The sequence below is a fragment of the Bubalus bubalis genome, chromosome 12 (genome assembly GCF_019923935.1).
Source record: "Bubalus bubalis isolate 160015118507 breed Murrah chromosome 12, NDDB_SH_1, whole genome shotgun sequence".
Lineage (NCBI taxonomy): Eukaryota > Metazoa > Chordata > Mammalia > Artiodactyla > Bovidae > Bubalus > Bubalus bubalis.
The window spans coordinates 71,733,368-71,971,034 of record NC_059168.1 but is presented as its reverse complement, the minus strand read 5'-3'; the positions used below and the strand labels follow the sequence as shown (position 1 = coordinate 71,971,034).

The 237,667-nt window shown below is 47.0% G+C and overlaps 15 protein-coding genes across 32 annotated transcripts; 6 read left to right on the top strand and 9 right to left on the bottom strand.

Moving 5' to 3' along the window:
* Positions 1–8,441: 8,441 nt before the first annotated feature.
* Positions 8,442–19,252, bottom strand: SLC30A3 (solute carrier family 30 member 3). Of its 3 annotated transcripts, none has more exons than XM_006046185.4 (8): positions 18,976–19,252; positions 12,752–12,933; positions 12,013–12,159; positions 11,763–11,916; positions 10,877–11,075; positions 10,544–10,649; positions 10,165–10,299; positions 8,442–9,259 (listed from the first exon to the last, which is right to left on the bottom strand). In XM_006046185.4, the coding sequence occupies exons 2-8, from the start codon at positions 12,879–12,881 to the stop codon at positions 9,111–9,113; spliced, it is 1,020 nt and encodes a 339-aa protein (XP_006046247.1). In that variant the 5' UTR covers positions 12,882–12,933; positions 18,976–19,252; the 3' UTR covers positions 8,442–9,110. The 3 variants fall into 3 exon arrangements, with proteins under 3 accessions (XP_006046247.1, XP_006046246.1, XP_006046245.1); XM_006046184.4 differs by lacking the exon at positions 18,976–19,252 and adding an exon at positions 16,712–17,038 and having other exon boundaries at positions 8,442–9,291; XM_006046183.4 differs by lacking the exon at positions 18,976–19,252 and adding an exon at positions 16,712–17,030.
* An 8,675-nt stretch (positions 19,253–27,927) lies between these two features.
* Positions 27,928–31,212, top strand: DNAJC5G (DnaJ heat shock protein family (Hsp40) member C5 gamma). Its single transcript, XM_044926138.2, has 6 exons — positions 27,928–28,198; positions 29,011–29,126; positions 29,614–29,827; positions 30,024–30,168; positions 30,860–30,933; positions 31,135–31,212. The coding sequence occupies exons 2-5, from the start codon at positions 29,014–29,016 to the stop codon at positions 30,910–30,912; spliced, it is 525 nt and encodes a 174-aa protein (XP_044782073.1). The 5' UTR covers positions 27,928–28,198; positions 29,011–29,013; the 3' UTR covers positions 30,913–30,933; positions 31,135–31,212.
* Positions 31,213–33,024: 1,812 nt separating this feature from the next.
* Positions 33,025–54,980, top strand: TRIM54 (tripartite motif containing 54). Of its 2 annotated transcripts, none has more exons than XM_006046181.4 (9): positions 33,025–33,564; positions 49,772–49,944; positions 50,468–50,639; positions 52,450–52,545; positions 53,238–53,471; positions 54,037–54,056; positions 54,173–54,297; positions 54,432–54,524; positions 54,828–54,980. In XM_006046181.4, exons 1-9 carry the CDS (start codon positions 33,397–33,399, stop codon positions 54,842–54,844), a joined length of 1,098 nt encoding a protein of 365 aa, XP_006046243.1. In that variant the 5' UTR covers positions 33,025–33,396; the 3' UTR covers positions 54,845–54,980. The 2 variants fall into 2 exon arrangements, with proteins under 2 accessions (XP_006046243.1, XP_006046242.1); XM_006046180.4 differs by having other exon boundaries at positions 33,027–33,564; positions 54,034–54,056.
* Positions 54,981–55,381: 401 nt separating this feature from the next.
* Positions 55,382–57,622, bottom strand: UCN (urocortin). Its single transcript, XM_006046175.4, has 2 exons — positions 56,211–57,622; positions 55,382–55,945 (listed from the first exon to the last, which is right to left on the bottom strand). Exon 2 carries the CDS (start codon positions 55,930–55,932, stop codon positions 55,543–55,545), a length of 390 nt encoding a protein of 129 aa, XP_006046237.3. The 5' UTR covers positions 55,933–55,945; positions 56,211–57,622; the 3' UTR covers positions 55,382–55,542.
* Positions 57,623–57,762: 140 nt separating this feature from the next.
* On the bottom strand, positions 57,763–67,004 carry MPV17 (mitochondrial inner membrane protein MPV17). Its single transcript, XM_006046179.4, has 8 exons — positions 66,936–67,004; positions 66,468–66,540; positions 60,164–60,279; positions 59,854–59,946; positions 59,665–59,760; positions 59,382–59,414; positions 59,071–59,123; positions 57,763–58,063 (listed from the first exon to the last, which is right to left on the bottom strand). Exons 1-8 carry the CDS (start codon positions 66,936–66,938, stop codon positions 57,994–57,996), a joined length of 537 nt encoding a protein of 178 aa, XP_006046241.1. The 5' UTR covers positions 66,939–67,004; the 3' UTR covers positions 57,763–57,993.
* Positions 67,005–70,355: 3,351 nt separating this feature from the next.
* GTF3C2 (general transcription factor IIIC subunit 2) lies at positions 70,356–90,607 on the bottom strand. Of its 3 annotated transcripts, none has more exons than XM_044926137.2 (19): positions 90,428–90,607; positions 82,702–82,972; positions 82,219–82,540; positions 81,360–81,639; positions 79,520–79,614; positions 79,022–79,099; positions 78,773–78,871; positions 77,414–77,641; positions 77,130–77,241; positions 76,806–76,914; positions 75,531–75,556; positions 75,213–75,342; positions 73,257–73,401; positions 73,006–73,167; positions 72,742–72,829; positions 72,356–72,484; positions 71,918–72,070; positions 71,660–71,767; positions 70,356–71,227 (listed from the first exon to the last, which is right to left on the bottom strand). In XM_044926137.2, exons 2-19 carry the CDS (start codon positions 82,946–82,948, stop codon positions 71,087–71,089), a joined length of 2,652 nt encoding a protein of 883 aa, XP_044782072.1. In that variant the 5' UTR covers positions 82,949–82,972; positions 90,428–90,607; the 3' UTR covers positions 70,356–71,086. The 3 variants fall into 3 exon arrangements, with proteins under 3 accessions (XP_044782072.1, XP_006046236.1, XP_006046235.1); XM_006046174.4 differs by having other exon boundaries at positions 70,356–71,399; positions 90,428–90,606; XM_006046173.4 differs by lacking the exon at positions 90,428–90,607 and adding an exon at positions 89,951–90,402 and having other exon boundaries at positions 70,356–71,399.
* Positions 90,608–94,574: 3,967 nt separating this feature from the next.
* EIF2B4 (eukaryotic translation initiation factor 2B subunit delta) lies at positions 94,575–99,148 on the bottom strand. Of its 6 annotated transcripts, none has more exons than XM_006046171.4 (13): positions 99,037–99,148; positions 98,618–98,661; positions 98,153–98,288; positions 97,768–97,974; positions 97,419–97,501; positions 97,129–97,220; positions 96,779–96,893; positions 96,504–96,580; positions 96,210–96,312; positions 95,846–95,973; positions 95,530–95,707; positions 94,944–95,124; positions 94,575–94,818 (listed from the first exon to the last, which is right to left on the bottom strand). In XM_006046171.4, exons 1-13 carry the CDS (start codon positions 99,065–99,067, stop codon positions 94,619–94,621), a joined length of 1,575 nt encoding a protein of 524 aa, XP_006046233.1. In that variant the 5' UTR covers positions 99,068–99,148; the 3' UTR covers positions 94,575–94,618. The 6 variants fall into 6 exon arrangements, with proteins under 6 accessions (XP_006046233.1, XP_006046234.1, XP_044782070.1 ...); XM_006046172.4 differs by having other exon boundaries at positions 97,768–97,971; XM_044926135.2 differs by lacking the exon at positions 99,037–99,148 and adding an exon at positions 98,862–98,993.
* A 163-nt stretch (positions 99,149–99,311) lies between these two features.
* On the top strand, positions 99,312–105,119 carry SNX17 (sorting nexin 17). The gene is made up of 15 exons (XM_006046167.4): positions 99,312–99,506; positions 99,970–100,044; positions 101,031–101,148; positions 101,773–101,837; positions 102,122–102,232; positions 102,350–102,440; positions 102,583–102,670; positions 102,916–102,985; positions 103,279–103,371; positions 103,467–103,670; positions 103,813–103,938; positions 104,103–104,180; positions 104,308–104,382; positions 104,471–104,512; positions 104,606–105,119. The coding sequence occupies exons 1-15, from the start codon at positions 99,444–99,446 to the stop codon at positions 104,717–104,719; spliced, it is 1,413 nt and encodes a 470-aa protein (XP_006046229.2). The 5' UTR covers positions 99,312–99,443; the 3' UTR covers positions 104,720–105,119.
* Positions 105,120–105,225: 106 nt separating this feature from the next.
* On the bottom strand, positions 105,226–108,857 carry ZNF513 (zinc finger protein 513). 4 transcript variants are annotated; one of them, XM_025261359.3, is made up of 5 exons: positions 108,446–108,721; positions 108,043–108,204; positions 106,487–107,074; positions 105,720–106,396; positions 105,226–105,509 (listed from the first exon to the last, which is right to left on the bottom strand). In XM_025261359.3, exons 1-5 carry the CDS (start codon positions 108,498–108,500, stop codon positions 105,453–105,455), a joined length of 1,539 nt encoding a protein of 512 aa, XP_025117144.1. In that variant the 5' UTR covers positions 108,501–108,721; the 3' UTR covers positions 105,226–105,452. The 4 variants fall into 4 exon arrangements, with proteins under 4 accessions (XP_025117144.1, XP_025117146.1, XP_025117143.1 ...); XM_025261361.3 differs by lacking the exon at positions 108,446–108,721 and adding an exon at positions 108,730–108,857 and having other exon boundaries at positions 105,226–106,396; XM_025261358.3 differs by having other exon boundaries at positions 105,226–106,396; positions 108,446–108,720.
* A 394-nt stretch (positions 108,858–109,251) lies between these two features.
* PPM1G (protein phosphatase, Mg2+/Mn2+ dependent 1G) lies at positions 109,252–129,938 on the bottom strand. Its single transcript, XM_006046163.3, has 10 exons — positions 129,583–129,938; positions 114,710–114,779; positions 114,160–114,245; positions 113,657–113,789; positions 112,554–112,969; positions 111,831–111,968; positions 111,266–111,500; positions 110,783–110,912; positions 110,170–110,272; positions 109,252–109,858 (listed from the first exon to the last, which is right to left on the bottom strand). The coding sequence occupies exons 1-10, from the start codon at positions 129,700–129,702 to the stop codon at positions 109,655–109,657; spliced, it is 1,635 nt and encodes a 544-aa protein (XP_006046225.1). The 5' UTR covers positions 129,703–129,938; the 3' UTR covers positions 109,252–109,654.
* An 18,094-nt stretch (positions 129,939–148,032) lies between these two features.
* On the top strand, positions 148,033–160,904 carry NRBP1 (nuclear receptor binding protein 1). Of its 3 annotated transcripts, none has more exons than XM_025261351.2 (18): positions 148,033–148,185; positions 151,026–151,260; positions 151,803–151,925; positions 152,115–152,216; positions 153,132–153,221; positions 153,365–153,405; positions 153,783–153,877; positions 155,382–155,465; positions 155,761–155,819; positions 155,981–156,079; positions 158,726–158,858; positions 159,047–159,152; positions 159,292–159,342; positions 159,436–159,571; positions 159,749–159,802; positions 159,891–159,954; positions 160,215–160,270; positions 160,357–160,904. In XM_025261351.2, exons 2-18 carry the CDS (start codon positions 151,051–151,053, stop codon positions 160,459–160,461), a joined length of 1,608 nt encoding a protein of 535 aa, XP_025117136.1. In that variant the 5' UTR covers positions 148,033–148,185; positions 151,026–151,050; the 3' UTR covers positions 160,462–160,904. The 3 variants fall into 3 exon arrangements, with proteins under 3 accessions (XP_025117136.1, XP_044782069.1, XP_025117139.1); XM_025261354.2 differs by having other exon boundaries at positions 148,040–148,185; positions 151,031–151,260; XM_044926134.1 differs by lacking the exon at positions 159,891–159,954.
* Positions 160,905–160,925: 21 nt separating this feature from the next.
* Positions 160,926–162,653, top strand: KRTCAP3 (keratinocyte associated protein 3). 2 transcript variants are annotated; one of them, XM_025261356.2, is made up of 7 exons: positions 160,926–161,090; positions 161,224–161,408; positions 161,499–161,558; positions 161,752–161,958; positions 162,086–162,220; positions 162,325–162,438; positions 162,560–162,653. In XM_025261356.2, the coding sequence occupies exons 1-6, from the start codon at positions 161,063–161,065 to the stop codon at positions 162,430–162,432; spliced, it is 723 nt and encodes a 240-aa protein (XP_025117141.1). In that variant the 5' UTR covers positions 160,926–161,062; the 3' UTR covers positions 162,433–162,438; positions 162,560–162,653. The 2 variants fall into 2 exon arrangements, with proteins under 2 accessions (XP_025117141.1, XP_025117142.1); XM_025261357.2 differs by having other exon boundaries at positions 162,557–162,653.
* Positions 162,654–162,731: 78 nt separating this feature from the next.
* Positions 162,732–200,195, bottom strand: IFT172 (intraflagellar transport 172). Of its 2 annotated transcripts, none has more exons than XM_044926133.2 (48): positions 199,997–200,195; positions 197,282–197,425; positions 196,926–197,038; positions 196,453–196,492; positions 196,082–196,147; positions 195,790–195,869; positions 195,491–195,578; positions 194,274–194,488; positions 193,246–193,369; positions 192,733–192,828; positions 191,696–191,857; positions 191,288–191,341; positions 190,963–191,066; positions 190,702–190,787; positions 184,425–184,537; positions 183,416–183,583; positions 180,338–180,474; positions 180,021–180,128; positions 178,115–178,199; positions 177,726–177,818; positions 177,157–177,234; positions 176,669–176,917; positions 176,411–176,489; positions 176,127–176,247; positions 175,792–175,936; positions 174,516–174,605; positions 173,823–173,920; positions 173,523–173,658; positions 173,317–173,433; positions 172,837–172,979; positions 170,857–170,950; positions 170,631–170,695; positions 170,258–170,438; positions 169,881–170,026; positions 169,633–169,762; positions 166,932–167,030; positions 166,637–166,746; positions 166,447–166,510; positions 166,262–166,348; positions 165,867–165,983; positions 165,202–165,312; positions 164,892–165,011; positions 164,304–164,399; positions 164,026–164,085; positions 163,842–163,940; positions 163,386–163,539; positions 163,092–163,183; positions 162,732–162,872 (listed from the first exon to the last, which is right to left on the bottom strand). In XM_044926133.2, the coding sequence occupies exons 1-48, from the start codon at positions 200,033–200,035 to the stop codon at positions 162,783–162,785; spliced, it is 5,286 nt and encodes a 1,761-aa protein (XP_044782068.2). In that variant the 5' UTR covers positions 200,036–200,195; the 3' UTR covers positions 162,732–162,782. The 2 variants fall into 2 exon arrangements, with proteins under 2 accessions (XP_044782068.2, XP_006046221.3); XM_006046159.4 differs by having other exon boundaries at positions 169,917–170,026; positions 199,997–200,194.
* Positions 200,196–202,290: 2,095 nt separating this feature from the next.
* Positions 202,291–205,377, bottom strand: FNDC4 (fibronectin type III domain containing 4). Its single transcript, XM_006046160.4, has 7 exons — positions 205,059–205,377; positions 204,729–204,873; positions 204,527–204,642; positions 204,076–204,280; positions 203,508–203,597; positions 203,074–203,198; positions 202,291–202,903 (listed from the first exon to the last, which is right to left on the bottom strand). The coding sequence occupies exons 2-7, from the start codon at positions 204,847–204,849 to the stop codon at positions 202,868–202,870; spliced, it is 693 nt and encodes a 230-aa protein (XP_006046222.1). The 5' UTR covers positions 204,850–204,873; positions 205,059–205,377; the 3' UTR covers positions 202,291–202,867.
* A 4,326-nt stretch (positions 205,378–209,703) lies between these two features.
* Positions 209,704–236,557, top strand: GCKR (glucokinase regulator). The gene is given in 28 exon segments (XM_025261350.3): positions 209,704–209,851; positions 210,165–210,207; positions 210,210–210,304; positions 210,481–210,554; positions 211,389–211,452; positions 211,836–211,869; positions 211,872–211,899; positions 212,208–212,271; positions 212,459–212,510; positions 212,994–212,995; positions 213,990–214,040; positions 214,042–214,085; positions 216,339–216,443; positions 217,781–217,881; positions 218,552–218,673; positions 218,913–219,007; positions 219,335–219,413; positions 219,805–219,901; positions 220,100–220,152; positions 220,154–220,204; positions 220,297–220,380; positions 231,109–231,258; positions 235,229–235,250; positions 235,253–235,359; positions 235,952–235,990; positions 235,993–236,041; positions 236,044–236,093; positions 236,095–236,557. Coding segments are annotated over 28 exon segments (1,848 nt in total). The 5' UTR covers positions 209,704–209,791; the 3' UTR covers positions 236,128–236,557.
* The last annotated feature ends 1,110 nt before the right edge of the window (positions 236,558–237,667 follow it).

Sequence of the window (237,667 nt, the reverse complement as noted above, 5' to 3'; positions counted from 1 at the left end):
GGAGAGTATCCGTTTTAGAATGCTTCTACTCCTTTTGAGAACTTCCGTTAACCCTTGGTAGGCTATTCGAAGAAATCAGAGATTATTTTCCCAAGTCCTGGGGACTCTGTCACACACAGATTCCCACAGGACTCAGTGCAGCTCATCCTCAGTAGAAGCAGTGTTTGCTGCCAAGCGGCATACACATTCCACTCAGCGCTAAGTGGTGGAGATGTTCTGCCCCTCCCTTTGGCTCTCCTAATCATAACACAGCTCGAAGCTGAATACACTTCTTTCCCCCTCCAACCAGAAAGGAGCTCTTATGACACTGGGAAGTAAAAAGAGGCTATCAGTAAGAAACGAAAACAGACCTTTAAACAGAACACTCATGCCTGAGCCTGTTTCATGTCCATCAAGAAGCAACCTCGTGTGCTCCAGGTGATTGGCATTAACCATATAAAGCTTTAAAAAATGAAGTTTCCTAGTCTCCTTTCCTCCTGAGAGTCTTGATTTGATCTATTCCTTAAAAAAAGAGAAATTAACATGGCTCTAGTTATGTGCCAACCACTATTCTGCTGCTGCTGCTGCTGCTAAGTTGCTTCAGTCGTGCCCGACTCTGTGTGACCCCATAGATGGCAGCCCACATCCCTGGGATTCTCCAGGCAAGAACACTGGAATGGGTTGCCATTTCCTTCTCCAGTGCATGAAAGTGAAAAGTTAAAGTGAATTTGTTCAGTTGTGTCTGACTCTGAGCGACCCCATGGACTGCAGCCCACCAGGCTCCTCTGTCCATGGGATTCTCCAGGCAAGAGTACTGGAGTGGGGTGCCATTGCCTTCTCCAAACACTATTCTAGCACTTTACAAATATTAACATTCTTTTTTTACTTACACTTACTCTTGGATGAACTCTTTAAATACATGCCTCTGTGAAAAACAGGTCTAACCTAATGTATTCCCTTTTTTCCTTGCAAAATCATTTCCCCAAATTCTTCCCTATTGCAGTGAAGAAGGAAATCCTCTCATAACAGGTATTCAACTTAGACCATCTTCATCCCATTCCTGCCACGTTTCACTAATGACTTGCAACCCTGGGCAAGTCAGTCGGTGCCCCTAAGGCTCTAAGTTGAAAGGGTAGAGTTGGAAGTTCCCAGTGACATGCGGATTGCAAGTTGTTAGTGCAGCATCAGTGAAGTGAAGTGTCAGTCACTCAGCCGTGTCAGACTCTTTGTGATCCCATGGACTGTAGCCTGACAGGTTTCTCTGTCCATGGAATTCTCCAGGCCAGAATACAGAATGGGTTGCCATTCCATTCAGGGGATCTTCCTAACCCAGGGATCAAACCTAGGTCTCCCGCATTGCAAGCAGATTCTTTTCCATCTGAGTCACAGGGGAAGTCCACTGATACATGTCTGTAATTCTGTAACAACATCCTGTGGACTGTGGGGGACAGTGCTGGTGATGGTGCAGGGCTGAGAAGGAGTGCATTAGGAAGACGAGTCTGGAGGCAGCACCTGGAAGAGACGGGGGTAGAAGCCATTCCATCATCAGCGAATCCAGTTAGGATGTTGTTGCAGGATCTTGGGATTGGGAGAACAGGGATGGGTGTAGACAGGGAGCCAGCTTAGAGTGGGGACAGGTGAATTCTGCTTGGGCACAATACTCTTCAGCTGCTGTGGGACATCTGTATGGAGATGTCACGTCCATAACAAAGCTGGGGAATTGGATCAAGTGCGACAGAGGTCAATTGTGTTATTTATATGTGATAACATAACAGCAGGCTTCTCAGGTGGTGCAGTGGTAAAGAATTCACCTTCCAATGCAGGAGTAGCAAGAGCTGTAGGTTCAATCCCTGGGTCAGGAAGATTCCCTGGAGTAGGAAATGGCAATCCACTCTAGTATTCTTGCCTGGAAAACTCTAAGGACAGAAGAGCCTGGCAGGCTACCATCCATGGGGTCGCAGAGTGGACATGACTGAGTGCGCACACGTACGTGAGAACATGGATGTTACTAATATACCCCAAGCACCAAGCACCTAGTAAAGTATTGAGCACATAGTTGGTGCTTAAGTAACATTTGTTGATGACAGAATCATCAACATAAAGATAATGAAAACTCTTTAAATATGTGCCTCTGTATTAGTTCACCAAGAGAATGGGGAGCAAAAGCAATCAGCTAAAACCTGAATCTCAGAAAGGGTGGAGAAGAACTCAGGAGAAAGCTCTCAGAGAGGCCCAGGATTTCAGGCATGTTAGGCATGCAGAAAGGTGTGGACAGATTCTGCAGGAGACCACAGAGAATGAAATCTGAGGCATGGACTTAATCACAAGAGTTATTACTCTGATGCTCCGTGGGAAGAATGTGAGACACCAAGTTCTTGGGCTTAGTGAGGGACTGGCTTAGAAGCTGAGGTTGTTTGCCAAAGAATAAAAGATCTTGGAATTAGGACCTGAAAGTCTAGAAAAGGCTGGGAAAGTTGTGATGGATCCTCAGGAGATTAATTAATGGGTCATCGCCTTGGGCTCAGGGGGAAGCTAGACACGATAAGTTTGTGGTAGGGTTGGGGGGACACAGTGTCCAGGCCGGGCCATGGCACCCCACCCACCCTGGATGACCTTTTCTAGAAATATCAATTACTTCCTTCTTGAAGGCACCTGATTAGTTGCCACCACAGGAGAAGGGGGAGATAAGGATTGTTTACCCTTCTCTGCCACTCCCTTCTCTTCTCACAGAGGAGAAGGAGGTGGCAGAGGATGAGATGGTTGGTTGGCATCACCGACTCAATGGACATGAGTTTGAGCAAACTCCTGGAGATGGTGAAGGACCCAGAAGCCTGGCATGCTGCAGTCCATGGGGTCGCAAACAGTCAAACATGACTTAGCTATGGAACAACAACAAAATTGTGCTGCAAATTTATCCTGCGGAGTCAGCCTGTAAGGCGCGGGCTTGCTGAGACAGGGATGGGGGCCTGCCTGAGGACTAAGAGGGCACTTTACTGGCTTTGTATTGGCCCCACGGCCATTCCCTCCCCTCCTTCCATCTATCGGTTCGGGTGCCGGGCCGTGAGCTTGGTGCTGGGGAGATGAACACGAGGAGAGCAGTGCCTTCCCTCAGGGGCAGCCTCAGCCCCTTGCCACTCCTCTCAGAAATCCTGTGCAACCAGGTCCAGATCTCACCCTGCTCTGGTGCAGCAGGTGGGCGAGATGCAAGGAGCCAGGAGGTGATCTCTGGGCAGACTCCAGGGTCAGGGAAAGGCAAGTTTGCTGTTGTTAATGTCTGAAACCTGCTTATTTGGGGAAGCTCTAGCTGTCCTTTATTTCCTGGATTTGGTTCTCTTTCGTTTCTCCCTAGGCTTTTTGGCGACAGTCCTTTTAAAATTTTTAGCCTGGCTTGGTTGAACCAAAGGGAATCAGAATGGGAATGGATGCTCTGACTGTTTGGGTTAGAGAAAGTCAGGCAGTAAACCCTGGAACCAGGTGCCATGAGCACGGTACCAGAGGAGAGAAGAAAACTCAAAAGGGGTGCACCTGGAGATCACCTACACAGAGCTTTCGTGTTCTAGTCTGGGAAGATTTTTTTTTTTTTTTTCCCTTTAAGAAAGGAAACCCATCCACACCCCGAGCCTACAGTCTCCCTCAGGAGCATAGCTCTAGACTAGGACGGCAGAGGCTGTTGCACTTTTCTCCAATTGTGAGGAGAATTAACTTAGGAATCAACCATAAAATCTTCCAGGAGGATCTGGGTTGTCGTTTGCTTGTTTTTTTTTTTTTTAATTATTACCTTTGCTTCGGGGGCTTCCTGGGTAGCTCAAACTGTAAAGAATCTGTCTGCAATGCAGGATACCTGGGTTCAGTCCCTGGGTCCAGAAGATCCCCTGGAGAAGGGCACAGCAACCCACTCCAATATTCTTGCCTGGAGAATTCCATGGACAGAGAAGCCTGGTGGGCTACAGTCAATGGGCTCACAAAGAGTCCGACACCACTGAGCGACTAATACACATACATTACCTTTGCTACAAATTAAGAAGGTTACCTATAGCCTAAAATACACAGGATAGTCTCAAGGTTCTGATCTTTAAAGGTTTAACACTTTTTCATTCACACAGAGATAAAAAGTTGCAGAACAGAGAATAATATTTGTCTTGTTGGAGGTTTATAGGAACACTGTGACCAGAGCTACCAAAGCAGCTGCCAAGAACAAAAGATTCCAGCACCAAGAAGTCTGTAACAACCAACCACGTGTCCTCCCCTTTTAGGACAGAAGTCAGAGGGACTTCTCTGGCAGTCTAGTGGTCAACACAAGGGACAGGCGTGGGCCCTATCCCCAAGGAGCTAAGACCCCACACCCCATGTGGCACAGCCATAAACAGTAAACATGGCCTCAATTCTAACTCCAGTGTGATGGTTCTTTGGGACGCCAGTCCACCATCTTCTCAGTCTTCTGACTTTCCAAATAAAGTCACTGTTTCCTGACCCAACAATTCATTTCTCCATTTTGTTGGCCTGTTGCTCAGTGAGCAAGTAGGAGCTTGATAACAGAGGGACTGGGAGTTCTAGTGCATGAGGAGAGGCCAGGAATAGCCCACGGGTGAGGTGTGAGGGGGGCCCAGGGTGGCCACCATGGCCTCTAGGTTGGTGCCAGGTGCAGAAGTTCAGCCCAGACAAGAGGAGATTTGTCCTCTGAGTGAGCACCACCCACACAAGGGGCTGCACAAGCTATAGCCAGAGGGCAGCGGGAGGAGGGCTGGGGCAGAGGGAGGGTGGGGAGTGCAGCTGCAGGCCTGTGACTCAGGCTCTGGCAGCCCTTGGCCCCTCCTCCTCCCCATGCTCCCCACCCAACTCTCTCTCACCTGTCCCGCCAACAGGACCCACTTTGCGGGAGCCTTTGAGATCAGGGCTGCATGTGTAGACCCGGGCTCTGCTCCACGGGCACTTGGGAACTGCCCAGCACCCTTTGGAAGGTGTTGATCAGGTGCTCATGGGGATGGTCTGGGGGTTCAGAGCTGAGACAGGGAGGCCCAGGGAGCTCTCACAGTTGGGGAGGAAAAGTCTTTCAAGTATAAAAGACATTCTCTAGGGAATTCCCTGTTTGGCCTAGTGATTAGGACTTGGCATTTTCACTACTGAGACCAGATTCCATTCTTGGTTGGGGAACTCAGATCCAGCAAGCTGCATGGTGTGGCCCAAAAAAAAGAACAAACCCCCAAAATCCCCTAAAAAACCATAAAAGGAACTCCCTAAGCAGTTCCCCACAGAGGTGGGGGAATCTGCCAGGAAGAGGGGCAGGGGTCTTCCCAGCATGACTTGGGATCCTGCCAGTCCCTCCAGAATCTTCCGGCTGCCTGGGCTGCTACCACAGGCCACAGGGGGACGCTGCTCCCCCTTTTGTTACAGACAGCGTGGCTCAAGGCAGCCAGGATGGGCCCACATCTTAGGGAAGTGCTGGAAGGAGCAGCAGGGTCCCCGGAGGGAGGAGGACACTGCTTTATCACTCTGAGCGTGCTCTTGGCCACAGACAGGCTGCCCCCTGCTCCCTGAGTCCTCAGCCCTTGCCCCTCAGACAGGAAGGCCTGGTCCCGCCTGCGGCCAGCTGGTCCGGCTGCCCCCAGGTGAGCAGCTCTGTGAGGAGGACAGGGCCAGCCCAGCTGCCCTGATCCCACCGCCCCGCCCCCCCACCCACATCCCCCTCGTGTCTCTGAAGCATGAGGCCCTTCAACCCACCGCCTCCCACTCTGGTTTTTCCTTCTAGCTCCTTGGCCTCTCTTGAATTCTCCTACAACGGCACTCTGACCCTCCGGTCCACCTCCTATTCCTCTGGTTCTCCCTTGTTCCTGGTCCCTCTGGGCCTCCAGAGGGGCCCTCTCCCCTCTCCTCCCCTGGTATTATTAACCAGCCTTGTAAAGAGCTGCCAGGGCTGGGCTGACAGATGGCCCCTCCTCTGCTTTGCTCTTCCTCAAGCCTCCCCTTGGTCCCCGCCCCTCCCCAGCCCTTTCTCCTCACCTCTTTCTCCACCATTCATTTTTATCATCAAGGAAGGACACCGAGAGGAATGGGCCTGCTGGGTAAGTGAGTGGAGAGGTGGGTTGGGGAGATAATTGGGAGGACAGGCAGCTCCTGCAGATAAGGATTTCCTGGACTCCCTTGGGAGTGCCCTATGAATGGGCAAACGCTCCTGATTGTCTGTCCTTCCCTGTCCCCGACAGAGCAATGCCTGGAGGAGGTGGGTGGAAAGGCAGGGTGGTGTGGAAACGGGCTGGGGACTTAGTGCAGCCAGCACTGAATTTGACTCAACTCTGACAGTGACTAGCTGCATGGGCAGGGCCAGCCTCAGTTTCTCCATCTATAAAGCACAGATCACACTTTCTGCCTTGCACTGCCTGGTACCAAGGATAAGCTCAATAAATGCGGGCTCCTGTCTCCGCTGTCAGGGTGCCAGGTCACCCTTTGCCCTGAAATCCTCCCCCTGATTCTCAGATTCCACACAAAAGATAATCTTTTCCTCCATGCCCTCTCTATACCAGGCACACTCACACCCACAACGTCACATCACCCCTCTTTCAGTAATTAGGAAAGCTGGAATGCAGCGGGGTTACTAGTGACCAGAGTATGAGCAGAAGGCGGAGGCAGAACCAAGGGGTCTGAGCACAGAGTGCCAGGATGGGCGAACTAGCAGCAGCAGGTTGCTGGGAGGGAGTGGGCAAGAGTTTTGCTGAGAAACTCAACTGGGTGAGAGCTTCCAAGGGCCTGGATGGGAGCGAGTGAGAGCCCAGGCTCTGCACCTGCCCCAGTCACTTGCTGGGTGACCTTGCGTAAGTCCCATTCCCTCTCTGAGCCTCCGTTTTCTCTTCCTGTTTTGCAGGAGTGGATGGGTGGGGGGCTGAGATGGATTGCTTTCTGTGTGAGGTCTGTCCCCTCCCCTGCAAGGGGACACAGCCTGGTACATATAGGGCAGGGCTGCTGTTTAAGGCTGTTCCTAGTGTAAAAATCTAGTCCTCATTTTCTCCGCTCTTCATTTCCTCCCTCTTCCCCACCCCCATCCTGTCACTTGGGGCCTATAGTCAATGAGTCGTAAAATGAGAAAGTATCAGGAACTAGCAAAGCATAGACTGCAGCTGGGGCAGCCTTGGCGCCGAGTGTGATGGACTGCCAGCCCATCCTCCCATGCTCGACTCAGGCTAGCCGGCCAGCAGTGAACAATTCACCCAGCCTGGTCCAAGGCCCGCAGCTGGAGAGCAGAGTGAGGAGGCCTATCTTCAATGGGTCCAAAGGCCACACCTTAAAATGAGTGATGAAATCTCTGTGTACTGACTTGGAAAGATGCACCCAGATGGACAGCTGAATCACAGAAGCAGGTTACATGTTCTCACTGTAAAGTAATCCTTTTATGTTCTTGTAGAAGATGAGAAAATGTGAGCAGACTCCAAACTCCAGACTCCATTCTCCCTGGGAGTAAGATTTTACGGGAATCATTCACTGTATACATTTCCCTCCGACAGGTTTTGATTTTGGACGGTCACATGGATTGTGGGATCTTGGTTCCCCAGCCAGGGATGGAACCGGTGCACCTGCAGTGGACGTGCAGAGTCCTAACCACTGAACCGTCAGGGAAGTCCCTCTTTTGATAGGTTTTTAAAGCAAACGTGTATTGCTTTCCTGATTGTGAAAAATCAAGCTAACTTAATAATAAAGATATTTCCATTGCAGGGGAGAAGCCTTGGAGAAATATGCATGGGCTAATGAAATTGCTTCAGGTCTCAGCTGCAGGTTGGAATTTATATCAACCTAGGATGGGAAGGCTAGTGGACTCTTGCTCTAGATCAAAATCAAAGTACAAAATACAAAAAAAAAAAAAAAATCAAAGTACAGAGTTTGATTTTTTTTTTTAAGAGAAAATGAACAATCCCTTAATGAGACTGATTTTTAAGGTCAAATCTGTCAAAATAACGTGATTCTTAAGGCAAAGGGAGGGTAATGATGAATGAGGTCCTTGGGGTCCCCAGCTTAAACCTGGACTCGAGTTGGTTGCTGGGAGTCAGAGTTGGGGCAGCCAGGACTGGGGGCTGCTCCCCAGCACCTCCCACAGCTTGAGCACACAGCCAGGTCAGCACTGTGGTCCAATCACTCCCCCACATGGCCACAGCTTCCGGCCCACCAGCCACCCCTGTCAGAATGACTCTTTGGGATCTCCTGGCCCCTCACCATCTGGCTTTCTCCTACAACCAAGCCCAGAATGTGTGGGTGTCCCCCTGTGTCAAGGACCCAGATTCCATGCTGCCAAGTAAGGGAAGGTAGTAAAGAGACTGGCAGGTTTTGGCCTACACGGCATTGCAACAGATCTTTGAGGGTGGAGGGGCTGGGAAGGGGGCGGAGGGCTGTGCAAGGTCACTCTGGATGAGGGATTCCCTCAGTTCCCAGATGACAGATTCTATGTCCCCCTCCCAAGGAGTCGGCACAGGGCTGAGAGGTGCAGTTGACACAAGTTTATTGGCGGAGCTTCGGCGGAGTCTCCCTCTCTCTGGGACAGCTGAGGGCACAGCACCAACAGAAGGATGGACAGACAGAATCCCACACAGACACACGGATGGTGCAGACTCATAAAGATCACAGCACAGCCACGCAAGGCACAGAGACACACAGGCCACAGCACCAAGAAACACACACAGACACAGAACCACAGGGCTAGAACACACGGACAAAGTGCGGGCTTTGGGGCTGCTGCATAGACAGAGCAAGGGCCACATGGGGAGGGGGCCCCTGCTGACCTCCCCCAGGCATAGGCACATGGACAGCACGCAGACAGGCAGTTGCCCCCAGCCAGCCAGGCTGCCACGCAGACAAATGAACTGCACAGAAGGACACTGGGGATTCCCCAGACCATGGGGAGCGGGGACCACAGGACTTCTACCCACCCCCACCACCACTGCACTGATTTCCCTGCTCAGCCTGACTCTGGCCCACTCCCTGACACACACACTTTGGTTTTGCCCACTAGGGCTGGGGGGGCAGGTGGCAGGTGGAAGCGGGGGAGAGGGGAAGGGTGCGGGCCCAGCTCTGTCCCTTCTCCGTGAGCAGGGAAGCAGGAGAGTCCAGGGCAGAGCCTGGGCCTGGCAGTGGGGTGTGGCTGGGGCCGGGGCTCAGGCTTGGGGGGGCTCCTGGCAGCGCAGGCACTGGGCCATCTCAGGCTGGTATTGCTCGACCTGCAGGGTACAGCTGGAGAATCCAAACCGGGAGTGGAGCCGGGATGTAGCTTCAGCTAGGACAGCTTCGGGGTCGGCCGTGGAGTCTGCGGGGGAGTGATAAGAAGCAGCAAGCTCCCTGGGGAGTGGGGAGCCAGGCCAGGGTCCAGATAAGGATAGGTGAAGGGGAACCCAGGGGTTTTGCATGGCATGAAAGCCAGGATTGAATGGGAGCTTTATTTTCTCTCTCTGTTGTACGAACAGTGTACAACTGTTCAAAGAAAAGCTTGGGGAGACTCATCCCTAACTGACTAGCCTAACACGCTAAACTGTTCTTATTTTGCTATTCGCTTCTTCTCTTTGGTGTCAGTGTACAGCTGTGTATTTCAGCAGCCACACCACCCGATTTTCCACAACGATCCAGATGTCAAATATTCTGTTCCCATTGTCCCTCTAGAGTTACCATCAAATATCCTACAGAGTATAATATTTTTGGCATCCAAATTGCAAGTCTCTGATTGCTTCTTGCATCTGGAAGAAACTCAAAAATCCTTTGTCAGCTTGTGAGTCACCCTATATATTTTAAATAGTTGAATCATAATGTGGCTATAATTTTATATTCAGCTTTCTCTCTTAGCATTATACCATAAACATTTTTCCTAGTTGCCATACAGTCTTCATAATCATCATTTTTAAAAGTTACGTGGAGTGAGAAGCCACAATTTACCTCTCTGTGCCCCATCACTTAGACCTGTGGGTACCAGTGATCTTTTAAAGGATTACTGGTGCCCTGTACTACTTTAAAGAGGGTGAAACCTCCCCTGGAACACCTTGTCTAGGGCTCCAACATGCATGAGAGAGAGACAGATACAAAAACAGAGCCAGAGGTCGAGAAAGCCAGAGAGATGGGAACAGTCCCAGTAATTCAGACCAGCTTCCTGTGTTTGGAGGGTGGGAGGGGAAAGGAGAAATGTTTCTGGGAAGTAACTGGCTGGGGCTAGCATGGACTCACCAATGGCCAGGTGTGCGGAGGCAACGTAGTGCGTGAACGTCAGGGACCACAGGTGCAGCTCATGGATTGCCCGGACTCCCGGCACCGACAACAAGGTGTCCCGCACGGGTTCAAAGCTCACACTTCGGGGGGTTCCTGCAAGTAGCACCCACCACGTCTTATTGCCAAAGCTGCTCCTGCCCAGAGGTCAGGACCCCACCTCCCCCATCCTGTACCATTCACCCCGATCCCCACAGTTCACCCCATCCCTCAATCCTCCTTCCAGCAATAAGCCTTCTCCCCACACACTCTTCAGAGGAAAGAGGGGTGCCTAGTCCTGGAGTGGGGTCAGGGAGGGCCCGGTGCAGGGGATGTAAGAAAGCAGCATCATCGGGCTCACCTTCCATGAGGACACGGAGAACATCTCGCAGGGTGGGAGCTGTGGATCCAAGGGCACAGATGGAGAAGAGGAAGGTGCTGATGGGGTCAGCTGCTTTGTACTGAGGCTGCACAGAAAGAAAGCCCTAAGAGCTTGGGAACTGGGAACCTTTCAAGGGAAGATCTAGGGGCACCCTGGACAAACAGGACCCAAGAGGGGAAAGGGACCATAACCCTGGGCCAGGGGTCCTATGGAGCTGGGAGGTGGAGTAGGGTGGGGAAGGGGACCCAGGGAAGGCAGGGCTGGGATGTAGAGAGGCGAGGGCAAGACTGGGCAGGCTTGCACACATGGTACCTTGAAGTAGATGAGGATGGAGGCAATCAGCACCCCAAGGCTCTGCAGGAGGTCTCCCAGCACGTGCACAAAGGCTGCCCGGACGCTGGTGTTCCCCAGGGGCAAGGGCTCCCCGGACCCCTCCTCTAGTGGTGCATACTCTGCACCCCTAGACCCGTGGCTGTGGGGGGGCCCAGCCTGGTGCAGCACAAAAGCCATTCTGAGGGGGAAGCAGAGCAGCTCAGCCCAGGTGGCCTGCTCCCAGCATCCTCCACCCACTTCCATGCCCCCTCCTCTCACCTCCCAGGAGCCCTTTCTCTACCTGTTTTCTCCCTATTTTCCCAGTCCTCAGAAGAAAGCAATGCTGTCCAAGAGAGACAAACAGAGCCGCCTGGGGAGGAATACTTGGTACTAGAGATGTAGATTCAGATCTTGGCCCTGCTACTGAAATTGCTACATGTCCTGGGCAGGCAAGGCCCCTTGTCACCTCTCGTTATTTGTTTTGGCCACACTGCGCAGTTTGCAGAATCTCAGCACCCCGAACGGGTATCAAACCCCAGGCTCTCATCCATGAAAGCTGGAATCCTAACCACTCGAGCATCTTTCATTAACTGAATGTCAGGGGTGACACTACCTACCTCGTAGGGGTGGTTGTGTGCTTTAAATGGACAACATTGATGATGGTCCCCAGCAGAGGGGCCAGTACCCAGCAGGCCTTTAACCAAGGTCTGTTGACCCTGAATTTTAGGTCTCCACCCCAGCCCCCTCTCAGACATCCCCAGGGCAGCAAGGCAAGAACTGTGTGCATGTGCTGCGGGTCTGCTGGGTGAATAGTCTGCTCTCCCAGCCTGCAGGAGGACCCCTCACCCCCACTCCGACATGGTGCCTGCTCCATACTGGAACGTACAGCAGATTGGCACAGACCGCAATGCTGGCGGTCAGCAGCATGGCACCCCCCTCGATGTGGTAGTCGCTGTGCAGCAGGCGGATGAAGGCCAGGTACAGGAGGATGCCAGTGACCATCCAGAGGGAGACCACAGAGGCCAGAGCCCCCAGAGTCTCTGCAGGGGGAGACAAGCTGTCAGAGAGCGGCCCAGGACCCTGAGAGGTACCTTCTGGCCAGGTCGAAGGGTTCTCAGGCCATGCAGGCACCTTACCTGAGCGGTGCCAGCCAAAGGTCATGGTGCGGGTGGCTGGACGGGTAGAGAGCCAGAGGGAGAAGAGGCTGCCCATCATGCTGCCCACGTCCGCCAACAGGTGGGCCGCGTCAGTCATAATGGCCAGGCTGTGCGCCAAGTACCCACCTGCAAGGGTGAAGTGACGTATCATCTGGTTCCATTAAGCAAATATCATGCTGTGCGTGTGGAGGCATGGAAAAGAGATCGGGGGGGACATATACCAAAATGTGAATGGTAGTTTTTCTCTGGTGATGGGATCACACATCTTCTTTTCACTCATTCTCGTTTTCTAGTTTTTCTACAATAACAGTTTCTTTTAAAACATTCAGCTGCACCAGGTCTTAGTGGCAGCACGCAGGATCTTCCATCCTTGTTGCGGCGTGTGGGATCTTTAGCTGCAACATGTGGGCTCTGGTTCCCTGACGGGGATTGAACCCAGGCCCCCTGCACTGGGAGCATGGAGTCTTAGCCACTGGACCACCAGGGAAGTCCCAACAATAACGTTTTAATAAGAAATAGGGCTTTTAAAGGACCAGTTTGTACTGATAAGCCAGTCCTGAGTCCCCCTGGTACTGCCTGTCCCTCACCCTCTCCTACTTCCTGAGTCCTGAACACCTGGCTCCCCCGTCCCAGCCAACCCCGTCTTGTCTGCATCTCCACCCAGGAACTTAGGCAGGCATCCTGCGGATGGAGTTGGAGGAGTTGCTCTCTAACTTACCAACCACCTCCCCGGCCATGAAGACGCAGCACACAGCACAGGCGGTGCACAGCTGCCTCTGCGCCTGCATCCTCTCCGGGGTGAGACCCGGCTGAGGCAGGGGGTCCCGGTGGCAGTGGTGGAAGGACATCTCCACAGGTTTGGGCTCCTCGGGGAGGGGCTCAGGAGCCTCTGTGAAGAGACTGAGGCAGGCAACACAGTTCAATATGGGGCCTGGCTCAAGGGCTCGCCTGCTCCTTCCTCACTCCCAGGTCCTGGGTCCCCTAGATTAGCTTCAGCAGATGTCCCATCTCTCTCTCCTTTTCCGAGTCCTGGTCAAAACCAGGAGCCTTGTACACAGAGGGCCACAGGAGAGATGGGGGCTAAACGGATGACTCAGATCGCAGCCTCCCTTTTCCTTTCATATACAGAGCCGCAGAGTCTCACAACACAAAGGGAAAGCACCTTAGAGATGAGCTAGTCTACCGCTTACTAAGGAATTAGACGGACAAGGCTCAGAGAGGGAGGGGACTTATGGAGGCGACACAGCTAGTTAGTGGTCGAGCTGAGATTCGACTCCAACCAAATCGTCATTATGACAGGCATCACAAGGAATACAAATGAACTGGGTATCCTTTCTAATGTCTTGGAGCCTTTGGTGAACAAGACAAATGTCTACCTAAGTACTGTGAGATGTTTTAGAAGGTAGCTATTGCCTTAGAGCTGGAGAAGGCAATGGCACCCCATTCCAGTACTCTTGCCTGGAGAATCCCACGGACAGAGGAACCTGGTGGGCTGCAGTCCATGGGGTCGCTAAGAGTCGGACACAATTGAGCGACTTCACTTTCACTTTTCACTTTCATGCATTGGAGAAGGAAATGGCAACCCACTCCAGTGTTGTTGCCTGGAGAATCCCAGGGACGGGGGAGCCTGGTGGGCTGCCATCTATGGGGTCGCATAGAGTCGGACACGACTGAAGTGACTTAGCAGCAGCCGCAGCATTGCCTTAGAGCAGCGAAAACAAAGTGATATCAGGGCTCAGATAGAGGGATACACTGACTCTAATGAAGACACCAGGGAAGGCCCGAAGGACCCGAAGGCCCAAGGACACCGAAGGAGGCCCCTGAGAAGGGCCTGGGAAGATAGAGAGGCTTTTGATAAAGAGGAGGTGCATGTGCTGGTGAAGGCAGTACGATGGGGAAGCGGTGTGAAAGTGCCGGGTGGGGCTCAGACCTGGCCTCCTTCCTGGACCTACCTCTGGGTGCCTCCATTCCCGGTCCTTCCACTTCCCTCTCTAGACATGCAGCTGAATGTGGCCCTTTAAGAGAGGAGTAGAATGTGGGGACCCAAAAAGTCTGAAGTTCTTGGCATGGAGAATTACTGGCCAGATTCCAGAGCTGGGTTGTCATGGGGAGGAGACAGTGCAGACTGCTGTGGCTGGGGTGGCAGCAGCAAGAGCGCTGGGTTGGGAGTCTGTCATGCATCAGTGGGACCAGTGGGACCATAAGCATCCAGCAGAGGCCGCCTTAACTGCACAGGACTGTAAGCCTCCCTGGACCAGTGAATGGGTCTGGGGGGCCTCACCTCTAGCATCACCTGGGGATGCGAGAGGCTGAGCTCAGACTGACTGAATTTTCAGTCCACTCTGGCCTAATTCTCGACCCTGATACCACCCAACCTAAAGTCTGAGGGGTGGGAGTGGAGGGGGGGAGTGGAGAATAGAACCTTCCAAAGCATGAAGGACCTAAGTAGAAAAGTACAGTCCTGGGAATCCTATGGAGGTGTGACAAGAAAAACCTTGAGAGAAGATGAAGGCTCCAGATGATAGAAAGGCAATCCCAGTAGTAAAGTGGGGAGAGGTGCCTGGGGGTCTTCTGGTTGAGGAAAACTCTGCCAATGGGTGAATTTAGGTGGGAGGGAGGAGAGGGCACATTTGGTGCTTCTAGGGAAAACTGGCAGGTAGATTAACTTCTTGGAATCCCCTGCTAAGACTTAGAATCTAGATGGTATGATACAGGTGTGTTTCCAGAGGAGACAGGAGATGAGGGTGGCTTTGAAATCTGTCCTCATTCTTCAACAAGATATACCGGGCAGTGTAGCAGTGTACATGTACTGAAGCTCAGGCTGGTGGGAGACTTGTGTCACAAATGACTTACTATGCAAGGAGAAGCTGGGGCCGGAAGGGTTATGAACAAAGGACTTCATCACAGGGGAAGGAGTGACCAACTCTAATGGGAATAAGGAGAAGCTCACAGAGGTAAACAAAGGGGCTCCAGACATATGGAACGACAAAGACAAGATATGCAGCTTGGAGCGTAAGTGTGAGGAACCAAGGGAAGGACTGAGGAGGAAAGTGATGGGCTCAAAGGAACATAAAGGGAGATGCGCTGATTGATTTGATCGTTCCTGAGCCATGAGATGAATGACCTTGCTGATGCACTAGTCTGGGAGGAAGAGAGGAGAGGAGGAAGAGAGGAGAGGAGATGGAGTGGTCCAGAGCAGACCAGGCCAGAGGCTCCCTGCGCAGAATTTTAGAGGAGGGGCAGGCAGGTAGGGAAGAACCTCTTTCAGAAAATACTGCAGGATTTGGTGACTAATGGTCATATGAGAATGAGGCGAAACTGGGAGTCAGAGATCCGGGTCTGAAGAACAAACAGAGGGTAAGTGGCTTTGGGGCAGTGGGCAAGATGCCCTTCCTGGCCTGGGGAAGACACAGTGCAGCCAGGCATCAAGGTAGTCAGCCATCAACAGGCTGCTCCCTTTTGTTTGGCATTACTGGGCACTAAAGAAGCCTCATTGTTGGTGTGTGGGTGTAGTGGGGCTACCTGCTGTTTAGAGAGAAGGAAAGACAATTCTCTCTCCCTGGCCCTCTGAAACCCCGGACAAACAACAAATAATATTGAGTGCGGTAGAGGGAACAGGTAGAGAGGGGAGACTGTCTTGAAGCAGAGTCAAAAGGGATGTGAAGACATGCTAGGGCCACGGCTGGAGCCCCCACAACTGTGGTCCTCCGTGGGAGGGATTCAGAGGGGGGTCTTCCCTCCCTTCTGCTCATCCACTCGCCCACCCATCCAGGTTTAAGGCCTCCACCCAGAGAAGGAGCGAGAAATACACAGAGGCACCGCATCAGAGACAAAGGGACAGGGGTTGGGAGGGAAAAGGAGAGATGAGGAAAAAGCAAAAGCCGGAGACTCTGTCAAATTCCCGAGATAAACGGACGGTGGGGCAACAGACAAAAAGGCCGGCGGAGGTGACCAGGGAGGGCCCGGCGCGGCCGCTCGGAGGGACAAGGCGGACGAAGCCGGCGGGACGCGGAGGCGGTTCTCCGGCCGCCCCCGGCCCGCTGTCCCGACTGCTCGGCGCGCCTCATTTCACACCTCGCCGCCCCCGGCCCCGTCTGTGCGGAGCCGGGAATACCCCCGCCGCCCAGACCGCACCTGCTCCTTCCTTACCGCCCCCTCGCTTCCCCGCGGCCGCCCGCCCCTCCAGGAGCCGACAAGACCCGCTGCGGAGCCCGGGCCCATCTTCGGCCCGGGTGTCCACAGCTGGAGGCTGCTCCCCGAAGCCGGGCGCTCGGAGGGTAGGGCCGGGGGCCTGCAGATGGGACTCTGAGGGGCTCCCACGGCAGGGCCCCCGGAGCAATGGGTACATCGGGGTTCCTGGAGCGGACTCCGGCCCGACGGAGGGGCAGTCGCTCGCGGGGAAGGTCGAGGGGCTTGGGGGGACGGGCCAGGGATCAGTTTCTCGGGACCGGGAGGAGGGTGGCCGAGAGGAGCCAGAGCGGGGTGTCCGCCTGCAGGGGCCGGGGCTGGCTGTGCGAGCTGGGGGCGTCTGCGCGGCCAGAGAGGCAGAGCCTGGCCGCCACGAAGCCAAGGGGGTCGCGGTGCGCTGGGAAGGCCAGCCAGCCGAGACAACGAAATAGACGGAAAGCAGAAGGGTAGCGCCCCTCCTCGGCTGAGGGCCGACCCAGATCCGTCCTACCTCTTCAAACGCAGGCCGCCACCAGCGCCGCCGCGGTCTCGGGGGCCCACCAGACGAGTGGTCTCCGAGCCCCCCGTAGTGGGAGACGGCTCCATTTCTCCGCGGCCCCCGACCGTCTAGGCCCCACCGAGGGAGGGAGAGGCGTGGCGGGCCCCGCGCCAAGTCCGAACGGCGGGCCGACCCCCAGACTCCCCGCAGGGCCGCGGGGCCACCAGAGTGAAGGCAACTGCGGCGGCTGTGGCGCTGGGAGTCCGAACTGCGGCTCCCGCGGCTGCCGGAGCCCCGCCCCGCGTGGGGCGAGCTCCCCAAGCCCCGCCTCTAGGCTCCCCAGCCTCTCCCCCCCCACGCCTAAGCCCCGCCTCCGGGGCCCTGTCCCCATAGACATGGCTCTATTCCCGGCGCCAGAGCCAGGTGAGGAGGTGGGAGCTTTCTGAGCACCGACCCTGTTCTAGAGAATGCTAATCTCCATAGCCCCGCCCCTAGGCTGACTAGTCCCGCCCAAGGCCCCGCCCACCAGCCCTAAGCGGAGCTCCTCAAGCTTGGGGGGCTTCCCTGATGGCTCAGATACTAAAGAATCTGCCTGTAATGCGGGAGACCTGGGTTCGACCCCTTGGTTGGGAAGATTCCCCTGGAGGAGGGTACAGTTACTCCAGTATTCTTGCCTGGAGAATCCCATGGACACAGCAGTCAGGGAGGCTACAGTCCATGGAGTCAGACACGACTGAGCGACTTTCACTTTCAAGTTTGGGGACCTCCCAACCAATCTTCTCCCAAGGAACACCGACTTGTGCAGGTCCACCCCAGGGTATCTCAACCCCTCTCCACCACCTGTCACCTCGTGGCCCCAGCTCCCCACACACGGAGGCAGAAACAGGTGTGGAGGAGAGAACCAGAAAAAGGACGTGGGGTGAGCAGTATGACAAATCAGGGAGAACTCCAGGGACTCTGGCCAGAAACCCCTCTGTGAAGCATGTGAGGTCGGAATTCACGAGCAAAGTCGGCTGCCAAACACTGTACCGCTCATGATTATTTTTATACAGAGACATGGGGTGACAAAAAGTTTCCAACTCTCCTTCAATCAATTATTATCCCTATTTTTTCAGATGAGTAAACTGAGTCCCAGAGGAAGAGGTGTCCAAAGTCATGCGACCAATGAATAAAGGACCGGGACTGGAACCCCATCCTCCCTCCCTCTCGGGTCAAGGTGCTGCACTGGCGACTGGACAGAGACTGGCCGCAGTTCTGTCTCTCAGAGGCTGGGGTAGCCGGAGGGAAGAGCGCGCCCCTCTCAGTGGTCACAAGCCCCAAGTTCATGGAGGCAGCGCTCAGCTTGCCAGCAGGTGTATTCCTTACTTTCAAAGCTATAGCACCTTCCCAGGCATTACCTCATTTTGCCTCATTTAAACTAAAGCACAGGGTAAGGAGTGGCTTACAGCGAAGTCGGTGGCTGAGCTGGGAGTTAAAACTTCAAATGCACACTGTTCCCTGCCCCTCACATCTGCCGCCAGTGTGGAATGAAAAGGGGATGGTGATGGATTGTGCACTCCAAGCTGTGACATTCTCTGAAGAGGAGGGTTCGTCGGAGTGGGGTAAAGAGTGAGCATGGATGCGGAAGGTGGAGGGTGGGAGTGGTTAGTTAGCCCAGGCAAGAAACCCATCAGACGCACCCTTCGGAATACACCGGACTTGTGAACACCCGTCAGAATGAATTTAGGGTTCTGGTGATAGACATCTAATCCCAACATTGTTTTTCCAGACAATGAGACTGCGTGTGCGCTTCCTAAAACAACAAAAAAAACTGGAGTACATGCCAGACTGAGTGGTTGGAAGTGATGGGGTTAACCCGGGAGAGCTTCGCGGAGGAGGTGAGGCTTGAACGGATTAGGCAAACTGGGCGGCGGGCTGGCTGTTCTGGCGGGGGAGAGTGCAGCTCGTGCCAAGGTGTGCGGGCGGCGAGCGCTGAGGGATTGTACCACTCTGGGGAGTGGTGAGGAACGGAAGCACTAAAGGGTCTGCGCGTGCCCTGGGCGCCGCGCCTCCACCCACGCCCTGCGCGGGGCCCGCGCCAGCCTCTCCTCCACGCGCTCGCCTCTCCCCAGCTCTCCGCGCGAGACCCAGCCCACAGTCCACGCGCGGCAAGGGAGCGAGGGTGGGCTGGCTTTCTTCCCTCAATCTCTCCGAGAAGCATGGGGTCTCAGCCTCCTCTGTGGGTTATGGGGAGGCAAACTGAATCCGCGAGAGGGGAAGCCACCTGCCAAGGTCACCTTGTTCGTCTGTGTCATAATCAGGGTGCAGCTCATGTCCTAGCTCAGGTCCCCGGGCAAGTCTCGCCTGGCACCGTCGGGGTTTTTGTTGTTGTTGTTGTTGTTGTTTGTTTGTTTTTGAAGCTCCGCACCGGGCCTGGGACTTCGTCAACTCTGAGAGCCTTGGAGCGGAGACGCTGGGGGCCACCGCTCCCTCCAGGGCTCGGATGCGGTAGCCTCGCCCGGAGCGGCCGGCTCCAGCGAGCTGGAAAAGGGGCTGACACCGCGGGAGCCTGTGCGGGACAGGGGCCGCTAGGCACGCCTCAGCCAGTGACGACAACAGGGGAATGTGATAACAATAATGGCTTCCTCCGGGATTTCCTTTCCTGGGCAGCCCCTGCATGGCTCAGGGACAGCAGCCCCGGGTGCCCGGGAGGGGGCGCAGACGCTGGCATGTGCTTACCGGCCACCCGGCAGGGAGCGAGAAGGCTGGAAGGGAAAGGGGCGTCGGAGCAGATGGATCACTGGGCTGCCCTTCCTCTCAGCTCCCTGGCCTTAGAACATGCTGCCTGGGAAAGCTGAGCGCAACGGTTTGGGAGAATACCAACAGTTTCTTTTGCTTGGAAATTTATGCAAGATAAGCTTGGCTTTGAAAAAGACAGCTTGCACCTGTTTCTCAAGAAACCATCAAGTGGCCCTGTGAAAATCTTTGCAAAGTGTCCTCTTGAATGCCAGGTCTGAGGAAGACATTCTGCACCTGGACAGGAGATGGGAAGACTGTGCAGGAGTTAGGACAGCTTAGGGCTGGTGCCCTGTATGGAACACTTCATTCAACCTTCACTGAACAGTAATTTCCTGCCATGCACCTTGCTCTCCCACCTGGGGATTCCTGGTGAAAAAGATGGGCATGTTTTCTCCCCTCCTAGCTTTGACTTGATTTCTCTTCTGCAGTTTTGGGTTACTGATGTACCCACTCTTGATGCTCTTACTTCTTCCTCAGATACTAATTTTCCCTAAGGTGTGTCCTTAGACTATTCTTAGTCCCAAAGGAGATGAGGCAGGGAGCCCTGGAGGTTCTCAAAAGAACAGGTCAGTGCCAGCTTCCAGAGCACACGGTGACAGAGCAGCTCAAAAGGGGGCTTCAGGGGGCCAGACCAGTTCACATTGGGAGAAAAGGGGAGCAAGGCCCAGTGCTGAGGTCAGCATGTAGGCTGAGCCAGAGATCTTGGGCAAGATTTGGAGTCCAAGCCTGTGGGCAAGGGTTAATGTGTGAAAGGGCCATGTCAGGCTGAAGGGTACATACAGAAGTTTTACCCCCAGAAAGCCTTTCCTGATCCCACCATCCCCTGTCCCAGGTGGGTTACCTGCTCTTCCCTGGTGATCTCAAGGTCCCACAGTGCTTAGGTGCTGGGAGCACTCACTACACGATAACAAAATCATTTGTTTGTCTGTCTCTTCACTAGAGCAGGAGCTCCCTGAAGACAGGTGTTGTCTTTCTCACCACTGTATCCCCAGCTTGATACACAATCCTCCGTAAAGCCATCCCAGAAAGGAAGAGCTGATTGTCAGAGTGGAAGCAGAATGGAGGAAGCAGGATTTAGTTGGAGACATAGAGGAAGAAGGAAGGCTGCAGCTTAAACGTCACCTCCTCAAAGAAGCCTTCCCTGATTCCCCCAAACCAGGCTAGTGTGGGTTATACATTCTCATTGCACACTTCTTTTTCTTCCTTAGCACTTATCATACCATAATTAAATTGTTATTCAGGGATTATTTATTTCTTCACTTGGCTTCCAGGATGCCATAATCTAGTTTTCCTCTTATTTCATTGACTGCTTATTTTCAGTCTTCTTTGCTGGTTCCTCCTCATCTTCCCAACCTTTTAATGCTGGAATAGTCCAGGACTTGGTCACCCTCTTCTCTTATCTTTCTACACTCAGTCCCATGGAGATATAATCCAGTCTACAGGTTCTAAAGACTACCTGGAAACAGCAAGAAATGATTGTTGAAGCTGGGGGATGGGTACATGGAGGATCATTGGACTATTCTGTTTTTATATGTGTTTGAAACTTTCTATTAAGAAAAAACTTAAAAAAATAGGTGGCATCTTACATGATGATTCCCAGATCTCTCTCTCTCACTTTAACTCTGATTTCATATACCCAGGTCAATTTGACTTCTCCTCTTTAATGTTTAAAAGCATCTCAAGATTCATCTAAAACCAAGCTCCTGATCATCAACCCATCCCAAACATTCCCTTCTAGCAGTCCTCCCGGGGAAGAACATGGGAACTCCATCCTTCCACTTGCACAGACCAGAAACCTTAGAATCATCCTTGACTTCTCTATTTATACTCCACATCCAATCTGTCAGCAAATCCTGTTCCCATCCTTGTCCAAACCACCATTGTCTGCCTTCTTGATTATTGCAGTAGCCTTGTAGTTGTCTTCCTTTTTCTGCTTTTGTTGCCCTGTCATCTAGCCTCAATCTAGCCTAGGCAACTAGACCTATTTCCTCACTCTCCATCTCACTCAGTATCAGCCAAAGGGCTTCCACTGGCCCACAAAGCCCTATGCAGTCCAACTCCTCTGATCTCATTTCATCCTACTCCCATCTCAATCCCCAGCCACCCTGGCCTTTGTGCACATGGGTCCTACAGCACACCAGGTACACTCTGCCAGATGTCTTCACAACTCACCTGAGGACCTGCTTCAGGTCCTAACTTAAATATCACTTTTACAGGCCTTCTCTGTTTTTCTTTTTAAAAATTGTATTCTTCCCTCAAAAATTTTCCATCTCCATCCCCTGCTTTATGTTTCTCTATAGTGATGATTACCACCCAACATACTGAATATTTTACTTGTTTACTGTCTATCTCCTCTCACCAGAATTTAAGCTACATGATGTCAGAAATTTTTGTCTGTTTTGTATGCTGCTATATCCCCAGTACCTAGAAGAGTATCTGGCACCTGATAGCACCCAATAGACATTTGTTGAAGATATTAATGAATGTCTGTCTTCCATAATAAGCCATAATCTATGAGAACTGATTATCATTGTATCTAAGGTACTAGGCATAGAGCAATGCTAAATAGGTATTTGTTGAGTAAGTGAACTGACTAATTAAAAGGACAGTTCATGAGGGGAACTGGTGTGAGGGCAACGGTATAGAGGATAGAAAGAACAGGGAGGGAAAAAAGACTGATGGTTACAGAAGGTTTAGGGCAATAGTACGCAATGCATTTGGATGGGCAACTTGGTAGCAAGTCGTAGCATTCATTGCCATAATTTATAGACTTCTGTATTTATTTATTTGGCTGCACTAGGTCTTAGTTGCAGTACAAAGAATCTTTGATCTTCATTGGGGCATGCGGGATCTTTTAGTTGTGGCAGGTAGGATCTAGTTCCCTGACCAGGCCCCTGCATTGGGAGCTCAGGGTCCTAGTCACTGGACCACCAGGGAAGTTCCCATTGTCATATTTAAAGGGTTGTTTTGCACCCTGTAGGCTATGAGCAAAGGAGTAGTAATGATGGAGGCACTGCTTTACAAAGATCTGGTAGGAGTATACACCATGAGACTGGCAGTAGCAAGAGCAGTTAGGAGGCTAGAACAGCAGTTAGTGTGACTTGGAAACCCTCTAACTGAGGTACTTCAGCGTTGTGGAAGCTGAGAAGAAAAAAATTAGAGCAATTTTGAAAAAAGAAATGATTAAGAACTGGGATCCCCGGATGGCTCAATGATAAAGAATCCACCTGCCAATGCAGGAGACATGGGTTTGATCCATAGTTTGGGAAGATTCAACATGCTGTGGAGCAACTAAGCCTGTGGGCCACAGCTACTGAGCCTGTGCTCTAGAGCCTGGAAGCCACAACTACTAAGCCCCTATACCACAGCTACTGAAGCTCAAAGGCCCCAGAGCCGGGGCTCTACAACAAGAGCGGCCTCCACAACGAGAAGCCCTCACGCTGCAACTAGAGAGTAGCCTGCTTACTGTAACTAGAGAAAGGCCCACACAGCAATGAAGACCTAGCACAGCCAAAAATAAATAAATAAAAAATTTAAAACAAAGAAACAAACAAAAGAAACGAGTAAGAATTTTTGGCCCGAATTTGGGGGAAATAATGGTCCACAGCCCACTGATGTTTGGGTTTTGAGCAGCATTGTTGGAAAGAGTCGTAACATTACTGCAAATGGAGAAAGCAAGAGGAACAACCAGTCTGGGGACAAGGTCATGAGCTCAGATTGCAGAGTGTGGTTTTGAGGCAATGGAAGACTGGTGTGTGGATGGCTCTAAGGTGAGCTAAAACGGAGCAGTACCAGCTGAAGCCACACCCACAGACTGCATCTCTGAAGTAGAGAGGAAAGTGCAGAAGCAGGAGCTTAAGGACTGACCCATACAGAATACCCACAATCAGGAGATGAAGGAAAGGAGAGGAGCCAGCAAAGAGGACAGGAAACTTATTGGAGATGGAGGAGGAGACTCAGAACAACGCAGAGCCCCAGAGTTGAAAAGACATGAAATTGGTAGAGTTGAACAGAAAGAAGTGATTTAAGGCCCAAAGTCACCTCCCAAAACATAGCCTGATATTTTTCACTTCATTCAGTCACACTGCCTGAAACTCTGCCAGTTATTCCTTTTGTGTTAATAAGAATTAAGGGGATGAGGTTCTAATAGTTGCTCTCACTGTAAGCTGAATTACAGGGTTTTAATCAAATTGCTTCCCACCTAACCCTTAGGGATGAGATCATTTTAGGGAGGTGATCGTTTTTATTAGAAACATTTAAAGGAGAGAAAATGAGAGGGGTAATTTTGGAGTTTTGACTGCTTGGGGAACACTGTGGCACTGTGGGGGATATTTTGGATAGCCAGAGGGCAATGGGTAGAGGAATGAGAAAATAGAGTTCTGAGAGGCTGAGAAAGGATGTAGAAAGGGAATGAAGGATCCCAATGGCAATTTCCAAATCTTCTTAGAGGGAGGATCTTGATTTACCCCTTATTCCCAGAGACAGAATGAAAAGCAACTTCTCTCTTTACAAAATTGGGAGGAGACAGGAGAGAACGTACCGCAGTGAGGATGATAACAATGATGACATGGCACTTACCACGTGCCAAGCATTGTTCAAATTAAATGTTTGATCTTCCTAACAACCCAAAGAGGCAGACTATTATCTCCATTTTACAGGTAAGGCAGGTGTGCCCTATTAGTGTGAAAGTGAAAGTGTTAGTCTCTCAGTCATCCAACTCTTTGTGACCCCATGGACTGTAGCCCACAAGGCTCCTTTGTCCATGTGCCCTGTTAGCCAGCCCTTATGTCTGCAGAGCCTGAGGCTGCAGGGCAGAGAGGACAGGGGTATAAAACAGCTTCTCCGGTTGGAAGCCCTCCACCTCCCACCATGAGATGTTGGGAGGATGGGCGATGGCCCTGGGGAGGACCAGCCAAGAAACTGGGCCAAAGGTGTTTTCAGCCACATGTAGTACATGTGCCTTCAACTGGGGGAGAAAGCAGGACATCACCTGCTTTAACATCATCATGAAAGCAAGTGAATATCAACTACAACTTTGGTCCGTTTCTACACCTAGATTTTAAAGGGGGGAGGGAGCTGGTGTGTATAAGGAGCCAACATGGTATATGAACTGAACTTGGAGTCAGAAGACAGGTCTAGAACTCACAGATTGACCTTGTACAGGTTAATCCTCTCTGCGCCACACTTTTATTAAAAAATCTAGGCATTGGTTAAGAGTTAAGTCTCTGAGGTCCCTTCCAGCTCAAAATCTGTACAATTCTAGAACCTGGGAATTGGGTATGACAAATTACAATCTCTCTCTCCCACCACATATGTTCGAGAGCGTGATATTTTGGGTATAAATATGCCAATGTGTGCTGTCTGAATGTGTATATTCCAGCTATATGACTAAAACTTCAGTTGTTTGTGGGTAAATAAGGGATGCTTCTTGGTTTTCTCCAGGAAAGACCACATGGCTCTATGAGGTAGTAAACTTCTAAGATCATTGACTCAAGATATGGTGGGAGGGCAAATGATTTCAGAAAAAATTTGAGTCCATCATCCTTTAGCAGTTATTTAAATTGTTTCCATTACTTTTTACAACCAAATTTAACTTAGTCTTGATCTCAACCCTGTGAAACAGTCCAGGACTTCACAGAAGTGGGAAGAGACTCAGAGATTAAGTGACTTGTCCAAGATCACACAGCCTTTTAGAGCCAGAGCCAAAACGAAGACCTAGGGCTTCAGACTCCTGGCTTGAGTGTTCTTCCTAGTTCTGTGCTGGGTATTAGAAGAGACCCCGTGCATAGAAAAGAGAGTCGGAAGGGCTCTGTTTCTAGGGGAGGGCCCCAGGCCAGAGAGTGCCAGGCCAGTCTGACTGCTCTGTTCCCATCTCTGCAGCCTGCTGGCTGCCGTATCATCTCCTTGAGAGCAGAGGGCTTAAAGATAATGGCTATTTCAAGAGCCACAAACTATGATTAGAATTAATTAGAATGTCAGAGGGCAGTGATAAGAAGTAATAACATTCTGGAGCCTCTGACAAGATGTGAAAGATGTTTACTAACCCTTCTCCGAACATAATTTGTCCTCTTTCTCAGGCTCACTTCTATAAAGCAGGGATGTGATCACACCACCTCCCAGGGCTATGAGGATCAAATGAGACAATAAGGTAAAAGTGCTTTGAAAAGGTACACAAGTGTGTTTGTTCATTCAATTTAACCAACATTTACTGAGCATCTACAATATTCCAGAAACTATGTTAAGAACTGGAGGAAAACTAAGACAAATGAGAAACAAGGAGCCCAGAATTGCCATTACTCTCTCCTAACGCTTCAGTCTCTTTACCCCTCGTGTATCTGTCTTCTTGTCTCAGGCTGTATGAGGAAAGGCTGACTCTGAGTCCTGTCCAATTCTCCAGCTAACCGTTTCTGTCCCAGGGATTTCTTGCTATGGCCCAAATTCTGGACCTCCACTGGACCAGCAGAGGGCTCCCTCTGCTATTGCTCATTCAGCAAATCATTAATTCACTTATTATGAGCAGGCATGGTTCCAGGTGTTGGGGACACAATGGTGAACAAATGGACAAGGTCCTGCCCTCGTGGAGTTCACTGTCTACTGGTGAAGGCAGACCTTAAATCAACGTACAAATATATATTCACAAATGATGGTGAGGGTGTTTTGAGATGGGGAGAGAGAAGTGGAACTCTTATTTAGAAGGACTCTCAGCCTTCTAAACTCAGCCATGCATGTAGCCTGGGGAAGAGTCCTCCACGCAGAGGAGGGGGAAGGAACACAGTGTCTTCAAAGAACTGACAGAAAAGTGGTGCGGCGGAGACCTGGGCAAGCAAGACAGTGGTACTCATGGAGCTGGAGGGAGAGGCAGGGGCCAGACCACACTGGGCCTGTAGACTGACAAGAGTTCGAGTAAGTACAGTGAACTTCCAGTGCCTTCTGCTCTCTTCCCAGTGCTGGTGAAGAAACGACTTGGGCTGTTTCACTAGTTCTGTCATCCCATGATGGTGACAAAAAGCTGGAGGTTAGTTAGAGAACAAACCATCAAAAAATTGCTAACTTTATCAATGTCCTGTGCCAGCCTGGATGGGAGGGGGACTTGGGAGAGAATGGATACATGTACATGTATGGCTGAGTCCCTCTGCTGTTCTCCTGAAACTACCACAACATTGCTAGTCAGCTATACCCCAATACAAAATGTTTTTAGTGTTAAAAAATTTTAAATTAAAAAAAATTACAACAGTAATAAAATAGAACAATATATTGAAACAATATACTATAGTAAAAAAAAAATTGTCAATTTTAGCTCCTTTACTTTGGGTGACTAACCTCTAAACTCATCTAACCCAGAACCTATGAACTGGTGCGTGATACCAAAGGTTTTCATCCCCACCCCTACACTGATCACAGATCTACAGAAATAAATTAATCCAGTGTTCCTTGTGTATGTTGAATATGGACTCTTTAGTTTGCTCAGATGACTCACATCTTTGGCGTGCAACTGAATCCATGTGCAACCAGCACAATGACCACTGGATTAATATCTGTAGAAGAGGAGGTAAATGTGCATAAGTAACAGTAATAAAGGGAAGAGATAATAAAAGCCAAAAGACAGGTGACGGAGATAGTATTGAAACAATAAAGTTCTTTCAGTTACACATTACAGGTACCACTGGTGTTCCTTAGTTATGAAAACCAACATCATGAAGTAGTAGGCTTCATGCAAGCCTGGCGGAGATTACAGGAAGTGAGGCCAAGCACCCATAGGTGCCCTCATGCCCTGCAAGTGGCATGTAAATTAGTTGAGGTAAATTGGTACTTTTGGTAACTGTCTAGAAAGAAAGTTAGTGATACAGATCAAAAGCCTCAAAACAAATTCGCTTTGACCCAATAATTCCACTTCCAGAAATCTACACTAAAGAAAAAAAAAGATTTTCTTAAAGATTTAAGATAATTTTCATAAGGTCATTATACTATTAATATGATTAGAAACAATTATCTAATCTGGATTATGTAATTATATTATGGTACATCCTCCTTATATAATAGTATTTAAAGGGTTTCTGAAGAACAGGCAGGACTTTGGGAAATGTTCAAGACATCATTTTAAAGGAAGATGTAAGGTAAATTACAATACGATAGGATAAATGCTTTTATAGAGGAAGGTGGGAACAATTGAGGGAATGAAGGAAAGTTTCTTAGGAATACTGACATTTGATGTAGGTCTTAAAGCATGTGTAGGAGTTTTCCGTGGACAGGAAAAAAAAAAAGACCAAGTGGCGACCTCTAAATTCTGTGAAAGAAGACTAGGAAGGTAATACACATCTTGAGAAAGGTTCGAAGCAACCATACAACGCATACAGCCACGGTCTGCAAGCCCTGTTATCTTTTCTTAAGTGAGTCGATGAGTCAGGTCCCCGATCAGGATGAATGATTCCCCCTCCCACGGGAGAAGGGACGCCCCTGGAGGCTGCACCCGCGGGTGGGGCAGAAACTGACACCCCACAGCCTTTGGCCACGGGCACCAGGCAGATCCCTACGCTCAGGCTTCCTGCGAGCAAAATAAGTCCCACCCCAGCCCCAACCAAGACCTACCGGCAGCGCCAAAAAGTGACCCGTAGTGTTGACGCAGTGCGCAGGCTCGGTCGGCCACTGGACCGCTGCCGTATTAAGTTTCACACCTTCATGGAGATCGCGTGAGGCCTCCCGGCTGAATAGAGCGACTATGAGGTAGATGCCAGGCCGGATGAGGGGTCCACACAGAGCCAGAGGGGACCTGAGGAACCAGAGCATTCCCTTCTGAGCTGTCGCCTTGGTTCTCCCAGACCACGGCCTCCCAGGCTGTCTCCCACTCCCTGGGGTGCGGCTCCCTGCTCCCTCTCTGGTCAGCCCCAACAGCTCCCGGTTTTCACTTCTTCTGTCATCCTTGAGTCATCTCCCTGTTCTCCCTGAGAAACAGGGGTGAGATGGTTTGAGAGGGCAGGCTAGGAGGGAGAAAGTGTCTGGCCTAGGTGCAAGCCCTGCCTTCCGGCCTGGTTTCTAGACGCTTGGCTTCTCTTAGGCAGCTCATAGTTTGGTCTGACTTGTTCTTCCCTTGGAGATTGTGGACCGCCAGGATTCCCCACCCAGCCTGTTCCGAGACTGGGATCCTGCTGGGCTTTCAGACCCAACAAGGACTTGGACAGGCTCAGGACTCCTTCTGTACAATCCCTGTAGCTCTGGACAAAATGGATCTTTTTGCAGGGTTTAGACCTCCTCTTTGCCTCTGTAGAATGTGGGGTGTCTGAGCTCTGTGTATCTGATGGGCACTGGGGAAGCTGAGGAGAAGACGTTTCTTCTGTAAAATTTGAATTCAAATGTCTTGTCACCTGTGCTCTCCTGCTAGTCACAGGTGCCACTCGCCATTGTCTGATATTTGTCCCATGGTTGCCCCTTTCCTGCCTCGCCCCTGAAGGTGATGAGTTTCCTGTCACTGGAAGTTCACTTCTCTGTGGCCCCCACCCCTGGAAGTTCTCACAAACGCTTCCCTTCCTCCCACCCAGATCATGGCTCATGTGGACGAGGCCGCCCGCCAGTTGTCCAAGTCTGGGTCAACCCTCTATGCAGTGCTGGAGCTTAAGAAGGGTGCCTCACCTGAAGACGTCAAGAAGGCCTACAGGTTCAGACATCAGCCCCTTATTAAATCTCGCAATTCTTCCCTTTAAACCCTTCTCCTCCTACCTTGCTTTCTGACCTTTTTTTTTTTTTTTTTTAATATTTATTTGGCTGCATCAGGTCTCTGTTGTGGTGTGTAGGATCTTTCATTGTGGCATGCACGCTCTAGAAGGCACTGGCTTAGTTGCCTAAGTGGGATCTTAGTTCCCTGACCAGGGATCAAACCCACATCCTCTGCATTGGAAAGCAGATTCTTAACCACTGGATCACCAGGAAAGTCCCCTGACCCAATTTTTAAATACCCAGACCTCCACTTTGGGGCCAGATGGGGCCATCATCCTCTTCCGTGTGAAGGAATGCTTGCTTGCCTCCATCCTCTCATGCATTCTTTCTTCACCCTCTAGAGACTTATCCCTGTCATTCATCGTAACCCTCCCACCCCCACCACTCCCATCCTCTGCCCACCCTTCTTTTGGGTATTGCCTGGCTAGGAGACTGGCCTTGAAGTATCATCCAGACAAGAATCCAGGGGACGCTCAAGCAGCAGAAATCTTCAAGGAGATCAACACAGCCCATGCTGTACTGAGTGACCCTAAGAAGCGGAAAATTTATGACCGGCATGGCTCATTGGGGATATATATATATGATCACTTTGGCGAAGAAGGCGTCACATACTATTTTACAATGAATAGTTGTTGGTTCAAGGTACACAATTCTTTCTGGTCCCTTAAAAATAAGGAAGGAGGGGCAACCCTCCACTCTTAGGATGGCTGATTCTCCTCTCCTAGAACAAATGCTTCTATTGTCTCATACTGGGTGCTGGAAGAATTGAGGCTGGGTGGAGCTTGAATGGAAATACACAGTAACTGCTGGATTGAAGCCATTCTTTCCCACCTTGTAGACACTTGTCCTCCTGTGTGCTCTACTCACCTGTTGCTGTTGTTGCTGCTGCTGCTGCTTTTGCTGTGGAGCACTTAAGCCACCACCTGAGGAAACAACTAACAAAAAAAATGCATCAAATGTCCAGCATCAGCCTCCCAGGTCAGGTGAGAACCACAGGTAGGGACTGGGGTGAGAGCCGAATTAGGGTTGTGAGTGAAACCCTGAACTCTCAACTGTGAACCCCCAACTCTCAAGTCAGTATTGTGGCCAAGTGAACAAAGAGAAGAGGGTACGCTTGGCTTCTGAGGGGCTTATGCCCAAAACTGACAGTTTAAGTGTAATGTTTGCTTTCCATGACTGTTAAGCTTAATGGATGGAGTGAGCATTAAGGTAAGGAATGGGGTGGGAGACTGTGCCTAGAAAAGGCAGTAGTTGAAGACAAGTTAGAGAATGCAGTTCTTTGCATTTACTCAAGAAAGGTAGTGTCTGAGATTATCCACTGAGGTGTGGGTTGACTGAAATTCACACCAGTGCCATCTAGTGACAGGAATACATAACTGCAAGGTAACCCTTTTCTCACCAGTGGACTAAAAAATGGGCTTCCCAGGTGGCTCAGTGGTAAAGAATCTGCCTGCTAAGGCAGGAGACTCAGGTTGATCCCTGGGTCAGGAAGATCCCCTGGAGAAGGAAATGACAACCCACTACAGTATTCTTGCCTGGGAAATCTCAAGAGCAGAGGAACCTGGTGGGCTACAGTCCATGGGGTCGCAAAAGAGTCAGACATAACTTAGCAACTATACAACAGACTAAAATTGTTACCAGATGTCTACATATGTGTTTTTCAATCCATCATAGGACGCAGAGAACATTTTAGAAGAGGGGAAGATGGTTCTAGTGATGATAATTAGTAAAAGATGAAGAAGAGTGAGGTATGAAAACTGAAATGCAGCAATAACTAAAGGGTAAGGAAAAAATACACACTAAAAACAATTCAGCTGAGTCTTTAGTGGAAAGTTATGTCTTTATAGTGTGGACTACAGGTATTGTATCCTTCCCTGTAGGGGGTTTGCTTTAAATTCTGCATGATCATTCATTCTAGTTAATAAGATGCCATCTTCTTCTGCCCTTAGATGCTGAGCCAGTGAGGGTGCCTTCTGCTGCCCAGGCCACTGGACTCGGGGAAGAGAGGAGCAAGTAGCCCTGATTTGCCCCTTCTGCGTGTAAGACTCCCGTCTTCACAAGCACTGATGGCCTCCATCCCAGTGAGGACCCCATCTCTGTCCTTGATGCTGTCACTGGCCCTGGCCGTACAGGGTCACCCAGCTGTTCTTCTTTTTAGCTCTAGTCCCAGTTTTAACCTGTTAGAGAGCAGCCCTCCCACCCAACCCTTGTGAGGTCTTAGGCAGGGGTGACAGTCTTCCTGAACATTGTTTTTCCTGTGCCTTCCTTGGAACTTGAGCCAGTGTCAGCCGTAGTGTCAGCCACTTATGAGACATCCATCTGGATCCTGAACACCAAGCAGGATGGATCCTGTCCTGGAGCTGCTGTGTCAGGTGACCCGCCTTTGTTGCAACTCTGTGTGCCAAGAACTCTTCGTTCAGCCTCATTCCCAAGCGAGTTCATCTTTCTGGGAGCTGGTCTCATCTTCTTCTGGTGCCCACGCCCTTGGCATTGCCAGCGTCATCCCGTACCACCATGAGACAGCTCAGGAAGAGCATAAGTGCATTTGAGGCTTAGAGGCCGTTGTCCCGCCTTTCAGTTCTCCCTGCGCCGCAGCCGCTAGCACAGCATCCATGAGCATGGGGCCTGGGGGTTGACCGAAGTTCGCACAGCAGTGGCTGCCGGCTTCCATCCTTCTGGTCTCATGTTGTACAAGCTGATCACTATATGTTTTGCGCTTAAAATAAGGGCATGAAAATGTGATAGGGTAAAGACTGAATGTGTCCAGGCCCTTTCCCCGTGTGTGCTTCATTGCACTGTCTGTCTGGTATCCTCATCACACCATTCCCCATCTTCGCAGGGTCAGAACCTAGTAACTCCTCAAACTTCTCTCTCCTGAGTGGGAGAAGGGCTAAGGAATATCAGTCAATAAAAGAGCTTTTTAAAATCCAATCCCAGCGCATATGTTGGGCCCCCAAAAGACAAATCATGCCTGGGATAGAGAAGAAGAAGGAGAAAAAGGTAGAGGACACGTGGGCATATCTGAGACTAGCCTGCTTCAGCCAGAGATCAGGACATGTGTGGAGCTGGGGCAGAGGCTTCCCAGAGCCTTGTGATGATGACTTTGTCGGTGCTCTAAATTTCTCCTGGAGACCAATTTCCTCGGTGCCCAAAATAGGTCCCTGGCATCCAGGTCCTTTCTGCCCAACTCCGCTTCTCTAGATTTCCTAACAAATCAAGAGATGTCCTTGGCGTGGCTCCAGTGATGTGTTCAGGGACCAGAATCCTATGTTTTCTCAGGGATATGCTCATGAGGTCATTTCAGGCCCTGGCGCACCTGCCAGCTCCAGCCTCCTGGGCTTCTTTTCCTAGGGCAGGGGGATATAAGAAAGATCTGGGCAAGTACAAAAAAGAGCCTCTCTCTCATCTCTGGTGCCCTTGTTTTGAATCATAGGATTCAGAGGAAGATGGTCAGAATCACTGACTAAGCCTTGGAGGCAACCAATTTCATTGTCTCTATCTATAGGTCCAGCAGGATGTCTCCTTTCACCCAGGCCATGTATGGTGCCTGTCACACAGGCCAGTTGAGATTCTGTGTCGCTACCTGGAAGAGGCACCCAGGCCCAAGCATGGGGGTCGGGGGCTCACAGGAGCTTCTGAGTGAGAGCACCTCTGTTGCCCACCTCGGCTTCCACCACAGCAGTGAAGTTCACCGCACTCTTGCTCTGGGGAGTCGCCCGTTCCCGAATGAGTCAGGGTCACTCACTCGGTGACAGCTGTGGCTCGCCTTTCAGGAGCTAAATTGGGAGTTGGAATGTCACACACATGCCCCTTGCTCCCCACCCCCACGTTAAAACTAATCTCCTCTCTGGGGAGTGAGAGGCAAACAGCGCTGCCCACAGAGTGGACAAGAGGGGTTTGGGAAACAGAAGGAGAAGTTTCCAGGGACAGAGCCATTCAGGGAGAGAGGACGAGAAAAAGCTACGTGTGCCTGGCCAGGGTACAGAGCAGAAACTAAGGCGAGGCAGAGAAGTGTCTGAAAACAGCTATCTAAGGACAAGGCAAATTGTTTTGAGGAAGGGACAGGAGACATAGAGCTGTTTCAGGAGTGAGCAACAGAAGGGAACGCAAAGAGTCGGAAGACTGCCGAAAGTACACGAGGAAGGGTCCAGAGGCAGTGAGAGCAGGCTGAGACCAGGGCCGAGGCCAGGGTAGGCACAGTCGCTGAGGGGATGAACTTCACGGTGGGTTTCAAGCCGCTGCTAGGGGATGCACACAGCATGGACAACCTGGAGAAGCAGCTCATTTGCCCCATCTGCCTGGAGATGTTCTCCAAACCGGTGGTGATCCTACCCTGCCAGCACAACCTGTGCCGCAAGTGTGCCAACGATGTCTTCCAGGTGGGCCGGGGCCGGGCTGGGGCAGGGCGGGCTGGTGAGAGGCTTCTTTGTCAGGTCAGCGCCAAGCACCCAGAAGGTGATGGGAGGAAGGCGCCCCAAGGAGGCTGGTGGTGGCTGTCCTGGCTGAAGGGCAGAAGGAGAGCCAGGGGTCCTAGCAGATCCCAAAGTAAGCATGAGTCAGCAGCTGCTCTGCAGGCTGGTGAGCATACAGCCTATGCATGGACAGCCCTGGGATGCTGGTCTCTACAGAGAAAAGGAGACCCACATGGAAACTGGACAGGGAAGTGATCCTCTAACCAGGCTGTGTGACAGCCTGTGCTGTGACTCTGCATTCCAGCTTGGAGTTGAGATTTCAAGAACAATATGGAAAATCTGGAGAAAATAGCAATGAGATAATGAAACATTAAAAAGTGGACTGTGAGAAAGGTCCATGATGACAGTGAAATTATTTGTATTTAAAGCAAAAGACTGAGCGCATCCATCTTGGGAGGGGGCAGGCAAAGTTAGTGGACAGAACACTGGGAATTCACCCCCACTAGAGGTGACACGTGTGTCCCTCCCCAAATCGGTGAGTCGAGACCTGCTGGTTAAAAGGGATCGAGGTCACTTAAGCAGGGAGAAGGCAGAGAATACATTTTACTTTCTCCAAATGGAACCAATTTTCGCTTGTGTGTGGTCACAGAGCAAAGCATAGCTAATCAAATTCACAGATCTCATTTTAGCTCCTGGTTTCAGAACTAAAAGCAGCACGTATCCGAATGTTTTATATAAGTGGGCTTTCTTTCTTGCCCCATGCCTTGGTGTAGGTTCTAGTAATCTCTAAAACGGAACAAAGATCAGGGAGAGTGAGGGATAAAGGCGCGCGCGTGCGCGCACACACACACACACACACACACACACACACGTGTCCTTACCAATGAAGTAAAAGCTCAGAATAGACCAGAGCTGGCTGACTTAGTAGGCATGGCAGCGATAAGGAACATCATGAACACGCAGTCTTCATCTGTATCAGAAATTATGGGGAAACGTGTTGAACACAGTGATATTTAACTTAACCAAGAGAATGCTTCCCTTTTAAGTTCTTTGGGGGCAGCATGTTTGGGGGAAAATAGTGGGCTGGCTAATTCAGGTCATTCTACAGCTACGCCCACAACCCACCGTTGTTGTCTGCTGTCTTCGCTGAGCTCCATGGTCTCTCCTGCCATCTTCCCATCGAGGCCTTTTGCCATCTCCCATTCCTGTAAGTGTTCAAACCTGTCATTATTTGGCTCCAGAGAACCTCAGAGCCAGTGGTTTTCCCTCTCTGGGGTCTGATCATCCCAGGCATTCAGTCATGTGCAACCCACCATCTTGGGTTTTCCCTTGGTCTGATTAACTCTGAACATCCTTCAGGCTGAGATGCCCAGAGGGGAATGACAGAAAGGTTTTGCCATTCCTTCTCATGAATTTGTAGTTAAACATTCTTTCATTAGAGCCTGAAATATGTGAAAGCAAAGAAAACTTTTGAAAGTGAAGGTAACATATTCTGTAAAAAAAAAAAGAAAAAAGTGGTCAGAATATTAAAGTGCATGGCACACGGTATCACTGGGCAGAGGGATGCAGGGAGGGGTCCTATATGTGGAGGCTGGAATATGTTCTTCCCTGGGTCTGGAAGATCCCCTGGAGAAGGAAATGGCAACCCACTCCAGTATTCTTGCCTGGAAAATCCCGTGGACAGAGGAGCCTGGCGGGCTACAGTCCATAGGGTTGCAAGAGTCAGACACGACTTATCAACTAAACCACAACCAGAAGATGTTCAAGTCAGTCTTCTGTATCCAGACACACTGTTTTGGTTCCCTGAAGGTCTAGAATACTGATCTGAGCCCAGAGAGACTTGGGAATTGTTTGGGTTGAACCCTGTGCAGAATATTTGGGAGATAACATGGTTCCCGGGGCTTCAGGATGGTTCTGTGGATCTGGACTAATGTGTATCTTTTGAAGTACAGGGCACCCCTGGCCCTCCAAGGAGAGGAGTGAAGCAGCTCATTTCCTTGCTGCTTTATTTGGAATGGCCTGGTGGGAGGCTGACCCAGTTCTTTGGCTGCACTTATGTATATACATCTCAGCAGACCTCCCTCTGAAAGATGAGCATATTTAGTTTTTTCACACATTGCCTCCACATTTTGACAACTCTAGGCATAATCAGATTGTCTGTTTTCTAAGTATGGGGACGAGAATAGGACTTCTATATCTTGAAACTACTTAGGAAGAACACACTTAGAACATTGCCTAGAAAGTTAATAGGACTTAGAAAAGTGATACCGGTATACTACACACCCACACACATATTTTTTTCCAACACTATAAGAATTTATATTATGAAAAGTGAATCTTCACCTTGGGCCCTCTCTAATTCCCTTCTCCAGATGGAAGTAGCCATTACCAACTTTCTTGGGTACCCTTGGATAAATTTTCCGTGGTTAGGTACACGTTTGTGTGTGTGTGTGTGTGTGTGTGTGTATGCATGCATTTAAATTTATCCTACACCTGCCTTGGTTTACTCTCTTGGCTGTTGTTCCATAGCCACACATTCCAACACGCACCTTCCTTTTTAATGGCTATATAGTGGTCCCTTGTCATGACTGAGCCACAGTCTATTCCACCCATGCTCTGAAACATTTAGATGATGCTCAGTGTTTTGCTGTCCTAAAAAAACTACTGTGATGGACAACAAAAAGGAATTTGGAAGGAGAAACTTCCCTGGTGGTCCAGTGGCTAAGACTCTGCACTCGCAATGCAAGGGGCCTGCATTTGATTCCTGGTCAGGGAACAAGATCCCACATGCCACAACTAAGACCCATCACAACCAAATAATTTTTAAAATACTAAAAAAAATTTAGTATTTGGAGGGATTGTGATCTTAAAACATAAGGTTATAAGAACTGACTCATTTGAAGAGACCCTGCTGCTGGGAAAGATTGAAGGTGGGAGGAGAAGGGGATGACAGAGGATGAGATGGTTGGATGGCATCACTGACTCAATGGACATGAGTTTGAATAAACTCCGGGAGTTGGTGCTGGATAGGGAGGCCTGGCATGCTGCAGTCGATGGGGTCACAAAGAGTCGGATGCAACTGAGCAACTGAACTGAGCATCAGGTTAACAAAAGAGGAAACAAAATTTTAAAAATTAAAATATTTCTCTGAGGTAATTACTTGCCAGTCCAGTGGTTAGGACTCCACTCTTTCACTGTTGAGGGCCTGGGTTCAATCCCTGGTTGGGGAATTAAGATCCCATGGTGAGACCAAAAAAAAAATTTTTTTTCATTGAAAATGTTGACGAGTATTAAAGGTTTGGGAGGAAGTCATCCATAATCTCACCTTCTCCAATGCAGTTGTTTTCATGTTTGCATATTATGCTTGTCTCTATACATATTTTTACATAGTTGCCATCACAATTTAACTCATTTTCTTTAGAGCTGTGATACAGTTCTCTTTCTCTCTCCCTCTCTCTCTGAATTTAAACAGAATAAAACACCAAAACACCACATTAACCCCCTTTAATTTCTTTCTCTTTCCCCACACTTGCACCCACTCAGCAACCAAGCATTTTGGCTAGGGGAAAGCTGTCGGTGTGGGAATTTGACACAAACATCTTCCCATGTGTTTCTGAATTTGTAAACTCTATTCCTTCCTAAACTGCTTTAAAACAGCCTGTGGTTTATTTTTATACCTGCCCCCACTTCACTGTGGGCACTTGTTTATGAGCTGCAACCTGTTGTAATTTAACAGACAACTAGAAGGCCTTATGAGAAGGTTGTTCAGAAACAGCTTTTCTGGAGGGTGTCCATGTAGGGAGAGAGTTACAGAGATGGGAATAGCAAGAAAGGGGCCTCCTCCTGTCATAAAGGGCAAACTGGGAAAGAAATGACCTCTTTTATTTCATCCCAAATTCAAGTTCCTTTTTTCTTTCTTTCTTTCTTTTTTTTTTAGTATTTAGGTTGCTTTGGATCTTAGTTGAAGCATGTGAGATCTTTCATTGTGGTGCACAGACTCCCCATTAGTGGTGCGCAGGCTCAGTGGTTGTGGTTTGCAGGGCTTAATTGCTCCATGGCGTGTGGGATCTTAGTTCCCTGACCAGGGATCAAACCCTTGACCCCTGCATCGCAAGGCGGATTCTTAACCACTGGACCACCAGGGAAGTCCCCCAAATTCCAGTTCTTTACAGTCTAATTGTTAGGGCTGCTGTCATCAAGTACAGGCCAGCTGGTGAAAACCCTATACAGCCTTCCTCTTCAGCCACTTCCACCTGCCACTGAGGGCACTGAGATGTCCCTCCCCGGCCCAGACTTGGGCAGGTTTCTTTTATGGGAAATTGGTTGATTGAAATTTTATGAACTGTGTTAATCTTGTAGTCGGCTTAGGATCTTATTTGAGGACAGAAACTGGATTTACTGGGAAACACGATCATAGACGGAGACTCAGCACTCCTGGGCTCTAGTCCTACCAGTTTCTTCCTTAATTGGCCATGACTGTAAAGCAGGTTGTTTCACTTCTTCAAGCCTGTTTACACACACATGGATAAAGAGGGGCTTTAAATTGCTGTTTAACATCCTTGTAATTCTAACAATCTGATTTCACAAATTGAAGAATCATCATGTATTTCCATTCTTTCAGGACTTTGCATTCAGTTACTAGTGTCCTATCTTGGCTCACTCTTCTTTTTGTTTTGTTTCTTGTTTTTCCTGGCTGCACCACTGGCATGTGGGATCTAAGTTCCCCGACCAGGGATCAAACCCACGCCCCCTGTATTGGCAGCATGGCGTCCTAACTTCTGGACCGAGTAGGGAAGTCCCGTGGCTCACTCTCCTGCTTACCAGTCCTCTGAGCCAGCCTCTTTTCACAAATCCCTGTGTCATGCTCACTGCTAGGTTCTGTTGGGCAGAGCAAGCTCTCCCCTCAAAACCCCTCCCCCACCCACAACTCAGCTTTTGCTGCCTCCTGGATTCTTCTAAAGGTCTTCAACTTGCTTCAAATGTGTGGTCTTCTGCCCCTGTTTTCCCACAGTTTCTCTAGTATATTCTGAAGTTCTGTCTCAGAGGACCTGCACAGTCCACTATTCGTCATTGGCCAGGCCTACAGTTTAGGGGAGATAGCTGCCAACAACCCTCCTTACGTCCTGGGCAAGTATCCCAAATCAGCATCACTCTGGGTAGCCAGGAAAGAGGGAAAAGATTCTGAGAGAAGTGTAGATTCAATAGAGGAATTGCATTCACAGAGCATCTTTCTAGATGGAATGTTTCCATTGGAGGCTGCAGACCATTACCAAAGAAATATAGCTTAAAAGAGAGACAGCTCATGGCTTCCGCAATGTTTCCCCCACCCAATTCCACACCCCACTTCCTACCTTCGTAATAAAGGAAAGTGCTCAATTTCTAGACGTTAGTGAAAATAAAGATGTCCTTTTTCCCATCAAGGTTCACAGAACCCTTGAATTCTACTCATCTGGGGAGCAGTGTCCCCCAGGTTTAAGTTCTGCAGCGTCACAGGCACCAATGTCTTCCCAAGCACCAGCCTTGAAAGGTCTGAATTTTTTTTACTCCCTCCTCTCGCCGGCAGCCCACTCACATCCACGCAATTGGCCAGATTCCACCTCTGGCATCCCTGATCTTTGCAGTGTTTTCTGTTTCTGTCTGAGGGCAAGACAGTGACTTGCTTGTGACTTGCTTCTGATCTGTGTGTCTAGCCGGATGGAGGCGTGGGAGATCTTACTTCTCTGACCAAGGGCGCCCCCTGCAGTGGAAGCGCAGAGTCTTCACCACTGGACCACCAGGGAAGCCTGGGCCTTTCCATCAGAATAGCCAGTCTTCTCTCCCGTTTATCCAAATCACTTCTGATTAATATTCACTCTGATTTTTCTCTTGCAGTTTAGAAACTTCGCCTACAAAATTAAGTTCAGCTCTTTACCCTTGGATTCAAAACCCTCTAAGGTTTTACAATTTTTTTTTTTTTTAAAGCCCTTCATGGTAAAATCTACCTTTCAAGTTCTCTCTGTCCCATGACTCCTCTGTCTGTAATTTGAACTCCTCTAGTATCTTTGGTTTCCTAAAACTCTTTCTAATAACCATCTCCTGCTTCCTGTCTACCCTGTCTTCAAGTGGTATTTTCTTAAACACTTTCCTTAAACTAAGGGTTTTCCTTAAACTACGGTGGTCCAGTGGTGAAGACTCTGCGCTTCCACTGCAGGGGGCGCCCTTGGTCAGGGAAGTAAGATCTCCCACGCCTCCATCCGGCCAGATAGACACACAGTTCTTTTTTTTTTTTTTTTAAGATAAACCCTTTTATTTATTTATGCTTCTCCAGTTTGTTTAAAACAACAAGAACAACCCCCTTAATATAACTGACAACCCTTCTCCCCTCACCCTTCCTTGGGCTGAAGGGTCGTTAATGGGGAAATGGCCCCCAGGGATGAGGCTGACCATAAGAACCCCTTAGGGAGGTAATGGAGTGATGGAGCCTGAATTCCCCGCCCAGGAGATAGGGCAGGAAATGGCAACCCACTCCAGTGTTCTTGCCTGGAGAATCCCAGGGACGGGGGAGCCTGGTGGGCTGTCATCTATGGAGTCAGACTTAGCAGCAGCAGCAGTGTATGAACTAGGGAGTAAACTAACATAGGTCTGCCAAGTATCTTTTCTCCTGTTAATGCTTCTGGCACTTTAATGCCCCCTGTTCATTCACGGCAGGATTGAGCATTGTTTTTTTTAAAAGTAAACATTTATTTCCCCAAACACGAGGTCCTTGTACAAAATTTCAAAATTATATTTTTTTAAAAAAGAAGGAAGGAATCACCCACAATTCTATCACTCAGTGGAAATTATTGCAAAAATATTTAGTTTTTATTTTATGAATTTTATAAAGTAATTCATGGTTTATACAAAGAAATTTGGGAAACGTAGATGAATACAAATAAGAAATTTTAAAATCCTTTAACTCCCATCACCCATTTCAAAATTTGGATCCTACTGTCTATATAGACTTAGATCCTGCTTTTTTCATGAGTCTCTCCCCATGTTAAGAACATGTTAAAGATAGTTGCATTGTAATACCATTGTAACTCATTTAGTCTTTACTATTAAATAACCGGGCTTCCCTGGTGGCTCAGGTGGTAAAGAATCTGCGGGCAGTTCGGGAGACCTGGGTTCGATCCCTGGGTCAGAAAGATCCCCTGGAGGAGGGCATGACAACCCACTCCAGTATTCTTGCCTGGAGAATCCCCATGGACAGAGGAGCCTGGCAGGCTGCAGTCTGTGGAGTCAGACACAACTGAAGCAACTAAGCAGCAGCATTAAATAACCAGCATGTTAACTATCTGAAAAAACAATTTTACTGTTTATTCTGGTTAAAAAAATAATACAGGTGTGTTGTGAATTTTTTTTTTGGCTGCGCTGGGGCTTAGTTGCAGCATGTGGGATCTAGTTCCCTGACCAGGGATGGAACCCAGGTCCCCTGCATTAGATCTTGGAGTCTTAGCCACTGGACCACCAGGGAGCTCCTGTATTATATAAATTTTAAGCCTCATAAATAATATAAAATTATAGAATGTATAAATCCATCTAAACACACTAGGGCTATTTCAGAGAAGATGGGATTTCAACAACTTTTAATATCAAACAGGAAGAGGGCATTCCAGGGACAGCTAGAGGGAGGCACAAACGAGAGATAGTGGATTCAAAACAGGGACATGGTGACCTGCAAGATGTGAGAGGAGAAGGTTGCTATAAAAACTAACAACTCCCTTCCCCCACACTGGTCAGTGTTCTTACCATAAATATATCCATTAAGGCTCATTGCTCAGAGAACATCAGCCTTTGAATGGAGCTACTGCTAAGTACAAATCCTCTTTTTAGATCTGAGGAAACGTGAGCCATAAGAGAAATTGTTTTCCCAAGGTCATAAATGGCAAATCCCAAGCCACATCTTCAGATCACTGCTACTTTCCCTATATTATCTTGCATTAAATGCTCTCAATTAAAATACAGAGATGCTACCGAGAATGGGGAACAATTTTATCTGCATGTCTAGTACAGATGACTTTCTCAAGGTAGCCGCTTCACATTTGCAAACTGTTCAGGACAGAAGACATACAAGTTTTGATTAGGGGAGGGAGTTAGGAAAGGGTTAGAGCAAATGTCCCAAACTTCATTCTCTGTCATCTTCCTGATTTTTGCCAAAACTGTGTACGCCATTTGTACTATGCTTAAGTATTTCTACTTAAAAGAACTCACTTTGGGGACTTCTGTGGTGATTCAGACCCAGACCTCCCAATGCAGGGATTCCTTGGTCAGGGAACTATGTCTTGCAGGTACCAAGAACCTGCATGCCCCAAACAAGATCTGGTACAGTCAAATAAATAACTCTGTAAAAAAGAACTCACCTTCAAAGATGAAATATTTATCATTCTAAATGATAAAATCCACGAAAAATCACCAATTTTATAGGCTGGTTATTTTTTTCTAATATACATTAAGGTAAACACGTAAGAGGGCTTCCCTGGTGTCTCAGTGGTAAAGAATCTGCCTGCCATTGCAGGTTCAATCCCTGGGTTGGGAAGATCCCCTGGAGAAGGAAATGCCAACCCACTCCAGAATTCTTGCCTGGAAAATCCCATGGACAGAGGAGTCTGTCGGGCTACAGTCCATGGGGTCACAAAAGAGTCAGACACAACTTAGCGACTAAACAACAAACACCTAAGGAATTCATATGTCCATCCCCGTGCCTCCTGAAATCTTCATGCCCGTCCTCAGTATGTACACCACATTTTGGGAAACAATGCACACTTGGGTAGCACAGTGAGGGAGTCTGAGCTACATAAGCTAGCAACATGTCATGCCATGAGCCAGAAGCCTCCAAAAATCCAAAAGAAAACTTTACTGTTTATTAGTAGTCAAGTTTAGCCCTAGTACCCAAGGACACATATACACACGTATGTGTCTATATATATATACACACACATATATACGCTTCAGGGTCTACTCTAGCAAAGGAAGTTGGATGTGGAGTTGGGTAGGGGAAACATTGCTGAAGCCATTACAAAAAGGAAGAGGCGCCCTCAAGGTTAGGAGCAAAGTCAACCGGAGGTAGAATATGGCAGGAGGAATTGAGCTGTGGAAGAGGGGAGGACTCTGGGACCCGGGGATGAGTGGCAAATCTGGGCTCAGCTGTGGCATCTACTCCAGGGAGCAGCACCAGCCTGTGGCCAGAGAGGAGTAACCCTCCCCCTCACCTTCCCTGCGTGCTCTCCAGCTTCCAAGAAAGGTGCTCTTCAAACAAGAGACTGAGGTTGACTGCCTAAGCATTGATTGCTTCTCAGAGCCCCTGGTCCTGGGAGAATGGTTTAGCCAGGATTAGCCAGTGGGATGAGCCACCAAGGAAATTTCTCTGGCAGGTGTGGAAGCGGTAATGAGGCACCATGCCTTGCCAGCCCACCTCAGGTCAATCTCTGGGGTGAGTCCTCACTGTGGGGAATCTGAAGTAGGACCCTTGACCAAGATAACCCAACAAGTCTTGATTACTTTTTCTTCTCTTTTGTAGCACTGTGGTAAAGTACACATAAAATAAATATTTACTATCTTAACCATTCTTAAGTGTGCAGTTCAGTGGCATTAAGAATATTCACGTTGTTGTTCAACCATCACCACTATCCATCCCAGAACTCTCATCATCCCCCAAATGGAAACTCCGTACCTATTAAATAATAACTCCTCATTTCACTTCCCGCAACCCCTGACAACCACCCTTCTATCTCTGTGAGTTTGACCGTTCTAGTACCCCATATAAGAAGGGTCATACAGTATTTGTCCTTTTGTGACTGGTTCTTCTTTAATCAAGGACACTATGCTTTCTTCTTAAGTGAACAATGCAAAGAAATAGAGGGAAACAGTAGAATGGGAAAGACTAGAGATCTCGTCAAGAAAATTGGAGATACCAAGGAAACGTTTCATGCCAAGATGAGCACAATAAAAGACAGAAACAGCAAGGACCTAGAAGAAGCAGAAGAGATTAAGAAGAGACAGCAAGAATACACAGAAGAACTATACAAAAAAGGTCTTAATGCCCTGGATAACCACAATGGTTTGGTCATTCACCTAGAGCCAGAGTGTGAAATCAGGTGGGTCTTAGGAAGCATTACTATGAACAAAACTAGTAGAAGTGACAGAGTTCCAGCTGAGCAATTGAAAATCCTAAAAGATGATGCTGTGAAAGTGCTGCACTCAATATGCCAGCAAGTTTGGAAACTTAGCAGTGGCCGCAAGACTGAAAAAGGTCAGTTTTCATTCCAGTCCCAAAGAAAGGTGATGCCAAAGAACGTTCCAAGAACCGCACAGTTCTATTATTTCACCTACTAGCAAGGTAATGCTCAAAATCCTTCAAGCTAGGCTTCAACAGTACATGAACTGAGAACTTCCAGATGTACAAGCTGGATTTAGTAAAGGCAGAGGAACCAGAGATCAAATTGCCAACATCCATTGGGCACAGTAAAAGCAAGGGAATTACAAAAAAACATCTACTTCTGCTTCATTGTCTACACTAAAGCCCTTGACTGTGTGGATCACAACAAACTATGGAAAATTCTTAAAGAGATGGGAATATAAGACCACCTTACCTGCCTCCTGAGAAATCTGTATGCAGGTCAAGAGGCAACAGTTAGAACTGGACATGGAACAACGGACTGGTTCAAAATTGGGAAAGGAGTACATCAAGGCTGTATATTGTCACCCTGCTTATTTAACTTATATGCAGAGTATATCATGTGAAATGCTGGACTGGATGAAGCACAAGCTGGAATCAAGATTGCTGGGAAAAATAGCAACAATCTCACATATGCAGATGATGCCGCACTAATGGCAGAAAGTGAAGAGGAACTAAACAGCCTCTTGATGAGGGTAAAAGAGGAGAGTGAAAAACCTGGCTTAAAACTCAACATTCGAAAAACAAAGATCATGGCATCCGGTCTCATAACTTCACAGCAAATAGATGGGTGGGAAATGAAAACAGTGACAGATTTTATTTTCTTGGGCTCCAAAATCACTGCAGATGGTAACTGCAGCCATGAAATTAAAAGATGCTTGCTTCTTGGAAGAAAAGCTCTGACAAACCTAGACAGCATATTAAAAGCAGAGACATCACTTTGCTGACAAAGGTCTGTTTAGCCAAAGCTATGATTTTTCCACTAGTCATGTACGGATTTGAGAGTTGTTTTCTTTGTTTCTTTAATTGAAATTGAACTGTTTGTTGAAGCAGTTCTTCCAGAAGGTGTCTTTGTCCCTTGTTCATCATGCTTTCTTTTCCATTTCCTTTTTGGATTATCTTGGCTTTTATCTCCTGTTGCCTCTCTTCTGTTTATCAGTCTTCTTTAAATAGGGGTAGCTTTATCTGGTACTGAGGGTAAATTCGTCACTCAACCCTGTTGACCTTGGCTTCCTTCCAAAAGCAGACTGGCTCTCCGACTGTTGTCATTGGTTTGTAATCTCTGTTTACCTCTTTGGCTTCTTGGATGAATAGAGGGGTATGACCTGGATTAGTAGGCAGTTGAGTGTCTCAGTTTGGTTATGTTGCCTCAGAATATTTTTCACACAAGTCTGATGAATTATGATGAATTATCTACCATGGGGGCATGTGTAGCCATGGGAGGAGTTCTCCTGTGAGATTTGAACTATCTTTCCACAGACAAGAAGGTCACTCTGGTTGCCAGCTAGCACTCTGTGGCACACGGGGTTTTGGTATGATGAGTCATCTTCTGTTTATTTCTGTTGAAATAACTTCAATCCACAGTTGCACAGTTGACTTTTAGGCTGTCCTCTCTTTCCTATGTGAAAGGTTCCTATATGAAAGGATGATGCTTGGTCCCTCATGACTCTTTTACTAAAACACTTCACCTAAGGCTCAGAGAGAAAAATGTTAGCTTTGGGCATCATTCTTCAATGGACCTAAATTTTATTGTATCTGACAATGTAGTATAATGATTATTCTGAGTATAATGATTACTCTGACCCTGAGGTCAGAGTGCCTGAGTTCAGATATTGATTTTGCCACCACCTGGCTGATGACCATGTGGAAATTTATTAAACTTTTCTGGGCTACAATTTCCCGTCTTTGAAATGGAGCTAATGATATGAAATAAATTGAATACAAATAAAAGGATTTAGAGCAAAGCCTGGCATAAACTAAGTATTCAATAGGTGTTAGACTTGTATATTTCTTACTATATTTCTTGTAGTCCAGGTTAGAGGGTAAATGTTCATCTCCTCCACCATCTTTTTAAAAAATTATTTATTTATTTATTTGGCTGCTCTGAGTCTTAGCTGCAGCACACGAGATCATTCGATCGTTGCTGGGGCATGTGGGATCTAGTTCCCTGACCAGGGATGGAACCTGGACCCCTGCATTGGGAGCTCAGAGTCTTAGCCACTGGACCACCAGGGAAGTCCCTTTTCTACCATCTTTACAAGAAATTCTTGAGGGTTAAATTCAAGAATGTGTGGAAAACCCCTAGCACAGTGCTTGACACATAATAGGTCCTCAAAACATGTGCTGACTGTTAAATAATGAGTATGGAGGAAGGGTGCATTGTGAGGGGCAGAGGTTAGCAGAAGCTTTAGGAGTCTGTCTTTGCTCTGGGCCAAGACTTTAGAATATGCCCCCTGGACTTCCCTGGTAGTCCAGTGGTTAAGAATCCACCTGCCAATGCAAGGGACACGAGTTGGATTCCTGGTCTGGGAAGATTCCACATGCCACAGGGCAACTAGGCCCATGCTCCACAACTATTGAGCCTGTGCTCTAGAGTCTTCGAGCTGCAACTACTGAAGCCATGCACATACAGCCTGTGCTCTGCAAGAGAAGCCACTGAAATGAGAAGACCACACCACAACCAAGAGTGCTCTGCCCTCCGCAACTAGAGAAAACCCAAGTGCAGCAGTGAAGACCGAGCACAGCCAAAAGTAAAATAAAATAATTTAATTATATACAAAATAATACGCCCCCTTTCCTCCCACTCAGACACCAAGCATATTTAAATGCTTGCCACCAGCAAATCAAAGAGAAGTAAGATTCCAGGAGTTTGCAGGTTTAGAGTTTTCCTAACACCACCTTGCTCACTTGGATTCTAAATACTGAAAGATAATTGTATCAAGCAAACAAAAGCCCAGCGATCTCACACTTTAACACAGTCTTTAAGCTAAACTTAACAATATTCATACAATTCCAGTTACTAAGAAGGATTTATGTTTATTTACCCAAACACAGCCTTGGGATAATCTCAAGCTAATCTTTTTTAGGTTTATGATGGGCTAAAGTATTAACTTCTTATAATTTTCAAGAAATCCCGCCAAGGGTTTCCCTCAAGGTTCAGTGGTAAAGAATCTGCTGGCCAATGCAGGAGACTTGGGTTCAATCCCTGGTCCAGGAAGATCTCACATGCTTCTGAGCAACTAAGCCCATGCGTCACAGCTACTGAGCCTGTACTCTAGATCCCGGGAGCCACAACTACTGAAGCCCAAGCACTCTAGAGCCTGTGCTCTGCGACAAGAGAGGCTTCTGCAATGAGAAGCCTGTGCATTACAACTAGAGAGTAGCCCCTCTTGCCACAACTAGAGAAAAACCTGCACAGCAACAGAGACCCAGCAAACCCCAAAATAAATAAATAGATTAAAAAAAAAAAAAAGAAATCCTGCCAAAATGTGATAAGGATTTGGAGAAGTTTATAGAACCCAACTGTGGGAAATACATGTAAACACACAAAGTCACAGATGACTACCCTCTCCATCACTCTCTAGGAGTATTCTTCCAGCCAATTAGGATTAGGTTCAGCTGTAAAAGACAGAAAACCAAAAATAACAGTGACTTCAAGTAGGTAAAACTTTTTTTCTCTCCAGTGAAAGTAGGCAGTCCACGGAGAAGGCAATGGCACCCCACTCCAGTACTCTTGCCTGAAAAATCCCATGGACGGAGGAGCCTGGTAGGCTTCAGTCCATGGGGTCTCATAGAGTCTGACTCGACTGAGCGACTTCACTTTCACTTTTCACTTTCATGCATTGGAGAAGGAAATGGCAACCCACTCCAGTGTTCTTGCCTGGAGAATCCGAGGGATGTGGGAGCCTGGTGGGCTGCCGTCCATGGGGGTTGCACAGAGTTGGACATGACTGAGGTGACTTAGCAGCAGCAGCAGCAGCAGCATTTGCAGATTGTTCGTTGCTAGTTTCTACAAATAAGAGTGATATCTGTGAGTTGCTTTTCTATCCTATAATACTTGCTAAATTCATTAATCAGCATTTATACTGCTTTTGTGGATTTCTTAGATATTTCATTAAATGTAAGCATTTTGTTTCTGAAGACAGATAATTTTACTACTTCTTTTATAATCTGGCTGCCTTTAATATATTTTTCTAGCCTGATTACCTTGGCTAAAATATTCAATAGAATTGACAAAAGTGGGCATTCTTCTCTTTTTCCAGATGTCAGGGGTAAAGAATTCAGAAATCTTGCTTGAACGAGTTATAAATGATAAAAACTTGTTTGTTAACAAACATAAAAAAAGAAAGAAAGAAAGAAAGTGGGCAGTCCAGTTCTGCCTCATCAGAGACTCCTTTTATCTTGCCATTCTCAGCATGTGTCTACTGCATGGCTCTAGATGGCTGCTTCAGCATACGCCATTTCATCTTCATTCCAGTCAGCAGGAAGGAGAAAAGAGGAGAAGTAGGGCATGCCTTTCACATTGAAGATACTTCCTAGAAATTGCACAAAACATTTCTATCTATATCCCATTGGCCAGAACACAGTCACCTCATCACACCCAGCTGGAAGGGAGGCTTGGTTGCATGGTCTTTATTCCATGTGTCTTACTAAAAATCTAGGGTCTCTATTATTGAAGAAGAAGAAGAAGTGAATATTGAGGAACAACAAGCAATCTCCACCAGTCTTTCATCTCTACTTCTCCCCCTAGATCGATTCTTTCTCTTCCCTGCAGACCAGGCTTCTCTGTTCACAGTGTCTGACCCCTCACACTGCCCACTTGTACAGATTTCAGGATGGCCACAATGTCGGCTCTTAGCTCAACTCCACAGGTCTTTTTTCAGTTCAAAAGCTGCACCTGGTCTAGTCACCTCAGCCTCTGTGTCTCCATTCCAATTTCCTAGAGAGAAAAACTGATTGGTCCTATTGGGTCAGGTGATCGATCACGTCCTCAATTCTGAGCCAACCCTCTGTGGCCTCAGCCATGGCGGGGCTCTCCTTTTTAGGACGGGATGGAGCAGGTCCTCTCAGGGGTATAAATGGGAGGAACTGTTGATCCCATCTGGTGAGTCCTCCTTCCAAGCTTCCTCCTGTCGTAACACCCAGCCCACTGGTTGGAGTTGTGAATTTGCTCTTCCTGAGGGCAGGGATAGTCATCTTTCCCCCAGAGCCTAGCAATTACCTGGCACACTCAATATTTGTGGTAGAGTGAATAATCCAGTCTAGTCCTTAATTGTGCAGAGGTTGAATGCTTGCCCAGACATGCACAGTAGGGCACTACAGGAGCAGCATGAGAACCCAGGAGCCCTGCTTCCCTGTGCCTGGAGAGATTTCCCTGGATTATCTGGCTCTATGTGTCTGCTCTGTTGTTCAGCATTTGTCTCTGTACCCCTGCCCGGGGTTGCAAAGAATCTCCCCCACACGTGGCCCACGAGAGCCCTAGGCTAGAGGCTATTGGCTGCACCACTCAGAGACCATTTCCCTTCTCGGTCTTCCTGCTGAGGTCAATGTCTCCCCACAGCTCCAAGCTGGGCCCCTTTGAGGAGGTCTTGTCCTGACAAGGCCTGATCAAGCTAGGCTCTGGATGCAGCGACACTCAAAGGGGTGGGCTGAGTAACGAGACAAATATGGGAGAGATTTCCATGGCCACCCACCTGGGGCTGCTCTCAGAGGAGCGCACAGCTGTAGAAAAGAGTGGGTGGGAACTTCCTTGGTGGTCCAGTGGTTAAGACTATGTGCTCCCAGTGCATGGGACACAGGTTCAATCCCTGCTTGGGGAACTAAGATCCCACATGCCATGCAGCACACCATGGCCAAAAAAAAAGAGCTGCTGCCTCCCCTCCATCATTGTCCTACTCCCCAGCCCCGCTGACTTTCCCTCCTGCCCCCTCCAGTTCCCCCATAACTCACTGGGCCCTCCTCTCATGCTCTCTGCACCCACAGGCCTCGAACCCTCTGTGGCAGTCCCGGAGCTCCACCACTGTGTCTTCGGGGGGCCGTTTCCGCTGCCCATCTTGCAGGCACGAGGTGGTCCTGGATCGACATGGCGTCTACGGCCTGCAGCGGAACCTGCTCGTGGAGAACATTATCGACATTTACAAGCAGGAGTCCTCCCGGTGAGCTGTTAGGGTCTCATTTCTCTAAAGTGCAGGGCCTGGGACATAGCCAGGGAGCCCATCAGGGCCAGCAGGGAGAAGCTGAAACAGTCAACCTGCCCCTTCAGTTTAGTGATGAGAGGAGTGGACCTGAGAGGAGGAGGGACTTGCCCACAGCTCGGCAGGTCACCAGCTCAGGCGGCCTCTGATTCCTGGCCAGCGCTAACCCCTTCTTCACCTGGGGGTGCTGGCCATCCATCAGCAAGGTCCTTGTCAACCCTCCATGACCTGCCTCCCTGTGGGACATCGTGCTGCCTGGAATAGAAACTACTCTTGGATGTAGGCATCCTGTACCCTGTACGTAGCTCTGTTCCTCAAGTGAAGAGGAAGTCACCCGCCTGCCCAGCCACAGCAGCAGCTGTCGGGGCACAGAGGGTGGCAGGGGCTGGTGGAGGCTAAAGAAAAAGTGCTCAGGGGGCCTCACACGCTTGCCCCCCCTGCCTGGCCCCTGACTCCCGCTCCCACACTGCTTGCCTCCCCGCAGGCCACTGCATTCCAAGGCTGAGCAGCACCTCATGTGTGAGGAGCATGAAGACGAGAAGATCAATATCTACTGTCTGAGCTGTGAAGTGCCCACCTGCTCTCTCTGCAAGGTCTTTGGTGCCCACAAGGACTGTGAGGTGGCCCCACTGCCCACCATTTACAAACGTCAGAAGGTATCAAGCAGCAGAGGGAGCAAGCATGGGGGGGTGGGGGTGGGGACACAGGATGGGATCTCAAACTGCAGCCTCTTACTCCACTTGACTTCAAAGGCAGGCAGATCAGGGCTGAAGTCCCAGCTCAGTGTGTGACCTCGGGTAAGTCACTTGAGCTCTCTGACCCTGACATTCTTCCTCTCTTGTAAAATGGGGATGAAAATGCTTACACTTGAGAGTTGTAAGGATCATACGAGAAATGGATGTAGTATGGTGAACTCTCAAGGCCATCTCACTGTCATACAAGTAGATTCTACATAAAACATTAAAAATTAAGGGACTCCTCTGGAGGTCTGGTGGTTAAGCTTCCAACGCAGGGGGCACTGGTTCAATCCCTAGTTGGGGAACCAAGATTCCACATGCCATGCAGTATGGCCAAAAATAGAAATTGATCAGTTAACTTTTAAAAAATAATTGAAAAGATAAAATAAAAATTAAATTGATAGGTAGAAAGTAAAGGAAAGCTCCAAGTGTGGGTGAGGTAGGGAGAGAAGGAGGGGGAGTGAGATGTGAACAGAACCCTGAATGATAAGCATGGGAAAGGCAGGATTTCCCACAGGGCAAATTATTACTGTACTAGACAGATGAGACTATGCCTACAAACTCCTGAAACTTGGGGGACCTACAACAAAGACCCCCAAGGATCACAGGATACACTGGAATCCCAGGAATCCCTAAAGTGGTCAGTTGTGCCACCTGGCTTTTGACAAAAGCAAATGCAAATTCTGCCTGGTGGAAAAACCCTCAATTTAGGCCTTGGGTTTTTCTTAGATTAAGATCAACATAAGATGGGCTCACGATTGAAGATACACAAAGAAACGTACTCATGAGTGAAGTCAGCAGAAACAAAATTTTCAGATTTAGACCCTCAAAAACTTAAGATACTAGAATTATTAAAGAATGTAAAGTCAGCTTTGTATAAAATGCTTTAAAAATGGAATTTAAAAATAAGCAATAATAGACTATCAAAAGTGCAGATTTGACGAAGAACCGAACAGAGCTTTTAGAAATGAAAATATAATTGTAGAAAACAAAACATTCAAGGGATGAATTAAATGACAACTTTCTCTCAGTAAGAGAGGACTAGGGATTCCCTGGCTGTCCAGTGGTTAGCACTCTGTGCTTTTGCTCTCGAGGGCCTGAGTTGGGGAACTAAGATGCCACAAGCCACACAGCATGGCCAGAAAAAAAATTTTTTTTTTCACATAAAAAAAAAATTTTTTTTTCACATAAAAAAAATTTTTTTAAGGGAAAGAGAGGACTGAAAAAATAGCTTAGAATATAGCACTGGGAGATGAGGAGGTTGGGAATGAGAAGGTCTAACACATTAGATATATGATAGATATATCTGATACTCTAGATATATTAGATACTCTGATTAGATATCAGAGTCCCAGAATGAGAGAATAAAGAGAATGGAGAAGAGGCAATATTATCTTAACGGATAATCCTGAAGACCTTTTCAAAATTGATGGAAGATAAAGCATGCAGCCCAGTGCCTGGCATTTGGTGGATATTTGGTGAATGTCTCTTTCTCACTTGGTGGTGGAAGACTTCCTCTCTCCACTTCCTTCCAGAATTTATAGAATGTGCTTCCAAACTTCTTGAATGGTTCTAAACTCTCTAGATCTCTGTCAGAGTTGCCCTGAGGATGCCCTGATGGTGGTAGTGGAGGGGACAGTCCTCTCCTGGGTAGCCCTGGCCAGGGAGGGAGGAGCTTAGCTCCAGACCAGGTCCTCCAGCCCTGAGTGCTAGCCTCTGTGTGTGGCAGAGTGAGCTCAGCGATGGCATCGCGATGCTGGTGGCCGGCAATGACCGTGTGCAAGCAGTGATCACACAGATGGAGGAGGTGTGCCAGACCATCGAGGTGAGCCTGGAAAGGGAGGGAGGGAAAGTTGCTGGGCTACTGGAGGTAAATCACAAGTAGTAGAATGTGCTTACCCAGGCTGCTAGGTTTGAATCCCAGCTCTGTCCTCCTCTGTGACTTTGGTCCAGTGGCTTAAGTTCTCAGTGTTTGGGTCTGCTTGTTTTTAACTACGTAAAAGAGTGATGATGAGAATGATATGATGGCTACCTCCATGGATCTTTTTGAGAATTAAGTGAGATAATACAAATAAAAACCAGAGTCAGAGAATTCGGCAGCAGCACTCATGAAACTCATTTAAATATATAGTGTTATTTTCTGAGAGAGTAGATCTTAAAAGTTCCCATCACAGGGAAACATTTTTGTCCACTATGTATGGTGCTGGATGTTAACTAGACATATTGTGGTGTTAAGTTCACAATATACACAAATATTGGATCATTATTTTGTACATCTGAAGCTAATATGTTATATTTCAATTAAACCTCAACAAAGTATATATCAGTATTATTACTGAAAAGATCTGGGAACCAGCAGCCCTTGGGTGGAGTCTGGTCTCTGCCACTAATTTGTGGTTGTAATTGACAGGTCACATCTCTTCTTGGTTCCACCTGACGTCCATTAAGTGGGGAATGGGACAAGTAGCCTGGTACTCTCCCAGCTATGAGGTCTCATCCTTACTCCCGGTTTTTCAGGAAAACAGCCGGAGGCAGAAGCAGTTGCTGAACCAGAGGTTTGAGGGCCTGTGTGCAGTGCTGGAGGAGCGGAAGGGTGAGCTGCTGCAGGCGCTGGCCCGGGAGCAGGAGGAGAAGCTGCAGCGAGTCAGGGGCCTCATCCGCCAGTACGGAGACCACCTGGAGGCCTCCTCTAAGCTGGTGGAGTCTGCCATCCAGTCCATGGAGGAGCCGCAGATGGCGCTCTACCTGCAGGTGGGCCCTGGGGGGAGGGGGGCAGGCAGTGGCAGGCCACCTAGTGGCTGGAGTGGGGGCATTTGCCCTGGGATCAGATCAGATCAGTCGCTCAGTCGTGTCTGACTCTTTGCGACCCCATGAATCGAAGCATGCCAGGCCTCCCTGTCCATCACCCACTCCCAGAGTTCACTCAGACTCACGTCCATCGAGTCAGCGATGCCATCCAGCCATCTCATCCTCTGTCATCCCCTTCTCCTCTTGCCCCCAATCCCTCCCAGCATCAGAGTCTTTTCCAATGAGTCAACTCTTCGCATGAGGTGGCCAAAGTACTGGAGTTTCAGCTTTAGCATCATTCCTTCCAAAGAAATTCCAGGGCTGATGGGAAGCCGGGTTTAAGTCTTACCTCTGGCTCCTACTTGCCCCGTGGCTTTGGGCAAGTCACCCTCTCTATCCATTTTTTTCCTTAACAAATTGGGACATGCATATACCCTTAACCCGCAGGACAGTGGTGGGCATCAGAAATGGGATATTGCCGGAGGTTGGCACAGTGCTTACTCTCACCCTCCTTTCTTCCCTGCAGCAGGCCAAGGAGTTGATCAATAAGTGAGTAGGTGGAGTGGGAAGGGAGAGGAAGGGGTGGGCGGGGACTCCACTGGCAAGGGTGGGAAGGGGGGGTAGTGGTGCTGGGTGTCTTCAGCCAAGCCGCTGGGCTGCTGCAGGGTCGGGACGATGTCGAAGGTGGAGCTGGCCGGCCGGCCAGAGCCGGGCTATGAAAGAATGGATCAATTCACCGTGAGCGTGGAGCATGTGGCCGAAATGCTGAGGACCATCGACTTCCAGCCAGGTGAGGAAGCCAGGATGGGAGGGAGCGGCCGGCCACTAGGACTGGGCGTCCAGACCCTCTGGGTCGGGGAGGGATGGGGGTAAGACGGCCAGAGAATAAGGGACCCCAACTCACCCAGCCTTCTCCTGGCCTAGGCACTTCTGGGGAGGAAGAGGATGAGGAGGTCGCGGTAGAAGGGGAAGAGGGCAACGCAGGACCAGAGGAAGAGCGGACGGATGGGCGGGAAAGTAAGTGTGGACATCGGCGGGGCCTGGCGGGGACCCCCTTCCACCGTCGGGCCATCGTACTCTCAGGGGCATCAGGGATCGCTTGGAGCCCCTACTCCCAACCTCAACCAGGAGGGGCGCGCCCCCTAGCGCGCCGGCCGAAGTACAACTTTCTTTAACACTATCCGTCTCTCTGGGCTGGTGGGAGACCGGGTTAGGTGGGGAAGTGGATGAGAAACCCTCCTGCCTAGAGAAACAAGTGAGCTGGACTTCGGAATTGCCTTGTTTCTTGGGAGCGCCCGCCCACTGAGCTTGCTTTCCCAGGCACAGGCCAGCACTGACTCGCTCCTGTTGCGGATCCTGCGCACCTGGGCGCTCGGATGGTGAACGACCTGAGCAGAGACCACCGTACCACCCAGCCCGGCGCCCCGCCGCGGGGGAGGGGCTCAATAAAGCGCTAATGCGTCCCGACCCGCAGCTCCTTTCACTGTTCACTCTCTGAGTTTCTGCTTCAGAAACAGCATCACCATCCATCCCGCCCTTCTCCAAATTTGGGACCTCTTAGGGCGGGGACGGGTGGCGGGGCGGGGGGGGGGGGGGGTGAAGCGGAACGAACCCTTTTGGGGCACCTCCTTGATATTAGGCACGGATTCGCGAGCCCAGTGCCAAGAGAAGAGGGTCGGGGGGTGGTGCGGCGACACTGGGGCTTGACTTCCTGGAGACTTGGAGACGATGGGGACCCCAGGACCCTGGCAGAAAGCGGTTCTCACGGAGCCCTCCCACAGCATTTGGTTCCCTCTCACCGGCCTGGGAGACCCCACTTTCCCACGGGCTCACACCCTTCTGTGGCTCCCCGCGCCCCCATAACAGAGGCCAACTGCTCTTCAGCACTTTTATTAAAAACCGGTAACGCGGAGAGTGCTCAGGGTATCCCTAGGCCGCTCTAGCCCTGCAGGACTTGGTCAGTTCCTGTCGCTCACGTCTCAACCCTGAGGTGGAGCATTGGGGGTCGAGATTCTCGGGGCCCCAGACCCGCTGATCACTTGCCCACCGAGTCGAATATGATGCGGTTCTGCTCGGCGCGCTCCCTCTGGCTCTGCGTCCGCGCGAGTTCCAGCAGGGTCCGTAGCAGGTGGAAGGTGAGGTCAATGGACAGGGGAGGGTCGTCCCGTCGCGGCCGCTCGCCTGCCGTCCCGGATCCCCATCGGTCCTGCTCCGCCCGGCGGCGCGGGAAGGGCCCTGCCAGCAGCAAGAGGAGCGCGCGGGCCCCGCCGCCGTGGTTCCGTGTCCCAGGGCTCCAGCGCAGACTCGGATCTCGGACCCCGGCGGCCGCCGCCTCCTCCTCCGGGCTCCACTGGCTGCTCCCCGGGCGCAGCTGTGCCAGGAACAGCAGCGCGGCCAGCAACGCCGCGCGTCCCGCCGTCTTCATGGTCCCGCCGGCCCTGGACACACAGGCACAGCGCAGTGTGAGGTGCGCCTCGGGCAGTCTCAGGGGACGCCGCTCCCCTTCCTGAGCAAGTCCAGCGCCCCTGCCCGGCCCCTGCGACTGCCGTCCGGTGCCCACAGCCTTCCCACCAGCCTCAGCCGCTCCCAGTCCTGTGCCACCCTATTCTCCCTCCCTGCCTCCCTCTTGGGGTGTCGCGTTGGGTGAGCTGAGCGCTGTCCTGGTGCTGAGGCAGTCTGGGCAGACGCGCAGAAGCCACTCACAGTTCGCAGGAGAGCAGAGCCTCTGCACCCTGCAGGATAGAGCTCCAGTCTCTGTCCCTCGGGGAGGGCTGAGGGCGCCTCGGGGAACACGGGGTCTGTCCCGGGACCTTCGCCAGCCTTATATAGCGCCAGAACAGCTCCGGCTGACGTCAGCGAGTAACATGCACTGATTGTAGAGCAATGACGGCCGCAACTCTGAGTCCGACCCAATGGCTGCGAGACCCCAGGAGCGCGCCAGAGGACACCAGACTTTGTGTCTCTGGAAATGACACCGGACTCGAGAGAAAGAGAAGCCTTCTTGGGCGTAAAGATTGCTCTGGGAGCCACGAGAGTCCTTCACTCACTTAGAACAGCCAGCAGGGACTGGGGGCCGGCAAGTCCCCAGACTAGTCCAGATTTCCAGCCTTCTCTGGAACAGGAAAGGGAGGCAGGACTGTGGTGCTGTCCATGGTGCTGACCTTGTGCTCAGCCTCTGAAAGGGGCCAGAGACCTTGGGGAAAATGCTGTGCTGCTCAGATCCAGTCCCTTGCCCCAGCTATCTATTCTACAAATAGAGGCAATCAGGATGGCACTGCTGGCATTCAGCTACCACCATGGTACCCTACCCAAGAGGCAGTTTGAGCTGCCAGGATTCTTGATCTTCTTCCAGCCCCAGGATCTAAATCCTAGGGCTGTCTGACTGACGCGCCAAAAACAGAGGGCCTCTCGAGTCGGGGTGCTTTCAGATAACAAAGGCTGGTCCATCTGCTTCTTGGTTTGCCTCAAAGCTGAAGTTTAGCCAAGTTAAATTTTCTCCTGGGAATCAAAGCAGCAATATTATTTTATCGCTGACCTCCAGGTTAAGATCACTGAGTAGGAAGTAAGAAAACTTGGTTTCTTAGTCTGTTTGAGCTGCTATAACAAAAATACCATAAGCCGGGTGGCTTATAAACGATAAGCATTTATTTCCTCACAGTTCTTGAGGCTGGGAAGTCCAAGATCACGGTGCCAGTAGGTTTACTGTCTGCTGAGGACCTGCTTCTTGCTGCCTCCTCAGGTGGCCTCTTTTGTAAGCATACGGATCCCACCAGGTCCCTACCCTCATGACCCAATCACTTCCCAAAGGTCTCACCTCTGATACCATCACCTTGGGCATTAGGTTTTCACCATATGAACTTGGGGAGATACAAACATTCAAACGATGATAGCACATGTTCGTGTTTCTACTCTGCCACTAACTCACACTGTGGACAGGTCACTTCACTTCTATGGACCTCAGTGTCCTCATCTGTAAACAAGATTGGGGTTTGGGGGTCTCCAGACTTCTTTCCAAACCCTGGAAAATGAGACTCCCGAGTCATTTTCTGCTGGGTCTTACTCATTGCCTCTGCAGCTTCCAGATTACCTACTTAGAAATATACTTACAGAGGCACCATATAAAGAGTTTGAGGGGATCTCCCCAAAATTGGAGCTGCACTGGGGCTGGGAAGGGTTAGGAAAACAGCTGTCTATGAAGAGTGGGAAAAAGTGGCATCTGCCAGGATGTGTGTATAATCTAAAGTTGACAAAATGATATGTTTCAACAAATATTTATGATGAATTTTTATGGTGGGTTTTAGCCATTTCAATAGGAGTCAGGTTACATTTAAGAGTGAAATGGACCATTTCAGGGTGCTAACCCCATTAGGTTCTGACCAGCCACCAAACCCTGGGAAGATCAATGTGCCCACTTTGAGGAGGTGGCCCAACCCTTCCAGGGTCAAGGTGCATCACTACAAGGTGGAAGTGATGGGGTGAAGCCGACTTAGAGCCGATGTGCCTTCCAGGACAGGTAGGAGTTCCAGATAACAGCAACACACTGGACCACAGCCAACCTAAGGAACAAGGACGGTGCCATGAAGAAGAGGAAGTATAAGGAGGAAGCCAAGGGGAGAGGAGGGAAAGGGCAGCAGACAAAGAGCAAATATCTCCAAGAATGTCCAGATCTAGGTCTCCTTCCTTCAGCTGCATGGAGGGATGTGTGGCTCAGATGAGAGGACAACCAGCTCAGGCGCTTGTGCTGGCCCAGAGCTCTGTCTCTTGGACAAGAGCCTCAAAGTTAACTGCCCACAGCAGCCATTTTGCCGTGCATGGCTCTTTATCCATACTCCATCCAAGCTCCTTCTAAACACACATCTGTCTTGTACAGCTGAGATCTCATCTTCCAAAAATGTGCTGCCTGCCATATAAAGCAGTACCTCCTTCTCTTTATTTTAAATATACTTCAATCTAGTTTCAAAGAGCATTTCCATGACTCTAAAGTTTGGTTTGGTTCATAAGTCTGTATTCCTTTTAGTTATTCATGTCCATTCTGACCTTGTCTCCTCTGAAGAGTTTCATGATTTCACCTGTTCCCAAAGCCCCCTCACCTCCAATAATTTTAACCACTCATCTTGTTTCCACTATATTTATTTTTACTGAGTTTTCAGCCACTACCCTGATTATTTAGGGTAAAACAATATTTTTCAGTGGGCTAACCTGACCATGTTCCTACTTGACTCTGGTCTACCTTTCTGCCTAACCTAGGCTGTAGTACTGTCCCTACAGTCAGGCTATCAGCGGTAGAGAGCCCAGGTGGGATGGAGATGAGGGCTGTGGAGCAAGATCCTCCCTAGGAAGATGAGAGGTCAGCAGGCAGACGCTCTGGGACGTTCTATAACATATGAGATTCTGAACAAAGTGCTCAGGAGTCTGAGGAGCTCTGACCAGGGCAGGGTGTTCTGGGTTGGGGCGGGGAGGGGGGTGTTCTAAGGTAGTTCAAGGTTAAAAATGAGGATCACTTTGTCTCCAACTGTTCGTAATATGCATCTTCCTTGAAGGGTGGGGTGGGGATCTGCCATACCTGTAATGAAGAGGAACCAGGTAGAAGTTGGCCAACTGCACGGCAGGCCAGAGCTACAAGAGAGAGAGAAGGGAAAGGTTGGGGGGCTGCCTCCATCACCCAACGCCAGACTCACGGCCTTGCCTGGTCTGACTCCAGCTTCTTCAGACAGGAACACATGGCACTGGGTGAGTGCTTCCCTGATTACGGTGCCCACATGGGCATGAGGGAGTAATCCCGATGGAGGGATTTCTGTGTCAGGAGAACCCCTGATCCCTGGGCATTTCTGGACTCAAGAAAGCAGAAGAGGCAGCTGAGGTGCCAACTCTTACATAGTAGTTGGTGATGAGAGCATCAGGAAAGTCCTGAGGAGACAAGAGAAGGAACAAGTGAACACTGGCACTTCCGGGCACCTCGGACCTCCTGGTGCCAAATGCCAACTGGCATGAGTATCACACACAGATTTCTGCTCAGAGAAGACACCACTGCACCACAGCCTCCCAGCTCCTCTCCTCCAGAGCTGGGCTCTGCCTGCATCTCCACCCTGCCCTGCCTCATTCCCCCAGGTCTGCCAGTCCACCAGCCAGAAAACATCCCCACACCGGGCCAGCTCACCCGCTGGAGTTTGGCCCAGTTGTCCTGGGCTGACAGTCCATTGAGGGTCCCAACCAGTGGGAGGAAACAGCCCAGAAAACATGGGGCAAAGCCCCCCTAGGGAAGAGAAATTAGAGTGCTGTGAGCACCTAAATCCTTGCCCTCCTGCAACACAGCTCACCCTTCCAAATCCCTTTGCCTTCTGCTCACCTGATCCAGCAGCATCTTCTTTAGTGCATCCACCTTGGTGGTGCCAGGAATGAGCCGGTCCAAAACTCTGTACCAGCCTCCTACCACAGGGCCCTGAAAGGAACTCCCAGAGAGGTGAACAGGGATGTGGAGGGGACACCAGGATTTTACATCACAAAGCTGCGCCCTCAAGTATTAGAAACCAACCCCCAGGGGGAGCAGACACTCAAGGCTGGCTTAAATGTGAGAGGGTCCAATGGAAACCAAAGAATGACAAGGAACTGAGACCACTGTCCAATCCACCAGCAGCCCTGCTGTTGGCAAAACTTACCACAAAGCCACAGCCCAGGGAGGCCATTGTCAGGGTCCGGCCAGCTTGGTGTGCCCGCAGACCTCGCCTCTCCACCAGCTGCTGTGAGATCACATCACCCAGGCCCATCAGAGACCCTGTACGGGGTACACAGGTGTCATCAGGACACCTCCCAGGGACAAGCTGCCATCCCGAGGAGGGAGGTAAGTCTACTCAATGAATGAGGCTCTGGCACTCGGAGGCCAAGGGCTTCAATCTGGGGGAAATGGCCAGTCCCTTCCCACTGCTTCTAAGATGGTGACGCCTCCCCAAGGCTGGTGACACTTCACATGTGTCCTGTTAGAAACTGGGACGAGCAGCCTGGAGCAGGCCAGGGCCAAGAACTCTGCAGTGAGCAGTGAAGGGAACTTAGCCTCAGAAACCGCAGGTAGAGGAAGGAGAATCCAAGGTGCTGAGGGCTGAGAAGCACTGACTGTTGGAACTGGAAAAGCCTTCCAGATATTTTTGTGCAAACCCCTTATTCCAGAGGCTTGGAAATGAAGACCCAGGTAGTGGCACATAGTAAGTGGCAGAGCCAAGAAGAACCAGGCGGCTTGATTTCCTAGATGGTATTCCTTCCAGAATGCTGTACTATGAACAGATCATGTGCAGAATGGTAAGGAACCCTGTGGTTTTTTCTCCTCCGCTGAAGGCAGGACCCTGGCCAATGTCCTTCATCTTGGTTTTGGGAGTTCTCTTTGTAGAGAACAGCAAGAATAACTCTTTCTAAAACTGAAGTACTCGAATGATCCCAGGCAGGGGATGACTGGCTGAGCTGCCAAGAGACCCTGCAAGGAAGGGTCTGGTCACCTCCCAGCACAGGCAGGTCGACCCAGACTTCCTATTCACAGGCTCAAACTGAGCTGCCAACAGGCATGAAGGCCATCTCTCCTCAGGGCTTCGCACCCACTTGCCCTCCCCTCACTTGCACAGACACCCAGCTCCAAGCAGCACTAGTTGGATGCCTACACCCAGAAACCATGACAGAAATCATCACTGTTTACAGAGCCCCCCCATCGGTGATGGTGGGTGATGGTTTATAGCAAACACACACTTCTAGGGCCACTTGCGAGCAACCGTATGACCTCCAGCTTGCCCGTCCATCTCACTGAGTAATGAGAGCCCCCTCCAGCCCCGCAGCCACCACTTTCCCTGTGCCCTCAATTAGCCCTGGGCAAACACATCCTCATCCTTCAACCCCACTCCTTGGCCCGGAGCTGCTGCTGACGTCTGTGCTGGCTGCATACTCACTGCTCCCAACCCCACGCACCCCCAGAACAGCCCTGCCCATGCAGCCTCGTCAGAGGCAGCTGAGTAAGGCTGAGAGCGGGGCACCCACTGTGACCGAGGCTGCTGGCCTCAGCTGCTGGGACCCCGAGCACACCCATCAAGGCAGCCCTGCCTCTCCTCTCCCTGAAACTCCCTAAGAGGTAGAGGCTCTTCCCAAAACATGGCTAGCAGGGACAGAATCCTAGACGTGTTTGTTCTCTTATCCCCCACCATATCAAGCCTGGCAGGGACTCAGAAAATAGCCAAGGAGAAATGTCAAATGGACCACCCCAAACAGGACTGCCCTGGGAAGGACATGGAGAATGCTAAGTCTGGCCTGAAGGGTGCACACCGGGTCAAGGTGTGAGAAGCAGTGGGGCTGAAGGTTTCTCCCCCTCCATGCAGTTAGCACTTAGCTCCCTGTCCCCTCTAACAACTTGGGGCCACCAGCTGAACACTAAGGGAAAGGAGGGAGCTGCTATGGCCACGTGACCCTGAAAAGGCCCAGGGAGGGTGGAACAGGAATAGAGTCGCTGCTTAAATAAAAGGACTAACAGTTTGACATTCTACTCTGGCAAGATGTTTACAGTATACAAAGGACTCTCACACATTTAATCTTCACAAAAGATCTGGAAGATAGAGGTTACCTCTCCACTGAATGTCTTTGAGAGATGAGGCAACTTGGTAAGGAAGGGAGCTGGGGCCTGAACACAGGCCTCCTCTCAAGGGGAAATGGGAGGCCAGGAATTCCCAGCAGAGGCAGAGACCTGGGCTCAGATGCCAGTGGGCACAGAGAGGCTCCTGTGGCTTCGACTCACAGGAGCTTCCTGCCCAAACAACATATCAGACATTTCCTGGATTAACACACTTCCTGTCTTCTACTCCCCAGAATGTGATCACCTCTGCTTCTTGTCACCCTGTGGGGAGGGAAAGCAGCAATACCCTTGAGAAGGAAAGAGTCGCAAAGAGACATGCATTTTCACTGTTTGTGGCTTACCACAGTCACACAACAAGTTAACAACACAGCAGAAGTGAAAACCAAAGTTCCTGACTTGTAGCCAGGTCCCGGAAGCCTGCAGCCTTGGAGAGAAGTGGATTCCAGGCCCCCAAACCATGACCATCAGGACTGAGCTATTACCAAGTGAAAGGGCAGCAGCAGGAGTGAGGTGGTATAGAGCCTGTAGCCCTGTCTGTTCAGTCCATTTCAGACAGAACCATGCCCAGCTCCTTCTCTGCCTGCGGATCATCAGGCCCCCTGGGCCAACAGCAGCTCTAGCATAGTCTAAGGCTCTGGTCTAAGCCTGCATTTCCGGTCCAAGTGATTGTGTGAGCAGGAAGGGCTGGCATTTCAGATTCCTCATCCCACCTTCCCCAACCCCAAACCCAAACAGACCCAAACCACCCTAGGCTCAGGGAGTCCTCTTGGACCCATTTGGTTGGTCTGGACCCTCCAGTGCTCTGGCTTCCCTTTCCTTGGACTTGTTTCAGGGGGGTTGGAGCTGGAGGCCTGCAGAGACATAATGCCTGAGCCCCGATGGGGCAGGACGAGGGGCTGCCAGGCAGTGATGCCCAGTGCAAGGCTGGGCGCAGAGCCCAGCAGGCAGACGCTGGCGCAGCTGTGACATCATGCCCCTGGGTAGGTGCCAGTTCTCATGCCGTCACTCACCACCAGATTCAGCAGGGTGAGGGGGTAGGGGTTGGGAGAGCCTGCCTCTGAGCACAGATCTATCTGGGACCACTCTCTGCCAGCAAGTGGAAAAGCCCCAACTTCCCATGCCCTCTTCCTAGGCACAAGTGGGGGTAAATTATCTACTTCCCCTGTTTTGTTCCTTTCCTGGCTTTTGTGTGTAGAATCTTAGATGCAGGAAACTAAAGTATGAATGGAAAATGAAGAAACTGAGGGGTAGGAAGTTGGAATGAGGAGCAGGAAGCTGTCCTTGACTATGAGAGGCCTCGGTTGGCAGGTAGAGCTGCTGGCAGGGGGCCCGAGGGCCGTCTCACTTCTCTCCAGAAGTCTCCAACAATTAAATAGCTGCCTGGGATAGGGGCTTGGTCTGGCAGAGCCCCGAGGGAGCTGAAGCCCAGCAGCAAGAGGCCTGAGCCCTTCTCACTGCTAGAAAATAAGATAACATGGAGAGTTCCACAGCTTCTCAGGTACCTAAGCCCAGACCAAGCAGGGTTAGTGCCCTGGGGGTGCCCTGCTTCTAATGGCAGCTCTACCACTGACCACAAACCTAAACGCATGTCACTCCGCTCTCATGCCTCGGTTTCCTTCTTGGTTTCAGGGGCTGGGCTGAATGGTCTCTAATGTCCGCTGAGCTCGCACATTCAGACTCCAGGGAAACCAGTGTGTGCAGAAGCTTCCATAGCAGCACTAGAGTGGCCTGAGATGGATGGAGCGGGGCCCTGGGCCCACTGGAGGCTGGAAGGGCCCTCAAAAAAGGAGGGGAGAAGGCTGATTCAGACTCTGCACCGGCTGCCCTGTTCCTGACTCTGACTTGGCCCATACTGGGTGTATCAGACACTTCTTTTGAACCAACTCGGATCTTTTTGATTCAATCATCTGTTTCAGTCACCAATGCAGTTCACCTGATGGGTCCTTGTCCTGAGACAAGGGGCTCACATTTGAGACAAGCCCCATACTTTGGGCAGAGCTACTGCTGGGGATCATCATGCCTGGGCAGTGTGGTAGAGCACAGAACACGGGCATCCATACTCCATGTGGCAAACCTCTGACCAATGCAGGATGGAGCTGGTGGGTAAAGGTTTCTCCTTGTTTCCAGAAAAGACTATTCACCCACAGACTCTAAGAGGCATTTCAAAAGAGCCTCTCAGTCAGTTTTAAGGGGGTGAGTAGCCATGGGCCCTAAGCAATGTCCATTTGATAAAGCATCCTTATATTGACTGTCCCTTTTTCCCTTCTCCCCCCATGGGATTATTTCCTACCAAACTACCTGCACTGAAGCTGCAGACTCTACTTTCTGGAGAACCAAGGTAGATGGCTATCCAAGTCCAACTTTACGGCAAGTGGAACAAACCCAACCCAAACACCACTTTTTACAAAAAGAAGAGTTGTGCTTGGCTTGCCAACGCTCATATATAAAGGCCCAACTCCTGGAACCTTTTAAGTTTCTTGAACACTTTTTGATTTCTAAAGCCTTTTCACAGAGATAATCCCTACACTGACTCTGTGAGGTCATATAACTTAATTCAAATTCTAAATGAGGAAACGAAGGCTCAGAGAGGTTTATCGTCTTGTCTTGATTCACAAAGCTAAGAGTTATGGCTCAGAGATTCAAATCTTGGTCTTTGAGCTCCAAGTCTGAAATCTCTATTCTGTTTTCCAGTGTGATGAGCTATCCCAAGGGACCTTAGGAACCACTGTGCTGGGATCTAAAAACAGCTCAGTGAGCTAAATCCACCTCCCCCCTTTATTTGCAGTTTGATTTGAATACACTGAGCTGCAGCGAAGGAAGATTCTGAAAGGTCTGGGAAAGTCTGAGAAAAGTGTTAACTAGAGGTTGCTTCAGGTTGAGATGTTGGTACAGCCTCAGGAAGATTGGGAGTGTGGAGCCCCAGGGCTCCAGCACCAACCACCAGTTCCCCCAGCTTGGCTACATAGCTGCACTTGGACCTCTTGGAGCTCTAGCTCCTACCTTGATCCGCTGCAGATCCCTTGGGGAGGGAAACACAAGGACGGTCCTTCCCCTCCCTATTCCTGATGGCCATGAGGGAGAGAGGGAGAACCTTCCTTCCAGCAGTTAGGGTCCCCAAGGGAATCTGAGGCTGGGCAAAGGGCCCAGCGTGTCAGTTCCCATCAGAGCCACCCAGTCCAGCATGAGTCACCACACGCGCAGCCAGGTGAGTCATGCCGGCTGACGGACACTCCGAGGACAGGATGGAGGGTAGCTGGGCACAGGAGGCTGGAGAGGGGCCCAGGGAGGGGCAAGACTCCTTGGCCAGTCACTCAATGAAGCTTCTAGTGCTGACGTGGGGCTATTCCAGTAGAAGGATTGCTGTTGTACTCTGGCTTTCAGTAGGCCTCCCATCCCTCACCACTTATAACAATCTTCCTCTCAGAAGCCCACAGTCCTCATTAGAATCTTGTTCTCTTCCTCTAAACATAGGCAAGACCTCACCATAACCTTGTGACCCTTGCACTGCCCCGACAGTCACAGGCCTTCCAATCCCTCTCACTATAAAACAAAGCTTTATGACATCTCCTCTCATGGTAGCTAATCTGCAAAATAAAGATAACAAATACAGGTAAATCACTGGGTTACCTTTGTGAGGTCGCTACTCAATCACTGGATTTAGAGCAATAATAAATCCTCGATTAGTATATTGTTTGAGGATACATCCATAGACAGTAAAACTATAAGACAAGCAAAAGAATGATATTAAACAAAATTCAGGAAAAGTAATTATCTCTTGGGTGTATGAATTAGGGAAAGGCATTCAAGGGGTCTCAAAGCTGGGTACAGATTCAGGAGTTTTCAGTTTAGTTTTATTTAAATGCTACACACATATATCTTCATCATTCTTTTGTGTGTTAAGATATATTTTCCAATAAGAACAATACTAACAAAAATAAACTGGGGTAAGAGTCTGATTCCAGCACTTATTAGGTGTGGGATCTAACATGGACTCAAGTAATCTTAACACACTGACTTTATGTGTGTTGAAAGTGCTTTGCACACTGAATTGTTAAAGGAGCCTTTGTTACTGTTCGTTTTCTAAGTTAAGGGCTCCTGGGGCCAATGCCTTTGTCCTAAAGGGATGACCCTTCAGGTTTGTAAGGGCTTTCAGATCCTACGTTATAGTGAGGTCACCTATGCGTACTCCTTTCCTTATAAACAGCCTTGAGGACCCTCCCTCCAAAACAGACTGGGGTGAGAGCCAATCTTTCAAGGACGTTGAATCGAAGCAAGAAATGAGGGGAGGGAGTGTGTGCAGCAAGCTTCTGCCTCCCAAATCAGCCTGCTCTGGTATCACCTAGGTCCCACAGGACACTCACCAGCTGTCAGGACCTGTACCTTCCACGGGTGAGCAGTCAGAGCCCGCTGGTAGGCCCGCCAAAGTGCCATTTCCTGCCAAGCCGAGAGGAGAGGGAGGTCACTCCCACTGCCCCTCCTCACAGTTAAAGAGACTTTTGTTTCTCCCTTGTGCCCACTCCTTCTCCTTCCCGCTCTAAAGGGGCAGAGGCTTCCTGGACAGCTTCCTGTCACAGGGGTCGCCTTTGACAATCGGGCAAGAGAAGAATCCCGGGAGCTGCCATCCTCCACCCCACCCCCATCCCTGGAGCAGAGCTATCTGTGGTCTCCGTCCGGACCACACAGGACACGTCTGCTCGGACTTTCACCCAGAGTCTTGTGGGTCCTCAGATTCAGACTTTTAGTTGGCACCAGCCCGCATCCTTCCAGACCCCAGCTCCACGCCGGAAATAAACTCCCTGACTCCCTAAACCTGCAACGGTCCCACGCACCATGGGCGCTCGCGGGACACGTTTCTTTGAACCTGTGACCGAGGATCTGCAGCTACTCACCTGGGCGCGAGCGCGGCCTCTCCCACGTGACCTGAGTGAGCGGAGGGACTTCCGCCCCAAGTCCCGCCCTGTCCGCCCGGCTGACTGTTAGGCTTTCCCTGCGTCCAGGGCCGGAACAGGAGTGGACCCAGCCTCTGAAACCGCAGAGAGGGGTTCCTTCTGGTTCTGCGCCAGCTCTCGTTGCTGAGCCCGCTAGCCCACCAGGGTCCCTCTACCTCCTTCTGCCCCTTCTCTCCTCGGTGTCAGGGCCTCTTAACCTGAATTGACCCTCACCTTTCCCGTGTCCTGGAACTGGCCAAGGTTCAGACGTAGTTCTAGGTCTCAGGAATCAAGAGTTTGGAAACTTGTTAGCCATAATTATATGTGCATGTTACTTTTTGGAAAATGTAAGTTCTTCACTAGCCTCAACTGTGAGCTCCTGAATGGGTGGAACTGGGTCTTGTTTCGGGTTTGTCGTCCTCCTAGCCAACTAGTTCAATGTTTTGTCCACAATAGCCTTTAGAACGGAGAGGGCAATGGCAACCCACGCCAGTACTCTTGCCTGGAAAATCCCATGAACGGAGGAGCCTGGTAGGCTGCAGCCCATGGGGTCTCGAAGAGTCAGACACGACTGAGCTACTTCACTTTCACTTTTCACTTTCATGCATTGGAGAAGGAAATGGCAACCCACTCCAGTGTTGTTGCCTGGAGAATCCCAGGGACAGCGGAGCCTGGTGGGCTGCCGTCTATGGGGTCGCACAGAATCGGACATGACTGAAGCGACTTAGCAGCAGCAGCAGCCTTTAGAAATGCTGCGTAAAGAGGACTCTTCCATGGAAAGCATTAGGATTACAGAACGTCAGGTTTAGGCGTTGGTTTCATAACTAAGCGGGCTTGCAGCCTTGGTCATCTCTAGACTTGAAGTTCCTCATCTGTGAAATGGTTTTCACACTGGGCTCCTCAGTTCAGTTCAGTTCAGTCGCTCAGTGGCGTCCGACTCTTTCCGACTCCATGGACTGCAGTACACCAGGCCTCCCTGTCCATCCACCAACTCCCAGAGTTTACTCAAACTTATGTCCATTGAGTTGGTGATGCTATCCAACCATATCATCCTCTGTCAATCCGTTCTCCCACCTTCAATCTTTCCCTGCATCAGGGTCTTTTCAAATGAGTCAGCTCTTCGCATCAGGTGGCCAAAGTATTGGAGTTTCAGCTTCAGCATCAGTCCTTCCAATGAATATTCAGGACTGGTTTCCTTTAGGATGGACTGCTTGGATCTCCTTGCAATCCAAGGGCTCCTCAGTTTTAGGGATTTATAGATGTTTGGGGAGAGGGTTATCACAAGCTGTTCTTTATCTCAACTTTTAAAAATATGTATTTCTAAGGGCTTTCCTGATAGCTCAGTTGGTAAAAAATCTGTCTGCAATGCAGGAGACCTCAGTTCGATTCCTGAGTTGGGAAGATCCGCTGGAGAAGGGATAGGCTACCCACTCCAGTATTCTTGGGCTTCCCTTGTGGCTCAGCTGGTAAAGAATCTGCCTGCAATGCAGGAGAACTGGCTGGGTCTTATCCCTGGGTTGGGAAGATCCCCTGGAGAAGGGAAAGGCTATCCACATAAAAATATGTGTATATTTCTAGAAAAACCCGCATTTAAACAAGGAGGCCCACAACTACAAGTGTTTGGAAACCAATAGATTAGGTGATTTCCTAATCCCTTTCCAGCTCTAACATTTGTAACAGTTTGTAAATATACTGCAACATTCTTTCTAGGGTAGTGGAAACTTTTGCAAGATCCCTGGCAGATGTCAGCCTGGCACCCTTTGCTTAATTATCCCCAGGAAGCTCACACTTCAGGAGGCAGCCTTGTCTGACTCAGGCTCTTTACCTGACTAGTTCCAGCCCCCCATTTACACAATTCCTGTATGATTAAGGCAGGGAGAATCCTATAAGAGATACTGGAGAAATGCAGTTAGGAAGCAAGATAATTTGATATCACAAACTTTTAACTAAAGGTTTCTGTACACAAAACACCATGCCAGAGTGAATTTAGTAAATGTAATAGGAGACCAAATGTGCCAAATTGGAAAGTTGTTGTTTGAAGTCAGACTACCACCACTCAGCAGTTCTATGACCTTCAGACTGCTTAAACTCTCAGAATTTTTATCAAGTAAATTGGGGCAATATTGACTTTTTAGGGTTAAATTAAGTAATATGTTAAAGTTCTTGAAAGTGCCCAATATATATTCCTTTAGCCTCGTTTCCTTCCTCTTGGGAACACATGGGAGAGAATAGTTTTTACTGGAGAAATCTGGGAAGCCCTTTGGTGAAGGTTAGAATTTGCGCTGGGACCTTGAACAATGAACAGTACTTAGGTGGAGATGGTGGAAAAGGACATTCCAGGAGGAGGGACTAGTAAGAGCAAAGGCACAAAGGAAGAATAGTGCAGGAACTCATGAAGAATGGTTGGAGGGGAGTGGCCTGGGGAGTAAATGGTTTACGGTAGAGAAAGCAAGCAAGGGCTGAGAGCATCTTCCTGATTTTCTTTTGGAGGCTGAGATGAGGGCAGAATGGGCAGCAGGGGCAGGGCTGCCAATACCAGCCTACAGCCTCAATGACATGGGTCCCCAGGCCCCATCTTTCTACCACTGAAAGTGGGATTTCATGATGCAGTGCCAAGGGGCTGCTGTGTAGAATGAGCAAAGCAACGCTGCAATGGAAAGCACTTGCCTACCGTCACAAAAACAAACTGGCACAATCTGAGCACAATAGGATGGTGCAATACTTGGCACTGATGTGAGTTGTGGTCCCTCTGCTGCTAATGGTCTGGGTTGCCTCCAGGTCTGTTTCCTCTTCTGCACAGGAAAGGAATTGAACTACTTGATTTCTTTCCCCTTAAAGGAAATGTTCTGACATATGATAAATTCTCCACTGAAGAGGCAGAAAGTTCTTCCCAGATACTTGGCCAATCAGTCTAGAGTGCCAGCAGGTTTTGTTCCAAGAAGGCACTGAACTAATCTCCACTCCCTTCAATAGGAGCTGGCTGTGTGCTTTTCTCTACTTCCTGTAGTCATCTGACTCGTCCCCTGCTCCCCACAACCAAACCTCAGGTTATACATTCGAAGACTATTGTTTGCCTAGTTCTCCTTGGTGGCGGGGGTGGGGTGGGGTGGGAGGGTGGTCCATCCTTGCTTAATAGGCAATATTGCAGTCACTGTGAATCTGCAACATCCCACAAGAGGACTCTTTAACAAGTTGAGATATATCACTGTGCTTGGATTTTAAATACCTCCTATACAGAGAATTGAAATAGAGTAGCTAAATATGTTTAATAAGTCAACAATGTGACAGAAGGATCAAAAATCATGACGTGTAAAAGAATGGTTAAAGTAATTGATGATATTTAATCTAGAGAAGAAAAGACTTGAGAAACACATGATAGCTATTTTTAAATACTTAAAAGAGCAATCACAGGGAAGAGTGACTAGATTTCCTAACACCCATGGTAAAATGTATAGAGGTATACTCTTTGACTTGATATAAAGGAAGATTTTAAAAACATGACTGTCTAGGAGTGCTCAAGAAGGGTCAGATGACCAGTGATTGGGAATATTTCATAAGCAGGAGCAAGTAAGATCTGAGCCACTCTTCTGTTGGCAGGGCGTCTGTGGTGTGTTCCTTAGTTAAGGAAGTCCTATAAGCAGCTTCAGTCCAATGAGTTACCATCACCTGCTCGTGGGCCTGTGTGTTGGGTACTCTAAAGAGGAAGTTAGGAAGGCAGTAATATTGGATCCAGAACATAGTCAGACAGGAGCCTTCATGCAGATACCCTTTCCAGTTCTCCAAACACCCACTCACATGTGGTCTCAAAAACACCCAGTACCTTTACTTAGCTTTACCCACTTCACAATATGCTCAATATGAGCAATTTGACTCCCAAGCCTAGGTCAGGCTGAGTGTTTCTTGTGAGTCATAGTTTTATGCTGAGACTTGAGAGTTTGTGGAGGGAGAACCCCCCTGCCCGCGGGGGGCCATGATGACAGGAGAAGTCTGTGGAAGGAGAGGGATCTAAGGGGTCCTGGGGAGGCAGGTCTAAAGATCCAGACCTGGCAGCATCACTGTCCAGGAAGGCCCCAGTTCCTATGGCTGTGTGCTCGGAGCCAATTGTTCTCGGCAGACTTCATTCCAAGGGTCCTGCGGGGACCATGACTAGGGACCGGGCAGAAGGCAATGGCTGGTTGGAGGAAAGCCAGGCCCTGGAGAGGGGGAGGCCAGCTGGAACATAGCACTGAAATGGGCTCGGCTTTCAAGCTGCATACGGTGGCCCAGTGGACAGGTGAGTCCACGGACAAAATGGATCCGAACCAGCCCCGACTGCCCTCCAGAGACCAGCCATCCGTAAGAGTCCAGGTTTGGACTGAAACGTACCTGTGAAAAGAACAGAAAACAAAAGCGATGCTCAGAGTTGGTACTTCAGGGTGAGTCCTAGCTGTAAGAGCAAAAAGAAGGGCCGCAATCTGAAAGAACAGGACTATGATGGGGTGAGAATCAGGATGAGAAGACCATGAAGGAAGTGTCTGTCGTGCTCTGGAGGATGTTACCTTTTCCTCTCCGATTTCACGGCTCACAAGCTCAGAGTTGGGAGGAGATGAGAGGAAGGATGGGAAGATGAGAAGTAAGGTTCCTACCTTATGAATAGCTTCCAGCTGCAGCCGGTCCAGGCAGAGCCGTGTTTGCCCCTCTCCCTCCTGCATGCGCAGCATCGGTTCTCTGTGGGGCAGACCGTGGAACGAACGCTGGGGAGGAGGGTATGAGAGGAGAGAGAAAGCGAGCAGATTCTTAGTTTTACATCTTTCTGCTGCAACTCCTCCAGATCCCCTGCTATACAAGGACTCACGTCTTCTACGTTTTCTAATGCTGCACCCATTCTCCTGGCCTCAATTTACCAAATCTGTGTCTTGAAACAGCAAGTAATGATGGTTGACCGTTTCAGCGTAAGTTCGAGCCTTGGGAGGGTTTGGGGCCCCAGATGAAGCAGAAGTGTGGTCTTGACCTTCAGGACTGTCCTGATATGGTATCAGATCTGCCTTATATATAGGCTAGAAAAAAGAATGAGATTACGTCCTGTAATACTGAAGACCAAATAAAAGTAAAATAGAGAAAATTGGTTTGGGGCAGGAAAGACTTTAAGGTAGAAGAAAAGGGTATGTTTAAACCTATGTTCAGATACATGAGGGTAGGGGAGATTATGTACAACTCTATGCTAAGACTTCTAGGGAGAATACTGGGGCTGGGAGACTCTTCTGCTACTTGGCAGCACTAATTTGGGAGGTCAGGTAGATTAGGACCCAACAGATGGTGCTATTAAATATTCATATACGTACGAATCTTCGATCTAAAGGTCGCTTGACATTTGTTGGGTTCAGTGCCATATCAGGCAATATAGCTGCAATGAGCTCTCCAGATATATCTCCTGCAGCTATTGTCCCGAGCCAGTCAGATCCTGAAAGACTCTAATAGGAAGAGACAGATATTTGTCATTCACTCACTCACTCATTAATTCAGTTCTGTGAACTGGTAACAACTGTACAGTCTGAGGGGGAGAGACATATTCACATAAACAAGCATAAATAAGTTTAACATAATCCATATCCTTGATGACAATTACCACATACCTATCTTCTCTTTCTTTCCAAACCTATGGCCTCTTTCTGACTACCACTAGGAACCGTTTGCCTGTGTACTGAAGGTTTGGAAGAGAGGGGCTCACCCAGACAGTGCCTTTTCGAGGAGCAGTGAAATAGGCCTTGAAACCAAGGTAACCAGCATCAATGTAGTGAATTCCACAGAGTCCATAACTGTAAGAGATAAAGAAAAGAAAATCTTCCTTTTTCTAAGATTAGACTCTTTTCTTCCCCCAGAATCCAGACTCCCAAAGTGAAACAACCCTCCTCTCCCCACAATAGTCTGGCACAGTGCACCCCAACCCTGAGGGCCTGTCCCCAGAGCTCATCCTCTTTCCATCCTGCCGTACGAGGCATAGCAGTTGTCCTGAGCCACAGTGACACCATTGTAGGGGAGCAGCCAGGCCAGCTCTGTGCTCAAGAAGCGCTTGATAGAGTTTATTGGTTCATAAGGTCGTCGAAGGTCCCAGAATTTGATTTTCCGGTCACTCCCTGCAGAGGCTAGGAAATGACTGTGGAAAGATGAGAGAAGATCAAATCTGAACAACTCTGGAAGAGTCAGCCTGTCCTCACCTCCCACCTCCACACCCCCGTTCAATACCTGTTAGCTTTGCACCACTGAAGAGTACGCACAGCCTGGTCGTGGGCTAGGAAACACTGGAAAGGGTAGAGCTTCAAGGAGCCATCAGAGAGCCGTATCCGCTGCAGAGGTGAGTTTGTGGGAAGGTTCCATAAAACCACCATGCCTGAGGGTCAGGAAAGAATGTGTAGGTGTTAAAGTCAGGTTATTGCTTCCCTGGTGGCTCAGTGGTAAAGAATCCACCTGCCAATGCAGAAGATGCAGGTGACATGGGTTTGATTCTCTGGAGGAGGAAATGGCAACCCACTCGTCTTCTTGCCTGGAAAATCCCATGGACAGAGAAGCCTGGTGGGCTACAGTCCATAGGGTGGCAAAGAGTTGGACACGACTGAGCACAGCACATAATAATCTCTTTTCCTTGCTCTAATTTCTTTCTCTGGCTCCTAGGACCTATGTCTTCTACTCTCAGATCAGATCCCTTATGAAAGACTGGAGGGATCATGATTAGCTAGCCAACATTCCCTCCATGGTTTAAAGACTCAACCTGATATTTTTAGTTCCAGTGCTCATGAACATAAAAGTAATAGCTTAGTTTGAGATCTACCATTGAAAGATAGGTTGAATGCACCCAGTAAATAAAAGTCAAGGGTGTTTTTTTTTTTTTTAAGGATAAACCCTTTAGGACAAGGGTTGGCAAACTATAGTCTGTGGGCCAAACACAGCTTGCTGCCTGTTTTGGTAAGTAAGTTTGACTGGAACACGACCACACCCATTTGTTTCCCTGAGGTCTGTGGCTGCTTTCTCTTTACAATGGCAGGGGTGGATAGTTCCAACAATGGCCAAACAGTCCACAAAGCATAAAATATTCACTGTCTGAACCTGAACAGAAATGTTTGCCAACTCTACTCTAAGGCCAAGAGAACAGGCAAAGAGCCAAAAGCAACATGTAGAGGAATAGAAAACAAATGGACAAATAAACTAACTGGGCTGATCCGAAGCAAGCTGACCAGCCTGGCAGAGGATGAGGTAATCAAAAGTATAACTTTGATCAATGTAAAAGACATCCCCTTTTTATACAGAAACTCAGTAAATGTAACACTTATGAGCCTTTCTTGAAAAAACTTGACAGTGAATTACAGCTAAGCAATTTAAATAACAGAGCCACGGAGGGGGAGCCTGAGATGAAAGGTCTGGTGGAGACAGGCACTCTTTTCCATATAGAGTTAAGATTAGGTAATTCTGGGAATTAAGATGGCAAAACAGCATCAAGTATCACATACCTTGAAAATGTAAGAATAAGACCACCAAAAGGGACACAGGAGATGGTGAGAGGGATGAGAAAAAGCAGGGTAAGAGTGCTAACTTCCTCATCCCCAGCAGAAAGTCTACTGGTGTGCCTAAAAGTGAAACTGTTATTTAAAACCAGTAACAACTGGGACTTCCCTGCTGGTTAAGGATTCACTTTGCAATGCTGGGCATTCAGGTTCGACCCCTGGTTGGGGAATTAAGATACCACATGCCACAGAGCAACTTAGTTGAGCCCTCCTGGCACAACTAGAGAGTCTGTACACCACAAGGAAGGATCCCACATGATGCAACTAAGATCTAATTCAAACAAATAAAAAATTAAAAACAGTAACAACCTAATGATACCAATTAATGTTAACTTTTTATTCTTTTCCTTTTTAATCTTAAAAGTATCTTTATGATCCCATTTTTATAGAATTCTTTCTCTTTCCATCTAATCTTTTTATACATGCATAGAGAACAGCAAGAAATGATGTTTATCTATTCTTAATTTTTTTTTCTGAGTGGAAAAAGTCTAGTGATATTTTTCTCTTCTCTATATTTTTTCTACAAGCACGAATATTTATAACTACATAATGTTGAACACTGAACCAAAAGGGAAACAACAACCAAAAAACAAGCACATATAAAAATTTAAAGAGCAATAGTTCCCTATGTTTTGTTTTTTACCATTGTAATATCCAGCAGCCAGGTGGTGGTGGGGCCGGGTAGGCATCCAAGCCAGGCTAAGGCACTGACCACACTCAGAGGGGTCTGAAGCTTGCATAGACCCTACCTGGAGGGTTGCCACACATTGAACCTGCAGGGACAGAGAGACAAGACCAGGATTAGGGATAACTACTGTCTGGAATGAAGGCTCAAATCAGTGTTTGGTCAGCACGGGGTGGGAGATTTCCCAGAGATGGAAGGAGACTGACTCACTGTGGAATTGGTAAGGGAGGCTCTAGAAGATGGAGCCTCGGCTAAGGGAGCAGGCTCCTCACTCACCTTATAGATGGCAGGCTTCACTGCATCTGTGAGGAAGAAGGGAAAAAACTGAAGTTCTAGATCCACACGGCTGGGGTCCCAACCAGGCTGAGCTCGCAGACCAGCACCCCTGCCCTCTCAACAATGCCCCTCCCTCTCACTTTTCTCTTGCCACCATCAATGTGTGAACTTGCCTCTGCCTGCCCCCAGATCCTTCTTTCTTCCTGTTCTTCTTGACTGTGCCCTTCCTCCTATGAGAATGCCTAATCTCTCCACTCTGCTCTCTTTTCAACTTCACTTTCCTTGTCCAGAGCGTGGCTCATCTGATCTCCCCTTCTGCACTCTCCACTCTCTCTCCTGCTATTGGGTCACTTGCAAGCATAGAAGTAAAACATGCACGCTTGTCTCTGGTTAATCAAATGAACAAACCAAAGCGTTCCTTTACCCCTTATTTTGGCCACACCTCGTGGCATGTGAGACCTTAGTTCTCTGACCAGGGATTGAACCTGTGCCCCCTTGCATTGGAAGGGTGACTTCTTAACCAGTGGGCTGCAAAGGAACCCTCCCCCTCTACCCTTCATTCACTTCCAGCCACCGCCCTCATTTATTATGATCTCCTTCACAGACCAACATCCTGAAAGAATTGTCTGTACACCTCTGTCCTAACTTCTTAATTCCCACTCCCTCCTCAATCCATGCCTAACACCAGAAACCACTAAATAGGGAATTTCTCAGGGTTTAAACCTAGGGGCCCTCTTCTTTAAACATGCAGTACTGTTGAAAAACAAGTAAATTTAATCAAATGGGAGCTGCCTTTCTCTGCCCTTTCCTCTTCATGCTCACCTTCAGCTCCATATTCTCCTTCCCTTCACAACAAAGAGAGCATGTTCTCATGTATGTTTGGTGGTGAGGGGAGGAGAGGTGAGGACAGGGTTGGGGGAGGAAGAGGAGTATGGCAGGAGACAAGCCCCAGGCACCAGCCTCAGCCTGTGGCAGCTCCTCACACAGCCAGTTAACTGGGGCAGTGAGAGGGGGAAGACCTGAGAGCACAGGAGAGCATGGAAGTGGGGAGATCAAAGACAATGTGCTCAAAGAAGGCAGTTACAAGACTGATAAAGACAGAAGTAAAAGAATGGGGAAGAGTGAAATCAGAATGGGAGGACTGACTGGGTAAGGCCCTGCACTGGAGACACTGGGCCTGGAGGAGTTTCGAGGTGCGGGGGGAGGGGGTGGACAGGCCCTTCTAAGCTCTGGCCACAACTCCAGCAGCCCCATCCTCCTTGCTGCAATACTCACCTAGGGGCTGCTGAGCCAGCAGGGCCTCGGGATGGGGCAGGCTGAACAGCAGCACCTTCCCATCTGAGCAGGCAAGAGCCAGGAGACCCAGTCGGGGCAGGAGAGGAGCCTAGAGGGTGACACCAGATCTGCACTGAGACTTGCTGCTGGCAGGAATGTCTCAGAAAAATGCGTGAGCTTCTGGTCCCTGAAAATCTGATATGGAGCTGCTGGAAAAACTCCACCCCCCACTCTCCAACTTCCCTTTCTCCAACTCTGGGAAGACCCAGGGCCCCTTTGTTCTGGCTGAGGCCAAAGGCCACCCCACAGTCAAGTGGGAAGTACCTTCCGAGGGGTGCCTGGAAGTTCCCATGCTCCACTGGGGCAGAACTTGAGGTCCCAGATGCAGCCGTGGTCACAAGCTATCCCGTAGACAAAGTGGGCTCTGTTGCCAAGACTGAGAGAGAGAGCATGTGCAGAGAATGGGTAGGAAGGAAGGGTCTAGAGCTTCCAGAGCCTGTGTTCCCCTTGTCTCAACCCAGTCTGAGCCTTCCCCTGCCCCCAGCCCAGACCCACCCTTCTTTCTTCCTCCACCACTCTCCCCTGGCAGTGTCCCAGCCCCACCTCACCAGCTTTCTTGCTGCAAGGTCCCAAGGTCCCAGAGCTGGAGCAGCCCAGGGCCCGAATACAGCTGGCTCAGTGAATGTGTCTCATTCATGTCAGGGCTGGAGAAAAGAGCCACATACTGCGAGGCTGCTGACCCCTCTGGCACTGGGCACCAGTCCAGAGCCCAGAGTGGGCCCCCAGTGAAGAAAGACACATCCAAGCGCTCTGGGTGTGCAGTGATAGAGCTAAATCTATAGAAAAGGCAAAGATGAAAAAAAGGAGCTAGTAAAAGGCAGTAAGGACTTCAGTAGATGAATGGATAAACTGTGATACATCCAGACAATGGAATATTACTTGGCACTAAAAAGAAATGACCTATCAAGCCATGAAAAGGCATGAAGGAAACTTGAATGCACATTACTAAGTGAAAGAAGCCCACCTGAAAAGGCTACATACTGTATGATTCCAACTATAAGACATTCTGGAAAAGGTGAAACTACGGAAACAGTAAAAAGATCAGTGATAACCAGAGGCTGAGGAGGGGAGAGGTAGGGGATGAACAGGCAGAACACAGAGTATTTTTAGGGCAATGCAAATACTCTATATGATACCATAATGATGGATACCTGTCATTAAACCTTTAACCAAACCCATAAAATGTACCACAGTAAGAGTGAACCCAAAGGTAAACTATGGACTTTGAGTGATTGTGATGTGTTGGTGCAGGTTCATCGATCATAACAAATGTGCCACTCTGGTGAGGGATTGTTGATAATGGGGAAGGCTGTGCTTGTCAGGGTAGGGGTGGGGCGGTAGTGGGGAGAGAGGGAGTATATGGGAACTCTCTCTACCCTCCTCTCAGTTTTGTTGTGAACCTAAAACTGCTCTTAAAAAAGGAAAAAAAAAAAAAAAAAAAAAAAAGGAACGCAGACAGAATGGGAGCGACACCTGGAGCTCCTGACCTAAGCAAGCACCAGAGCATCACTCACAGTCAACAAGCAAGACCAGTCCTAGCCACCATGTTATCTTCCTCCTTTCCTTCCCCAGGTCTGTCTAGCTCCAGGCTCACCTTCAAAGGTGACAGGCCATGCATTCTGATTCACTACAGTGTTCACTCTAGGGCCAGTCTGTCCAGGTCTAGCTGAGTAGATGTGACCTTGAAAACTTGTTCCACCCTCAACCTCCCTAGGCTCCCTCAGTCTGGCCAGCAGAGAGAAGCACTGCAGATTAGAGGGGGCTGAGCTAATATAGGCAGCTCTCCTAGCCTTGGGACCAACTGGACCAGCATTCAGGGAAGAATAGGGCCAATGTCCCATCCCTTTTGACATCCATTTTTCCTACTTCTGTCTCCCAGAATCAGAAAAAAGAGATGCAATCATCACCTGTTTATTCTGTAGAGGGTGCCATCTTCAGGAAGTCCTTCACGTTGTACAGAAAACAGCGGAGACTTCTCCTCCTGGGGCAGGTAGGGAGCTGCCTCACTGGGGGATGGCAAAGGGAACAAACAGCCTAAATGAGGAAAAGTTTCATCTATACTGGGATTCCCATGATCAATCTAGAGTCCTCAGTTACCCCTCTGCCTCCAGGGGTGTCACCCGCTCCTAGATTTCAAAGATGCCCCTTCAACTTACAGTTCAGATAACAAGCGCCACTTCCACGCTAAAGGAATCCACTCCGCAAACTCCCAGTATGAATGCTTTTGATCTCGGCTGGAGGAGCAGAAGTAGCATTAGTGAAGGAGAGATTCCAGAGCAGAACTGCCCCATAACTTTCTGTGAGGATGGGAGCAATTTGTTATCTGTGCCAGTCTAACACACGGGCTGCAAGTAGCTATTGGGCACTTAAATGTGGCTAGAGCAACTGAGAAACTGGACTTTTAATTATATTTCATTAATTTTAAATGAAATTTAAATGGCTTCGTGCAGCTTGCAGCTACCAAATTGGACAACACAGCTTGAGAGCTTCTGCCTTTGGAGCAGGACCTTTGAGTTACAAAGGTCTTCCCCATGTTCTACACTGCGGGTGCTTGCCCCCCCGTTCTCACAGCCCCACTGCTAGGCTGGGTCCTCGGCCTTCCTTTGCTCTCCACCCCTACCTTTCATCCCCAGCTCCCGTTCCCCAAGTCTCACATATCCTTGGTGAGATGAAGGCACTTCCAAACAGGGGCCATGATGTGATTTGGTAAGCCATTGTGAGCCATTCCCCGAACATGTGGCTTCTGCTTCTGAGGATCAAATTGAAGAAAGTGTAAGTCAGAGAATTTTACAGGCTACAGAAAGTCCCCAGGAAAGAGCTTTCCCAGCTTTTTCTTCTCCTGGTACTACTTGCTCTCTAATTTTTCTCCTATCGGCATCTTAAAAGATTTGTATCTTAACCATTACAATGACCTCTCCATCTTTTGCTCTTACTTCTCCAGCAAAACCTGCTCTCTATTTTCTGTTCATCTTCCTTGGTGTGTTTCTACAGCACTTAATTCAGAGCACTCCTATTTGCTTCCTGAAGCTCCTGCCCTGGGGGTAGTCTCTCCCTCCTTTGAGGGTTAGTCACTGACGGTATTTCCTGGAGTTCCTGTGTCTTCTCAACCCTCAATACATGTACTCCTGGTAATCTCATCCTTTGACTCATGGCTTTGACCCCCATTTTTATGCCTGACTGCATCTTAGCAAATGTAACCTTTACTCAGTCTCAACTTTTATACAAAATCTAGACTCATACAATGTGGTGCTGAGCCATATTAGAACTTGAGGCAAAAGTGAGTATCACTAGTATACTTCCTGCCTTTATTGAAAATTTTATATTTTCTTCAGCATAGATTTGTTGCATTAATTTTGATTTTTAAAATGTTGCACTGAGACATTTATCTTTATTAGAGGGTTTGGTGCTCCCTTAAATGCACCTGGGGGGGAGTAAAGCACTGGTCCCATGTATCTGACTGGTAACCAGACGTCTCCAGAAGGACAGCCCTTGACCCATGGGCCCCTCCAGCTCGACATGTCAGAAAGTAAACTCATCACTTCGCCTGTCCACATTCACCCTTCCTGCATCCCCCACCCTTTCTGTGTTCCCAAGTTCAGCGTATGAGAGCACCATCAAAGTTGGAAACTCCTGCCCTTTCCTCTCCTTCAACTCCCAACTGCTATTAATCCTCTTACGTATCTCTCGTCTCTGTCTCCTGATCTTTTCTTCCTCCACTGCTTAGTTTAGGCCCTTACCACCTCTCACCTAGAGAAATGAAGCTGCCTTCTCATTGTCAACTGCAAATTCACCTATTTTCCTAACTGATCATGTTCTTTTCCTACCTAAAAACCATTGTTGTACAGAGTTTCTGTTTGGGATGACAGAAGTTTTAGAAATGGATAGTGGTGATGGTTACACTACACTGTGAATGCATTGAATGCCCCTGAATTGTACATTTTAAAACAGTAAATTTTGTTATATCTATTTTACCATAATTATACACGCACATACTCTGTTGGCTCCTACCAGTTTCATTTCTTTCATCCTCTCTAGTCTAATCTTCCCCACGTTAACCCAGGCCCTATGCTGCAGCCACAACCAGTTTCTGGGAAATCATCCTCTCTGGCAAACTTCTGTTCCTTTCAAGACCTAACTCAACGAGCATTTCTTTATGAAGTCTAAGCAGTCAACCACCCTTCCTCTATATGCCTAAAGCATTCTGTTCCCTCCTGGTGCAGCATTTATTACACTGTAAGCTTTGTAAGGGAGGACCCTGTCTTATTCATGATTGTGTTTCCTAGCTCAGAGGAGATGCTCAATGTATGAACAAATAATCTTGTTTAGTTACACCCTCAGCTTCCAGAATCTCAACCGTGTTTGAAGTTGCTCTTTCTTAACTTTCCCGTTTTGGCCATCCTAGTTACTAGGCTAAAGCCTTCCTTCTGGGCACCCTGCTGATCCTCCCAATAATCCTCCCATTTCTCCCTCCACGTTCTTGTCCACTCAGATTACCTGAGTAGATCCTCGGGCAGTGCTTCGGGGTGCTGCAGGCTCGGGGTCAGAAGAGTTCTCACTTGGGGCCTCGCTTTCTTCTGCTTCTTCAGCCTCAACCTGGAGAACAAAGTCTTCATCCCGTGTGGTGTTATCCCCTTCTCCACGGAGACAGGCTGCCTGCGGCTGGATTATCTTCGGTTGGGTAGGGCTGCTCACCTGGGGGCCCTCAGGACAGGACACTTGAGTAGGCAGGGCTGTTGAGAGCTCTTCCGCCAGTTCCTGAAGATACAGAAGTGCCCTGCAGGACAGGGCAGAGTCAGAGCCATAGCACAGCCACTTCACCCAGGGCCCACTCTGCCTGATGCTTGGCCGATTCTCATCTCACTAGATCCTCCCAGTGACCGTGTGAAATGGCTATTACTTTCCCTTCCCCTTTGACAGATGTAGAAACAGAAATCCAGGAAAGTTAGGTGACTTGGCCAAGAGGATTCAGATCACATATGTGGAATCTGAACCCAGGTCTTCTGAGTCCAAGTCTGAAGCACTACCACAGTCAGAGATCATTGAGGGAAAATGGAAAGGATGGAAGGACATATATATGCTGACGTATACAGTGCAGTAAAACTGCAGTGAAGACTTGGAGGAAATAGCAGAAAAAGTGATAGGATGAGGTACAGAAAGAAACCGCCCACTGACAGAATTTAACCAGACAGAAACTGCTGTTGAAGACCTAGAAGACTGCTCAAGTGCCCAGAAGCCAGCACCACCCCTGCTTACCTGACACCTCACCACAGTCCACTCATCTCTCCAGCATCTGCTCCACCCCCACCCCTTCACCCCAGCCCCCCTCCACCAAGCTGCGCCCCACAATCCTTACACTTGGGCAGCCCTTCGGCGGGGTCGTTCCCCAGGAGGGGTCTCAAAGTCCTCAGGGGGCATCTTTGGATGTGGAGACTCTGGCTGATCTAGGCCTTTGGACAACTTCAGCAGTAGCAGATCTGCCTTGGACTTTCGACCTCGTTTCTTAGGCATGGGGGTGGACAGAGGGTTGGATTGATCTAAGAGACCAGGAACCCGAGGGGCTGATGGAGAATTAGGCTGCTGGGGCCTTTTGGGGCCTTTCCGTGTCCTACCACCTCTCTTCGGGCCAGGCTTTGAGGCCCTAGGCTTTGGGACCTTTGACATCTCTGAAGAAAGATCTGTAGAGAAGAATATGGGTCTGTGAGATGGGACCAGAGCTCAAACCTCTTTGGAACAGATTACACCATACCCAGGTTGTAAAGTCCTATGAGTTTGACCTGCTCTTGTTCATCTTAAGCTGAGCATGCGGGGCTAAAAGGCTGAAGGTCAAGGGACACACCTTGCTGTTGCAGTCTGGAGAGGCTTTCCTGCTCTGGAAGGAGCCTCCTCTCATCGAGAGAATCCTCATATCCAGGGAAAGGGGTAGATAATGGCATCTCTATGGAAGCCTCCACACTGGTTGTTTCTGAGGAGGCCTTGACGTCAAGCTGGTTCAGCACCTCTTGTCCAGGAGAGTCTACCACAGTCATGTTCCCCACGGGGCCGGCCTCCTCCAGAGCCATATAGCCGACCCCGTAGGTATCCATCAGCACCCCAAAAAATGGCTGCCCCTGCATGCAAGAGACATACAAATGACGAGAAGGAAAAAGCTCTGGTAAGAGCTCAGATTTTTCCACTTTCCTGTCTTTCTCTTCTCATCATTGTTCCTCCAACCGCCCCCACCACCCCACCTTCCCAACCAACCAGAAACCCAAACTCTGGTCATTCATTCATTCAGCAGTAATTCCTAAGCATCTTCTATATAACAGGCACTATTCTAGGATCTGGTAACATGACAATAAGCAAGGCAGACAAGGTGCCTGACCTCATGGAACTGACAATGAACAAACAATAACAAGCTACCATTTAGTAAATGCTTACTATGTGCCAAGTACTATTCTAAGTGCTTTATTCAGATGATTTAAAGTGAATGAACAGTTATTTAACCCCTTTCCCTGAAACCTAATGAAATGAATCATTCCTCTCTAAAAAAAATTGAGAAAGAAAAAAAAAAATCACCTGTTATGAAGCAAGGAAGTGCCACAAGTTTCTAAAATAAACTATAAAGTATAGCTGCCAGATACTATACAATTTAGATCAAACTGAAGGATGACTAGAGCTAACATCCATCTTTGTGAATATTAGTCAAGGTGCAGATTTATTTAAGGATAGGTAATTTCTAGTGTCCTGCTAGCAATCTTTCAGCTGGATGGGGAGGTGGTAGCCTATAAGACAATTAAGGAAAATCCCACTACATTAAGAAACTATTTAGACATTGAAGAATAGACTGAAAGTGTCACGGATCTTCATTTTCTTCAAACCCAAAAAGTCAGCTATGCAACTATGGACCAAAGTAAACTGACAATGATAAACAAAACAGTGACCACCACACCAAAAACCTGAGCAACAGAGAACTGCAAGGGCCCAGTTTGCGACCAGAACAACCTACCTGTCTGTGACAACAGGGAAGAAATAACTCCGATCAAAGGAGGAATCCCTCCATAGATCTGTATATGTCTTAAGGATGAAGAATTCATCAGCCTCAGTGGAAAGTGTGTTAATACAAATACCATAAGAAATATCATACAAATTAAAATTTCCTACTGTCTCTCTTCAAGAAGATATCCTTATAAACTATAGCAACAGCCAACTCTCTAACTCAGGTGCTAAGGATACATTATAACACCATATGCTAAAGATACAATATAACAATATCAAGGTAAATAGAGGTCAATGAAACTCTACCTACATTGTTCTCTTTGTTGCTGTTTAGTTGCCAAGTGGTATCCTGTTCTTTGCAACCCCATGGACAGTAGCCTGGCTCCTCTGTCCCTGGGATTTCCCAGGAAAGACCACAGTGAGTTGCTATTTCCTTCTCCAGTGGATCTTCCTGACCCAGGGATTGAACCTGCATCTCTAGCATTGGCAGGCAGGTTCTTTACCACTGAGCCACCAGGGAAGCCCACATTGTTCTCTGGTAAACAGCAAACCCGGAGAGAACTACTCCATTCAAAATCAGGAATAAGCAAAAAGGATCCAATGGGACCTATGCCTAGTTGCTATAGAAAGAATAAAAAGGACTCAAATGAAAAAGGTGAAAAGTACTGTTTCAAAGAATGTCTCCAGAAAACAAGAAATTTTCCAACAAAAACTTCTATACTTTCAAAAAAGCCAGAGACTGTGAAATCCAATAAGAGATCAAAGAAGAGATAAAACAATGGCAAGGCAAAAAAAAAAAAAGAGCTGGTAGTCATAAGGAAAGAAACTGAATAAAAGAATAAAATCAAAGAAATGAAAATCAGAGAAGCAAAATGTTGAAACTACTGAAAAGACAATCAGTGGTATGAAAGGCGTTTGAGAGAAACCATGCAGACTATAAAGAGATAATGGTGACTAGTGGAGAAGGAAATGGCACCCCACTCCAGTACTCTTGCCTGGAAACTCCCATGGATGGAGGAGCCTGGTAGGCTGCAGTCCATGGGGTCGCTAAGAGTCAGACAGGACTGAGTGACTTCACTTTCACTTTTCACTTTCATGCATTGGAGAAGGAAATGGCAACCCACTCCAGTGTTCTTGCCTGGAGAATCCCAGGGCTGGGGGAGCCTGGTGGGTGCCGTCTATGGGGTCGCACAGAGTCGGACACGACTGAAGCGATTTAGCAGCAGCAGCAGCAGTGAGAAGATGGTATGGGTGAAAAGAGAAAGTGGGGAGCCAATATATGAATAATTGCTATTTCTAAAGAACAGAGAAGAAAAATGGGAACAGAAAAAAATGTTCAAAGACCTAACAAAAGAAAATTTCCTGAAATGAAAAACAGAATGTGTACTTTCCTGAAGTAAAGGAAGATCTCAGCCTAAAGTTAAAAGGGCTTATTGTATAAAAAGGACACAAAAATCAATAAAGACTCATTAAGAAATATCTGAATGAAGACTAAATTTCTCCTACAAATGGGGGTGAGAGGCAATCAGGTCAGCCTGGGAGTTCTTAGAAACATTTGATGCCAGAGGATAAAGAAACAAAAGGATCAAGAGAATTCTTAATTATCATTCATGTAAAGGTAACAGGATAACATTCTAAATATAGAAACTTCTACAAGTTTCTAGAAATTACAAAAGTAATCCCCAGAATAGAGGAAGGGTTAGGGGAAAAAAAAGTTTAGGAATAAGTACTTATCAAACTGAGAAGTGGTTCATAGCTGCTGGTTCAAGAACCACCTGGCCTCTCCTCTGCCATGGTAGGGAGTCACAGCTGAACCAAGAAGCCCCTGCCATAGGTGATGGCTCCATAAACAAGCTGCCTCCGCAATAATCAGAAAGTGACCAACTGAGGCAGACTCTTCTCTGGCTTGCAGATCCAGAACTGTGTCACTGCCACAGTCTGCAAAAGCAAAATGCATGCCCTCTGGCCTGCCTCCTCTCTAAAGTGAAGTCTAAATTTGAGTTCTTCAAGAGCATATTTGATTTGTAAGACCTAAATCATATTCAGAATCTTGAATGGAAAAATTCCAGGAAATGAAGTTTCTAGCTTTCCAGGCTCTCAAGTGGAGGTTGCTCATTCTCTCAAATCCCACTTACCCCAGGGTAGAAAGTGGGATCAGTGTTTTCTCAGTTCTTCTCCAGTGCCAATTCTTGACCGAAAAGTCCTCCCCATCTTGTAAAACCTTGTTCCTTCCAAGCCCATAACATTTGGCTAAATCACTGGTATCCACTCCACTGTCACACCCGGGATGCCAACATATAAAACCTTTTTTTAACCTCCAAAATCACTAAGACACCCACTATCTGATCACGACCTCCCATCATTACAGCCAGGCTGCCCAACTATGATCACTATATCTACTCTTCACCATGTTAATTACTCCACTATCCACTGATCACTCCAGTTTCTCCCTGTGTCAGCCATATCCCATCTAGTTTAGACTCATTTATTTTAATCAGATTCTTGTTGATATTACAAACTTCCTTTCCTTTCATCTTTTTGTTTCACAGGCCTGGCAAAACTCAAGTCCTGGATGAACCAATCCCCCACTGCAACCAGTACATCTAAGCTGGCTGGGCACTAAAGTCACACTTTCTTTCTGTCAGCTCCCACACCCTCTCCTTTAGTGTCTACTCCCATAGTCTTCAGCAAATGACTAAGTCTTAGATTTCTGAAACAAAAACTAAAAAACTAAAAACCAGCGGTCAAGAATTCGCCTTGCAATGCAGGGGCAGGTTCGATCCCTAGTCAAGGAACTAAGACTCTCGTGTCACAGAGCAACTGAGCCCCTGTGCCACAACTAGAGAATCTGTGCACCACAAAGATTTTGTGTGCTGCAACTAAGACCTGACACAATCAAATAAATATTTAAAAAGAAAAAACCACCAAAAGCCATACTTCAATTTCTTGTCAAATAACTAACACTCCCTGCTTCTGAGTCCCTCATCCACTTTCTGAAGTCAAGCTTTCCAGTTATGTTCTCGCTCCATGCCCACTCTGGGCCCACCCAAGGGAACTGGTGATGCTTATCCTTTTCCTTTCCCTTGCCTCCTTCTAAACTGGAGCAAACGCCTTCTAAAATTTAACAATTCACTTGTTTCTTGTCTTTACACCTAGTTGGCAGCTTTTTTGCTTATTTGCAAACTCACTGCTTTTGTCCTTCCATATTCAATTTAGTTTGCTTTTTCTTTTTTAGGTTTGTATAAAACCTTTAATTGATACAAAATACTTATAAATATGTGTAGAATGTAAATAACAATAAAACACCTGTGTATCTGCCATATTTCAACTCAGTTTTAATAGAAATATAACTCATACATACTCAAATTTCCTTAAAATTTAAACATGTCACAAATATATAAATATAGTGACAAATCAATTGACATTAAAAATGATGGGAAACAATACAATAACTCTTGGCAAGCATTCAGATCAACTAGTGAGAGTAATCAGACCTACAGGAAAAAAACCTATAGGCTTCGAGAATTCAGTGTGCGATGGGCATCAGTTTGTATGCTTTATAGAGGAAAAGGAGAATGTCAGTTAACAGAGGGAGTTAGTTAAATGAAGATCAATTAAGAGAACTTCTATATGTCTTGAAGATTTCTCCGTATCTGTACACATACATCCATCTCATTCTTCTGGGCTACTATGTGGTGTTCCATAGGATTATAGTTTATTTGGGTATTTCCCTTTTAATGAACAATTAGATTACAATACTATTACAAATACTATTGCAATGAATATTCAAGTATAGATCTCTTTAGTAATGAGAAATTATTTTTCTAGAATAATCTGCTGAAGTGAAATTACTGGGTTAAAGCGTACACACATTTCAAAATTTGATAACTTCCAAACAGGTCGCCAAGATGAAAATCAATTTATACTCCCATTAACTGTAAAAATGGGTATACGCATTTTACTACCCTTGTCAATCTTCAATTTTTGCCAGCCTGATGGGTGAAAAAATTCCTCCTTCTGTGTGCTTTTAGTCACTCAGTCATGTCGGACTCTTTGCGATCCCATGGACTATAGCCTGCCAGGCTCCTCTGTCCATGTGGGTTCTCCAGGCAAGAATACTGGAGTGGGTTGCCATGCCCACCCTCAGGGGATTTTCCCGACCCAAGGACAACCCATTTGAAGTCTCCCTCATTGCAAGCAGATTCTTTACCCACCAGGGAAGCCCATTTATTTGCATTGTCCTGATAATAACTGAGGTTAGCAACTTCTTTTTTATATGTTGGACATCTATGTCTTTTATGAATTGCCCATTTCTGTAAGACAAATTGATCATTTTCTTATTGATCTGTGGAGTTATTTATGTTGTGAATATTTTCTCTCTGTATCTACCTTTTTTAACTTTGCTTATAATGTTTCTTGCAAAACTAAGGTTAAATTTTATGAGTTAAATTTCTCAGTCTTCTCCTTTATGGCTTCTGTGTCTTTGTGGCCACCCTGCCTCACATAGGATCTTAGCTGCAGACCAGGGATTGAACCCCTGCCTCCTGCAGTGGAAGTGGAGAGTCCTAACCACTAGACCACCAAGAAATTCCTGTGTCTTTAAAAAAGGTATTTCCTACCCCATTGATAATATCAGAATATAACATATCTTATTTTTTTCTAATGATTTTTTTCTAGTTTTAGATCTTACATGCAGCTCTTTAGTCCATCTGGAATTTTTTAATAAGAGATATGGATATTTACTTATTCCATATCTATTTTCTTTATAAGTTTCATAAGATAGGGACCTTGTCTGTCTGATTCATTATTGTATCCAGAAACTGGTACATGGTAAGTGCAATAATTAACCTTTGTTGATTTAAGGACTAACTTCTCAAGGTACAAGAATCTCTATAAGGATTCACTTCTCAGAGAAGGCAGCAGCAGGGTGTGGTGGTTAATTTCCATTTTTGACTTTACAATACAAATTTTGGACACAAGCAAAAGAGGTTTAGTAAATTTGTACCAGGATTTATAAAATTTTAAATCTGCACCCCAAATTGTCTGGTTCCCATGCTGCTCCAAGGCCGCCAGCCTGATCTCCCCAACCACAGAAAATGATTAGGTAACACTGTTCTGCAGGTATGGAATTATTTTACACACACGGCATGGTCTAATACATTATTTCCAAAGTGTTCCCACGGTACAACTGGTGGTCTGCAAGATGACTTCTGATACAAAATTGAACAATTTTATTTGATTAATTATGTTTTTATTTTAACTTGTATTTAAAAAAACTGTAACTAGTCCATGAAATACCTGGACTAGTTAGATCAAGACTAAAGCACTTAAACCTTAAAATTAAATCAATTTAAAGAAAACAATTAAGAAAGTACTACAGTTGATAAGAAAGGGTGGCAAAAAGGAACGAAGGCACAGGAATGAGGTTTGTGTAACAAATATGCCGCTGGGGCCCTCGGCTTGCACCCTGCACATTTAACAAAGTGAGTTTCGCGGGTGAAGCTGAAGTCGCCACCTCTCCCTTTCCGAACAGAAAGCCAAGTTGCTGCGTGATAAAAGGACTAGATTGGGAAACATAACTGGCCCCTGGCTGCGCCAATGGGGTTGCAGCGCGCGGGGCACAACCCCCAGGGTTAGAAGGACCTCGCCGAGGAAGAGGCTGAACACACTACAATGAGAAGACTGACCCGCCACCACTCTAGGGGTGACCGCTTGCTCTTTCTCAGTCCAGGGAGTGGGGTTAGCTTTCACCACTAGCCTGTTGGGGAAGTCAGCCGTGAGTTTCCTAAGGCTGAGGACTACAGTAGGTTCGCAGAGTTCGAGGTTTGCCATGTTCGCAGCGCCGGGGCCCGGACACAGGATAAGATGTTACGGACACCTCACTGGGAAAGAAGGCGAAACCCGAGGAGATCAGAGATAGGGGCTGCCACCGTGGGTTAGGGAGGTGGGGAGCACGGCGGTTTCCGTAGGAGCTCGGGGGCTGGAGGTCGCGATGCTGAGCAGAGGCGTAAAAGCGGAGCCGGAATTGGTTCCCAATGTCTTAGTGCTATCAAAAAAAGAAGGGGGGTAGTAATCGTGGGGCCCCTCACACCCCGCTGCGGTACACTCACCCTCACCAAAGTCCTTCCGGAAGTCCAAGTTCGAAGATGGCGCCGCCTGTCTGGTCGCCGTTTTATGACGAAATCTAGTAGCTACTCTTCATTGACGTCCCCCACCCCCCAGTGCACAAGGTAAACACGTGGGCTTGGTCGGGAATTTGTGCCCCAGGACGTTTTCTATTAGACTATGTATTCCATAATGCAGTGCGGCGAGCGTCCCCAAGGCCGTCGCAGCGGGCGCCGCTCCCGGGCCTCCGAGGCGCGGGGGACGAGGCACGGCCTTATGGGAATTGCAGTGTCCCGAAGGGAAGACTGACGCCTGCGCGTTGACGGCCGTCGCGCCCCCGCGGGTTCCCACGCGGCTTCTATGCGAACCTCGAGAGTGCGGGCGCCCAGGCCCGAGTGTCGCTCCCGAGCGCTGAATCCTGGCTTTGTGTGGAGACTACTGGCCCATGGCTGGCAGGGCCGGGCAGACCAGAGAGTACTTACCCGCAACCCCCGCGCCGTCGAGCGGAAGCCTGGGAGACAAAGGAATCCGTGCCTCGGGCCGCGGGGGGACGACTCCGGCTTCCGCCCCAAGGGCAGCCCCCAGCAGATCCAGCCACTAGAGAAGCCAGGGATGGACCCGAGACCGAAACACAGTGAAGGGGAGGAGCAGAAGAAAAGCCTGGCTTGGAGACGCTCTACTCAAATGATCCTCAGGCTTGGACCCTCCCCTTGGTCGTAGGCCTCTCCCCACTCCCTCCCTGGGTGGTCGGTTGTGGTTGGAGAAAGAATGTAACAAACTTCTGCCGTTTCCTGAGGCATTTAAAGCTGTAAATCACACAGGTCTGCATATACCGAATAGGAGAGTTCAGGATATACAAATATGGACAGGAAAGGATGGGGTAAACCAGTCTTTTCCCAGATAATCTCATCTATTAAATTCCCTTGGTTACACAAAATATTTATGAAAACCAAGGGAGAAGCTGCTGCTGCTGCTGCTAAATCGCTTCAAGCTAGCCAGGATTGAAAAGCTAGAGCAAGAGGACTCCCATCCCATTCGTCTTAAGTGGCCTAAAACAAGCTAAGGCTGTGCTGTGGCTTAGGGCAGGCTTTGTGAGGGTGCTGAAGTGGGTGCAGTGGAGGCTGTGGTTCCTCTAATACATATGTTCAGTGTTTCCTCTCAATTTCAAGCATTTCTCTCTTCATTAAAAAACTTGTTTCAAGCATTTATTTCTCTACTGAACAAACCTGACTCTTTGCCATTCCTATTGCCTCAGATTAGATTATCTTTGACTTCAACTATTGCAAAATCTTTCTCATATTAATAATTGTATCTATTTGGGGGATAAGACATTCACATGATTCCAAATTCAAAAGATGCATAGGGTATAGTGAAGACTTTTCCACTTCTCTCTCCAGTCTCCCGGATCACATCTACGTAGGCAGTTTCTTGTTACAAGTCCAAGACATTTTCTGTATTTATACTCATGCAAATACATATATATCTTTCCCCATTTTAATTCAAACAGCATCTACATTGTCCTGCACCTTACTTTTAACTGAGTGTACCTTGGAGACTATTCCATTGCTATATATAAAAACCTTCCTTATTGTTAGATTTCTTGTGTGTGCTCAGTTGTTAAGTCATGTCCAACTCTTTGAGACCCCATAGACTGTAGCCCACCAGGCTCCTCTGTTCATGGGATTTCCCAGTCAAGAAATACTTGAATGGGTTTCCCATTTCCTTCTCTAGGGAATCTTCCTGACCCAGGGATAGAACCTGCAGTCTCCTGCATTGGTAGGCAGATTCTTTAACACAGAGTCACCTGGGAAGCCCCTATGACTGCTTAGTATGTAATTATATAAATGTAATGTTAGTTCTTATTATTGATGGGTATCTAGGTGGTTTCCAGTCTTTTGCTAATACAAACAATGCTGCTCTATGTGTTAGTGCAAGTTCATGTGCCTGATACACAATGAAGCCAAACAAACTGAAACGTGGGAGTTTGGAACAAAAAAATGTTTACTGCAGGGCCATACAAGGAGTTGAGTGGCTCATGCCTAAAGGCCCTGAATGCCCCAAAAGGTTTCAGCTGTGTGCTCATGGTAGTTAACATCTTCCATCTGTTGGAGAGGGAAGATGTTTTACATCTGCAAAACAACTTGGGAAATGTGCATCAAATACTACTATTGAGTTACCTGAGAGAGGAGCTAAAGCAGAGGATGCAGGGGAAAGCCTGTCTGGGAAGGTCCCATGGTGTCTTGCTCTGTTACATATGGACTTCCCTGTTGGTCCAGTGGTTAAGACTCCCTGTTTCCACTGTAGGGGGCACGCCTCACAGGGGCCAAAAAGGGCGAAAATAAGATGCTGCTGTAAATAACCTTGTATCTAAGTTACTTCATATGTATAAATTCCTAGAAGCAGAATTGCTGGACCAAAATTTAGGCGCACTTGTGATTTTGACTGATGGGCAATCTTTTTTTACTGATCTGTTTCTCCATCTCTAATATCTACCAGTTAGCTTTCTAAAGCACAGGGCTGATCCTGTTGAACCTCTGCTTAATTTTGATGATTGAGTGGTATGCTCAATATAAAAAAAAAAAAGAATTCATGATTTTTATAGAGAAAAAGCAAAAATTCAACAACTTCTCATTGCATGGCATTGGAAGTAACGTGATCAATTCCTGAAAATTGACAATTTAAAAAATTAAGCATTGATCTTGCCTTTCCAGTATGAATTAGTAATTCAGAATAGCAACTGATGACTAATGCTGAAGCTGAAGCTCCAATACTTTGGCCACTTGATGCAAAGAACTGACTCATTGGAAAAGACCCTGATGCTGGGAAAGATTGAAGGCAGGAGGAAAAGGGGACAACAGACAGAGGATGAGATGGTTGGATGGCATCACCAACTTGATGAACATGAGTTTGATCAAGTTCCGGAAGTTGGTGATGGACAGGGAAGCCTGGCATGCTGCAGTCCATGGGGTCGCAAAGAGTCAGACATGACTTAGCAACTGAAATGAACTGATGAGAGACAGTTCTTTATAGAAGATTATCAGCTACTAAGCGTAGAATGATGTAATTAGGGAAAAAATTTACCATGTTGCATCCTCTAATGAAATAATTCAGGCAACAATCAAAAACGGATCCATTCATCACTGAAAATGGACTAACCAACCTGATGTGAGGCAGTATGAAACACAATCAGCCTGGTTCCTACAACAAGTTAAATGTCATGAGAAAAGAAGGAAGGCTGAGAAGACTGCTTTTGATTCAAAAAATTCAAGACATAACAACCACAGATAATGTATGGATCCTGATTCAACTGTAAAAAGCCACTTTTGAGACAATGAAGGAAATCTGATTATGGATTAGACAAAGATAAGCAAGAATTTAATAAGTGTAATAACATGGTAAGTTTCCATATATTTTAGAGATATGCTGATGTTTGGAGGAGTAAAATGATATAATGACTGGGATTTGCTCTAATGCAACTTCTGCAAGGAAAAAAAAAAGGGAAACAGAAAGCATTCATGGGAAATCTTGATAATTACTGCATTTAGTGAGGGGGATTTTTTGAATACTTCACTGTACTTCTATGGTGCTTGAAATTTTTCAGTAAAACACACACATACATACACACAAAATGGATGACTCTTCTGTTTTTTAGGCTAACCATAATGGTCAGACTCTCACAATCTGAACCTAATCCAACCTATGTTAATAGCTTTATCACTAATTCTCCACATAAGCCTCCATTCTAGCTTTACCACATGACTTGACACTTTGGAACTGGCTGATCATTTTAAGGCCTATTCTGTAGTCTAAGTTATTTCCTCTGCTGATCTGCCTTCTCATCCTTTTTCCAATTGGGAAATTTCTTCTCCTTCAAGGCCTAGGTCAGATGTTAGCTGTGAAGTCTTGCCCAACCTCACTAGATCTCCTGAGTTGCTTCCAATGAACTCTGTTCATTACTACTAGTAGAATTTATCTCATACGGTAGTCACTGTCTGTCTTCCTCCATCATGAGTACTCCCTAACAGCACACAGCATAAAAATTAAAGGCACAAAAAAAAAAAAAAAAATTAAAGGCACAGACTCTAGACCCAGAATGCCTGAGATCGCATGCCAGTTTACTTAGTGTTACATTGGGCAAGTAACGTCAACTCTCTGTGCCTCAGTTTTCTCATCTGTAAAATCTCACTTCATAGGATGGTATTAATCTCCGTAAATAAGAAAGGGCCAACAGTTTCCAACACATGTTAACTACTGAGTACTAAGAATATAAAATATTAATATATTAATTGTAACATTATTTAATATAAATACCATTGTATTTGTTTAACATTAATATAATAACAACACTAAATACTAAGGGTAGGACTCTTACTTGTCCTTATTGTACTGCTCCTTATATCTAGCTCAGTGTCTGGCACATAGATGCTCAATAAATGGTTGATGACTTGGGATAATTTTTGGTCTCCATACTGACCTTCACTTTGGCCCCAAAGCACTGGCATGGACCTAATCACCTGAGAACATTTCCATAAAGGTTTATCTAGAGGTTCGCAGCAGGTGCTAAGAGGGACTGAGTCTGGACTCCTAAGTGGTGGTGATGCTAAAAGAGATAACAGGCAGCAGAGTTGCTGAGTGTAGGGAGTATGTCATTTATTGACCCTGTGTTCCGCCACTCACTGGTCACTACTCTTGACTCGTAGGACAACAGGTACAGAACTGCAAGGGATCATCCCCAGCTCTGTGATCACCAGGTCCACCAGTTCTGGGGGGGTCACATCATAGACCAGATTCAACAACCGTAGGGACGAGTGGTTCTGCCAGTTAGCCAGGGCCACATGTTCTCCTCGCTCACACAGCAGATCATCAGGGTCATCTGCAATAGGAGGTACACCCTTTTATGTACTTTTAAAAAATAAGTTGTAGTTCAACCTCCCTTCTCCCTCCCAAATCTTCTCAGGTCCCCGGAACTTTCTCTTCTGCCCGCCTGGGCCTCCTTACCTAGCTCATTAGAAACAAAGGCATCAGTCTGCACACGCTCACAGAACTTGTATGTTTCACAGCAGACCAGCACTGGTACATTATGGGCCCGTGCCACCAGGGCCAGCTGTGCTGTCCCTACCCGGGACATCACAGACCCATTCGCCAGGAGAGCATGAGCTCCCAGTAGCACTTTAGAAACCTATTTTGAAGAGTAGAGAGAAGGAAAAAAAAAATCATGTGTGACCAATACAGAATAAGGTTTCCAACTCCTACCCAGGACAGCAACATTAAGACATTGAGTAACAAATCGTAATAATGGCCCTTGGAAAACACCTGACCACTGATTCACTGCACCACCCACAGGAAGACTGAACTCTGAAGTTTCTTTTTTCTGGTTCCCTGGTGGTGGCTGCTAGTTTAATACAAAGTTCCTGTCATAGCTAGACATGCTGTGTAATGTGCCAGAGATGTTCTTCCTATTAGCTATCAACAAGGTTATAGAGTTTTAGGATTTCTAGGTAACTGCAATGTTGGGAAGATGAGATTATGTCTGTACTACTGTACCCTTTTACTCCACTTTGGAGTCCCTTTACTCTGCCCTCACCTCTGGGAGCACATAGGAAGCTGCAGGAATCAGCAGGTAGGAGGCAGGGACCCCAGCACGGACCAGAGAACGTAGCGTGTGCTTTCCCTCCAGCCGTGGCCGGCTGTCCACCACTACCACACGAAATTGCCGGCCCTTAGCCCAAGCCTCCTGAAGAATTTGTGATACCAGAGATGAGCTGGAGCGAAGGGAGAGGAGGATTCAGTTATAAATGTCACTGACTGATGGTCAGCTCATTCCTAAAGGGCAAAGGGGCAGTCCCTTCTTCAGATCATTTCACTTCCCAGTTTTCTTGGTCGTAGGGTCTGGCCCATACCATCCATATACCAGGATCACATCTCCATTACTGATCTTCTTATAAGCAAAGCGTGAGATTGCCTGAGCTGCAAGCACAATCTTCTCTTTTATATATCTGTCAATAGCTGCTCGTAGTTCTGACTTGGCCTAATGGAGTAAGACACTTAAGGAACAAGAAATGGACATTTTTTTCCTTTGATTATCATGCCAGATACTTGAACATGTGTATAACAATGTGACTAAAGGGGGCCCAGGTTAGACAGTCCAACCACCTCCTTAACCCCTGCCCAGGCAGACCAGATAGCTGCCCTTCCTGGGAGTCCCAAATATGTTTCCAGCTCCATCCTCCCATGCATGCCTTGCTCATGCCTCATACTCATCACCTCCTCTTCCCGCTTGGAGCTGCTCACACCCGTGATCTCCTTGTTAAGGAACTTGATGGCGTTGTACATGCTGGCTGACAGGGGACGGCATTGAGTCAGGAAGCTACAACAACAACAACAACATCTTGCATCCATGCAACGCTTCACAGCTCACAAAGCTTTTATATTTAAAAACATCTTTTGAAAGAGAAGACAGAAAAATTAAAAACAGAGATAGAAGAGCAAAAAAAAGGATTCAAGAAAAGGACGGAACAAGGTAAAGAGTGGGAGGAGACATGCAGTGGTCATCCTTACCTGAAGTAGGGCTTTAGTTTATTCACTAGGTCCCTTGACAATTCTTCACTGGGAGGTGTTGTATAGTCCTGAATCACCTATAGGTACACAGATTGATTGGTAAAAAGGCCCCTGACAAAAGTCGCTGAAAGGGGGATAGGGTGAGATTCTCTGAGGAGAGTCTTCTAGGATGGTGTCATTTCATCTTCCCCTAGAGATGACTCTGGCTGAGAGAAGCTGGGGTAGTGTTGGAGAAGGTGAGGCTAGGTCATAAGAGGGAATAAGATGGGACATACCTGCTGCAAGGCACGAAGCAGGGCGATGCACCGGGCATTGGAGCCACTGACCAGGCCCTGGGAGTACTGCAGGCCGAGCCGCACCATGGCTGGGTGGATCACAGAGGATGGGATGCTGATGGGATGGCGGTGTCACACACTTTGCAAGGGAACTTGAGCACCTACTGCCCACCTGCCTCTGATGAAAATGAACCTCCTTCACTAGCACAGACACCCCCATTTCCTCAAGAGTTCTGCCTTGTATTCATACTTCTTTCCACAGATCCAACCTCCAGGTTCCAGTCATTTTGAAAACAGAATTACTAAAACTCCTCAGACTTAAAAGTTATGACAGCTTCATAAAATCCTACCTCATAAACTGGGTCAAAGAGTTTTGTCTGCTGTACTGGGGTAAGTGGGAGAAGAGACTGACTTTGGATCCATAATCCTTTCGTGTAGGAACCTTGACAAAACAAGGGGACAGGACCAAAGGCCCAGAGTTTAAAACTGTGGGATGATGCTGGGAAGGAAGAAGACAGTGAGCCCGCTTTGACCCAAATACTCATCCTTTTCCAAGGTCTCACTTTGCCCCAAGCAACTTTCCTCCCTCTATTCCATCTCCCTAGGCTCTTTCTGGCCATACTCCAAACCCACTTCTTACCTGCTCTCGCTCTGGTTTTTTCACAAGCCTTCTCAGAAGTGTGGGGTCATCAACCTGACTATGCTCAGGTAGACGCTTCACTCCTAGAAGATAACAATCGTGTCTTCAAGACACTGTAGGTGATAAAGAGAAATCTGCTTTCAGGGCATAAGGGACATCAAGAGAAATTTGAGGCGGGTAGAAAACTGGAGAAAAAAAGTAGATGAAGAAACAGCGGTAGGAAGAGGCTGACGGGAGAACTGTGAAGTCTGGGAACCAAGGTAAAAACTGGCAGCTGTTCTCTGGTGGGAAAGCCTGAGCTAACATAGGCCTTTGAATCAACGGAGATCTCGAAATGAAGGGACAATACCTGAGGGCGTTTCTCCAGCTGTGCTGGGGCAGGCTTGAGGAGGTGGCCCTCCTTGGTCCCCTTTTCTCGCCTGCTTCAGGGCCCGCTCAGCCTCTTGCTTGGCCCTCCGTTCAGCTCGAAGTTCAGCTTTACTCCTACCTGCTGGAACTTTCTCCTTGGCAGTGCCCAACTGACTGTCCGGTCCTGCCAGGTGTTTGGCTGGGCCTACTAAAGGTAGAAGAGGGAGGTGCCCAAGCCTCTTGGGCAGGTAAGTAATAGCTATGCCCAACCAAAGCCTCTTTTCCTTTTCACTTGTTCAAATCAACTTTGTCCTGTCTCCCCGACTTTTCTCCCACCACATCCCTTTACCAGCTTCGCATCCCAGCCCTTTGAAAAGCCCCCGCACCTTGACACTGGGCTGCAGATACAGCGGAGCCAGTTTCTGTTTCTGCCCCCTTTTCCTCCTTCCGTTTCTTCTTCTGCTGTTTCTTTTCTTTCCGAAGCTGCAGCTTTTCTTCTTGGGTCATCTCCCTCCCCCCTGCCTAAGACACAGACACACAATACTGCTCTTCTCCAATAATTCCAAAAATGAATAAACACTACTGGATACTTACTAGACTCCCACACGGTCCCTAATCCTTCCTGAGTTTCACCAGCTCCTTGTTACAAGCTAAGAGCCCACAGGGATAGAAGTTTCTCCTTCAAGTCAGAGTCACACTACCATAAGGCTGACAAAACTCTGTAAAAATCTCCTGGCTTTACCGAAAAATAAAAGTGGAACGAGGATGGAGGCTGGGGCGGAATGAAGTTGATACAGGCTCCTGCGTACTGCCTGACAGGGTAGGTAGCTTGTGCGGGCACCCTCACTTACCCCAGGCCGAGGAGCAAGCTCCGCCTTCATCCCAGATCCCGAGTCTGCATCAGAAAACAGGGCACAAAGTGAACTAGAAAGGCTCCGGGAGGGTTTGGGGAGACTCGTACTCGGCACAGCTGGCTCGGCATGACCAGAGCTCGGCTCCGCCACCAGGCGGGAGGTGAGCCTGGGATCCGCGTGGGGACGCAGTGCGCGGCCGGATCAAAGGGAAGCCTGGCGGGGGAAAGAAGCGAGCACGCACTCTTCCCGGAGAAACTACCCGGTGCGCGGCGCAGAGTGCGTCCGAGGCACTGCCGGCCAGAGTCCGTCGTGGCGCGGGAACCAAATGACGGGGCCCAAAGGGACCCAGGGCCCAGCAATAGCCTTCTGGAGCCGTTGGCTCACGTACTTATTTGTGCGCCCGGCCCTTCACTCACCCTCGCGAACAGCCACGGCCACGGTAGCCATCACCCTCCGTTCTAGGCTCCGCCCGCCGGGGTCACCGCGACTAGAGCGCCCCCTGGGTAGACAGCCGTGGCGCGCAGCTCCAGGAGGACTACAAACCCCTGCGTGCACTGGGGCCCCGCCCCGGGCTACGGGTCGCGATAAGGGCCATCGCAATTTCAGGCTCCTAATCCCTTAGACTACAATTCCCAGAATGCCAGGCGGCGCTGCGTCCCAGAGCGGACGTTCCCAGCCCTTCCCATAGCCGATCTCGCGCCCACCCCCACCCCCCCAAAATGGCGAGCGAGACTGCGGGGACGCGCTGAGAAGCGGAGGCGAGCGTGCAAAGCCGCTGCGGCCCTTATAGTCCGGAGCCCGGCCGGGCCCTGCTGCAGGGAATATGCACTTTTCCATTCCTGAAACCGAGTCCCGCAGCGGGGACAGCGGCGGCTCCGCCTACGTGGTGAGGAGCGGCCGGAGCCCAATCGGGCAGGGGCGGGGATAACGGGCCGGAGCCTCTCCGAGTGGCCTCCGAGGTCTGGCTGCCACCTTTCAGGCCTGGTCACAGGCCGCCGACTCCCGACGGCCTCGCTTGGAGCTTATATTACGTCTGAGATTAGTCCAGAGGTCGCCCCATCTCCTGTAGGTCCTTTGTTCGGCCGCATCGCCTCCCTCGGCTGGGCCGCGGCTACTCTGGTGGGCGTCACTGGCCTCTTGGGGAAGAAGACTGCAGCCCGAGCGCTCGAGTTTGCCCCGACTGGCCCTTCTGCGTTGGGACCTGGCTCTGGGGGAGATGGACTGGCAGTCCTCGGAAGATCTCGGCGCGTTCCTCAGCGCAGCTGTGCCAGGCCACTTCCGGCCAGGGTTCGCAAGGGGACCGCCCCAGACCGCGACCCTAAAATGCTTGCCTGCTTTTGTGTCCTCAGGCCTATAACATTCACGTGAATGGAGTCCTGCACTGTCGGGTGCGCTACAGCCAGCTCCTGGGGCTGCACGAGCAGGTGGGACTGGCACCCCTGCCTTGAGGCAGCGTCAAGCCCTATCCTCCACCTGGGCACCAGCGTCTCCATTTCCCGCCTCGTCGCTTATCCGTAGGCTGTAGTTAGGGAAGGATTTAGTGCTTTATCTGGTCGTGTGACATTTCCGGGGAACTCCCTAGGAAGCTTAATGTCTGCCACTCTAACCACCCCTGTCTATACTCACATTCTCCTTCCTGCTTCTCTGCCCCCGTCTTACACAGCCTGTACACTGCCTGTGCCTGTGCATGGAGAGATCGCCCACCCTTTCCCCTCGGCTGCCAAAGCACTTTCCTTCTGTCAGCTGAGCTGCAACTTGAAATTCTTTTCCCGGTTCATACAAACCATTCATCAGTTTGGGTCTGTGTTCCTTGATGCACCTGAGTGGGTGTAGCTGTTCCAGTTATCCTGTGTCTGTGATGTAATGTTTCTGTTCTCCTCACCAGATTGTGAGCTCTGTATTTAATTCAGTAGAGTCTTGATTCTACTGATAACTAGTTGTGCAACCCTAAGCAAGCTGCCTGATTTCTTTGGGCCTTAGCTACTCCAATTGAAAAATGGATTCATTGATCTGCAGTGTCCCTTTAAATCCTAAGATGCTTTGTGAATATACTTAGCTATTACTTGACTGTGCACATAAACTCTCCTTACAAAACCCTTTGCTTCCTGTAGGGGTTCAATGAATACAGCCTTGCTAGATAATCAAGGGGCTCACTAGGCCCTGGCCCTATATAAACCCTTCCCACCCTGTGAAGGGGCTGACTCGAACACTGTAAGATTGAAAAGGACATATATCTAGGATAGAGGAATGGCTGCTCCTGCCAAAGGAATCATTTCCTGGGTGACTAGGGTCGGTAGGGGAGCAGTGATTGACGAAAAGGAAGGGGAGCCCAAGAGAACATTATGAATGTGGATTGCCTCTTGTCCCTTGTGATGTTTATGTAAAGAGTTGTATCTCTTTCTCCAAATAGCTTCGGAAGGAATATGGGGCAAATGTGCTTCCTGCGTTTCCCCCAAAGAAGCTTTTCTCTTTAACACCTGCTGAGGTGGAACAGAGGAGAGAGCAGTTAGAGAAGTACATGCAAGCTGGTGAGTGGCTCGAGGGAACAGGGGCTGACTCTGTTGAGGATTATGGGGAGAGTCAAAACAGCTGATTCTGTAGAAGGCCCTGCTGGGAAGCCTCTTGTTTGATTTAATAAGCAAAAGTAAATAACATGCAAGGATGCTTTAGCATCTGGGTATCAGAAAAGCAGTTGTGGCCTTGACATCTATAAGAAGTACTAATACGGCACTAAACAGTCTTAAAACATTTTCAGTTAATTGGGAGAACTTCATACTTCATTTGTGTCTGATGTGCTTTAGATGAACATTAAGTTCTATAGATAGTACTTAACTAGATGGTAGCTAAGGGTAGGGCAGGTGAGGAATTTATGCAGGGGACTTCCCTGGCAATCCAATGGTTAAGACTGCACTTCCAAGGCTGGGGGTGCCGGTTTGATCCCTGGTCGGGAACCCAAGATCCCACATACTGCACGGTCAGCCAAAAAATAAAAATTAAGTTAAAAAATTATGCAAACAGTGAGCGGGGTGAGGCCAGCTGGGAGATGTGATAGGCCACCATCAGCCAAGGAAAGGGAGCCTACCAAGAAGAGAACTGGAAGGAGCCAAGAGGAAACCATAAGTTACTAAAACATCATTCTCTTGTCCCCACAGTTCGGCAAGACCCATTGCTTGGGAGCAGTGAGACCTTCAATAGTTTCCTGCGTCGGGCACAGCAGGTAAGGCTTTAGGGGACCAAGATTTAAGGTTGAAGCACCTTCCTGTAGGGCCACGTCATTTTAATCAGGTCAGTACAGAGGAGTTATTCTGGCACCTTTTCATGGAAGGGGGTTTCTGCTGTACCAGTAAAATCACGGAAACACAGCTTATAATTAAGCAGCTGAAAATAAAGGCACTGGAGGGACCTAGAAGTACATAGTTGGGAAGGGTTCAGAGCTGGACGCCGGGCATGTAGTTAACAAGGACGTGCTCCTGTTCCATTCCCATGTTTGTTCACAACCAGGAGACACAGCAGGTCCCCACAGAAGAGGTCTCTTTGGAAGTGCTGCTCAGCAACGGGCAGAAAGTTCTGGTCAACGTGCTAACTTCAGATCAGACTGAGGATGTCCTGGAGGTGAGGCACTTGTTCTGCATTGGTCTTCCTTCCCCCGTGCCCCCTGCACTCCTTCCCAGGCTTAAGATGATTGGAACCACCCCATTTGAGGAGTTGTACTTCCTTCCTTGTCCCCAGGCTGTGGCTGCAAAGCTGGATCTTCCAGATGACTTGATTGGCTACTTCAGTCTCTTTCTAGTTCGAGAAAAAGAGGATGGAGCCTTTTCATGTGAGTTTCTCCGGACTTTACAACTTCCCTCTATTTCGAGTAGTGAATTTGCCTCCCTGTCTCCCCCAAGAATGTGGCAGTCATTTCCCCAGGGCTTTCCCTCCCCTGAGTCTGACATTTTCATTTTTTTTTAAACCCATAGTTGTACGGAAGTTGCAAGAGTTTGAGCTGCCTTATGTATCTGTTACCAGTCTTCGGAGTCAAGAGTATAAGATTGTGCTAAGGAAGAGGTCAGGGGTGGGCTGGGAGGAGGGAGAGAGTGCTGGGTTGGATTATGGGGCCATGTATTGAGACAGAGTGACCTGGGCAAGGGGGTAGTGTTGGGTTTTTCTACCAGGCCTCCCAAGCTTCCTCCAACTTTATCACCCTTCACCCCATAGTTGCCGATTGCTCCTGTTTTGCCCCCCTTTCCTTTCTACCTCTTGTCTTCCTTCAGCTTAGCCCCATTACCCCTTTCCACCCCTTGGCCTCACAGTTATTGGGACTCTGCCTATGACGACGATGTCATGGAGAACCGGGTTGGCCTGAACCTGCTTTATGCTCAGGTGAGCTTGGAGCTGCCTCAGAACCCTTCCCCTGAAAATGGCTCTGCCTCAGAACCCTTCCCACTCTGCCGAGAAAACTCCTTTCGTGTCTTTACTGCCAGTTCACGGGGAAGTTCCTAGCATACTCTGAGGGCATCTGGCACAGCCTGTACTCTCCCTGCTTTGTAAGCTGATTAGTCAAGAAGACTCACTGCAAAGAGCTGGCTCAGATGTGGGGCTAGGGGTCAGGCTGGACAGAGGTAACTGGACACTTTCTTTGGACCCCTGCCCCTCACACCATGTCTCCACTGTAGACGGTAGCAGACATTGAGCGTGGATGGATCCTGGTCACCAAGGAGCAGCACCGGCAGCTCAAATCACTGCAGGAGAAGGTCTCCAAGAAGGAGGTGAGCCTTGCCTCCCTGTCTCCCTCCAAGGGGTTGCTTCCTCTGGGCTGTCCTGCTTCCCCTCCTGACTCGCCCACATGGTGACTGGGTTTCAGTTCCTGCGACTGGCCCAGACACTGCGGCATTACGGCTACTTGCGCTTCGATGCCTGTGTGGCTGACTTCCCAGAGAAGGACTGTCCGGTGGTGGTGAGTGCAGGCAACAGTGAGCTCAGCCTCCAGCTCCGCCTGCCTGGCCAGCAACTCCGTGAAGGCTCCTTCCGGGTCACCCGCATGCGGTGCTGGCGGGTCACCTCCTCTGTGAGTTGGGGTAGGAGCGGGGGCCTTTGGGATGGAGGCCTGGCAAGCCTTGAGCTTTGGGAATGGGCTGGAGTAGGTCAAGGCAAGAGGCACAGTCTCTCAGGCTGAGAACGAACTCAACCTGATGCCCCTTCTTCTCCAGGTGCCACTGCCCAGTGGAGGCACAAGCAGCCCCGGCCGGGGCCGGGGTGAGGTGCGCCTGGAACTGGCTTTTGAATACCTCATGAGCAAGGACCGGCTGCAGTGGGTCACCATCACCAGCCCCCAGGTGTGAGCCCACCCTCAGGCCTCCTCTGGAGCCCATTGCACCGTCTCTCTTAGATACCCAAGTCTAGGGCTTCCAGGACTCCATGTGAGTGGGAGCCCTTGTCCTAGGGGTGCCGGGCTCAGGGTGACCACTCTAGTCAGGCTGAGCTCTCCCCTTGTCCTCAGGCTATCATGATGAGTATCTGCTTGCAGTCCATGGTAGATGAACTGATGGTGAAGAAATCTGGTGGCAGTATCAGGAAGGTACGCAGTGGCTGTGCTCTCCCTGCCTTTTGTCCTAGGGCTGACGCTTCTGAGAGGGAGGGGAAAGGCTCAGGATTCCCATGGGAGTGATCCTGCCCTTACCAGCGCCTCACGTTTCCATCCCCAGATGCTGCGCCGGCGGGTGGGGGGCACCCTGAGACACTCAGACAGCCAGCAAGCCGTGAAGTCACCACCGTTGCTTGTAAGTACTGCTCCCTGGGTGCCCCAGCCCCCAGCCCTTGCCTGACCTCCCCACGAGGTCTCTGATGCTGCTGCCTCCTCTTCCCCAGGAGTCACCGGACGCCAGCCGGGAGTCCATGGTCAAACTCTCAGTGAGTTTCCCACGAGGCTTGGTGAGGTTGGTGTATGTAGGGGATCTCAGGGAGGCTCAAGCCCTCTGACCCCCAACCCTCCCTTTATTCCAGAGCAAGCTGAGTGCTGTGAGCCTGCGGGGGATTGGCACTCCCAGTACAGATGCCAGTGCCAGTGACGTCCACGGCAATTTTGCCTTCGAGGGCATTGGAGACGAGGACCTGTGATCTCCAGCGCTCGGATGTCTGCCCTCTGCCCTGGGAGAATGTTCAGAAACTTGCCCTGTGCCTGTATCCTGCCCTGCCTCCCAAACTGGGGGCATTTTCCTTTTTCTTGTCCCCTTTTCTCCTCTCAGCCAGGGGCCTCCTAACCCACCTCTCCCTCCTCCTCCCCCCGATCCTGGGGCTGGCTATACAAAGGATCGCCCAGAGCTGGCCCTCAATGCCAAATTAGCATTTAGTATTTTGCACAAAGTCCACGGGACCATGGCTACCTGCCTGGGGAGGAACCACAGTTCCCTCCAGGCTGCTTCTGGCTTCTCAGGGCCGTGAGCCAAGGGGATGGGCAGAGGTCTGTGTACGGTCTGGCCCAGCTCCCCATCATTAAACTCAGCCTGATTGCTGCCTACCTCTGGTTCCCTCTCTGCCCCTGCTCCCCCCATCACAGCATGCACTGCTGTGCTAAGGGTGAGCCTGAGCCGTGCTTGTCGCTGCCAACTCAGCATAGACATGGCTTTGTTAGTGTTTCCTTTATTATAAAGCACTGAAATAAGTTAAATAAACAGGTGTGAGGCTGGACAGTCCCCCAGCCAGTTCCTCCACTGCCCCCGGGAGCAGTGGAGATGAATACAGGGCCCTTCTCACTGAGCTGATGAAGTGCATCAGTCAAGGCAAGGCCCCCTGGTCCATATGGGTCCCCTGCCCCTGGGGTTTGGGCTGGTCCATACAGTGCCTAGGTGAGTCAGTGTGGAGCCCCCTGGCCAGCGGGGGAGGAAGGAGAAGGTGGCTTCTGGTCCGTCTGTATAAAACACAGGAGGGTCAGGACTATTGCATGGAGCCCTGGGACAAAGGACCTAGTTCAGGGTGAGTCTGTATGGAGAGCTCGGCTACTGGTGGCACCCAGGGCTGTTGGGCCCCGAGAGCTCAAAACCGGGGGAGGACTGTGAGGTGGGGCCCAGCCCTCAGAAGCAGAGAGGCCAGGCCCTCCCGCCCCGCCATGGCCATGCACCTTTTGGTGGCGCTTGTAGTTGTCCCAGTGGCCCGTGGTATAGGCGCAGGTGGCACAGCGGAAGGGCTTCTCGCCTGTGTGCCGCAGCATGTGGCGTTTGAGGTTCATACTCTGATTGCAGCTGTAGTTGCAAAGGCTACACCGAAAAGGTTTGTCCCCAGAGTGGATCCGACCATGACGTTTGAGGTTGGCCAGGTTACCACAGGCATAGGGGCAGAGGGGGCACTTGTAGGGCTTCTCTCCCGTGTGGACGCGCTGGTGCCGTTTCAGGTTGTCCAGGTGAGCAGAGGCATAGGGACAACGGGCACAACGGAAGGGCTTCTCACCACTGTGCGTCTTCATGTGCCGAGCCAAGTGGTTGGGATAATGAGTGGCAAAGGGGCAGAGGCTGCAGGCGAAGCCTTTGTCACTGGGGCCCTGGGGTCCCCCACTGGCACTACCTCCAGTCTCTCCTCGCATGCAGCGCCCACACGTGGCTGCTCCCAGCCGACTGCCCTCCCCCTCCTCCAGCTCTTGCCCACAGTTCCGGCAGGTCCAAGGGAACAGCAGCTCTGGCAGTGGTTCTGACCCAGTCCCACACAGGCCTTCCCCTTCACCCCGCAGCTGCCCACAGTCTGGCAGGAAGCTGGCACCGCCTGGTGACACATGGAGGCTCAGATCTGGAAGCAGCAGGGCATCTGTGGGGACAGTGAGACCTGGGCTATGAACACAGGTACCCCCTAAGGCCACCCACCCGTGTCCCAGGTCCTTTAGTCCTGGCTTTTTACCTTCAGGTCGCCGAGGCACTGCCCCCTCCTGCTCTGTGGGACTGGGAGGCTGGGCAGGACGTGGAGCACAGCAGCGGAAGCCACAGGTCGGGCAGGGAGGGGTGGGGGGCCCCCCATGGGTGCGCTGATGCCGCCTCAGGTTGCCCAGGCTGCTGCAGGCAAAGGGGCAGTGGGGACAGCGGTAGGGCTTCTCGCCAGTGTGGGTGCGGGTGTGTCGTGTCAGGTTGACGAGCTGGGCTGAGGCGTAGGGGCAGCGGCCACAGCGGAACGGCTTCTCCCCGCTGTGTGTCTGCATGTGCCGCTTCAGGTGGCTCGAGTAGTGGGACACGAAGGCGCAGAGGCGGCATGAGTACAGTAGACGTGGGGGCAGCGGGGGCCCCCCACCCGGTCCTCCTGCCCCACAACACGGCCCCTCACCTGTGGGCCCCCCACACAGCTGGCAGGCTGGGCCTGGCCTCTCACCCCTGGCCTCCCCTGGACCCCTGGCTGGCTCCTCAACTTCACTCTCCGCACTTAGTGCGCGGCCGCCCCCAGACTCATCGTCGCTCAGCCCGTAGGGAAGCCCAGGCCTGGCCCCCAGAGAGTCTCCTGGTGAGACAGACAGGAGAAGAGACATCAACACAGGGCAGAACCAGACTCAAAACTCCCTTTTTCTCACTTGTAGCCTCACCACTTGCTGGGCTCCACCCTTCTCTTCAATTCAGTGACCCTAAATAATCAACATGAATTAGCTACCTCTGAGCCTGGACTAACTCAGTGATGACAGAGTTGTACATAGGTTCACGGAATGGAAAAAAATGTGTGGTTCACAGTGGACCACCGATTGAAATCAATCAACAAGTAATTCTTGGGATAAGAAAGCAAAAATACACAAGGCAGAGGAGGCCTGAGACGTTTTTCTAATTCATCCATCAGTGAGGACTCAGTTTTTAATTTATAATCAGCTCCATACTACCTCAAGAGGCAAAATTTGGAGAGAAGAAACAAAGTACTGTGTGTAATACTACTTCTAAGCCTAAAGGGTGGATTCTCTTTTATGTGGATCCCTTCAATGACTTTCAAAAGCATCTTCCAGAAGTGGCATTAAGTGGATAGATAAGTAGTGCAGCAACTTAGGATGGGGTGATGCTAAGATCACAGGGAAGACTGTGAAGGATATTTGAGGGTAGAGATTAAAACCTCAGTACAAAAGGAGTTTATGTTGCAGGTGAAGTACCAGCATGAGTGAGGTTGCTTCCCTAAACCTCTTAAACTCTTAATGAATGAATGGGCTAGGGAGCAAGACAAGGTTATTAAAAGGGCATTTACTTGTAATCAGTTGCTCTTTGTGATTCCTCCACTGTACTATTCATAACATCTTTGAACCAGGCCCCAAAACTTCACCTCAACAAAGTTAAGGACCATCAGACAAATGAAGAAATCTAGCTCAAATCTAAACTTACACTAAACCAGTCGCACTGGCAGGAATGCATGTTTTGCTCACAAGCACTAAACCTAACCCGCCTTCTAAAGGCTGGGGGTCCAGTGGTCACTTTCTTAAGTGCCCCCAAACCCACCTTCAGAGTCTCTCTCGAAGCCCATGAGCTGGTCGCTGTTGCGGTCACCTTCCTCCTCTTCCTCTTCCTCCTCTTCTTCAAACTCCAGATCCTGGCCTAGTAGCAAATCACTCTCCAATACCAGGGCCCCGGGTCCTTCGTCGAGGGAGTCTTCGGTATCCACTGAAGAGAGGAGGGGGCTTGTAGATTCTCCCTCAGGAACCGAGCCCATCATCCGCACCCGGGCAGCAACCCTCGCAGACCGTGCTTCCCGCACTCGCAGACCCTCTCGGGTACCTTGATGGGAAGCTAGGAGTCCAGATCGCCCACCCCATCCCTCAGGAGTCGCCCTCCACCCAGACCTAAATCCTCGCCACTGACCCCACCCCCGCTCCTCCCCACCTCACGGCCCCTGACCCCTGACCTTTGACCCCCTCGCATTTCACGGGCTGCGGGTGGCTTTGCTTCCTTCGGGGCATCGTGACCGGCTCCAGCCCGACGCGCCTCCGGCCTGCGGCCGCCCGGCCCCGCCCTCTCAATTCGGCCCGCCCGCCCTTCCTCTCAGGGCCCGCAGGCAGCCCCCATACAACGGCGCGGGCCCCGGGCAGCCCCCGGCCCTGGCCCCGGCGCCCAGCTCAGGCCGCTCCCGCCGCCGCCGCCGCGTCCATTCATGGAGCCCCCTACCCCCCTACGGAGACCAGCTGGTACCTCCGTACTCGCTTCCGCTTCCGCTGCCGCAGAGCCACACGGGACGCGTAGTCCGTGAAAAGTAGAAGCAGCTAAAGCGTCCACAGTGTGACCAGGAAGTGATTGTGACGACAGCAAGCGGAAGAGCCAATCAGGAATCAGGTGGAACCTGGCCGGCAAGGAGGGCAGGTCGAACCCAACCCCTAGCTTTAGACTTAAAGGCCACCAGCCTTTGACTCCTCGCAGGAGGAACAAGGAAATCATTCCTAACTCTAGGAGGGGATGAGAAGAGCTGCGACGGCAGGCCAGCCTGTCAGCAGCTCAGGGAGTTAGAACACCCAGGCCCCTTCTCCCCAACTTACACTACAGGCAGGCAGGCAGGCAGGCAGGCGCGCACGCGTACACGCACACACACAAACAAGCGCGCGCCCGCGCGCGCAGGAAAAGGGCTACTTGGCTGCTACTCTGGTGGGAATTAAGTACGGAGCCAGGGCACCCTGGGTGAGTGAAGATGGCAATAGAGGAAAAAAAGGACACCATGGGCACGATTAGGTTTTGGCCTTTAGTCTGAAAAAGTTGATTGAAAGTGTACAACAGAGAGCAGGTGCAAGCGGCTAGGGGCCATGGAGCCGCCAATAAAAAAGAATGTCCTTAAATAAAGTTCACAGAGTAAAAACCAGAACCACCAGTCCTTCCCTCCAACACAACAGAGCACAGGCACAGAACCGGTGATGAGCCCCAAGGAGCAAGGAGGCTGGGGAGGACAGCAGAGGCTCCCAGGCTGCTGTGTGGAGGGAGAGCCCTCTTTGGAATGGGCTGAGCCAAGCCACCCAGCTCTCCCTGCACACCTGATAACCACTGCTAAGGCTAAAGGAAAAAGACAAAACTCAGTCTCAGTCTGGAGGGCTCAGAAAACAGTCTAGGTGGGCAGAGATCTGGACAACCGCTAGTCCCGCTTGGCCTTCTTCTTGTCACTGTTGCCATTTTCTTCAGCCCCCTCGGTAGACAGCACCTCCTCCAGTTTCCGCTTGCCACTCTCTGGCTGAGGCGCTGCTGTATTTCGGGGCTTGAAGCAAATGATGATGCAGGTCATGTTGTCACACCCTGTACCGTCCCCAGAAGTGTCTGGTGCCAGGCATTGATCCAGCAGCTACAAAAGGGAAGGGGCAGCTCAGCTGCAGGGTTTGAAAACTTTCTGGGAACCTAAAATCTTAGACGGCTGGCCTTGCTGAGACAGGGTGGCAGAAGGAAGGGAACAGGCAACAGGTGCCACAAAACAGGCTACATGCTAGTCCATAAGGCATAAGGATAAGTCAGGGAAATGAGGGTAAGTGGATCTTTCTAGTCAGAGTTTAGTATGTCAGTAAATAGTGATATTCCCAGGCTCTGATTTTAACTCAGGCTAAAAGAGAAAATTTTGGATACACAAACCAGACACCCACTTTCCACCCTGGGACTTACCTCTTCCACAATGGATGACAGTAACCGAAGCTCCCCATTTTCATCGCGCTGGCTGATCTTCGATTGAATAAAGTCTATAACTTCCTGGCTACTCATCACATTCCTGGGGTCATAAACAACAGTAAGAATCTTTTTTAATCCCACCAAGGCAGAGTAGAAGAATATGGATAGAGGTGACAAATGCCCCATGTGTGCATGCTGAGTTGCTCAAGTATGTCCAACTCTTATGGACCCACCAGGCTCCTCTGTCCATGGCATCCTCCAGGTAAGAATACTAGAGTGGGTCGCCAATATCTCTTCCAGGAGGATCTTCCCAAACAAGGGACTGAACCCGTCTCCTGCACTGACAGGTATATTCTTGACCACTGCGCCACCTGGGAAGCCTGACAGATGCCCCAGGCCAATGTAAACACCCACAGAGACTGCTGTCAGCTTTGCCTTCTGCTTGGGGATCTTGACACCAAGTTGCCTATATAGGCTCTAATTTTAGAGCAATCCGATAAAAAGGGCGGACTACAGTCATTAGTAAGAAGATAAAGAAGCTCAGAGCCCCACATGAGAAGTAACGCTGCAGGGAAAAAAGGGAATTTTAGGGTGTTCTGCCAGTGCTCACCATATGCCATCACAGGCAATGACCATAAACTCATGATCGTCTGTGAGAGTCAGCACCTTGATGTCAGGAAGGGCCGAAATCATCTGTTCCTCTGGTGGCAAGTTCTTGTTTCTCTTGTAAAAGTGGTCTCCTGAAGTAATGGAATGGTTGGTTGATGAGTAAGTAGTCTGAGCCCCTCCCACAGATTTGTGTTTGAGGCCAGTCAAACCCTGCCATTCATTTCTATTCTTTACAAAGTTCTATTATCTAGTGGCATGAAGTGAGTTCTAATTTTTCTGGTTTCAGCCCTGTCTTTAGGTCAGTCACTAACCTGTCTTTTTCAATACCTATCTTACCTATTTCACAGAGATGTTTAAGGGACACAGACAGCAGATACAAAAGTAGTTTAAAAATAAAAGAGCTATGAAGATTAAAGTTTGCTATAGGCATCTGGAACAGAGAACAAGACCCCAGAAGTCTTTCCCATAGTTTCCTGGCACTTACCAATGGCTCTGGAGAGGTTGAGGCCACCGTTGACTCGCCCATCCATGGTCACCTTGCCCCCAGCATTCTTGATGCGTGCTAGCTCCACTTCATCCTCCGGTTTGTGGTCATAGGACATGTCTAAAGCTTTGCCGGCCTCAGACACCACACAGCGGGAATCTCCTGCATTGGCTACAATCAACTGCTTCCCTCGTATCAGAGCCACCACCGCTGTTGTGCCACTGTCAGAGCCAGGCTTAAAAGAAGAAAGGGAGCATCACAGGAGCTTCTGGATAACAGTTCTTATCATTCTCCTATATTTTCTCCTCTCCCTAGGACCACCAAGAGGGGTTTAACAGACAGGAGGAGCACAGATTTAATCTTACCAGAACTACAGCATGCTCTCCCCCTTTTCTGAGACAATTCTACTCAAAAGACCTCGTTCCCCTTGTAGAGTAAATCCCCCCATGACCACTGACTTCAGTGCTAAGACAGAAAGGGGACCCTTCTCCCAAAATCACAGAGAACTCACCACACCTACCCTCTTGGCTTTCTCAGACTCACTGCACACCCTCTCCCCACACACCTCCTCTTTGCCTTCCATCCCAGGCACCATCATCTCTTCTTCTTCATCATCATCCTCTTCAGCCTCCTCAGTGTCATCCTCGTCTTCCTCATTCTCTGCCTCTTCACTGCTGTAGCCATCTTCTTCCTCACTGCATTCCTGCCAGAGGGATGACCCCAGGCTACTGAGGCTGTGGTGACCCCCTTGCCCCTCCCCCTAACACACTCAGAACCAAGAGGCCTTTACTGAACACAGATTCTCAAAACACTAGTAGATGCATATATATATAAGATCCTGATGGAAAAATGTGGTGGAAGGGAGAAAGGGCTAGCATGGATATACTGGTTTCCTGAACTAGATTCAGTGGTCACTAGCAGGAAACCTTGGGCAAGGCCAGGGCTGCTAGCCAAATGCACCTTCCAGCAACATGACCAGAGAATAAGCTGCCCAGAAAAAAAGAAACACCCAACTATCCAAAAGGAACACCATATTGTTACCTCTCTAGGAGACAGACTCTGAAAGGCTAGAACTAAATCTATTTGTTACAATGTCAACAAAAGAAGAGGTAAGAGGGCGCTAATGGTACCTGTGTTAGCAGAGATAATGAATTTTTAAAAAGCTTAAACTATATTTGCGGGATGCTGTCAAAATAGGAGACAGAAAAGAGTAGAAAGCAATTATGCACTGCGATCAACCAGGCCCTCTCTACAACTTCAGCATCTGTCTGACCCCATGGGCCCTTACCTCGCTGTCTTCCTCTTCCTCCTCCGCCTCATCTGACTCATCCTCACTGTCCTCAAAGAACTTGGACTTAGCAACTCGAGGCAGCTTGTCGGAGGCTGAAGAGCAGGAAGGCCCAGCCTCACCAGTGGGAGTGCCAGGCTCCCCACCTTGGCCTGCCTCAGTCCCACATTCCGAGTTGGAGGAAAGGCCTGTGTGAGCCTTGGCTGTGGGGCCATTTTCCTCTGCAGAAGTTTCCCTAGATGGGTCCTCAGGTCCTGCCTCCCCATTGAGGCCCTGGGACCCTGGTTCCTCGCCTGTCCCAGCTCCAGATTTGCTGTGGGGAGCACCCTTGTGACAGTTCTGCCCGTAGCGTGTCAGCAGCTCTTCAATAGTCATGGTAGCCTCTTCATGCAGCAGTGCAGCCTCCTCATTGTCCACTGCAGGGGAGATGCTACATCAGCGCCCCATGCCAGACTCCTCCGGGAAGCAGTCCCTTACTACCTCCACGGCCCTTGTGACCTGAGTTCCGACTTACTTGCCCACCACCTCCCCTTCTCAAGTAGCTCCTGTGTCTTATCACAACTCAGAAAAACAGCCCTTTGCTTCCTTTTCCTCAACCAACATCAGCCTCCAGATATTTCCTTTGGTCTTTGTGTTTCACTCCCTTCTTAGTCAAAGGAATACTAGTCACTGTATGTGTCACCTATCACCTCTCGTGTTTTATGGGTAAGCTGGAAACCCTATTCTAACTGAGGACCCAGGAAGTCCACAACGCCAGTCCAGGCCTAGGGCCCAGGCTTAATGACTGGCTGGTATGGCTAACAGCAGTTCCAATCTTAAAAGAAAAGATCACATAAACATTAAAAGGAACCAGAAAGACCCCATCACAATGACAAAAGATAATGTATACAAAAATGCTTACAACACTATGGACTCAACAAAGGTTAATCCTCTCTCTCCTGTTCATTACCACCTGTAGTACAGGGGATTCTTTAATGTACAGGGGATTTCCCAGGTCTCAAGGAAGCCATCTTCTCTCAGAGTTGACACGTAATTTATATGTATATTAAAGGATAGTTCTTTAATATGCCAATTTCCTCTCAAACAAAAGGTGCCACACTCACCATCATCTTCATCAGCAACTTTTTCTTTTTCATCCTCATCTTCAGTGGGTCGCCCTGCAATCTGTGCCAGTTCCTTAATGACTTCCTCAGTGGTTAGCTTGGCATCAATAGCCAAGAAGGCATCTTCCAAAGCCTAAATATAAGCAAAGTAGTATAAAGCAAGTGTAGAAAAACTATGCAGATACAAAATGAATTGCCTATACACAATCCTGGGCACAAGGATGGGATGCAAATCAGAGTGATCCACCAAGCTGTGAGATAACTCAGAGACAAACAGTTCAGAGACTTGGGAATCAATACGACACTCTAAAAAGGACCAAGTGGGAATAAGTTCATTTTAGGCACAGAATTCTTTTAAGAAATTAGGTACAGAATTCTTTAAGAAATATAGTAAGAAGCAGCTGGGTGGCAATCAAAAAAGAAAAGCCAAGGATGGGGGGTGGGGGGGAGAGAAAAAGAGAAAGTCTGCAGAAGTGGACAAGGAACAGTGTGGGAACACAGACCTTCTGTAGCTTGCCTTCTTTGTAGGCCTTCTGATCTTTGATGATATCAGGAAGATATTTGGCACAGTACAAGGCAACTTCCTCCCCTAGAAGAAAGGTAAAGTCACCCAGAGCACAGCTTTGCACACACAGAAAGTGATACAATATCAACACACCAGTGAATCCCAAAGCTTAAGGAGATGAATATCTTAGCACATCTGAAACCTATCTGAACGACAATGTTTTGGGATGTTCTGACCGAGAAAATGGATTTCACCATCACCTCTCTCGGGGCTGTTAATACTGCCCATGTGTTTTCTCACCTGTATACTTAGTTTTCAGTGAAAAAGAGACAAATGTTAATATAGGGAAAGGGTTCTTGTATTAAAACAAGGCCTGGTGAGATTAAGAACAAATCAAATATCCTACTGGGAAGAAGGAATGGCAGAATAGAGAAAAACAGCACTAGGCAGGAAATGGTATCTGAGGACCAGAACTCTGGAAAAGAAAAGAACAAAGGACCTGGAATTGGGGTTCCCAGAATGTTACCAATATGATCTGCTAAAGTTACCTCCATGTCCATCATAGACAGAAAACATGGCTGTCTCACTGTCCAGCTCAGGAATACAGTTGTGAGCATCCTACGAAAAAGAGCATAATTAGCATTTCTTAAGGTCAAAGGATATTCTTCCTTGTGCATCTCAGGTCAGAAGGACCGCCTTCACATCTTAATCTCACTAAACCCTTCCCTGGCTGACCTACATGGCCTAGAAACAAGAAAGGAAGATGGGATGATAAGAACAGCACAAGGGTGGGAGAAAGGAAGCGGGGAAGAAGGAGGGAAGGGAGGGAGAGAGCAAAAGGAAAGGAAGGCGAGAGGGAAGAAGGGAAGAGATGAATCAGATCACTACCTCTGCAGTCTAGCAGCCTCAGCCTAGGAGATCTCAGTCCAGATGGCAGAATGGCTGTTGGAACTCTAGACCTGACCCTTTTGGATTTGTGGCAACTATGGGAAGAACCAGAATAAAGGATCTTTAAATTCACTTCCAGACCCATTCTATGAATCAGTGAACTTCAAGGAAGAAAATGATAGGGAGGATAGCAAAAAGTGACAAAGCGACCCGAGATCCTTACCTACTTGCAAAATTTCTAGGAGAGGCCTAAGACAGCCTGAGTGGAAGCATCCCCACCCCACTTCCCACCCCCAGAAAAGCACCATCAAAACAGATTACCCCACCAGGGTAGGTAGAGGATACAGTTACAAAAGAAAATCTTTCCAACAAATAGTTATTAAACTACACTGTATGCAGTACTTGTTCACTTTCCCAGGTGGCTCAGTGGTAAAGAATCCACCTGTTGATGATGGAGACGTGAGTTAGATCCCTGGGTCGGGAAGATCCCATGGAGAAGGAAATGGCAACCCACTCTAGTATTCTTGCCTAGATAATCCCTTGGACAGAGGAACATAGAGGGCTATAGTCCATGGGGTCGCAAAGAGTCGTCCCACCTCCCATCCCCAGCTGGAACTGAAACATCATTTAATTCTGAAGGCACAGCACATTTGAAAAGAAATTTGCAGTGGTGTTATAGGTATATTCTCTACAGACAAAAAGGATGTAACTATTTATTCTGATTAATTAGTAAAAGTAAAGTTAATAGTTCTCCTTTGTCTTTCAGGTATTTAGTATTTACATTTTTAAAATTATATTGATAGAGGAAATCTGAGTGTATCAGTTCTGCTGTCCCTAAAATAAGACTATGCTGTCATTATACAAGTCTGCTAGAAAATTAAACTTAGGGTTTTAAGACAGGCAAATGAAAAGGAGGGACTCTTTTATTTCCCTCTGATTGTCTCCAGGAGAAAGGGCCCCAGAAGCTAATGGGCATCCTCAGAAGGCCTTTGATGGCCTGTGTGGTCATCAACACAACTGCCTCTTAGCCTCATCCTTGAGATCTGGAGAACCCCACACCAGAGTCATCTTCCTCCTCTCCCCGACTTTACCAACAACTCTACCACCAGCCATGCTGACCTACCATCCCTCTAAGCCAGGGTTTATCATACTTCCCCCTCCTCTCCTTTCACCAACATCTTTCTTGCCTTTTATGATTGTTTCTACAGTGATTCTCAAACTTTAACGTGGCTAAGAATTCATTCATTCATTCATTCAAATATTTGAGTATCCATTATGTGCCAAGATGTGCTGTGTCTGATTAGTTTCAGCAAAACAGCTGTGTCACATTAATGCTGATTTTAGTTCTGTTGATTTTGCAGTTTGGTTTGTCGGCATGGAATTTATGTCCAGGTCTATGTTTGTACACACTGAGGTAACACTAAATTAAAATCATGTTAGTGAATACTGTTGCTGCTGCTGCTAAGTCGCTTCAGTCGTGTCTGACTCTGTGCGACCCCATAGACGGCAGCCCATGAGGCTCCCCCGTCCCTGGGATTCTCCAGGCAAGAACATTGGAGTGGGTTGCCATTTCCTTCTTCAATGCATGAGAGTGAAAAGTGAAAGTGAAGTCGCTCAGTCGTGTCCGACTCCCAGCAACCCCATGGACTGCAGCCTACCAGGCTCCTCTGTCCATGGGATTCTCCATGCAAGAGTACTGGAGTGGGGTGCCATTGCCTTCTCCAAGACCCACAAATACTGCTTTCCTTAAAAAAAAAAAAAATCCATGGACGATCTCCAAGGTATTTTGTTAAATAGAGCAAGCAAAGCATATAATAACGTATTTATTTAGTAAGCTGCTTTTTGTGTAAGAGGGAGTACAAGAATAGACATCCATCTTCTCATACTTTAATCCTTAATACTACAAGGACACACAGAAAACTAATAAAAATAAACTGCATGAGGGTGCAAACAGATGAATGGGAGCAAGAGGGAACCATGGGAATGTTCAGCTTTTCAAAAGTAAATTAAATGTCTTTTAATTGCACCTTTTTGGTAGAGGAGTTTAGCACTCTTCCTGTCCACTACTTCCCAGTGGACAAGAGAATCAACTGGTCTTTCTCTGTCCTGCAACACTATTCTAAATCACAGCTGTATTGTCTCTTTTGAACCCACACCTCTATTTAAAAAATCTCTGACTTCTCATTGCTCCTCACAAGATCATGTGATTTTGAAGCAGAAGATCTAGCCATAAGTGAACACTGGAAAAATAATTACCCTCTACAGTAATCAAATGGACATTAAAAAAAACAAGGAATTATCTTTTTGTGCAAATTAGAATGATGAAAAAGATTAACAGTATCCATTAGTAATAAGAGTGAAGATAAAAACACATTCTCATACTCTGATCAACAGGAATATAAATTAGCAGTTTTCCTGGAAGGCAATTTGGTAATATGTATTAAAATGTGCATGTCTTTTGATCTAGAAATTTGACTTCTAGATTTATCTTATGGGAGTACTAACAGAAGGATAAAAAGATACAAAGAATGCTCATTATAGCATTACTTACAGTAAAAAAAATAACCATCTAAATTTCCATGAATAGATCACAAATAGTACATCTCTCCAATGGAATATATGCAGTTGTTAGAAATGATGAATATGTGTTCATTTAGAAATGAGTTCACAACATATTAAGTGATAAAAAGCAAAACATAAATTATCTGTATGTAAGAAATCTGTAAGATCGCATACCAAACAGTGGAAGGTGAGATTTGGGTAATAATTATTTCTATAATATGGAATGAGAGTATCTGCATTATTCATATCCTCACAGGACAATCATGATGATGATGTAAAATGTGTAAAAATTCTTTGGAAACTGGGATGTAGTACGTAAGTATATACATGTATCCGCTCTGAATGTCATACCTGGTTCACATTTGTCTTCTCTCCTTTTGCTCAAAAAGGAATGCCCACAATAAAGATTCACTTCCTGCCTTAGGTTTGTTCTCCTCCACTTTTCAGTAAGGCTTTGGATCTACATCACTTGGAACTGTTCTACCTTCTCTAATCACTTCAATTCCCCCCTTATATCTTCAACCATAGCCTCCCTACCTTTACCCTTGTCTTTCTGTCCCTTTCTGAGTCAGAGCTAAGCATTTCAACACTGTCTCTTAGCAATCTAGGAAAAACTCATCCATCCTTGTATAACCCGACCAACTGCTTTCTTTACCCTTGAATCTGAGCCACTAAGTATTGCTAGTTATAAAAATGTCATGAAATCATGTTGACTGCAGTTGACTACTTCCATTTAAATTTTTTTCTCTGTTCGCACTGACTCTTAAATATATGAACCACAGTTAGTCACAAACCTTTTCCACACTACTCAAGTTCTCACGGATATTTTCTGTTCATTCTTAGCAGAAAAAAGGCTTCCCTGGTGGCTCAGCAGTAAAGAATCTGCCTGCCAGTGAAGGAGACACAGGTTTGATTTCTAGGTAGGGAAGGTCCCCTGGAGAAGGAAATGGCAACCCACTCCAATATTCTTGCCCAGGAAATTCCATGGAGAGAGGAGCCTGGTGGGTGGGATACAGTCCATGGGGTTGCAAAGAATCAGATGGGACTTAGTGACAAAACAAGTTAGCAGATAAGCTAACCTCTTACTTTACTTAGATTGAGGTCTTATTTCAAGATATACCTCATCTTCTCTAGGAAGATTTCTAATTTCTCCATTGCAGTGTCTAACCTCTCCTTCATGTCTTCCTCAGAAGCAGTATTTCTTCTCTTTCTAGATTAACATTTCCTCTCAAACACAAACCCTTCTCCCTCAAGATCATATGTCACAGAACAGGCAATAACCATAACAGCAACCCAAACAGCCATTTTGCAGGTTTCATTCTCCCCAACCACTGTATGAAACTAAATAGTGCAAACCATGTCAGCTTTCTCAACAGTTCTCTTGGGTTCTGTGAAGAACTGTAATTCTATACCTCCAATTGTCTGTTTCCACAGGATGCCCCTTCTCCACCTCAAACTTAACATATGTAAACAGGAACTTAGCAGTCACTCCCCGACCCACACACAAAAAAAATCACAGCTTCTCCTACATGTCTTATTCCTGTGGATGGAATCTTAACTCTCCTAGGCAACACCTAGTATCAGTCCTCCCTGACTTCCATCTGTCAACATCTATCACTGAGTCCTGCTAACTTCCCCCTCATAACTATGATCCTGGATTACTTTACTCAATACTTTAACTCCTTTCCTGTCTCTACTCTCTATCTCCTGTAATCCAGCCCACATACATCCAGTTGCCAGATTAATCTCCCTAATGTGACATTTTACTGTCGGGCCCTTCAGTGAACCCTACTGCATTAGATTAATTCCATACAACTTACTGGCAATTAAAGGCACTCAATAATCATTTCTATTCCTCTCCATAACCTATAGTCTCTTTAACTCATGCTGCTGCTAAGTCGCTTCAGTCATGTCTGACTTTGTGCGACCCCACAGACGGCAGCCCATGAGGCTCCCCAGTCCCTGGGATTCTCCGGGCAAGAACACTGGAGTGGGTTGCCATTTCCTTCTCCAATGCATGAAAGTGAAAAGTGAAAGTGAAGTCGCTCAGTCCTGTCTGACTCTTAGCGACACCATGGACTACAGCCCACCAGGCCCTCCGTCTATGGGATTTTCCAGGCAAGAGCACTGGAGTCGGGTGCCATTGCCTTCTCTGCTTTAACTCATACCATTCCCCAAAAGAAACTACTCTTGGCACTTTTGATACTGTTACACTCTACCCTGGCATAGTAAGCATGCCTATCTCAATCTTTCCTCCTATCTCTTCTAATATTTTTCCTTCTCTCACTTTTCTTCTCCCCATTTGTTACCATTTATACTGTTTCCTAAAGGTCCAGTTAGTCTCACCACCTCCTAAGAGATCACACCAATACTCTGTGTGATCATTCCTCTTCTGAACTCTCTTTAATATTGACTGTCTGTATCAGTAATTTGGCATTTAGCATATATTATCTTGTATTGTTATCCAAATCCCATAGGGGAAAAGTGTTGTAGGTCCAAAACAGCATGAAAACAGGCTGTTTTACAAATATCTTAGGGATAACTCCTCCTTCGTTTACTATTCTAAACCTAGAGATGTGTCCTAACACAATAACCGAGATGATCTGAAAGAAATGATGTAGAATACACAGGTCACCTGAACCAGGACTCTCAGGTCTTGCCTTATTAGATCATATATCACACAGCCCCTCTGACCATCTAGATAAACAATGGATCTGTTTTTAATAAACTCCTGCTTACCTTTCCTGTGGGCTTCCCTACTGGCTCAGACAGTAAAGAATCCACCTGCATGTGGGAGAGCTGGATTCGATCCCTGGGTTAGAAAGATCCCCTGGAGAAGGGAATAGCTACCCACTCCAGCAGAACTGCCTGGAGAATTCCATGGACAGAGGAGCCTGGCAGGCTACAGTCCACATGGTTGCATAGAGTCGGACACGACTGAGCAATTTTCACTTTCACTTTATTATTCTTAAGGTTACAAATACATCCATGAATGCTCCTTTGTTACTGGATCAACCATTTAGAGTTCTGCTACTTAAATTTATCTAAATCTTTGCAACTCAAGGAAAAAATTTTCAAAGTGGTTGGAAAGAGAACTACATTTTTTATTTTTAAAAGTCATGTATGTCTGATTATAAAAATCATATGCACGTATTACCACTGTGTTACAGACCGAATGTTTTATGTCCCCCCAACATTCATATATTGAAACTTCATTGGCAATGTGATGGTATTTAGAGGTGCAGACTTCGAGAGGCAATTAAGTCATGAGGAAGGAGCTCTCATGAATGAGATTAGTACTCTTATAATAAGAGACACCAGCTGAGTCCTTTGCCTTGTGAGGACACAGCTAAACACAGCCACTGTGAACTAGCACCAAGTGGGCCTTCTCCAGACAACTTGATCTTCATCTTCCCATTAGGGTCTCAAAGAGGTATTAACACACCTATGTTCACAGCAGCTTTGTTCACAATAGCCCAAAAGTAGAAAAACTCACGTGTTCACCAACAGATGAATGAATTTTTAAAATGTGGTACATATGGGCCAAGGAATATCATTCAACTTTAAAAAGGAAATTCTGACACATGCTACAACATGGATGAACCTTGAGGACATGATGCTAAGTGAAATAAGCCAGCCAATACTTTGGTATCCAGAGCAGTGAAATTCATAGATAGAAAGTAGAATAGGAGTGGTTGCTAGGGGCTGGGGACGGGGGTGGGAGGGGGATGGGGAATAGTTTAGTGGGTATAGAGTTTCAGTTTTGCAAGATGAAAAGAGTTCTGGAGACTGGTTGCACCACAAAGTGAATTTACTTAACACTACTGATCTGCATGTTTTAAATGGTTAAGATGGCAAATTTCATGTTATGTGTATTTTACCAAACAAACTTCCTACCAAAAGCCCATGCTCAGATGGCATCACCAGTGAGCTCTACCAAATATTTAAAAAATTAGTATGAATTCTTCACAAACTCTTCCAAAATAAAGAAGGGATAACACTTTCCAACTCATTCTATGAGGCCAATATTATTCTGATATCAAAACCAGACAGACATCACAAGAAAACTATAGGCTTAATATCATTAAGATAGTTCAGTCACTCAGTCGTATCCAACTCTTTGCAACCCGATGGACTGTGCTTCCCTGTCCATCACCAACTCCCAGAGCTTGCTCAAACTCATGTCCACTGAGTTGGTGATGCCAGCCAACCATCTCGTCCTCTGTCATCCCCTTCTCCTCCTGCCTTCAATCTTTCCCAGCATGAGGGTCTTTACTCATGAGTCAGTTCTTTCCATCAGGTGGCCAAAGTATCGGAGCTTCGGCTTCAGCATCATTCCCTCCAAAGAAATCCCAGGGCTGATCTCCTTCAGAATGGACCGGTTGGATCTCCTTGCAGTCCAAGGGACTCTCCAGAGTCTTCTCCAACACCACAGTTCAAAAGCATCAATTCTTTAGTGCTCAACCTTCTTTATGCTCCAACTCTCACATCCATACAGGACTACGGGAAAAATTATAGCTTTGATTATACAGACTTTTGCCAGTAAAGTAATGTCTCTGCTTTTTAATATGCTGTCTGGGTTTGTCATAGTTTTCTTCCAAAGAGCCAAGCATTTTTTAATTTCATGGCTGCAGTCACTATCTGCAGTGATTTTGGAGCCCAGGAAAATAAATTCTGTCTCTGTTTCCATTGTTTCCCCATCTATTTGCCATGAAGTGATGGGACCAGATGTCATGATCTTTAAGTTTTTGAATGTTGAGTTTTAAGCCAGCTTTTTCACTCCCCTCTTTCACTTTCATCAAGAGGCTCTTTAGATAGCAATACTCATTAACTGATCTACAAATTCAGAATAAGCCCTATCAAAATCCCTGGTGCCTTCTGCAGTGAAACTGACAAACTGATCCTAAAGTTCATACAGATATACGAGGGACTCAAAAAGAAGAAATGAAAAAAAATAGCTATAGTAACCAAGACGGTGTGGTACACAGATCAATGGAATGGAATAAACAGTCCAGAAATAAACCCTTATATTTATGGTCAACTGTGCCTCTTGAGAAACCTATACGCAGGTCAGGAAGCAACAGTCAGAACTGGACACGGAACAACAGACTGGTTCCAAATAGGAAAAGGAGTACGTCAAGGCTGTATATTGTCACCCTGCTTATTCAACTTCTATAAAGAGTACATCATGAGAAACGCTGGGCTGGAAGAAGCACAAGCTGGAATCAAGATTGCCGAGAGAAATATCAATAACCTCAGACATGCAGATGATACCACCCTTATGGCAGAAAGTGAAGAGGAACTAAAAAGCCTCTTGATGAAGGTGAAAGTAGAGAGTGAAAAAGTTGGCTTAAAGCTCAACATTCAGAAAATGAAATTAAAAGACGCTTACTCCTTAGAAGGAAAGTTATGACCAACCTAGATAGCATATTAAAGAGCAGAGACATTACTTTGCCAACAAAGGTCCGTCTAGTCAAGGCTATGGTTTTTCCAGTGGTCATGTATGGATGTGAGAGTTGGACTGTGAAGAAAGCTGAGCGCCAAAGAACTGATGCTTTTGAACTGTGGTGTTGGAGAAGACTGTTGAGAGTCCCTTGGACTGCAAGGAGATCCAACCAGTCCATTCCAAAGGAGATCAGTCCTGGGTGTTCATTGGAAGGACTGATGTTGAAGCTGAAACTCCAATACTTTGGCCACCTCATGCGAAGAGTTGACTCAGTGAAAAAGACTCTGATGCTGGGAGGGATTGGGGGCAGGAGGAGAAGGGGACGACAGAAGATGAGATGGCTGGATGGCATCACTGACTCGATGGACATGAGTTTGAGTAAACTCCAGGAGTTGGTGATGGACAGGGAGGCCTGGCATGCTGTGATTCGTGGGGTCGCAAAGAGTTGGACCCGACTGAGCGACTGAACTGAACTGAACTTAAACAATGATGCCAAGATAATTCAAAGAGGGAAAAGAATAGGATCCTAAATAAATGATGCTGGGACAAACACATATCCAGATGCAAAAGTATGAAGGTGTACCCCTTCTTTACACCATACACAAAAATTAACTCCAAATGGATCACCTAAATGGACTTCATCAAAATTTAAAACTCTGGTGCCTAAAAGGTCACCAACAGGGGCTTCCCTGGTGGTCCAGTGGTTAAGACTCTGCATGCTTCCACGGGGCACAGGTTTGATACCTGGTTAGGGAACTAAGATCCTGAATGCCCGCATGCCACTAACCATGGCAAAAAAAAAAAAAAAAAAAAGACAAAGGATATGAATAGACATTTCTCCAAGAATACCTAAATGGCCAATAAACTCAAGGAAAGATGCCAAACATCATTAGCCATCACAGAAATACAAACAAAATCACAATGGAATATCATTTCATACCCATAAGAATGGCTATAATCAGGAGAAAAAAGGGCAACAGGTATAAGGAGGAGGTAGAGAAACTGATACCCTCATATACTGCTAGTAGAAATGTAAACAGAACCACCACTTTGGAAAGTAGTTAGGCAGTTCCTCAAAATGTTAAATATGGGAGTTACTATGCTATGCTATGCTAAGTCACTTCAATCGTGTCCAACTCTGTGCGACCCCATAGACGGCAGCCCACCAGGCTCCCCCGTCCCTGGGATTCTCCAGGCAAGAACACTGGAGTGGGTTGCCATTTCCTTCTCCAAGGCATGAAAGTGAAAAGTGAAAGTGAAGTCGCTGAGTCTTGTCCGACTCTTAGCGACCCCATGGACTGCAGCCTACCAGGCTCCTCCATCCATGGGATTTTCCAAGCAAGAGTACTGGAGTGGGGTGCCATTGCCTTCTCTGGGGAGTTACTATATGACCCAGCAATTCAACTCCTAGGTATACACTCAAAAGAAATAAAACCTATTTCCACACAAGTTTGAACATGATTGTTCATTGCATCATTATTCAAAAAAGTCAAAATGTGAAAATCCCAACGTCCATCAACTGATGAATAAACAAAATGTGCGTACAATGGACGATGATTCAGCCATAAGAAGGAATGAAGTAGTGATTGATTCATGTACAACCTGGATGACCGTTGAAATGTATACTTTAAATGGACATGGCACAATAAAGTTGTTTAAAAAGAACCTGAATATACATTTTCAAGGATTACACATGATTAAAGCTGATATACTCCATCTTTGAACTAGATCTAGAGGGAAACAGAAAACTCCACTGTAATTGGTACTGAGATGACAATGTGTCACTAAACATCAGAGATGCTATTAGTTCAGTTCGAAAGATCTGTGCTTCCAGACAGCACAAATTTAATGATAGCTAATAATGGCAAGAACTACTAATCTGATCTTATTTCTACACTCAAATTCAAGCTGTACAATTCTAAGTAGATAACCCAATAGAGGGTGGTCAGGGGTTGAGAGTAGTATTAATTGCTAGAGGACTGGGCAATAGAAATAATTTATGTAAAATATTCTTGAAATCTTGAAAAATACATTCTGACTCTAACTTACAACTGTTTGAAAACTTATAAAGGAATAGTAGGAAACAACTTCTCTGTACTCAAGGGCATACACTTGGTATCATTTCATACTATCTTTGAATTGTGAAGAAAAGGTACTGCATGCTGATCAAATGAAAAGAATGCCCTTCCATGAAAGTTGCTTAACCATGTCCTAGACAAAGGAATTCTGATCTGGTTCAATAAGTAAAAAGTGCTTTAAGTCACAGAGATGAGACGCTAATCTGAGGATCAAACAATAAATGCTCCTCAGCTTCAGATGCCCGATCTTCAGTGGAACCCCACAGCCTGTGATATTTCACTTTATATTCCCCCTATTAATATAATGATTGAAACTGTCATGCATGTAGCTTAAGAACTTTCTGCTCAACATTACTGCTAAGTCTGCTAAGTCACTTCAGTCGTGTCCGACTCTGTGCAACCCCATAGACGGCAGCCCACCAGCCTCCCCCGTCCCTGGATACTCCAGGCAAGAACACTGGAGTGGGTTGCCATTTCCTTCTCCAATGCATGAAAGTGAAAAGTGAAAGTGAAGTCGCTCAGTTGCGTCCGATTCTTAGCGACCCCATGGACTGCAGCCCACCAGGCTCCTCCGCCCATGGGATTTTCTAAGCACGAGTACTGGAGTGGGGTGCCATTGCCTTCTCCGCTGCTCAACATTATGTACATTCAATTCTAGATGACCCACTCTGACCATTAATAAGCCAGCTTCTATATGGCAACAGCTATCCAACTCAAAATTATATGTTATGCATTGATGCTGCCTTTAAAAGGGGGTAAATATAAGTGCTTATAATATACACATGCATACTATATATATATAAACATATACATCTTAACTTCCTAACTGGAAACAATCTTGTCACTTCAGAGACCCTCATAACCAAAAACTAAAATTACCCTAATCTCTTTGACACCAGAAACTCAAGAGCCTTTCCATAAATATTTCTCAGGTACCCTTCCACAACATACCTGTTAACTCCCAAAATACAAGCTGGAATCCAGGTTGCAGAGAATAATATCAATAACCTCAGATATGCAGATGACACCACCCTTACGGCAGAAAGCGAAGAGGAATTAAAGAGCCTCTTGATGAAGGTGAAAGAATGTGAAAAAGCTGGCTTAAAACTCAACATTCACTTTGGAGAAGGAAATAGTACCCCCCACTCCCAGTATTCTTGCCTGGAAAAGTCAATGGACAGAGGAGCCTGGAGGGCTGCAGTCCATGGGGTTACATGGCTGAACATGCATGCATGAGGGTGGAGGGAGATGGGTTGGTAGCAATAAACTGGTGGAATTAAAAAAAACCAAAAAACAAAAACTCAACACTCAAAAAACTAAGATCATGGTATCCGGTCCCGTCACTTCATGGCAAACAGATGGGGAAACAATGAAGACAGTGAGAGACTTTCTTTTCTGGGGCTCCAAAATCACTGAGGACGGTGACTGCAGCCATGAAATTAAAAGACGCTTGCTCCTTGGAAGAAACCAATGACAAACCTAGACAGTATATTAAAAAGCAGAGATATTACTTTGCCACAAAGGTCTGTATAGTCAAAGCTATGACTTTTCCAGTAGTCATGTACAGATGTGAGAGCTGGACAATAAAAAAGGCTGAGTGCCAAAGGATTGATGCTTTCGAACCATGGTGCTGGAGAAGACTCTTGAGAGTCCCCTGGACAGCAAGAAGATCAAAACAGTCAATCCTAAAGGAAATCAACCCTGAATATTCACTGGAAGGACTGATACTGAAGCTGATGGTCCAATACTTTGGCCACCTGATGCGAATGGCCGACTCACTGGAAAAGATTCTGATGCTGGGAAAGATTGAAAACAGGAGAGAAGGGGATGACAGATGATGAGATGGTTGGATGGCATCACCGACTCAATGGACATAAAGTTTGAGCAAACTCCAGGAGATGATGGACAGGAAAGCCTGGAGCGCTGCAGTCCATGCATGCAGTTGCAAAGAGTTGGACGCGACTGAACCACCACCACCACCACCACCAGCTTAAGGGTCCCTCCAAATCATGGAGAAGGAAGCAGGGAAGGGAACATCAACTGTAGTAATCTGATTACCCCTCCTCAAAACACCCTGGTTCCACAGAAAGAGGGGCTAGAGAGGGGCAGAAAGTATAAAATGCCAGCTACTGATAGCTGCCATCTTGCCTCAAGAGAACGGATAAACAGTACTCTCTAAGGCTGAATCTATGCATCAATCAGGATTTCAGTAACCTTTATTATGTGTGCCACTATGATAAACTCACCTCAACTAAATCATTAGGACTAGGCAAATAAGGTTGATAGAATTAATACACTGGTGGAATTAAGCCCCAAAGGTTAAGAGGAACAGGAGTATACTTTCTGAAAAGCTAAGAGGTAGCTCTTCACTCAAGAGGTTGAAGTCAAAGTTCTTTTCTTGCCATAGCAAAGAAACTATTATACTTTAAGGAGAAAGGAAACAAAGCCGGAAGCAAACGTTATGGATGCAGCAGAACACAATCCCAAACAGGACTTCAAGAGGATTTGATTAGGTATATTTAACTATTCAGACAAAGGGAAATTCAGAAATAGCATAATAAGATTTTAAAACCCTAAGTGGTTATCTCTTAGGAGGAAGATTAGGATTTAAGGGAATAGTCTAGTAAGATTTCTACAAACCAAACAGCCTCTCATGAAACACATATTTCAATTACCAGAGGAGAAACCAAAAATAAAAGGAAATGCCCTACAGAGAAGCAAACAGTACAGAATCACTGGACAAATGACTTGGAAAATTGAATATCCAAGCAACTCAATTCATGAAGAAAACTAGAAAGAATAGCTGAGAAGTGGAAAAAACCACAGCATAGAGGAAAAGAGGAAAATACGGAATGAGAAACTCAAAGGAAAAGCCTTACTCTGAGACAGTCACCTCAAATCTTACAATATTAACAGAAAATGCCATAGAACCAGAACCCCAAATTACCAACTAACCCAAAAACAAGACTGACATTAAGTCTTTCCTTTCAAAGCTCTATCAAGACATTTCCACCAGCCAGATAATTACTTTTTTCCAAGCACCCAACTGAATTGGTAAGCTCCATACAGTGCACCACAGAGAAACATAAATGCTTCATTTCAGGTTGACACAGATGAGAATGTGTCAAACAATTTCCATCCTATAGATTCTTTCCACCAAGGCACAGCTATCCTAATCTCTTTGGGCCTCAATTTCTAAGCTGTAAAATCTGGGAGCCAAACTTGGTGAGACGAACTATAAGATCCTGTCTGTTTTTCAAGATTTTACACCTAATGATAAAGTCTGCTAGAGGTATAAAATTTGAGTCTGAGAACAAACCATTTAAGTTTATACTGTCATTCCAGAGCTAACCACAGGGAGGAGCGAGGGATTTGAAGAAATTCCCAAGGGAGACAGTATTTGGCTGCTACCTGAAGCCCACCTAGTTTAAGTGGATAAACCCTCCATCCCAGACATAATTAGAGCATTTCCCCTGCTCCTCTGCCTAGACCTCACAATATTCTTCACAAAAACAGGTCTTAACCATGTCCTTCTCCCTTTCCCTCCTACTACAGTTTAATCTATTCTCCTTTGTAGTTTCATATCCATTTGCCCAACACTATTCTTTTTAATCCAGAAATTTTCCATTTTATCAACAGTGCAATTTTCTATAAAAGGATAATGTTTTCTGTAGACTAAAATTAAAAAAAGTTTTTTTTTATAGAAAATCAAGGAAATTATAAACTACAACAAGCACAGGCAAATGACAACTACTAAGCTGTAGAGGTATTCAGAGTAAGAAAAAAATAATTAGGCATAATTTAAAAAAAAATTAGAGTGACTGACACAATTCAAGTTTTCCAAAGGCTAGAAAAGGCCCTGAGGGAAAAAACAAACGAGTGACAATTCTTGGAGGTCAAGTCAAACCTCTGAAATTAACATGTGGTGCCCAGAACCAGGCAACTAGGTAATATGAATTTGAAACAGACTATTTGCTTGGCTTCCTATCACTGTCAAACTCCTCGTCCAGAAAGAGCTCTCATACCACATTTTTTCCTGAAGTACAGTCATTCACATGTATCCGCCTCTCCCGAGCAAAAGTCAATGGATAAATAGTCCCTCTCTTCTTTACTCCTACACTAAACCTCACACCGTTTACGAGCCTGGAAAGCTGGGTTGGCACGAGAGGATGGCGCGAAGGCACGGGGAGGTCGGTCAGTTGGCGGAAGGTGCCTCTCCCCACATGGCTGAGCGCTCGCCGCCAAGCTGGCCACCGTCACACGGTCCCCTAGCACCGCAGGTCGCTCTCGGCCCCGGCCCCGCTCTCGCTGTCGCCTCACAAACTGCCGCTGCGGCCACAGCCTCCCGTTTAGGACCCTCCCCCGGGGATGACCCCATCCCCCCGCTCCCTTTCTCCGTCGGGTTCCCGCCCTGCAGCCGCCAGCCTATGGGCCCCTCCCGCCTCACCTCCATGGAGACGCGCCAGCCTTGCATGGCGGAGAAGCCGTAGGGCAGCGGCAGGCGCGAGGCGCCGACCCCGTCTCCAGAGCACTTCACCGTGTTGGGCTGAGAGAGGTAGGCACCCATGGCGGCGGCTGACCGGCGGCCTCAGGGGCAGGCGAACGAAGCGCGACCCGTGCCGGCGCTGGAGCCGGGGCCCCGGGTGCGCGCGTGGCAAGAACTAGCTAAACTGCACGGCCGACGCAAGGTACCGGTGAAAAGGCGCGAGGCGGGCCAGGAGGCGGTAACGGGACGGGAGCAGAGAGGGAGCGGAAGCGGAAACGGCGCCGCTTCAGACCCCGCCCGGCCGGCGCGGCGCGGCGCGGCGCGGCGCTGCGGGCAGTCATTTCCTTAGCAACTCGCCCCGCCCGCGGGGACAACGGCCCGCCCAACCGCCGCTCCCGCGAGATTGGCGTAGTCACGCCCACCAACGGCCGGGGCCCGCCTGAGGCGGCCTGCTAGGTTGCTCCTAACCAGGAGCGCTCGCTAACTGTTCCCCCCTGTCACCCGCCTCCGCACTCCTAGCCTGGCCTCTAGCGTTTTGTCTAAGGCTCTTTTGTGTGGAACTGGGCACTTCCGGTTCATCCTCTAAAGTGTCAGCTCTCTCCGCCGCGCTCTCGGACTCCCACAAATCCTCCCGCTGCGGTTCAATTAGAGTTGACTAGTGAGAATTTGTTCTAAGAGCATGAAGTACCCTTGTAAGGCCTATGCGATTAGGATGTGAGATAGTCTTTCTGACCAAAGAAAATGAAGACCTCTCTCTGTGACCCAGTCTGTGCGGGTGGAGAAGAAATGAAAAGGGAGTAGAAGAGCTATTGCTTGAGGTCCTCAGGATGCCCCAGACGTGCATTATGCCCGGGGAGAAGGGAAAAATGTTATGGGGTTGCTGGGGTGAAGAAAGTGAACTGCTTTGGGGAGGGTTTTTGAGGAAGCTGCTTGCCTCGTTGGAGAGTGATTTTTAAGTAATAACATTAGATAGGATAGAGAATGGTCGTAAGTGCCAAAATGGGTGGCTTGGACTTCAGTATTATCCTGGTGGAGCCTTTGGAGTTTATTGGTCTAGTCTTTGTGCGCAGTGTGTTTGGAGAGAGAAAGCCAAAGGGCTTTAAAGGGCTCTTAATCTAAGCATGAGAAAGGCTGGGACTAAATTGGTGGCAATGGGAACAGAGATAAAAGAACAAATTAGACAAAAAGAAATGGACAGGATTTAGTAATAGGTTGGATTCAGGGGATGGTAGAGAAAGGAAAAATTCTCAAAGGATAAACAGATTATTTTAAAATACAAAACTAATCATGGCTTCCTCCTGCTCTTCAGAAAGTTCTAATGCCTTAACATAGTTTCCCAGACCTTTCATATTTGATTCAATCACTGCATGTCTCTTCCACTTCCTCTCTGTTTCTGCCACCCAGTGCTCCAGCAATATGTTTTTGGGTTTCCAATGCAATGGCACCCACTCCAGTACTCTTGCCTGGAAAATCCCATGGACGGAGGAGCCTGGTAGGCTGCAGTCCATGGGGTCGCTAAGAGTCTGACACGACTGAGCGACTTCACTTTCACTTTTCTCTTTCATGCATTGGAGGAGGAAATGGCAACCCACTCCAGTGTTCTTGTCTGGAGAATCCCAGGGACGGTGGGGCCTGGTGGGCTGCCGTCTATGGGGTCGCACAGAGTCGGACACGACTGAAGCGACTTAGTAGCAGCAGCAGCAGCAGCATGCTTTCTCTTCCTATGCTTTCACCCATGGAATACACCTCCCCTCACCCACCCCCATCTTTTCTTCCTTTAGGAATTCTTCTCTAATATCCCTACATTGGTTTGGATCCCAACTTGTCTTTTCCTGATAGACTATAAGCCTTCAGGAAGGCAGAAACTCTTGTCAAACTTTTGACATTCTTCCCTAGTACACTTATCTGTGCTCAAAAGCATTTAAATACTTGTTGAATGAATGAATATAACTAAGGTTTTGACCCTGGATGACAAAAATTGGTGCAGCCACTAACAGAAAAGGGTGTGATGGGGAAGAGGGGTAGTCCTAATTTGGGGAGAAAATGGTTTGATTTAAGGTAATACTTTGCCAACAAAGGTCCGTCTAGTCAAGGCTATGGTTTTTCCAGTGGTCATGTATGGATGTGAGAGTTGGACTGTGAAGAAAGCTGAGCACCGAAGAATTGATGCTTTTGAACTGTGGTGTTGGAGAAGACTGTTGAGAGTCCCTTGGACTGCAAGGAGATCCAACCAGTCCATTCTGAAGGAGATCAGCCCTGGGATTTCTTTGGAAGGAATGATGCTAAAGCTGAAACTCCAGTACTTGGGCCACCTCACGCGAAGAGTTGACTCATTGGAAAAGACTCTGATGCTGGGAGGGATTGGGGGCAGGAGGAGAAGGGGACGACAGAGGATGAGATGGCTGGATGGCATCACTGACTCGATGGACATGAGTCTGAGTGATCTCCGGGAGTTTGTGATGGACAGGGAGGCCTGGCATGCTGCGATTCATGGGGTCGCAATGAGCTGGACATGACTGAGCGACTGAACTGAACAACTAGATTTGCAAACATCGGAAACATTGGCTTGAAGTTAAGCTATGAGGGTAGAAGATGTTAATTAGGCCAGTTGGTCATCATGAACCTGGATGAGATCTCTTACTTATCAAGGCAGTGTTAAGGGAATGTAAAATTACTCAACCTCTTTTTTTTCTTCTAAGAATAGAATGTGACATTGTGAAAAGAAAAAAAAAGCAGTTTTGATATATAATGCCTGCATATGTGGTCTTTCACAAGTTACTTATTCTGTCTCAGACTCAGTTCCTCATCTATAAAAGACATACAATATCTACTTTTCCAGATTGCTTTAAGGCTGCTGCTGCTGCTGCTAAGTCGCTTCAGTTGTGTCAGACTCTGTGCGACCCCATAGACGGCAGCCCACCAGGCTCCGCCGTCCCTGGGATTCTCCAGACAAGAACACTGGAGTGGGTTGCCATTTCCTTCTCCAATGCATGAAAGTGAAAAGTGAAAGTGAAGTCACTCAGTCATGTCTGACTTTTCGTGACCCCATGGACTGCAGCCTACCAGGCTCCTCTGTCCATGGAATTTTAGAGAAGCTAAATATCAAATGCCAAGTTTGCATAAATGTTGTATTATTAGTCAACCAAAAATCTACCATTTATTAAGTATACATATATACAAGCTAAATATGGAATGGAAATAACATTAAATTATATTTACAAAAAATAGAAGACAGCCTGAAACAAAATGGGAGAAAAACAGATAAGGAAAAATGTGGGAAAGAAAATATGATTCAAAGAAAAAGTAAGGCACTGGGAGGGTAGTGGTAACCCTGAGAGGAGAAATGGGGGAGACTAAGTGCCTCATGGAAGAAGATAGGGAAGAGACAATGAATATGAAGATTATCTTCTCCCTCCTTCATCTCCATTTCCCCCCAACCACCACATTACAATTCTGAGGACACAAAGGTTTCATGCTTTGATAGGGAGCAAAAAAAAATTTTTTTTTACCAAAAATACTCCAAAACACTGTATTTCCAGATTGATTTACCTGAGTTCGTAAACTCTGAGCCTCAAAAATCTGGCCAGTCACACGTGGTAGCAGAAGCAGCTTCTTCTGAACATGTACTTTAGGGGCTGGCCTGAATGTAAAAAAGATCTCTAAAATATATACCAAGTTCACTCAATAAAAAGGGATAAAGGCATGGAATTAGTTTGTTGTAGGTAGAAAATAACTAATTCTAAGAATTTGGCAATTTCTTTACGTATTCACAGTATCTATTGCATTTGACTTATTTTTTTTAATAATAGGTTTGGGGGTTTTGTTTTGGTTTTTTGCTTCACTCCCTGTGGGATCTTAGTTCCCCGACCAGGGATGGATTGAAGCCTGGCCACAGCACTGAAAGCACTGAGTTTTTAACCAATGGCTGCTGCTGCTGCTAAGTCACTTCAGTCGTGTCCGACCCTGTGCGACCCCATAGAAGGCAGCCCACCAGGCTCCCCCATCCCTGGGACTCTCCAGGTGAGGACACTGGAGCGGGTTGCCATTTCCTTCTCCAATGCGTGAAAGTGAAGTCGCTCAGTCATGTCCAACTCCTAGCGACCCCACGGACTGCAGCCTACCAGGCTCCTCCATCCATGGGATTTTCCAGGCAAGAGTACTGGAGTGGGGTGCATAACCACTGGACTGCCTGGGAATTCTCAACTTTTATATTTAAAATTAGATTGCTTATATTTTCTTGTCCCTCAAATTGGTCAAACATTGAAAATAAACTGACAAATACTTGTCATTTTAAAAACTTTTGTTTGTTTCTGTTAGCCTCTCATGAGCTTCTTTCCAGTTCTCTCTCCTAAGGAAAGAGAAGAAAGTAGTTAAAGCCAGTTTTTCAAGCATGAATAATTGTCTACCACTGAGACATATCTGCAGATTTTGAGGGATTTAAGGGACCCCACACACACACTGCCAAGGTTGGGCAATGTTGCCTTAAAAGTTAAATGCTAATTTCAGAGTATAATGGGACACTAGTTAAACTGTAAACTTAAACATTAATTCAGGATAACTCAAAAATGTCAGATGTTAATCCAGATGATCCAAAAATGCTAAAAGGCTTTTATTGTAAACCTAAAGCACAATGTTTTAAAAGTCTTATAGAAGTGCTCGCTTCAACAGTAATCCCACTCCTGGACATATATCCAGAGAAAACCACAATCTGAAAGGTTACATGAACCCCAATGTTCACTGAAGCACTGTTCACAATAGTCAAAATATAGAAGCAACCTAAATACTCATTGACAGAGGAATGGATAAAGAAGATGTGGTACATATACAATGGAATATTACTCAGCCTTTAAAAAGGATGAAATAATGCAATTTGTGGCAACATGAATGGACCTAGAGATTACCATACTAAGTGAAATAAGTCAGACAGAGAAAGACAAATATCATATGATTGCATGTATATGTGGAATCTAAAAAGGTACGAATGAACTTTATTTATAAAACAGAAATAGAGTCACAGATATAGAAAAAAAACTTACGGTAACCAAGAGGGAAAGGGGGAGGGATGAATTGGGAGATTGGGATAGACATATACATACTACTATATATAAAATAGATAATAAAGACCTACGGGTGTTGAAGAAGACTCTTGAGAGTCCCTTGGACTGCAAGGAGATCCAACCAGTCCATTCTGAAGGAGATCAGCCCTGGGATTTCTTTGGAAGGAACGATGCTAAAGCTGAAACTCCAGTACTTTGGCCACCTCATGCGAAGAATTGACTCATTGGAAAAGACTCTGATGCTGGGAGGGATTGGGGGCAAGAGGAGAAGGGGACGACAGAGGATGAGATGGCTGGATGGCATCACTGACTCAATGGACGTGAGTCTAAGTGAACTCCGGGAGTTGGTGATGGACAGGGAGCCTGGCATGCTGCGATTCATGGGGTTGCAAAGAGTCGGACACGACTGAGTGATTGATCTGATCTGATCTGATCTGTATAGCACAGGGGACTCTAATTGATAAGAAGGCTGAGCACCGAAGAATTGATGCTTTTGAACTGTGGTGTTGGAGAAGACTGTTGAGAGTCCCTTGGACTGCAAGGAGATCCAACCAGTCCATTCTGAAGGAGAATCAGCCCTGGGATTTCTTTGGAAGGAACGATGCTAAAGCTGAAACTCCAGTACTTTGGCCACCTCATGCGAAGAGTTGACTCATTGGAAAAGACTCTAAAGCTGGGAGGGATTGGGGGCAGGAGGAGAAGGGGACGACAGAGGATGAGATGGTTGGATGGCATCACTGACTCGATGGATGTGAGTCTCAGTGACCTCCGGGAGTTGGTGATGGACAGGGAGGCCTGGCATGCTGCGATTCATGGGGTCACAAAGAGTCGGACACAACTGAGCGACTGATCTGATCTGAATGATCCATATGGGAAAATAATCTAAAAAAGAGTGGATGTATGTATAACTGATTCACTTTGCTGTACAGCAGAAACTAACAGAATATTGTAAATCAACTATACTCCAATAAAAATTTTAAAAGAAAAAAAATAAAATTCTTGTAGAAGACTCAGAGTGCCTTGAAAATTCAAGACCCCCAGATGGTAACAGACCACAAATTGAGAAACCTAACCTGCATATGAAAGATGTTTAGTGAGGGGAGAATTAGAAAAAAGCAAGAAGTTGAGACATAAGTTCTCCCAGGCTAAGCCACATCCAGGCTTTTCTGGGGGATTCTAATTCTACTTTTGACTGTTCATGTACTTCCTTCACATCCAGTTTCTGATGACATTATACTATTGATAAAAGATTACCTTTGGAAGCTCAACAGATTTTATGCTACATTCCTTCCTATGTGTGATTTTTTTAAAATTTTTAATTGGAGGATAATTACTTTACATTGTTGTTTGTTTCTGCTATACAACAGTGCAAATCAGCATAAATATATATATATATATATATATATCCCCTTCTTCTTGAGCTTCCCTCCCACTTCCCCCCATGTGGGATTAAATGTGAAAGATTGGTCCATGGAGGTGGAAAAAGGTGTGGGGGCAAGATTTAAGGCTAAGAAAAAAGAAACACAGATATTTTGAAGTTAGAAAAGAGGAGGGAAGGAGTCCATTTCTGAGATCTGGTCCAGTCTATGCTCCTAATTGTACTCATAAATTTTAAAGGGTGACCAATAAATGAAACATTTTTTAAAGTCAGTTTTTAAAATTTCAGTTTCGTTTTATATTTCTAGAAGGCAAGATGTAAATTCATTTTGAAGCAGTCTGCCTTTACTTAGGAAAATCACCAGGATGGGCCCACTACACATACATAAAGCAAATACTCACTTTTATCCTAAAGAAAATCATGAAATTACCATTAACCAAAATCCAGATATTTCAGACTGAGTTGCAGGGATTAATTTATTTGTGTTATAAATTATGTCTTTCACAGGATTGCACCCTTGTGGAGAGAGAGATCTGTTTCCCCCTAAATAAGAACATAGACTGGAATATTTCTTAAAATCCTTGTTTGTTCTTAGGAGACCATTGTTTGTTTTTATCCAGTGTTTGCTCACAGGTGATCACAAAACTGGAGCCACCCTGAGGAGTGTGCCAGTCTTTTCTTCGTACCTCACACAGGACAGACTGGTCTGAACAACTGGTATCTTACAAAGTGGTGGTAGAGCTGGATTACCGGAAGTCTGGAAAGTGTCCATGATTCCTGGGACTGTGTCAACCAGGCCAAAGTGGAGGTGAGTGTTTCCCCCTAAGGAAAAGGATAGTGCTTCAGTCAGACGTTCTAAAGTGAACATAAGCAGGCCTTGAACTGGAAAAGAAAGATTCTCTTCAGACTTGTGCCTCTTGCTGGCATGAAGACTGCAAGATGTGGCACAATCTAGAGATTCCTATTGGGGAATATGGGTAGGCTGAGCTGGCTCTGCCTTATCGGGAATCTGAAGAATAGCCACTTCTAATGGCTTACTCCTTGGAAGGAAAGTTATGACCAACCTAGACAGCATATTAAAAATAAGAGACATTACTTTGTCAACAAACGTCCGTCTAGTCAAGGCTATGGTTTTTCCAGTGGTCATGTATGAATGTAAGAGTTGGACTATAAAGAAAGCTGAGTGCTGAAGAATTGATGCTTTTGAACTGTGGTGTTGGAGAAGACTCTTGAGGGTCCCTTGGACTGCAAAGAGATCCAACCAGTCCATCCTAAAGGAGATCAATCCTGGATGTTCATTGGAAGGACTGATGTTGAAACTGAAACTCCAATACTTTGACCACCTGATGTGAAGAGCTGACTCACTTGAAAAGACACTGATGCTGGGAAAGATTGAGGGCAGGAGGAGAAGGGGACAACAGAGGATGAGATGGTTGGATGGCATCACCGGCTCAATGGACATGGGTTTGGGTGGACTCCGGGAGTTGGTGATGGATAGGGAGGCCTGGTGTGCTGTGGTTCATGGGGTTGCAAAGAGTCGGACACCACTGAGCAACTGAACTGAACTGATTGGCAGTTATGGACTACTCCTTGTGTTTTGTATCTGTGCCTGTGTCTGGACTAAACTGAGCTTTGAGGAATCAAGTGAGAAGATATGTATTCATTGCGATGGGGCCATGTGGGGAGACTGAAGAGGTGGTGGTAAAGTTCAAGAGCCACAGTGGTTTGCAGCAGGGACAGCTGGCAAAAGTGACAGTAATTTCCAGGGAGGATCTGTGTCACACTTAAACATTCCTTAGAGATTCCTCAGTATCCTTTAAAGAACTCCTTTGCTCTGTTGGCTACTGAGAACTGAGGACTTACAAGCTGAGTCTGACAGATTGGCCCAAGAGTACCAGAGTGTTACTTAGAAAAGTCTTGCTGGTTCTTGTAGTCACCGTGAGGACAGAAGTTCTTAACTGAGACTCACACGCAAAGTAACAAATGACCTCACGTTTGTAATCTCTTGGTTCTATGATTTGCTAAGAGGCTTCCCAGGTAGCACAGTGGTAAAGAATTCACATGCCAATGATGCAAGAGATGGGGGTCTGATCCCTAGGTCAGGAAGATCCCCCCGAAGTAGGAAATGGCAACCCATTTCAGTATTCTTGCCTGGAAAATCCCATGGACAGAGAAGCCTCGTGTGGGCTACAGTCGCAGAGTAGGACACAACTGAGTTATTGAGCACGCACACACATATACACCCAGTAGTAATAGGAAACCTGCCAGCTGGAATCCTGCTACCCTCTCCACCAAAATGGCTTTCACACCACTGGAAGATTGTTCCAACTCCTACTTTCAAATGATTCTTTCCTCAGTCTTGATAGTTTAATCTTGAGTATGTTTAGCCAAGATCTTGAGAGGCTCCTGCAGAGCTCCACAGTTCTCTCCGTGTTTATCTCCATGCTTTTAGGCTCAAGTACTTCCCTGAAAATGTTACCTACCTTGGCTTCCCTGAACTCCAGACATTCCCAATGCAGTGAGATTGTCAGGCTTTGTTTGGGTTTCCTCTTCCTACAAAGTGGCCTGAAGTGGGGGTACCCATAGGATTCACTTGATTTGTTTCCCTTCTCTCAGGGATCAGTGTCCTGTGCTGCCTGTTGTCCGATGTCTGAAAACTGTTGCTTCATATATTTTGTCCAGTTTTCTAGATGATTAAGGCAGGAGGGTAAATGTGGTCCCTGTAATACCATCATGGCCAGAAATGAGAGTTTCCCAAGCAGTTTTAAACTTCTGTTTAAAATCTTTTGGCTGTGCTACACCACATGTGGGATCTTAGTTCCCCAGCCAGGGATTGAACCCACACCCCCTGCACTGGCAGCAGAGAGTCCCAACCAGGGAAGTCCCCCAAGCAGTTTTATAAATTGTCATTTATAGTTTTCAGTGAGATTGCATGGGTGGTTTTAAAAATTTTCCTTAATTCTTTCTGGTATATCAAAATGTACTTTGCTCCCACTCTTTAATGATATCTTGTCTGGGGATAAAATTCTAAGTTTATAGGGAAGTCCTTTATCAGTCATCACTGTTGTTTCATAAGTAATCTGTTTTGTTTTGTTTTTCCCCCTCTCTTCTCTGGTAGCTTTTTATAATTTTCTCTTTATCTTTAATGTTGTATAAATATTCCTATAATGTGCCTCAGCATGTGTTTGTTTTATTAATACTAAACGCTTATTTTTAAAATTTGGTGACTGATGTCTTTCATCAATACTTAAAAATTTTATCTCTTACAGTTTCAAACACTGTTTCACCATCATTCTGCTATTTTCTTCTAGAACTCTCAATATACATGTTGGGGCTTTTCATCTATCTGCCCTCTCTCTTAACTATATATCCTTATGTCTGTGCTATATTCTGCATAACTTATTTTCTATTCAATTATACCCAGTTTAGAGCTCTTGCTAACTTTTTATTTTCACTATCTTGTTTCTCTTAGTCCCAAACAAATGAAGCAAGGAGTCTCTTTGCCTGTTTTTGGAGAGTGTTTTGTCACTTTCTTTCCAAGCTTTCTCCAATAATAAACAAGTGTCCTTATCAGATTCTCTAGTCTTTTCATTTGCTCTCTGAAGAATGTTTCTCCTAAAGTCTCTTCTCTCTGAGATGTAAGAAATTTTGCAAAAACAAAGATTAAAATTCAAACTGAAAAGCCAGAGGTGATGTGAAGGGAAGAAAAATAACACCTATGTTGGAAATCTTTTATTCTTACTGCTAAAAAATAAGGCATATGTCACAAAACTCAGGGTGGAAAATCATAAATCTTACGGTCCAACTTCCTATCTTCTGAGACTGGAGAGTCAGATAAAAGGAGGGTTCAGTCTTCTTCAGACTGTTCTTCCTTCTCTTTTTTTAAGATTCATGGCTGTACTAGGTCTTTGTTGTCTTGCATGGGCTTTCTCTATTGCGGAGAGTGATATTTCTCTATTTCTCTTGTGCAGCAAAAGCTCTAGGCGCTCAGGCTTCAGTAGTTGCAGCGTGCGGGCTCAGTATTTGTGGCACATGGGCTTAGCTGCTCCTTGGCATGTGGAATCTACCCAGACCAGGAGGCTGCATTGGCAGGTGGATTCTTATCCACTGCGCCGCCAGGAAAGTCTCTCTTTCTTCTTTTAACATTCCTGTTTATCCTTTAAAACCCAGGTCAGGCAGACATCACTCTTGTTCTCTGGGAAAACTTATGTACTAGTTTCTTATGACAGCTAAAACAAGTTATCACAAACTTGGTGGCTTGAAACCCCACAAATTTATTCTCTTACAGTTCTGGAGGTCAGATGGTTGAAACTGGTTTCACTAGTTTAAAGTTAAGGTGTCAGCAGTCCCGGTTCCTTCTAAGGGCTCTAAGGAAGAATCTATTTCCTCTCCTTTCCTAGCTTTTGGAGGCTGCTTGCATTCCTTGGCATAATAACAATCTCTTGCTTCTGTGGTTACATATTTTTCTTTTCTGTAGTCAAATTTCCTCCTGCTGCCCTCTTTAATGGGCACTCGTGATTATATGTAAGAGCCTGTCCTGATAATCCAGGATAATCTCTCCATCTCAAAATGTTTCATTTAATTGCATCTAAAGTAAATTTTGCCTTATGAGGTGACATTCACAAATTCCAAGGATTAGGACCTTGGCATCTTTGGGGTCATTATAAGCCTTCCACAACTTCCCCTGTATTTTCCTTCTGTGGAGTCAAGCAGGTCTTCTCTATTCAGCCTGTGGAACTTTATACATACTTCTGTTGTACCTGTTAAGTAGTCACTTTTTTGTTTACACAGATATCTTCCTGAATATATCTGAGCCCTTTAAGGATAGGAGCTTTGTCTTATTCATTTGTCTGCCTCGGATGGCACCTGGCATGTACTGTTACAAGCCAATAGATATTTGCTTAGTTAAATTGAATTTTGTTCTCTGATTCCAGCCTAGTTGTGAGCTGTGAAATAATGAAATCTAGTTTACTAGTGCTAAAAGGGATCTCCAAAGGTCTTTCCTTAAAGTCTGAATCTGTTTTTTCAGGAAATAATTTTAGATTTAGAAAAGTTCTCTCTATTGCTACAACAAAGGTAAATTAAGTGTATGAAAACAAACAAAAGGTTTACATTAGGAGTTTTAGCCCAGAAAAAGCTATGGAATGACTTGATAATTATTTTAAACTCACAACATCCCTGTGAGATAAAATAGGTATTACCTTTAGGCCAGTAAATCATAGAGCAAAATAAATAATAAAGAAACTTGATTTGAACATAATTGAATATTAGTTGCAGACATCTTATAATCACAGATGAATTCTTAATTTAGATGAGCTGGGGTTTTTTCCTTAATTTCTCAGGGCCCTATGTTTATTTTAGAAGTTGACTCAATTTCTTATGACATGATGTGAAGGTGTAGAGCTAAATCATGTTTCCATTTCATAACTTAAATAATGAAGCTCAGAGGCCTAAGTTATGAGGCAACGTCTCCAGGAATCATTCCTGGACAGGAATAAACATGAGCTGGAATGATGGTTACCACCCTTCAGCCTAGTGATGAGCCAGGCTACCTACATCAGAATCCCCTGGGCAGATTCTTAGGCATATAGATACTCAAATCCTCCCTGTCCTCTGGATTCAGATTCAGTTGATTTAAGTAGGATCTTGGGAAGGTGTATGTTTTAAACCACCTTGTGTGTGCTCAGTCTCTTCAGTCATGTCCAATTCTTTGCGACCCTATGGACTATAAGCCACCAGGCTCCTCTGTCCGTGGGATTCTCCAGGCAAGCATACTGGAGTGGGGTGCCATTCTCTTCTCCAGGGGATCTTCCCTACCCAGGGATCGAACCCGCATCTCCTGTGTCTCCTGCATTGAAGGTGGATTCTTTACCTGCTGAGCCACCTGGGAAGCCTCGCTTAAACCACCTTAGTTCAGTTCAGTTCAGTTCAGTCGCTCAGTCATGTCCGACTCTTTGCGACCCCATGAATCTCAGCACGCCAGGCCTCCCTGTCCATCACCAACTCCCAGAGTTCACTCAAACTCACGCCCTAAGTATAAACCACCTTAGGTCATTCACAATTATCACAAAATCTAGGTTTATAGTTAAGAGGTCCTACAGAAGTGTAAGTGCCAAGATTGAGGCAAAGGAACATTTCTATACCTTTGATTATGCCTTCATTCTGAAAGAGGCTCTTTTGGAAGAAAGAATCTACATCACATCCCCAGAAGAATGCAGATTGGAAGTGTGACTGGTAAGTTGCACACTGAGGAAGAAAAGCTTTGAGCAGAAACCCAACTGATTTTCTAATTGCCCTGATCCATGGAAACCAAGATCTGAAAGATTCTGGACAATTTTATTGAGTTACGATTTTCACATTTTAAGATTCACTCATTGTTAACTCAGTGATTTTTTTAGTAAATGTACAAAGTTGTGCAACTATTGTGTCACAATCCAAGCTATAGTCCACTTAGGAGATGAGGTTAGTAGGTCATTTGGGAAGCTTAGATATGGATAGACTAGAGGCATTGTCTTTCTTTGTCCCACAATTATTTAATAAATTATTTGTTAAATATTCTTTTTTGAATAAAAAAGACATACATATGAGGACTTCCTTCGTGGTCCACTTAAGAATCCACTTGCTAATGTAGGGGACACGGGTTCAATCCCTGGTCCAGGAAGATTCCATGTGCCGCAGGGCAGCTACCCCTGTGCACCCCAACTACTGAAGTCCGTGTGTCCTAGAGCCCATGCTCTGCGACAAGAGAAGTCACCACAGTGAGAAGCCCACACACAGCAACAAAGACCCAGCGCAGCCAAAAATAAACTTAAAAAAAAAAGTACATATGGTGCAAAGTTCAAAGGCATAAATGATCATACAAGAAGTTTCCCTCCCACTCTGTCACCTAGCCATCTCGTTTCTGTTCCTAATAAATTAGTTCTTGAGGTGGATTACTAACCTGAAATAAAAATCTTTAGGCAAGTTAAGTCTTTAAGAGACAGTGGAGCATTCAATATTATCTTGGAGGTTGGGCACGATAACTGTCATCCTGGTTATATGTTAGAAGCTCATCAATGGATGTATTTTCTAAAGGATGGTGTAGAGAGAACAAAGAATATAACTTTGGACACACTGATAGGCACATTAATAGTTAACGAAGGGGGATTTCCTGGCAACCCAGTAGTTAGCACTCGGTGTGCTCACTGCCAGGACCCCAGGTTTGATCCCTAATCAGGGAACTAAGATCCCACAAGCCGCATGGTGTGGAATAAAGAAAAAAAAATAATAAAGTGGGAAGAACAGAAAGTAAAGGAGAAAAAGAAGTTGAGAGAGAAATAAATTAGTATTATGAAAAGAGAGGCATTTTAAGAATGTGCTATTCAGTGGTCCAATATGCTAAAGAGGTCATGTGAGTGAAAGTTGCTCAGTTCTGTCTGACTGAAATTCTCCAGAGCAGAATACTGGAGTGAGTAGCCTTTCCCTTCTCCAGGGGATCTTCCCAACCCAGAGATTGAACCCAGGTCTCCCACATTGCAGGTGGATTCTTTACTAGCTGAGCCACAAGGGAAGCCCAAAGAGGTCATGGAGAATGGGAAATAAGAAAGGGCTTTTCAAACAGAAGTTTATAATAAACTGAGTGTAAAGTTTCAGTAGCGATAGAGAAAGGATGGGATTCACATTGTAGAAGATTGGGAAAATATTAGGATTTTCCTAATATACAAAGAGCTCTTAAAAGCCAATAAGAAAAAAATAACCAACCCAGTTAAAAATAACTATGCAAAGAACATATACAGGCAAGAAACTGAAAATGAAATGCTTTTGGGCCGTAAACACATGAAAACAATGGTATTGGAGCAACTGGACATCCACATACACACATGCAAAAAAGTGAATTTAGACCCAGGCTGTATATACGTCACAAAAATTAACTCACAATGGATGACAGTCCTAAAGTGAATTATAAAACTATAAAACTCCTAGAAGATAACATAGGAGAAAATCTAGATGATCATGGGTGTGATGAGACCTTTTTTAGATGAATTGATAAGCTGAACTTCGGTAAAGTTAAAAATTCCTTCTCTGTGAAAGACAGTGTCAAGAGAGTAAGGAGACAACACAAACAGGGAGAAGATATTACGTGGTAAAGACACATATGATAAAGGACTGTTATCCAAAATAAACAGAGAACCCTTGGAACTCAACAATAAGAAAACAACTCAACTGAAAAATGGGCCAAAGATCTTAAGAGATAGCTTAGCAAAGAAAATATACAGATGCCAATTAAGCACATGAAAAGATACTCCACATCATATGTCACCAGGGAAATGGAAATTAAAACAAAGAGATACCACCAAACAACAACCCAAGGCGATACTACTACACACCTCCTGGAATGGCCAAAAACAGAACAAAAGACAAATGCTGGTGAGAATGTGGAGCAATGGGAACTCTCACACATTTCTGGTGAAAGTGCAAAATGGTACAACCACTTTGGAAGACTGTTTGGTGGTTTCTTATAAAACTAAACATACTCTTAATGTAGGATCCAGAAATTGCACTTCTTGGTATCTAACTAAGGTAGATGAAAACTTATGCCCACACACAAACCTGTATACATATGTGTATAGAGAGCTTTATTCATAATTGCCAGAACTTAAAAGAAGCAACCAAGATGTCTTTCAATAGGTACATGGATAAACAAACTATGGTTCGTCCAGACAATAGAATATTATCTAGCACTAAAAAGGAATGTTCTATCAAGCCCTAAAAAGACATTGAAGAAACTTAAAGGTATATTACTAAGAGAAAGAAGCTATTCTGAAAAGACTGCATACTGTATGATTCCAACTCTATGACATTTTGGAAAAGGCAAAACTATGGAGACAAGATTAGTGGTTGCCAGGAATGGGTAGGCAGAGCACAGAGGACTAGGGCAGTAAAAACACTCTGTATGCCATTACACACTTGTCCAAACCCACAGAATGTACACCACCAAGAACCTTAAGGTTCTATGGGCTTGTGTGATTATTATGGATTCATCTTTGATACAACATATACCACTCTGGTGATTTGATAATGGGGAGGCTGTGCAAATGGATTGGGGGTATGTGGGCAGTCTCTGTACCTTCTTCTCAATTCTGTTGTAAAATTGTTCTAAAAAGTTTTTATAGAAGAATGTTTAACTTCACTACTAATTAAGTATATGTGAATCAAAACAGTAAGGTATCTGTTTTTCCCTTAATCTATCACAAAGTCGAAAAGATCAGTAATACCCAATGTTGGTAAGGATGGTGGGAAGAAGGAACCCTAACATACTCTTGGTGGTATTATCATTTGATATCTTTCTGAAGGGCAACTTGGCAATATCTACTCAAAATGTTCTTAGTCTTTGACTTAGCAATTCCATTTTTAAGAATTCTGCTGCTGCTAAGTCGCTTCAGTCCTGCCCAACTCTGTGAGACCCCATAGACGGCAGCCCACCAGACTCCTCTGTCCCTGGGATTCTCCAGGCAAAAATACTGGAGTGGGTTGCCATTTCCTTCTCCAATGCATACATGCGTGCTAAGTTGCTTCAGTCGTGTCCAACTCTGTGCAAACCCATGGACAGCAGGCCACCAGGCTCCTCTGTCCATGGGACTCTCCAGGCAAGAATACTGGAGTGGGTTGCCATTTCCTTCTAAGAATAAGTGAAATCATTTTCACAAGTAGGCAAACATGTATGTAGCAGAATATTCATTACAGCTTTATCTAAAATAAGTAATGTTGGAAATAATGTGAAAGTTCCCTGGTACTTATTAATCAAACATGGCATATTTGGATAATGGAATACTCTACAATGGTTGAAAAATTAAAATAATGCTATATGTGCTGCTGTGGGGGAAAAAAGTAAGAAGAGTAAACTGAAAAAGATTATGTGGTATAAGCTTGCTTTTATTTTAAACTATATATATTAATATACACATAGGAAAGTAAATATGGAGAAATATACATCAAAGTCTTTTAATTATTTTGGTGAAAATAAGAGGTTTTCACTTTCTATAGCAATTAATTCACAATATTCATAGGATAGTTGTATTAAATGATTTAATATGTCATAAGGAATTAAATGATATGTCATAGGACTTCCCTGGCGGCTCAGACGGTAAAGCGTCTGTCTACAATGCGGGAGACCGGGGTTCAATCCCTGGGTCGGGAAGATTCCCTGGAGAAGGAAATGGCAATCCACTCCAGTACTATTGCCTGGAAAATCCCATGGACAGGGGAGCCTGGTAGGCTACAGTCCATGGGGTCGCAAAGAGTTGGACACGACTGAGCAACTTCACTTTGCCTTTGCGGAGGAAGGAATTAAAAGAGTGGAATACAGCACATACAAGCAACTATATAGTTACTTTACACTGTTTTTTTGAAACAGTTTATTACAATAAGTACATATTATTTCTTTAAGCAGAAAAAAAGAGATAATAAAAAATAATGTGGTATAAACACGGGCAACGTTTGACCATTTTTATTTTGGCAGCACGGCTGCAACACGATGGGAATCTTAGTTCCCTGACCAGGATTGGAACACATGCCCCCTGCATTGGAAGGGCAGTTTTAACCCCTGGTCTGGCAGAGAAGCCTCCTGGGGCATTTTAAATATGAATGAAAATGGACTTTCCTGGCAATCCAGTGGTTAGTACTTCAGCTTCCTCTGCAAGGGCAGTGGGGAATGCAGCTGGGCAAAAAAAACACAAAAAAACCATGAATGAAAGGTTAAAAACAAATAAGAGCTTGAGGATGCCTAGGTCCTTTATGCAGATTTGAAAGGAGCTAGTTTAAAGGTAAAGGTCAATGATACTAAGACCTAGACAGGAGATAACGGGAAACTGCAATAGTAGTATCAACTGATATTTAATGTTTACTGTGGGCCAGGTATTCAGTGCTTTGGAAATTTACAAAGTGAAGAGATTAATCTGGATAGGAGGAGGAACATTCTTTCTTTGAGATGAGAACAAAGATTCTTAACCTCAACTCCCTGAAATTATATGCTAAATTTCGCGGGCAAAAGCTTTCTTAAAATATCCAAAACAAGGTCCAGATTTCTAAGCGTGCTGGCGCCCTCTCTTTCAAAGGTGAAAGCATCAAGGAACAAAGTGATTTTAAAAATTTTGAGGTGAAGAGATGGAAAATGAGACGACTTTTGCCAGTCTTCTATCAGTTAAACAGGACTACAGATGTCCTTTAAGGATAGTGAAATTTGGTGATTATGACATTCCCAAGTACTGATTGATTCACCCTTCTCCCTCCATAATATGTGTCTAAGAGCCGAGTTCACTTCTTTCCTTTGGGCTCTCTTCAATCTAAATTTTTTCCAAACATCTTTTCAAGGAAATCTGTGATAAACCTTACTGTTTCGGATCCTAATTTAGTTCTTACCAACTTTCGGTGAATAGCTTAATGCTTCTGATTCAGTGTTTTTCCATTTGACAACTACTGCTGAAAGAAATTTTCAATTTCTTATGAGGATCAAGAGAGATAACATCTGTGAAAATCTTTTGCGAAGTTTTGGCCAACGTCAGTACTATCCACTTACGAAGCGTTAACTATTAATTTTCAGTTTTAATGTACACAGTAATTCAAAGAAAGTTTTCTGAATAGGTGTCCTGCACAGTCTCACCCCCAAATACTGAAAGCGGGTGGGCGCTCCTCTCGGATTGTGGCTACGTCTTTCGCTCCTTTTGTCTTTCAGTCGTACTAGAACTGTCATGGCGCCTTCAAGAAAAAGGGCAAGGCCTTCCTTTCGCCCAGCAGAATCATCCGGGGCACCAGGACCGGACCGAGGGGTAGACAGAGAGACGAGCCTCACTGAGACCGAAAATACCGAACCCTCCGAGAGGTCTCAGCCGGACAGGCGCAGCGGGAGGAGACCGGGTTGAAGGCTACCTCTACGAGCGACAGTACACCCGGGGCACCGCCCACTCTGGCCGCCCTGTCCAATGGAAACCCAACGGCAGTGGGGCACCGCCCACTGTTGGTCAGGACGCCGCGAGGGCGGGGCCCGCAGTTCGGTTGCGCCGCGGAGCGCAGCTGTGAGCGAGTCTTTCTGATCCGGGGCCCCGGAACCCGAGCTGGAACTGAAGCGCAGGCTGCGGGGAGCGGAGTCAGGAGGTGAGCGCCTAGGGGAGGGGAGGTTTCAGCGAGAGGACCGAAGGATCGGCCTCTAGGGCCTGGATCTGGGACCCCAGCAGGCGAGTGTCTGGAGGCGGCCCTGCTCACTCGGTGGCCAAGGCCCGACCCGCCGGAGCCGGGGGGCCGCCTCGGCCCCACATTTCCTGCCCGGCCCTCCCCGACTGCCCCCGAGTGGCGGCAGGGCGCCCGGAATTCTGCGGGCGCGGGGCGCCAGGCCCCGGCGTTCGTGTAGAACTCGGCCTGACGAGAGGCGGGGCCGGCTGCGGGGGCGGGGGCGGGGGCGGCGGTCGCAGGCCCGGAGGCCTGCGGAAGCGCAGCGTCGGGGCCGCGCCTGCTCGCGGGGCTGGCGCGCCGACTGCGCGGGGGCGTGGCCTGCGCCCCTGACGGCGCCGCGGGGTTGGCCTCTGGTGAGGTGGCCGCCGCTGGCTACAGGGCCTGCTGAGGGGCCCAACGCTCCCTCGCAGTCAGCGGGCTAGGCGACCTGTTGGAGTGTTAAATTCCTCCTCGAGTTTATATCTGTCTGACTGGTCAGTCCTGCAGGTCTCAGGTCCTCTTCGGTCCGCTCTGGATGAGAGCGGGCGAGAGGCCTGTGGCCTGCGAGCTGTTGCTGAGGAGTTGAGATGCTGAGAAACAGATGCTGAGAAGCTGCAGTCCAAAAAATGAAAAACTTTGCAGGAAAAAACTTTGCAATGTTTTACCTGCACGGCTCAGAAGTGAACACTGTGCATCTTGGGGTGGCTGGAGGCGGCGAGGAGATTCCCTTTTTCCGTCTGTGGTCTTATTTAAATTTCTGAACGACTGACCCTGAGACAAAACTCCCAGTGTGGCAAAGGTTTCTTCATCAGCAGGAGGGGTCCTGGGCATTCTTGGGCATTGCCATCATCTTGCCTACTGGGGAGAGACTGGGGAGGGAGAAGACAAGCACATTCGAAGAGCGTCTATGACTGATGAAGGTCTGGCATCTCGTGCCATACTGTGGATTAACTGTCTGTGCCCTAGGTCCAGAAGTTTCTTTAGAGCCACTGGCCACAGGCTTCCTGTATTACAATTCCACTGATATTTCTTATAATGTAGCTGGGAACTTTCCTTAGCTGTTCAGATTCAGGATACATTCTATAAATACTCTAGAAAGTAATCCCTGTGAGCTTTTAGCTACTTTTCAGGAGGAGAAGAAAAATGATCTGTAACTTGAATTTTTTGGTAGATTACTAAAACTGTTGATCGAAATCCATGATAGGCAAGGACTGAGGAAAAAACAGGTGAAAAAGCATCTTACCAGATTTTCTCTGTAGTGCTTTGTTGCTCTCTGATATTTACTGGAATGTCATCTAATAAAAATCTCCTCCAAAATGAAAAAAAATTTTTTAAAAGACCATAGTGCAGTTAAACAGGCAGGCAGATTCTTTACCATCTGAGCCAGCAGGGAAGCATAGTGCAGGTTGATGGCAGAGATGGGCAGAAGAGGGCATCTGAGTTCTAAAAAGAAATGAGAGCTTTTCAAAAGATCCTGATCAGAAGCTTCTGTATTTTGAACTGACTTACAGGAGCAAATCTACAGGATATTTTCATCCTGAGGAGCATCCCCTTTAGCCCAGCACACATAGGTTCCAACTTCTTCACAGCCTTCATTCTTAGAGATATGGAATAACATTCAGCGGGTTTCCTATGACTCTCTGAAGTTTGTGACATTTAGCTTTTAAGAATTCTTTTTTCCCAAGAAGCCATGTCCATGTATAATACTATACACTATTTAGTGTAATATAGTACTTTTCCTGTAATGGCTTTGTCTTGAATTATTTGTGCTTAAAAGGGATACCTGTGTCAGATCCAGTGCCTCAGAGGATGGAGCCTTTGAGCCATGTTAATGAAATGAAAACTGGAAGATTAACATCTTAGCTGTGCCTTAAATTTAGGCTTTATGAGTGTCGGCATCTTATTTATATTGTTCACTATGGTATCTCAAGCACCTAGCTCAGTGCTTGGCCCACAATAGGTGCTTAATAAACATTTGTTGAATGAGTGAATAGAAAAAAAATGTTGCTAACCAGTACCCACCCATTTGCCACACTCACATCACAGGGAAGGTGAGGTCATCAGGAATGAAGTCACTAACCACTACCAGTTACCTGGCCCAAGGGTAGCCTCCTCATGGACTGGCAGGCTTATTCTGTGCATAGGAGGGATGGAGAGTGGATGCCAGGGTTATTCCAAGTAGAATAAATCAGCTTAGGGTTTCAGTTGGACAAATTGGTTGAGAATACTACAGCTCTAACTCGAGCTGGTTCATTGGAACATTTGGGGATCTGGAGTCATCTGCCCTGCATAGTGCCCTTGTAGCTTGGTTCTTGAGCATAGTGCAGATGAGGTAGATGAGAATTCAAAGGGAAGGCTATTCGGTAGGTGTTTGCTGAGAAAGAATGAGGGCCCTGATTCTGCTGTTCCATTTGGACCTTACTAAACATGAGTTGTACAACCATAAATCTTTTGTTTGCCAGTCTTGGGTGAATCATCTTTTTACATGATAAAATATGTTTATTAACATGTTTATTCATAGAAGCATATTCTTTAAGCTTGATGTGTACTTCAGTTGGTCACTGACCTGGGTGAGTCATTTCAGCCGAGATAGCTCCCCTTCTCCAGACTTGGAGAGTAGTTAATGTTTAGGGTTCATACAGGACTAATTCTGATTTTGGACTTAAAGGAAACAAGGGAGTTGTATGTTTTATTTACTTTTAAACCCCAGATTAGGTTATTAGGATGGAATCTATAGAATCTATTCTAACCCTCTCTACCTTCTCCTTCACCCTTGCTCCAACCAGTGCAGGCCTGAGTGTTTGTTCCAGCATGTCGGAAGGCGAGCCCCAGACAGTACTCAGCAGTGGTTCGGACCCAAAGGTAGAATCCTCATCCTCAACTCCTGGCTTGACGTCAGTGTCACCTCCTGTGACCTCCACAACCTCGGCTGCTTCCCCAGAGGAAGAAGAAGAAAGCGAAGATGAGTCTGAGATCTTGGAAGAGTCACCCTGTGGGCGCTGGCAGAAGAGGCGAGAAGAGGTAAGGCAGTGGGAGTGTTTAGTGGGAGTGGTGTTTCCCTGGTAACTCATCTGGTAAAGAATCCGCCTACAAGGCAGGAGACCCCAGTTCGATTCCTGGGTCAGGAAGATCCCCTGGAGAAGGGATAGGCTACCCATTCCAGTATTCTTGGGCTTCCCTGCTGGCTCAGATGGTAAAGAATTTGCCTGCAATGCGGGAGACCTGGGTTTGCTTCCTGGGTTGGGAAGATCCCCTGGAGCAGGGCATGGCAACCCACTCCAGTATTCTTGCCTGGAGAATCCCCATGGACAGAGGAGCCTAGCAGGCTACAGTCCATGGGGTTGCAAAGAATTGGACACGACTGAGCAACTAAGCACAGCACAGCACAGTGCGAGTGTTACTTCACAGTGAATTCTAAGAGGTGAGAAGTGGAGGGACAGAGTCTCAAAGGGGCAGACCAAACTTGAACAGGTCAGAGGCAGGGAGAAGATGATCGTATGGAGTATTACAACAGACAGTTCATGTGGTAACTTTAATTCCCTTTCATTTGAATTTCTTCTCAGGTGAATCAGCGGAATGTACCAGGTATTGACAGCGCATACTTGGCCATGGATACAGAGGAGGGCGTAGAGGTTGTGTGGAATGAGGTACAGTTCTCAGAGCGCAAGAACTACAAGCTGCAGGAGGTAAGCAATGGTGAAAGGATGCAGCCTGTGGGTTGTTAGAATGCTGGTGTTAAAGAGGAATTGATGTTGGGAAGCTACTAGGAGAAGAGTATGTTGGGGTTAGATCATTTCTAGTGGGGATAGGAAATGGCTTTTTAGGATGATAATGCTTTCTGAACATTGTAATCCCAACGTCTCTCCTGCTTCCAGGAAAAGGTCCGTGCTGTGTTTGATAATCTGATTCAGTTGGAACATCTCAACATTGTCAAGTTTCATAAGTATTGGGCTGACATTAAAGAGAACAAGGCCAGGGTAAGAACTTTTTCCTGAGCTTACTTGAAACAGACTAGCTACATTTATTGTTCTTTTTACATTCAGAAAAAGGTAGTATTGAAACAGAGCTGGAATCAGCTGGTGTTGAGATATTGTTGTTTGGTCACTAAGTTGTGTCCGACTCTTTGCAACCTCATGAACTGCAGCACACCAGGCTTCCCTGTCCTTCACTATCTCCAAGTTTTCTCAGACTCATGTCCATTGAGTCAGCGATGCCATCCAGCCATCTCATCCTCTGTCACCTCTTTCTCTTGGCATCAGTCTTTCCCAGCATCAGGGTCTTTTCCAGTAAGTCAGCTCTTCGCATCAGGTGGCCAAAGTGTTGGAGCTTCAGCTTCAGCACCAGCCCTTCCAGTGAATATTCAGGGTTGATTTCCTTTAGGATTGACTGGTTTCATCTTGCATTCCAAGGGTATGCCTATGACTATTACCTGTGCCTTTTGTCTGGTTATAGTCGGGGCAAATATGAGTGAATTTTTGTTTCTTCCTTGCCATAACTCATATTGCTCAGTAATTTCATTGCCCTATTAAATCTAAGGAAGTAATACTAAGAACAAAAGAGAGAAACTTTATTAAAAATACAAGGCTTCCACACAGACACAGAGAGCAGACTTGTGGACACGGTAGGGGAAGGAGAGGGTGGGACAAATTGAGAGAGCAGCGTGGAAACATACACATTACCGTATGTAAAACAGGTAGCCAGTGGGAATTTGCTGTCTGACACAGGGAGCCCAACCTGGTGCTCTGTGACAACCTAGAGGGGTGGGATGGGATGGGAGATGGAAAAAAGAAAAACACCAGGCTTCCAAATTTTATGTTTATATCATATAAAAGTTACCCAGATAAGGGATCATTTCTATTGTAAAGCTTTATTTGTGTGTTCTGCCTCTCCAGGTCATTTTTATCACGGAATATATGTCATCTGGGAGTCTTAAGCAATTTCTGAAGAAGACCAAAAAAAACCACAAGACTATGAATGAAAAGGTACAGAGAGAGAGCAGACAAAGCTTTAGGCTGGTTTGGAAGTTTAAAAAAGATTATGAAGCTGATCAGGAAAGGGATGGAGGGAACTGTGGAGGGTGAAGAGAGTGGATAACTGCTGACTCCTGGATCAAACTCTATTCCAGGCTTGGAAGCGTTGGTGCACACAGATCCTCTCTGCCCTAAGGTAAGCAAGATCTGGTAGTGTCTTTCCCATATTTATTCCTGATTAGTTCCTCCAAACAAATTTCAGGGCACTACTCTGCTGTTCTTTTCTGCCCCACTTCTTTTCTTCCCCACTTTCTTTGAACCATATTCTCAAGATTAGGCCCCTATGGATCTTTTAAAGGGTTCATTCCAATGGCTTGACCATGATACTGTCTCCCACCTCTTTTTCCTAGTTCTTATCCAGCTATTTAACTCATCAGGCATAATGGAGATTCAGAGTGTGGGTATTACCTTTGTGATGACCAGCAGGAGACCAGGCCCTTGCTCTTCTTAACCCTTGGGTTCCCCCTGCCCTAATTTCCCACTGGCCCCTCTAACAGCCCAGTGCCCCCACAGCTACCTGCACTCGTGTGACCCCCCCATCATCCATGGGAACCTGACCTGTGACACCATCTTCATCCAGCACAACGGACTCATCAAGATTGGCTCTGGTGAGGGGAGGGAGAGGTTCTGGGCAGGGGAGCCTCGGGAATTTGGGAACCATGGGGGTAAGATGAAAGGAATGGGGGAAAAGAGCAAAATTCTGAGGTGTGGGCTGGTGATAAGAGAAAGGACCTTACTAGGGGCAATTTATAGAGAGGCCAGTCAAGTAGTGGAAAAAGGGGTAGGGCCTAATCTTGAACCTTTCTGGAGTGAATTTGGGGTTAATACAGAGATCTCGATAGAAGGTTGGCAAAGGGCAAGAGTTGGGTGTAAGGTCTGACTTGAGCCCCTGGGGCTGGACCTACCATCGGAGGTTCCAGGTTGTGCCTGCTGTGAGTGCTTTCATTTGCTGTGTACACGTGTGCAGTGTTTAACATTTCTGTGTGCCGTGTCTGTGTGTTGTGTGTCCATTTGTCTGGGGCTTGGCTGCTCCATCGCTCACAACTTTTCTCTGTTTTCCTCCCTCCCGCTTACGGGCTGCTCTGTTCCCAACAGTCTTTCATAGGATTTTTGCTAATGGTGAGAGCTCCCTCTGCCCTGTGTGGGGCGCTGTTTGTGCTTCCTCTGCTCCCCTTTGCGGCTGCCCAGTGCATGCAGTCATGGGAGCAAACCCTGTCCCCCTGCCTAATTATGCCTGCTTGGCTTCTGCCCTACCAACCCTTCGCCTGCTTGCCCTTCCATAACCTGCTTGTTTCCTGTGGATTCTGCCTGGCTGGCCACTTATGTCCTGGATTCTTACTCCCCCCTCATCATCAGGCTGGTTCCTTAAGTCATACTGTGCTCCCAGACCCTCTGTGACTTGTAGTCATTGTTTATGATCCGAGTGAGTCCAAACTGGGCCTGGCCCTGGTTCCTCGTTCAGCCCTGTGGCAGGCAGTGTTGAGGAATGAGAGGGTAGAGCAGGGGTCTAAAGTTTTTGGTGGATTCCAAGTGAAACTGATTTAAGGGTATTGGTTCAATTTTGAGCTCGTTTTAAGTTTCAGTCAGTTAAGGTGGGTAAGAAGGAGGCTATCCTTCTTATGGTTGTATGTTAATCCTTCTTACCCATCTTCATCCAAGTTTCTGAGGTCTCTTAATTGTTGCAGATTAGGAAGGGCTGCCAGTGTTTTTATGCTGTATGCAGGGGGGATGAAAGAACTAGACCAAACATTTTCATGAGATCAGGGGGTAGATGTACCTGGGCTTTGGGGCAAGTAAGCAGGTCACAAGTGAAAGTTTTTCCTTAGGCTGTGTTGTACCTTGCCAGCCCAAAGACCCTAGGTACCTGTTAGTTTAGTGTGGAGCCTTTGTTGCTACTGAGTTAGGGACCTTAGATAAGAAGTGGTAGATTGAGAAAGGGGAGGCAGGTGGTGTTCATGTTTAGTTTGGACTTCCTGATGGGAAAGAGCTCAGTTTATGCCTGTTGAGGGTTAGAGACTTCAGGAGAGAATTTGTCTTTTGGGGGCCTCTCTCTGGAGCAAAGCTGTGCTTTGTTGACGGTGGTCAGATTGTGGGTATCTCCCCTACTCCCAGTGGCTCCTGACACTATCAACAATCATGTGAAGACTTGTCGGGAAGAGCAGAAGAACCTCCACTTCTTTGCACCAGAATATGGAGGTGAGGCATCCTAGTTTCTCTGCCCTGTGCCCATCCCCCAGATTCTCCAATTTATAACCTAAGGGTCAGCGGTAACATAACTGAAACTGCTGTCCTTCTCTACTGACATGTGCAAAGTTTTAAGACATCTCTGCCCTGTGCCCATCCCCCAGATTCTCCAATTTATAACCTAAGGGTCAGCGGTACATAACTGAAACTGCTGTCCTTTTCTACTGGCATGCACAAAGTTTTAAGACATCTCTACCATGCCCTGCCCCACATCTCTGATTCACCAAAGCTGCTCTGTTTTCCCTAGAAGTCACTAATGTGACAACGGCAGTGGACATCTACTCCTTTGGCATGTGTGCACTGGAGGTGAGGAGACCAGAGGGGTGGGTAGTGGAAAGGGGTGAAATTAGAAGATAGAAGGGGAAATGGAGGGTTGGCAAGTGAGGTAACTGGTCTAGGGGAGTGATTGTGGAAACACTGAGGTTTCTTAGGTCTCTGTTTTTCCTTTTTATTCCCCCTCTCTGCAGATGGCAGTGTTGGAGATTCAGGGCAATGGAGAGTCCTCATATGTGCCACAGGAAGCCATCAGCAGTGCCATTCAGCTTCTAGAAGACCCATTACAAAGGGTGAGGATTCTTAGGATCACTTCTCCTTAACAGACTTGGAAATGTTTTTAGGTTCTTCTTCCTTCTAGCCACTGGGAGGGCTTCCCTTGTGGCTCAGCTGATAAAGAATCTGCCTGTATGCCTAAGACCTGGGTTCAGTCCCTCAGTTGGGAAGATCCCCTGGAGAAGTAAAAAGCTACCCACTCCAGTATTCTGGCCTGGAGAATTCCATGGACTGTATAGTCCATGGGGTCGCAAAGAGTCAGACACGACTGAGCAACTTTCACTTCACCCACTGGGAATATGCTCTCTTCTAAGAGCAAGAGAATATAAAGCAGAAAGGCAAAGTAGCATTTCCCTAGGTGTTTTTGATACACACACACATTCTGTCTCTCTCAGGTCAGGGGTTTAAGATGGGTAATAAGGTTGAGTCTTAAGGTTGCATGTTAACTTAGGTGTCTCTACATGAAGGCAGACTAATTTGATGGTTACCTCAGGTAATTGATACATACTCTTAAACAACCATCTTGATATTTTTAAACAAATTAATCAAGCCTTTGACTGTGTGGATCACAATAAACTGGAAAATTCTGAAAGAGATGGGAATACCAGACCACCTGACCTGCCTCTTGAGAAACCTATATGCAGGTCAGGAAGCAACAGTTAGAACTGGACATGGAACAACAGACTGGTTCCAAATAGGAAAAGGAGTACGTTCAGGCTGTATATTGTCACCCTGCTTGTTTAACTTATATGCAGAGTACATTATGAGAAACGCTGGGCTGGATGAAGCACAAGCTAGAATCAAGATTGCCAGGAAAAATATGAGTAACCTCAGATATGCAGATGACACCACCCTTATGGCAGAAAGTGAAGAGGAACTAAAGAGCCTCTTGATGAAAGTTAAAGAGGAGAGTGAAAAAGTTGGCTTAAAGCTCAACATTCAGAAAACAAAGATCATGGCATCTGGCCCCATCACTTCATGGGAAATGGGGAAACAATGGAAACAGTGTCAGATTTTATTTTTTTGGGCTCCATAATCACTGCAGATGGTGATTGTAGCCATGAAATTAAAAGACGCTTACTTGTGGCTCAGAGGTTAAAGCGTCTGCCTCCAATGTGGGAGACCCGGGTTTGATCCCTGGGTTGGGAAGATCCCCTGGAGAAGGAAATGGTAACCCACTCCAGTATTCTTGCCTGGAGAATCCCATGGACGGAGAAGCCTGGTAGACAGTCCACGGGGTTGCAAAGAGTTGGACACAACTGAGCGACTTCACTTTCTTTTCACTTTACTCCTTGGAAGGAAAGTTATGACCAACCTAGATAGCGTATTCAAAAGCAGAGACATTACTTTGCCAACAAAGGTCCATCTAGTCAAGGCTATGGTTTTTCCAGTGGTCATGTATGGATGTGAGAGTTGGACTGTAAAGAAAGCTGAGCGCCAAAGAATTGATGCTTTTGTACTGTGGTGTTGGAAAAGACTGTTGAGAGTCCCTTGGACCGCAAGGAGATCCAACCAGTCCATTCTAAAGGACATCAGTCCTGGGTATTCATTGGAAGGACTGATGTTGAAGCTGAAACTCCAGTACTTTGGCCACCTGATGTGAAGAGTTGACTCATTGGAAAAGACTCTGATGCTGGGAGGGATTGGAGGCAGGGGGAGAAGGGGACGACAGAGGATGAGATGGCTGGATGGCATCACCAACTTGATGGACATGAATTTGGGTGAACTCCGGGAGTTGGTGATGGACAGGGAGGCCTGGCGTGCTGCGATTCAGCACGTGACTGAGCAACTGAACTGAACTGAACTGAATCAGTGTGAATTTCTCAAACCAGTCATTTGGGGTTGTATATTTATATAGTTTTAGTTAGGGAAAGTGCCCTGAAATAAATGAGCTAAGATTGAAAGGATATAAGGGTTTTGAATCAGGTAATAAGATATGGTGAGTAGAGTCTGGAAATAAAGATACAAAGAGGAGGTTAGTTTGTAAGTCATTACATGCATGTAAAAGGGACTGAAGAGAAAAGAAGGAACACTAGTGGGAATCTTGAGGGTACTGTGGAATAAGTTTCTAGTTCAGATTCAGGGTGCGATGTTCAAGTAAAAGATGAGGTATATGGCTTTTTGGCCTTCTACAGGGAAAGGAGGAAAGCAGGTTAATTGTCATGGGACCTAGGAGAGGTAAATAGGTAGGGGTTAGAGAAACAGAGGGAAATCCAGTGAATAAATGATGTAGTGGACAAAGAAAATTGTGATAGTAGGCTTGGGGAATAAAAAGATGGTGAATATTACTGTCCACAGTGGATGAGTTTGGGAAGAGAGAGGTAAATTTGGCGAGAATTGGAGAAGAAGGTAGGCAGTGAGTGGGCTAATAAAGCAGAGAGATAGAAAATAAGGAAAAAGATATCATAACTTTGAACAGCAAAGGGAAGAGAAAGCTTGTGGCTAGGAAGCAAAAAAATAAAACAATGAAAGACAATGAATGATATTTCATATATAATACAAATAGTTTTCAAAGTCTTTTCAAATACATTTAGCAATTTGTTGCCTTAGCCATTGCTGAGCAATTAGTATGAACAAAGTCTTGTGCTAGATACAGTGAGAGAGATAAACACAGTGGGCTGCTTACCAGATGCCTGCTCCACTCCCTTGTTCCCCTTTTCTAGGAGTTCATTCAAAAGTGCCTGCAGTCTGAGCCTGCTCGCAGACCAACAGCCAGAGAACTTCTGTTTCACCCAGCACTGTTTGAAGTGCCCTCGCTCAAACTCCTTGCTGCCCACTGCATTGTGGGACACCAGCGTGAGTCCTCTTGACCCTTCTAGAAATTTTTTTTCCAGTCTGGAGCCTTGTAACTCTTACTGGTGTGTTCTTTTTCCTCTTCTACTTCCAAAAGGATTCTTTCCCACCCTCCCCCAGGACCCCTGTGCCCTCTATAATATTAATCTGAACTATCCTTCCATAACTTCCCATTCCATCTTGCCCTCTAGACATGATCCCAGAGAATGCTCTGGAGGAGATCACCAAAAATATGGATACCAGTGCTGTACTGGCTGAAATCCCTGCAGGACCAGGAAGAGAACCAGTTCAGACTCTGTGAGTAACTAACTGAGAGGTTCTGAAAGGGACAGATTGGTCACTCCCACCTGGAGGTTTCTGTCAACTGTCCTTTGGGAATGGTTGAACCTGCTGTTTCTCTTCTTTCCTTCCATATTCTTTTTTTTTTTTTCTCCAGGTACTCTCAGTCTCCAGCTCTGGAACTGGATAAATTCCTTGAAGATGTCAGGTGAGAGAAGAAGGAAAAAAACTTCCTTTAGGAGGTAGGGGTGGGTGTCCGAAGGCATCTAGAGCCCATCTGACCCGTCTGATCTCCATTTAGGAATGGGATATACCCCCTGACAGCCTTTGGGCTGCCTCGGCCCCAGCAGCCACAGCAGGAGGAGGTGACATCACCTGTGGTGCCCCCATCTGTCAAAACTCCAACACCCGAGCCGGCTGAGGTGGAGACCCGCAAGGTATGGCTGTGTGGATGTAGCAGGGAGGGACATCTCAAATAAGGCTTTGTCCTGTAAAGACAGGAATGTGTGTCTGCTCCCTGGCACCCACGTCCTGTGGGCTGGAAACCCCAGCTCTTGGGGGGTTTTTGCTCACTGGTCTCTACTCTTGTGACCCTCTCTGCCTCCTCTCCCTAGGTAGTGCTGATGCAGTGCAACATTGAGTCGGTGGAGGAGGGAGTCAAACACCACGTAAGGCTCAGGGCCCAGGGCTGTGTAGCGCTGGGTGGCCAGAGGGTGGGGAAGGGGAGCCTCATTTTCTGACTGTCCTATTCTCCAGCTGACGCTTCTGCTGAAGCTGGAGGACAAACTGAACCGGCACCTGAGCTGTGACCTGATGCCAAGTGAGTCTCTCCTGTCCCTCAGAGGATGGAGAGTCTGTGAGCCTCACCTGTGAGGGACACTTTCAGGGGTGGGGAAGGTGACCTGTCAGCAACACGGGGACTCACTTAGAATGACTATCTTCGCCCCTAAAACTGGAGGGTGGATCTGATTTGACAGTTTTGCTTGTGTCCCAGCCAGGGTCACCTGGCCGGGGCTGTTGAAAGGGCTCCCGTGACCCTCAGTCGCGCACTGTGCTCACCCTCTCCTGTTTCTCTGTCAGATGAGAACATCCCGGAGCTGGCGGCTGAGCTGGTGCAGCTGGGCTTCATTAGTGAGGTGAGGCGTCTGCCTTCCGCCCCCGAGGTAGGGCGGCTCCTCTGCTCTCTCTCTAGGCCGGATCTCACTGAGCCCTTCCCCTCCAGGCTGACCAGAGCCGACTGACTTCTCTGCTGGAGGAGACCCTGAACAAGTTCAATTTTGCCAGGAACAGCACTCTCAACTCAGCCGCTGTCACCGTCTCCTCTTAGAGCCACTCAGCCCGGCCCCTCCTCCGCGCTGTGGCCTCCGGAGAGGCTGCGGCTCCCGCCCCGCCCCCCAGTCAGTATTACCCCGTGAAGCCGCGCTCTCCTGTTATTCAGGAGGGCTCTAGGCTCCCTGGTTCTGAGCATCACCCTCCCCAGCCCCCCCACCCCTTTCTCTTCCATCCCTCTGCACTTTGTTTACTTGTTTTGCACAGACGTGGGCCTGGGCCTTGGCCTTCTCAGCAGCCGCCTTCTAGTCGGGGGCTAGTAGCCGAATTGCAGCTCCCGCCCAGCCTGTGTGGAAGGAGGCGCACGGGCGCGGGGAGCTGAGTTCTACCATCCCGCTGGGGCGGACGGGGCGGGAGAGAAGGGTGGTGCTGCAGGGGTGGCCCCAGGGGGCCATTCGATTCGCCTCAGTTGCTGCTGTAATAAAAGTCTACTTTTTGCTACGCGCGTAGTGTGTGTGTGTGTGGTGTGTCCCGCTGTCCGCCAGGGGGCGCGGAGGCCGGACCGCAGGTGTGCCGGGCGGGCGGAGCCCGCCGGGGCGCGGGGGCGGAGCCACGGCCGGCAGGTAAGAGCTGCCCCGCGGCGAGCGCCGACGGACCGGATGAAGTGCCGCCGCCTCTGCGCATTCGGTAATTTCCGGCCCCTCCGGCCTTGTTTTCCCCCCGAGGGCCCACCCTGGACCCGCCCTCGGGCCAGTGGCCGACCTGGGGTGGCCTCCGGCTCCTCAGCCGGCTCAGCCCGCCCCTCGCCCGTGCCTTGCAGACGCGGCCCGGGGCCCCCGGCGGCTCATGCGGGTGGGCCTGTCGCTGATACTGGTGGGCCACGTGAACCTGTTGCTGGGGGCCGTGCTGCACGGCACCGTCCTGCGGCACGTGGCCAACCCCCGCGGCGCCGTCACCCCGGAGTACACCACCGCCAATGTCATCTCCGTGGGCTCAGGGCTGCTGGTGAGCGCGGCGGGGCGGGGCGAGCCGGGGCCGGGGCGCGGGCGGTGGGGGCCGCCGAGCGGTGCGGGCCTCAGGTTTCGTTTCTTCCAGAGCGTTTCCTTGGGACTTGTGGCCCTTTTGGCGTCCAGGAATCTTTTTCGCCCACGATTGGTGAGATTTTTGGAGCTTTGAGGAGGAGGCCTGGTGCCAGGGAAGCGGGGAGGGTGTGTGGGGGGGGGGGCGCCTGATTCAGCTTCGTCTTTAGTGGGAGAGCGAGCCCCAAAGAAGAGTAACCGAGGTGTCTGGTCAGTGGGCGAGGCAGCCACCCCCCAGGCTGCTCACCCTGACCTCCTTCCCCTGCCAGCACTGGGCCCTGCTGGCGCTAGCGCTGGTGAACCTTCTCTTGTCTGCTGCCTGCTCCCTGGGCCTCCTCCTCGCTGTGTCCCTCACTGTGGCCAATGGCGGCCGCCGTCTTATTGCCGACTGCCACCCAGGACTGCTGGATCCTTTGGTACCGCTGGACCAGGGGTCTGGACATGCTGACTGCCCCTTTGACCCCACGAAAATCTATGTGAGTCCAATTATCTTCTCAGCCTTTTTGCAGTCCACAGAGCCTGGGTCCTGCCCTTTAATCACCCGCACTTGCCACTCCTGCCTGACTTCCTCTCCTTGTCTCCCGCCGTTCCTTCACCTTTTAGGACACAGCCTTGGCTCTCTGGATCCCTTCTGTGTTCATGTCTGCAGCCGAGGCTGCTCTGTCTGGTTACTGCTGTGTGGCTGCACTCACCCTGCGTGGGGTAGGGCCCTGTAGGAAGGATGGGCTACAGGAGCAGGTAAGGAAGATGAACAGGAAGGGCTCATTCTACACAGATTGTGTTGAAGAGACGCTGGATTATATAACTGAGGGCTGGAGCACTAATCCCACCCTTTTGTGTAGCTGGAGGAGCTGACAGAGCTTGAATTTCCTAAACGTAAATGGCAGGAAAATGTGCAGCTACTGGACCAAACGCGAGAAATCCGGACCTCACAGAAAAGCTGGGTTTAGGGCCAGGTAATGGGCCAGGAGGACTGTGGCCTGGGAAAGGGCAGTGGTAGGGAGCACGCCTGGAACTGGGTTGAGTCCTTTGCTATGCTGCTGGCCCTCTGACCAGGCTCTCCCTTTTGTCAAGCAGGTGCAGGTCCGAAGGCTCCGTTCACAAGGGTTTTTCACTGACCCCTAGGATATGTTTATATAGTAACAGCTGTAATAAAAGGACGTCTCTTCTACTTGATTATGTTTCCTTTTGGGGGAAAGGGGTGCTGGGCTAGTGTTGGGGGTGACCTTGTTCAAAGAATACAGTGGTCTCGGTTACTTACAAGACTTTAATGAAGGATGGAACCTACTGACTCTCCCAGTTACTGGAAAGAGAAGCTGGTGCTGGGCAGCCCCCCGCACCACTGACTGATGAACTTCAGCACATCTTGGCACACGGGGCTGTGGGAGGTCTGTGAGCAAACAGAGCAGGAGAGGGACTCAGCAGTACTGGGAAGAACATTCCCGATAGAGGGAAAACCAGCTCCATCTCAGTGTGGGGAGCAGGCTGTGGGCCCTGCACCTGCCTTCTTGACAGTCCACCCCCAACACATACACACCACCCCAGTGGTTGGTGCTGGTTGGTCTTCAGTGTTCTCCCTGCCCTCAGCCCTCAAGCCTTCCTCTCTAACCTTGATAGCCATAAGGAACTTGTTCCAGTTCTTCTTGTTAGCTGCCTTCCCTGGCCGCTTAAATTCAATTTTGTTCCTCAGAATGGGGTATCCTGGGGGTTGGAGGGAGAGAAAAAGATGAATTGGAGTGTGAGGGGGATTGAGAGGGAATAACAAAGAGCAAGTGAGGGGCAGAAAGTAGGATGTTCTTGTCTTCTGCATCCTTTACTGAATCACAGTAAAACAGTATCTTGATCCTGCTGTTTCCCCCTCCTTTCCACCCAGCACAGAATATGGTGCTCTAGGGTTCTGTACCTGTAATGAGGCAGGGCAGGGCCCGAACCCCAGTGCTGGCCGCCACCAGGGAAGCCTCGTAGGCCCCACGCTCATCCCGAGGTAGAACCTGCTCCAGCCGCTGGTCCATTGAGACTGTGAGAACCCAGTCTCGAACCTCTTCTCGCTGAGCCTCCTGGGAAGGACAGAGCAGCTTCACGCAGGGCAGGGCAAGTGGAGGGTGGTAAGGAAGGGGTTTGCTAAGCTGTCATCCCATGTACCATCTTTCACCCACGAATGAAACTCCTTGCACTGGCGGCAAATTGCAGCCTTAGCTTTTTCCTCTGCTTCTACTTTCACTGAAGGGATAGTGAGGGCTGGGGCCCCTCCAAAGACATTGCTGTCTGATGCCATGAGAGTGTTGGAGGACCATCCTTAAGAGTGCCCTCCCTTCCAGTGCAGTCGTGCTCGCGAGGCCTCCTGTTTCTGTGCCCTTACCGGGACGTGCTGCTTGGCTGGGAGTGGCACCTCAAAGGGAATGTCTGTGTCCTGAAAGTCAGAGTGGTCAAGGGCATCCAGGGTCCCTTCTTCAATTGCCTGTGGCAGAGCGGGCAGCCATGAGATGGGCACAGCTTGTGACAGGCCAAATCTTGCAACTTCTGGGCACAACTGCCCTACTCACATCAGTCAGATCCAAAAAGCGGTTGAGGAAGATGAAGGCCATGTTCTCCCAGCCAACTGCCTGCAACAGAGAAATGTCAGTAGGAGCGAGCAGCTGGCCTTGGCTGTTGTTCTTCCAGGATGCAGGGGGGAGAATCCAGGAAGATGGAGGAAAATGATATCCTCCACGACATCAGCCCACACTCAGCTCTGCTCTAACTTGAGCAGCTGGGACAGTCTACCTTCCAACTTTTCTTCCTTCTCTCCTCGGCCCCACCCTTGGTTGGCCCCATTGCTCACCTTGGCAGCAGTGCCTGCTTCATAGAAGGCCTTATCTGCAGGTAGTAGTTGGGTGTGACGCAAGAGTGAAACAGAAAGCCTGGCAGCTACAGTTTCCTGTGAATTAAAGCATTATGATTCTGGCACTATAGTGACTGAACTACCAGACCAATGATCTTATAACTAAAGCAGCCATAGAACCAGATCAACGATCAATATTAAATTGCTCCGAGTCATGGTCTGAGCTTTTTTCATCTGCACAAGAGAACTGGGCCTAGGTTATTTCCTCCCACCTCTAGAATTCCATCATCCAACTACAGTAACTCAATATAGTATCATGAATAAGCTAAAAGTATGTATCTTTTATAAGAGGTCAATGTAGAAATCATGGAATTAGAATGTTTGAGCATAAGGAGGCTGGAGCTGTGTGGGCACAGAGCCCTAAGGAGGTCAAAGGGATACAGAAAGGAAACCATCTCAGCAAGGGCTAAAGATTTCTTTAAATGGAAAAGAGACTAGGGGAGAAGTGGGCCAAGCTTGAGACTGTCCTGAACTTGCATTCATTCAGCTTCACACATGTGAAGTTCCATCCTCCCTGCTCCATCTCACCAGCTCTTTGACACTCTGGGCTGCAGAGCGGGTGGCGTAGTAGTGAGCAATCAACAGCATGGTCTCGAACTCCTCGTGGGCTGGAGAGTTGGCCTCACTGGACTTCACCAGGTTTTCACACTAGAGTGGGAAGAACACACAGCCTGGGTCGGGGGTCAGAGGAGTGCCAGGGAGGGCCAGAGGGGTCAATGGATGGCTGCCCAGAGGAAGGCAGAGCTCGAGGGTGAGTCTGGGTGTGAAGGGAGAGATGAGGGCAGGGTCGGGCGGCCCGAGCAGCCCTCCAGCTCTGCTGCCCGCCTGGCTTCCTCACCAGGTTGAAGAGGACGTCCCGGAGGTCAGCCCAGCTGTGATAGGCGTCAGCACTGTTGGTCCCAGGAGAGCTCACCATGTCAGTGAAGATCCTTTTGTAGATGTTGAAGTTCTGGAGGCGGAGGGAGTAGGGGAGCTGAGCGAGAGGAATACAACTACGAGAGAAAAGGGGAGTGGGGCCAAAGAAGAAAACTGGGCTGGAAATGGCATGTGGAGGAGCTATGGGACGCTGCTGGAGAAAGTGCTGTGTTTCAGGGAAGAGCAAGAAGGAGGGTAAGAAAACACCCATCTCTTCCTAACTGGTGTTCTGTGTGTGGGCAGATATGTGACTGTGAATGCACAGTCACAGTGTTAACGGCATAACACTCGGAGAGCTGTGCTGCTCAGACCAGAGAGGGGTGTTCACACTCTGGAGGAAGTTAGTCAGGCCCTCGAGGTGTGTGCAGGGCTCAGCTCTGAAAGACTGTTCCCTGTGTTAGCCTTCAGAGGGTAAACCCTCCAGAGAGGCTGTACAGTTCAGAAGAGCCTGGGCGGAGTCTCTGGGCAGGATGCTCTCTTAACGAAGGAATTCTTTGAGAAGCCAGATCCTGAGTGGGGTGAGCAGTTGTCGAGGAGAAGGTAAGAATTTCTTTGGGTAAACATTCACTCTGAGGAGCAGGCTGGTACCTGTGGGTTAGCAGGGGCTCCATGCTGCACGTACAGGGCCAGTGCCTGGGCATAGCCACCCTCCCGGATCAGGTGAGTTGCATACAATGCCACGTATTTGTGCAGAATCTTGTAGTTCTGTTTGAGGGGTGCAGAAAAAGCAGGGGGAGGTTGGGGTCAGACCAGGCTGTAAGGGTGGGGTCCTGACTTGAGGCCATGGATTTGTTTAGGAGGCGAAGGCCATGTGCATGCCATGCTCTGACCTGATGTCAGAGCGTGAAGACTGAGCTCTCTGATGCTGATTAGGGATCTTTGGGGTTTGGCCTTTGGAGGAAGAGAGAGAGACACTCTCCAGGACAGGTTGGGAGTCAGAGGAAATACCCAGAGGGGCTGGCGTGGGAGGAAGGGACCAGTACCTGCTTGGTGGCTGTTTCAATGCACTTGTCCCACTGGCCCTGCTCCACATAGAGGTCCAAAGCAGCCACCACGTCCACACCCACTAGCTATGGACCAGTTAAAAAGACAGAGTTACACGAGGGAAGAAGAGGGAAAGTCTCTGAGCCTCCCTGTGCTCGCCTCCTGCTGCCTCTGCCAGTCTCACCGAGTCCACTTTGCCCTGGCTCTTGAGGAACTCTTTATAACACTGGTCCACATAGTCTTCATACCTGTGAAGGCATGCAGAAAGCTTGCACATCAAAGCCCCAGAAGCACACCCTTCCCATGAGAACTTCCTCCCAGTCTTTACAAAAGGAAGTAAAAGAATTGCTAGTGAGAAGGGGTCATGAGCTTACCGGGGATCTAGCTCCTTAGCTACACGCTTGGCCTTGTTCCATTCCTCACCCTCAATGAAAGCATCAATCGCTTCCTTGACGAGGTCCAGGTTCAGATAGAGCTCTGCAGCCTACACAGGGGAAAATCTGAGACTGGAGATGTCTCTCTCCCCTCCTTCCCGCCTCTCCCTTCTGGGAACTCTGGGGAAACAGAAATGCATGCCGAGCCTGCCAGGAGACCCCCCCTCCCGACTTCACACGGCTTCTACCCATCTCTGTGGAATCTATTTCTGTTCAGTCCCAGTGCCCTACTTACTGCGCTGTGCTTTCCAATTCCAATCAGCTGGGGTCCCACAGCCCGAACTACTTCCAGACTACGTGGGGGAGGTAGAAACTTGATGGAGAGTTCAGCTGCCTGAGTGGTTGAGCAGAAGATGGAAGTGGGCAGAGAGACAAATACTGCCCAGGGGTCCTCGACCTGCTCTATTTTTACCTCCAGATGCCAAGTTTCTTGCCTTCTCCCTCACTTTCCATCCTCTGGGGCAAATCCTGCCTCATGGTCCATCAGACCTTTTACATGACCGTCAGAGGACCTGTCTGTTCCTTTCAGCTCTTCCTCTTTCAGACACTCACTGCTGCCTGAGAGCACTGCATTTGGTTCTGTCACCTTTCACAAACTGGTTTCTCAAGATCTTTGTCACAAACAGAACCCTTGTGGCATGGTGTACAGAAAAAACCCCTAAAGCAGGAGCCCAGGACACTCTGCAACTATTTGTGTTGGGCATTTCTGAGTTTCAGTTTCTTCACCCATCAGAGTGATGGTTGGTCTAGATTCATACTGTCCAGAACAGCAGCCACGAGTCACATGTGGCTAGTCCTGAGACGTGCTGTAACCTTACATATTTCAAAGACTTAGTATGAAAAAAGGAATGCAGACTACCTTGATAGATTTTTATATTGATTTTGTGTTGAAATATTGATAATAGTTTTGGTATAATAGGTTAAGCAGAATATAATTATTTTTACCTTTTTCTTTACACTTATTTCAGTGTGGCTACTAGAAAATTTTAAAATTACATATATGACTTAGACCTTTGTGACCTGCATTGTATTTCTACTGGATGGTGTTGGTTTAGATGACTTTGGAGACCCTTTCAACCATAAAACTCAGTAATTCTACAAATCCTAGTGTTCCATGAGCTCACTCTGTTTATGCTGTGATGCTGACATCCTCACCAGATTTTAACTTCCACAGAGTCTACTTCAGCTATAGTCTATGTGAATCCTCCTGGTCTTTCCCCACCTGTTCTTGCCTTTCTTCTTTACCTGCCAAACCCTTCAAGGCTTATAGTGCTCCCATCCAGAAAGCCCACATAAAGAAGGTATAGTCATGCACAGACCTGGGTAAACAATGCCCTAGAGTAAGGTACAGCAGATGCTTCAGTTCAGTTCAGTTGCTCAGTCATGTCCGACTCTTTGCGACCTCATGGACTGCAGCACACCAGGCTTCCCTGTCCTTCACCAACTCCTGGAGCTTGTTCAAACTCATGTACATCAAGTCAGTGATGCCATCCAACCATCTCATCCTCTGTCATCCCCTTCTCCTCCCGCCTTCAATCTTTACCAGCATCAGGATCTTTTCAAATAAGTCAGTTCTTCACATCTGGTGGCCAAAGTATTGGAGTTTCAGCTTCAGCATCAGTCCTTCCAATGAATATTCACAACTGATTTCCTTTAGGATTGACTGCTTGGATCTCCTTGCAGTCCAAGGGACTCTCAAGAGTCTTCTCCAACACCACAGTTCAAAAGCATCAAAGAAAGTTCAAAAGCTTTCTTTATAGTCCAACTCTCACATCCATACATGACTACTAGAAAAACCATAGCTTTGACTAGATGGGCCTTTGTTGGCAAAGTAATGTCTCTGCTTTTTAATATGCTGTCTAGGTTGGTCATAGCTTTTCTTCCAAGGATCAAGCATCTTTTAATTTCATGGCTGCAGTGATTTTGGAGCCCCCCAAAATAAAGTCTGTCACTGTTTCCATTGTTTCCCCATCTATTTGCCATGATGTGATGGGACCGGATCCCATGATCTTAGTTTTCTGAATGTTGAGTGTTAGCCAGCTTTTTCACTCTCTTCTTTCACTTTCATCAAGAGGCTGTTTAGTTCTTCTTTGCTTTCTGCCATAAGGGTGGTGTCATCTGTATATCTGAGGTTATTGGTATTTCTGCCAGCAATCTTCATTCCAGCTTGCAGATGCTTAATACCTGATAAAACTTGCTAAACTCTCAAAACCAACCTCAGTCCTTTCTACTTCCTTCCCTTCCAACTTCAAGGGACTATTCAATGACAAGGCCTCACAAACCTTTGGGAAAATCTGCAGGGGCATCTGCACAACATTTTCAGGGATTGATCAGTCTCACCCCTTCATAAGTTCTAATACCCTATTTCTCTGCATCTGAGGCACATCATTAAAATATACATGTATCCCCATCACAAAGACCCTAAGAATCCACCTTAGAATTGATGAAACATACTAGCTTGGCTTAACCTGCCAGAGGCTTTTTTTCAGGAGTTGCTGAGTGGAGGAGGGGCCTCTGCTTTTCTCACGGCCTCCATCTGGCCCAGTTTCAGGGTCTGGATTTGCCCTTCCAACTCTGGCCCTAGGCCTACTCTTCCCTCACAAGGCCTTCCTGACCCCTCCAGGCCACAGAGATCTCGCTCTTCTCTGAACTCTACTTGAACTTCACTAGTGAACTTCCGTCTTCACTAAGTTGCAGTATTAACCAACTGAGCCGTGTGTTAGTCTACCTTCCCCCAATGTCTGTGTCTCCAGGTTCTGTTTTATATCCCTTTTTATAGCCTTCATAGATTCTGGTCTAGCATCCATCAGGCACTCAGTAGACACCTGCTACCTGACTGAAAACAAAGACACAGGAGGAAAATGCTGAATGACTGAGAAGGAATGCTGGGTGTGAATGGAGACGGGGAGCAGAGCCCGGCAGGTGTGGAACCTCACCTTTAGCCAGCACTTCTCCACCAGGCTGCTGCTTCCTGCGTCCCGCACTTTGAGGTAGCAGTCGACTGCACGGCTGTACTCTCCAGCCTGTTCCCACTGTCGAGCCTGTTCCACCAGACCCTCCATGCCCCTGTGTGAACGAGAGCCCTTGTGACCAGGACAGGGAAGGGGCAGTGTGGCTGAGCCTGTGTGCACCTTCTGACCCACCCCCAGTGCTGCCAACATTTCCTGGTCCCCTGGCTTCATACCTGGCCCCCTTCTTTCCTGGAGCCCTGGCTTCATACCTGGCCCCCTTCTTGGTAGCTTCCCGTTCATACTCTTCCTGCAGTGCCTCCAGCTGGCCTGGCACGTAGTCCTTGCAAATCCGCAGGGCATCGCTCCATAGTCCAGCCTCCTGCTCAGATTTCCAGGTATCAGGATGGCATGACAGCTTCCCACTGCACACAGGCCCACCACTATAGCCCACTGGTCCCTGGGTCCTTGGACCTCTTTTCCTCCTTCCCTCTGCTCCTCCCCTTTCCCCAGGGTTAACCTTCTCAAACACAGGGTTCAGTGTAGTGTGCTATGGGCTCTCCTACCTCTCACCCTTCCTCATGGGATTCCTCCCCTGAATCTGCTGCCCCACCTTATAGTAATTGAGGGCCAGGCCTGGTCTCTGGGCCCGAAGCAGCAGCCCTTCTGCTTTCTGGAAGTCCTTCTCCTCCAAGGCCCCCCGAGCCTGCCCCATGAGCACCTCGGCGACACTATCAGGGTCATGGGCCTCGGCCACACGCTGAGCTGCCTCCCAGTCCTGGTTATGGACAAACCTGTTTCCAGATGAGGACAGAGAGGAGGCTGAGTATAGGACTGAGGCCTCAATGATGAGAGGCAAACCACCGTGTCACTGAGGGGGGATAAGAGTTATTGGTACTAGGTTTAGATGAAGGTGAAAATGACAATGAGAGGTCCCGGGGCCGAGTCTGGGAGGACAGGATTAGGGAATTTGTGGGGTAACTCACATGAGGACTGCTTCCTTGGGTTTACCAGCCTTGATAAATTCAGCTTCAGCCTCTTCAAATTTTCCCTAGAGGGAGAGGGAAACAGCCATACACGATGAGGACGAGACTGGCACCCCAGGCAGCCCTGAGACAGGAGGTCTGAATGCCTGGCAGGAGTGGACCAGGGCATGGGAAGGAGGGCTCTGTGGTCAGAGTCAAAAGCAGTGGGGAAGAACCACATCCATACCTCATCCTCCAGGTACATAGCGTATCGGAGATGGATCTCAGGGGTTTTGTGCTTGAGGGCCAGCCGAGAGAGTTCAAAAGCAAATTCAAAGGAGCTGAAATGGGAGGTCCAAACAAGGTTTGTCTACACTATACTTCCTTTTATAAGAGAAGAGAAACAGAGGGCACAGATTGAGGGGAAGAAAAGGGGCAGATTTTTAAAAATCAACAAAATGATAAGAGAAGCATAGAGAGCACTATATCAACAGGCAGGAAGGACCCCTGGTGCTTCCACCACCTCCCACAAAGCCACATCTGCACTAGCAGGAAAATAATCTTCTGGAAACAAGTAAAACCACCCATAGCAATTTGACTCATTGCAGGATTCCTACTGGTGTTCTTAACATTTGCTTAAGAAAACCTCGCTTTTGGGCAGAAGTCTTGAATAGATGTTTTCCAAAAGAGGATATACAGATGGCTAACATGAAAACATGAAAAGATGCTTAACAGCAATAATCATCAGAGAAATGCAAGTCAAAACCACAATGAGGTAACAACTCACATCTGTCAGGATGGCTATCATCAAAAAAGATCTACAAATAACAAATGCTGGTGAGGATATGGAGAGAAGGGAACCCTTATGAAATGTTGGTGGGAATGTAATTTGGTGTAGCCACTATGGAAAACAGTATGGAGGTTCCTCAAAAAACTGAAAAACAGAACTACCATAAGATCCAACAATTATACTCCTGGGTATATAGCTGAAGAAAACAAAAACACTAAAGATACAGGAACCCCAATGTTCATAGTAGCATTATTTACAATAGCCAAGATATGGAAGCAACCAAGTGTCCATCAACAGATAAATTAATAAAGAAGATGTCACACACACACACACACACATGAATATTCAGTTCACACACACACACACATGAATATTCAATTCAGTTCAGTCACTCAGTCGTGTCCGACTCTGCGACCCCATTACTCAGTCATAAAAAATGAAAATTTGCCATTTCCAACAACATGGATGGACCAGGAAGGTATTATGCTTAGTAAAATAAGTCAGACAAAGACAAATACTATAGGTTATTACTTATATATGAAATCTAAAAAATGAAACAAATGAAAATAACAAAACAGGAACAGACTCACCAATATAGAGAACAAACCAGTAGTTACCAGTGGGGAGAGGAAAAGGGGGAAGGGTAAGACAGGGATAGGAGATTAAGAGGTACAAACTACTCGGTATAAATAAACTACAAGGATACATTACACAGCACAGGGAATGCAGCCAATGTTTTATAATAACCTTAAATGGAGTATAATCTATACAAAATACTGAATCACCACGTGGGACACCTGAAACAAATATCGTAAATCAACTACACTTCAAAAAATTAATAATTTAACTTAATTAAAAAAAAGAAAAGCTCATTTTGCATTTAATGGAATCACATTTCCATTGTGTGTGTATGTGCTTAGTTGCTCAGTCATGTCCAGCTCTTTCTGACCCTATAGACTGTAGCCCACCAGGCTCCTCTATCCATGGGATTCTCCAGGCAAGAATACTAGAGTAGGTTGCCATTTCCTTCTCCAGGGGAATCTTCCCAACTCAGGGATCAAAACCAAGTCTCCTGTATTGCAGGTAGATTCCTTACCATCTGAGCCACTGGAGAGACCCACACTTTACTCACATCACACATTACTCAGCAGTAAATTACTGGCTTAGAGCATTTTAGCTTTAAAAATTGTTCTCTTTCCTCCTTTCTCCTTAGAACAGCCAAAGATTAAACACCCTTCTGAGCCCCCAGGGGAACAGGAGCAGAATTACTAATTCATTCTTGCCTCTCTATCAAGCTCTTCCAAGGATCTCTCCTTACCACATTTCTTCACTCTTGCTTCAGCCTCTAGAAATGCTTTTCAGTTATACATCAATTTTCTTTCTCTATATAGAGGCTGTCTGGAATGGGGCCCCCAGAGAGAAGGCTTGGGGCCTCACCAGTTGTCAGCAGCATGGTCAATAGCAGCTTCCAGGAGTCCCAGCTTGTTGAGCAGTCTAACGGCAGCCTCTCCTCCTAGGCTTTTTGCCCACAGATAGGCCACGTGTTTGTGGGCATTAGCTCCTCCATGAGCCTTGGCCACCTGAAAAGCAAAGCCCCTTGGCAACCCTCCAACACAGGGGTACATGGCTGCTCCCTTGTCATCTCTGACTTGACCTCAGCTTGGAAAAAGATCAGGTACCTCTCCAGAGCAGTAGGAAGAGGGCTAAATTTCAGCCCTATTAACCTGATTAGAGTCCAAGGATGGATTTCAGGTCGTTCACAAACCATTAAAATTGTATGTGAAATTTTGTGTGTAGGTGTGGACTTTTTTCAAAGATACCCACGACCAGTTTAAAATTAGACAGTTACTTGAGCATGGGAAAGCAGGATGGAAGGACCCTGTACATCCTTACCCAGTAAGGGGAAGACCTCCTTACCCGGTAAGCCTCTTCCCAAAGCCCATTGGACCGGTACATGTTCACTGTCGCCTTCCACTCCTGGGCCTCAAGGTAGTGATACTCAGCCTCCTGGAGTCGGCCCTCGGCCTCCAGCTCCTGGGGAGGGAGAGGCAAGTCAGGATGGGGAGAGGGGCAGATGGAGCCTCTTTGGGGAAGAGATGGGCGGCAGCAGGAGAAGGGCTCACCTTGCCCAGATGCAGGTGTGTGTCACTGAGGAGGTCTGGGTGGTGCTTCCCTACTAAGCGGATCATATCATCATACAACTTGTGCTTTTTGAACATGGTGATGGCAAGATCAGGCTCTTCCACGGTCACATATAGCCTGGGGACAGGAGAAACACCTGTGGCCTCCTAGACCCAGATTCCTGCTGTGAGAGTCGTTCCTAAGGGATTCTGTCCCTGTCTTCTGGGCAGAGGGCATATATCTGCAGACCCCAGCCCTCAAGCCCCGTATCCTGCTACACCTCTCCTGGGGCCACGGCTCACCTTTCAGCCTCTCGGTACTTGCCCTGCTTCTCCATCTCCTGAGCCTGAGTGATGTACAGCACCGAGACATCTTCTGGTCTCATGCACTTCATGGCCAGCTGTGCAGACACAGAGGGTCAGGGCAGCCTCAGGCACTAATTCCCAAGGGAAGCAGAGGGCAACACAGAGCGGACAGGGAAGTGGGGTTTCTTCAAGGAAGCCTGTTTTCACAGGAACTCTGAACTTTCCCAATAAGCACAGGAGTTTGGTTACTGCCACTCTCCTACTCAGCTCAGGGATCCCAAGTCCATAAGGAGCAGAGTAAGAACTACATTCTGCTAAGGCAGGAGGGTCAGAGATGCCCTGTGCTGGGTGGGGGCACACAATCCCACTAACTTACTCCTATTGCACCCACTGGGCTCTGGAAGCATGAACGAGAACAGTTACCAGTGTGACTAGAGCTCCAGCAGAGGTATTTCAGATTCCCAGCTCCCAAGGCCATCTGCTCTCTTCCGAATTGCAGGTTTGGGAACTAGAGCCTCTCATGATCCTTGCCTTTCCTTTTGGCTAGGCATCAGTTACCCAGACCGTACTCTGGTACTCTTCCTCGGCTTGCAGGGAGCCCAGTGAAGTGGGGAGATTGGCGACTAGGGGAAGGGACAACACAGCCATGAAGGTAGCATTCTCTTCTCATGAATGTCACCCGTTGCCCACCTTGTGGGCTTGCTCCCAGCGGCCAGCCTGGGTGTACATGTCTATGGCGTCTTTCGTCCGGTCTCCCTTAGTGTAGAGCTCTTCCGCAATCTGCAGGTGAGACAGGGAGAGGCACAAGGTCAGAGCGACAGGGTGAAAGCAGCCTGGAGGAGGAAAGAACAAACCTCAGCTGGGAGGGAGCAGAGCCTGGGACTCCATTAGTGTACAGTCACAGAGAAGACAAGGTGACTGTAGGTGTCTCAGGCTTTCTTCTGTTTTGATAAAAGACCAGCCCCAAACAGTATGAGGACAATACAGTGGGAGTTTAAGATTACTTTGCCAACAAAGGTCTGTCTAGTCAAAGCTATGGTTTTTCCAGTAGTCATGTATGGATGTGAGAGTTAGACTATAAAGAAAGCTTTTGAACTTTCTTTGATGCTTTTGAACTGTGGTGTTGGAGAAGACTCCTGAGAGTTCCTTGGACTGCAAGGAGATCCAAGCAGTCAATCCTAAAGGAAATCAGTCGTGAATATTCATTGGAAGGACTGACGCTGAAGCTCAAACTCCAATACTTTGGCCACCTGATGCAAAGAACTGACTCACTGGAAAAGACCCTGATACTTGGAAAGATTGAAGGCAGGAGGAGAAGGAGATGATTTGGTTGGATGGCATTACCAACTTAATGGACATGAGTTTGAGTAAACTCCGGGAGGTGGTGATTGTCAGGGAGGCCTGGCGTGCTGCAGTCCGTGGGGTTGCAAAGAGTTGGATACGACTGAGTGGCTGAACTGAACTTAAGATGGCCTCATGTTTTTGCAGTCCATGATGATTCTATACTGTAAATATGTTGGTGATACTCTTTTTTTTTTAATTAAAAAAAATTTTATTGAGGTATAATTTACAATGTTGTATTAACTTCTGCTTCAGTTTTATATATATACACACACACATATATATATATATATATATATTCTTTTCCATTATGGTTTATTACAGGATATTGAATACAGTTCCCTGTGCTATACAATAGGACCTTGTTTATCCATCCTATATATAATAGTTTGCATCTGCTAATGTTGAAGTTATTCTTGAAGCATCTCTCATGCTAGAGACCTGCTTTATATGTCTGGGAGAGGGTTCTGTGTCACGTCAGAGTGAAATGGTGGCGTGTTTCATTTAGGGTGGTGACACTGTTGGGCCCCAGTAAGAAGGATCTAGGGAGGTGGCCCTTTCTGGGCTCTCTCCTCATCCTCCTGTACTATACTGCTCCATGCTGCAGAAAGGGGCTGTCCCTCACCTCATACTCCTGCAGCGATGCGTAGTGTTGGGCCACGCGAGGATAGTATTTGGACGCAGTGTTCCGATCCTGCAGATCTAATATATAAATTGCCTTCTTCCACTGGCGGGCACCCAGGGCAGCCTCAATTGCTTTAATGGAGCACCTGGCATAGTTGGAAAAGGGATAAATGTATATGAGGAAAGAGGAAAATGGATGGAGGTAGAGATATCTCAAGCATACACCAACCCACATTCGGAGATTTCCCTTGTTTTAGTGAGGCCTTGGTGCCCTTGCCTGTCCCATCACCTCTCACCTCATGTCCAAATGCCCTCTGCACCCCTGGACCACCACACCTGGCTTCGATGTAATGATTAATGGCCGCATCGAGCTGCTTCTGCTGCACCAAGTGGTCCCCCCACGCCTCCTCTAGTCTCACCACTTCCACTGGGAATGCCAACCGAGCCAGCTCCACCGCTGCCGGAGACAGAGAGGGCATTCAGTGCAGGCTTCGGGCACCATGAGGCAGAGAAGTGAGGCGTGGAGTACAAGGGAGAAGTGGAAGGATGGGGGATCCCTGAAGCCAGGTGTCAGGGGACTGTTAAGGCAGGAGTCTGCAACACTGTGGACTGGCCAGTACCTTTCATGAATGCGCTGCCTTTACAGTAGCACTCCAGAGCCCGCTGTGGATTTCGAATCTTCTCAAAGAGATCACCTGCCTGTTAACACATCCCATGTTACTTCAAAGATACCCCTACTACACAAAAATCAACTGTCAGTCCCCAGTGTGCAGGATTCAGCCAGCACTCAGGGAGGGCTGTGCACTCCAAGACACCACTGGGTAGGAGAGGGCACTGAGCCCTGGGGGCTACGGGATGGGAACTGGAAGCCAGGGTACCCGTTCATACAGCTCGCCCTTGATCAGGGCAGCAGTGATGTGCTCCACCAGCTCCGTGTTGGCCAGCAGTTCCTCTCGGTTCAGCACCAGCCGAGCAGCCTTGGCGGGGAGCCCAGCTTTGAGGTAGAGGCTGATGGCTGCTAGCCCATCCCCTTGGCTCTCCTGAAGTTCGCCTGCCCGCTCCTCTTGCTGTGTGTCCATCAGCCACTGGTAGTAAGCCCGGCGCAGCTTCTCTAGGGCCGGGTGCCCCTGACATGCAGCAGAAGATAACCAGGAGTCACGCCCCTCCTTCCTGCCCCGCTGCTTCCCATTATGTCCAATCCCACTGTAACAGCCGAAATCCTCCCAGTCACCAGAGGCCCAACTCCCAGCACTATAAGGTCCAGCCCCAACACTGTTTCAGCTCCTGCAGCCTCCTTGACAAGAAGGGGTTTCTGATACTGGTGGGCCCTAGTTCTGAACAACTGTGGGGAAGACAGAACCGGTACCTTGGCCTCAGCCACAGCGATACATTCATCCCAGCGGTGTAGCTCCTGGTACATGTCCATGGCCTCCTCAACGGCATTCTAGGGGAGGCCGGGCAGAGGGAGGAGGGACACCAGGAAGACACGAGGATCAGAAATTAGCAAGCTCTCCTCAGCCTGGCTGAGATGCCAGCCTGTGTGGGTTGAAAGCTTCATCCTTAGTATGAAACTAAAAGAAGCATAAGCTTCAGGGCACCTTATTTGCACAGGCTCCTTCCAAAGCAACTTTTCTTAAAGAGGGCTTCTCAAACTGAATAAGCATTGGGCCTCACAAAATTGGGATCTATCTCCATGCACAAGAATTGTGGAGAACAAAGGGAGATGGTAGACTTTCTATGAAGTAAAGAAGTGATTGTCAGAACGAACCCAGAGGAGGAAATTATGGAGCAGTGAAATTCACTGTATAAACCTTTTTAAAGTTTCTCTCCAGGCCTCTGATAGCCCAGCTGACCAGCGCTCATTCTTCCTCTGAGTTTGCCTCACTTTTTTCTTCTCTGATCCCCTCTTCCATCCAGCTCCTCTGCTCCTATTACCTGTTCTAAGAAGATCATTTCCGCCAGCTTGTAGTTCTTCTCCAGCATGGCTAGTCGTGCTCGGACCTGATAAAAGTCTGTTCCTTCTCCACCCTGTGAAAAAAAAGAAGGTTCTGGTTATTCTGTTGGTGCCCATGAACAATTCTGTCTGTGTAAGTGGAGACAGGGAGGTCAGAGAGATGTGGAGGCTAAAGGCTTAGGAAGCTGAAAAACTTGGGGCTTAGAGGCTTGAGGTTTGGCAAACAACTCCAAAATGGCCTGACTTGAAGGTGGCGATGGGGAGGGCAGGGTAGAGGAAATTAGCCATGGCTGGAAAGCTAAGAGTCGTGGGTCTGAGTGCCAAGAGAAATCTCAGCTCAAAAAAGTGAACGAATCAGGAGAATACTTACATATTCCCGAGACACTTGATCTGCAATCTCATTGGTTTCATGGAGGAACCGAGCTTTTGCAACATGTCCCAGAGCAGAAAAGCACCTAAAGTATGGAAGCAATAACAATAACAATATTATTATAGAATCATCATTAATTCATTGGTTTAGCAGATATACGATGAGCATCATTATATGCCAGGCACTTGTTCTTGCCACTGGGGACACAAAGGGGTCCACTGGGGACACAAAAACAAAGATGAGGGCCTGGCTCCCAGGGAACTTACTTTCTAGTGGAAACAGTTAATTAGCAAACAAATAAACAAAGATTAATTGAAATAATGGAAAATGAAACTGAGGGAACTATTTAAGTTGGTTGTCAGAGAAGGCCTGTTCCAGGAGCTGTCATCTGAGCTGAGACCTGAATCCAAGAAAGAGCCAATCATGGCAAGATGGAGGAAAATTACTCCAGGCAGAGGGAGAAGCTAGTTTAAAGGGCCCAAGGCAGGAGTGAGCTTGGTGTGCTCAAAGGGACAAAGGATGCCTGTGTGGCTGGAGACTAATGGGCAAGTACCTGATATGAGAAGGAAGTGGGGTCAAATCTTGTGGGGCCTTAGGTGTTTGTGTTTTATACAAAGCACAAAAGCAAGAGAATGATTTAATCTAACTTATGTTTTTAAAAAATTACCACAGCTGCTATGGTTCTAAGGATTGTAGGGGTCTAAGTAGCAGTTTCTAATTAATTAAGAGACTAATTAAGAGGTTTTTGCACCACTGTATGCAGGAGATGGTGGTGGTCTGTTCTAGGGTGGAGACAGGGTTGAACAACTAAGAGATTTGGGGTACGTTATAAAAACCCTGGCTCACTGTCCCTATGACTTGCAGTGAGTCTAGCTGTCGGGGGATGGGATAAAAGGGACCAAGGACGAATCTTTGCCAAAGCCACAGCAGCTGATGTTTAATGAGCACTTCTGGTCTGTGCCCTTTGCACAGATCCTTTCATTGAGTCTCCCCTATCACTGCCACTCTGCCACTCTTCTTTACCATCCTGCAAGATGAATACTGTTATTATCCTGATTTCATAGAGAAAATGGAGAAGCCAAGGCTTGAGAAGGTTAAGTTAATCTCTCTAAAGTTACACAGTTGGTAAATGGAATCAAGATTTGAAATAGGAGAGTCTGGAGTCCCGTGTTTTTCCTATTAATTACACTCCTATAGCATTATTGGAATATACGCATCAACACATAGATTGTAGGGTAGAAACGTTAAACACTTGGAAGCAGCACCTAGTTACAAGGTGGGGGAGTGAAAACAATAAAAGACATACTCTTATAGGAAGTCAGATAAAAACAAATATCATATAACATCGCTTATATTTGGAATCTAGAAAATGGTAGAGATGAACTTATTTGCAAAGCAGAAATAGTCTCAGTTGCAGAGAACAAACTTATGGTTGCCAAAGGAAGAAGAGGGGATGGGATGAAGTGGGAGATTGGGATTGACATATATACACTACGAATGTATCTAATCAAACAGATAACTAATGAGAGCCCACTGTACAGCACAGGGAGCTCTACTCCGTGTTCTGTGGTGACCTAAATGGGGAGGAAATCTAAAAAAGGGGGATATATGTATATATGTATGAATGCCTGATTCACTTTCTTGTGTTAGCAAGAAACTAACACAACACTGTAAAGCAACTACAGCCCAATAAAAATTTTAAAAAATAAATAAAAGCCATACTGTCGTACTCTAGGATGGGAGGATGTTTGGAATAACTGCACTGTGGAAGGGTTCCATGACATCTGTTGGCATGGGAAGGCAGGAGGTGCCCCAACTCTGGGGAGGAGCAGCCCACGGGGAAGACACTGTGCGGCCATCTCTCCCTCAGAGCTGCCTGGCACCTGGGTTCCACAGCCCGGCTCACCTCTCAGCAATGTGTAGCTGCTTTGCTTCCAGTGACAGCTTACTCAAGGTTTTCCACATTGCTTCTGTTTCTGGGGTCATTTCCAGAGTTTCCAAGAAGGCTGTGGCCCTGCAGAGGGAAGGAAGCAAAGCACAAGGAATGAGTCCAAGGTCAGGAAGACACTAAGGAATATTGGTGATGGGGCAGCAAGAGGATGGGGGAGGCAATTATTTGCCCTTTTTGTCTAATCTCCTCCTAGGACCACCAGGTCCTTTTCAGACATGGCTGGTTTTGCTGACTTCCCCACCACCGTGCTGGTTATCAGCCTCGTGTCTCACCGGGTGTAGTTGCCGTCATCAATGGCTGTTCCAAACTCAATAAGGCCCTCATCCAGGGTGTAGGCAACTGTAGTCACACCTTCGGTCACCATCACCTCTGTCTTTCCCCCACCTCGCTCCAGACCTACAACATCACCCTGTAAAAATTCAATTCCCCCACCCCACCAGAATTCCAGGTGAGTGTTAACACAGGCTCAACTGCAGAAAAGACCCACCCTCATCCAACCCTACTGCTCACACTCTGAAGGAATGACTATACTCTCTGTTTTTCTGACGCTTCCCTCAGGCATATAAAAATTCCCCATCTGTGGGGTTAAAGTACATCCCTGGGTTAAAGTACACCATAGCTATGATAGCACTAGTGGCTAGGGATATGTTGACAAAGTGTGGCATCCACTTCTGCTGCCAGCAGTACCATGACTTGGTATTCGTAAAGGTTCTCCAGCTAAAATTCAACTTGAACTTGGAACATCCTTTTTAATGTATTGCTGAGTTCAACTGAAGAAATCACTAGGAAAGCTTCCTGCTCCCTCTCCCACCCTTCCCCTCCACAAAAAGGAAGGTCAGTAAGTTAAAACCAAAAGAAAAAAAGAGAGAGAGAGCAGGAAAAAAATGGAAGGTGAGCAGATGGGAAAACTATAGTTGCCCTAAGGCAAACATAGTATTAGGAGAGTAAACTTTGGGTCCTTCAGCAGAATGGGGAGGCCAAATCTGAGGATTTCTCATTAAACGTGGATCCTCTATTCAGTAAAGGAAACCAAAGGAGTATATAGATCATTAACATGCCTGATTCCTGCATAAGCAAATACAGATCATCTCTGGAGGAAAGCACGTCCAACTAAGGCCCTCAGGATTCCAAAAGATGACATTCAACGTAACATGAGCTCACAATTAAAAACTACCAAAATACCACTTAACAAACCACTAGCAGGAAGTAAACAATAACTACAGACAACAGTTTCAGACCTCCATGGATCTAGGATATAAAAAATAATAGGAAAAAAGACAGTTATGGAATATAAAATAATTATGTGTGAAACATTAGAGACCCAAAAGATGAAATATCAAGCCAGGAACAAGAGACTATCAAAAAATAGTCAGGCAGGTTGGAGAAAGAACCAAGTAAAGCCTTTAATTTTTGAAGTGGAAAAACAATACAATAGATGGTTTAAATAGTAGACTAGACAATGATGAAAGTGAACTGATGAACTGAAAGATGTATTTTAAGACATTATGCAGAATGGGAGGTGAGTTTGGGGGAGAATGGATACTTATATATGTATGGCTTTGCTATACACCTGAAACAATCACAACATTGTTCATCCAATATAAATCCAATATAAGGTAAAAAGTTTTTTTTAAAAAGAAATTACCCAGAATTTACCATGGAGCTAAAAAAATTTTAGCATGAAAAGGCACAGAAGACAGGACAAGAAATCTAACATATGCCTAATTAGAGTTTTGATGGAGAGACTAGAGAATATGAGAGAAGAAGCAATGTTTAAAGAGATTATGGTTGAGAAATTTCCAAGACTGATGGAAATATATGTACTTACAAATATAGGAAGCACAATATACACCAAGCAAGATAAATAAAAAGAAGTTTATATCCAGACATACTGTAGTGAAATTTCAACACATCCAAAAAAAAAAAAAAAAAAGATTAAAAAAGAAAGATATTAAAAGCAACCAGAGAGAAAAGACAGACCACCTATACAGAAGGGGCTATTAGTAAACCTGCCAGAACAAAAGAAGTCAATCAATGGCACAACATTTGCAAAAGGCTAAGAAAAATTAACTGTCAATCTAGAATTGGGTAGTGAGTCCAAGTATCTTTCAGTAGCAAAGCTCTAAGTAAAAATAGTTTCAAATAATCAAAACCTGAGCATTTTATCATCAAAAGACTTTAAAGAATCTTCTAAATGTTACTTTTCAAGAAGAGGAAGAAAAATAACTCCCGAGGGAAGATCAGCAAGGTTAAAGGAAAAGGTGAATGGGGAAACTGGCACTATGATGGTAAATCTAAACAAATTCTGTCTGTATAAAACAATAATGTCTAGCTTTGGGGATGACAGAAAGGAACAGAATACTGGACAACGGGGTCTTCCCTGGTGGTCCAGTGGCTAAGACTCCACACTCCCAATGCAGAGTTTGATCCCTGGTCAGGGAACTAGATCCCACATGCCGTAACTAATAGTTCATACGCTGCAACTAAAAGATGCCACAGCTAAGACCTGGCACAGACAAATAAGTAAATAAAATAAATATTACAAAGAACAACAACACTAAACAACAATGGCAAAGGGGAGGGAATCAAAGTTAAAGCCTTGTATGGTCCTTGTCTGCAGTGCAATGGAGGGTGGGTGGATGCTGCTTAACTTCAGACTTTGTTAATTTAAATACATAGTGAACTTTTAAGGGTAATTACTATAGAAACAGGACATTTAATCTTCAAACCAAAAAAAGGTATTTAGAAAAGGACAAGCTCCCACCCACCCCAATCCAACCTTAATCAGTCTAAAATGAAGCAAAAAAGGAGGGGAAAAAAAGAGATTGATAAAAGAATAAAAAGAAAGCATCAAGTGCTCTACATACACCCGTGGCAGTCATCCTAGCCTAGCACACGGGCCTCTTTTCTGTTTCCATAGGCTCCTCCCAGATTTGGGATATTACTGTGTGTATGAGGTTGTCATGGGGTAGGACAGAGGGTGTAATCAGCAGTCTGAAAAAAACAGAACTCTGAATGGCTTGTAACAGAGAATCAGCACATAAGGAGGTGTGATATGGAATTCCTCCTCAACTGGGGATCTTCCAGTCTAAGGGAACTCCACAATTCGACTTGGTGAATTCCCACTATAATAGGGACCAGTACTCTGAGGGTCTAATATAATGTCAGAAATCTGAACAAGGATGGCTCTGGGGCCCAGACCACTGTGGGAAGCAGTCTAAGTGTCACCTGCCAACTCCATCAGAGAGGTTATGGGTGGCAGGCAGACAAACCAAGCAGCCTTCCCAGTTTCCTTGGGTTCCGATTAATCAGCTCGACACTATGTGTGAGGTGCCCTGGCGTGGACATACCCTGATAGACGACGTGGTGACCCTCTCAGGTGCCTCAATGTTGTACCACACACACAAGTTGTTTCGGTTCTGAGCCACCAGCACATCACTTCCTGGGACCCATTGCACGTAGGAGCAGAAGTTGAGGATCATCGTCTTAGAGCAGCTTTCAATATCGTATAGATGCAACTGGAGGAGCAAGAAGTAGATACACAATTAAGAAAAGATGTGGGTGTCTTCCATCTGGACCATTTCCTAATGGGGAAATGTGGTGAGCTAGCCCACTAGTCAGGTACATGCTGAATTTCAAAGCTTACTGAACTTCGACCATAAACCCTTCAAGTTCATGCTCAGTTGGTATATTCTGACACTGGCCAAATAAGAGATGACCAAAAGAGCAAAGGGCTACACCCTAGGAATTTAAGTTAGGTGAAAGTCAGACTTTCATTCCTAGAATAACTCTGGGCCAGAGTTATCGGTCTGGATTACAAAAATAAGGCCATGAGACAAATTAAATGGCCTAGAAATATGTGATGTGGCTTTTACATCACAGTGAAAATGAAATAAAAAATCACCAGGTAGTCCCTGAGGTCGAACTCACTGGCGATACCACACTGAGATCAGAATCAATAAAGGGCTGGGGGAGACTGTTTTCAAGTCAGCGTCAGTGCTAAGTGTGGCCGAAGAGCACTGGAGGAGTAGGTGTGGTAAAGGTCAGCTGGGCGGTGAGGAAGAGGAACGCAGGGGTGAGGATGGTTCATGAAGTCACAGATTTGTGAATAGAAGAGACACACCACTCCCAAATTCCCCTCATGACTTTGGTGCCTGCATGATACAATCTCTCAGGGTAAAATGGGATGCGTGGTGATATTAGATTTAGAAAATGTTGATCCTTCTGTGCTGTTCATTATGCTTATGGCATAGCCCCAAGAAATCATGTCCCATTCTGCCTCCCACCGCCCCTGGTGGCAGCTAGTACCACATCCTTTACAGACCAGTCAGTGGTTAAGGCCTTAGTAACCCTTCTCACACGAAGTTTCCGGTCCCTGAAGAGAAGCTTGTGCCCAGTCTCATTAAGTTCCAGCCAATCCACACGGCTCTCATGGCTGATGGTACCAATGTTGTAGCCGCCAATTAGGTCCACTAGAGAGTAAAGGAAACAGGGTGAAAAAGACAGATTCCACATAATTACGTACAAAGCATCAGGTGGCTTATGAAAGTTTGGTTTTAAGAATGTTGCATTAGTCTAGAGCACGTCACTCAGGAGTACAAATGGTCAGTATAATATAGTTTTGCTAAGTTGTTTCAGATGCCATGTTTCTTCTAAATTTACAGAGATTTCATTTAACTCCGGAGTTAAGTTAGACCCACCAAGAAATCTGATTCCCCTCTGGGACTCTGGGACTTGTCTTATAGCAGGTCAGAACTATGGCTTCTGTTAGTCATGATAAGCCCCAGTTACAGCAAGCCTACCAATGAGAGAAAGCTGATGAACGAAATGACCTCAGTGATCACAGGTGCTCCAAGGAGTTACGTGTACACCTGAGTGTACAGGTGACATAAAAACACAGAGGGTCCACCAGTGTTGAAGGTGCACAGACACAATAGGAGGAACCTCTGACTAAAGTTAGAGGGTTAAGTGTAGAGGATAAATATTAGCTGGGTCTGAATTTTGTAGATAACATTAAGAAACAATCATGCTTAGAACAGACCACTCAGGGTTGGCTAAGATGCTTTCAGGGAGTCTCCTGAAAAAAGCCCATTCACAACTCTTATATATTATCTTATACATTGTGATCCACATAGTCAAAGGCTTTCGCATAATCAATACAGCAGAAATAGATGCTTTTCTGGAACTCTCTTGCTTTTTTGATGATCCAGTGGATGTTGGCAATTTGATCTCTGGTTCCTCTGCCTTTTCTAAAACCAGCTTGAACATCTGGAAGTTCACGGTTCACGTATTGCTGGAGCCTGGCTTGGAGAATTTTAAGCATCACTTTACTAGCATGTGAGATGAGTGCAATTGTGTGGTAGTTTGAGCATTCTTTGGCACTGCCTTCCTTTGAGATTAGAATGAAAACTGACCTTTTCCAGTCCTGTGGCCACTGCTGAGTTTTCCAAATTTGCTGGCATATTGAGTGCAACACTTTCACAGCATCATTTCTGCTTTATTGACTATGCCAAAGCCTTTGACTGTGTGGATCACAATAAACTGTGGACAATTCTGAAAGAGATGGGAATACCAGACCACCTGACCCGCCTCTTGAGAAACCTGTATGCAGGTCAGGAATCAACAGTTAGAACTGGACATGGAACAACAGACTGGTTCCAAATAGAAAAAGGAGCACGTCAAGGCTGTATATTATCACCCTGCTTATTTAACTTCTATGCAGAGTACATCATGAGAAACGCTGGGCTGGAAGAAGCACAAGCTGGAATCAAGACTGCCGGGAGAAATATCAATAACTTCAGACATGCAGATGACACCACCCTTATGGCAGAAAGTGAAGAAGAACTAAAGAGCCTCTTGATGAAAGTGAAAGAGGAGAGTGAAAAAGTTGGCCTAAAGCTCAACATTCAGAAAACTAACATCATGGCATCTGGTTCCATTATTTCATGGGAAATAGATGGGGAAACAGTGGAAACAGTCACTGATTTTAATTTTCTGGGCTCCAAAATCACTGCAGATGGTGATCGCAGCCATGAAATTAAAAGATGCTTACTCCTTGGAAGGAAAGTTATGACCAACCTAGACAGCATATTAAAAAGCAGAGACATTACTTTGTCAACAAACGTCCGTCTAGTCAAGGCTATGGTTTTTCCAGTGGTCATGTATGGATGTGAGAGTTGGACTATAAAGAAAGCTGAGCACTGAAGAATGGATATTTTTGAACTGTGGTGTTGGAGAAGACTTGAGGGTCCCTTGGACTGCAAGGAGATCCAACCAGTCCATCCTACAGGAGATCAGTCCTGGGTGTTCATTGGAAGGACTGATGTTGAAGCTGAAACTCCAATACTTCGGCCACCTGATGCGAAGAGCTGACTCATTTGACAAGACCCTGATGCTGGGAAAGATCGAGGGCAGGAGGAGAAGGGGATGACAGAGGAGAAGATGGTTGGATGGCATCACTGACTCAATGGACGTGGGTTTGGGTGGACTCCGGGAGTTGGTGATGGACAGGGAGGCCTGGCGTGCTGCGATTCATGGGGTCGCAAAGAGACAGACATGACTGAGCGACTGAACCGAACTGAACTGAACTGATACATTGTCAATTCCGGAGAAAGCACTGGCAACCCACTCCAGTGTTCTTGCCTGGAGAATCCCAGGGACTGGGGAGCCTGGTGGGCTGCCGTCTATGGCGTCGCACAGAGTCAGACACGACCGAAGTGACTTAGCAGCAGCAGCAGCATACATTGTCAATTATCTTATACATTATCAATGAGCAATGTGCTTGCTTTTGTTATATATGCTTAAGATCAGATTGCCAACATCCGCTGGATCATCGAAAAAGCAAGAGTTCCAGAAAAACATCTATTTCTGCTTTATTGACTATGCCAAAGCCTTTGACTGTGTGGATCACAATAAACTGTGGAAAATTCTGAAAGAGATGGGAATACCAGACCACCTGTCCTGTCTCTTGAGAAACCTATATGCAGGTCAGGAAGCACCAGTTAGAACTGGACATGGAACAACAGACTGGTTCCAATAGGAAAAGGAGTACGTCAAGGCTGTATATTGTCACCCTGCTTATTTAACTTTATGCAGAGTACATCATAAAAACGCTGGGCTGGAAAAAGCATAAGCTGGAATCAAGATTGCCGGGAGAGATATCAGTAACCTCAGATATGCAGATGACACCACCCTTATGGCAGAAAGTGAAGAGGAACTAAAAGCCTCTTGATGAAAGTGAAAGAGGAGAGTGAAAAAGTTGGCTTAAAACTCAACATTCAGAAAACGAAGATCATGGCATCTGGTCCCATCACTTCATGGCAAATAGATGGGGAAACAATGGAAACAGTGTCAGATTTTATTTTGGGGGGCTCCAAAATCACTGCAGATGGTGACTGCAGCCATGAAATTAAAAGACGCTTACTCCTTGGAAGGAAAGTTATGACCAACCTAGATAGCATATTCAAAAGCAGAGACATTACTTTGCCAACAAAGGTCCATCTAGTCAAGGCTATGGTTTTTCCAGTGGTCATGTATGGATGCCAGAGTTGGACTGTGAAGAAAGCTGAGCGCCGAAGAATTGATGCTTTTGAACTGTGGTGTTGGAGAAGACTCTTGAGAGTCCCTTGGACTGCAAGGAGATCCAACCAGTCCATTCTGAAGGAGATCAGCCCTGGGATTTCTTTGGAAGGAATGATGCTAAAGCTGAAACTCCAGTACTCTGGCCACCTCATGCGAAGAGTTGACTCATTGGAAAAGACTCTGATGCTGGGAGGGATTGGGGGCAGGAGGAGAAGGGGACGACAGATGATGAGATGGCTGGATGGCATCACTGACTCGATGGACATGAGTTTGAGTGAACTCCGGGAGTTGGTGATGGACAGGGAAGCCTGGCGTGCTGTGATTATTGGGGTCACAAAGAATCAGACATGACTGAGCGACTGAACTGAACTGAACTGACTGAAGCTAAAAACCAAATGCCAGCTGATATCCACAACTGGGATGACCAACTTAAAAATGAATTTTTCTTTAATTCAAAAGCAAAATCAGTAAATCTATGTTTTAACGCCTCAATTTTAAGTACAATTAGAAAGTGCTAAAGCTGTGGGGACCCTATTTATATGAGCACCCTGAAATTACATATAAAATTATGTGTGTAGATATTTTTCTGGGAAAGGATTTATGCTTTTAATTAGATACTCAAAGGGGTTGGTGACCCAAAAAAGTTAAGAGATAAACTCTGTCAATGTACACTGAAGATGAGACCTACAGAGTGAGGTGACTTGTCCAAAGTCATATGGCTCACTACTGCTGTTAGAACTTAGGCCAGTGGACTGTGTTATTATTTGCATTATACTTACATTTCTGAGCTCAGAAACCTCATATGAAATATAAAACTCTTGAAATGCAAAAATATCTTAAGGACAGACCCATATGTATATGGAAACTTGATTTATGAGAGATGACATAATGTATTATTGGGTGAAGAATGGATTTTCAATAAATAGTTACACATATGGAAAAATAAAATTAGATTTCTACTTATATTATGCACAAAAATAAATTCCAGGTAAAAGGCAAAAATTTTAAGTGCCAAAATACAGGAGGGAGTAGAAAGGGATTTCCTAAATAAGACCTCAAAACCTACAAACTATTTATTAAAAAGTGATACACAACACTGTAAATCAATTATACTTCAATTTTTAAAAAGTGATGAAATGAACTACATTAAACTTAAAAATGTCTAAACACTAAGAGATGCTGAAAAGGAGAGAAAAGACAAGCCACAGGCAGAGACAAAATAACTGCAGCGCAAATAACCATCAAAGTCTATACCTGCACACACACAGAACTCCTTCAAGTAAACAAGAAAGTAAGTGAAAGGCACTCAGTCATGTCAGACTCTTTGTGACCCCATGGACTATACAGTCCATGGAATTATCCAGGCCAGAATACTGGAGTGGGTACCCTTTCCCTTCTCCAGGGGATCTTCCCAACCCAGTGATTGAACCCAGGTCTCCCGCATTTCAGGTGGATTCTTTACCAGCTGAGCCACAAGGGAAGCCCAAACAAGGAAAAGACAATCTAATTTTAAAAAGAGGCAATGGATATAAACTGGCAATTCATGGAAGAAGAAATCCAAAATGCCAATAAACAAATGAACAAAAAATTAATACAATGAAATATATTTTCATATATTGAATACATCAGATTGAGCCAATTATAAAGTCAGGCAATTTCAAGCATTGGAGAGGATGTGGAACTGTAACTGCTAGTGGGACTGTAAACTGGTACAACCTCTTCAGAGAGCAATTTGGAAATATTTAGTGAAATTGAGGATGTACCTCTTTTATGAGTCAGCAATTCCATGCTGGGTGTAAACCTTAGAGAACTGAAATACTGCAACAGGGAAAAACCAACAACTTAAATGTCCACCAATAAAAGAAGAGAGAAAAGATCCAAGGAAAATATAATGGAACATTAAGGATTTGACAGAATTTGGTATGGGTATAGAGGTCTTCCCTGTTACTAAGTCATGTCTGACCCTTCTGCTACCCCATGGACTGTAGCCTGTCAGGCTCCTCTGTCCATGGGATTTTCCAAGCAAGAATACTGGAGTGGGTTGCCATTTCCTTCTCCAGGGAATCTTCCCAGCACAGGATTGAACCCCTGTCTCCTACGTCTCCTGCATTGCAGGCAGATTCTTTACCCACTCAGCCATCAGGGAAGCCCATGGGTATACAAGTAATAATAATAAGAAAAGCACTTAGACTACTGCTTGGTATATAATAAGTATGTAACAAATGTAAGCTATTCATATAATATTATTATGGGTATACAAGTAATAATAATATTATTATTATGAATAGCTAACATTTATTAAGCACTTATCATATACCAGGCACTAGTCTAAGTGCTTTTCATACGAAGTAGGTGCTATTTTTATCCCCACTTTGTAGATGAGGAAACTGAGATACAGAAAGGATAAGTAACTTACCTGAAGATCACACAGGTAGTAAGTAGACAAGTGGGGAGGTTTGACTCCAGAGCTCTGCTGTTAACAACTACACTACCTGGATATGTTATTCTCTAATAAGCTTTTTAGAGAATATCATGCTATTTTTTATATTTTTCCCTATGCTTGAAACATTTCATGATACAAAATTAACTATTAATATATAAGTACGATTTATAAATGTGAACACTTGTGATATGTACATACAATGTGTCATCACTACTTATTAATGACAAACTATACAGAGAGTAAGTCCCCTTCCTAAGGGGGCTTACCAGTTCTAAGAATCTGTGATCCTATGAAGTCTAAACAGGAAAATTCTTAAATTTTCTAATGGTTCTTCTCTACAATTCACAATTTCCCAGCCCTAAGATAAATGCCTACAGAACATGAATAATTATATGGGCAGGCCTATACACATCAAGGTATCTATATCTAGACTTCTAGACACAGACACACACGTGAATTTAAGCATTTCACATATCCACTGTAAGAATGCAGACACACATTTACCTGCTGTCTCTGAGAGTCTTGGATTCTCCACTGCACACAATCCTGTGATATGGAAGTGCTTTATAAACATCAATTTTGTTATTACAATTATGAGGGAGTCTTACTCACCTATAGCAATAGTCTTGATATCAACAAGATAAGCCAATTTCTTATTATCCTCCATTCCTCGCTGACGCCTCTCATTAATACGGACACTGAAACATGAAAGGTCAGGTAAGGCAAAATGGGCTTAGGTAGCTAGGATGTTTAACAAGAGCTCTGAAACAAGACATGGGATGAAGGTTTTAGATTAACTTGAGGATACAGGAGTTAGAAGTCAAAAAGGAATTCTTTTGGGTTTCAAAAATTTAGAGAACTAGGTGGGGTTACCTGATGAGATGGGGGTTCATGAATTCAGTACGTACAGAACCCAGGGTATCATTACTCCCATATTCCACCAGGGTGAGCTCTCCAGCGTTGAAGATCATGCACACCTGGGGATGAATGGGATTGTTATGTGGTGGAAAGACTGCATGAAGAAAGAGACAGTCGAGGGAGGCACATTGCGAGTTTACAGCAAAGTCCACTTTTCTCTTTATTCTGTTCCTCTATTTCACCTTCCCATTTTATCTGCTGTTTCCTCAACCCCTTACCACTTGCCATCCTAAGACACAGAAGCTAGAAGGAGGTTTATGGTGAATCAAGCTCTACTCACATTTTCATTTTCAAAGAAATACTTCTCATTGCCACCAGATCCCTGCCAAGCTACCTGTTAAGGGGGAAGAAGACATAAGGAACCTGTGGATAACCACCCGAGGCAATGCTGCAAGAACAACAGGGTGGGACGCAGAGGGATTGATCTGGAGAGGTCTGACATTGCACAAGAGAGACGCTGTATCAGATTCTGCCTTGGTCCCTGTGCTTCTGGGAGAAGGTGTTAAAAAAAAGTCCAACAGCAGCGATTCAAATTCCAGGATTCTAAACCTGGATCTCACTCCCTGAAACCAGGTCCCCAACACAGGAATGTTAGAGCATCCCATGGAGACCTTCCCCAGGAACCCTGCCTCACTTGGACAGCACCTCAGGATGCCCCATTCCCCACCTCTCCATGTTTGGTTCCTACCTCACTAAGGCGATTTGTGGTCAGGTCCCCCAGCAGCAGTGTGTCTGACGTGTGGGCCACCAGGTAGCGTTCTTTTCCCAGGATTTTCACTTCTTCCACCTCATAGCCATAGTGTGACTTGAGTACCACTCGGGTCCCCGATGAGAGGTTCTTCACAATCACCTTGGTAGGAGAGGAGTCTCAGCTCCCCCAGTCCGAAAGTGGGGGGAATGGGCTGTGTCCTTTGCCTACCGCCACAGTGCTAAGCAAAAGCACATCTTGTTTCCTTGCCTGGCCTGGGATATTCTCCGTAAAAAGGACATCTCACATTTATAATGCTTTTACTATTTATAAAACGCTTTCATCTATTATCTCTTTCGATGCTTATAATACAAATGATTCTGAAAGTTCCACTGGGTTAAACTAATCACTCACCCTACGTTCCTGTAGCTCTCTACAAACTTTTATAACTTTACCATGTGTGCTATATTATTTTTTGATACATGTGTCTCCTTCACTAGAATGATCTCGATTAAGGGACAATGTATTACAGATAACCATCTTTGAATTCTCAACGTCTAACAGTGCTGACAGAAAAAGAAAGGACAAATATTTCTGGAGAAACTGAAAGACTGAAGGAATCAATGAATAATAAATGAAGGAAAGGAGGGTAGAGGTAGAGAAAAGATAAAATTGGGTTCAGGAACTAAGGCAAGAGCTTGCAACATCATATACAGTGAGTTCAGAGGCCCTAAAACAAAGGAATTCAGAATTATAATCCTATTAATTTCCCCAGTTGACATCCTATAGGGAGTCAAGTTTTAAACCAGGAAGATGTAAATGGCAATCTCTGTACCCCTTAAACCTGGTATTTAATCCTTCTCTTACAATAAGCTGGAAGACCTACAGTGGGAAAGTTGTCAGACACATTCTGTTCCTCAGAACAGCTCTGCCAGAGGTTAAATTTGAGTCTATGTTGGGGCCAGACCACAGGGTAGTACTGCAGGGATGAATGAGCCATGGCATGACCTCAGTGTGGTAGGCTATCAGCTGCTTACCTGGCTAGGTCCCACATACGTCAATTCAAACTTATTCTTGTAAATGCTCCTTCGAAGGCAGCAGTCAAACTGTTCCACTCCACCACAGAGTGTGCCCTGGAAGGGAAAGTGGCAGCATAAAGGGCAACACACACAGGATAGAGGCATGAAGAGGGTATTTAGAGACACTCTCAAACCCTAGGTTCTAGAATCTACAGAAGAGTCGGCAGTGAAAGGGCTGGTAGTTTTTGGAAGTATCAGCAGGAAAGAGGTGGCGCTTGCAGGACTCAAGAGCATCACATAGTTAGTGATGGGATATGAGGGAGAAACTAGCCCTGCCTATAAAACTCTTGACCCATGTGACCTCCAATAAAGTATGGATTTCTCTTTCCTGCCTGGAACTTCGGAGTTTTAGACTGCGATCAAAAGGGAAGAGGAGTTTCTCCAGTGTCAGGAGAGAGTACTTTAAGATAGGTGGGATTCTTCTTAATTTGAAGAAGTCACCAAAGCAGAAAGGGGTTACTAGTTGCATACCGCACAGAGTCGTGAGCCATCCCGCTTCCAGGCCAAGGCAGTGATGGTGTATAAGTTGGCAATCTCCTTGGGCTTTGCCTCTTCCCAGATGTTTCTCCGAGGACTCCAGTTGAGCACCCGAAGTCTGAAATTAAGTATGTGGCTTTTAGAAGAGATGGAGGCTGAGAAAAAGTGAAAATGGGCTTGTAATGGAAGGAAATGAGTTTTGCTACATCAGAGAACAGAGGAAATAAAAGAAAACAGACAAGGTGACGGGGGGTGGGGGGTCTAGTAGGAGAGGACAAAAATGTTCGAGGGAAGTAAACTGGGAAAATCAAGTCAAAAGTAAAATAGAGTAAGACAGATAGGAGTGAAAAAATAAAGAGAGACTGTGGATATTTAGAAAAATGAGCTGTTAGTATAGAGAAATACAGAAAAAGAAAAGAGAATTGCTAGGAGTCAGAGAAGAAAGAAAGGAAGAGACATACATGAGACTGAAAGGGACAAAGAGAGCACTGACAAAGCTGGGGTTAAAAGCACTCCAGGAAGAGATGGGACCTAGACTCCAGCTGTTTATGCACCGTCCCATCATTCATGCATTCATTCACAAACATCTGAGCACCTATGATATACTAGATGCTAATCTAGGCTCTGGAGACTTGAAAAAGAAAATAATAGAGGCTCTCTTCTTAAGGGCTCTTCAAATTAGCCCGTTAGATACAAACACCAAAGGATAATACAGTGTGATAAACACAAAGCCAGTAGTCTGAAAAGGCGCAACGGGAATACAAAGAAAGTAGAGATAAAGTCTGCTGTGGAGTCCTGGGGAGAGACTGAGACACACAACCAGAGCACGGTGCATCTTGGAACTGATGGCATGCTAATGGATGGTGGGAGCAGGAAGAGGAAAATGTGCATGAATTAAAACTTGAGAATCACTTGATTCTGACACTCAACCAGTCTTCCACTTTGGTTGGGAAGCAAAACTGGGCTAAAGAAGAGTGTACACAGGGAAAGTAGGCAGAAGCCACAGCTGGACAGGAACCCACCTGTCATAGCTTCCCAGCACAACCGACTGGCCCCCAGGACTTGCTGCAGCTGTGGTGAACTCCCGCTCCAGAGGGTCACGGCTGTAGTCAAAAGTTTGTAGCACGTGGCCTTCCTTTCCATAGGCCACAATCCTCCGGTCACAGCCTGCAGCCACAATGCTGTTGGTTGCCCACGCCAAGGCATAGGGTGGGCACGGATGGTTCACCAACTTTCCCTAAGAGTAGAAGAGGGTTTCTGTCACTCTGAGGACACCACCTCAGAAATTTCTCATTCCTAGCATCTGACACACTCCCTTGGACAATTCTACTTGAGGAAATCTTTTCCCCAACATTTTCCTGCCATAACACATTCTAATCTGAAGACTTCACAAATTATCTGTCTTTACCACACACTCATCTTCTATGACATTTTAATATATATGCACTTATCAATTTTATGTTCAAAATGAAAGTCGCTCAGTCATGTCTGACTCTTTGCGACCCCATGAACGACGCAGTCCATGGGATTTTCCAGGCTAGAATACTGGAGTGGGTAGCCTTTCCCTTCTCCAGGGGATCTTCTCAACCCAGGGGTCGGACCCAGATCTCCCGCATTGCAGGTGGATTCTTTACCAGAGGAGCCCCAAGGGAAGCCCTTATGTTCAAAGGGAAACCTCAAAATACTTGTTTGGAGATCTTCAATACTCACCTAGTAAGGCCCCCAAAGGAAGCTGACCTATACATCAACCAACACTGTATAGGCCCACAGGGAATATACGACTCCTTTATTTTAGGAAGGGCACATTTAATTATGATACAGATAATTCTTATTGTAAATGATTCAAACAATAGAGGATTAAAACATGAACCTTCCTTTATTCCTCTATGTTTTCCCTTTCAAGCATAAACAACTCTTTTGTTCTTTGAATTTATAAATATATGTAAAGCATTTTACATAAATGAGAATAATTTTTAATTTTCATTTCTCCCAGAGTCTTTATTTCCCTTTGCCTCAAGGTCCCTTCCACTTGATTCATCCTTTCCTATAACTATTAAGCTCTGGCCTCCTGAAAACAAATCCTCTTCTGCGGCCACATCCAGGTGTCTCTCTGCCTGAGGCCTCACCTTCCAGCCTCCTCCCTGAGCACCATAATCTAACTTCCTTAGATGTCCAACCTCCCCTAGGACGGTGCTTGGGATTTGCTTCTCTCCTTTCCCAGAGCACCCTTTATTCATACCTGTGACTCTCCTGAGCCTTCGTCATCAAAGAAATACCTAACAATGGTGCCATCTGCATGACCAGAGAGAATTCCTTTCCCAGAGCAACTAAAAAAAGGGAAAAGGAAGAAAGGAGAGACATAAAGGAAGCAGTTAGAACATCCTGTCTCCCCAAGAAAGTCCCCTTCCTCATCAGACTACTCTGCCTGTGGTTCCCGCTCCCAGCCCTCCCCATCGTTCACACTATGGTCCCTCAAGCCAAGACCCGAGCTTTTCCTACCACTCCCAAGCTTCTGGGATACCATTCTTCCTTACTCACTTTGTTGTCAAGGACACCACATAAGAATCTGTCCCATAGATGGTAGATGATTTGTTAGTTTTGGTGTTTGCTAAACGAACCTGAAAATGGGAGAGTGGACACAAGTCTGGTTAGGCTACTTTCAACTCTACCGAGGACCTTAGGAACAGAAATAAAAACACAAGAACTGTTCCCTGTGTGGTCTCTCCCCAATAAGTAACTTGACCCTCAGGGAGAAAATGAACCATATACCTCTTTCCAGAACCATTATCCCCATCCACAGCCTCTCCTGTGCTTCTCTTCCCTCCTTTACCTTTCCTTCAGCCAGCCCAAAGACAATGACGTATTCTGCTGGCCACTGCAGGCAAGTAACAGCACTCTGGAAGAAAGCAAGAATGAAAAGGATAAGCCTGTCTATGTATATGAGCACACAGATAGACAATCTAAACCTGAACAGCCTATCACATGCCACCACCCCAACCGCCCACAGGGAAGGAGAGGGGAGGACATGACTGGGTTCTAAGGAGGAAGGCACAGCGGGGTAAGCAGCCAGGCAGCACCATTCATGCAGCAGGAAAAGTCTGAGCTAGATATTAACAAATGCCAACTTCTGGCTGTATTTATAAGCAGATATACTGATATGTTTGTTCCTCCTGATCTCTCAGGGATTGGTTAGAACATTACCGTCTGGATGAACTTGTTACAAATGACTTTCTTGTCACCCCTGCCAAATAAAGGAGAGAAGCAAATTAAAAACCACATCCATGAATAAATGTCACAAATGATGCTGGGGGAGGGGAAGGAGTTGCAGACACCATCCTTGGCCCACCAGTGTTGCCTGTCACTCCACAGAAGCCCTCAGAGGAGGCATAAGGAGCCAGAGTAGCTTTGGAAGAATAATAAAAACAGAACATCACTCCTGGCTCCCCAGGATCTCAGAGGGCCTCCTTGTTGATCTAAGACTAATTCCTCCAGGGATGGGATCACAGGAAACACAGTGCAGGCAAAGGGAGGGCAGCAACAGACTCCAGAAGGCCCCTGCCTTCCAAGCCCCAGCATGACTCCTTATTTTATCCATTCCCCCTTCCCACAGAGGCATTTCTTCCTGCCTTTCCCTTCTTCTCTGGGACACCCCATCTCCCAATCTCTATCCTCACCAGTCTTCTCCAATCTTGTAGACATAGATGATGTTGTCAGTCTGTCCTATGGCAATCTTCGTGGAATCAGGAGAAAAAGCCATGCCCTTCACCATATAGCTCTTCCTGCCATACTAAGAGTCAAAAAAGAAAAAAAAAAATAAGAAAGAAAGAAAAGGACAGAAAAAAGAAGTAGTGAGTATACTGAAAAGAGAAGAACAGGTGCATATGTGATGGTAGTGGGCTTGAGGGCTTTGTACTGAGAAAAGGAAGGGCAGGCCATTTCCTATGCCTGTGGCTAGGAAGCAGGTTAGGAAGCCTTCTAGGCTTATAAGGTCCCATCAACAGATTAAGGTACACGTGAGTATTCCCTTCACCTTCATGTCGGCTGGTTTGGTGGAGAATTTATCTCTTCGCTCCCCATGTTCATCATATAGTAAGACCACACGGTCCACTGTGCAGACAGCAAATTTGGCATTGTTCTGGGACCATGCCATGCAGGTGACCTTTGCAGCTCCATCCTGCAGAGGTAAAGGGGACAAAAATAATCCAGATGCTGGCGGAGAATGCTATTAGCATTTCTAGTTCCATTACTTCTAGTGTGACTTTGGTCAATTTTCCTTCTAGCACAGTCCTTAAAACAAAGAGATGCCCATGATCTATCCAGGTCTCTGAGGCCTCAGAGCCCTGGATGGTGGAACAAACTGCTTCTAGAAACCATAATGCAAACGCACTAGGAAGTGACACAGTAATAAGTACCAGTGTGCCCCTACAGTGGCCTTCTTATTCCCTCATTCTGCTACTGAAATAAATGCAACTGGTCTGATTAAGTTTTGGTCTTTAGCCATTAATTCAATTAATGTTTTTGAGTACCATACTGAAAAAGGCACTTGGCCAAGGGCTGAGAGATAGAGACAAAGAGCAAAACGTGGTTCCTGCCCAAAGATCTAAAAATGGGAAAAGTCCCATAAGGGAGGCACATACAAAGCACTATAACAGTTTGGAAAAGCCTGAGATAATTTTCCATTTAAATGATCAACACTAAGCTTTGAAGAATGGATACAGTTAAGTAGGGAAATTCTCTGAGGTAGAAGAAATGGCATGAGCGATAACAAGTTCTGGTGAATAAACAGTCATTTAATTTAGCTGACACTACATTGTTAATAGCAGAACATAAGGGGGAAGGCAGGAAAAATAGATGGAGGCCAATTCAGCAAGGCTCTTTTAAGCTAGGCTGAGTTTGGACTTATTTGGGAGAACAGGGAGAGACAGTAAAAGTTCTGGAATGGGAAGTAAAATAATCACAGTTGAGACTTAGGATTCAAAAAATGCCTTTGTTTTTTATTTTTATTTCTGTCATTGTTGTTTTTTTCCCTTAACAATCCACTTCACAGAGGCCCAAATTAGAAGTGATCAACTCCTGGTGAATTATTCTTGCCATGTCTGTCCCTTCCACCACCAGCCCTGGTGGTCTATGCAGCAAGTTCTGCACTAAGGATTTCCCTCCTAGAAATTGAAAAGAAAATCTAGTTTCTGCTCCATTTGATTAACTACTTGGGCTGTAGAGCCCTGGCTTAAAACATTGTTAATTTTTACTTCTAACCTACCCACTTTCAACGTCAGAGGTAAAAAGGGCCTTTTCCCCATCAAAATCCTCAAACCAGAATCAGAAAATAGTCACCCCACCACCTTTAGCCTTCTCCAACTCTTGACTAAATTAGGTTAGGAGTGTTGAGGGCTCCTCATTAATTGTTGCTGACCATCTTCCTTCATCATTTTGCCCCATCCTGGGCACTCAGTCCTTTCCTGCATCTGACATCACCTTATTTTGAAAGATTGAAGGGAGATTTCATTTCCAATTATTCCATTAGGGTAAAGGAATTTTCAAAATACAGATTCAAAGCAATGAGTACACCTCTCTTTTGTTCTAGTTTCCTTCTATTTTCCTAAAGCCACATGCTCTGTGAAGCCTTCCTGAGTCCCACAATCAATCAATTCTCCTTTCTCTACAATATGTACCTCACAGGACTGTTGTGAGGATTAAATGAGGTAGAGAAGAGGATAATAGCTAAGTGTGTGATACACATTATCTCACTTTATCTCATTACTGAGGTAGGTGCTACTCTTATTCATCTTTTCCAGATGGAGGCACAGATAGTCTAAGTAATTTGCTCAAGTTTACAAACACAGTTTAAGTGGCAGTAACAAGATTTAAATCCATATGTACCTGATTCTATAATCCACAACCCCAACTTCTTTATTTATGCTGCCCTGGTACATGTTAAACATTCAATTATGACAGATATTCTTGCTTTGTATTATTTTGTCCTTTGAATTTTTTTTTTTTTTTGTCCTTTGAATTTTGAATATCGTTCTCTCTTGTCTAACAGTTTTCACTCTGCTTTTTAGTTTACAAGGTTCTCTTGTGTACACTACTGCCTTTAACTCTTTCCCCTAATCCCCTAAAGCTGCGATTACTATTATTCCCATTTACCAAATGTAGAAGTTTGGATGAGTGCTTAAAGAGCCTGTGCGATAAAGGCTAAAGTCAGGGGTATCCGGTCATTTATTTAAAGTAGTGGTGACGCTGGGACTTGAATTCTGGTCTCCTAACTCCAAAACCCCGCCTTTCTTCAACATGTTCTAGGGTTACATCCCTAGTGCCCAGCCTCTTCTGAATCTGAGATTTTCACCATCAGAACGAACGGTGTGGTCGCCTGCACTCCCTTCGGTGGGACATGCACCTAGAGCGCTCATTTAAGCGATGTAGATTATTGTTAGTTGTTTACACACGCGCTTCTTCCTCTAGTACGAGCCTCTCGAAAGCAAAGGCAACAACTGGGTAAGTTCTGGAGCCCCAGCATGGGACCTGGTACACAACTGATCCGTTAAATGAAATGAACGGAAAGCTACGGTGCTCAGCAGCCCCTCTCGCCTACTTCACACTCTATCGACGGAGCAGAGTCCGTATCACCGCTAAAGCCTTCGGTCTTCTGCACACAGTAGGCGCTCACCGTTTTCAAACTTCAATCCCCCACTTTCCGTGGAACACTAAGGCGGGCGAGGGAGGGAAGAGGCACGCGACTCCTCACCTGAGGGCTCAGCAGCGTCCTCAGGTGCTTCAACTGCATGACGAACACCTGTCTCTCAGATGCCTACAGACAGCGACAACTCCCGTGGTTACCTGGACAACCCGCCACGCAGCCGCAGCGACGGCCGCTGACGCACTAGCGACCTGAGCGCGACACGCGTCGCAAGGTCACCACGCAGTTTCGTAGCTCAGCAAACAGAGCGCGCGCAGGCGCGTTGAGATCTAGGGCGGGACCCTGAGAGGGTTTGCTGACTTCTCTTCTCGACCAATCCCGTTGCGGCATGCAAACCCAAACTCCAGCCACGCCCACAAGCCTTCCGCAAACTCCCGGGTTCTACGTAATCGTAGTCTCTCTCGGTGTTTGATGTACGTAAAGGCGGCTGAGCGCTTTCTTTTAATCCTCACAACCCTGGAGGAAAGCGGGGCAGTTGCTCTTATAGGCCTTTTACAGTTGACAGAATTGAACCCAAATAGGTTATATAACTTGCACAGGATTACAAAGCTAATAATGAATACTCAGTATGTGTCTGCCAGGTACCGTGCGAAGTGTTGTACATGTCTCACTTAATCTCAAAGCCACCTTTTGACGGTGATAACATTATTAGTCCCACTTTGCATAATAGGAGACTCAAAAAAATTAGAGGGCTCACTTGTCTAACCTAACACAGAGGTTTAAGGACGAACTGGGATTCAAGCCAGAGCTGGTACGTTTATACACCCTTTGAATTCCTTCTCAGTGTCTAGCTCCTTATCTCTGTGCCATGCTACTATATACCGTGTGACACTCTCATCCCCAGAAATGATGTATCCAGAGTCTGAGAGAAATGTGCTTTGGAACCAGTGGTCAGAGGGTGGTAAAGCACCCTACTTTTGAACTGAAAAACGGTGGGGTTAAGACTGCTGCTTAGATCAGGAAGCTTTTATGGTTTAGGGCAGAGGGCAGACCAACCCTTGGCTCACCTAACAGATTTAGTCTTGTGATAACTGGGGTTGGAGCTTGGATAAGTATCAAAGATACTTCTTGACTTTGGATTGGGGTTCCTTTCAGAGGATGTAATTGATGTAATTTCTTATAACAAGGTAGAGTGATCAAGATGCAGAAAAGGGAAGTTATTCATAAGCCTCCATTGAGACTGGGAGGGTCATACGTTGACTGATTACATGAAGACTGTTACCTTCCAGACAGTGTAGCTTGTGCTGCCCAGAAAGATTCTGGGTTCTGAAGTCTTTCCCCCTTAGTGGTTACAGATGTCAACAGGTATTTCTTTCACTGGCACCAACCTCCCCTTGGAACTTGGGAAAAAGTGGAGGACAGTCCCTATTTTCACAGGAAACAAGTAGGCCCCAGAGCCCAAATTATAATTCTTTTGACAGGAGAGTTCCAACCCCAGTTTTATTTCCAGAATGCTCCTCTGGATATAATGGCAGAGAGTAAATATAAACTCATATATTCTTTATAATTATTATTGGCTTTGACTGAACCAACAGAGAGGAAAAGGCAATGGCACCCCACTCCAGTACTCTTGCCTGGAAAATCCCATGGATGGAGGAGCCTGGTAGGCTGCATCCCATGGGGTCGCTAAGAGTCGGACATGACTGAGCGACTTCCCTTTCACTTTTCACTTTCATGCATTGGAGAAGGAAATGGCAACCCACTCCAGTGTTCTTGCCTGGAGAATCCCAGGGATGGCGGAGCCTGGTGGACTGACGTCTATGGGGTCACACAGAGTCGGACACGACTGAAGTGACTTAGCAGCAGCAGAACAAACAGAGAGACATACAGACAGACAAAAGGGAAAGCAAGGACAGGGAAAAATAGGCACAGAAATGCACAGGAGAGGAACACTTTGCCCCCCGGGGATCCATTAATCTTTCATTTGTTCTAAAACCCTGTTCAGTACTTTACTGATTACTAGCTCAGGGTTGATGAAGTCAGTGGAATAAATGATGAAGAGTTGGGCTGCCAATGTGGCCAGTGAAGATAAAAAGTCTCCTGGCCCTCTCATGTAACATAACTTTATTTTCCACTGGTGCACAAAGAATTTATATCCTCCATTTTTTCTCCCTGCTCCTCCTTCTTACCCAACAAAGCAAAAGAATCGAGGGCCCTGGTTTTCCATGCCCCTTTCTGGCCCCTCTCCACTCATTCTAGACTGAAGAATCAAAGCAAACACCTTCAAATAAGAGTCTGCTCTTGTCAAGTTGGTAGTGGTGGTGTGAGAGGCCCTTGTGGTCAGGGGAGAGGCAGTGGAGAAGTGTACTTCAGCATACTAGACAGTATCGCATACAGTCAGCTGCAGTTTGTCCAAGAACCTTTATTGGAAAAATGTCCAAGGGGTGAAACCACCAGCAGCTGGAGGGGCTGCCCGTGAGAGGGGAGCACCTGAGGCTCCATGGAAGACGTTGGAGTAGTGCGGTGCAGCGTCTGCCTCCAGACCCAGACAGTCCTTTTTATTTTCTGGGGGAGGGGGAGTACCCACAGAAATACTGCTCTCTGAGACCCGGAGGCAAGATGTGGGCGCAGCTGGGGATGCCAAGGGTCCTGATGCAGGTGAAATGGGGGCCCCATTTGGGACCTAATGGGTTAGGGTTGAACAAGTGACTCTCCTCTGGACCTGGGGGGTGGAAGGATATATCCCATCTGATATCCACTCCCCAGGTCCAGGGGCTCAGAGCCTAACAGACCTACCTTCTGGCCCTGCTCACAGTGGAAAGAGGATGGATACCAGGCCTGAGATTGTGGGAATGCCATTACCCTCTGGGAAACTGTGGGATCCTTCAGTCTTGGGCAGATCACCATCTTGGGCACTCCCTGACCCCAGCCCCAGCCCCAGATTATTAGTGCATCCATCTTCTGGTTCTGCTTCTTCTCTCATACGTCAATAGTATTGATGGATGGTGACTTTTTCTGTGAAGGAAGATGGCCTGAGTCTCTAATTTCAGGAAAGTGATAGTTTCCTCCATCCCAAATTTCCATTCTCCCTCTTCTCCTGCCCCTCTATGACCCTTCTCCCTTTCCCTCGATACTTCTAGACACAACCCCCACCGCCCTTCCCGCCCTCACTGGCCCCACATCACCTGTCTTGTCCCCACTGGCCTTCCCTGAGGACTCTGTTCCGGTCCCTTCCCCTTCTCCTTGGGGTTGTTGTTGGAGTCATTGTCCTTGATGATGTCATACTGACGGCAGAATAGCCCGATTACAGCTGAAACACAATCATACAATCTGAGCCTTGATCTTGACCTCCCCAATCATAGCCCTGAAGGGCAGTGACATACCCACTGTTTTTGGAAAATCAAAGAAGAAAATCTTTGAATTCCTGTTCCCCATGCACATTACAGTCTTCATCATCCTCTCTGGGCTCCCAACAGCCTCCTCTCCCTTTCTTCAAACTTTTCCTGCTTATCTCCCCACACCGTTGTTCTCACCCTGTTTTTTCCTGACAACCTTCACCAACTCCCACCTTCATTCAGCCCCACTCAATCCACTGTGCCCCATCCAGCTACTTACTCACCAGCCCACATGAGCAACACCACCACAATGATGACCACCTCCCCCGTCTGCAGTGGTCGCTCTCCATCCAGACCCTCCACTGTGATGTCACCTGAGAAGGAAAAGAAGACAGACACCAGGTTCTGGGGAGCAACTAGAGAGCTATGCCTGTGCAGACAGTTCAGGATGGAGATGCTGGGGATTAGAGCCAGTGTAGACCTGTCGCAGCACCGTTGCTGGTAGCCCCTCTCTGGGAAGCTGCTGGCGGACAGGTGGTTAGAGACCAAACAGCAGGAGGGCTGCAGGTCAGGTGCTCACTCATGCAGGCTGCAGCTGCAATGAACTGAGGCTGGGTAAAAGGAAGCTTTAAAGCCCTTCCCCCCAAACAATTCCTTACCAGCCTGTCTAAACCCAGTCTCCTGCCAACCTGCTTTCCTTCCTTTCCTGGCAGTACAATGAATTATATCATCCTTCTACTCATCTAAGCTAGACTGCTGCTTGCTTTGCGGAAGTAAACAGGAGGCCAAAGACCAGGTAAACAGTCAGAGAATCCAAAGCTTTAGGGGGTGAGGAATAATCGAAACCCTCACCTGGGCTTGAGCTGTTGGAGGGTAGCCGGTCAGACCCCTTGAGAGTTCGGAAGTGCACCCGCGGCCCTGGGGGGCTCTCTCCCCGGAGGCCGATGCTCCTGACCTGCACTGTGTAGTCACTGTCTTCAGCCAGGCCCCAGAGAGCACAGGCCCGAGTCGTGGTGTTCACCTCTCGGATCACACGTTGCCCAGGGCCATTCTGTCGCTGCAGGGAGATGATGAGAGAGAGGACAGCCTCACCCTGGTCCCAGGCCACAAGGCTTAGCCCAGGATTCTTGAACACCCAAGCACTCTGGAGGACTGGGGTGGAAAGGGTAGCCTGAGCCAGGGAACCCCAGCTACATGTCTCCCAGGGCAGGGAGGGGAGCTGGTGGGGGTGGGGGGCGGTGACCAGAGGGAATGCTCAGAGATCCAAGGACACAGGTTGGGGCAGCAGAAGGGTGATTCATACTTGCTGGGAAATGGAGTAGCCAATGACGATGTTGCCTTCTGGGACGTCCCAGGACACAGTGGCCGAGTTGGCTCTGAGGTGAGTGACTGTCACATTCACAGGAGACGGAGGCCGGTCTACGGGCACCAGTGTGTGAACAGGTTACCAGGGTCCACCCCCAGACTAGCTCTGGTGACTCCTCACCTGCTCCCCTTTTACTCACCTGCTCGCACAAAGCCCAGGTCGCAACTGACCAGCAGGAGGACCGTGGGGCTTAGATATGGGGAGAGGGGCATTAGTGAAGCCATGGTCCCCACCGAGTCCGCTGGGAGGCACCCGGGCATCCGTTTGACATCCAGGCGGGGCTCCTGGAGGTGGCAGGAGTTGAGGGGGGGGCGGGGGTCAAGGACTTGCCAGAAAGCACAAGCGGGCAGCTGCTCTCCCTGCTCCCCACTACCCACAGCAGCCCCAGAACCCCCCTTTCCCCTTGCCTTGCCCACCCCCGCAGCACCCCGGCGCCCTCAGTTCGCGCCTCTGCTCTGCCCACACCCACCTCCGCCGGTCCTCGCGGTGGGTCAGGCCTCGGGGGGCTGCTCGGTGCCCAGAGGGCGGCCCATCGCGGACTCCGTGGCGCTGTCCCTACCCCATCCCGGCGCGGGCCCGGCCAGGCGGGCAGCGCGGGACCGAGCTGCGGGCAGAGAGCGGAGGCGTAGCGGGTGCGGGCCGCGGGGCCCCGGAGCCCCCAGAGCTCGGACCGGCCGCGCAGTCTGTCCGGGAGCAGGGGGCGGCGCCCGCGCGGCCTGGCAGCTGGCCTGGGTCCCCGGGGCGCGAGGCAGTGCGGCTGCCCCCGCCGGCCTCTGCAGCGCGATGTGACCGTCCCGGCGCGCCAGCCGCCGTCTTCTGCAGAGCTGGCCTCGGTCGCTCAGCCGCAGCCCGGCCGGGACGTGCGGGCCCGCCCCGCCCCGCTGGGGTTCTCGCCGCCGTCATCACCGCCCCCCCAACCCGGTTCTTTCGGGGCTCCTCCCACGACCCTCTCATTGGCGGCCTCCAGGGCCCCCCATCCCTCCTGATGCCGGCTCCCGCCTGCTGAGCCCCCGCAGGGGGGTTGGGGGGGGGGGGAGGGACGTCCCTCCGGACGCAGGTGCGAGGGTCTCGGGATCTGAGAGGCCCCTCCTCCCCAGATGGAATTAGCCAAGTTGGGAAGAGGAACTCCACCTTCGGCGCGCGAGGGGACAGAGTCATGGAGATAATAATTATTTTGACAATCTCCTACTTGTAGACTGCGTCAGCTTTTAAGTCTCTTCCCCATTCATGATCTGATATTGATTCCCTTCCTTCTCTCATTCATTTTTCCACTTATTAGGCAAATATTTATAGAGCTTTCTCTATGTGTCTGACATGTTAATAGCTGGAGATACAGCGATTATTAAGGGTTTTGGGTTTATAGGGGAAATTTAAAGAGCGACGACCTGTCTCAGCTCTGCGACTTACTGTGTGGTCTTAGGCAAATAGGTTAATCTAAGTTTCAGGTTTCCCACCTGTAAATCAGAGGATGCAAAACCTCACAGGGCTGCTGTGAGGATCAAATGACACAATATTGGGGAACGATCTTTAAAAATCTCATAACACTGTGTGAAGAGAGATTATTCTTAATTTGCACCAATTTGTTAGTTACTTCATTTATTCAATAAACATGTAAATCCTTAAATTATTTCATGCTTTGGTTGAGCATGAGACCTGGAGTGAGAACCTGGGTGTGAGTCCCAGTTCTCTCTGCTGTGTAATCTTTAGCAACTAACTTAACTTCTCTGAGCTTCAGTTTCATCATCTGAAAAATGAGCATGTCAATATCACCTTTTTTTTTTAATTGAAATATCAGTTCAGTTCAATTGCTGAGTCGTATCCTACTCTTTTCGACCCCATGGACTGCAGCACGCCAGGCTTCCCTTTCCATCACCAACTCCCAGAGCTTGCTGAAACTCATGTCCATATAGTCGGTGATGCCATCTACCCATCTCATCCTCTGTCATCCCCTTCTCCACTGCCTTCAATCTTTCCTAGCATCAGGGTCTTTTCCAATGAGTCAGTTCTTTGCATCTGGTAGCCAAAGTATTGGAGTTTCAGCTTCAGCATCAGTTTTTCGATGAATATTCAGGACTGATTTTCTTTTGGATGGACTGGTTGGATCTCCTTGAAGTCCAAGGGACTCTCAAGAGTCTTCTCCAACACCACAGTTCAAAAGCATCAATTCTTCGGTGCTCAGCTTTCTTCACAGTCCAACTCTCACATCCATACATGACTACTGGAAAATCCATAGCTTTGACTGGATGGACCATTGTTGGCAAAGTAATGTCTCTGCTTTTTAATTGGCTGTCTAGGTTGGTCATAGCTTTTCTTTCAAGGAGCACACGTTTCTTGATTTCATAGCTGCATTCATCATCTGCAGTGATTTTGGAGCCCCTGTATATTGTCACCCTGCTTATTTAACTTCTATGCAGAGTATATCATGAGAAACGCTGGGCTGGAAGAAGCACAAGCTGGAATCAAGATTGCCGGGAGAAATATCAATAACCTCAGATATGCACATGACACCACCCTTATGGCAGAAAGTGAAGAGGAACTAAAAAGCCTCTTGATGAAAGTGAAAGTGGAGAGTGAAAAAGTTGGCTTAAAGCTCAACATTCAGGGGTGGGGGGGTTAAAAAAAAAAAAAAAAGCTCAACATTCAGAAAACTAAGATCATGGCATCTGGTCCCATCACTTCATGGGAAATAGATGGGAAAACAATGGAAACAGTGTCAGACTTTATTTTTCTGGGCTCCAAAATCACTGCAGATGGTGACTGCAGCCATGAAATTAAAAGATGCTTACTCCTTGGAAGGAAAGTTATGACCAACCTAGATAGCATATTCAAAAGCAGAGACATTACTTTGTCAACAAAGGTCCGTCTAGTCAAGGCTATGGTTTTTCCAGTGGTCATGTATGGATGTGAGAATTGGACTGTGAAGAAAGCTGAGCGCCGGAAGAATTGATGCTTTTGAACTGTGGTATTGGAGAAGACTGTTGAGAGTCCCTTGGACTGCAAGGAGATCCAACCAGTCCATTCTAAAGGAGATCAGCCCTGGGATTTCTTTGGAAGGAATGATGCTAAAGCTGAAACTCCAGTACTTTGGCCACCTCATGCGAAGAGTTGACTCATTGGAAAAGACCCTGATGCTGGGAGGGATTGGGGGCAGGAGGAGAAGGGGATGACAGAGGATGAGATGGCTGGATGGTGTCACCGACTCAATGGACATGAGTTTGGGTAAACTCCGGGAGTTGGTGATGGATAGGGAGGCCTGGTGTGCTGTGATTCATAGGGTCGCAAAGAGTCGGACATGACTGAGCAACTGAACTGAACTGAAAAATAAAGTCTGTCACTGTTTCCATTGTTTCCCCATCTATTTGCCATGAAGTTTTGGGACCAGATGTCATGATCTTAGTTTTCTGAATGTTGAGTTTTAAGCCAACTTTTTCACTCTCCTCTTTCACTTTCATCAAAAGGCTCTTTAATATTTTGCTTTCTGCCCTGAGGGTGGTGTTGTCTGCATATCTGAGGTTATTGATATTTCTCCCAGCAATCTTGATTCCAGCTTGTGCTTCACCCAGCCCAGCGTTTCTCATAATGTACTCTGCATATAAGTTAAATAAGCAGGGTGACAATATACAGCCTTGACATATAATAAAATCATCATCTTTTTTTAATTGAATTATAGTTGACTTACAATGTATTAGTTTCAGGTGTACAACAAAGTGATTCATATATATATGTATATGTGCCAGTGTGCTCAGTCACTCAGTCAAGTCGTGTCTGACTCTTTGTGACCCCATGGACTGTAGCCTGTCAGGCTCCTCTCTCCATGGAATTGTCCCAAGCAAGAATACTGCAGTGGGTTGCCAGGAGAAGGAAATGGCAACCCATTCCAGTACTCTTACCTGGAAAATTCCATGGAGAGAGGAGCCTGACAGGCTACAGTCCATGGGGTCACAAAGAGTTGGACACGACTGAGCAACTTCATTGTGTCACATTAATATATATTCCTTTATAGGTTATCACAAGATATTGAATATAGTTCCCTGTGCTATATAGTAGGTCTTTATTGTTTATCTATTTTATTTACAGTAGTGTGTGTCTGTTAATCCCAAACTCCTGATTTATCCCTCCCCTCCTTTACCCTTTGGTAACCATAAGTTTGTTTTCTATATCTGTGAGTCTTTCTCCATTTTGTAAGTTCATTTGTATCATTTTCTTTTTAGATTCCACATATAAGATTCTATCTTTGTCTGACTTACTTCAATTAGTAAGATAATCTCTAGATGCAAATGGCATTATTTCATTCTTTTCAATATCATCTTAACGTATCAAATGAGATACTGTATGTGAAAAGTGCATTGTTCAGTGTAAATAAATGTTGGCTAAACTTGTATTTAGGGCAGATACTTTGGTTTCTAATTCTCACTGCAGTATTTCTATTTCTGTGGCCCTTTCCTCTGTAATATCCAGTTCAGCGTGTGCACCCCTGGGGCTCTGAAGCTTCTGTTGCCTTCTTTCTGAGAGGAGAGTGAAATGGGGTATGTGGGGCAGGGAGGACTGTGTGATCAGGGAGGACTGTGTGACCTGGTCTTCTGACCTTTGCTGACCCTGAGGACCCTGATCTCTGGCTTCCTGAGGCATCCTAGTTCCAGAGCACTGATGCCCAGGGATTCTCTCTGCCCTGGGCCTGAGTATTGTCCTTCCAGGCTCCAGGCCCTCCCAGAGAAGAGGCCATTGTCTGAAGGGCAAGAGTAATGAACCTTGGGTCTTCCTCTTCAGGAGCAAAGCAGAGGCTGGGGACTCTGGGTGCCTCTAGAGAGGGACCTGGGGAGCTCCCTGGGGGTGACCAGAGGGCTGGGGGACTAGTGATCAGGAAAGGATGCAGGCAGAGGTGTTCAGACGGGGGTGTTCAGAGAGGCCAGGGTACTGTGCCTCATTATCACTGTGCCTGATGAGATGGTCGGATGGCATCACCAACTCAATGGACCTGAGTTTGAGCAAGCTCTGGGAGTTGGTGATGGACAAGGAAGCCTGGCATGCTGCAGTCCATGGGATCACAAAGAGTTGGACTCCACCGAGCAACCGAACTCCACTGAGCAACTGAACTGATTGTGCCTCAGGTAAGCCCCTGCCAACTGGAAGAACAGTCAGTGTGACACAAGGGGTTGTGTGGCTGAAAAGGCAAGCAAGACAGTGCATCCACAGCATCAGACCATGCCAGGCACAAAACGGTTTCAACTTGTGACTGGGACCCCGGAGCCTGGCAAGTGGGAGGTGAGACACTTTCCCCATGTTGGCCTTCTGTGCTGATTCCTAGAATCCTGTCTGTTTTGGGCTTCCCTTCCCCCTGAGTTTCTGCTGTTCCTGCCCTCCTTCCTATCTTCCTCCCTGATTTTCTTTCCTTGATAGGCCCAGAGTACCAACTGCCAGCTAAATGCTGTGTGCGTGTGCGTGTGTGTGTGTGCACGCACACACGCGCATGTGTGTATGTTTGTCTCAACACTGTGCCTGCAGCCACTCCCACCTCCAGCAGGCGTGAATGAAGCTTTGGCTCCCTGCCCTTACCCTTGTCCCCGCTTCCCTCTCCTTGTCTGGGTATGAGGCAGCCCTGCCAATCACAGCGAAGTCAAATCATTGACCAGGGATCTGGACAAAGCTGATGCTGAGCAAATGCAATGTGATGCTGAGCTCTTCCAGGAGGAGGGGCAAGTCATGCCCACATACCAGGTGACCCAGACCCACCCCCTGGACACTGCAAATAAAGACGCCAACCCCAACCCCACCTCAGCTTCTGCCTTCTCAGGCCATGGTTCCTTATTTTTGAAACCCTGAGAGCCTCTCCACCCCCGACCCCCAGTCCACTGTCCTTTCCTTGGCTGCTGATGCCTACCTGTTGCCTCCAGCGACTTTACAACGAGTCAACTCTGACCACCATGGAACAAGTGGCTGAAAAAGTTCAGAAAGTGCTGAAGGTACCAGCTCTCCATCTCCTCCCTGCTTAAATCTGTGTTTCCCTCTACATTTCTATTTTCTTGGTCTCTATGTTTCACTTTTATAGACTTTAGTCCTCCTTTCTTCCAGTCCTCCCTCTTGGATCCTTATTGTCATCTTATCAATCAATAATAATTATAATAAATATTGTTGCATACTACTTTATGATTGACCATGCACTTTCACATCCATTACCTTCACAAAACCCTGTAAAATTGGTGTTATTATCTCCATTTTTTTTTTCAGATGGGAAAATGAAGACTTAAGATAATCATAGTGGTTGTGGTTTAGTCTCTAAGTCGTGTCCAACTCTTGTAACCCCTTGGACTGTAGCTCACCAGGCTCCTCTGTCCATAGGATTCTGTCCATAGGATTTTCCAAGCAAGAATGCTGGATTGGGTTGCCATTTCCTTCTCCAGGGGAATCTTTCTGACCCAGGGATTGATCCCAGGTTTCCTGCGCTACAGGCAGATTCTTTACCAACTGAGCTACCAGGGAAGCCCATAGTAGCTTGCCCAAATACACCCAACTAATACTTGCTGGATAATGCACTTCTATCTGTCTACCTACCTATCTAGGACAAAGCTGCTTTCCTTTTTTGGATTAAGTAAGGGTTTGAATAAGTAGCTAAGCGAGAGTTTTGGGTCAGAATGAAGTTTCTCAAATCCGAGGTTCTTTCTACTGCACGGCACTCTGTGTGTTCTGTTCACTTTTGTGATAACAGGAGAGTTCTCTTACTGACAAAGAAGAAAGCATACTTTCCCCAATGGGCTGGGGCCAGGAGACCTAGGTGTTTTTCTTTTCTCAGGAGCCTGGGGTGGGGTGGGGGGCTGGTGGTGCTGAGTGGAGGGGGCACCTCTGGCAGGATGGCATTCCTCATGTCCGTGAGTATTTCAGTCCCTGGTTTTGCTCTCTCTGCCTTCTTGGGGTGACCCTCAGGACCATAAAGCTCATCATGGCTCAACTCCCAGGCAGACTCCCTCCAGCTCTGACTCTCTTTCTTCTCTGAAAGCTAGATCTTGCTACGGAGCCCCATTTCTTCCAAGCCCATCTGAGCCCCACCAGTCCATTGCCAGTATCTCTATGGCCCACACACCCCCAGTCAGTCGTCTCCAAGCAGTGTCTTTAAGTGTCAGATTCCAAGCAGCACTAGCTAAACACTAACCTAAGAGAATCATTATACAGCCTCTCCTTTCCAGGTGTTGCGAATCCAAGATAATTGTTCCTTCCCTGTCTTTACTACTTCATGTTGTCTCCCCGATGGCAGGTCTCCTTTAACCAGCTGATGAAAGGTCTAGGACAGAAACCTACCTCAATACAGGAGGCGACAGGTAAGCCAAGTTGGCCTATGACTACTGTGCTTGACTTGAATAACGTCTTTTAGAAATTGAATTTGAATGCTTTTAGGCAGAGATTGTGTCAATTTGCTTTCCACTTTGCATTCTTCTGTTGCCTGACTAACCCTTCTAGGTATTTCAAGTTTTTCACCCCTACTGAATGTTTATCATGGTGCCCAACAAATAGGAGGTGCTCCTCAGTGGTAGCTTCCCCTTCATTTCCTCCTCTCCGGGGCAGCCTTAATAAACCATAGGCTGCTGCTTCCCAAGCAGTGCCACTGGCCTCGCGTGTGTCCTTTTAGGTCTGTGGTGGCCTCTAGGGAGGGGACAGAATATAGTGCCCTGGACAGGATTGAGGAACGGAAGGTCTGTGTTTTCCACTGACACTCAGCCAGAGACCTCTGTCCGTTCCTTCCCATGGGAACATCAAAGCCCCAATATCCAGCCAAAGCCCATCCCCCACCTCTCCCGCCCCTCCCCCACCCAAATCCCTGCCCTGACATCCTCACAGTAGGTTTGTGTCTGGAATCCTCTTGGTGGCCTCCCCTCCTAGGTGGCTGCTGGGAAGAAGAGGGTGATTGTCACTGGCGCTTCGGTGGGACTCTGTGAGTATGAAGATGGGTTGTGTGGATCAATTTTACAGGAAGGCAGGTATAGGAGTGGAATAGCATGGAAGAGACATTGACAAGATTTATGTCGATTTAGCTCGAAAACAGGATTTGCATAAAGAAGTTTGATTTTATGATTAATTAGGATCCAGTTGTATGCATGTGGATCAAGGGGAAGGGATCCTATCTTAGAATAACTGTGTACCAATCCATTCCACAACCAAAACAGAGAAGTCCAGGGGTCAGTCAACTATGTTGGTAGGTCAGTCCAACTGCTGCCTGTTTTTGTAAATAAAGTTTTATTGAAACAGCCATTTATGTTTACATATTGTCCGTGGCCACTCTCATGCTTTAAAGACTGAGTTGTGGAACAGAGGTCATAGGGCCCAGAAAGCCTAAAAAATTTGCCTTCTGGCTCTTTGCAGAAAAAGCTGACCCAGGACTAGTCCCTTGCTACTTAAAGTGTGGTCCTTACACCAGCAGCATCAGTATTACCCAAGGTTTGTTAGAAATGCAGACTATCAGGCCTCCCCACCTGGGATTTACTGAGCCTGATTCTGCATTTTAACAAGATTCCCAGGTAGTTTGAGAAGCACTGGGCTAGAGGACCCAGAGTTTCCTCTCAGCTCCACAGCTCTGACTCTGACTCAGGATTCACTCAGCAGAGCCTGGACCCCAGCAAGGGCTGGATGTGAAATGAGGTACGTGAGGAGAGCAGGACACTGACCTCATGGAGCTTTCAATTCAGTATGTTCAAACTTTCCTCCAGATTCCTCAGGGGAACTTGTTAAAAATGTTAAGTCCAGGGCTTCCCTGGTGGCTCAGTGGTGAAGAATCTGCCTACCAATGCAGGAGACGTGGGTAAGATCCCTGATCAGGGAGGATCCCCATATGCAGCGGAGAGGCTGGGCTTGTGCACCGCAACTGTTGAGCCTGTGCTCTGGAGCCTGGGACCCGCAGCTGCTGAACTCATTTGCTGCAATTATTGAGGCCTGCAAGCCCTGGAGCCTGTACTCCCCAACCAGAGAAGCCACCATGGTAAGAGGCTTGCGCACTACAACTAGGGAATAGCCCCTGCTTGCTGCAGCTGGAGAAAAGCCCTCACAACAACAAAGACCCAGCACAGCCAAAAATAAATAAGTAAAATTTAAAAGAAAAAGAAAATTAAAAAAACGTAGGTCTAAGGGATTCCCTGGTGGTCCAGTGGTTAAGACTCAGTGCTTCCACTGCTGTGGGCTGCAGTTCAATCCTTGGTTGGGGAACTAAGATTCTGCAAGCTACATAGTACAGCCAAAAATAAAAATAATAATACAAAAAAAGTAGGTTCATGGGGTTCTCCCCTTCAAATTCAGATCCAGTAGATTTTAATTGGGCCCGGGAAATTGCATTTAAACAAGCATTTGTGGGTATTCTGATGCACATGGGCCTCCGGCAGCGCTAGAGTAACCCCCTCATGGTGCCCTCCTCCCTCTCTAGGCTCCCTTTTTGGCAGGCCACATGGACTACTGCGTGGATAACCCAGACGTCTTTTTTGCCAGTCCTGGTTGGTTTCAACCCATTAAGCATGGCCAGGTGAGCCTTCTGTAGTGAAAAGTCGTGTCCAGAGCCCCGGGGGAGGCTGGGAAGGAACCTGTGAAAATTACAAGGCGATCACAAAAGAGAGGGCAGGGCGAATATAGCCTTGTTCACCAAATCTCAGAATAAAAAAATTAAAAAAGGGTGTTTCTAGCTTAGAAAGCTTTTGGTTGGTCAGTTGGTTTGTTCTCTCATTTCAGAAAGGACTGAAGGCAGCTTACAAAGGATAGATAAAATATAAGAAAGCATACATTGAAAGCAGAGTGAAGAGGTAAGAAAAACACAGGTCAGAAGACAGAATGAGCTCAGGAAAATGATCCCACAAAGACCAGTACTTTCATCTGCTGTGGGCCCCAAGCCTCTTTTCAAAGAAGAAGTAGTGAGTGCTGACTAGCCGCCTACTCTCTCTCCTTTACCTATTTTGATTATTTTAGAGCCCTTTCTCCTTCATTCCACGAGCCCCTTGGGTCCCTTTCTGGTTACTCACATCCCCATCTTGTTCCCCTTTCCTGAGATCCCTGTGCCTCCAAATGACCTCCCTCTTATTCTCTGTCTAAATGGCCACTTTGAGCTCAAGAAGGTCAGCATATTAAACCAATAATGCTTAATTGTAATTCTGTGGATGCACTGCCTTGAGAGTATTAAAAAAACGTAAGAAAGATTTTTGTAGGAGAGGTCTGATGTAGGCTTGAGGTAAGGTCCTGAAATATCTGAATTTTGGAAGCATCCTTGGAGATTCTGATATACAGCCAGGCTGGGGAAACTCTGCTAAATAAACCATTGGAGTGGGCCTCCTGAAGAAGTGGAGGGTTTCCTGTCACTGGAGGTATTTCAGCAAAGGCTTGTTGATTACTCAACAGCTGCTTTGTGTATCTGGTGGTGGTCTTGGGGAGAGGGACAGCTGAGTTCTTTTGCAGACTTTTTGAACTCTCAGATTCCAGGCATGTGGTGTAATTCACATGAAGGTATAAATGATCTCTTTTAATGGAGGACCTTCCTTTACCAAAAATGTTTCTGCTGCAGTGGATGCTAATTTCAGGCACTGTGACTAAGTGAAATGAAGGATTTCAAACAATGTAGGCGTGGAGATCTTCCAGTTGTTCCTTAAATCAGTGGCTCCCAAACTTGGCTGATCTTCAGAGTCGTCTGGGAAGCTTTTTAAAAATACAGATTTGGGGGCTCCACTCCAGAACTTCTGAGGCAGATTCTCAGAGTGGGCATGGAATCTAGAAATGGGTAATTATTAAAAAAAAAAAAAAAACAAACCTCCCCAGGTGATTTTGATGACCAGCCAAGTCTGGGAATCTCAGTTTTCAACCACACAGTAAACACTCTCCTCTCTCTGCTTAGGTCTCCTCTGTCTGAGGTCTGTACAAAGTTTCAGAAGTAGTTTGAGGACAAGTTATAGAAAACACTTTACCCAGTAGGTATATAAATATGAAACTTGTTTGACCCAGAAGTAATGCAGATGAAAAAAATATTAAAATAGTTCAAGAAGGGAGGGAACCTTTCTGGAATGCAATGAAAAGAGGAAGTTAGGGAAGCCATAGACAGAAATAACTTTTTGAGTTCTTGCCATGGTGAGTAATTCCCAAATTATCCCCTTTCAAAGCCTGGAGAGCCAACCACAGAAGATCCCCATTCTTTGAGATTCTGTGGTTTCACCTAAGCAGATAACAAACCTGTTGCTCTCCTCATCCACACTTTGTCTTGTTCTTGATTAACTTATTCAAGGGAGATTCCCAACTGTTAGGTGCTATACTTCAGACCTTGTAGCTTGGTTCTCTCAGTAGGAACTTCAGCTAGTGAGGGGTTCACTATATGGAGAGATTTCCAGACTATATTTCCAGGAATGGGAAAAGCTTCTGACGGACCCTAAAACTGAATAGGTGGTGATTGTGACATTTGGTTGATGGGCATTCTCTCAGGCACCTGCAGAGGGTGTAGCTAGTGTGGTCATGGCAATGAGACCTGTGGAAGGACCAGGTCATGAGGAAGTTCTGGTCTCAGGCTGGAACTTTACACTGGAGTGTCGGTTTTGTTCTGGGCTTCAGTTGCTGAATGTTTTATTAACCCTCATCCTTGAGGTTCAGGGACACAGTGCTCCTGTGGGCATCAAAACACATCTCTCTAGGAAATTGTAGACCTCTGACCCCAATCCCAATGTGGTCTCTGATCTCGATTCCCATCTGAGGTCCTTCCTTTAGGTTCTTACAGACAATCCCCCCTCTGTCTCTCTTTGGGCCCTAAAAATGATCCCACTGAAGACTGGAGTTCAACATTCTGACAAATAGCGGAGCAGATGCAGAAACTGCAAGAGAAACAGGAAGCTTTTGTGCTCAATCCTGCAACTGGGGTGAGATCTGCCACTGCCCCTACCCCTTGCCCCCAACTCAGGATGGTTTGCCATCGAGAGCCTCTGATTTTAGCTTCTGTTACATCTTGTCTGGATTCCTGGCATTGTGTGTCTACTGAAATGTTGTAAATCACATCCTATTTTCTCATTTTGTTTTTCGTCTTAAGATGTGTTATTTCCATTCTGGCCCTGTCTCTTAAATCAGTAATTGTTAAATACCTAAATGGTCTAGGGGAAGTTTCTATTTAAAGACATTCTTTTGAATCTGTGTGTGTGAGTGTTGTTTTGCTAAGTTCCTTCAGTCATGTCCAACTCTTGGCAACCCCGTGGTTGTAGCCTGCCAGGTTCCTCTGTGGGTATTCTCCAGACAGAAATACTGGACTGAGTTGCCATTTCCTTCTCCAGTGGATCTTACCATATAGAAAGTATCAAGTAGACTGGTGAACTGCTTTATGTCTCTTTTATATGTTTAAATTTCAAATATGGGATTTTAAAAACAATGGGATGCAGTTTCATCCTTCTGCCTTTCTAAAAGTCTCCAAAATTGACTTGGGCTTTCTAAGTCTCCTGTGCTCCTGTTCCTTTTGTCTCTGGATCGTGACTGCATCTCACTAGCATCATCTTCTCTTCTTTTCACCTTACAAAGTACCTTAACCAAATCCCTGATCCTCTCTGCCAGGGATGGGCACGTCTGTGACATTTCCTTGACCTTCCTTCTGCGAGATTGGAAGGCAGGAATTCCATATCACCCACAAGTTCTGTATGTTTCATCTCCCAGGGACTTATCTCTCCTCCTCTCTGCAATTATTTACTTTTAATCTCCTTTTCTCAAGCTCTTCTTTTTATCATTCTCTTTGCTGTTATCTCTTTATCTGTTTGGTGTGTCATGTCACATATCATGTTATGGCTGTTTCATCGGTCTGTCCAAAGAACAGGAAATGTGTCTGGATTAGTAAACTGCTATTTAAAAAGGGGAGGATGTAGTGGGGAGAAAGTTCTTGGGAAAAAGAAAAATCGTCTCTGAAAACCCTTATCCCCAAGTAATGGAAGACTCATTATTCTGGCTTTGTCTCCAAAGTCCTGAAAGTACCATAGAAATGACCAGAGCGGGGCTCTTTCTCTCTCCTCTTCTCTCAGTTAAGCTCTCAACCCAGCGTTCCTCCTCACAGCACACTGGGGGCCACTAGTCCTACAAATACCTGTGGAGTGGCCACTAACCAGAGCACATGTCCAAGAGCCACTGTAACCAGACTGCACGCACAGTGGTCACTAACTAATAAGCTCCAGGACCCTCTTTCCACTCCCAGATTCTCCTGGGTGTCATCATCACTCCCCAACCTGAGGGCCTCAGTGACTCCTTCTGGATGAAAAGTCGAAGCGCCACTAACATCCTTCTGGAAGCCCTGTTGCCAGCAGCCCACAAGACTGTGGACCATTGTAGCATCAGGACCATTGGACCATTGTAGATGGGGCATTGCAGCATCTCCAAGGTAGGCAGGATCTGACCAGAGAGAGATCAGAGTCGGGCAGCTGGGGGGACAGTGCAGATGGAGGAATGGCATATCCAGACCTGGAGACTAGGCTTAGCACCAAGACTGGGGCCCTGTTGGTCCTTCCCTGAGAAGGGAGCTGGCTGGGGACACCGGTGGTCCCATGACACAGTCACGGCACCTGGCTTGTTCCCAAGGGACCCTGGGTTTCTCATGTCCAGACCTGATCCCTGTGCCCACCTGGGACATCCAAAGCTAACATGGCTTCTGAGAGTCTTTGCTTTGGGGATGGTCCAGGCCATGTGGGGTAGAGGTCATATTGCTGTGTGCCTGCTCCCCTCCCCAGGGTCTCTTGCCTGGCTTCCACGTGGTTCACTTACCTCCTCGTCAACTCTCTGATCCCATCCTCCTCTCAGTGCTCTGGATGCTCTCTCCTACTCTGCTCTTTAGTCTTCCCACCAAAGCCCTTCCTGCCCTTCTTGAATGCAATCTGGCCCTTCTTCCTGCACCTCCACCAGGGACCAGCAGAACTTAGTTTCAAGGGAATTGTGCCTTCCCTTGAATTGCATGGGAGGGACCTAGGTTTTCTGAAGGGTGTACTGGGCCTGCCCTGGGAGATGGTCACCTTTCTCCCAGATGCCTTTTGGAAATCCTGCAGACATTTAAGCGGGCTTCTCAGGTGACCTATGGTCAAAGCCCCAAGATCACCACCCTGATGAAACAGGCCAGCACCAGGTATGTAGATATATATTTGGAGGGAGGAAGTGGCTTGGGCAGAGAATGTTCTGAAAGCAGCGGAGACTCTATGGGATATGTTAATATGGGAAGTTCTGGGGATGGGGACCTGTGTGTTAGAGGGTCAGGATAGGTTTTTGGTTCATTTATTCCTATGCTCTTCCGTTTGTATTTTTCTCTGATCTCTGGACTTTTTTCACTGTAATCTCTCCTCTCACGTCCTGACCTCTGACCCATACTCAGCCTGGCGAGAAAGGCCAAGTGTACCTGGTTGGCTGGCAGACCCTGGGCATCATTGCCATCATGGATGGAGTAGAGTGCATGCATAACTTTGGTGCTGATGGGACTCCTGTATAGACTTTCCTCCTGATTCTTCCTGATCCAAACCAATCGGTCTGCTATCCAAATTCTTTCCTACTCCAACCCATGGCAGGACGCCTTATTCAGTGTTCATCCTGCTCTACCTAGATAGGCATTCAGTCAAATGCTCCTTCTTTTGAACCTTCACTCAGTCCTTGATCCCTTGCTTAGCTATGGCCTCCCATGTGTGTTATTCCACACCCTGCAGCCCACTTGCCACTTTCCTCCCAGTCCCACTGACACCTTCCCAAGCCTGGAACCTTCCTCTCCTATGAAGCCTCTCAATCCTCTCTCCCTGATTTCCTAGATTTCTGAGATGTCTATGGCTTTCTCATTGCTGATCGCAGTGGCATGTTTAACCTGGCGGCTGAGCTTATCAACCAGGTGGAAAGATGATGGGATGTGGGGAAGCTGGGAAGATAACTAGTGTGCAGAGGGTGGGAGAAAAGAGGAAGGTGGAAACAGATAGGGGAATACTATGGGATTCCTTTCTAGAGAAGGGGAAATGGGTTAAAGGTCATGAGGCTTTGGGGCAGCATGGAGACAGTGTGGGAAGCTCTGAATTCATCCCCCCAACCTGGCTCTAGTCCAGAGCTCTTCCATCAGCTGCGTCATCTTGGGCAAAACACTTTTTACTTCTTTGAGTCTTGGTTTTTTATTGTACATCTGTAGATAAAAGCTCTGGACTCAATGTCCTCTAAGGGCCTCTTTGGTCTCCAAGTCTGTGTGCCAGAGTTTTTCATGGGAGGGATTCTCTCCTCTTTTTCTGCCCCAGGGTCCCCATTTCTCCTTCTCCCAGGAAGACTTCCTGACTTCCATCCTGCCGTCCCTCACAGAAACTGACACTGTGCTCTTCATTTTCACCCTGGATGGTGAGAGGGAAGATGGGAATGGTGGGGTGAGGGGCTGGAGGCAGCAGAGTGACTCAGAGGAACTATCACTTTTCCAGGTCTTAGGGTGCCTGCTCGGAGGTGGGGGCAGCAGTATGTATCCTGACTGGGCCCCAGGGCAGGAGGAAGAGCTGCCAGAGAGCCAGCCCTTCCACTCTGATGGCCTCTCCCTCTCCTTAGACAGCTTCACGGAGGTGCAGACACTGGTGGAGCAGGTGAAGGAGAAGACCTCCAACATCCAACATCCAGGCCTTGGCACACAGCACTGTGGGGCAGTCCCTGCCGGTGAAGGGCCAGACTTGAGGAGGGGACCCCGGGGAACGGTGACAACCAGGTCTTCCTGGAGATGCTGCTCCTGCTCCTCTCTCTCTCTCCAGATCCCTCTGAAGAAGCCCTTCCCCTCCATCATCAGCATCACATGGCCACTGCTTTTCTTCAAATATGAAGGGAACTTCATCCAGGTATGAGGGATGAGGAGGTAACGTCTACAGTGAGGGACACAGAAAAGGAGGGATCCCAGGAATTAGAAAACCCAGGGCTGGGACTTCCCTGGTGGTCCAGTGACTAAGACTCTGCTCTTCTACTGCAGAGCACAGGTTCAATCCCTGGCTGAGGAATTAAGATCCCACATGCCGTGTAGGTGGTGCTAGTGGTAAAGAACCCGCCTGCCAATACAGGAGAGGTAAGATATGTGGGTTTGACCTCTGGGTTAGGCAGATCCTCTGGGGAATCGACACGGAAATCTACTCCAGTATGCTTGCCTGGAGAATCCCATGGACAGGAAAGCCTGGTGAGCTACAGTCCATGGGGTTGCAAAGAGTCAGACATGACTGAGCCATTAACACTTACTTATGCTGTGTGGAATGGCCAAAAAACAACAACAACAACAACAACAAGGAAAACCCAGGGCTGGAGGGTAGAAAGGGTTATTTGACCTCCACAAAGCCAGCTGGGCAAGTTCTTGTGTTCAGTTCAGTTCAGTCGCTCAGTCGTATCCGACTCTTTGCGACCCCATGAATCGCAGCACGCCAGGTCTCCCTGTCTGTCACCAACTCCCGGAGTTCACCCAGACCCAAGTCCATCAACTCAGTGATGCCATCCAGCCATCTCATCCTCTGCCGTCCCCTTCTCCTCCTGCCCCCAATCCCTCCCAGCATCAGAGTCTTTTCCAATGAGTCAACTCTTCGCATCAGGTGGCCAAAGTACTGGAGTTTCAGCTTTAGCATCATTCCTTCCAAAGAAATCCCACAGCTGATCTCCTTCAGAATGGACTGGTTGGGTCTCCTCGCAGTCCAAGGGACTCTCAAGAGTCTTCTCCAACACCACAGTTCAAAAGCATCCGTTCTTCGGCACTCAGCTTTCTTCACAGTCCGACTCTCACATCCATGCATGACTACTGGAAAAACCATAGCCTTGACTAGATGGACCTTTGTTGGCAAAGTAATGTCTCTGCTTTTCAATATGCTATCTAGGTTGGTCATAACTTTCCTTCCAAGAAGTAAGCGTCTTTTAATTTCATGGCTGCAGTCACCATCTGCAGTGATTTTGGAGCCCCCCAAAATACAGTCTGACACTGTTTCCACTGTTTCCCAATCTATTTCTCATGAAGTGATGGGACCAGATGCCATGATCTTAGTTTTATGAATGTTGGGCTTTAAGCCAACTTTTTCACTCTCCTCTTTCACTTTCATCAAGAGGCTTTTTAGTTCCTCTTCACTTTCTGCCATAAGGGTGGTGTCATCTGCATATCTGAGGTTATTGATATTTCTCCCGGCAATCTTGATTCCAGCTTGTGCTTCTTCCAGCCCAGCATTTCTCATGATGTACTCTGCATAGAAGTTAAATAAAATAAGCAGGGTGACAATATACGGCCTTGACGTGCTCCTTTTCCTATTTGGAACCAGTCTGTTGTTCCATGGCCAGTTCTAACTATTGCTTCCTGACCTGCATATAGGTTTCTCAAGAGGCAGGTCAGGTGGTCTGGTATTCCCATCTCTTTCAGAATTTTCCACAGTTGATTGTGATCCACACAGTCAAAGGCTTTGGCATAGTCAATAAAGCAGAAGTAGATGTTTTTCTGGAACTCTCTTGCTTTTTCAATGATCCAGCGGATGTTGGCAATTTGATCTCTGGTTCCTCTGCCTTTTCTAAAACCAGCTTGAACATCTGGAAGTTCATGGTTCACGTACTGCTGAAGCCTGGCTTGGAGAATTTTGAGCATTACTTTACTAGCGTGTGAGATGAGTGCAATTGTGTGGTAGTTTGAGCATTCTTTGGCATTGCCTTTCTTTGGGATTGGAATGAAAACTGACCTTTTCCAGTCCTGTGGCCACTGCTGAGTTTTCCAAATTTGCTGGCATATTGAGCGCAGCACTTTCACAGCATCATCTTTCAGGATTTGAAATAGCTCAACTGGAATTCCATCACCTCCACTAGCTTTGTTCCTAGTGATGCTTTCTAAGGCCCACTTGACTTCACATTCCAGGATGTCTGGCTCTAGGTAAGTGATCATATCATCGTGATTATCTTGGTCATGAAGATCTTTTTTGTATAGTTCTTCTGTGTATTCCTGCCATCTTGTGTTCTTGTGTTACCAGGTCACTAAGCAGAGTTCTCAAGTCATTGGGCTGCTGCATTCAGTTCTCTTGAGAAAAATGCAAAATATAGGATGGGCCACCAATCAGCTGACAGATATTCTTCTGTCCTTTTTCACAGGTTAGTTATCAATACTAGAGTCATCTACACTGTGCAGAAGCCTTTGAGGCATATTTTTTTTGCAAGTTGTCCTATGAGTTCACTGCAGATAACAGTACACTGATACAGTCCCTGCTCACTAAGGAAATTATGATCAGTACAAGCACTGGTAGTAACTGTAGCAATAATAATCACTTCGGGTGCACTTTGCAGTTTAGGGTTTGGAGTGAGCACCAGGATGTCTGGATGCCACTTCAGCTCTGCTTTGTGGCCCAAAAGAAAAAGCAGTTTTACGTATCTCTGGTCCTCAGTTTTCACACACAACATCCCTTATCCTCCAGAGGGCAGAACCAGGCCCCTGAAGGGTGGTGCTGGAGAGATGTGGCCTCATCCATTATTCAAACCACTTCCTCCAGGAAGCTTCCCAACTTGACCAGACAATAGCTGGGGTGCTCCTTACCTGCCCTCAGAACTCAAAGGAAGCCCCTCTCCACCTGAGCAGGGAATCCACACTCTTTTCAAAGTGTATCTTTGTCTTTCCTTCTAAATGGTGTTCATTCATCATATCCCTATTTCTCTTGGCATGCTTTCCACACTATTGCTTTTGAGCTCTCACATCTCTCAGAAGTCTTTTCCAATTACACCCACCTTGTCTAGACCCCTTCCTTTTATGTTATATACTTCTTCACACTTATAGGTTCCATTGCATAGTCATAATACCTCATACACAGAGGCCTTTGCACTTTACAAAATATTTTATGTATGTTTTCTCAATTCTCTTAACAACCTCCTAAGGATTGTGTGTTCAATGTCCCCATTTCCCAAATGAGAAAGTTGAAATGAAGACATTAAGGGATTGTAATCATGACTACACAACTAAGACAGAAATCAGGCTTTTTAAAAATTAATTATTATTGTTTTTTGCTGCACTGGGTCTTCACCGCTGCAGGCGGGCTTTCTCTAGTTGTGGCGAGTGGGGCCTACTCTTCATTGCCATATACAGCTTTCTCATTGCTGTGGCTTCTCTTATGTAGCACAGGATCTGGGCTTGTAGGCCTCAGTAGTTGCAGCAGGTGAGCTCTACAGTGCAGGCTCAGTAGTTGTGCTGTGAGGGCTTAGAAGCTCCACAGCATGTGGAATCTTCCTGGACCCGGGATCGAACCCATGTCCCCTACATTGGCAGGTGGATTCTTATCCACTGCACCATCAGGGAAGTCCAGGAGTCAGGATTTGAACCCAGTTTGAACCCAGGTTTTGTGACTTTAAATCCGTGGTTTATTTCACCATATGGTATAAATTTCAACCATGTCCATGAGTTGTGTGAGACTCTTTTATTCATTCATTCAGCAAATAGTTTTAGAGTACCTGTCACATACCAGGTACTATCCCAGGGGTGGGGGATATAGTAGGGAATGATAATCTGTGATATTTTAAAGAACTGTATTTTTAAAGAAAATTGTAACTATGATAGCAATATATATTTTTATTGTCAAAACTTTCAGAAATACAGAAATCAAAGAGGAAAGAAACCATCATAATTCATCTTCTTCCAGGAAAACCCCTCAGACAAATTTTAGAGAATATCTCTCTATTTTTTAGTGCATATGTAAAATATTTATATAAAAATAGTATACTCGGCATGCTGTTTTTAACTTGCTTCTCTTTATTTAAAATTATAAACACCTTTCTGTACTAATGTTATTTACCTCATAATTTTATTTACTTACTTATGGCTGTGCTGGGTCTTGGTTCCTTTGCATGAGTTTTCTCTAGTTGCGGCGAGTGGGGCCACTCTTCGTTGTGGTGCATGAGCTTCTCACTGTGGTGGCCTCTCCTTTTGCGGAACACAGATTGTAGAGCACAGGCTCAGTAGTTGTGGCCCATGGGCCCAGTTGCATCCATGGCATGTTGAATCTTCCTGGACCAGGGGTTGAACCTGTGTCCCCTGCCTTGGCAGGAGGATTCTTATCCACTGCACCACCAGGGAAGTCCCTACATTTAAAATTTTCTTTATTTAGTTATTTATGGCTGTGCTGGGTCTTCTTTGCTGTGTGCAGGCTGCTCATTGAGGTGGCTTCTCTTATTGCAGAGCACCAGCTCTAGGGCACTCAGGCTTCAGTCGCTGTGGCACATGGGCTCGGTAGTTTCAGCTCTGGGCTCTAGAGCACAGGCTAGTAGTTATGGCCCATGGGCTTAGTTGCTCTGAGGGACATGGAATCCTGACCAGGGATCAAACCCATGTTTCCCGCATTTGCAGGTGGATTCTTTACCACTGAGCCACCAGGGAAGCTCTTTGCTTCATCATTTTTAATGTCAGTATAGTATTCCTTGGAATGGATGGACCATCATTTTTTACTCTAACCCCAGTCATCAGATGTTATAGTTTCAACATTATGGCTTTTATTAAAGTGCTGCACAGAATATCCTTATACACATATTTGACACTCTCATTAGTATAAACCTCCAAAAGTGGAATCACTGGGTTAAAGTATGTCTAAAATTTTAAAGGCTTTTTGATGCATATTGGTACCTCCAAAAAGGTTTATAAACAGAGGGTAAAATTGGTTGTTCCCCCACACCCTTAAAACACTGGGTAGCATTGTTCTTTTGAATCTTTGCTAATCAGCAAAGGGAAAAACAAAAAGCATTGAAGTGTGAATTTATATTCCATTACTATGGAGATTGGCTGCTTAAAGATATTTGTTGGCCTTTGAATATACATATATATATATATTTTTTTTTTTCTTTTCTTTTTTTGACTGCACTCTGCAGCATGTGGGATTTTAGTTTCCAGACCCGGGATTAAACCCATGCCCCCTGCATTAGAAGCAATTTTTATTGCTTCCTGAATATTTTTATTTTTTTCTATTGCTTCTTCATATCTTTTGGGCATATTCACCCATTCTTTTTTAGGGTATTTTTTTCTTACTAATTTATAAGAGGGAGTATATATAGCAAGGATGGTAGTCCTTTTTTCCCATTCTGTATTTTCCCCTGGTTTATTATCTTTAATTTCTACGTTTCTGATGTCGAGACACTTTATTTACACTTTTTTACATAGTCAGATCTATCAGTTTTTTTGTATGTGTTTGTGTGGTTTTTGTCTTTTGCTTGATTCTGGTTTTTTATCTTTTAAATGTACTGACATTGTTTAAAATAAGGAGGCTTCTTTCAAAGCTTATAAATCTTTAGTTGTAGAAATATTTTTGATGTAAAATCTGCCCACACTTTTATTTTGAAAACTTTCAAATCTGCAGAAAAATTGCAAGAATAGTACAATGAACACCCATATGCTTTTCGCTAGATTACCAGTCATTAACATTTTGCCACATCTGCTTTATCTCTTTTTTCCCCTGAATCATTTGAAATGTAATTGGAGATATGATACTTGACACAAATTACTGTGTTCCCTAAGAACAAAGGACATTTGTCTTCATAATTACCACATAATTATTGCTCGGGAAAATGACAATTAATACAACATGATTATCTTATACAGACTATATTCAGATTCCCCCAATTATTCTTGTATTGTTTTTATCTTCCGGATCCAGGATCTGATCAAGAATAATGCGTTGCATTGCATTTCATTATGTTTCTTTAGTTTCCTTTAATCTGGCTGAGTCCCTCAGTCGTTTTTTCTGTTTTTCATCAAAACAGTGATGTTTTAGAAGTCTAGACCAATTGTTTCCCAGTATGTGCCTCACTTTGGATTTGCCTGATTGTTTTCTCCTTATATTCACCTTAAATTTGGGGGCAGGACCCTGCATAGATGTGGCTGCTCCTTTATCGTTGTATCACACGGGAGGTTCCTGATGTCAGTTCGTCCCTTTGTTTGGTGGTGCTATGTTTGATCATTTGATCAAGGTGGTGTCTGTTAGGCTTCTTTTAATCTTATTCCTCAGCATCTTTCACCCATGATTTTAGCATCCGCTGATAATTCTTGGTTGAATCAATTATTACTGTGACAGTTTTCAAATGGTGATTTTTCTGTTTCTACCCTTCTGTCTACATTTATGAGTTGGCATTCTTCTGTGAAGAAAACCTCTCTTCTCTCCCCATCTTATCTACATTTGTTTGGTACTGATATGAACTCATGAATTTTGGTTGCTCAGTGTGTTTTAATCTATTCCTGTTATTACTCATTTTAATGCTCAAAATGCGAGCTCATTCAAACTGGCCCTTGTGTTCTTGTGACATATCTATCCACATTAGCATTTAAACACTCTACTGTGCTGCTTTTTGCAAAAAAAAATTTTTCCTGTTCTCTTATGCAACATACATACTCTTCTATGCCTTGCATTTTTGCTTAACAAGATATACTGAAAAGCTCTCCAGTTTATAAATCTCTTCTTCATTATTTACATTTGTGTGTGTGTGTGTGTTTATGCACCCGGGGGAGAATAGTATGACTTACAGTTGACTCTCTGCATCCGTGGTTTCTCCCTAGCTACATGTTGTTGTTAGTACTCAGTCGTGTCCGACTCTTTTGTGATCTTATGGACTGTAGCCCGCCAGGCTCCTCTGTCCATAGGATTTGCCAAGCAAGAATACTGCAGTGGGTTGCCATTTCCTTCTCCAGGGGATCTTCCCAACCCAGGGATGAAACCCACATCCCCTGCACTGGCAGGCAGGTTCTTTATCAGTGGGCCACCAGGAAGGCCCCTCTCCACATGTAGGGGCACGAAATGTAGGGGCACAAAAATGTTGGCCCAAGTTCGCCTTATACTTCCCCTGGTTCCAGCCGTGGGATCAATCATTTTCCAAGGAACCCTGATTTTCAGTAGAAATTGATATTTATAGAGCTAGGTACTTGGTATGCTCACTGCTCCTGGCTTGTTTTGCCTCCAAGCCCTTTCAGTAGAAAGAAAAGAAAATATATAAAGATATATGTTTTCGAAGACACATGTATATACATGTACTCTGCTCCAACATCATCAGTGTATGTATGCATCTGTTCAGTCCTGCAGTGAATACCAGTTTTGGAACTGCTACCCTCGTACCACTGTTATCAACAAACTTGCCAAGAAGTGGTCAAGATTTTTGCAGTTCTTTTTGTCCCTTGGCCACATCCCACTCAAGGTAGATAAAGTGTTCAAAAGTCACTTGTATTAATTTTTTTTCTTTGTGGTTATGTTATTAATGTGAGATACAGTTAGGTTCATTTGTTTTTGTTTTCAATTTCAGATTTTTTTTCGGTGCTTGATCTAATTTTATCTTTTGAATGTGTGAAATGTGAAAGTAAAAGTCACTCAGTTGTGTCTGACTCTTTGCAACCACATGGACTATACAGTCCATGGAATTCTCCAGGCCAGAATACTGGAGTGGATAGCCTTTCCCTTTTCCAGGGTATCTTCCCAACCCAGGGATTGAACCCAGGTCTCCTGCATTGCAGGCAGATTCTTTACCAGCTGAGCCACAAGGGAAATATAACATGATTTAAAAGTCAGAACTTAAAAAGTTGTCTTCTTCTCTATTCCTTCCCTCCCATTCCTACTCATTCCTGCAAGTAACAATTTCATTTGTGACTGACTTCTCCTCCTGTGTCTTTTTTTACCAAAAAAAGCGTGCGTGTGCGTGTATGCTTTGCACTTCTTTCTTATACAGGAAGCAGCTTACTATATATACTCTTTTGTGCTTTTGCGAGGCATACTGAAAATAACTGCACTTTGGTTTATAGAACTCTTTTTTGAAAAGCATCTCTATTTTTATTTTTTTAAAGAAAGTGGTTTATTTATAAATTTATTTTTTAACTATTTTGGCCATGCTGTACGGCTTGTGGGATGTTAGTTCTCAGACCAGAGATTGAACCCGGGCCCTTAGCAGTGAAAAGCATGGCGTCCTAACTACTGGACTCCCAGGGAAGCTCCTGTAGAACTCCTCCTCATTGTTTTCCACGTTCAGGTGCGCTCTACATGTGCAAGGTCATTTGGGTAGTCTCTTCTGCAGGGCATTTGACCTGTGTGTTTATGTATATACATGCTGCTGCTGCTAGGTTGCTTTAGTCCTGTCTGATTCTTTGCTACCCTATGGACTGTAACCCGCCAGGCTCCTCTGTCCATGGGATTCTCCAGGCAAGAATACTGGAGTGGGTTGCTATGCCCGCCCTGCCCTCCCCCCCAGGGATTTCCCTACCCAGGGAGTCTCTTTTGTCTCCTGCATTGGCAGGCAGGTTCTTTACCACTAGTGCTACTTGGGAAGCCCTGTAAAATATATGAAATACACTCATTTTCTAATGATGTGGTGGTCTTGATGATCCCTTGATTGTGAATTCTTTATAAATTAGAGATATTAGTCCTTTACTTCTGATAAACAGGTAACAGTTGAACAAGGCAGTGGTTAGGGGCACTGACCCTCTACAGTGGAAAATGGTGTAACTTATAGTTGACTCTGTGTATCCATGATTTCTCCTTATCCACATTCCTGGGATAGGAACATTGTAGTACTGTGTATTTACCATTGAAACAATCCACATATAAGTGGACCCTTGCAGTTGAAACCCATGTTGTTCAAGGGGCTCTATATATTATATTTTCTATGAGTTTTAACAATACAAAAGTCTTTGCTTTAATATTTCTGGGGTAAAACTTAGCAGTCTCTCTTTTATTGAATCTGTATCTTGGGAAACAGAAAGCACCCCTCACCCTACCCCCACCCCCAGACTGGAAAGGAACTCCATCTGTGTTTTCTTTTAGTACATGTTTTCTTCTAGTAAAAATGGTCTTTCTCTTGCTCTCTTTTATTAACATCATTTTTTAAATGGAAGTCTGTTTATTTTACAATGTTCTGTTAGTTTTGGGTGTACAACAAAGTGATTAAATTATATAGTATATATAATTCCTTTTCAGATTCTTTAGGTCATTATAAGATATCATAACCTATACAGTAGGTCCCTGTTGCTTATCTGCTTTATATATAGACATGCCTAAATGCTAATCCCAAACTATCATTAGGAGCTTATTCTTGTGTATAGGGTGAGGTATGGACTCAATTTTGTATTTTTCTGAATGACTATACAATTGTCCCAGTATATATTTTTAAAGTTCATCTTTTCCTAAGTGATATGAGATGCTATCTGTGTCAAACACTCAGTTCCCAGGTGCAATGGTTTATTTCTGGAAATTTGTGTATGTCTATTGATGTGCTAATATCATACTGTTTAAATATAGATACTTTATGGTATATTTAATGTCTGATAAGGGCTAGTCCTTGCTTCAGTACTCTTCTGTATAACTACTGCCCCTTTTCCACATGACTTTATTTTTTATAAGATTTATTTATTTTTATTATTTTTTGGCTGTGGTGGGGCTTTGTTGCTATATGCAGGCTTTCCCTAGTCACGGCAAGCTGGGGCTACTCTTTGCTGCAGTGCAGGGCTTTTCATTTCGGTGGTTTCTCTTGTTGCAGAGCATGGGCTCTAGAGCACAGGCTTAGTAGTTGTGGCACGTGGACTTAGCTGATCCGAAGTTTGTGGGATCTTCCTGCACCAGGGATTGAACTAGCGTCCTTTGCATTGCAAGGCAGATTCTTAACCACTGGACCTACAGGGAAGCCCTCCACATGAACTTTAAAATGAACCTGTCTAGGTTCAAATTTGTAAAACTTAAATATTTTTATGTTTGTTTGTGTGTGCTCAGTCCTGTCAGACTTTTTGTGACCCCATGGACTGTAGCCCACTGTGCTCCTTTGTGCATGGAATTTCCCAGGCAAGAATACTAGAGTGGCTTGCCATTTCCTATTCCAAATGGTTAGTGATATAACTCAGATTTGATTGATATCTCCCCAGCTGCATAGTCTGACATGTAGCCGATAGCATCAGTATTGCATACTGGCCAGCTTTATTCTGATTGGTGAGATTTCTATTCTTAAACTCAAGTGTTTGTTGATCAGTTGTTAAGTATTTTCAATGTAGGCCTTGCCAGGGGTTTGTGTGACCAGCTATTTATAGGGTTGCAGAACAAGTAGCAGTAGTAGTATCCTGTTTCCTCAGCCTGGTTAGATCCAAGTCCTTAATCCCCTCAGTTCCTTTACTGGACTACTGGTACCCTCAAAGATGTTACAAATGCAAGATATGAGGGCCAGGAACAGGTGATAATTAATACAGTCCCATGTATTTGTACAACTTTTCAATTTCATTGTGATTTCATATCCAGGAAATGATTGTGGCTCATCACTAAATCAGAAGACCTGGATTTAGGTCCTGATTCTACGTTTCACTATTAAGTTATTTTACTTATGACTTCTAGTTTCCATATATGTAGAAGTGGGTATAGAAAAAAAATCTATTTCATAGGATTGTTTTAAGAATTGAATTAATTTTTCAATAAACATCACAGTAACCATGGTATTGATCAGTAACCATGTATCAGCCATTACCAAAGCAAATTTTGTCTGCACTTTTAATCCCTGGATTCCTGTCTTATAATAAGGCCCTGTTTGTTCTGCTGCTTACTGATCCCTCATTTTCGATATCCCCATATATCTGCCCTATTTAGAAGTTCCAGCATGAGCTAAGCACCAAGTGGGTGCTGAATACAATGAGTACAGGGGCCCATGTGCTTCTTGGGCAGATTCTCCAAAACCACATGTTGGACCTCCTCATTCATAACTCTAAGCTCTTCTGGTGAGCCCTGGCCATGCTGCAGGTAAGGATGTGATGGGGTGGGGCTGGGTGGGGCCTGGCCCCAATGCCTAGGCTGCCATAAGAAGCATATTTCAGAGGAATGGAGATGTGTAGATGTGAGGGCTGACTTTTATTCTGTGCCTCTCCTCCTCCTCCTATCAAGTCTGTCCTCCTCTCTAAGAAGTCAGTGTGCACACATAGATGTGTGTTTGTGAAATTATAACTATTAGGCAAGAGTCCCAAGGTAGCTAGATCCAGATATGCAAAATGATGTGCCCTAGAACTTTCAGCATTTTCATACTGTTCATGGGGTTCTCAAGGCAAGAATACTGAAGTGGTTTGCCATTCCCTTCTCCAGTGGACCACATTCTGTCAGACCTCTCCACCATGACCCGCCTGTCTTGGGTGGCCCCACAGGGGATGGCTTAGTTTCATTGAGTTAGACCAGGCTGTGGTCCGTGTGATTAGATGGAATTCCAGTTGAGCTATTTCAAATCCTGAAAGATGATGCTGTGAAAGTGATGCACTCAATATGTCAGCAAATTTGGGAAACTCAGCAGTGCCCACAGGATTGGAAAAGGTCAGTTTTCATTCCAATCCCAAAGAAAGGCAATGCCAAAGAATGCTCAAACTACCACACAATTGCACTCATCTCACACACTAGTAAAGTAATGCTCAAAATTCTCCAAGCCAGGCTTCAGCAGTACGTGAACCATGAACTTCCAGATGTTCAAGCTGGTTTTACAAAAGGCAGAAGAACCAGACATCAAATTGCCAACATCCGCTGGATCATGGAAAAAGCAAGAGAGTTCCAGAAAAACATCTATTTCTGCTTTATTGACTATGCCAAAGCCTTTGACTGTGTGGATCACAATCAACTGTGGAAAATTCTGAAAGAGATGGGAATACCAGACTGCCTGTCTTGCCTCTTGAGAAACCTATATGCAGGTCAGGAAGCAACAGTTAGAACTCGACATGGAACAACAGACTGGTTCCAATAGGAAAATGAGTATGTCAAGGCTGTAAATTGTCACCCTGCTTATTTAACTTCTATGCAGAGTACATCATGAGAAATGCTGGGCTGGAAGAAGCACAAGCTGGAATCAAGATTGCTGGGAGAAATATCAATAACCTCAGATATGCAGATGACACCACCCTTATGGCAGAAAGTGAAGAGCACTAAAGAGCCTCTTGATGAAAATGAAAGAGAGTGAAAAAGTTGGCTTAAAGCTCAACATTCAGAAAACTAAGATCATGGCATCTGGTCCCATCACTTCATGGGCAAATAGATGGGGAAACAGTGGAAACAGTGTCAGACTTTATTTTTTTGGGCTCCAAAATCGCTGCAGATGGTGATTGCAGCCATGAAATTAAAAGATGCTTACTCCTTAGAAGGAAAGTTATGACCAACCTAGGTAGCATATTCAAAAGCAGAGACATTTTGCCAACAAAAGTCCATCTAGTCAAGGCTATGGTTTTTCCAGTGGTCATGTATGGATGTGAGAGTTGAACTGTGAAGAAGGCTGAGTGCCGAAGAATTGATGCTTTTGAACTGTGGTGTTGGAGAAGACTCTTGAGAGTCCCTTGGACTGCGAGGAGATCCAACCAGTCCATTCTAGAGGAGATCAGCCCTGGGTGTTCTTTGGAAGGACTGATGCTAAAGCTGAAACTCCAGTAGTTTGACCACCTCATGCGAAGAGTTGACTCATTGGAAAAGACCCTGATGCTGGGAGGGATTGGGGGCAGGAGGAGAAGGGGACGACAGAGAATGAGATGGCTGGATGGCATCACCGACTTGATGGACGTGAGTTTGAGTGAACTCCGGGAGTTGGTGATGGACAGGGAGGCCTGGTGTGCTGCAATTCATGGGGTCGCAAAGAGTCGGACACGGCTGAGCAACTGAACTGAACTGAGAACTTTCAGCCTTTAGCTCTGCTTTCCTCTGGGTCACTCTTATTCTCAGGCAGGTGTTCTCCACTAGGTGGCAAACTGGCCACCAGCAGTGCCAGCCTAACATCCTACCAATCCAGCAACCCTGGTGGAAGGAGAGTTTATCTGTCCCTGTGATTCCTGCAAATATCTGAGGGAGGGTTCTCATTGACTTGTCTTGGTTCACATGCCTATCCCTTAGCCAATCACTGTTCTTTGGGGGAAAGCAGCCCTCTGCCTAGGCCTGGGTCATGTGTTCCAATGAGGAAGGGGCAGGAAGTGAGCGTCAAACATATGTCACACGTGGCTATGAGAATGGGGGAACAATAATTCCCCAGAGGAAAATCAAGGTGCTGATGCCAGGAGGAGGAGAAACGGATGCTGAGCAGATAGCACAACAGATGGTCCTGAAAGTAGGGTTGCTAGATATAGCAAAGAAAAGTACAGGACACTGGTTAAATTTGAATTTCAGATAAATAAAGAATACTTTTTAGTGTAAGTATATTCCATGCAATATTTGAGACATACTTTCTCTCTCTCTCTCTCTCACTCTCTCTCTCTCTCTCTCTCTCTCTCTCTCTATATATATATATATATATATATATATAATCCATCTGAAATTCCATTTAGCTGGATATCCAACATTTTAATCTTCTAAATCTGGTAGCTCTACATGAAAGGGATCAGCCAACGGTCATTTAGTGAGCGACCACCAGGGCCCCAAAACAACTTTTTTAAATGAGTAAAACCAACAAGTCAACTGGGAAAAAAAAGCCTTCATGCTTTTCTTGTTTCCAAAGTTGGGGCAGGTCAGGGGGGCCAGAGTATACATGATCCAATCCTTGCAATCCCAGTATGGCCCAGCTAATGGAGGAGAGACAAAGCCAACACTTGAAACTGAGAACAATTAAGTGTCAAATTGCATGATCCTTACTGAGGTCCAGTAGAATGTCAGAGAAAATAGAATAGGCACTATAGCAAAGCAGAAGTTTTCACAGAAGAAGCGATGTTTGAGCTAGGCCTGCAGGTTATGGCTAGGGAAAGGTGAAAGGCAGGGCATTCTGGTGAGAAGGAACATTAGCCGAGGCCCAGAGTAGGGATTAGGCATGATATGTGGGGGAAAAAGATCTGGAGTCATTTTCACAGAGTGGTGAGGGGTGATGCAGGAGCAGGAAGGCGATAAATTGTGGAAGATTAAAAACCAGACAGGAATTTAGACTTGCCAAATGTAGCTAGATCTGTGCTGTCCAAGATAGCAGCCACTGGTCATATGTGACTGCTGGAGCCCTTGAATTGAACTGAACTCTACATTTTGTTTAAAAAGTGAAGCAGTGTAATTTTTTTCATTAAACACAACTTTATTCTTTTGGTAGGACTTTATTTCCCTTTTGCATTGAAATTCAGTGCCTGAACTGAAATGTGCTGTGACTATAAAATGAAAACTGGATTTCAAAGACATGGTACAAAAATATTATAAAATATCTCACTCATAGTTAATTTTTAATACTGTTTACATGTTGAAATAATATTTTGGATGTATTGGATGAAATAAAATGACCAAAATTTATTTCACCTGTTCCTTTTTTAATGCAGTACTAGAAAGTTTTAAATTATATATGTGACTCACATTTTATTTCTATTGAACAGAGCTGAACTACATAGAGAGGAGAAGGGTGATGAAAAAGAATAGAAGCAAAGTTTGCAGATGAACAGTCTTACAGCAGCATAAAAGATGGATGTGGTTTGGTAGGAAACCAGAGGGAATGAGTTCAGTTTAACATGACCAGCCTCTGGGGTTGGTGGGATGTGGCCAAAAATGTGATCAATTTGTTATTAATTCTCCAGTTTAACCCAGCCAATCAAGGCCCACCACCAACACTTTTAGCCCAATTTTCCTTTATATCTGGGGATTTGAGTTTGGGATTGCTTACTGGGATGAATTCTCTATGACTGGTCTTCGAGATCCCAGCCTCCTCATCTCCTGATTGCTTTTCCTTCCTTGACCCCATTCGTAGCTCCCCTGGCCTTCTAGCCCAACATTGACCTTCCCGCTTCTTCCACAGCGGTTCTCCAGACAACCCAAGCATGATGGTTCGAGAGCCTCCTTCAGGTGATCCACTTCCCTTAGCCACTGTTGGATGATATGCAGGAAGCTCCCATCTTCCATGTCCAGGTTGCACACGAGAAGGAACAGGTAACTCGCCAACTGCTAGTCATTTAGGAAACACCAATGGCAACCCACTCCAGTATTCTTGCCTGGAGAATCCCATGGACAGAGGAACCTGGCAGGCTACAGTCCATGGGGTCGCAAAGAGCCAGACAGGACTGAGTGACTTCACTTTCACTCTTCTGAGTGCTTACGGTGTGTCAGGAACTTGACTTCGCACTGAATTTACAAAGCTCAGTAACACTCTGCCAGGAGTTCCCTGTTCATGGAGGCAACGTGGGTTGTGACAAGTATCATGGAAGTGAGAAACAGGTACTACAGAAGTGCAGAAAAGGGGTCTTCAGTTTTGCCTGGAGGGGAGTTAGGAAAGAGAGGGAGAAGGGGTCTTTGAACTGGGTCATGAACCAGGCCTGGATTAAGTTTTCTGGGTCAGGATGAAGGCTTTTCTCTGCTCTTGACCCATCTCATTCTAACTTCTAGTCTTTGGAAACTCCCTTCTATTCTTTCATCCAACCTGGTAGCTTCTGACTCCCACACTGAATACGTGAGCTCCTCCAGGGTTCTTCCTCAGATGACCTCGTATTCTCAGGCTTCAGTTCTCCCTGCCTCTTCCCTACAGATGATCCCCATAGCCTTGCTGAGCCTCCTCTTCCAGTGCTCCAGTGCTCCATCCCTGAGGTCCAGGCACACCTGACTGCAGCTCCGTCTGTGGGGCTGTGAGGAGCGCCCTCTCTCGGCCAAGTCGGAAGCGCAAGGCGGACCCCCCTGGAGACCCTCAAACCTGCCCTGCCGTGAACTGGTGTTTCTGGGCGCGTGGAGGGGGCCAGCCCAGCCCAGTCCACCCCTTGGAGACTTGCTGGGCCAGTAGCAAGTGTGGTGGGAGGAGAGGCCCATTCTTCAGGAACACCAGCTGTCCGGGGTGGGGAGACGGTTTCTCTCCTGGGTGAGAGCTTGCTCTGCAGCCAGTGGTCTCCACTTCCCCTGGCATATTCCGATTTCAGAAGTAAAACTGAATGTCGTCTTCTGAAAAGTTAACGTTCCACTCTCAGTTGATCAGAGTTAATAGATCAAAGTCAATAGATCAGAGGGGAACAGGAAGAATGGCATGTGTTGGTCCCAACAACTGGCTTGTTTCTGTACTTCTCCGCCTACCTCCCAATTCCATTTTCAGTGGCCACTGACCCAGATCTTATTCCAGCTTCTTTATATTCCCCCATCTCCAACATGTAGGTACAAATGTGCACACACACACACACACACACACATATATTTCACTCCTACACAGGATCACACAAGGAAGGAGCAGTAGGAACTTAGCTAATTCCAAGGAAAGAGAGAAGAAATTGTGTCCCCAACAAAGGACATCCAGAAAATAACAATCCTGACACGACAGGATCCTCATCACTAGAATGAATGCTACATCCACACATTTTAACATGAAGTGAGCATTGCATCTCCTAGGCAGTGTTTGCAAAGGAATGTAGGGAACTCTGGCAGTGCTGAACACCTTTAGATGGTGGACCCAACACACACTAGAAACCCCAGTACATTTCAGACCTCAACTATCATCTGTTTTGACAAATCAGAGGCACCCTGGCCCATCCCAGACCCCTGCCAGCTCTTCAGTGCCTATGAGGTATGAGCCTTGTAATAGAGAGCTGGCTCCCCCTTGTGGCCAGAGAGTACCTTGGTGCTAGATACCCAGGAACTCTCCGAGGACAAAACTTCTCTGAAGCTCACTTGAAACTTTTGGTACAAGGGTGACTGCTAAGGAGCCAAATAGATTTCAGTTTTATGAGAACAGAGTATTCAGCCCTTTAAAGACAGCCATAAGGGCCCGCTCTATACCTGTGGGCCTCCAGCCTCTATTTGAACTCCCTTTTCTTGTTCTACATCTACATTTATGTGGCTACCTCAGGTCTTTAACCAGTGTCCCCTTCCTCAACATCATTCTTATAGGGCCTTCTGATGGTCATCCATTTGGTTTTTATCCTCCACAAACACCTTTTCCTAACCCTACAAGTCAAGATGGATAAAGTCAGGAAAAGGCCCTGCAAAGGCTTTCAGTTTCTCTTGACCCACAGCTCTCCCATGCACTCTGTTGGGTAAATTCTTCTCTCCTCTTGGCCTCATGAGCAGGGTCAGGTCAGAGAAGATACCCAGCTTTCCAGGACTGGAGGAGGCAAAGCCAACATGTGCAGCAGGCCTCCTCCCACATGTGGGATGGATAGAGTGCAGGGTCAGATTTCCCCAAGGCTGAAGGCAGGACTACTCTGGAAGTCCAGAAAGTTTTTCTTTTTGTGTTTTTAGTTTACTAGCCAAGTACTTGGATGGT

Coding starts and splice junctions, on each gene's coding strand:
- SLC30A3 (XM_006046183.4), bottom strand. CDS start 16,806: ATGGAGCCGTCTCCCACTACGGGGGGCTCGGAGACCACTCGTCTGGTG. Junction 11,917..12,012: donor CTTTGGCTGGCACCGCTCAG/GTAAGGTGCCTG, acceptor CTCCCCCTGCAG/AGACTCTGGGGGCTCTGGCC. Junction 10,650..10,876: donor CCATCCTCATCTACTTCAAG/GTACCATGTGTG, acceptor CTTTCTGTGCAG/CCTCAGTACAAAGCAGCTGA.
- DNAJC5G (XM_044926138.2), top strand. CDS start 29,014: ATGGCTCATGTGGACGAGGCCGCCCGCCAGTTGTCCAAGTCTGGGTCA. Junction 29,828..30,023: donor TGAATAGTTGTTGGTTCAAG/GTACACAATTCT, acceptor CCCACCTTGTAG/ACACTTGTCCTCCTGTGTGC. Junction 30,169..30,859: donor GCATCAGCCTCCCAGGTCAG/GTGAGAACCACA, acceptor AATCCATCATAG/GACGCAGAGAACATTTTAGA.
- TRIM54 (XM_006046180.4), top strand. CDS start 33,397: ATGAACTTCACGGTGGGTTTCAAGCCGCTGCTAGGGGATGCACACAGC. Junction 54,057..54,172: donor GCCAAGGAGTTGATCAATAA/GTGAGTAGGTGG, acceptor GGGCTGCTGCAG/GGTCGGGACGATGTCGAAGG. Junction 54,298..54,431: donor GACCATCGACTTCCAGCCAG/GTGAGGAAGCCA, acceptor CTCCTGGCCTAG/GCACTTCTGGGGAGGAAGAG.
- UCN (XM_006046175.4), bottom strand. CDS start 55,932: ATGAAGACGGCGGGACGCGCGGCGTTGCTGGCCGCGCTGCTGTTCCTG.
- MPV17 (XM_006046179.4), bottom strand. Junction 60,280..66,467: donor GGTACAGGTCCTGACAGCTG/GTGAGTGTCCTG, acceptor TACCCCGTACAG/GGTCTCTGATGGGCCTGGGT. Junction 59,761..59,853: donor AGAAGATGCTGCTGGATCAG/GTGAGCAGAAGG, acceptor TCTCTTCCCTAG/GGGGGCTTTGCCCCATGTTT.
- GTF3C2 (XM_006046174.4), bottom strand. CDS start 82,948: ATGGATACCTACGGGGTCGGCTATATGGCTCTGGAGGAGGCCGGCCCC. Junction 81,640..82,218: donor CGCCGAAGGGCTGCCCAAGT/GTAAGGATTGTG, acceptor CCTGTCCTGCAG/GGCACTTCTGTATCTTCAGG. Junction 78,872..79,021: donor TGGCGCTTGTTATCTGAACT/GTAAGTTGAAGG, acceptor GCCATCCCCCAG/TGAGGCAGCTCCCTACCTGC.
- EIF2B4 (XM_006046171.4), bottom strand. CDS start 99,067: ATGGCTACCGTGGCCGTGGCTGTTCGCGAGG. Junction 97,502..97,767: donor AGCTGGAGAAACGCCCTCAG/GTATTGTCCCTT, acceptor GTTATCTTCTAG/GAGTGAAGCGTCTACCTGAG. Junction 97,221..97,418: donor AAAAACCAGAGCGAGAGCAG/GTAAGAAGTGGG, acceptor TGTTTTGTCAAG/GTTCCTACACGAAAGGATTA.
- SNX17 (XM_006046167.4), top strand. CDS start 99,444: ATGCACTTTTCCATTCCTGAAACCGAGTCCCGCAGCGGGGACAGCGGC. Junction 102,441..102,582: donor AGAGGATGGAGCCTTTTCAT/GTGAGTTTCTCC, acceptor TTAAACCCATAG/TTGTACGGAAGTTGCAAGAG. Junction 102,671..102,915: donor AAGATTGTGCTAAGGAAGAG/GTCAGGGGTGGG, acceptor TTGGCCTCACAG/TTATTGGGACTCTGCCTATG.
- ZNF513 (XM_025261358.3), bottom strand. CDS start 108,500: ATGCCCCGAAGGAAGCAAAGCCACCCGCAGCCCGTGAAATGCGAGGGG. Junction 108,205..108,445: donor GAAATGCGAGGGGGTCAAAG/GTCAGGGGTCAG, acceptor TCCTCTCTTCAG/TGGATACCGAAGACTCCCTC. Junction 107,075..108,042: donor CTTCGAGAGAGACTCTGAAG/GTGGGTTTGGGG, acceptor CTGTCTCACCAG/GAGACTCTCTGGGGGCCAGG.
- PPM1G (XM_006046163.3), bottom strand. CDS start 129,702: ATGGGTGCCTACCTCTCTCAGCCCAACACGGTGAAGTGCTCTGGAGAC. Junction 114,780..129,582: donor GCTGGCGCGTCTCCATGGAG/GTGAGGCGGGAG, acceptor TCTTTTTCGTAG/GATGCTCACAACTGTATTCC. Junction 114,246..114,709: donor TGTCTATGATGGACATGGAG/GTAACTTTAGCA, acceptor CCTTTCTTCTAG/GGGAGGAAGTTGCCTTGTAC.
- NRBP1 (XM_025261351.2), top strand. CDS start 151,051: ATGTCGGAAGGCGAGCCCCAGACAGTACTCAGCAGTGGTTCGGACCCA. Junction 158,859..159,046: donor CTGCATTGTGGGACACCAGC/GTGAGTCCTCTT, acceptor CTTGCCCTCTAG/ACATGATCCCAGAGAATGCT. Junction 160,271..160,356: donor AGCTGGGCTTCATTAGTGAG/GTGAGGCGTCTG, acceptor CTTCCCCTCCAG/GCTGACCAGAGCCGACTGAC.
- KRTCAP3 (XM_025261356.2), top strand. CDS start 161,063: ATGAAGTGCCGCCGCCTCTGCGCATTCG. Junction 161,559..161,751: donor ATCTTTTTCGCCCACGATTG/GTGAGATTTTTG, acceptor TTCCCCTGCCAG/CACTGGGCCCTGCTGGCGCT. Junction 162,221..162,324: donor AGGATGGGCTACAGGAGCAG/GTAAGGAAGATG, acceptor CCTTTTGTGTAG/CTGGAGGAGCTGACAGAGCT.
- IFT172 (XM_044926133.2), bottom strand. CDS start 200,035: ATGCAGTTGAAGCACCTGAGGACGCTGCTGAGCCCTCAG. Junction 194,489..195,490: donor AAGGCTCAGGAGAGTCACAG/GTATGAATAAAG, acceptor TTCTACTCTTAG/GGAAAGTTGGTGAACCATCC. Junction 191,342..191,695: donor CCACAAATCGCCTTAGTGAG/GTAGGAACCAAA, acceptor CCCCCTTAACAG/GTAGCTTGGCAGGGATCTGG.
- FNDC4 (XM_006046160.4), bottom strand. CDS start 204,849: ATGCCCGGGTGCCTCCCAGCGGACTCGGTGGGGACCATGGCTTCACTA. Junction 203,199..203,507: donor GGTGTTGCTCATGTGGGCTG/GTGAGTAAGTAG, acceptor ATTGTGTTTCAG/CTGTAATCGGGCTATTCTGC. Junction 202,904..203,073: donor GGCCAGTGGGGACAAGACAG/GTGATGTGGGGC, acceptor CTTCCTTCACAG/AAAAAGTCACCATCCATCAA.